General features: G+C 39.1%; 2 protein-coding genes across 7 annotated transcripts; one reads left to right on the forward strand and one right to left on the reverse strand.

Annotated features, from left to right (window-relative positions):
• The first annotated feature begins 8,627 nt into the window (after positions 1-8,627).
• On the forward strand, positions 8,628-41,332 carry INIP (INTS3 and NABP interacting protein). The gene is made up of 5 exons (XM_014782078.2): positions 8,628-8,752; positions 9,894-9,976; positions 28,291-28,393; positions 31,647-31,737; positions 33,101-41,332. The coding sequence occupies exons 2-5, from the start codon at positions 9,952-9,954 to the stop codon at positions 33,194-33,196; spliced, it is 315 nt and encodes a 104-aa protein (XP_014637564.1). The 5' UTR covers positions 8,628-8,752; positions 9,894-9,951; the 3' UTR covers positions 33,197-41,332.
• Positions 41,333-52,450: 11,118 nt separating this feature from the next.
• Positions 52,451-204,226, reverse strand: KIAA1958 (KIAA1958 ortholog). Of its 6 annotated transcripts, XM_087419289.1 has the most exons (5): positions 158,876-159,393; positions 133,650-134,844; positions 94,745-95,740; positions 68,831-69,003; positions 52,451-58,959 (listed from the first exon to the last, which is right to left on the reverse strand). In XM_087419289.1, the coding sequence occupies exons 2-5, from the start codon at positions 134,818-134,820 to the stop codon at positions 58,153-58,155; spliced, it is 3,147 nt and encodes a 1,048-aa protein (XP_087275415.1). In that variant the 5' UTR covers positions 134,821-134,844; positions 158,876-159,393; the 3' UTR covers positions 52,451-58,152. The 6 variants fall into 6 exon arrangements, with proteins under 6 accessions (XP_087275415.1, XP_087275414.1, XP_087275413.1 ...); XM_087419288.1 differs by lacking the exons at positions 94,745-95,740; positions 158,876-159,393 and adding an exon at positions 204,097-204,226; XM_087419287.1 differs by lacking the exons at positions 52,451-58,959; positions 158,876-159,393 and adding an exon at positions 204,097-204,226 and having other exon boundaries at positions 68,893-69,003; positions 94,691-95,740.
• Between the last annotated feature and the right edge of the window lie 12,104 nt (positions 204,227-216,330).

The following is a 216,330-nucleotide window of genomic DNA, read 5'->3' on the forward strand; positions in this document are numbered from 1 at the left end:
AAAGTTGAAGTCATGTCATATAATTTGAGGTGCATTACAGAAGCATTTCCAATTTTAGAAAAAATTTCAATTTTACTTATTAGAATTTTTTTTTTACACTTCAAAATTATGTCTCTTTGCTGTTAACTGTACAGTATTTTTAAATGGAGCAGGCATGTTCTCAGTGTCTTCATTTTGATGATGATCATAGAAGTTTTTTAATATTCTGAATACATTCTGAATATAAAATATAACATAGCATATTCTGAGTCATCTGGATGACCACTATTTAATCAACTAATGAAATAGATTTCAGTTCTCACACGTATGTTTAAGATAAAAAAACTATCAAATATTTGAACTTTAATTTTCTTATGTTAATAATGAAAGAACACATGTAAACTTGTGCCCAGTGAGGCCCATCTGAGCATCTGTGGGGCCTGGGGCAAGAGTGCAGATGAGGGCTCACATTCCATATATGTAAATATTTAAAAGTCATAAATCAAGCCAGCAAATATGTGTCAAGCTATGGCTTTGAAATGACTGAAAGTTGGCTAAATATCAAAGACAACTAACTTTATTACTTTTCATGTCTGAACTTTATTATTTTTCATGTCTGGGTAGTCTGTTGATATTTGATATGAGTGATAAATACATAAACAGTTAATAAAATTTCTTTTTCTTGCCTTTATAGCAGCAAACTATTTATTATAAGATTATAAAAATTTTCACATAAATTTTGTTCCATTGACACGGTTAAAAGATAAACTGAGGCATATTAAAAATTTAAGAGATTATTTGAGCAAAAATCGATTGGCATCAGGCACCGCCAAACCGGAAGTGGTTAGGAGCACTCCACCGCGAGGAGTAGGGGAGAGAGAGACTTTTATAGAGAAAAGGTGAAGCAAAGTAAGGAAATTATTGATGGGCTATAGCTTAGAGCCTAGTTGGCTGTGACTGGTTGTCCTTAGGTTTCAATTTCATAGGTAACCTTGAGGCATTTGCAGGCTTAGATTTTGGTTTGCTTATGTAAGCCACCAGGGCGTTAGAGCCACCTCAGTCTAATGGTGTCCTTGTTTAATTAATCTAACAACAGTCATGTCAAATTGGACAAGCTTTCTTAAGTGATTGTAGTTCTTAGTTTTTTATTAATTTCAACTTAGAGAAATTGTGTTCTCTGGTAAGCAAACAACAATTGAAATTGCCAATTAAATTCTTAAAGTAGTATTTAGATTCAGAAATGAATCGCACGGGCCGGCCCGTGGCTTGGCGGTTAAGTGCGCGCGCCCTGCTGCTGGGGCCCCGGTTCGGATCCCGGGCGCGCACCGACGCACCGCTTCTCCGGCCATGCTGAGGCCGCGTCCCACGTACAGCAACTAGAAGGATGTGCAGCTATGACGTACAACTATCTACTGGGGCTCTGGGGGGAAAAAAGAAATAAATAAATAAAAATTAAAAAAAAAAAGAAATGAATCACAAATTTTACATATTTTAAACCATTGAAACGGGGATGCATATGATAAATTATCACAGGTTATTAGAATATATTTTAATTTTATCATAAATTATCACTTATATTGCAATTTTTACCATCTCTTTAAGCAATATCTAGAGTCATGCAGTAAAGAGTCTGTATCTTGCTTCATTCGTGGTACATATAAACCAATAAATATACAAATATAAGAGGAATATCAATTGTTTAATATTGCAGAAAGGTTCCTCAGCCACCAGTACAACTGTTGTGAATACTGTACCAATTCATGAGCAACTCCAGAATCACAGTTAGAATAAGAAGAAAAGCAAGAAAATGGACATTCAGCACTAAAGAGAAATAATTGTTGGTTATGCAAGAATTTATTGAATTCACCTGATCTGAGAGGAAGTATTTGGAAGTTAACAATTTGTTTTTTCTCTTACCTAAGTACTTCTGCTCCTCAACTATTCCCTGCACTAAAAAGCAGTGTCCATGGGCCGGCCCTGTGGCTTGGTGGTTAAGTGCGCGCGCTGCGATGCTGGTGGCCCGGGTTCGGATCCCGGGTGCGCATCGAGGCACCACTTCTCTGTTCATCCTGAGGCCGAGTCCCACATACAGCAACTAGAAGGATGTGCAGCTACGACATACAACTATCCACTGGGGCTTTGGGGGGAAAAAATAAAATAAATAAAATCTTTAAAAAAAAAAAAAAAAAGCAGTGTCCATTTTTGACCTTGTGAGATAATAGAAAATATATTATTGGTCTCTGCCTCCCACCCCCGACCTCATTCCTGGCACAGAGCTCCTGAAACCCTTGTAAATTCCTGAGTGATAAGAACACTAGGAACATCTTTTGTTCTAATATGTGGACTTTGACCCCGGTTCCTGACACAGGGTTTCTAAATCCACTGGAATTTCCCGGGTGATAGGAGTGTCTTTTGTTCTAATCAGGTGATTCTGGGTGGGTTCCTGGATGGCCCCTGGATGGGGGCTGATGACCAGAAAGACAAGTCGTGATTAAAAGCTTGGAATTTTTAGCCCCATTCTCCAGTCTCCAGAGAGGGGAGAGGGGCTAGAAATGGAGTTAATGATTGATCATGCCTATGTGATGAAGCCTCCAAAAAATCCCAAAAGTACAGGGTTTGGAGAACTTCCACGTTGCTAAATACATTCATACCAGGAGGGTAACACACCCCAACTCCACAGTGATATAAGCTCCTGCACTCAGAACCCTCCCAGACCCTGCCCTCTGTAGCTCTTCATTTGGCTGTTCATCTGTATCCTTTATCATATCCTTTAATAAACTAGTAAACGTGTTTCCCCGAGTTCTTTGAGCTGTTCTAGCAAATAACAGAATCGAAGCGGGGAGGAGGTCATGGGAACCTCCGATTTGTAGCCAAGTCGAACAGAAGTTGTGGGTAACCTGGGGATCTACTACTTGTGATCAGCATCTGAAGTGTAGGGCAGTCTGGGGGACTGAGCCCTTAACCTGTGGGATTTGACGCTATCTCCAGGTAGACAGTGTCAGAATTAAATTGTAGGACACCCAGCTGGTGTCGCAGAATTGCTTTGTGTGGGAACCCCCCCACACACACATCTTGTATCATAAGTGTTGTGAATGTGGTAGTAGTGTGAGAGTAAAGGAGAAACACAGGAGGAAAACTGGGTTTTTTCTCAACTCGGACCTCAATAGGGGCATAACCCATAAACCTTCACAGCATTCCAACCCAGCTGCCTTTTGCTTTAAGAACATAGGGCAAGAGAAGTGAAGCGTTTTCATGGGGCATGAATAGTGCTAGGAGCAGATGTTCAAGATTCTAGGTTGTGCTGGGCCAGTGCCAAGTGCCAGATCCCAAGTGCCAGAGGTTCTCATCTGTTCTTTAACTAATTTGTATGTGTGTACACATGTGTGTTATGAGGACCCTCTAAAATGTAGGGGCAGGAGCCCCTCCATCTTGGGCCTAAGGGTCCAAGATATGATATGAGTGGTACAAATTGAGTCCACACGGGGACTCAATCTGTACCAGCTGGTAGCATGTGAGCTCGCTTCACATTCTCATCCTTGGCTATGGTTAGAAACACAAGGGGCAGCTTCACCTAGCAGTTTAGTTCATTCTTGTCAACCAAAGATGTTGGCATCTTGGACAAGTTATTTCATTTCCCAAAGTCTCAAGGTCTCCACATCTTTAAAACAGGTGGATGATAATCATATCCTTCTCAAAGGCTGGTCTTGAGATAATGCATGTGGAGTCCTAGCACATAGTAAAGATTCAATAAAAGATACCAATTTCCCCTGAAGTTTCTAGAGGTTTCATTTCACAGTAAGCACATTCTTGTTAACCAAACCATGTAACCCTCTGTCTACCTTCTGATTTAACTGAAACTCACTTCTCCTTCAAGGGTAGCTTCCCTTGTATTCCTGTAAGGTGGAAAATGCTCGTGTCCAACCATATATATCATGGTAGGGGGTGCTTTTATTACCCTTTTCTACGGATGAGGCAATTGAGGAACACAGAGGTTAACTAACTTGTCTAAGTGTTCACCCAGTAAGTGGCAGAGCCAGGATCTGAATCCAGACAGTCTGGTTCTAGAGGCTGCTCTCTTAACCAGTATGCAATTCCGCCCCTTTTTGTGGCTAAAATTCTCTTAGACTGAGTTCACCTCATTTCCTATTACAGGTTCTGAAATAAGAATAAATTTTATTTGAGTAATGTAGTTGTGGTAGCCAGCTTCTAGGATGGTCCCTGCTTTGGACTGAATATTTGTGTCCCCTCCCATCCTAATCCCCAAGGTGATGGTATTCAGAGGTGGGGCCTTTGGGAGGTGATGAGGTCATGAGGCATAAATGGGATTAGTGCCCTTATAAAAGAGACCCCGAGAGCTCCCTTACTCCTACCACCATGTGAGGTTGCTGCAAAAAGACAGCTATCTATGAATGAGGAAGCGGGCCTTCACCAGAGCCCAACCATGCTGGCGCCTTGGTCTTGGACTTCCCAGCCTCCAGAACTGTGAGAAACAAATTTCTGTTGTTTATAAGCCATCCAGTCTATGGCATTCTGTTACAGCAGCCTGAATGGAATAAGACAGTCCCCAATGATCCCACCTCCCAGTATTCACAGCCTTGTAGTCCCCCTTCCACACTGTATCAAGGTTGGTCTGTGTGACCATCAGTAGATGGCAGAAGTGATGGTATGTCCCTTATAAAAGACACTGTGGCTTCTGTCTTGGTCACTCTCTCTCACTCCTGTATCACTTGCTCTGGCTGTGAGTTACCATGTCATGAGCAACTCTACGGAAAGGCCTGTGTGGTGAGGGACTGAAGCCTCCTGCCATTAGCCACGAGTGAGCTTGCAAGCAGATCCTTCCATCCAGTCGAGCTTTCAAACGACTCAAGCCCCAGCTAGCATCATGACTGCAACCTTACAAAAGACCCTAAGCCAGAACCACCCATCCACGCTGCCTAGATTCCAGTCCCTCACAAACAGTAAGAGAATAAATATTTGTTGTTTTAAACTGCCAAGTTTTGGGGTAATTTGTTACAAGCAATAGATAACTAATACAGTAATTGTCTCAAACTTCTACATACTTGATTTTAAAGGCTGTCTAGCCTAATGCATTTCCTGTACATATTTAATCACAAAATAGCCAAAGAGGGTTAGGGCGGCTCCAATTAGAAATTGGGGACTATTTTCAACTCTCTACTTTGATACTGAAGGTCTGTAATAATCATAATGGCTTCAAGATGAAGCAATTCATAGACTGCTACTTGGCATTTCCTTATCAGTTAACAGAGCCATGGGACTATAACATGCATTCCTTTTCTCTTGGACTTTCCCCTAGTAGATACGTAGGATCTATGTATTTATCAGCTGACCTATTGACCAAGTACCAAGATATCCAGTAAAACACAGATCTTTCATGGTTGCCACCATCACCAACATCCATCTCCAGAACTCTTTTCATCTTATAAAACTGAAACTCTATACCCATTAAACAACAACTCTCCATTGTCTCCTTCCCCCCAGCCCCTGGCAACCACTATTCTACTTTCTTTTTTTTTTTTTTATTATTATTATTATTTTTAATTTTTTGTTTATTGCAGTAACATTGGTTTATAACAGTGTATAAATTTCAGGTGTACATCATTATACTTCTATTTCTGCATAGATTACATCACGTTCACCACCCAAATACTAATTACAGCCCATCACCACACACATGTGCCGAATTATCCCTTTCGCCCTCCTCCCTCTTCCCTTCCCCTCTGGTAACCACCAATCCAACCTCTGTCTCTGTGTGTTTGTTTATTGTTGTTATTATCTACTACTTAATGAAGGAAATCATACAGTATTTGACCTTCTCACTCTGACTTATTTCACTTTGCATAATACCCTCAATGTCCATCCATGTTGTCACAAATGACTGGATTTCATCATTTCTTACAGCTGAGTAGTATTCCATTGTGTATATATACTACTTTCTGTCTCTATGATTTTGACAACTCTAAGTACCTCATGTAAGAGGAGTCACACAGTATTTGTCTTTTTGTGACTGGCTTATTTCCCTTAGCATAATGTCCTCAAGGTATACGCATGCTGGTAACATATGTCAGAATTTCCCACTTTTTTAAGGCTGAATAATATTCCATTGTATGTATATGCTACATTTTGTGTTTTTGTTTGTTTGTTTGTTTGTTTTAAAGATTTTATTTATTTTTTGCCCCCAAAGCCCCAGTAGATAGTTGTATGTCACAGCTGCACACCCTTCTAGTTGCTGTATGTGGGACTCGGCCTCAGGATGGACAGAGAAGTGGTGCCTCGATGCGCACCCGGGATCCGAACCCGGGCCGCCAGCATCGCAGCGCGCGCACTTAACCACCAAGCCACAGGGCCGGTCCATACATTTTGCTTATCCATTCATCCATTGATGGACACTTGGGTTACTTCCACCTCTTGGCTATTGTGAATAGTGGTGCTATGAATACGGGTGCACAAATATCTCTTTGAGGCCCTGCTTTCAATTCTTTTGTGTATATACCCAGAAGTGGAATTGCTAGATCATATGGTAATTCTATTTTTAATTTTGAGTAACCGCCATACCGTTTCCCACAGGGGCTGTACCATTTTACATTCCTGCCAATAGTGCACAGGGGTTCCAATTTCTCTACCGACACTTGTTATTTTACTTTGTTTTTTTGACAGCAGCCATCTAACGAGTGTGAAGTGGTCACTCAGTTATTCTTATTTCCTTTTTGTAGATGACAGAACAGAAGCACTGAAAGGTTAAACAAAGGCTCACAATCATTAAGCGTCAGAGCTGGAATTTGAACTCACGTGAACTGACTCACTGTTAACCAATATGTTAAATTCTTGTGAGGCACAAGTTCCAAATCTCTCAAGGAGAAGATAGAGGGGTTCAACTGCTAGCACTCACCAAATAAAGGGCAAAAGAATCAGCAGCAAGTTAAATTTATCTTTCTCCTGATAATCTTCTCCCAACCCTGGGAGGTTAAACTTGCCAGGAAATTACAAAATGTTGTTCTGGGGGTAGAACATGCTTTTTTTCTCCTTAAATAAGCTTTGTTCAGAATGTCCATTTGGGACTTAGACTGGAGCTTTCTTATGCCCTAGTTTCTGCACCATCTAGTCAGGCCACCTAAACCCAGAAAATTCTCCTAAGGTTCTGTCAGCCACATACACCTCCATCATCTTTTTAGTCAGACCAGGACTCAAACACGCCTCAACTGAAAAGGGGTCCTGGCCAACTACCAAAATGCTCATGTGTTACACTTTATAGCTACATTAAAGATGTCAGGGGGCCGGCCCGCTGGTGCAAGCGGTTAGGTGTGCACGCTCCGCTGCGGCGGCCTGGGGTTCGCTGGTTCGGATCCCTGGCGCGCACCGACACACCGCTTGGCAGGCAATGCTGTGGTGGTGTCCCATATAAAGTGGAGGAAGTTGGGCACAGATGTTAGCTCAGGGCCAGTCTTCCTCAGCAAAAGAGGAGGATTGGCAGATGTTAGCACAGGGCTGATCTCATCACAAAAAAAAAAAAAAAAAGATGTCAGCAACAGCTCGTCTCAGGAATTCCTTCCTCCAGAGCAGAGACAATGCACGAGATTTAAGAACATGGACCATAGCATCTGGCAGACCTTTAGTCCTTTGAAACTCAGCTTGTTATTTGACATAAAGTAACTCAACATTTCTGAGTTTCATATACAAATCATAAATATATATATCATACATAAATATATAAATAAATATAAATCATATATAAATCAGGGAATGACAGGACTGGAGCTGATGGATAGGAAGCACCTACAACGCAGAAGGCACTCAATAAATGCTTGGTAGTGTTATCATTTCAGTCATGATCCACGCACAACAAAATTGTGCATCATAAACACTTAGTACTGAGCAAACATTGATTATTAAGAACATATGTTCAAATGCTAGAAAAGATGCATAACGGGGTTAACGACCACAGAACAGGTGACGCACATCAATATAAGGTTACCTTTCAATGTAGATATGTAGATCTACTGTGCTGGAATCAGGCATAAGGAATCCCACCAGGAAAGTCCTAGTATTCTGAGATGTGGCACAGCCATTTCTTAAACGCAGATTATTGCACAGTAGTAAAAACTTGTACATGTTGAGTGCTTTTCTTATGTATAAATATGTAAACCATAGAAGAAAAATATCCCTGGGATTTGTATGTGTCTGTGGACACACAACCCGAGACGGTTGTTGAATCTTGAAAGCAAGCCTAGCTTATGAAGACTCGCTCTCCGAGACCCGACGGCAGCTGGGCCTCAGTCCCAGTCGAAGTGGATTTACACTGCGGCAGGACTGGCGGGCTGACGGCTTTTCTCCGGCCAGCGGCCTTGATGAAAGTTCCACTCGCGGTGCTAGGGACGCAGCCGGTGTCTGCCCCGCCCCTGCCTAGCCGAGCCAGCAGGATACGTCACTTCGCCCCGCCCCACTCGGGCCCCGCCCACAATGGTGCGGCCTGCATCTCCCATGAGCCTCTTCGGCTGCCACTCTTCGGAAAGGAAGTGGCGTCTGCACTGAGGCGGCACATAAGGTACGAATCGCCGTGGGCAGTGGCTGTTGGGACCTGGTGGGAGGCGGGACTTCCGCTCTCTCCGGTGTACGTCATCAGGAGGCGGAAGCGCAGCGGGGGCGGGAAGGTTGTAGAGCGGCATGTTGGACTCGTTTTGCAGGTCTTTAAGTGGTCGCGCCCCCTCCGAGAGCGCAGTCTGACGGCGAGGCGGTCCCAGGCACTCTCGCTTCCCCGGTAAGTAGGACGGCCTGGCGGCGGCGGGGGATAGAGGTGTGTGGCCCTGGCGCTGACCTGCTGCGGCCGTCTCTGTTGCCACAGTGCAGTGGCCTCCCTGCCTCCCTTGCCTCCCATCGTTGCTCACTCCCCGTCTCGGCCGCAGCCCCCGGCCGGCCTGCCCTCCACGCCCGCCTGCGGGGACCCTTTTGAGATGCAGGTCGAGCCCTATTACGTCCCTGCTTGACGTTCCCCTTCACAGGATGGCCGTCTTGTCCCTCCCGTCCTAACTCGGCTTCCCTTGCCCTGTGCCTCAGCTGCAGGAGACACCTAACGATATTTTGTTCAAAACCGACATCTATTTGCTAGCCCTTGTACTTTCCCGACCTCCCCTGAACGCATCCCTCATCACGTCAATGGAATCAGTTCTCCGCTTCCAGAGCACTCTTTACGCCTTTTAAAGAGCGCATTGTTAAACTTTTGTAGTGTGATTGATTGAACGAGACTATATTTTCCCACCGGATATGTTCCTTGAGGGCAGGAGTAGGGTCTTGCCCATTTGGGATCTCCCCAAGGCCTTCTAGAAAAGCGCGAAGTTTGGAAACTAACAGCCCAAGGTGTTCCTACTAGCTTTGTGACCTTGGGCACGATTTCCCCATCTATAAAATAACGAATTTCAAGGATCTTACACAGTGTATGGTGCAGAGTATGTACTCGATAAATGTTAGCCTCGTTTTCCTTTTCAGCTTTCAGTCTACACAGTAGTTGCTGGGTCTGTTTTTTAAATGAACCTAGAGGCACCATAGATGAGTGATTTTTCTTCCTAGCACTGTGATTGTATTGATGCTTATCAATTGGTTGATACATTTGGCAGTATTTGGTAAACACAGCCTAATGATGTATATTAAAGACAGTAATGCTAGGTGTTGATATCAACATCTACAAGAATAAACATTTAACCTTCACGCTGTGATTCAGTACTTGAGGCACTTGCAGAGTTGAAATTTGTGACATAAGTCTGTGTGCTTTTCAGATGTATGTTTCTGAAGAGGTGAAGAAACTGCAAACGTTTCATTGCAGGGAGGCTAGCTATTCCTGACAACTTTTAATTTGTTATTAAAGTATGGTGCATTTCATATGTGTGTACACATATTTTTCACAGGTGATTGTAAACTGCTGACCACTCGCCATTGAACATAGTTAAAACAGAAAATAAGAAGATGGCAGCAAACCCTTCAGGACAAGGTAATGCATACTGGAATTTCTTTTATTACTGTGAACTTTTTCGCCGTATAGTAAGGCTATTTTGATAGAACATTTAGCATAAGGCAGTTCCTGTAGCCAGAATAAAAAATGAATAGTAAAGTAAAACCGCATATTTGAAGCAAGTCCAACCTTGTATCAGATATGTAACATCCTTAATATCTATTAATCCTCTATTTTAATCTGAGTTAAGATTATTCACATTGTAAACTTTAGGTCCTCCTCTGACATCTGTGTTCTTTTGCTCTATTTGAATCAGGACCACTTTTAAAGAAGTTGTATTGTCACCAGGCAATATCCATGCCTTTATCTTCATTTGCTCCAAAAATTTCCATGCACATTTCACCTGTGTTAAGAACTCTCTTAAAGCAAATCAAGTTGGACACATCTAAAGAAGGAAGTTTTAGGGCCAGCCCTGGTGGCCTAGTGGTTGAGTTCGGCGTGCTCCGCTTTGGTGGCCCGGGTTCAGTTTCCGGGTGCGGACCTACATTGCTCTGTTAGCAGCCATGCTGTGGTGGTGGCCCACATACTAAAAAACAGAGGAAGACTGGCATGGATGTTAGCTCAAGGCAAATCTTCCTCAGCAAGAAAAAAAAGGGATTTTTATTTAAAAATAAGTTTTCCAAGTGTGGAAACACTAACTTGAATGTTTATTGCAGCATTGTTTATAATAGCAAAAAAACTGTAAGCAATCTGAAATCCAGGGATGAGGAATTTACTCAACTCTTTGGTAAATACATACTGATACCAAAGAGTACTTTATTAACATAGAAAGATGGTGATAGCTATTGTTAAGTGGGAAAAGAAGAGTTGAGAGCAATTTATAGTGTCATCCCATTTTATTTATTGAAATATATTTAATCTATCTGCATTTTTATAAGAAACCTATAACTTCTGTAATAAGAAAAAGTAAAATTTAATCTCTAGAAAGTACTAAATCTCATTTTGTAAGTAGTTTCCTGCTTAAATACTTGAAGCAAACCTCTATTTCCTTTCCATGTCAAGTCTAAACTCCTATTTGACCCATCATATTTTTTTATTACTCATATTTGTTCTGATTTTTTTTGTGTCTATGTGAGGAAGATTAGCCCTGAGCTAACATCTGTTGCCAATCCTCCTCTTTTTGCTGAGGAAGATTGGCCCTGGGCTAACATCCGTACCCATCTTCCTCTACTTTATATGGGACGCCACCACAGCATGGCTTGACAAGCAGTGCGTAGGTCCAGGCCCAGGATCTGAACCTGTGAACCCTGGGCCGCTGAAGTGGAGTGCGTGAACTTAACCACTACGCCACTGGGCCAGCCCCTCTGTTCTGATTTTTTTTAATCTTAGTTTTGTCTTATATTAAACTTCATATAAATGGAATCATAAATTGTGTACTCATTTGTATCCAGCTTCTTTCACTCACTCTACGGTCTGTGAGATTCATCCACGTTGTGGATGAATTGCGGAGTAATTGCGGAGTAATATTCCATCATATGAATTTACCACAATTTGTTTATTCATTCTCCTGTTTGGGGGCTTTGGGGTTGTCTTGAGTTTTGGCTATTGTGAATAAAGCTGCTTTGAATATTTGTAAGTCTTTTTGTAGATATTTGGATGACTATCTAGGAATGGAGCAGCTGTGTATATAGTTAACTTTATGAAAAACTGCCAAGCCTTTTCCCGAAGTGGTTGTGCCATTTTACATTCCCTCTAGCGATATGTGAGAATTCAGATTGCTCCACATATAGCGTGGTTGGTGTTTTTACTTTTAGCCATTTTAGAGGGTGTGAAGTGACATCTCATTGTGGTATTAACTTGCATTTCCCTGATGACAAATGTTGAGCACTTTTTTATGTACTTATTGACCATTGTAAATCTTCCTTTGTGAAGTGTTTGTTAAGTCTTTTGCTCATTTTTTAAAAATTGGGTCATTTCTTTTATCAAGTTGGGGTTTTTTTTAGAGTCTGGATACAGGTCCTTTATCACTGCTAATTGCATCATCTGGATCATGTTGGAGTTGGTTTCTGTTGACTGCATTTTTGTGGAGTATGGGTCACATTTTCCTTTTTCTTACTAAGTGATTTGTTATTGGATACTGAATATTCTGACTGATACTTGTAGAGACTCTGGATTCTGTTGTATTCCTCTGAAATGTGGTTTTTGTTCTAGCAGGTGGCTTGGCTCAACTCATACTCCAAACTCGTGTCTCCCTCGTGTTGGGCAGCAGCTGAAATCTCTTTTCATTCTTTTCACTTCCAGCTGCTGCTTTGCTGCTGGGCTCTCCTGGGTCTCACCCACATATGTGTAATTTAGCAGGAAGTGAAAAGTTCAGGTGGATTGTATAGGCTTGTTTTGGGCTTTGCTCCTTCTGCTTTTCCCTCTCAGGTCTCTCCCCTAATTTTCTGGCTACTCTCTGAACTCTGTCCTCTGATACCTCAAGCCAGTAAGATGAGGCTGTTCCAGCTGTTTGTGGATTGAGGAATGCCTCAGGCAAAAGGCCAGATTCCCAAATCTCACCGGCTGCAGTATCGGCCTGGTTTGGTCAGTTTCTAGTGCCTTCAAATAATGAATGTTTAATATTTTGTCCAGAACTTATAATTATATTTGCGGCAGGGTTAGTCTAACCAAACTATGCCAGTACTGGAAATTAGAAGCCCACTGAATCTGTTTTAGTATATTAGTTACATTTAGGACAAACTAAAGGTTCCATGAGTTTTACAGAAGTGTAGTATTGTAAAAAGCTAGCTGTGGTGACAGCTTTACCAGTTGTAACCAGCTAATACTGTTCTGTTCTCCTCTCACATAACCACGGGTGATATGTGTGCTCTGTAGACTAATCACAGGTCAAAATTCCCCTGGGGGTCTTGGACTTCTTCTTTTCACCAAGCTATAAAAACTCAGATTAAAAATAATTTAATTTGAACCAAAATGAAAACTAAAAGAAGTCTATTTTGGAAAGAAAATATGCTGGTAAAAATCATACAATGCAGTCCAAATGAAAATAAATTTTAAATTATCCCTCTGTTCTAATAGCACAAATAGTTGAGATTTACAATTTGCTGGTTACTTTTTTTTAGCAGTTGCAATAAAACACAGTTATTTTTAGTGTTGCCTTTGATTGATCATAGTCAAATCCACTATGAAACATCCCCTAATCTAAATAGAAGTGAATTTAGATTGGTCTTTCGGCTTTTGTTTCCCTTTTGTGATCATTTTGTTGGTGTTATGTAGCTGCTGCAATTAGGCACCAGCAGAGGGAGTCCATATCATGTTCTACAGATTCCCAGACTCAGTGAAATTTTTAAATTCTTATTTATTTGGATCTATTACATTTTACTCTCTATATTAAGTTGTTTCTGTACTGTTTATGTGATAGGGAGTACTTATTATGGAGATTGAAGGCCAAGTGCCATAATTATCTTACAATGGTAACTGAACAATGACTTAAAAAAATCTTGATTTGTGCACTGTAATTTATTTTTTTTTTAACAGTTTTATTTTATTTATTTATTTTTTTGTGAGGAAGATCAGCCCTGAGCTAACATCCATGCCAATCCTCCTCTTTTTGCTGAGGAATACCGGCTCTGAGCTAACATCTATTGCCAATTTTCCTCCTTTTTTTTTCCCCAAAGCCCCAGTAGATAGTTGTATGTCATAGTTGCACATCCTTCTAGTTGCTGTATGTGGGATGCGGCCTCAGCATGGCCGGAGAAGCGGTGCATCGGTGCGCGCCCAGGATCCGAGCCCAGGCCGCCAGTAGTGGAGCGCACGCACTTAACTGCTAAGCCACGGGGCCGGCCCTGCACTGTAATTTATTAATGCCTCTGGTGTAGGGTACAGAATCCATTGTGTTCACAAAGCCCCCCTGCAGGTCTAGCAGTCCATCGTACTACAGTAGTAATCAGGACTGCTAAATTTCATAAGCTCTTGGCAGACAGTTACTGAAGTCTCATATTCTTAGCATCCATCATAGTGTGGACCATTTGGTAGGTTCTTAATAATTATTTGATGAGAAGTAACATTTTGAGAATTTTAATATGTAGAGGCAGATTGTCAAACTGGAATTTGGCCAAAGTATCATTCCTATGTAAAGAGTCTTTCATTACTGGTAACTATCAAAGTCCTGTGATCATGTGGTATCAGTTGAATTGATCCAGCCTGATTTCAGGTACACAGAGAAATCTGGTGAAATACTGTGTAAGGAAGGTGAATTCTTTGATTCTTTTATTTTATAGTTATCTCAAACGGCTTATAGTACTACTATAAGCCCTGCAGCTCAAGTGGTGAGAACTGTTGATTTGGGACCACGCTGGATGCTCTTAGCTGTGATTTCAGGCTGCTGTGTAGGAATGGGATGGCATAGCTCCTGGGAGGTGTATTACTTGACCTCAGACCCAAGTACAAGTCTTACCTAAACCATCTGTGATCCAGAAGGAAAGCAAATTTACCCTTCAGGCTTGTACTAAAGTATGCTACCTCTCAATTAAGAGTTTGTCTCAATGATGCATAAAAATCATCTTAAAATTCTAGTATTTGTACCTTTTTAAAGATGAGCGTGTGGATGCAGAGACACGATTTGGAGTAGGTTTTTTAAAGCTAGATTTCTGTTTGTCTCTCTCTCTCTTTTTTTTTTTTTTGTGAGGAAGATTGGCCCTGAGCTAACATCTGCCACTCCTCCTCTTTTTGTTGAGGAAGACTGGCCCTGGGCTAACATCCGTGCCCATCTTCCTCCACTTTATATGGGACGCCTGCCACAGCATGGCCTGACAAGTGTGGTTCGTTGGTGCGCGCCTGGGATCTGAACCGGTGAACCCCAGGCCACCACAGCGGAGTGCGCGCACTTAACCGCTTGTGCCACTGGGCCGGCCCCTCTTTTTGTCTCATCTTTAATCGCCAAGGCAAAGAGAGTGCTGGATTTGTCTGATGCTAGGATTGATGGGTAGGCCCAAGGTTCCAATAGGAATGAAACTGAGTTGAGGCAGAATATGATGTAAAGTAGCTTCAGGTCATTTGTATAGTTAGGAGAAAGCTTGGGATCCCCAGGTCCATTCAGACTGGCCTGGGAGGCCTGTCATGTGAGTGTAACCTAGAAAGCTGCATGCTAATCAGTTATATCCTTTGTAATGAAAAACTATTCACTGAAAGAGAATTCTCAGAATGGGGCTGACAAGAATCTAGTGTTGTTAACTAACAGGGAGAAAGAGAATACTAGATAATAACGGTAATAGCTAGTATTTATTAAGCAACTACCACATGGCAGGCAGCGTGCTAGGTATTTTACTTATGTTTTTTATATTCATATAACCATGCTTCGAAGTTGTTACTGTTAACTTTATTGGTCCTGCATAGTGAGGTAGTTTTCCCAGTATTAAATAGTAGCTGGTAGTACTGAGATGAGAACCCGGATTGATTCTGTGTCCAAGTTCCCTGTTCATATAGTATGTTCCCCTACTGCACTTTAGCTGCAGATTAGAACATTCTAATTATAGCTTCCAAGAAAAAATGGGAGCTCTAGACTACGGGGAAAGACCTCTTCTTAACTTTGAATCTCTTCTGCATCTGTTATTAAGCAGAAAATCTTTACAGTGACATGGGCCTGTGAGTTTATATGTAAGAGGAAGAGAAAAATGAGTAAGGGGGAAAGATTGATTCAAGCAGAGGATACGTCATCATCTTCTTTAGCCAGTCCTGAAGATGAGAAACCTCAATGGTTAGAAAAAGTGGCAGTTGCTTACAAGAGGTAAGTCCTTGGGGTCTGGGAGAGAGAGAACTTGAATACAGGCAGATCACCTGAGCAGACATCAGGACTTATTCCTTTCCTTTGAGATGTATTTTTAGTAAATCCCAAAAGGTGGCTAAGAGTTGAATAATTTTTTAATCTCGAAAGTTAAAGGGGGCCGGCTCCGTGGCTTAGCGGTTAAGTGCGCGCGCTCTGATGCTGGCGGCCCGGGTTCGGATCCTGGGAGCGCCCCGAGGCACCACTTCTCCGTCCAACGTGAGGCCGAGTCCCACGTACAGCAACTAGAAGGATGTGAACCTATGACATACAACTATCTACTGGGGCTTTGGGGGGAAAAAACTGAATAAATAAAATCTTTAAAAAAAAAAAAAAAAAAAAAGAAAGTTAAAGGAAGTGTTTGCCATTAACCAGATACCTAGAAGACTAATTACTGGTACTAATCAATTTGTGTTTTATTTTTTATTCTGCTAAGACGTAGACATCAAGCAGTCTCCCCTGGATAAGGTTTGAGCTTTAACCACTGAATGCATTTTATATATTGGTAGGCAGAATACCACCACCATCACCCCTTACCTGCCAAAGATACCCCCGTCATAATCCCTGGAACCTGTGACTATGTTACATTACACAAGGAACTTTGCACGTGTGATCAAGGTTAATGGCCTTGAGATGGGAGGATTATCCTGGATTATCCAGGTGGGCCCATTTTAATCACATGAGTCCTTAAAAGCAGAGAATTTTTTCCTGGCTGTGGTCAGAGAAATGACCAAGAGGACTGATCAGAGAGATGCAATGTTGCTGGCTTTGAGGTTGGTAAAAGGGGACCACGAGCCAAGGAACTCCAGCAGCTTGTAGAGGCTGAAAAAGGCAAGGGAACAGATTTTCTCCTAGAGCCTCCAGAAAGCAACCCTTGATTTTAGCCCAGTGAGACCACTAACCTATAGAACTGTAAGATAATAGATTTTGTGTTGTTTTGAGCCAGTAAGTTTGTGGTAATTTGTTACAACAGCAATAGAAAAATAGAAATAATACACCATTTAACTAGATGAGCCAAAAATCGAGAAGCCATCCATGATACCTTCTTCCTCCTTCCTTCCTTTATATTTACTCTATCACTGTCCTGTTGATTTAACTTCCTAAATAGCTCTTGGGTCTGTTCATTTCTTTCCATTTCCCTGGCCACTAACAATTTCTGTCATCTCTAGCATGTTCTACTGTGATAGTCTCCTGTTTTCTCTTGTCTAGTCTGTTCTCAACGTTGCAGCTACAGTGATCTTTTTAAACAGGGAAGAGTTATTTTGTTCCCCACCTCTAATTAACTTATTCATCCTTTAGATTTCAGCTCAAGCGTTATTTCCTCTGGAAGACTTCTCTGACACTGCTCCCCCCACTACTAGTCTAGGTCAAGTTTATTCACCCTTGATTCCTACAATAATGATGGTTATAAATGCTTATAGAATTTTATTTATTTCAGACTACTCATCTTAGATTCTAATTATACATTCATTTGTGTAACTATTTGATAATCTCTATCTTCACTGGACTGTTTGAGAACCCTGAAAGCCAGAATCATGTCAAGTTTTGGCTCATCGTTGTATCCTTAGAACCTACCTTAGTGCCTGTATGTGATGGATACACAATAAATATATGTTGAATCAGTAAATAACTTAAAACATGTTAAACCAGTAGTGCCACAGTGACTTTCCTCTAATACTAAACAGATGTCTTAAGTATGATACTGTGATTTACTGTATACTGAAGAGTATATAGCCTGTAGGATAACTGCTTGAAAGGATTTGGATAATATTTTACAATATCTTTTTATTTTATTTTATTATTTTTTGTGTGTGTGAGGAAGATCAGCCCTGAGCTAACATCCATGCCAATCCTCCTCTTTTTGCTGAGGAAGACTGGCCCTGGGCTAACATCCGTGCCCATCTTCCTCCACTTTATATGGGACGCCGCCACAGCATGGCCTGACAAGTGGTGCATCACTGTGTGCCCGGGATCCGAACCTGGGCCACCAGCGGCAGAGCGCATGCACTTAACCACTATGCCATGGGGCTGGCCCCTACAATATCTTTTTAAAAATCATTGTCATGAAAGCAATACAACAACTGTAATTTGTTTTTTTGTTTGTTTGTTTTTGTTTTTGTGAGGAAGATCAGCCCTGAGCTAACATCCATGCTAATCCTCCTCTTTTTGCTGAGGAAGACCGGCTCTGAGCTAACATCTATTGCCAATCCTCCTCCTTTTTTTTCCCCCAAAACCCCAGTAGATAGTTGTATGTCATAGTTGCACATCCTTTTAGTTGCTGTATGTGGGAGGCGGCCTCAGCATGGCCGGAGCAGCGGTGTGTCGGTACGTGCCCGGGATCCCAACCCAGGCAGCCAGTAGCGGAGCGTGTGCACTTAACTGCTAAGCCACCGGGCCGGCCCCAACAACTGTAATTTGAAAGTAGATTATCCATAACCCCACTAATCAAACAAAATAATTTTCATTCTTTAGTTTTAGATTTTTTTTCAATAAAAAGAATTCCAGTTAGTCCTTGTTTAAATGTGATAGAACTGTTCACATAAAGTGAATATCAGCTGTTAGATTTTAAATGCAATTTGATGTAATAGTAGTTACTTGAGAATGTTTTTAGTGACAAAAATGTGTGGGAGTTAAGTGTTTCTATGAATGAATGTGGAAATGAGAATATATATGATTGTGAATGTAGATAGGGTTATAGTTCTAAAAGTGGAAATATTTTTAGATTCTGCTGCTTTATTCTAAGAAAATTGTATTAGGAAAAAGGTTAGTTATAAAGGAATATTAAGTAATTCCTACTGTACACGAGATAATATATATTAACACCTTCATGCTTCTAAGAATGTAAAAGTTACATGTAACTTTAAGATACATGTAAAAGTAAAATGTTAAAATACGGCAAAAGACAGTGTGTTTTAAAAAAAAAAAACAACTCATGTAGTGAGTATAATAAAAGTTAGTTAAATGCTATATATTGATGCCCTTGTTAGACTAAGTTTGTATAAACCCTGAAGGTGGGAGAATCTTACTATAGAAAACTATACTTAACTACTTCACATAACCAGATAGACTACCTAGTTTGTGCCTTAAGTTTCAAATTTGAAATAAGCTATTACTACCACCTAAGTGCTATCTGTTGACTTTTATATACTTTTATAATATAAATGTTTTGTGTAAAACTGACATGTAAATTAATACTAGATTATTTTTTAAAGCTCAAGACAGAAGCATAGGATTCAGGGGCATTAGACAAGATCAGAAAACAAAAGCTTAATAGATCTGACCATACCCTTTCCCTGTAAAGTGGCTTTTGTGGCTCTTGGCTGCCTATATATAAACATTAATCTCTAGAATGTTATACAAGAGATAACCTTGCCTGGTTAGACTGTGTAATAGGAGTTGAGAGGGAAAGTTATTTTAGAGACATTTAGGAGATAAAATTTGTTGGACTAGGGGATTGGTTGGATGTGGGTAGGAAGATGGATGTGGGTAGGAAGAGGGAGGTGTTATAAGGATGAAACACAGGCTTCTGGGTGGGAGCATGGGGCATGAAGTGAGATACAGAGATAGGTGTTATCCCATCCTTACCAGGGAAGGAAGGCTAGGAGCTACCCCATCTGACAACCTCTTTAACTATTTTCACAAGTTCTTTAATGTCTGAGGAGATTTTGTGCATGGAGAAAAATACTCATCACTGCTCATAATTTAATTAATATGCAATTTATTAAACCTACTTATCTAATAAGCTAAGTTTGAAAATAAAAATTTGTAACCATTTCTAATTGATTACAAGCTTATTTAGTTTACGTTCTCTTTAATAACAGTTTAAATTACGATTATAATTAATATGTCTTCCGTAATACTTTATATAGTGATTGCAAAACTTACTACACTTAAACCTATTTTAAAATATTAACGCATGAGTTTAATTCATTCATTTACTCTCTATACTTGTTTTTTTAATATCTTCCTGGGGTTATAATAATCTTCCCAGATTCTTATTTCTTTGCTTTGCAAAGATTATAATAATTTTTCCTAGGGTTATGGTAATCTTTTAAAATTTTTTTTTGTGAGGAAGATCAGCCGTGCGCTAACATCCATGCCAATCCTCCTCTTTTTGTTGAGGAAGACTGGCCCTGAGCTAACATCCTTGCCCATCTCCCTCCACTTTATATGGGACGCCACCACAACATGGCCTGACAAGTGGCATGTTGGTGCGAGCCCGGGATCTGAACCCCGGGCCGCCAGCAGCGGAGCGTGCGCACTTAACCGCTGTGCCACAGGGCCGGCCCCAGGATTATGGTAATCTTACTGCTACCAAAACAGGAGAAAATTTCAGATTAGTCAGAGGTTAGGATTGTTGATGGATTTGATTCTTAAGTAAAACACAAGATTTGGTTATGCCTTTAAAGATGGTTAAAAGCTGTATTGGTGTGTACTGGGTCTCTTCTATAATTAAACTTTACCTGCTAAGTTTATGGGATTTTTTTTTAAGCTCATGTTTTTCTCATAGATTTTTAGTTTCTTGCAACCTGGAGTTATTCCCTGAATGAAATACTTTTTTTTTTTTTTTAATGGGATTAGTGTTTCATAACCCAGTGTTCTGTTGTCATTATGAATTGCCCTTTTTTGGTAGCATTACTGCCAGGAATTATAGATGTTTCATCTCCCAAGAGATCAGGGATCAGGTCTGTACAGATAGGTCTCTTTAGGATATTTCATTAATTCATCCAGTTAGAACTCATAGTTTCTACTTGGTCATTGTGACCATGGGTGCTTGTCAACCACTGGATCTCCTTTTAAATGGTGTGTATGTATGAGGACCTGCACTGATCTGACTCTCCCATTGGTACATAACTTGCTTTTTTTGGAACTGTTTGGCTTATCTATAGTTCCCTGCATCTACCCCTTTCTCCTGTACCTAAACAAAAAGTACACAGCTATACTTTATAAACAGACATATGCTTAATAGCAGAAACAAAACACCTAAATGTTAACACTAACCTAATTATTAACATAATTAATATTATTTTCACCCTTCTTTACAGCTCTCTTTTTATGTACTCTAACTTTCCTTTTTGTATCTTATTATGAATTCATAGCTTATCATAGATTCAATTTGTTACATTTAGCTATAATTAGTCTCTTTATAATGTTCCAATTGTGACAGCCTGGCTAACCTCAGACTGGCTTCTTTGTTCTTTTATCACTATTCCGGACCTTTTAAAAAAAATCTTCTTGCTTTCTGACAACAAGATATTCCAGGCCCATCTTGATTTTTTTCCTGCCCCAAGACATGAATTAGTCTTTAGAATTCTGTTCCTTTTAATGAAAGACAGTATTTGAGACCAAAATTTATTCCACGTGGAGTTGGTGATAAGGAGGAAGGCATTGTTGCTTGCCATAGTAGTGACAGAACAGGGAAACATGTTTCTTTTAGGGCATATGTTAATAATGGTAGCCCAGTTTAACTTTAACATTACTACATCTTTTTATATCTTACCATTTTTTCTTCAGTATAAGGTTTCATTGACCACTAACACTGTTGCATTGACGTGTGTCTTTCTACATGAAGCTCCCTCTACCAGAAATGCCTCCACCCAGCCCTGTTGACTATTTGGCAAATTTAGTAACATGAGGGAAGGGGATAGAATAACTTTTATTTAAACCTCAACCCAGCACTGAAATGTTAGAGCGAGAGCAATTAAAATATTTTTTGAACTCAAAGTTTTCTTCCATTAAAAAAAAATACAAATGATATTCAGTTCAACTGCCCTAACACACCAGCTTGGTGTTTAGTTGAAAATCATTTGCTAAATTATATCATATTCTTTAATGTTTATACATTTTTAGTACTTCTGAAAATTACTCTTCAACTTGATAGTAGTAAATAGTAAGTTTTTTTAAAATCCTCATTTTACTTGTAATATGAGCTTTTTGTATCGCTTATTTCCTCTTCCCCATGCCACTTCACTCCCATGTGCTTTGGAAACAAAAATATTTTCATGAGATTGTATTTTTAATATTACTGATTGGACTATAGACATTTAAAAAAGTATTTTATGTAAGGTTATATACATTGAAGAGCACCAAAAAGCTCAGTTGTGCTTGTATTTATATGAGCATTATTGCCCAAATTGTCTTTATGTGGGCTTTTTAATGCACTGTCCATTGTTGGCTGTGTACATACAGTTTCTGTGTACATACAGTTACTTTACTGGTGGTGACCCTAAAATATTTGTTTGTGAACAAATTAATCTTGAGGGGAAATTGATATTTCTGTAAACAGCACATTAGTACTTTCCCGTGTGGTGACTTATTTTGCTCATCACATAATTTAGACACTATCAGATTTTTTAATTTGCTTTTTTTTTTTTTTTTTTGTGAGGAAGATCAGCCCTGAGCTAACATCCATGCTAATCCTCCTCTTTTTGCTGAGGAAGACTGGCTCTGAGCTAACATCTATTGCCAATCCTCCGCCTTTTTTTTTTTCCCAAAGCCCCAGTAGATAATTGTACGTCATAGTTGCACATCCTTCTAGTTGCTTTATGTGGGACGCAGCCTCAGCATGGCCGGACAAGCGGTGCGTCTGTGCGCGCCCGGGATCCGAACCCGGGCCTCCAGTAGCGGAGTGTGCGCACTTAACCACTAAGCCACGGGGCTGGCCCTAAATTTGCTTTTTAAGAATCTTCTATTTTATATTTATAGTATTTTTAAATCTCTAAAAAGATGGAGCTACATAATTCTCTTCTAAGAATGCATTAGCTTCTTCTGAGAAAAGGAAAAAAGTCTTGTCTTGTAGTTGGAAATGTACCTAGTGGTGTAATTTGCCTTAAACATATGCAACTTCATATATATAAATGGGAGAGTACTAATTTTCCTTGGAAAGCATTCTTCACCTTACAGAGAACTCACTTTTGGATTCCTTTAACACATTGCAATATACTTATCCTTCCATAATTATCTTACCTTAATTTGTATTACATCACTTTTAGGGACATTTCTATTGTATAAAATCAGTGATACCCATATTCTGTAGTGCCCATCTGATCCACTGTCAGATCATTTATACTGATTTACTTGTTTATTTGGATAACAGGCTCACTATGAGGTAGTACATAGACTGAAAATAACATAGCTCTCCTTTTTTTAAAATTTTTAATTTTATTTTTGTGAGGAAGATCAGTCCTGAGCTAGCATCCATGCCAATCCTCTTTTTTGCTGAGGAAGATTGGCCCTGGGCTAACATCTGTGCCCATCTTCCTCCACTTTATACGGGACACCGCCACAGCATGGCCTGACAGCCGGTGCATCGGTGAGCGCCCGGGATCTGAACCTGGGCTGCCAGCAGTGGAGCTCAGGCACTTAACCGCTATGCCACGGGGCCGGCCCCCATAGCTCTCCTTAGTGGGCTAAAAAAATTGACAAAAAAACTATATTAATATTAATTTAGAGCCTATAATTACTAATTTTCACACTTAATTTCCATGGTAACAGAGAGTTAAGTATAGCTACCTGTGCTCTGATTGTCAAACATACATGAAATTTTTTTTTTAAAGTGCCTGTTCCTTGACCAAGTCAAGAAAGATATGTCGTTTAAAAAAAAAAAAGTTGGTGAATCATATGAAATTATTGTTTTTGTAGGTAGAAAATGGTCAAATATAGGCAATTTAATGTTTACCTTAATACATAAAATAAAAGTTCTCTTATAGTGGTTATGTTTACATAATTTTCCTAATTGTGTAAATATGAGTTGATATTATGGTTTGTGATGGTCATCCTTTTTTTTTTTTTTTTTAATTAATTTATTTATTTATTTTTCCCCCAAAGCTCCAGTAGATAGTTGTATGTCATAGCTGCACATCCTTCTAGTTGCTGTATGTGGGACACGGCCTCAGCATGGCTGGAGAAGCAGTGCATCGGTGCGCCCCCCCGGGACCGAACCAGGGCCGCCAGCAGCAGAGCGCGCGCACTTAACCTCTAAGCCACAGGGCCGGCCCTGTGATGGTCATCCTTATTAGAGAGAGGTCTTTGTAAGAAATTAATTGTTGAGAATATTTTTTTATCGCTTTTATTTGTACCTAGTTTTTAAACCCCTTTGGCAGATTGCTTTGATAGAATGGAAGAGAAATTGTTCATCAGTTGCTCTGGTAGTAGTTGAAGTAAAGGTCTGAAGCTGTGGTTTGCAAACTATGTACCATGGGACCTTAGGACACCATGAAGAAATCCAGGGGCCTCAGGGAGAACTAAGTTTTCAAAGGAAACACAGCAGTACTTGACATTGGTTGAACACCACGTGAATTAGCTCAAGAGAGTGTACAGTTTTACCAGTGCGCTACATTCCTTCCGATGACGTCATATTTTTGTAAAATGGGTTTTTGGCAATTGCTTTGATAAAAAAACAAGTACTGTGTGAAAATCATTGTGGAACAGGGAAAGAGGATGGTAGTGTCTGAACTGATTCCAAGGTTTGAAAAGTTATACAGGGCCCAGGCACACACATCCCATTAGTGGTTATTTAAAAATGAAATCAAATGTTTTTCTTGCAATTTATGTGTATTATTTTTTAATATAAGTACAAGATGTTAAGACATCATACTTAGGTTGTTTGGACCTAACTACATAATAAACAGAATTGTTAGGTATTTCTGTCATCCTGAGAGTGTCGTGCAAAAATTATTGAGATGCTAAGGGCACTGTGAACTGAGAACGTGTGGGAACCTCTAGTTTGAAGTAATTAGACTGCCCAGTCAGAATTCACACAGTTGACCAAGTCTCTGACACCAAGTGGAAAGGTACCTTCAACTTAAATTTCTAATGGATGAGGTTTTTGGAACCTCCATTCATCCCATTCTTCTTGTATAGATATTTGTCATGTAATACCAAACATTTTAAATTTAATTCTGATTACTACTAAAGAGAAAGAATCAAATTTTTAAATAAAAATAATAATGCAAATACAAAATAACTTCCTAAAAGATGTCACAGGTAATTAAGACACCTAGAAATTCAGAAAATCAGTGAAAAGAATACTGTGGCGTGGAATTCAAACATTGTGGAAGTCTTCAGAACTCAATGATCTTTTCTATGGCTGTTTCTGGGAGACACATGGCTATTAAATGAGTTACTGTGGGATTCCAAAATCTCAGAAAGAGACAGATCATATTTCTTCTCCTCAAGATAGTTCTCTGACCAGCCTTGTCTTTAAAATGGGGAATCTGAGGATCTCTTAACTCCATTTTGATTTTAAGAAAGATATTAATATTGAAATATACAGTTGCATGTCAAATGGTGGTGGGGGTCAGGGTGGGGTACACTTTATCTCTGCCCTCATTTCTCTACCCCTGCCAGGTAGTTGTAATTTCTGATTCTCTAAATCATTGGACTTGAAATTATATATTACTTTAATAATGGCATTTCTTTAACAATATTTTGACAAAGTTTCAATTATTATCACGTATAGCATCCTTTACCATAGCATTAGCATTCACAGGCATAAATATCACATATTCTTGGGACTTTGGCTATACTAAATCTTTCCTTAAGTAGAAGACTTCTCCTGAGACACTCCTGTCTGTAAGGGCGGGTGGAGCAGGTAATGATGTACGGCATGTAAAGGCCCTACAGAGCTTCTTCCCCGGAAGATTTAACTGAGACGTCAGGTAGGAAGGACGATTTGAGTTAGGATTAGAATAGATGAAGAATCACCTGGAAGGTTTGCAAAACCCTCTCCTCAGAGGTACCAGAATGTATCAGGGTGAATTAGCTGATCCAGAAAGAGGGAGTCAGCTATTACTAGAAATTTGATGACAAGTTGATGGCATAAGCACGAGTGGGCAGAGAAGGACAATGGGAGATGATAAATTCCTAAAATGGATGTGGCAGAGAGACATTTTGCCCAGAATCCTGGCCCAGTCAGTATGCTGATGCTGGATTTAAGAGCGGGTTTAGTTGAAAATGCTGCAAGCCTCAGCTGCTTCTGGTTCAGCCCAGTCTCGGTGTGAACGCTCCTTGTTCCTTCTACATCCTGCACTGTGCCCGACCAATCTCTGCCCTCCCCCCAGGAAAGGAGGGAAGTATGCATCCTACTACCCAATTCTCCTTTATAATCAACATAAAATCCTTAGAATCCCTCATGTGAGTGCCCTTAGTGCTTAGGTCTGCTCTTCTTGAAAAATGCTCCCTCCTTCCTGCCATCTTCATTTTTTCTTCTAGCCCAGTGATTCTAGTCCCCTGGGCCTTTTTCCCCCCCTCCGTAATTCTTTTCCAGTACTTTAACTTTTCCATTTCTCTTCTTTTCTTTTCTTTTTTTTTGGTGAGGAGGATCAGCTCCGAGCTAACATCCATGCCAATCCTCCTCTTTTTGCTGAGGAAGACTGGCCCTGGGCTAACATCTGTGCCTATCTTTCTCCACTTTATATGGGACGCCGCCACAGCATGGCCTGACAACTGGTGTATTGGTGCGTACCTAGGATCCGAACCCGGGCTGCCAGCAGCGGAGCGCGCGCACCTAACCGCTACGCCACGGGGCCAGCCTCCGGTTCTTTTCTTTTCTTTTTTTTTTTTTTTCAAATAAATGACAAATAGCTTCTTAGTATAAGTATGTCTCATGCTGTACTTGGGACATTTATATTGTTGATGCATTTTATTTGCTAAATCGGGCAACTCAAATGTCAGTGCCCCTGATAAGGATAAGTGTGTCCCAAATATCGCATGGGATATACCTACACTAAAACATTCTTTGTTATTTATTTATTTTTTTTAATTTTTTGTTTATTGCAGTAACATTGGTTTATAACATTGTAAAAATTTCAGGTGTACATCATTGTACTTCTATTTCTGCATAGATTACATCATGTTCACCACCAAAATACTAATTACAACCCATCACCACACACATGTACCCAATTATCCCTTTCACCCTCCTCCCTCCCCCCTTCCCCTCTGGTAACCACCAATCCAATCTCTGTCCCTATGTGTTTGTTTATTGTTGTTATTATCTACTACTTAATGAAGGAAATCATACGGTATTTGACCTTCTCCCTCTGACTTATTTCACTTTGCATCATGCCCTCAATGTCCATCCATGTTGTCACAAATGGCTGGATTTCATCGTTTCTTATGGCTGAGTAGTATTCCATTGTGTATATATACCACAGCTTTTTTATCCATTCATCCCTTGATGGGCACTTAGGTTGCTTCCAAGTCTTGGCTATCGTGAATAAGGCTGCAATGAACACAGGGGTGCATGTATCTTTGCAAATTGGTGTTTTCAAGTTCTTTGGATAAATACCCAACAGTGGAATAGCTGGATCATATGGTAGTTCTATCGTTGAAATTAGGGATCAGAAAATTAAATGCCTACTGGTATAAACAAGTCTAATGAAGACTTAACAAGCTGGGGGGGGCCTGCCCTTATATATATGTATATATGAGACTTAACAAGCTGGAGAGTGCCCAGCTAAAGGGGAAAACTCTTTCTTATTGTCATGGGGGCATCCAGACCTCTGTTGCCAGATCTTGAGATTTCAAGAGAAGCAGGAAATCTGAGAATTTTGTATACTCTCAGTGTTGACATGTTGGCATTTAATTCAGATTTTTAAAGCATAATTGGATGTTGCTCCTGGGCCAGCCTCTGCTCTAGATCTTATGTAAGTTGTTGCAGCCTCTGCTCTAGATCTTATGTAAGTTTGGAGCTCAAAATCAAGCCCAGTATTAAGTATTTGATAAAGGACATATCTTTTTGTACCCTGTCAGTTATGCTCCATTTGTTTCTCAGAGTTGCTTTCTATCAGATGCAGTTCTTTGACTTGTTCCTTGAAAGGTTGTGTGTCATTTCTGAATGAAAGCAATTGAGAAAAAGAAGTATTGTTTTAATCTGAGCGTGTCTAATGCTTTTTCCCTCATGAAAGAGGAATTCACCAAGAGGCCTAAAACTGAGAACTAAGAAAATCTCCACTCCTAGAGATTGACTGAGCAAAATAGAGATTGTTGCCTGTAGCATTTGGGGGCTCAGAGATTTTGTTAAAAAAACAAATGCTGCTACCCATACCTTAGTGATTAAAATTCTTTAGAACTAAGTCTTAAAAGTCTTCAGTTGTATATATTGCATATACCCAGGTATTATGCTGCTAAAGTTGTTGTGAAATAGGCAGAAGGGAAACAGTAACCATCTAGGGAAGCTATAGTCCTGTCGTTTAACGACAGGGATGCTTTCTGAGAAAGGTGGCCTTAGGTGATGTTGTCGTTGTGTGAACATCATAGCGTGTACTTACACAAACCTGGTTGGTACAGCCTACTACACACCTAGGCTGTATGGTACTTAACCTTATGGGACCACCGTCGTATATGCGGTCTGTCGTTGACCAAGACGCCGTTATGTGGCCCATGACCGTACTTACTAGTGAGTTCATTATCATGTTAGAGAACAGAATTTTGCTTTCTGGGTTTCTAGATGGCCTAGGTTTATAAAATGGCTCTAAAATGTTTTTTTCCTCTCTTTCTCCCTTTTTTTCCCCCCACTCCCTCTCTTCTTTAGGTTTTCAAAACAAAAATAGAGTTGCAATCTTGGCAGAACTGGACAAAGAGAAAAGGAAATTACTAATGCAGAACCAATCTTCAACAAATCATCCTGGAGCTAGGTATTGAAGAATAATGTGGTTTTTATATTCAGTGATAAAAAAAAATATCTTGGACAAAATAACTCAAATTGGTTAGCAGTGGTTTGTTTCTTTAACATTGGAATTTATTTACATGTTATGTTTTTTTTCCTAGTTAGATTTGAAAAAATTAGGCTATTTGATTAGATTTTAAATATTTTAATTCTAATTGGAATATTTAATTTTCCCTATAGACTACTCTTAAAAAAAGAAAAGGGTTTTGTATGTTTTTTTGTTACTGAAATTATTGTTAATGTCCCACTTTTTAAACATTCTGCAAATGTTAAACAAACTTAACCTACAAAGTAGGTAAAATTTAGGTAGCTCATTTATTGTATTCAGCTTCTGCCATCTTAAATCTCTTCTCTGAGATCCATCATCCCATTCAACTGCCACTCGAACTTTCTCCTCTCTTTTTCAGCCCGTCCTCTTAAAGGAGTTATCTATACTCATTTCTACTTTCTCTCTCACTCCTCAACCCACTACAATCTGACATCTAGGCCCCCCCTTCTCTGTACAAAGAATAGGTTCGAGCCTGGTCACTTGTAACCTCCTTGTAGCTAAATCTGGTGGACCAAAGTCCTTTTCTTGTTAGACATCTTAGCATTATTTGACACCACTGATCATTCTATTCTCTCCTTAAAATTCTTTTTTCTTGGCTTCCATTCACTTAATGTTATACTATCTTGATTTTTTTTTTTGCAGACATTTCTCCACTGCCTATCTCTTGAATATTGATATTCCTCAGAATTCTGAGAACTCAGTTTCCAAGTTACTTTTTTCCACTGGACAGTGGCGTCCACTTTCACAACCTGTTATTTACATGCCGATAACTTTTTTTTTTTTTTTTTTTGGTGAGGAAGATTGGCCCTGAGCTAATATCTGTTGCCAATCTTCCCCTTTTTTGCTTGAGGAAGATTGTCACTGAGCTAACATCTGTGACAATCTTCCTCTATTTTGTATGTGGTATGCCTCAACAGCATGGCTTGATGAGTGGCGTGTAGGTCCATTCCTGAGATCCGAACGTGCGAACCCCAGGCCGCCTAAGCAGAGCGCACAAACTTAACCACTATGCCACCAGGCTGTGCTGATGACTTTTGCACCTCTAGCCTAGTCCTGTCTTCCACGCACCAAACTGCCTCCTGGACATCTCCACTTCGCTTCATTGTCCTACAGGCATTTCTTTTTTGTGTGTGTGAGGAGATCAGCCCTGTGCTAACATCTGCCAATCCTCCTCTTTTTTTGCGGAGGAAGACTGGCCCTGGGCTAACATCTGTGCCCATCTTCCTCCACTTTATATGGGACGCTGCCACAGCATGGCTTGCCAAGCAGTGCGTCGGTGCACGCCCGGGATCCGAACCGGCGAACCCCGGGCCGCGGCAGCGGAGCGCGCGCACTTAACCGCTTGCACCATCGGGCCGGCCCCTTCCTACAGGCATTTCAAACTTAGTTTGCGCAAACTAAAGTCGTCTTCCTTTCCCTCTCTCTAATTGCTTCATATTCTAGGGTTTCTTGTCGCAGTGAATGGTACAGATCTACTAGTTATCAGAGTCAGAAATGTGAACTTTAATTGTTTATTATTCCCTTTCATTTCCATCTCCAAGCATTTTTTCTCATAAGAGATATAAATATAAGTTTATACTTTGAAATGTGTCTCATATCTGTCCATTTTTCTTCATTGCTACTGATGCTGCCCTGGTCCTGGCCACTCTTCATTTCTTGCTTCAGTTACTATCACTGCTTCCTCATTGAATTTCCTGTAGTCTTAAGTCCTCTTGAATACATTTATCAGTTTTTTCAGTTAGGATGTTTTATTGTTTTAACAGAAAACCAACAAAGTTGGCATAAACATTAGGATATATGTTAACCAGGAAGGTGAAGGTAAGATGGTTCCAGAGTAGCTTAATGTAGTGGCACAACAGTGTCAGCAGTGGTCCAGCTTCCTTTCTGCCTTTCTCCATGGATCAGTAGCTCCCTAATGGTCAAAATATGACTGCAGTAGCCTAGGCATCACCTCTACACTGAGCCACCTGTAGAGGCAAAAGCCAGAAAGGTTCCTATCCTATGTCCCTTTTTTAAGAGTGAGGAGAATGTTCTCAGAAGCCTTCCCACAGACTGCCCATCAAATCTAGTTGCCCAGTATTGTGTATCTTTCTCTTGCCTAAACCAGGAGCCAGCAAGGGGAATGGCATTGTCTTATACCAGTCAAAGTTCACCCCCTGAGGGATGAGCCTGGCCTGCCATGAAGCATGGGACCACCAATGATTGAATTAAGTTTGGGTTCCATCAGCATGGAGGAAGGGAGATAAATAGTTGTTGAGGAGGTGACCAGCACTGTCTGCTGTAGCGGTGGTCTTTCTGGACCGTCATGTGGTACTTCTTCTTTTTTTTTTTTGTGAGGAAGATCAGCTCTGAGCTAACATCCGTGCTAATCCTCTTTTTGCTGAGGAAGACCGGCTCTGAGCTAACATCTGTTGCCAATCCTCCTCCTTTTTTTTCTCCCCCAAAGCCCCAGTAGATAGTTGTATGTCATAGTTGGACATCATTCTAGTTGCTGTATGTGGGACGCGGCCTCAGCATGGCCGGACAAGCGGTGCGTCTGTGCGCGCCCGGGATCCGAACCCGGGCCGCCAGTAGCGGAGCGTGCGCACTTAACCACTAAGCCACAGGGCCGGCCCGGTGGTACTTCTGATCATGTCACTCCTCTGCTTATAACACTCTTTGGAAGTCTCCCTTTCCTGTTACAATAAGATCTAGATTTCTTAATATATTTCACAAGGCTCTTCATATCCTGGCACCTGCCTGCCTCCTCAGCCTCATTTTTTGCCAACCCACTTCACCCCTCCCCAGCCCTGACCTCCAGTCCTGCTGAACTCTCATTTCTTCAAACATGTCAGGCTCTTTTGCCCCAGGCCGTTGCACACTACACCTTCTGCTGGAAACATTCAGGTCTTCAGTTTTCACCATAAAGGGAACTTAATGATGGACTGGAGTACCTCAAATCTGTTTGAAACTAAGAGACCATAAATCATCAATAAAAAGGAGATAATTTGAAGCCCTAGTAAATAACATAGGCTTTCTTCATATAAATTAATGTAGACAGTGGGAGAAGGAAAAAAGACTTATTCTCAAAGGTCTCCTTTTATCCATATAAAGAATATATAATGAAAAATGTGATTGAGAAGTAAGAAAGTCTCTACCTTAAACAGCCATGTAACTAAGATTCCCATTTTAGCATTGCGCTTTCGAGACCCTCTCTTAATAAGGACTTCCGGGATCATGCTGAGCAGCAGCATATTGCAGCCCAGCAGAAGGCAGCTTTGCAGGTGAGCAAAATGTAACTGACATTCTTGTCTCTGGAGATCTCCTGGGTCTTGGAAGCCAGCACAATTCCTATTTTGTATTTCAGTGGAGCAATATCAATAAAAATGTTCCCCACATAATTGCAGTCGTTTGCTGATGTTCAATCACGCCCAAAGGATTTGAAGGACCAATACAGCAGTAATGAAAGTATCTTTTATGGTACTGATGCGGTCATGATTGATTCTGTGCTGTACCTGGCAAGGGATTGCTTGTGCACAAAAGAGTTTAGGATATTTGGATGGACAGAATGATCTTAAAAGCTGAACTGGCTAGTTTAATAGTACATATATATTATTTCAAATTTGACATGCCATTATATCCTGTGATAGTCTTTGATAGGTTTACTATTGTTGTTTGGATTCTTTTTTTTTTTTTTTTAATTCCCCCCCCCCCCCCGCCCCCAAAGCCCCAGTGGATAGTTGTATGTCATGGTTGCACATCCTTCTAGTTGCTGTATGTGGGACGCGGCCTCAGCATGGCCGGAGAAGCGGTTCCTCGGTGCACGCCCGGGATCCGAACCCGGGCCGCCAGCAGCGGAGCACACGCACTTAACCGCTAAGCCACAGGGCCAGCCCTGGATTCTTTTTTTTAATGGCCAGCATGACTGTTGTGCAGGAAATGTTTATTTAAAGACTAACTCTTACCATAGGAATGTGATAATCTATCAGTTTAAAAAATATTGTTCTTCATAAACAGTTTTATTATTATGCTGATCTTGGATAATTTAATTAAGATTCCCAGAGACCTTGGACAACACATCGTTACCTATGCTTTTAAACCTTAGAATCTCAGAGTTAGAAGGGACATTAACCATCATCTCACTTTAGACAACTTAAAAACAGTCCTGCTTTCTTTAGTGGCAGAGGGAAGTCACTGATGGTTATTTACGTTCCAACATTCTCTCCAAAATGTTGGTATCTTAATCACAGTAATCAGCTGCCTTTCCCCCCCCCTCCTTCCAACACTGCCCTTCTTAAGCTCCTGCTTTGTTGATCAAGAGCAGAGTACTTGGAAACCTTTGTTGCTAGTCCCCTGTCCCCACCCACCTCAAGGAACAAAGTAATTCATGTCTGACTCATTTATTGACTGAAGAGAAGCAAGGGAGAGTGGGGATGATAAATGAGTACTTGATGCAACTTGTTAATGTGAATTCTTTATTATTGTCCATCTCCTGTGTATTTAAACAAAATTAGCAGCATAAGAACTGATTTTTAAAATAAATTTGGTGTCAAGCACTCAGAAAGGATAAGTAATTTTAATGCCTTGGTTGAAGAATTGTGACTCATAATAGCTTAATTGCATTTTTTTTTTTTAACTCTTTCCCAGCATGCACATGCACATTCATCTGGATACTTCATAACTCAAGACTCTGCCTTTGGGAATCTTATTCTTCCTGTTTTACCTCGCCTTGACCCAGAATGAAGAAAATATTTGTAATGAAAGTGACTTTAATATCAAATGCCAAAGCTACTATCATTCAGTGCTACATGAACTGTGACTTGCAGAACTTTGGTGAACTTTTATATTTTTTGCTTCTTTAAAAGAATGGTATGTGTAAGTGAAAGCAAAAAAGGAGGGTAACCAGGATGATGAGAGCTTTGAAAACTGTATTGTCTGAGGAACTGATTATGTTACCCAGGACTGTAACTTTTTGTAACGCAGTTTGATTTTTAACCCTGAATCAGACTTTGAATTGGATGGTCACAAAAACTCACCCCCCCAGCTTCCAACTAGTTGGATTGAGTATATCATGTTCACAGTGGACTTTCAAGAACCATTTATAGTACTTAACTTGAAAGAAATGAGGTTGCTTTTTAAAAATGTGAGCTAATAGGCTTAAATAAGTTGCTTTTGTATTTGCTGTTTATGGAATTGATATCAGTGTACCTTTTGACTTTATAGTTAACATATCATCCTGAAATATCCTTTTAACTCATAGCTAGTTCCCCTATTCTCAATTTTAAAAGAAAACCCAAGATAAGACTAAGTTACCAACCAGTCTTAAACATTTTTTATAAACCTATGCCACTATAAATTATGTGACTAAATGCTGTTAAAAATAATTATAAGAAATGTAGTGGTGTTAAAATTTGTACATGCTCTTATTTAGTGTTACCACATAAATGGTGTGCCTGCTTGGTTGTATTGTCCATTTTTGTTCTAGTTAGAAATGTATGTAAGTTGAGCCCCTTTTTGATTACTTTAAGGAGGAAGGAGTTCGATTAAGCAAATTTCTCAACATGACACATCTTTAAGAGAACCTGGGGTTCTTATTTAAATATGCAGTTCCCACTGCCTTACCCTAGTCCTACAGAATTAGAATCTCTAATTCAAAATAAAGTCTGAAAACCATGGGTTTAGAGAATTCAGTTTTCATGATATATATTTATAAACTCAGACTCATAGGTCTCTGCAACTTAGAGGTCATTTAGCTAAAATCCTACATTTTTTTTTACTTTTACATAAATATAGGGTTGAAATTATATTTTACACTGTATCACAGATACAGTATTTTATATAACTACTTACAACTGACCTCATCTTGGCCTTGAGTCCCCATCCTCTCTGGGGGCAGGATAAAATTTAAACTTAAAATTCCAGTTGGGGTCAATAGTTAGTCAAAGTTCATCTCCCTTTTCAAAGAGTTTCTTCTCCCTCCTTCCCTAGATATTTGCACCAGCCACATAGCCTCATCTTACCCAAACTGTATGAAGCAGGAGTGACAATTTGAGACTTGACTGTGCCCTTTAGATTCTCCTGAGAATCTGAACTGATTTTCTTCAATTGGGTGAGTTGGCAGCTGTCCCCACTGTAGTGGTCACCATTATAGCAAAGGTGCCCTTACGCCTGCTGCTGAGGAGCTCCCCGGGGGCCTCTGGCTCCTGTCCTGCCTCAGGTCCGTCCAGCTGTTCCTTGGGCCTCCTAATAGTGGCGTTCATTTTCTTGAATTACTTTGACTAAGTTCCTGTTGTGTGTGATCCATGACCTACTGGCATGGTTCTAAATCTATCTACTGATGCTAGGGAGATAAAACATTTGGATTGTGTAATTTTTATACTGTTGAAGGCTCTACCTAATGTATGACTTTTATAACCTAGATAAAGAGATCTTTTTTCCAGTGGTATCTTTTCTAGTCTCTTAGCCTTTTAAATAGATGTTGCCTAAATCCTGCAGTCCTGGCTAGGAAGCACTTCCTCCCACCCCTCTGCGTTGAGTCCCCTACAAATTCAGTTCAGTTCTGTATGTATTTATTAATATCTACTCTGTCTATAAAGCACTCTGTAAAGGCTTTGGGGGGAAAAGATGAGTGAGACCTGCTCTTAAGGCGGTCACAGTGGAGGAGCCTCCTCTGGTACAGCAGGAATGACGGAGGAGCCAGAATGCACGGAGGGGCACAGGAGAGGCATCCTGGAGCAGGCGGCAGTCCAGATAGGCCTAGAAGTATTGGTAGGATGTTACCTGGCAAGAGAAGGAAGAGCTGCTCCAGGCAAAGGTCAAGATTTCATAATCAAAGAGAAGTAGGAACCAAGACAGTTGTGAGGACCGCAGGAAATAATGGAAAGGGCAGGAGTGGACTCAGAAGCCCTGAGGTCAAGTTCCAGCATCGCTTCTCTCAGATTGCGGGTGAATTTGGCGAGATCACTTAGCCTCTCTTTCTTTACATGTCGCTTGGTCTTGTCTGTAAAATAGGAACCTTACACACTCTGCCTACTTCATAAATTGTCTAGACCAGGATTTTTCAAAGTGCAGGTCTCAACCTGTTACTGAATTGAGAAGCCAACTTAATGGCTTAATGGGGTGTGACTAGCATTTTTTTTTCCTTAGAAAACATTAGAGTGCATGGCACATAGTAATAGAAGATTCATGAAACAAAACCTCCTGTTTCTGTGTGTTCGTGTGTTTGTTTTACTTGTTTACTGTATGTTCCACCAGTATGTAAGGTCTTTGAAGACAGGGATTTTGTTTCCCTCCCTCCCTCTTCTTTGTTTACTACTGTGTTCTGCTTAGAATAGTATTCGGCATATAGTAGGTGGTCAGTACCTACTCACTGAAGGAACAAACGAATGAATGACTGAATATGACCTGGATCATGATGTAAAGGGTATTTTTTTTTTACTGTGAGTCATGGCAAAAAAGTTTTGAAAGCCACTGCTGAATAATACAGATGATAGTGCCTTGTATGATTCTGGAATAAAAACTGAAATGACTCAATAATTTCAAAGGCAGATTTTTTTTCCTGAACAATCTATAAGCTGTCTCAATAAGTTGTCTTAGTTCTTTGCTTCACTTTGGCAACAGAAACTCAGCCTTTCTATGAGTTTAAGGCCCATTGAGGCAAGGTTTTGGCAAATATGGTTACACTGAGAATAGAAGATCAACAGAGAGAACATCAATTCATCAATGCAGTTCCACTACCGGAATACCCTCAGCTAGACCAAGTCCCATTTCAACAGCATTAAGCTCAACCAATATTTGCTGAGTGCTTTTCTTATTCACGTCTGTGTGCACAGTGACTAGTGCACAGTAGACACCCACAATTTTTTTTAATGAGCAAATAAAGAATGAACATGGATAGAGGAGAACTGTCCTCAAGAATCGGACAACTTAGAGCGGGCGAGACAAGCACACTGACAGCTAATACTGGTGCAACTTAGTGAAGAGAGAATGAATGCATGAGCCTGGAAGGACCAGTGGAGGCCACATCAGAGAACAAGCCTTTGAACTTGGCTTTCAAGATGAGAGGATTTCAGCCAGGAAAGATGGAGCAACATTCAAAGCAGAGGAAAAGCCCACACAAAGGCAGAGAGGAGAGCAGATGTAGGGGCCATTGTGAAGCAACCAAAAGTCCAATTTGGCTGGACTTGTATGGCTAAATTTGGATAAATTTGTATATGGTGATAATTAGAAATGAGGCCAAAGGTAGGCTGAATTGATATTCTAGAGTCTTCAATTCTAGGGTGAGGCAAATATCTTTAGCTGATATACAGCTGGGAGCTATTGAACATTTCTGAGCGTAGGCAGGTACAGAGATGAACTGATTAGGCCCTCATCAGCTCTTGGGAAAGGGGAACTTGCCAGGCACCAGAAGAATACTGTTCTTAATTTCTACTGAGAATTCAGACAGGTGTGTTCTGTTTACGTCTTCACCTCAACTCCAGCCCCATCTACCTCTGCTGTCTCTTCCACTTAGTTCTTGGACCCTTTCCCCAAGCTTCTCTTTCCTCACCTTCCACCCTTATCTACCTCTCTCTTCACCCAGCATTCTTCTCTAGCTCTATCTCCAAGAATCTTTTAGAAAGGAAAAAGCAAGACAACCTCACACAGTATTCATTTAATCTTCACATCATCTCAATGTGGTAGCGGATATTCTCAGTAATCTACTCAGCATTAATTCTTCCTTTCTCCTGCCTAACAATACCAGATTTCTGGTGGGCATGCTCCTTCCCAATATAGCCGGTGTGCTTCAGGAGAAGCTGACTGTCCCAGCAACAGGAGTGGGCCTTACATGCTCCAAATTGGTCAGGGCAGTTCCCTTTTGCCACAGCCAGTCAGCATGTGGTATTTCACAGGCCACAGGATTTGGTTCAAGGTTGGACATGTTACCCAAATTCAACCCAAATGAGTGAGACTTCAGGAGAGGTTTACTGGGCTTAGGGAAAAGATGTGTTCTCACCTTTCTGAGAATGCTTCCAAAAGAAAGTCTTTCTCTGTAGATGTGTACAAGGAAATACATATAAATACATTTACCTGAGTGTTGTTGGCAGCCATCATGTGACCAGGCGGTGGAACCAGTCTTAGGATAAAGCCACCACCATACAAGGTGCAACAGAGACACTGGGTCCCTGATGACATCATTGCACTGCTGAGTCAAACAACCCCTGAAGTGCTACCCTTTCTCTGGAATTTCCGGTTATGGGAGGTAATAAATCCTCAGTATTGTTTAAGCCAGATTACGTAGGTTTTCTGTCACTTGCCACCTAAATGCCCTAATATAAGATGTACTGACTTGCTAACTAACCTCTTAGCCACACAGCTAGGTAGTGGGAAAGCAGAACTCTTAAAACTCTGGTTTCTCCTCAGGACCACACAGTGCTGCCTCCACCTTACGCCCTTCTTCATCGTCTGAATCAAAGTTGGTTGCCTGTGCATTCCGTGTCTTGCAGTTCAGTCTCCTGCCCGGCATCTGCTGACCTTAACCCTTCCATGACATGTCCCTTCCTGATGACTGCCCTACTGTGACCTCCGGAATTCCCTTTGCTTCAATCACCAAAATATATCTATGCATTCCACCTTTTCCTCAGTACCTGGCTTTCTCTTGAGGTCTACAGGTCTCTTGTGCCTCTCAGGAGAAGTGAGATCAGGGGTTCACATCTCAGCTGCAGGTTCAGCTCATTTCTGGCTCCCTCACCGTTGCCACTCCAGAATATTGTTTTAACTTCATTTCAGAATTCACTTCTTAAAAACGCACGTCCCATCCCCCCTTAAAAACTTCAGTGTCATCATTGCCAAGTACTGTGAGCACTCCCTCACGTTCCTTCAGGACCTTGGCTCCCACTCCACAGGCTCCCTCGGCGCCACCCCTGCTGCCGTCCTGGGCACACTGACAGCCATCTTAGTGTGAAATAACACCCTAGTCTCCCAGGTCCTCATCCTCTGCTCCAAAGACCGCCTTCTCCATTCTCCAGTCACCATACACTGGCCACCCTGAACCTGGAATCTGCTGTCCCTGCCTTCTTGCTCCCCAAGTTCTGCAGCCACATACTCGGAGATTTCACACTGTCACTTACCTCTTTTCATTCCTCTCGCTCTTCACAGAATCATGCTTTTTGCCTATAAATGTGAATCTACTTAAAGACCTTCCAATGATCTTCTGTCTTTTTCAAGCTGGACTAACTGTCCCTTCACCACCAGACTGTATTTGTTTCTATAGCCCCTCCCATTACCACATCTAATCACCCTACCTGCATTTGTGACCATTTACTCTGCCTTTCTTGCTGTAATGAACCAATGGTTCATGTTCCTTCTGAAGGCTGATTTCTACATTTGTCTTCCCTTCATCTGCACCCCATTCCATTATTGTCCCATTTCTCTGCTTCCCTGTACAACAGACTTCCCAAAAGAGTCATCTATACTAGCTGTCTTTAATTTCTCTCCTCCCATTGTCTCTGGAACTGACCCTAATCAAGCTTATGTCTCCACAAATTCTCTGAAATTATTCTTGTAAAACCACCAGTCATCTCCACTTGGCCAAATCCAATTCTCGATCTTCATCCCATCTTTTTTTTTTTTTTTTTTTGAGGAAGATTAGCCCTGGACTAACATCCGAACCCATCTTCCTCTACTTTAATGGGACGCTGCCACAGGATGGCTTTGATAAGTGTATGTAGGTCTGTGCCCTGGATCCAAACCTGTGAACCCAGGGCTGCAGAAGCAGAGCGTGCAAACTTAACTGCTACACCACCGGGCCAGCCCCATTCATCCCTTGTCTTACTTGAACTCTCAGCAGCATTTTCCACAACTTATCACTCCTTCTTTCTTGCAATACAATCGGCATTTGTCTTCAATAATACCGCACTCTCCTGGTTTTCCTCCTACCTTATTGGTTGTTTCTTTTCCGTCTCATTTGCTGGCTTCTCCTACTTTGAAAAGCAAAATGTTGGACTAAAGACCAGCCTTTCCATTTCTTTTCTATCTACAGTCATTCCCTGGGTAATCCTATCTAGCACCATGGCTTTAAGTACTGACTGTCTTCTTATTACTTTCAAACTTATATCGCCAGCCCTGATCTCTCCCTTTGTGGTGGTTAGTCTCCAAAGATGGCTGCCATCAATTCCTCCTGTCCCTATGCCACTGTTCTCATCAAAAGGGGGAGTCTGTTTCCCCTCCCCTTGCAAATATGCTGGCCTTGTGACGTGTTTTGACAAATAGGATATGGCAGAAGAGACGTTATGTCAATTCCGACCTATCTTTTAAGAGGCCTGACAGCTTCTGCTCTTGTCCTTTCTGGAGAAGCCAGCCACTCTGTAAGAAGTCTGACTCCCTGTGACCGCCATGCTGTGAGGAAGGCCAAGCTAACCCCATGCAGAGGCCATATGGTGGAGCACTGAGGTGCCAGAGATGTGAGGGAAACCACTTTGGACCTTCCTGCTCAGCCCAGCCACCAGCTGAATGCAGGCAAGTGAGTGACCCCAACTGATGCCACATAGAGCAGAACTGCCCAGCGGAGCCCAGTCAATGCACGAAATTGTGAGAAACAATACATTGTTGCTGTTTTAAACCTCTAAGTTTTGAGGTAGTTTATTATGCAGCAAAAGATAACTAAATACCCTTGATCTCCAAACTCCCACATCCATTGTCAACATGACATCTCCACTTGGAAGTCTAGTAGGCTTCCAAACTTAACATGTCCAAAATCAGATTCTTGATAGCTCACCTTCCCAGCATGCTCTTTCCTCCATCTCAGTAAATGGCCATTTGCACAGCCATTAACATGGGAGTCATTCTAGGCTCCTTTCTCACATTCCTCTTTCAATCTTGGCAGCACTAGCCTCAGAATACATCCGGAATCCCGTGAATTCTTACTACGTCCACTGCTATCATCTTGCTCCAAGCCACCATCATCATTACTGAGACGACTACAATAGCCTTCAAACTGGTCTTCCTCTTTCCATGTTTGTCCCCTGCCCTCCATCTCACCCCACAGTTGAGAATATTCAACACAGCAGCCAGAGTGATACTTTAAAAATGTAAATAAGGCACCCCACAAAAAATGCTCAGCATCACTAATCATTAGGGAAGTGAGACCTATGAGAGCACTAGGACCACTCATTAGAATGGCTATTATCCAAAAAACAGAAAATAGGTGTTGGCGAGGATGTGGAGAAATTGGAACCCTCGTGCACTGTTGGTGGGTGTGTAAAATGGTACAGCTGCTGTGGAAAACAGTATGGCAGTTCCTCAAAAAATTAGACATAGAATTATCATTTGATCCAGTAATTCCACTTCTGGGCAAATACCCAAAAGAACTGAATGCAAGGGCTCCAACAGATATTTGTGCACCTGTGTTCACAGCAGTATTATTCACAATAACCAAACAGTGGAAACAACCCAAATGTCCATCAACAGACGAATGGATAAACAAAATTGGTCTATACATACAATGGAATGTTAGCCTTAAAAAGGAACGAAATTCTGCTACGTGCTACAACATAGATGAACCCTGAAGCCATTATGCTAAGTGAAATAAGCCAGACACAAAAGGACAAATACTGTACGATTCCACTTATATGAAGTACCTAGAGTAGTCAGATTCATAGAGACAGAAAGTAGAATGGTGGTTACCAGGGGCTGGGGGCAAGGCGAGATGAGGAGTTATTGTTCAATGGGTACAGAGTTACAGTATGGGATGATGAAAAAGTTCTGGAAATGAATAGTCGTGATGGTTGCACAACAATGTGAATGTACTTAATGCCACTGAACCGTAACATTTAAAAATGGTTAAAATGGTAAATTTTATGTTATGTACATTTTACCATAATAAATTTTAATATAAATATGGTCATTTTTCTTCTGTACTGATTTTCCATCTCACTAAGAGTAAACGCCCAAATTCTTACAATGGATTACAAATATACAAAATATTGTCAAATGAGTCTGTTATTTCTTGGAACAAAAAAATTTAGCTGAAAACAAGCAGAGTGGAGTTTTTTCCCCCTTGAATCTTAATGTAGTCTTTCTCTTTCCCCCTTAGTTATTAAGCTCTTCTATTGAGAGGTTGTTCATCTACTGAAAACTGCCAATGACCAAAATGACAATTGGAAATTGAGCCAAAAGTATATGTGCCTCTATCTCGTTGTGGAACTAGCAGGTCTGAATGGTAATAAATGTCAGTCCCTGGTCCAGAGTGATATCCTTATTCTTTGTGGCTTTGGTCAGGCAAACCAGCCTGGTCCAGCAAATAGAAAATGGTTTGACCTGAGATGCTCAGCCCTCCCACTCTGCCAGAAGGTGATGATGTTTTCTTAGCCCCTGCTGTCTGCCTTAATGTCAGGCAAAAGGAACTTTGAAGAGACAGTGTTCCAGATACTTCTGGGACGTCATGACCTTTGCACTTGCTGTTTCCCCTGCCTGGCATGCTCTTCTTCCTTATACTCATGTAGCTTGCTCCCTCAACAGTCTCAAGTCTTTAGGTTAAATGTCATCTTTTCAGTGATGCCTTCTTTGACCACTCTACTTAAAATTTCATCTCCCTTCCCCAGTACAACCTTCCTTCATTTTTCTTTCCGGCACTTAGCACCTTCTAACATAGAAGGTAACCTACTTTCTTATTTTGTTTATTGTCTTCCTTCTCCTACTGGAATATAAATCCTATAAGTGCAGATACTTTTATGTGGTTTTTTCTTCTCACTGATATATATCCCCAGTACTTAGGACAGTGCCTGGCACATCACAGCAAGTGTTCAAACATTTTAATGAATAAATGAAACAAGTCTGACCATCCCAAAGGAAATCTGGCATCTCAGTCCTCAGCAGTGGACCCTTCCCCAAGTGAAATGTACACATGCATATGCACAAAAAACTGTGCCTCTAATTCTAGGGGATTCCTAGATTCCATGAAGCCCAGCCATGGGTGCCAGGTTAAAATCTTTCCATCAAAAGAAATTTATCTGCTACCTCTTTGGACGCTTCTCCAGTGCGGTCTTTTGGGAATCGTCTGAATGCCACAGGTGTTACTACTATTGGGAGTCTCCCAGGAGATCCTGAGCCTTACGATATTCTAGCAAATACAGTGAAGCTGGCAGCCATATTGCTGTGAAGAAAACAGGCGTGTATGCCAGCATCTCGTTCTTCTTTACTGAGCTGTTAATTCAAGTTCTCTTAGGAAAGCATCCAGCAGTGAAAATACAGGCTCAGAGCCACAAGCTGTAGCACAGGCCTGCATCCTGGGGGCGCAGACCGTCATCAGAGCACCGAGTTCTTCTCCCAGTTTAGCCACTTCGTGAGTCAAGTACTCACAGGTGCAAAGCTGCTCCCTTTGAATACACCTGGCTCCTTGGGAATAGGAGACGACCTGCAGGGTGACAGTGATCGGCTTGTAGATTCTGTTCAAGGTTGCTAATTTCTGAGGCTGCAGAATCCAAGAGGACTGGCTACTCCTAAGAGGAGGAGCTCACATGTACAGTCTGCCAGACGAGAACTGCAGAATGAGGAAGACCGTTAGAAAAGAAAGAGGTGATGGCAGAGGAGCGGGTGGGAGGGAGAGGGCCTCCAGGCAGAGGGTGAGGGGAGCAGCAGGCACAATGGCAGAGAGGAAGGGAATGGTGTGACAGCACAAGCCAGCAATCCATGTGGAGGGTTTGGAGCTTTATCAGAATGGCTTCGGAGAGCCATCAAAGGGGGAATGATAGAATAAGATTTGTATTTAGTGAGATCTTCCCAGAAGGCAGTGGATGATGGACTGGTGGAGGCAAGGAGACCAGTCAGGCTGCAATTAAGTAATCATGGGGCAAAATGGTATGAGCTGACCAAGCTGGTGGCAGTGAGGAGAATGCAAAGGGAAGAGATTCAAAGGTTATTAAGGTAGGTAGAGTTATCCAATAATGGAAACTGATTATGGAGGATGAAAGAGGAAGCGGGAGAGGGAAGAGGAGGGTCCTAGAATAACTGTCAGGTTTCTGGTTGGGCAACATGGTGGATACTGGTACCACTTCCTTAGGAAGAAATATGGGGTGGGGACCTGGCATTGAGGAGCCTTTCTCAACTGAGGTTCCACTACAGAAGCCCTAATGCCCTAGGGCCTCCACTGTCTGGAATGAATTAACCTCTCCCCGCTGCATCTAGAATGGTACTAGTCATGGACCTGAGTTCTCCTTGGGAGAACTAAGAAAATGGGCACTCAAGTCATTTTCAGCATTCTGTGGTCCAGATGAAGAATCCCAGTTGAGAAAGGTTTAGATAATGTAGGTCTACTTATCTAAGGCCATGGGAGTGGATGAAATTGCCCTGAGAAAGTATATAAAGTTGAATCAGTATAAATGAGAGTGAAGGGATGAGGAGCCTGAGAAAGAGAATCTAGAGATGCAGCGGAAAAGTAGGAGACAGTGACACCTTAAGTTCTCATGGAAGCCATGGAGAAGATAATTTCAGATAGGAGAGGGATCAAGCTATTTCCCAAAGTGTGGTTACTGTGTCACTGTGATGATGCTAGAGGTGATTCTTGGGAGTATATGGGCAAACCTTCCTAAATTTTTTTTAATATTTATTTATTTATTTTTCCCCCCAAAGCACCAGTAGATAGTTGTATGTCATAGCTGCACATCCTTCTAGTTGCTGTGTGTGGGACGCGGCCTCAGCATGGCCGGAGAAGCGGTGCGTTGGTGCGCGCCCGGGATCTGAACCCGGGCCGCCAGCAGCGGAGCGCGTGCACTTAACCGCTAAGCCACGGGGCCGGCCAAACCTTCCTAATTTTAATAGTTACGAATTTATATCTATTTATTGCATTAATACAGCATTTATGTATTAATATAAATAACCATAGCTAACTTAGAGTTATTATTTTTTGACAGTTACTATGTAGAGGCATGATTCTAAGTGCTTTATATGTATTAATATTCTTACTAGGGCCGGCTCCGTGGCTTAGCGGTTAAGTGCGCGAGCTCTGATGCTGGCGGCCCGGGTTCGGATCCCGGGCGCGCCCCAAGGCACCACTTCTCCGTCCAGCGCGAGGCCGAGTCCCACGTACAGCAACTAGAAGGATGTGAACCTGTGACATGCAACTATCTGCTGGGGCTTTGGGGGGAAAAAAATGAATAAATAAAATCTTTAATATTCTTACTGAATCCTTACCACAACCCCAGGAGGTAGATATTATTGTTATCCCCCCATTCAAAGACAAATTGAGGCACAGAGAGGTCAAATAACTTGGCCAATGCCAAAGTAGTAAGAGGCAGAACTGGAATTTGAACCCAAGTGGTTTCACTCCAGGAAGTATTTATTTTTTGCTTTAAAATAAATTCAAGTAAAAAAATGAATCACTTAAGAAAATAGCAAATAATAGAACAAGTGGACTCAGCTATGACAAAAATTGTGAAGGAGGCACATGAATGACTGACTCTTGGGAAACTGCCTTGGCTGGATAGTTCCATGGAGAAATAATGACAGAGCGAGAGAAATACAAGACAAGTGGACTATACACAGTCTACATGTGTCCTGAGAATACAGGACAAAAGGAAACATCTGGATCATACGGTTCCCTGCCTAGGGGGAGGTCAAATTGCATCCTTTCAATTCTGGGCCATTATCCTAGGCCCATAACAACAAACCACAAATATATACAGTATTAACTATTAATTGTAAAAAATGTATTTCTTATTGGTAGCAGTTAGATTTATCATAATGTGCTAAAAGATTCACTAGGTTCTTTAAATTTGGCCAAACTCTTAGACATTATTGTCATAGTTAAGTGTATTAGAAATGTGGTAAATTACTTCCTCGATTGCATTTTGAACATTTCAACAGCTGAGTACATTGTAAATACTCCAGCAGGAATTTTTATTTCTCATCCTTATTTCTTTGGGATCCCATGAGAAATACCAGAATCTTGTTTATTGCTGAAATATATCTTGTTTAATGTCTTGCCTGTCTGTCCGTGGTGTCTTACCAGCAAAAATGGTAGTGAAAATGCTCCTAAGCAGAGGAAGAAATAAAACAGGGAAACTGAAAGGGAGACAAGGAAAAGGAAATGTATTGCAGGAGGAAGACGGATACGGACCTTCTGGGGCTCCAGGTCCTAATCTGGGAGAGGGCAAGGAAAAGGAGGAACAGAGTGAAATAAGCCAAACCTGTTGGTCATGGCAGACTCCCTCAGGCACTTGGAAATAATGTCTTGATACCTAAGTGAGAGTGGGCACGCACCAGGCCACTGGTGCATCTACCCTACAAGCTGCATCCTTTGCTGGGCCTGAAGGTTCTCTTTCTTTCAAGGTTTCAGTAGCACAGTTTCCATAGCAACTCCACAAGAAGTGTTTGTCCTCAAGACCTAGAAGGCCATCTGCTACCCCAGGCCCTTGGACCTCCTGGCTCAGTGTGCCAGCCTCCACAGTACTTTCAGCATGATGGATCACATCTCAATCTCTATGTCATAACTACAGCTCTCTTAAGGCGGCAGGAATCAACCCCCAAGATTTCCATAGAGAGAACAAAATGTGTTCCCATCTGGTAGGTACAAACGAGGCCATGTTAATAATTCAAATTTCACTGGTTCTTGCCATTACTGCTACAACCCAGCCTTCTCACCTGAAAATCTACCTCGGGTATTAGCTGGAGGGTCTCATCGGTCTTTGACAGCATCATTATCCCATCTCTCCTCAGGACCTTCCTTGCAGCTTAAAGATTCTCTGATTCTCTGAGATTGGTGAGGAGGGTTGTGGAATCTCTCGTACAGGAGCTTTTCTGTGTGTGTGTCTATTTTAAACTCTGCCTTCTAGAAAATTTCAAATGTATACCAAAAAAACCATAGAAGAGTATAATGAACTCCACGTACCCAGCGATTTGCTTTAACAAGTATCTCTTCAAGGTCAATTTGTGTATCACCTCCACCTCCACCTTCTTTACCCCTCTGGATTATTTTGAAGTAAATCCTTAAATATTTTAGAATATATCATCTCAAAAAGACAACTTTTTTTTGTGTGTGTGAGGAATATCAGCCCTGAGCTAACATCCATGCCAATCCTCTTCTCTTTTTTTGCTGAGGAAGACTGGCCCTGAGCTAACATCTATTGCCAATCCTCCTCCTTTTTTCCCCTTTTCCTCCCCAAAGCCCCAGTAGATAGTTGTATGTCATAGTTGCACATCCTTCTAGTTGCTGTATGTGGGACGCGGCCTCAGCATGGCCAGACAAGCAGTGCGTCGGTGCGCGCCTGGGATCTGAACCTGGGCCGCCAGTAGCAGAGCACGCGCACTTAACCACTAAGCCACGGGGCTGGCCCCAAGACAACTCTTTTTAACAAATCTAGTGCAGGAGTCTTTAAACCTGGGTTTATGTATGTAAAATGTGGCATGCATTTATGCATTTTCCTGAGAAAATGGTCTATAGTTTTCATCAAATTTTTAAACTGGTTCAGGAGTCTAAAATTTTAAAATCATTGCTCTAAGTAGAACAATGGGAAGAGTCAATTTGCCTGAGGATCAATTATTGTCAACGAAACATCTCATCTTTTCACCATTACCAGCATTATACTCATTCAGAAGTATTTTTCAGAAACTTGTTTCTTAGGGATGATTTTAGCTGTTATATATTGTATATATAGAGCAGTAAATTTCTACTTTAAAAGTTTTTAGGATTACATGTACTCCCCCAAAGCCATAAATAATCATTTGAAGAGCAGAAAAACGTGAATGAGAGGCATGTATACAATGGTCAATACACAATCACCATGAGAGCTTTCCAAATGGACACTCAGCCCGCCCAGTGGAGAAACCCGTCAGAGAACCAGAGGGAGAGTCAGAGCAACTATTTCTTCAGAGCGTTAGCTTGGAAGCATAGAATCCAGGTATAGAACTGTTCAAAGAGTCCTAACATTGCAAAATACAAAGGAAAACATTACTTCCAGGAATGTGATACTAAAACAAAAAACATTCAGAAACCGTACATACTGCTGATTAAGTTAAAATAACTAAGTTATTAAAACAGACATAAAATATACATTAATATTTTTTTATTTTCAAAAATCTGGGTTAAACAGTCAAGCTGCACATACATAAGCCAAACTAAACAACAAGAACTTTAAAAAAAACCCAGAACCTTGCAAGTTGTTAACAGACTCTACTAAAGTAGACTATCCACTAGAGGGCTGGATTAGATGAGCAAGAAATCCTTTCCAATTCTGACACTCGATGACAGAAAATAGATGTTAGGCATGCTTCCCCACTCGTGTGCTCCCGCGTGCACACACATGCGTGTACATGTGCAGGCATCGGGGGGGGGAGAAAAAGTTGAAAACGGTCCAATAAAATCATTCAAGTTACTGGCCATTTCCTCTGTCATTCAGAATGATGTTTCCAGTGTTAAGAAATGATGGAAATCCTCTTCTACACTTAAAAAAAAAAAATCCAGAACGGTGAAAACATTAGGACACAGTTTTGTTGCTATCATTTGGAACACACAGCCACACAGAAAATATTAAAATGTTAATAAAAGCATTGTATTTCTTATCTAAGTAGTTAAAGTGAACAGACTTTTGTCAGTCACAGCCAAGCAAGAGGAGACCTTGGGAGAGGTTAGACTTGGAACCTATCCAGAAGAGACTCTTCACCTGGAAGAGGTTTGCTGTGCTTCAGAGTGAAAAACTAAGCAAATGCAAAGCAACTCATCAGCTGTTCTATTGCTAAATTTAAAGCAAACACGCTGGGGGTGTTGACAATTTAGAGTTTATATTGGCAAGACAACTTAGGACACAGAGAAAACCTTTATACTGCCAGGAAGGAACTGAGCATTAAGGCCAATGACACTTGACATTCCTGTGTGTTTTCAAGTCCTTCCAGGGCAAGCAAAGGAAGACCGAAACCCATCTTTCATTCTAACACTGACACTGTGGGCTCTGGAAGTAATTGTTTGTTTGTTTCTCTAACTTCTTTTATTCCGTTTCTGTCTGAATTTAAACACAGTTCCATAAAACTTTTTTTTTTTATTTTTATTTTTTGTGAGGAGGTCAGCCCTGTGCTAACATCTGCCAATCCTCCTCTTTTTTTGCTGAGGGAGACTGGCCCTGGGCTAACACCCATGCCCATCTTCCTCCACTTAACATGGGACGCTGCCACAGCGTGGCTTGCCAAGCGGTGTGTTGGTGCGCGCCGGGATCCGAACCCGCGAACCCCAGGCTGCCACAGCAGAGCGCGCACACTTAACTGCTTGCGCCACAAGGCCGGCCCCATAAAACTTCGAGTACAGCTAAGGAAAGCACCTCACTGCCCCAAGGCCAGCTTCTTGCTGTTGAAAGCGAACTTCTCTTGCATTTGTATTCTAAAGTAAGTTTCGTTTTTCCTTTTTTTTTTTTTTTTTGGTGAGGAAGATCAGCCCTGAGCTAACATCCATGCCAATCCTCCTTTTTGCTGAGGAAGACCGGCTCTGAGCTAACATCTATTGCCAATCCTCCTCCTTTTTTTTTCCCCTTTTTCTCCCCAAAGCCCCAGTATGTCGTAGTTGCACATCCTTCTAGTTGCTGTATGTGGCAGGCCGCCTCAGAATGTCCGGACAAGCGGTGCGTCGGTGCATGCCCAGGATCCGAACCCTGTCCGCCAGTAGTGGAGCGTGCACACTTAACCGCTAAGCCTCGGGGCCGGCTCCTTTCCTGCTCTTTTTTTTTTTTTTTAAAGATTTTATTTATTTATTTTCCCCCCCAAAGTCCCAGTAGATAGTTGTATGTCATAGCTGCACATCCTTCTAGTTGCTGTATGTGGGACGCGGCCTCAGCATGGCCAGAGTAGCGGTGCCTCAGCGCGTGCCTGGGATCCGAACCCGAGCCCCCAGCAGCGGAGCACACGCACTTAACCGCTAAGCCACAGGGCCGGCCCGCTGCTCTCTTTTTAAAACACAGATATTCTGCAATCTTCTAATTTTGCACCTGTTGTTAGTTCTGAATTTGAGAGTGGAGAAGCACAGGGGATGGCCTCAACAGGCTCTAGTCTAGGCAATCAGACCCCAAAACAATGGTGGGGACGCCTGGCCCTTTCTCACTTGGAAGCAAGGGACTCTCTCAGGATAGTGTTTTAAATGGCAGTGGGGAAAACTGAGAGCAATTTAATTTGTAAAAAATGCATCTGAGGGGCCGGCATAGTGGTTAAGTCCGGCGTACTCTCCTTCGGCAGCCCGGGGTCACGGGTTCGGATCCTGGGCACGGACCTACACCACTCATCAAGCCATGTTGTGGCAGCAACCCACATACAAAATAGAGGAAGATTGGCACAGATGTTAGCTCAGGGCTAATCTTCCTCAAGCAAAAAAAGAGGAAGATTGGCAACAGATGTTAACTCAGAGCAAATCTTCCTCACACACACAAAAAAGTATCTCAATTTTCTATTTATACTATAATGATCATGCATTACTTCAGTAATAAAAATGAAGAAACACGATGCTGTGATCTGGCAATTATTTTTAGGTTCATTTTCTTGTATTAGTTTCACCCATTCTTCTGAGGACCTTGGGCACTTTTACATATGTGGCTTCTAGCCATATTATCTATTTAAAAAGCACACATTTCCTCCTTCTGGCAGGTAATGATCTGATGTTTAATACCCCACAGTCCCTTGCAATTATGATATTAAGCAAAAGTTTTTTTAACCAAGCTTTGTAGGTTGCAGTACAATTGACCTTAACAAGAATAGTACATAGATGGTTTATTTCCTGAATGCTTGTCATAACTAAAAATATTTTCTGTATCATAACATATAAAGAGTGTATCCAATTCCAAAGTCATAGCTTTTCCCCTCAAAATTCCCTATTTTTTCCTGGCATTTGGTGCTATCGAGTAGAAGTCTGAAGCCAGAATGCTGTTATTTTCTGATAGGTAACTGGTAAATTGCTGACTGGACTGCCTAGAGGATTTTTCATTCTCTATCCTTGGTAGTTTTAACAATTTTGCCAGGAGGGGCTTAGCTATGGGTCTCTCTCACCTTTTTTTGCCTGGAATGCAGTGAGTCCTTTTAATCTGCATACACAGATTTTCATTCTGTTCAGGAAAGATTTCATTTTTATAGTCTGATGACATTTTTTCTCATATAGTCTTTCCATCAGAAAAGCAAATGTCAGTAATGTTAGCTAATGTTCTGTCGTCCAAATCCATTATCTATCCTCATTATTTTCATCTCATTTCTTTTGAAAGAGCATTAGGAAGCAAATCTCAAGTTTGTCCTTCGTATTATTGATTTGAGTTTTTTTAAACATCAGTATTGTTCTTTTCTGCTTCCAATGTGGATTTTGATCTGTTATTGTGTTTTTTCCTTCCTTGAAATCCTTTCTAATCTATCTTCCCTTTCATTTTATTCTATTGCCTTTTTCTCTGAACCCATTCCCATTTTAACATAACTTACTATGGCTGCATAGAAGCAATTCTTCTGTTCAATTATGACAAAGAGAATCCTAAAGTTTTCTTGTTTCTTGCAGAACACTTTCATTTTCAAGTGTTCTGGAAGCTGTTCATTTTCCTTGGTTCAGCATTTTATATGCCTCATTTTGCCATTTTCTCTATACTCATCCTTAAATGTGGTCCTTTCTTCCCAGACCCAGTATTTGTCCTTGGTTATGCTATCTGTCCACTTGAGCGTTTGTCAAATCCCTTTTTTGGACATACAATTAATGGTAAGGAGATGCACCTATTTCCAAGTTCAATTTCTAGTTTAATACTTTTCTATTAAAGGGGCATCCTTTTCCTTCCCATTGCCTGGTCTTCTGGATCTCTGAATCAACACTGTACATGAAAAAAATAAAAATATTTGCATGTTCTGCTACCTAGTTATTTACTGTTTCTTCCCTCACCTAAAGGGTGTTTTTCTCAGAATGCATGATGCCTCTAATTGATCCTCTCTGCTTTCTGCTGTGTTTTAGCCCCAGGATTTGGAATCTTGGACGATATGAAGAGGAGGTGGGGTGAGGAGAAGGAAAAGCGAACCTTTTCACTTCACGATGTGGCAAGTGGTTGAGAAGCAGGATCAGCCAGTTACTTCTCTGGCTCTGAGTTAGGAGACAGACATGGTTGAGGAGAACAAGCATTAAATATCTTTAAAATTTTTTATTTACCACGGCCTCTGTTTCATGAAGTGAAGCCAGAGAAAACATTGAGCTACAACCTGGAAGGTTTTGTCTCAATCCATCTCCATACGCCTCATAAACTGTATCAATTCCTCTAGATTCTAGAATTGAGATCTGGCCTTCTTCTGAGTCTTTATGAGTGTTGTTCTGAGAAGGCAGGAGTTCACTGGGGGCTTCTGCTAGCCAGATGTTGTTCTGCCAGATGCACTTCCATTAATTAATGTTTAAAAATCCAAATCTTTCCAGCTATGATATGGAGGAAAGAGCTCTGGACTAGTTTTCTGGTCCTGAATCTACTATTTATTGTCTGGCTGACGTTAATATCTCTGGGCTTCAATTTCCTTATTAGTAAAAATGAGGGAATTTGACTAGACTATCTCAGAGTTACCTATAACCTAATGCTTTTTACATTTCAAAACAGAAAATAAATGTGCCCTGATAAAGGAAAGAACAGAAAACAAATGACTAAATAAGTGAATTTTGCTATGAAGGTGCTTTAGCCTAAAGATTATAGAAACCCTCTGAAGCCAAAATTTAACATAGGTTAGGAAGTCCTTCACGTTTTAAGCAATGATACCAAAGTCAAAACAGATAGTGTTTAGGGGCCGGCCCTGTGGCGTAGCAGTTAAGTGCGTGCGCTCCACTGCTGGCGGGTTCAGATCTCGGTCCCGCACAGATGCACCGCTTGTCACGCCGTGCTGTGGCGGCATCCCATATAAAGTGGAGGAAGATGGGCACAGATGTTAGCCCAGGGCCAGTCTTCCTCAGCAAAAAGAGGAGGATTGGCATGGATGTTAGCTCAGGGCTGATCTTCCTCACACACACACACACACACACACACACAAACAAAAAAACAGGTAGAGTTTATAAGGTAGAGTTTATAAACTAGTTGACTTTTATTAGAATAAATTGGCATAACCATCTGCCCTTTAAGGTAGGTAATAGGTAATATAGTTTATTTATTGGATAAAGACAGAAGGTTCTCAGTAGACAGAAAACGTTATATTCACTCATAGAAAACCACCAGGCTTTCCAGGATCTACTGAATTATACCAAGTGACCAATCAATTAGTAAGACAGTACATATAAGGTGTAACACAGCAGGGCTTAGGAAATATTTCCCAAACAAATAGAAACCGTTTTAATTTTTAAAAGCTCTGTGATAAATGGACCTCTGTGGGCCTGAAGAAGAAAGTTTTGTCTAATGGAGTGAGCACTGGACTTGGAGTCAGAAGACCTGGGTTCAAACTTAAGTTCTCCAACCCATTAGCTCTGTGAGACTTTGGGAAGTTTACTTAACTTCTCTGAGCCTTGGTTCTCAATAAGTAAAATGGGAATAATTAGATCTGTCTTGCAGAGCTGTTGTGAGAATTAAATAAGAACATGAGGCAGCTGTGAGAAAGCACTTACCATAGTCAGTGTTAGTCAAATATGAATCTTCTAGAAACCTTTTTCGAACAAATCAGTAACAATAACTATAGTTAAATGCAAATTAATCAAATGAGTTATAGTGACCATGAAGTATTTAGGAGCCCATTCTCATCTCATTGGGGGAGAGGGGTCTATCTAATTGCTATTAATAGTAATGGAAGCAATATGCATCTACATATAATCCAGTGATTGTTTTCGATCTTAATAAATATTTCCTGAAATGATTAATTTCCATATGAGCTGCATTAGATAAATAATAAAGCAGTTTAGTCTGATTCTGATCAACAACTAAACATGGAAAACTTCTCTGGATTTCTTGGACTGTAAAGAACTAGAAGTATTCAAAATCATAATAATAATAGGCAAAATTTGCCAGAAGGATGGGCAGCTTCCCTCAAAGGAATTTTGGGAAATCCTGTGATGTCAGAATACATGGATATAGAATACGTAGGAATTTCCAGAGATGAGTTAGTTTATCATCCCACATGGCCTCCTCTTCTCTCAGCAAGGGAGCTTGGCCTTAGGTCACCACCAATCTCTGCCTCCACTCATGTTTCAGTTAAGGTGAATAATTTATATGGGAAAATACAACAAAGATTTTTACCTAAGAACACTGCCAAAACAACTGAATGTTTTTCTTTTAATACAGAGCATTAAAAATTCACCCCAAGGGGCCGTCCGGTGGTCTAGTGGTAAAGTTTGTGTGCTCTGCTTCAGTGGCTTGAGGTTCGTGGGTTCGGATCCTGGGCACAGACCTACGCACCACTTATCAAACCATGCTGTGGCAGGCATCCCACATATAAAGTACAGGAAGATGGGCACAGATGTTAGCCCAGGGCCAATCTTCCTCAGCAAAAAAAGAGGAGGATTGGCATCGCATGTTAGCTCAGGGCTAATCTTCCTCAGGGGAAGAAAAAAAAAATTCACCCCAAGCAAAAGCATTTAAAGGTATATATAAATTTGAAACAATGTATTCTTTTGTTCAGGGCTGTTTGTTAACAGCTTCTAAATATGTATGGACCTTAACTTAGACTAAATTGGAGCTCATGCAGACAAAATGAGGTAACTCTTCATTGAGGTCTCCACCGTTTGCATTTATTAAGCCAAAAGGTTGACTGGTTACTAGCCCCCAAATATTTAACAATCCAGATTTCAATAAAAGCAACAGAGGGATGCATGTTTGATAAGGATAATATTTAAATATTCTGTTTATTTAACTAGTAACAATGTCGTCAGTGTTGGCCTAAACTGAGAAAAATAATCAACATTGTGCTTCCTAGAGATAGCAAAATAATTTTAGAAGTTGTGAAACTTGAAAATTCAAGAAAAATCTTATTCATAAAGAAAGCATTCCAGTATAGTGAGAAGCACTAAATTAGGAGATTCACCATGTGACCTTGAGGAATTAGGAAATCTGCTTCCTAGTTTTGCCACTTCCTAACTCTTCGACCTTGAGGAATTGTGGAGGTGTAACATTGTTCACTTTGGAGATGCTCCATCCCAACGATCCCACTATATCGCTGAGGAAAGTGCGACCAAAATTTGCCGAGTAGTGAAGGCACTCCCAGTCGAGCAATCTTTCTACTACAGCAAGAGGCCGCAGCTTCCACGTGAGGGTTGCTTTGTCCAGATTCTCCTAAGGACTGTCTAGGAACATGCTGAGAGCGTGGCACAGCGCTTGATTAAAATAAAAATCAAAGTAACAGAATTGCACATTTCTTCAAACACCACTTATCAGCCAAGGTGGATTAATACAGCATCTAATCCCAGGTAGCTGGAAAATGCCACATGAGCAAGGAGACTGTTGCTTTCACAACTTTGGGTAGGTACTTCCATAATATTCCCCTTTGCAAACACACTCAACAATGGAAAAGCGTTCTCAAGATCCTCTTACGGCTCCTCTGTTCTTCCTTCACTTGTTTTTGCTTGTATCTGAGGTATCAGGGCTTGGCTGGGTTGGAGGTAGAGTTCATGGGCATATATGTGACCAGATTATCAGTTTGGTTTCCTCTTCAAGTTTAACAGTTTAAGGGAGAGAGAATCTCCATAATGGAAGAAATAAGTGATATAATGCAGGTTAGTTGAATAATATTAATTACTACTATCACCAAAAAGTTGTAACTAAAATAGCTAACATTTATTGCATGCCCATTACGTGCTAGTGTCGCACTAAACTCTTTATATTTAATTGAATCATATCCTGCAAGCTGATGGCCTATCATCTCCGCCAGAATAAACTTGGAAGGGGAGACCTGCTCGATTCCGGGGAGGAGGGTACCAAGCAAGCAGGGCTCACTTTAGAGCAGATGCAGAAGGTGCTGTGGCCATGAGTTCACACAAAGGACTCCAAAGGTCCTCTCGTCACACCTGTAGCACCACCATTCCTGACACGGAGGCCAGAGGCAACTTGTGCCGGATGAACTTGGCGAATTCTGGATATTCATTCCCACTTTTGAGTAAAAAAATCTAAAGATAAGTGAAGAAAATGCTCTTCACCTTCCCCCTTCTTTTCCTGGGATTCTCCTTTCTCCTAGCTTAGGCCAAGAGTAGAAAATCATCGAGTCGCCAGTGGGTATGGTTTAGAGCTGGCTGGAAAGACAGAACTGCCTTGGCTGAGCGCCAGCTGGAACTAGCTACTCTGGCCCCCCTTCAGATCCTCTGAGAAGGGACATGGCCATATAGATGGATAGGTGCTTTGCCATTTTAGCAGGTTTACTAGGCATTTAAATTTAAATGTAAATTTAAAGTGTGTGTGCAGACACACACAGCTCTACACACAGATACATAATAGACAAAGTGACATGTACAATGGGTGGCACAGAGTAGCAATCAATAAATGTCTTCTTCCTCACTCCCATTCCCCAAGGACGCATGAAATGAACTGCATTTAGGATGCTGAGATAAAATTCTTTCTTCCATCAGATATCACTGAAGATTCTCCCTCCTGATTTTTTATTAGAATGATTCACTTCAGAACTCTGGTGATTTATAGTACATCAAATAGATAATAAGCAACAAATCTGAGGCAGAGATGGTTATTCAACTGATGAAAAGCCACTATCAACAGAAAGATTACAACCTCTGGATCACTTATTGCTACTTCTGGAAATATTAAAATCTGAAAAGATCCCAGTGATTCCTAAGGGCAATTTCTTCTTGAATCTATTTAAAATAAAAATGGAGCTTCTGTTTAATTAGGCTACAGGCTCTGCCCAATAGTTCACAGAGATTATATTTCTGTTTAAGTGCAGAACTGACAAGAAAAATGACCATCTGCTTTCCACAAACAAAATATCCTTTGGGTGTTTAGCAAACTAAAGGAAATTGTATCTAATGTTTTGTGTCTCTTTTTAATCAAAACCCTAACATCACCATAGGAAACCACAACATAACAGTATGCAACATCAAGTCATAACACTGATTATTAAATATTACCTGTTATTTATTTACAGATGGGGACATACCAAAATTAATCTATAGTCAGGAAAGACCAACTAGTGAACAAAATCATAAATGGGCAGTAACTAAAAAGGGAACAACATTAAACCTTAAGGCAGCATTGGTTGAGTCTTCTCTGGGAAAGGAAGTATTACATATTTCAGTGACCAGTGAATGATTTTTAAAAACAATTAATTAAAATAAATACTAAAATATTGTTTTCAAAAAAAAATAGGACTGATTTTAGGACTCCTGCAAAGTGAATTTGTATTGGAATTTTAATTTTGGATTAGAAAGCGCACACAGGAACAAAATGGTATAAAGCTGTAGCAGCCTTTCCTCAAATACAAAAGAAAGATCCTAGAAATTATTATGATTAGTCAACACTCTTTGGGCTCCTGTTTCACTTATGGTTTTGCATTCAGAGCAGTTACTGGGAAATTCTGCTGCTGTTTCAATAACGTGTGCTCAGGTTAGGTTTTATCTCAGTGACATGATTTCAAACTGCATGAATAACCCGTCACCATGCTCTGATGTTACAATGTGTCCTTACTGCTGCGTCTGCTTACCTGGTAGGCTGCCAACGTCACCATGTCCCAAGCATTGGTGCCCACCTAAACCGATGACTTTTATTGTGGCTGAAAAAGTCCTACTTTGAGAAAAATATTTCAAACCTCTTGAATCAACACATTTTGGGGTTTGTTTTCTTTGCAGCTTGTTTTGTTAGGTTTTCCTGGTTAAGCCTGAAAATTACCTTTAGCTGTTTTACAGATCCAGTGCTATACGCTGACAGAACAACCACAGGACACAAAGAACAGACAAAAAACACTCCAAAAAATGTGCAAATGAAAACAGCTTTCACGTGGTGCTGAGAAATAAAATGTAGGCACTTCTGCTGCAGGAGGTTTTCACATTTTGATCACAGATCGCTTTTCCAGGCCACTCTCACTACCGGAAATCCCCTCGTGGTACAAACCATCGAGTTCACTGGAAACCTTGTTCTCACAAACACCTTTTGGTGCATTCATCTTTTTTCATAAAACTCTCTCCATTGATGCAGAGATCAAGTTCCTCCCAGTGCTGAGAGCAGCCGGAGCAGCTCCCTGCCTCTCCCTCAGCATGACTGAGTGTAGCTCCACCATCTTCCATCACACAAGGCTGCTTGCTCTGCAGAACCAAGTTATCCATCAACAAAACATAAAGAAGTGTCAAGTGCAATTTTTCTCCTGGAACTAGTTAATGTGTCTGCCTCTTTTGTTCTAGTTCATTATTGTGAATGTAATTCAACAAAGTGTATTAGTCTTTATAACATTCTAAAGCTACTAGGCTACTGGGATTTTTTTTTTAATGACTACTTAAACAGTTTTCCTTTTTTTTTTTTCTTTTTTCTTTTGAGAAAATCTGTGCTAAAAAGGCACTAGATAAAATGAACTTCCTCACTCGTGTGTGTATAGCAATTATACATTCTATTAGATTCTATTAATTTAACAAAGGTGACACACATTTGGATAAAACATCCTAATTATTCAGACTCTTCTACTTCCAGTTAAAAAATTCAAAATCAAAGATATAGCAGGTCACATTGACCGAGACTGCCTGACCATGGAGTCATGGTCGTCTCCTGCCTCCTCAGAGCTCTGGCCTTGGCCGCCTGAGGGAGCTCACCTATCAGGGTGAGCAGGGTAGTGGCAGAGCCAGGGAAGACTCACTGGCAGAAGCTATGGGAGCCAAGCCTCCTGGAGACCTGAGTAAACGAGACGAAGGTGAAGTTCTCACAGTTCTCCAGCTTGACCTTCTTGGCTAAGTTTGGGACAATTCCCCGAAGAGACCGCAGTCCCATCCTCTGTTCCTCATACCACACACTGCCCATGTCAGTGGCCTCCTTCCTGGCGGTAAGGTAGAAAGGAGACTTGGCCTCCATTTGGGTGGGTGGCCGGTGGATGTACATGTACTTGTAGAGGAGGCAGTAAGGGCACTGTTTGTGTCCCCTGGAATGCTCATGGTAGATTTTCCCATGACATATTCTAGTGGAACCACTCCGACTCTCCCGCTTGACACTGTCTGTCCGGGCAAAATAGGGCTGGTTTTGTGGGTCTTTGAGCAGCTCGATGTCACCATACATCAGATCTGCATGCTCCTGCAGCGTCCGCATATTCAGGTATTGGCTGTTGTACTTGACCACAGTGGACAGGAGAGTGATAGGGCTGTCATCCCCTAGACACCCTGTCTGCCACATCTCCTCCTCATCAGAAAAGGAGAAGTAGACAATATTGCGGGAACGGGCACCTGACATCCCTGCCTTACTCAGCACCCACAGCTTCTCCTTGAGTTTCTTGGTGGAAGAATTGAAGGTGCTGCTGGTGATGGAAAAGCCCACACCTGCATTCTTCAGGATACGGTCCAGACCTCGGCGAATGGCATGGAGTGAGGTGGCCAGGAAGTCTGAGCCGTCACTCTTCTTAACGGTGACGTAAAAGTTCTCGAGCAGCTCGTTCAACTTCACTGCAGGGATCTCAAATGAGACAAACACTGAGGTTACACATTTGAGGACACCCAAATGGCCAGACCCCTCCTTCCTTCTCCTAATCCTCACCAGGGGCTGCACTGTGGACAAGACATTTTGCGGCCTCTAGAGGGGTAACTCCTTAGCATGATATAGTGGAAAGGACAGTGAACTTTAAGCTGGAAGATCTAGGTTCCATACTTGGCTCCACTTAATCTCTTTAAACCTCAGTGTTTCAAGCAGCAAAATGAGACATAATAATATCTTCTCAAAGGATTATTGTAATGCTTAAATAAAGAAGTGGACGTGAAAGGGTTTGTAAATAGTAATGAACACATACACATATACATATATATAATAACATATTTTATAATATTATAATAACATTATTATGTTACTATAATAATATATTAATATAATGATAATATATTTATATAACAATACAATATTATATTAACATAATAATATTTTAATATTTATTATTATTATTATTATTGGCCTTTGTAACTTTCACTATTCCTCTCTGGAAAGCCCTTTCTTCTTCTCTTTTCTAGCAAATCATTTCCTTCCCTCCCCCTTCAACAAAATTCAACCATTCTCTCTGAAGAATTACTGAGCTAAACTTAAACTCTGAATCATTCCAACATTAATTTCCTTGATATCTGTACATACTGCTTGGTACTGCTGGTACTAAACACGGTGCTGTAGAGAAAGACGACTGACATGTTCACTTTGCATAGCAAGTTAATGCTCCTTGATTTTTTTTTTTAATTTTTTTTGTTTGTTTATTTATTTTTTCCCCCAAAGCCCCAGTAGATAGTTGTACATCATAGCTGCACATCCTTCTAGTTGCTGTACATGGGACGTGGCCTCAGCATGGCCGGAGAAGCGGTGCAGCGGTGCGCGCCCGGGATCTGAACACGGGCCGCCAGCAGTGGAGCGCGCGCACTTAACCACTAAGCCACGGGGCCGGCCCGCTCGATTTTTCACTTGAATTTATCTGAATAGGTCCAGAAATATCTCTGGCTTAATGATCCATAGGGTTTCAATATCAATATTTGTTCAAAGGATATGACAAACTTTATGACTATACTGACAATTAGAGAGAGCTCCTTATTTGGGTAAAGTAGGAGGAGAAGGAAGCTGGTCGGTAAGAAAGCTTTATTTTCAAGAGGGAGCTATCAAGAGAAAACTAGACTTTGCTCATAGTCAATTCAAGCTGAATACATATGCTAGGACAAAAGAAAGTCTCAATAAAAAATGTTTTAAAAGTAGAAACTGTACAAGTAACATTCATTCTTCTAACAGACCTTGGATCAAAGAGAAAATAAAAACTGAATTACAGATGAAAAATGAACCAAACTGAAAACATTACATATCAAAACGCGTGAGATGTTGCTAGATATACTCCGACAACATCACAGTCTTGAATGACTTTGGTAGAAAATTTTATTGAAAACAAGGAAACATTATTCAAGTCAAAAAGCTAGAAAAAGGAAATCAAATTCAAAAACAGTAGAGTGAATCAATAAAAATAGAACATAAACTAATGAACTAGAAAAGATATAAATTGAGATAGATAAAAAATGAAAATATGTAATCTTTGAAAAGACCTAGGAAGCTGGCAAACTTCTAGCAGGTCTGTCAGAAAGAGAGAGAGAGAGAGAAAGAAGAGGAAAGGAAATATACATTTAAACAATAGTGAAAATATGAAAAATGTCATATACTTTATGCATATTAATTTGAAAATCTAAATAGCGTGAACAATCTTGTAGCAAAATATAAATTACCAAAGTTGGTTCAATGGAGGTAAAAAATCTGAATAGCCCCAAACAAGAGAGTGAAATGATTGTCAAAGATGTATATTATTCCTAAAGAGGGGCCGGCCTGGTGGGGCAGTGGTTAAGTGCGTGCGCTCCGACTCGATGGCCCGGGGTTCGCAGGTTCGGATAGCGGCGCGCATTGACGCACCACTTGTCAAGCCATGCTGTGGTGGCGTCCCACATAAAGTAGAGGGAGGTAGGCCTGGATGTTAGCCCAGGGCCAGTCTTCCTCACAAAAAAAAAAAAAAAAAGATGTGTATTACTCCTAAAGAGATGGTTTTATGGAATCAGTTCAGCTTTTCTTTTGTATTATTTTATTTAAAAAAATTTTAATTATTATTATTTTAACAAGAGAAAATCAAATGAAGTTTAATAACATGTATACATGGCAGAAACCCAGGAAAACTGAGTAACTCCTTCTTTTGTATATCAGCAGTTTTGGAGCATAGGGAAAAGAAAGGTTCTTCATTTTTTTTTCTAAGCCAAATCTGATGGATATTATATCAAACAACCAAGTATATGAATATAAATGTAAACTTCCCTAAGTAAAATATAGGTGGTCTTCGTTTTAACATGGTCTTAGTACCATGTTAAATAAAATGTGTGCACATGAGAACCATGCAAAACGAGGATGTGGCTCTAATATGCACCAGTAGCAATTAACACAGTACCCCGCAAAACAAGGACTGCCTATATTATCAAATCAAATTCAGGACTGCAGGAAAGCAAAACTACATCAAGACAGGTAGGGATTACTGCAGAGCATAAGGATGATTCAATCTTAAATAATTTAATATAATTGACATTCATATAATAAACAGAAATAACATGAACTTGATAATTACTGAAATTATTTGAAAGAATGTGATCTCCATTTCAAATTTTAAAAAGTTCAAATTAGGGGGCCGGCTTGGTGGCATAGTGGTTACGTTTGCGTGCTCCGCTTCAGTGGCCCGGGGTTCCTGGGTTTGGATCGTGGGCGTGGACCTACACACCGCTGGCGCATCAAGCCATGCTACGGCAGCGTCCCACATACGAAATAGAGGAAGGTTGGCACAGATGTTAGCTCAGGGACAATCTTCCTCAAGCAAAAAGAGCGAGATTGGCAACAGATTTTAGCTCAGGGCCAATCTTTCTCACCAAAAAAATAAATGAATAAATTTGAAATAAATTTAGATTGGAAGAAAAAAATCCTCTATGATGAAGAGTATTTTACAGATAAGAACTATAAAAATTATATCCAAGACAAAAACATTAGAATATTTTTAATAAAGTCAGGAATAGGATGAGCATGCTGAATATCACTATTATAATAACACTGTGCTGAAGGTTATAGCCAACCAGGTAAGACAAGAAAAAGAAATGAACACACACACACACACACACACACACACACACACGTATGTATACATGCATATAGGAAAGGAAAAAGACAAGCATAATTATTTTCTGATAATCTGATTATTGGTGTAGGAAACTCCAAGAGATTCAGGTGAAAAGCCATCAGGAAGAGGAGGGTAGCTGTATACAAAATATACAAAGCAACAGCTTTCTTACATACCAGTAAAAACCAGTTAAAATAACTTCCCAATAACCATAACACCCAAACTCATCTGGTTTCAGATTTTTATGTTGTCGTTTGCAACCCCCTACTTGCAGATGTTAACCTTTCCTTGTATTACTTGGGACTCATCTGGTTGCAATAGATAGACCAAATTCGAATAAGCCTAGGCAAAGAGGATATCAGAATTAGCGGACTCCAAGACCATCAGGACTCTCTCTGCCTCTCATCTCTGCTTCTCTGTACAGAGGAGCTTTCTTTATATAGCTCAAAACATGGGCACCCAGCACACTCCCCCAGGTTTACATCGCATAGCTTCAGGTATTGGCAAGAGTCCAACTCTCATTTTCAGTAGAAAAAAATCTAAAGGAAGGATTCTGATTGGCGCTCTCCGGATCCAGACAAGTGACCAAAAGGTGAGCCACTGTACTAACATGATGGCTTCTGCAGTAACCATGGAGATTGTAGGAGAGGAATGGTTCCTAAATAAGGGGTGCTGAGTAGCAAGTTATTACCTTAGTGTTTAAAAAAAAATAAAACAACTAACCGCTGATAGCTTCCTTTTGCCCTTAGGACAAATTCCAAACTGTTTACCTTGCGTTCAAGTCTTCACCATCTGCTTCCACCCTGCGGCAGACTGTTTGCAAAGACAGCCACAATTCATCTCCTCCCTGCTCCCACGCCCCTTTGCACTGTGACTTTGCCACTCCTCCCATCAAGAGGTGGACTCTATTTTCCCACCCTTGGAATCCGGGCCGGCCATGACTTAATTTGACCAATAGAATGTGGCAGAAGTGACAAGGTGTGAATTGCAAGCCTAGGCCTCGAGAGATGCTGCTTTCATCTGCTTTCCTCTTACAGGTTCTTACAGGTTCTGCTTCCATTGTCTTAGTACATTATGTTGTCACGTGAGGAAGCCAGTTAGACCTCACACACGCATGAAGCAGAGACAAGCTGTCTCCCATCTAATATACAGATGACTGCACCCACCTGAGCACCCCAAGTGAGACCAGTAGAAGAATCACCCAGCTGAGTACAACCCATAGAATCATGAGCAAATAAAATGATAGCTGCTTTAAGCCACTAAGTTTTTTGGTGGTTTGTTATGCAGCAACAGACAACTGGTACACACCCTATTTCTCTAGCCTAATCTGTTCTCTTTGTACTCTGTTTTCCAGACTCACTGAACTTTGTGCCATTCATAGAAACCCACAAGGGTTTTTCATGCTCCTAAGTCTTTGCACATGCACTTCCTTGACCCAGAATGCTTTTTCTTCTAACCTTCTCTATTTGGAAAATTTATATTCAATTATTTCATATCTAGCTCAAATTCTGCTTATATAAAGGCTTCTCCAGCTTTCCTAAGCAAAGTTACTCTCTCACCTGAGATCCTATCTCATCCATAATAAAATTTAAATTTTATTTAATAAAATGGCCCTATCCATATTGCACAGTCTTTTTCTACTTATATGTCTGTCTCTCAAAGTGAACTGAAAGCTCCCTGAAGGCAAGAACTACATCTTATACATGACTGAGTCTCCAACACATACCAGAAGGCCTGAAATATATCACTGATACCCAATGAACTGATAAATGTGGGCTAAATCAATGAAATAACCTCGGAGTCAGGAGAACCAAGCTGACTTAGGCTGCAGAACATTTTTCTTGATTTACACAGAATACCACAAGTTTCAAAGTAAAATCATAGCAAAAGCAATTCCTAGAGAAATGTCAAGTCACAAAATTTATATTGTTTGCACACAAGAAACCATTCATTCTGGCCCATGCTGGCTGCCTCCTTAGTTTTCTCAGACTGAGTTTCGGTTGGTGATTATCCCTCCAGGTTACCAAGGTCTTCAATTTGTTACAAAGACATTGCAAGAACTGTTTTCCTTCCATATCCACTCTGAACAGATTTACCATGTCAAAATTCACCATGGATTATAAACTTGGCTTCCTTGATGAAAAATAATCAAAGAGGGGGCCAGCCCCGTGGCTTAGCGGTTAAGTGCATGTGCTCCACTACTGGCGGCCCGAGTTTGGATCCTGGGCACGCACTGACGCACCACTTGTCCGGCCATGCTGAGGCGGCGTCCCACATACAGCAACTAGAAGGATGTGCAACTATGACATACAACTATCCCCTGTGGCTTTGGGGAGAAAAAGGGAAAAAAAGGAGAAGGATTGGCAGTAGATGTTAGCTCAGGGCCAATCTTCCTCAGCAAAAAAAAAAAAAAAAAAAGGAGGAGGATTGGCATGGATGTTAGCTCAGGGCTGATCTTCCTCACCAAAAAAGAAAAAGAGTAAAAGCTTTACTTCAAAAAGTAAATAAATAACCAAAGAAAATTAAGAGCTCAGTCATGAGGTGAATGACTCCAGGTGGGAAAGGACAAAATAAGAAAAAAATTGACCTGTCTGGCAAATTCCAAAGTTCTGGAACGACACAGTAATCCTTGACACTTGAAAGAGTTAAAAGACAAGCAAAGCCAAGAGTTACTTTTGGGGAATGTCTCCAACTCCCCTTCATGATAATCTTGTCTAGGGGGATGGAGAAAACGCTTATGAACTACAAGTACTCTTATAGGAAAACAAAACGAATCTTGAAGTAACCATTGCTGACAACAAAAATGACTGACTTTATTCAGAAAGATAGGTATTGAACTTTAAAATGCTCTATTTTCTGAGTGAGTCTAAGGAATATATAAGTTGATGAGACAGCAACCTTGAGGGAGATGGATCAGTGAGGATTAGGCCACATTTGTGAAGAAAACATACTATGTGGATCACATATAGTAGATCATAGAGTGATCACCGCGTGAGACTGGCAGTGTACACTCTGCTTATTTAGATGACATTTTGAAGTCTGATTTGACTCCTTGCTTTCCTTCTTGAACAAACAACTATATTTGAGGATCACCAGCCGCCAAACCATGATCAAGAGTTGTTACCTCCCTTGTCTCCTGCCAGGTAATGTCTATCTTTAAAGACATATCTAGACTAAAAATATCTTGCATTGAGACCAAGAAAGTGAGATTAAAGAGCATGGGCCTTTAATAATTTTTATTTATTTATTTTTCCCCCAAAGCCCCAGTAGATAGTTGTACGTCATAGCTGCACATCCTTCCAGTTGCTGTATGTGGGACACGGCCCCAGCATGGCCGGAAAAGCAGTGCGTCGGTGCGCGCCCGGGATCCGAACCCCGGCTGCCAGCATCGGAGCGCACGCACTTAACCGCTAAGCCACGGGGCCGGCCCAGAGCATGGGCCTTGATGCCACAATTCCTTCTTTTAACTAAATATTGGCTAATTCTCTAAGATTTTGGCCTGTTTCTTAAGAATTTATCATTAAAAAGATTTAATTTGAGTGGCCCATGTGAGTAGATTACAGAGGATTGAAATATATCTTCTTCCTCACCCATTATTCCTCTAGATAACACAAGGGAAACTAAGAAATATTAGTACCTAGAAGTGGTGATAAGGCACACTCTACTGGACGGTTGGGACATTTTCACCACCTGGGATGTATATGTTATCTAAGCCATAGAGGGTGTGGAGAAATGAGACTCTTCATGGATTCCTGCATGGAAATGTAAAGGGTTCCAGTAACAGACAACTGTCTTCATAGTGACTTCACAAAGTCTGGAAGACAAGACCCTCTGGCCTAGAGAGGTTAAAGTCAGTGGAGATGAAGAAATGGTGATGGGGGTCTATAAGAATAAGTGAATTTTAAAACTATTATTAATAAAAGTGAAATAGTTACATTTTTATTGATTTACTTGAGTTTTTTATTGTGGTAAAATATACATAACATAAAATTTACCATCTTAACGATTTATAAGTGTACAATTCAGTGGCATTAAGTACATTCACAATGTTGTGCAACCACCACCACTATTTATTTCTAGAATTTTTTCATCATTCTAAACAGCAACTGTACTGTACTGTACTCATCAAACAATAACTCCACATCTTCTCCTCCCCTCAGTGCCTAGTAACCTCTATTATACTTTCTGTCTCTATGAACTTGCCTATTCTAGGTACCTTACATAAGTGGAATCACACATATTTGTTCGTTTGTCTCTGACATTTCACTTAGCATAACATTTTCAAGGTTGATCCATGCTGTAAGCATGTATCAGTATTTCATTTCTTTTTATTGCGAAATAATATTCCATTGTATGGATATGCCACATTTGTTTATCCATTCATCTGTTGATGGACATTTGGGTTGTTTCTACATTTTGGCTATTGTAAATAATGCTACAACGAATATTTGTGTGCAAGTGCTTGTATAGATATATGTTTTAAATTTTCTTGGGTATATGCCTAGGAGTGGAATGGCTGGGTGATAGATTAACTCTATGTTTAATTTTTGGGGAATTTCCAGACTGTTTCCAAAGCAGCTGCATCATTTTATATTGCCACCAGAAGTGTATGAGGGTTCCAATTTTTCTATATCCTCATCAATACTTGTTATTATCCATTAAAAAAAAAAATTTTTTTTTTTTTTAAATTCTGGTCTTCCTACTGGATGTAAAGTGGAATGTATGTGGTTTTGATTTGCATTTCCCTGATGTCTAAAGAAGTTGAGCATCTTTTCATGTGCTTATTGGCCAGTTATTTATCCTCATAACTGTTTAATGTCTTTGTCTACTAATTCTAAAATCTGTGTCAGTTCTGGGTTGGTTTTGATTGATTCATTCTTTAAGGGATATATCTTCCTGCTTCTTTGCATGTCTGATAATTTTTGTTTAGTTGCCAGACATTGTGAATTTTAGTTCTCGGGTTCTGGATATTCATATATTCCTAGAAATATTCTTAAGCTTCATTCTGGGACACAGTTAAGTTACTTGAAGACTGTTTGGTCCTTCTGGGTTTCGGTCTTGCCTTTTTATTTTTTTACTTTTTCAAAAATTGAGATATAATTCACATACAACATTGTATTAGTTTTAGGTGTACAAAATAATGATTTGATATTTGTATATATTGCAAAATGAACACCACAATAAGTCTAGCTAACATCCATCCCCACACATAGTTAAAGATGTTTTTTCTTGTAATGAGAACTTTTAAGATTTACTTTCTTAGCAACTTTCAAATATAGAATACAGGACTATTAACTATGGTCACCAGGCTGTACACTACATCACTAGGTCTTTTGACCACCTTCACCCATTTTGCTCGCTCCCTCCCCCTGCCTCTAGCAACCACCAATCTGTTCTCTGAATCTATGAGTTCAGTTTTTTGTTTTTTTTTTAGATTACACATATAAGTGAGACCAATTTACAATATCTGTCTTTCTCTGTCTGATTTATTTCACTTAGCATAATGCCCTTAAGGTCCACCCATGTTGTTGCAAATGGCAAGATTTCCTTCTTTTTTATGGCTGAATAATATTCCTGTGTGTGTGTGTGTGTGTGTGTGTGTTTTCTTTATCCATTCATCCATCTATGGACACTTAAGTTGCCTCCATGTCTTGGCTATTGTAAATAATGCTGCAATGAACACAGGGGTGCATATATCTTTTTGAGTTAGTGTTTTCATTTCAATTATGACCTCTATTTGCAAGACCTTTAAATCTATACTTCCAGCTTTAACATTTCTCCCATGTTTTAAATCCCACATCCCCAACTGCTTATTGGACATAACCATCTGGTGGACATCTATATGATTTAGACGCAAGATATCCACATCAAAATACAACATCTTTCTGTTTTGTCTCTACACGTCCAAGAATTATTTCCTTCCATTCACAAACCTCTAAACATTTCCAGTTGGAAGAGATTATAAGGGCTCATTTTATAACTGGGGAAATTGAGGACCAAGGGTATTAAATTCTCTAAAATATCACTTTCATTACGTTCCTTCCCATTCAAAAAACTTCGGTTGTTTCCCTTTGCCTAACCCTTCAGACAGCTGTAGATCTTAGGTTAAGAGTGTCCTCCCTACTTTGATAGTCCCTTCCCTGCTGTGCCTGCAATAATCTTGCAAACAAAGTCTCTCTTTACAAACAAAGCAAACAATGGTCTCCCAATATTCACAAGATTTTATCTTAGCCTTTAAGGGTTATCAAAATCTAGCTTTACAGTCCACTGTTCCCATATACGAAGCCTCAGCTGCAGGCAATTGAGTCTACCCCTTCAAATTTTACTCTTCCTAACATCACTCAGCCTAGAAGACTCTTTTCTTCACCCAATTCTACTGAAATTCTACCTCTCTCTCAAAATACAGCTTAAATATCAGTCCCTTCACTTGTCTCACAAAAATGAAATTCATCCATGTGAATTTTTTGGCATTTCTGATCTGTAAATTCATAGAACACTTATTAAATTCTGGTTTGTACTGTGGATATTTTTCTTTCTATTTTATGTTCTTTCAAAGTTTCCCCAGGCAGAAAGCACCTGTTCTGGGTTCCCCACAATGCTTAGCACAGTGCCTGGCTCTTGGAAGCTCAGTGAGGGCGGCTGAAAGCAGAGGTAAACTTAAAAGTTTCTTACCTTGGTGATGTCCATGTGCTCTTTGAGCCCGTTGGTCATGCACCAATATCGCCACACATTCAGGGCATACCGCGTGGCTTTGGTAGTATTTGGGCTTACTGCACTGGTACACAGATCATTCAAGTCATCATTAATATTAAATACAGGAAATTTGTTGAGCTTAGTAGAATAGGCTAGAAACAAAAACAATAAAAGGCATTAAAATAATTTGCCATTCCCTTCTTCAGAGAATTACGTCTTGGGATCACGTTAAATAACAGAAAATTCCTATGAGATAAGACTTTAAAAAATGAAATTTCTATCAAGTATACACATATTAGAACAAATAAAGTAGGAAACAATATTTCTAGCATGAAATCAATGCAGTAACCTCGCATTTAATCCCAACAATTTTGCCATATTTACTAACTGATGCACTAATGCAGGCATTCCAATAACAGAAGGAAAAAAACTGAAGGCAGAAAAACACAGAATGTTCTATCTAAAATTTTCACTGGAAAAAGATAGCATTTCTATTAACAACAACAAAAATATAAAAAGAAAGAAGGGAAGACAAGTTACATATCCTTTCTCTTTACCCTCAGCACATGAAGAGCTGTTATTTCTATGTAATACATAGTCTCAAATGTCTTGTGTCATCCTGAAGAGGCTTAAATTAAATGGTATTAGCATATTTCTTTAATTATTTTCACAAATTCATAGAGAGATATTTAAACCCTGACTCCACATCCCATCAGCTAGCTTAGAATCAGAATGGAAGGTCAACTGAGAATAATATTAGGCGAAAGAAGGAGGAATGCTCCAGGGAGGCTCACACTGTTTTAGAGGAGAAGGAACAGATTTTATTTTTATTTACATATTATTTTGTGTGTGTGGGTATATGCTTTTTTCTTTTTCTTTTTTAAAATTTATTTTATTGAGGTCATATTGGTTTATAAGAGGAAACAGATTTTAAACTGCAATTGCCAAATTACTTCAGATGAAGACTGGTTTTCCTCAATGTGTCTATTTTAAGTATTGGTTGCCAAAGAGATAACCAATTCCATAACCATTAGCTGGCCTTTCTTCACACTGTGTGATCTACTAAAACCAGGCTTAAACTGTTCAAACTGTTGTCTTTGGATAGAAGAAAAATATCTAGGTAAACCACCTCAAAGTAAAAACAATGCCAACCTGTACTTTATCTAATGGTTCTGACCCTCTCGGGAATGTTTCTGTATTCAAACAAGGCACTAAAAGGCTGGGAAATAGCAAAATGAAAAGTTAATGTAATTACCAAGGTGACCTGCCAATTGGCTTCACTTTACCTAACTCACCTCACCTCTCATGGCTCCCACAGAGGAACTCCAAACCACAGCCTCCTGTTGTCCCCAACATCCGCCTGCGCCCAGGACACCGACAACACACCTTCCCCAAGCTGAGCCTGAGAAATCTCCCATGGTCTTCGTGCCAATAAAATAGTGTCTGTTTTTCAATTTCAATTCCAAACTCACGTCTACATAATCTTCCCCCACTAACCCAACTCCCTTATTCTCTCCTTCAGTATGTGTCTCACATTTGCTTTACTCTTCCTTAGAACTGTGATCTAATTGTGTCCACAAGATCTCTTCAAATGATTTGTATTCACCCTTTAAGTCTGCTGTTGAACTGAATATACAATCTGCTTTAATAAATGCTCACAGCAAAAGAGGCATAACCGACGCTAGAAATGCTATCCAAAGCAACTGAGTCATGTAGGTATATCACTCATCACCGTTATAAACTGAGATAACTCATATTATCTCTGGGACTTGCCTGATATTAATGAAAGGATTCTACTATAAAATTTATTATTCTTACATCTAGCACAAATTGAATGTTTACTATATGCCAAGAGTTATATAAATTATCTGTAATCTCTGAGCAACCCTATTGTTATACCTATTTTACAGAAAAGGAAACTGAACCTCATACTTTTAGTAACTTCATACATCACTCATCCAATATTTACTAAGGTAACCTCTCCGTGCCAGGCACTGTGCTGTCAAGTCATGGAGTTAGTGAGGGCTAGAGCCAGGGTTTGGGCCTGGGTCCCGCTGACTCTGTGCTCTGGTCACTACAGCAAAGGAATCAGGTGCTACAGTGATAAAGTGTTCAGTAAAGAACGCAATTTAGAGGGGGCCGGCCCATGGTGTAGTGGCAGCCTGGGATTCGAAGGTTTGGATCCTGGGCGTGGACCTACACACCACTCATCAAGCCATGCTGTGGTGGCGTCCCACACACAAAACAGAGTAAGACTGGCAGACAAGTTAGCTCAGGGACAATCTTCGTGAAGCAAAAAGAGAAAACAGGCAACAGATTTTAGCTCACAGCCAATCTTCTTCACACACACACAAAAAAGAATGCAATTTAGATATTAGTGACTTGTGCTTATGAAAAATATCCTGGCCCGTCAAATTTACTACGATTAACCTCCAGTGAACTAAGTCTGATTTATTTAGACAACCACTATAGTTTCACCAATTTATTTTTTTTTGAGGATGATTAGCCCTGAGCTAACACCTGTTGCCAATCCTCCTCTTTTTTGCTGAGGAAGATTGGCCCTGGGCTAACATCCATGCCCATCTTCCTCTACTTTATGTGGGATGCCTGCCAGTGTGGCCTGATGAGTGGTGCACAGGTCTGTGAACCCTGGGCTGCCAGAAGCAGAGTGCGTTAACCTAACCCCTACGCCACCAGGCCGGCCCCACCCATTTTTTTTAATAACAAAGAAGTGATTTATTTGCAACACAGCCCAGTCCTCAGCACTTCAACACAGCATAGGAGTAGAAAAGAGTCACACTGCAAGACAGGAGGATTGAGTTTAATTAACACATCAAACAATTACATGGCCTTAAATAATTTCATTTTTATCACAGGACAGAGACAGTACACTGAAAATGGAAACCAAAATCCTAGTACATAGAGAAACAGCTACAGAACACTTGTATGCTTACATAACGGGAAAGAAATTGCGTGGAAAATGATTAAATTACATATATGGTTCCTTCATGATTGTATTTAAGGATTAAATTATATATACTTTATAAACTGCTTTTTAAAATTTTTGAGTAGAAGTTGTAGTGTCATATTGCTGAGGAAATTTTTAGGAGACTATATTGATGGAGAAACAAACAAAAGTAAGAACTTATAACTGAATACAGACAAAAGGGGGACTCCTAAAGAAGGATTTGAATTTCTTTTCCACTAGAGAAAAGGCAAGCTCTGAGCTCAAAGTTAGGCAGAGCTGGCTGTGGGGATGGACGCCGGGGCCGTGGTAGTGTAATCTAAGGACGGCCAGATCTGAACAGTTATCCTGCTCTCTATCCATGGCTACCGCTTACAGCATGTACAGCACAGCTGTGGCAAGCAGCGAGTGTAAAGTGGGGGAAACCTACTGGGGAAAGCTACCCAGAGGGTCAGAGAGAGAAAGGGGGCATTGCCTCACCCAACTCTGGGCAGCCCCACTGGACACAGAGAAGGAAAAAGGAAAGGAGCTACAAAAAGCAGGAATCCCTGAACGCACACCATCTTCTCAGGTAATGCCTTCCCTGTGTCTACATTTGAGAGCTCCTCGCTTCCCAGCTTGTTTTCAGCTTATACACCCTGAAGGGAAGCCTACTCATTTTTTTTAAAATGTGAGCACACAAACAAGCATCACCTGGCAATGGGGGCGTTACCAAGTGTAGCATGGAAGTTACCAAGTTACACAAGCAGAGCAACTAATTCCACATTCCTCCTCTCCCCCCTAAAATAGAGTTAATTCAGAAAACCAAAGAAAAAATTAAAAGATCACAAATACATCATCACATAGATTTGAGAGGATAACGCATTCTTAAAACAAGAACAGCTTTCACTGGAAAAGAAAAAATAGGAGAACAAGAAAGATCCTGGAAATTTAAAATGATTGAAAAAGCATATTTAAAAAATACTGTAGAAGAGGTGAGTATTTAGAGAGAGCATGGCTAAAAGACAAATTAGTGATCTGGAAGGAATTTTCACTGAAGGACAGGCAAAGTAATAAAAATTTAAAATTATGAAGGTGAAGTTAAGAGGCATGGAAGACAGATCCAGGAGATTTCAAGTCCATCTTAAAAGAATTCAAAAGAAAAAATTATAAGAGGATAGGACAAAATAAATAAGAAGTAATTATATGAAAAGTTCCATTAATCAAAGAAAGATTCAATCTTTAGGGTGTTAAGATTCATGAACTGTCAAACAGACATACTAAAAGAAGACACATATAAACATATCTTGGTGAAATTTCCAAAGTTTATGAACAAAAAGAAAATTCTATAATCTTTCTGGTAGGGGAAAAAAGCCATCAACGTAGTAATAAGAATCAGATTTCTCATTTGTAACATCAAATGCTAAAAAATGACTCAGTCTTCTCAGAGTTGTGAGGGAAAAGGACTGTAAATGAAGAATTCTATTACTTAGCTAAAGAATCATTCAAGTGCTAGGGCAAAATAAAGACATTTTCAATCATAAAGAAGTAGCATCCAAACACTCTTTCTTTAAAAAAAATATGAGTCACGAATATTTGCTAACAAAATGAAAAATGAATTAAAGAAAGGGGAAGATATCAGGTACAAGATATAGTGAGGAGCAAAGAATTTATTAATAACATTAAATAATGTGGCAATTAAGCTTAACACAATTGTTTCAGAAAGGACTGTGAAAATAGATGAGGCATGATGGAACAAATTCTTGAACCAAAATTCCCCACGATTTCAATAAAATATGGAGAAAGAAGAGGGGAGATATAAAAAATATGATTGAGGCCTCATCCTGTTTAGGAAGGGTAGGGAGCAAAAAGGAAAACAAGCAAGAGGAAATTACCAATGTAATTTTTTACATAAAAAAGTGTTTAAATCTGTTAAAAACAAAACATAAGAGAAACTACCATTAGAATGGATATAGGATTTTCAAATAAGAGAGTAAATAAAGGAATAAAAGTAGAAAAAGAATTAAACAAAAACAAAAATCCAACATCTGCAATCTATCCAGCAAAATTCAGGACAAGTTAACGAAAGAAATGAAGAACTTAGAAAGCAAGCATGATGCATAGAAAACTTAAAATGATAGCAAGAGCACTTCCACTTAGGGCTATGACGAAGTAGCTGGTATTATACTATCCTTCTGGTGAGAATAAAGCTAGACAAAATGCATTAGAAAACAACCAAAGTAAGTGGAACTCAGCAAAATCCTCAAGAAAAGGGAAATGCACAGAGGTGAGTCCTCCACTGATCACCATGTATTCCTCTTCGAGCATTTGCTGCGTTGCAGTACAGGACACAGCCCAAGCAGAAAGGAGCAGCCTGAGGTCTACAGCAATCTCAATGGGATAGGTATACAAATATTCAAGCACAGGGCTAACAAGCCACCAGTACTTGAGAAACTGAGATCCTGGAGGAAGAGAACCACAGAAAAGTGAGCCAACATTCTGCATGCAATTTGCCTTCCAGGAATTGCTGACTCCTAAGCTAAACATGCAGAGGCAAGATGCAGAGAAACCAAGTAGAAAGGAGAAATCACTCAGGAGCAATTTCATGGCACTGAGGAATTAAGAATAGTAATTCAGGGCCTTCCAAGAGGAGCAGCCTTGGTAACAATCCAGGCTTTCATTTGAAACCCAGAAAGGGCTTAACTGTAAGAGTAAGAGAAACTGGAAATAGAACAGTCTCAACTGCACTAAGGTGATCTGCCTACCTTATTTGACAGCTAGCAGGAATCTAAATCCTCTCTGGAAGAAGACAACATCTTCAAGTTTTCATACACAATCAATAACAAGTTAACAGGCATACCATAAAATAAGACCAAATGAATGAAAAACAAGAGAAAAATCAGGCAATATAAACAGATATGATAATCCAGATTATTGGAGTTGTCAGACATGGACTTTAAAATAATTTTAATATGTTCAAGAAAACAAGGAAAAGAGAGTTTTACTAGAGCATTGGAATCTATTTAAAAAGTGGAAATTCTAGGATTCTCTCCCGTTTTTTCTCTTCTTCCCCTTCCCTTCCTCTCTTCCCTCTTCTTCCTGAACTATTCAGTTTCAAAGCTGTTGGTGAGACAGAGCAAAGTAGACATTCGTACTGAAGTATGTGTGTTGGAGGAGCTGTGATGGCCTAGAGTGAGATGTGAAGCCTGAAATGGGTAACGAGGACATCTGCATAGGGGTGTAGGAAACTGATCAGAGCAGGAAATATATTTCAGTAGGGGGGCAATCTGGTAAATGGTAACAGAGCTTGAACTGGGAGAGAAAGGGATAATTCGGCACATGTGTGTGGTGATGGGTTGTAATTAGTATTTGGGTGGTGAACGTGAAGTAATCTATGCAGAAATAGAAGTATAATGATGTACACCTGAAATTTATACAATGTTATAAACCAATGTTACTGCAATAAACAAAAAATTAAAAAAAAAAAAAAAAGCATCCAATGGAGGGGTAGCCATCTATGTGCTGCGACAGCCTGAGCAGGGTAAGAAGGGCATCCATACAGCAGTGGGAGATATGGGGAGAAGCCCTACGTGAAAAGTCAGAGCTTTACTGGAGTGAGTAGGGCTTCCGTGCATGGGGGTGGCTTGGTCTGAGGTATCATAGCCCAAGAAGTGTGATGAAGGCTTCCACGTGGGGAGCCTTCCCAGCATGGGATGTCAGAGTTTGAGTAGAGTGAGAAGATGTGTGGTGGGGAGGATGGCCCAGTGCAGGGTGTCCCAGGTTGAGTGGATAAGGAGGACATCTGTGTGTATGCGGGAGGCAGACCACAGCTAGGTGTCAGGGCCCAAGCAAGTAAGGAAAATCAAAGAAAGACAAAGGAACAGGATATAACTAAACATAATACATGATTCTGAATTGGATCCATTCCCAATAAAGAATACTATTGGGGCAAGTGGCAAAACTTCAGTGAGAACAGATAGTAATAATGCATCTTTATTAATTTCCTAATTTTGATGGTTATACTGTGGTTATGTAGGAGAATGTCCTTGTTTGTAGGAAAATCATAAAAATCACTTGGAGGTGATGAGGCATGAGGTTGCAACTTAATTTCAAAATAGCTTAAGAAAAAAATGTTCTCTGTAATACACTTGTAACGTTTTTTACTTTGAGATTGTTTCAAAATTTTAAAAATTATTAAAATACAATAATGAATTAAGAATTCAATAGATAGGGTAACAAGCTGATGTAACAGAAGAGAAGATTTGTGACTGAAAGTGAAGTCAATAGAAAATATACAAATTGAAGCAGAGAAAAGAATAAAGAAAACAGAAACAAGTATAACATATAGGACACAGTGGAAATGTGTAACATATTCATAAGTAGAGTCTCAGAAAGAGGAGAGAAAGGGGAAGAAGCAATATTTAAAGAATACTGGATGAGAATTATCAAAAATAAAATACACCAATCTACAGATTCAAGCAGCTTTATAAACCAAGCAAAATAAATACAAGGAAAATAAAACCGAGGTACATTATAGTAAAAACACTGAAAACAAAAGACAAAGAGAAAATCCTAAAAGAAACTGGAAGAGGGGCCAGCCCTGTGGCTTGGCGGTTGGGTGCTCGCACTCCACTGCTGGCGGCCCGGGGTTCGGATCCCGGGCGCGCACTGACGCACCGCTTCTCCAGCCATGCTAAGGCCACGTCCCACATACAGCAACTAGAAGGATGTGCAACTATGACATACAACTATCTACTGGGGCTTTGGGGAAAAAAAATAACATAAACCTTTTAAAAAAAAAAAAAAGAAAGAAACTGGAAGAAAGGACAAATTACCTTCGATGGAGCAACAACAGACTGATTGATTTTTCAACTGAAATGATAGAAGCCAGAAGACAAAGGATATCTTTTGTGTGCTGAAAGAAAATTACTACAAGTCTGGAATTTATACTAAGCAAAGCATCCTTCAAAAATAAAGATGAAATACAGAGGCAGTCATGCAAAATAATGAACATATTTGTTATCAGCAGTCAAGTACTAAATGATAATAAAAGGAGTTTTTCAGGCAAAAGGAAACAATCCAGGATGGAAGCACATTAATATAGAAAAAAATAAAGAATACTGGAAAGAGTGAACATGTAGATGAACCTAAATGAACACAGCTGTTTAAAACAACAGCAATGATGTCTTGCGGAGTTTTAAATACACGTAGAATATTCATTACAATAGCACAAAAGAGGATAACTGGAGCTAGTGTTGACAGGTCCTCACATTATCTGGAAAAACGATGAAAATATTAATTTAAAGTAAACTTTAACAATGCAAAGATGCATATTTTAATCACCATAGCAACCACTAAAAGAAGAATAAAAGAATCTATAACATAAGTTGATAGAGGAGGAAAACGGTATAAAAAAGACTTAAAAACAAGGCACAAAGAATAGATGGGACAAAGAAAAAAGCATAAGATGATAGAATTAAACCTAAACGTATTAGTTATTACAGAATCAATACTGTTGTCAGTCTGGATAAAGAAACAAAACTCAGCTATATATGCTTCTTACATATAGGAATAAATGGAGTTAAAAGCTAAAAACAAAAGGATGGGGCCGGCCCCATGGCTTAGCGGTTAAGTGCACGTGCTCCGTCACTGGCGGCCCAGGTTCAGATCCCGGAAGCGCACCGACGCACTGCTTCTCGGGCCATGCTGAGGTGGCATCCCACATACAGCAAGTAGAAGGATATGCAACTGGGACATACACCTATCTACTGGGGCTTTGGGGAAAAAAAGGGAGGAGGATTGGCAATAGATGTTAGGTCAGAGCCAGTCTTCCTCAGCAAAAAGAGGAGGATTAGCATGGATGTTAGCTCAGGGCTGATCTTCCTCTCAAAAAATAAAATAAAATAAAAAATAAAATTGAATCATTTAAAAAAATAAATTAATTAAAAAAATAAAAACAAAAGGATGAAGAAATGTATACCATATGAACAAGAAAGAAAGGAAAACTGGTATAGCTATAGAATATCAGGCAAAACAGATTTTAAGATAAGAAATAAAGAAGGATGTCTTATGAACAAAGAGAACAGATTAGTGGTTACCAGAGAGGAAGGGGGTTGGGGGTGGGCATAGGGATAAAGCGGCACATATATATGGTGACTGACAAATAATAATGTACAACTGAAATTTCACCATGTCATAAATGACCTCAATAAAATTTAAAAAAAAAGAAGGATGTTTTAAAATTCAACAGAAAGATATAACTCCTAGATTTGTATGGACCTAATAACATAGCCTCAAAATATAAAAAGCAAAAAACATCCTTTTTAATAACTGATAGAACAAGCAGACAGAAAAAATAGTATAGATATAGAAGATTTGAACAATGCAAATATCAAACTGGACCTAACTGAATACAGAGAGTAACACACCTGGCAACTGCAGAATACACACTCTTTTCAAAGGTACACTTTTACTAAAATAGAAAGTACACTTTTACCTAAATAGAAATGCTAGAACATAAAGCAAGTCTTAACATTTCAAAAAATTAATCATTCAGAATATCATGAGAATTAAAATAGAAATCAATTACAAAAAGATAACTGTTGACAATTAAGCAATAATATACTTCTAAATAAACCCTCAGTAAAAGAAAAAAAATCAATAGGAAAATCATAGGAATTAGAAAATATTTCAAGCTGAAGATAATAAAAACACATTAAAGTTGTGGGATGCGGTTATTGCAGTGTCTATAGAGAAAATGATAGCATTAAATTCAGAGATTAGAAAAGAAGAAAGGTTGAACATCAACTGTACCAGGAAATTATAAAAAGAACAAATGTATCCAAAAAAGTAAAAAGAAGGAAACAATACATATAAGAACAGAAATCAATGAAATAGGAAAGAAATTTACAATAAAAAAAAGTAATGCTGGGCTGGACCCGTGGCTTAGCGGTTAAGTGTGCGCGCTCCGCTGCTGGCAGCCCCGGGGTTCGGATCCCGGGAGCGCACCGACACACCGCTTCTCCGGCCATGCTGAGGCTGCATCCCACATACAGCAACTAGAAGAAGGATGTGCAGCTATGACATACAACTATCTACTGGGGCTTTGGGGGAAAATAAATAAATAAATAAATAAAAATAAAAAAAGTAATGCCAAGAGATGGATTTGAAAAGACTAGTAAAATTAATAAACTAGTAAGAAAAAAAGAAGGTACAAACCACCACACTAGGAATGAAAAGGGTGTTATCACTACAGATCCTACAGATATTAAAAAGACATTACGAACAGCCTGATGCCAATAAATTTGAAATTTTGGATAAAATGGACAAATATCTAGAAAAGCCACAACTTACCAAAACTGAACAAGAAATGTAAAATTTAAATAGTCCTACACCCAGTAAGGAAATTGAATCTACAATTTAAAATATCACAAAAAACCCTTCAGGTTCAGATGGATTTCACTAGTAAATTCTTTTAAAATTTAAGGAACAAAGAATGCCAAACCTAAAAATTCTGCTAGAATAGAATAGAAAAAGAAGGAATACTACCCAATTTCTTTTATAGGACAGCATAACTTTTCTATAAAAATATGACAAGAACAACACAATAAAAGAAAATTACAAGCCAACACAACTCATAAACACAGACAAAAAAAATCCTTAACACAATATAAGCAAACTGAATGCCTACCTCACACCATAAACAAAAACACAATTCCAAATGGGTCACGACCTAAAAGTAAAACAATAAAGCTTCTAGATGAAAACAAAGCAGGCCATTTTTATGAGCTTGGGGTAGCTATGTTTTTTAAACAGGACATCAATATTACTACCACAAAAGTAAAAGATTGATAATTGGATTTCAATAAAATTAAAAAGACATTTATCAAAATGTACCATTAAGAGGGTGAAAAGGCAAGCCACATAGTTGGGAAGATATTTGAAGTGCAGATATCTGACAAATCAATTAGAAGTAGACAGTCCAATTAAAAATGGACAAATACGAACGGGCACTGCATAAAATAAGAAATACCATTAATATTTCAGGAAATATAAATTAAAATACACTCACCAAAATGTTTAAAATGAAAAACAAAATCTGAAAATATCAAGTATTGGTGAGGGTGTGGAGCCACAGGAACACTCTTACTCAGCTGGTAGGATTCTTGATTTGTACAACCACTTTACAAACGAATTGGCAGTATCTACTAAAGTTGAACATACACCTGTTCTATGATCCAGCAACCCTACAGCTGAATATATACCCCACAGAAATGTATAGATATGTGTCCTAAAAGGCACATATGTATGTGTCTTAAAAGCATAATTAATAATGAATAGCCCCAAACTGGAAATAACCCTACCTCCATAAACAAGAGAATGCATATGAAATCGTAAAATACTTATACAATGAATTATTATATAACAACAAGGAATGGACTACTGGAATGAACCATATGCAAAAACACGAATGAATCCCACAGACACAATGTTAAGCAAAAGAAGCCAGACACAATCTGAAACGGCCCATTTATATAATTCAAAAACAGATAAAATGACTCCATTGTGAAGTAATACAGTTATCTTAGGGAGGTAACAAGGGGAGGGCACATGAGGGAAACTTCTGAGGTTCAGGTAATGTTCCATGTTTTCCTCTGGGTTATTACAGCAATATATTTGCTTCATAAAAATTAATCAAGTGGTACACTAATGATTTGTGCACTTTTTTGTCTGTATAACTCCATAAGAAAACTTTCAAAAAACTCTTAAAATTAAAAATGTATACACAAACCTAATAAATGAAGACTTATACCATGTACCCGGATGGGAAGGCTCAATATTATATAAAGATGTTTAATTTCTTCAAGTAATCTTTAATTCAATGTAATTTTTTTTTTTATAATTTTATTTATTTATTTTTTCCCCAAAGCCCCAGTAGACAGTTGTATGTCATAGCTGCACATCCTTCTAGTTGCTGTATGTGGGACGCGGCCTCAGCATGGCTGGAGAAGCGGTGCGTCAGTGCGTGCCCGGGATTCGAACCGGGCCGCCAGCAGCGGAGCGCGTGCACTTAACCGCTAAGCCACGGGGCCAGCCCTAATTCAATGTAATTCTAATTAAAATCCCTCTTTTTCTTGTTACTTCTCAGGTTGATTCTAAAGTTTATCTAGGAGCGTAAACGCATAAGAAAAGGAAGGCAATTTTGAAAATAATAATTGGGAGGCCATGCCCTAAAAGATATAAACACGTACTATAACACTGCAATAATTTAAAGTGTAAGTTCTGGTAAAGAAATAGACAAATACGGGCCAGCCAGGTGGCGCAAGTGGTTAAGTGCGCGCACTCCGCTGCGGCGGCCCGGGGTTCACCGGTTTGGATCCTGGGCGCGCAATGACACACTGCTTGGCAAGCCATGCTGTGGCGGCGTCCCATATAAAGTCGAGGAAGATGGGCACAGATGTTAGCCCAGGGCCAGTCTTCCTCAGCAAAAAAAGAGGAGGACTGGCAGATGTTAGCACAGGGCTGATCTCCTCACAAAAAAAAAAAAAAAAGAAATAGACAAATAGACCAATGCTACAGAACAGAGTCCAGAAAAGATCTGTGCAAATATGCAAACTAAGTATATAATAAAGACTCCAATTTAAATTGCTGGAGGAAGAATGGACTCTTCAATAAATGCTCTGAGATAATAAGCTATTGAGGTGGAAGAACAAAAACAAAAGCAAATTGAGATTCCTATTTCATACTACACACAAATAACACATTTCCAAATGGATCTTTTTTCAAAAAGCTGTTTCCATAAAGAAAACAATTTTCATGACTTTGGGAGTAAGGGGAGCCTTCCTCAGCACGATACAACCTAGAGGTACAAAAAATAGATGAACAAATAAGATGACATAAACATTCGAAAGTTCTGCATTGAATAAATTTTAAAAGACAATAAACAGACCTGGAGAAAATACTTATAATATATAAAGTGACAAAGTATATATGAAAAGCTTCTACAAATCAATTGGAAAAAAAGATAACTCACTAGAAAATAGGCCCAGGATATGACAGGCAATTATTCATAGAAGAAATACAAATAACAAAAGGCATTAATAATAATCAGACAGGGCCGGCCCTGTGGCTTGGTGGTTAAGTGCGCGCGCTGCGATGCTGGCGGCCCGGGTTTGGATCCCGGGTGCGCATCGAGGCACCACTTCTCCGTTCATCCTGAGGCCGAGTCCCACATGCAGCAACTAGAAGGATGTGCAGCTACGACACACAACTATCCACTGGGGCTTTGGGGGGAAAAAATAAAATAAATAAAATCTTTAAAAAAAAAAAATAATAATAATAATAATAATAATAATCAGACATTATAATCAAAATAAGGTGTACTTCATTTACCAGATTGGCAAATATACAAAAAGGTCCATAGCTAAATGTTGGCTAGGATATGGGGGAACTTGCACTGCTATAGAAAAAAAATTTCACGTTGTTTAGTAATTACTTCTGTGGGACTTTTAAGTTTTACAATATAAATATATTATTCTTGCAAGTTACAAAAATCCCTAGGACTTTGGAAATGCATATGTAGGAAAAATAAATCAAATGTTCTTTTTATTTGACCCAGGAATTCCTCTTTTAGAAATTTATCCCAAGGATTTAATCAGAGATATGTACAAAAATGTATGCTCAAGGATGTTCTTTAAGGCCAATTTACAAAAATGCAAAAGTGGAAACAAATCCCATCCAGCAAAAGCACTGTAAAATAGATTTTGGTACTACACAACGGAAAACTAACTATGGAGCTCTATAATAATCACATTTTCAAAGGCTAAAAATCTTTTACAAATGTATAAAACAGCAAATACAGTTTGACTACAATTTTTGAAGTATGTTAAGCATAAAAAATTCCAAAATAAAACACCAAAATGTTAAAAGTTGTTATTTATGGGTAGTAAGATTCCTGTGATTTTTATTTCCTATTTTATTATACTTATTAGTATTTGCCAAATTATTCACAATGAGTATTTGTTTACTGCCTTAACATTTAAAAAACATTATCAATTTTAATAAAGAAAATGCTTTTTTAAAAAACAATAGTTTGGTCTGAAAATGTTTGCTACCAAATTCAATGTCCGCTTTTAACATTATTTTTTCAGATGACATATCACCAATATTAAGCATTTTATATATATTAGCCATTTTAGTTGCTTAAAATATACCTGGAAAAGATTATTATAAATAAATTAATCAAAAATAAATAAAACTTTTTAAAAAAGAAAACATTTTCTGACTTGTAGGCTAAATATTACTCAACTTGAATTCTAATATTCTTCCCCTATTGGGGAAATAAAATTTGTTACCTTTTAAATGTATAACTTATAAACACATTTAAAGACGAATTCCTTGTTTATTAAAATACTAAAAACATAAACTAAGTTCCAACTACTTATAAAGTAATTTTAATACAATTTAAAATACTATAATACAAAAATACAGTCATTATTTCTATGTGGAATATTCAGCATACTATGAGTAAAGACTTTAGTGGATTATTCATAGATATGAAAGAAATACATTTGCATTTCTGCAAAAGAATTGACTGTGAGAATATTATATTTTCTGGTGTTTTTAATATGCTTTTCTTTATTAAATAGTTTTAGTGACAAAAAAGATAGCTGAAATTAATACTCAATTATAATCATTTTGAATAACCATTCCTATTCTGCTCAAAGAACACTGTCAATTGTGCTAAATGCAATGAATGGCACATGGAGAACTATATCTAACCAAAAGATTTTCCTAAAAATGAGGAAGTCTGGAACCTGACATCTACTTAGTTTGGTATAACTTTGCACAACTGGCCGTCAGAGCTCTACAGATAGACAGACAGACAGACAGACAGAGAGTGAGTTTGCAGTGGAGCCTTCTGTTCCATTAACAGGATTTTTAGGCCCGGGGCTCCAGCAAGCATATGATTAATTCAGCTGTAAATGCCTTCCTAAAGAGCCTTCTCTACCCTATCGGCCACGTCTGAGCACTCACATGTAGAAACGCTTCTCCTTCCACGATTTCCCCCTCCTCAGTAGTTAGAAACAACAGTTGACATGGAACACTTTGCTCAATATGCATTGACTGTATCCTGGAGCTAACGCACAGTGACCACGAGAGCTTTTTTTTTCCAAAATGTATTTTAACTTTTTTTTTTTAACTGTTTGTTGTAGCTACAAAAATCAGCCAGCTTTGCAGAATACCATTTATTAAATGAGTGAAGACTGGTCATACCCAAATACAGACAAAATACTATAATTAAAGCATGCTCTCATGATAGAGACATCACTGATGCTCATTAGCTGATTTTATTGGACTGTTTTTCTTATTTCCATAAGTTTTAGGCTATACCAACAAATACTGAAAACAACAGAAAATTACACTACATTAGAGGCAAACATTATACACACAAGGGAATAAGCCACTGGGACATAAAACTAGAATTTTATTTGGAGCACAAGTACCAGACAAATATGAAGCAAAAACAGTGAGCTGATAAAGATGAAACCATTATAGTGTAAAAGATCAATGAGCAGCAAAATAAAAATGAAACCACCAGTATATTCTTATCAACAAAAAAAGTTCTATCATATTATTACAAATATCAACTGGCAGAGGATTATTTAACCAAGAGTATCACAGTCACACATTTTAACATATTAACAGAAATTTCCCTCCATTTCAATTCACCTTTCTCCTCTTTCTTTCATAAATTATAACTGTAGCAGCTTAAAAAGAGAATTTTTAAATATGGTTCAAGTGAACAGGCACATATGTACCTTTTTCGTGTATGTCAGTTAAAAGCCAAGTGGCCAGAAAATATATCAAAAATGATAATCTATCAAATAGGGGGGAAGTAAACACAGCTTCAAAGAACAGTACTATATTTCTTCATAAAATTTTCTAAGTATTAATTGTGGTGGTTATATTTCTAAACATATGCATGGTGTTAAGTTATACCGACTAAATTGGTAAGTTCACCTTTTCATTCCCAATTAACTTCTAAGTGGTAGAGTAAAAGGAATCTTAAAATCATTCTTATAATTTATAAGAAAGATAGAAGTTATTTAAGTTGAATACAGCATTCATTCTACTAAACCATCAAAGTTCTTCATTTTAACAGATAAATGAGTCCCATATAGTGATTCTGTTGAATCTGAAATGCTTCCAGTCATTCTCTCACCAGGTTTCAGGCCTATGGGGTTACGGTTACATTTTCAGATTACAACAAAAAAGGTACAAACTATTGCTCACTATGGGGCTAATCTGGCAAACCTATGTCTAACTTTAGCAGTGAAAAAAAGTTTAAAGTCATGGTGGAAACATACTCTATAAATTAGAAACCTAATAAGTATATGTATTATTTGATTAAAAAGTCTCCCTAAGCATAAAGGCCTAAGGATAGACATACAAAATGTACCCAAGACCCAAAGGGGGTAAATAAATCCAAGAGTAGGATTCAAATGAATGTGCCCATTGCTATCTAACAGAAACTGTTAATCATCAGGATATATCATACCATAATCTTTGGTGTCCAAAATATACAAGGAATTCTAAGTACAGAGACCTCGCCTGAAAACTCCCGATGCAGGAATCAAGAACAAATTAGTCACTCTGGAGGCCACTGAACAAGGGTGGAACTTCTTTAGAACAAGCATAATTGAATTTCCTTTTATTGCTTTATCACCTCCATTGAGGGGCAAATGTTTAAAGCATATTCTGGAGAAAAGACTCATGGTTAAAATATGCCTTTCTTTTCCTTTAAGCAGAGAAGTGGCAAGGGCTTTGATGAATTAGTTTTAATATTCTTAGAATTAAATCAGCAATTTCAGCAGCAATGTTTCCAAATATAGCATTGGCTGTCGCCGTGTATCTGACAGTCACACAAAAAGGCTCTATATAATTCAGGAGATTATCCCTTTATTAAAGGAATCCTATAATTATAAACCCATTGAACAGACAGAATGAAACCCTGCACTAAGTGAGGAGTTTTGACATGTTGGTGTAAGAAGGCTCTTAAGGAAGTAGCCTTCTTAACATTTTACGACAGTTTCCCTTCCATTTTAAGAGTATAAATAAAGTATAATGATATTCCCCCATGTTGAATTTTAACAACGTATAGAATTAATCCAGTTGAAATAATTTTCTCTCTGCTTCCAGAGTTTGTCTGGAATTGCTGAGGCAAGTGGAAATACCAGGAACCAAACTGAAGACAGGTGGGCATGAAAAATTCTGATGGTCATAAGGCAACCAAACGTTAAATAAGCCTATGCAAATGTTAATATTTGGGAACTCTGAGGTTTCCATGGTCCCTCATAAATAAAATGAAAATACTGAATATCCTTATTAAATGCAATTCAAACAATAAGCCATGATAACAAAAATAATGCACGTAGCTCACAGTCCTCTGTTATTACATTGTTCAACCTAAAAATATCCAGATCAAGGGAAATTATGCTGCTACATTGTCATTCTATTGGATTTCTCTGTAAGGTGCTCAAGTACCAAGAAAAAACAAAAAGCTTTAAGGTGGGGGGAGTACTGGAAAAGTTCAGAATTTTTGTTTTCTCTTTTTGCAAACGTTTCCTTTTCAAAGGGTTGGGGAAAGTGTAGAAGAAAAGCTGACCTGGAATTAGTCATATGAAACAAGATTGTGAAGTTGGCACCACTTGACAACTACAATATTTCCTTCTGTAGAGGCCACTAAGTGCTGGCTCAAAATATTAAACAACTAAGTACATACTTTCACAAGTCACACATACAAAGGTTGACTGGCACAGCCTCTTAGCACAGTTTTTCAGTTTAACTACAATAAGTGATAGCAGCAATCGTTAACAATTCTACATAAATACCACAAACACACATATGAAAGAGCACCTACAATAACATGCAAAACTTCAACAATGACATCACTGAATATTACACAATGCATAGAAATTGTAATGGTTTTTGGCAAGATTTTTGTTTTGTAACAAATACTTTATAAAACAAAAAGTTCTCATTATAAATGCTATTTAAAAAGTTTTGTAATATAATGGATTGTAAATATAAAAGTTAGATAAAGTTAATCTGAGTGGATTAATACTAAAATGGACCTGCTACTTCATCCAATATAAATAATCAATTATAAATTAATACTAAGGTATTTGATTTATAAAATGTAAGAATTACAGAAAGTAAACAGGCATAAAAATCACTTAAATACAGTATGCACAATTACGGTTAGGATTCTATATTGCTGATGTCTTCCTCATTCTATTTACCACAAATAAATAAATTATGCCAAAGCATTTTCAAAGCTCTCTGAAATGAATGTATAATGGTAAAAATGCTAATTCCAGTGTAATACAAAGAACATTAGAAGTCTAGCAAAATTCAACATTGCATTCAAAAGACAAATAATTCCATTGTATTTTTTTACATCCTAGAATTTCATTTTTTCAACTATGATCTGATAAATATAATTTGTAAAATAAAAATTTGTGTTTTTATATTTATGCTTGAAATCCTTTTTAGAGGAATAAGCAGGACATTATGAGAATTTACAAATACTTTGTTTCTACATCTTCCTGCTATAGGTCTCTTTCATTAGTTCCCATTTACTCTCCTCTTTCTATCTCTAAATAAATTCACTTCAGAAACATCCTAATTCATAGTAATTGATAGGAGTTGATAGAAATTTGATCCTTTTGAGTGAAGATATGTCCCAAAGCTTCAAGATGATTTTTTAAATTTTCCAAAGACTAAAAAAAGATATTGTAGACAATATTCAAAACCAATAATATAGACGCTAGGTAGCTGGATATTCAAATGAACATCAAATTAAACAAAAAGTTACTTTTTAGTTTATAGTCTATAAATGGAATTCATATACTTGAAAATCTGAGTTTGTTTCCCCTCCATAAATGAAAACTAAAGATAAATGGGGTAAGCCGACTGATCTTTGTTACGTTTGTTAAAATAAAAAAGAGAACTATTACCTTTAGAGATTATCCCACCAAATTTCCAAAGAAGTTGCTAAAATCAAGATATAACACCATACAATGAAAAGTGAAAATTCATATGCAAAAATAGCCTATTTGGAAACTGGCAGCTTGAATCTACTTCTAAAAGAAACTTGACCGAGGGCTTAAAAAACTATTACAATTTTGAAAACAAGAAAAAGATATCCTTTGTAACTTGGTGCAAATGTAGGGTTGTTTTTCCTCCTTAAACTCTATCTATGGACTACAAGTCAGAATGCCTGGGTTCTAGTTCTGGATCTGACTCTAACAAGGCCTGCACCTGGGCATTCATGTAATCTCTCTGGGGCTGTTTCCTTCTTATTTGAAAAAATAGTGAATTAGATTAGATGTTCTCAATCTTATTTTCCAGCCCAGCACATGAAGGATATGTAATAGAGGTAATAGCTCATTCAGTCTAGTGAGTCTCAAAGTAGGAAGAATGTGAGAATTCCTAGGGAATCTGTGTTTGAGGATGTGTTCCCTTTGCAATCTCCATCTCTTTGCCCTTCTTGCCCCCTCCCCACAAGAGGACATGGTGACCCCTATTTTTCACAGCACTGAAAATCACAGCCTAGATGATCTCTTGGGTCCTTTCCAGGCCCTGCCTCTATGATTATAATTTAACAAAGAGGATGGTTTACATTAATACTCTTACCTAATTAATATTCTGATCAAATTAGTACTCTGACCTAATTAATACTCTGAGTCTAATTCAACAAAGTCATGGTTTACATAAAAACTCAAATGTATTAAAATGCTATCTTTTTAAAAGTAATGCAATCTTCAATACCAAATCAGGTCTTTCTCTCAGCTTTGGCAGGCCCAATTAGTCAATTTTACAAACAGGATGGACCATAAGAAATTTTGATTATCTTTCTCTGTTTAGAAAAGTGAAATCAGAGTTGTTGGCAGTTTACCAATATCATCCCCTTTTCTGTTTTTATATCATTAGAAACACACCAACCATCAAAGGACGATATATGCAGTATAGTTCTTTATCCCACTTATATTCTATGGCAAGGATCTCTTAAAAATCATCCTATCTTCATCACTTTGCCTTACGAAAAGCTATGCATTCGTATCATCTCAGCCAGATCCAAGTAGCGAAGAGAAGTAATATTTGACTATCATGCATTAAGGGAAAAACAAAAACAAAAAACAATTGAGGGGCCAGCCCAGTGACACAGTGGTTGTGCGCGCCTGCTCTGCTTCGGCGGTCCAGGGTTCACAGGTTCAGATCCGGGCGCACCAACGCACTGCTTGTCAAGCCATGCTGTGGCGGTGTCCCATATAAAGTAGAGGAGGACGGGCATGGATGTTAGCCCAGGGACAATCTTCCTCAGCTAAAAATAGGAGGATTGGCATCAGATGTTAGCTCAGGGCTTATCTTCCTCTCTCACACACACACACACACACACACACAAAACAATTGAGGATGCTCTTGCCAATGGTGTTTCTTAACAAGTAACTATCTGCACCATATATCATATGGTTGCTATATCTCATATCAAGAAATTCTATTTGAAAAAATCTATTTGATTGATAGCAAACTCATCAATTCTTTAGTATTTATAACTATTTTTTCATGAATGGGCCTTTTAAAAACTATATGACTACAATAAATTATCATACATTCCCCTTGATTTTTCCCCTTGACTTAGACATTTATTTCCTTTTTCACATGGTAGGGAGTTTTTATCTATGGATGCTAAAGTACTACAGCTTTATTTTGGCTAGAGAAAAAAGATCAAAAAATTCCTTTCTTATAAAGAAAAGCAGTCAGAAGAAAGATGATTAAAATCAGAAGTGTTTGTCTCTAACATATTAAACTGTGGAGATAATCAAACTAGAAAAAATCTGAATGGTTTCACAGTTGATCTCTAATTCTGAGACTCATAACGATAGTATTTTTCCAAAAGCTGTCTGTTAAAAACAATCTTGACTGATTAAAAAAACAAAATAATAACAACAACAAAATCCTCTATGAAATATTGTTAATTTGTTGGCACCAAACGTGCAGGCAAGACCAAACTCCCTGGCAACCAGTATTCAGTATCAGGTGGATGGCAATGTCAGCTTCTGGGCTTAAAAGAGGAGTTCCCTCTGCCTAGAACCTCTCCCTTTCCCTGTCTGAATTACAAGGAACTTTCTTGAAACTGGGTTTCTGGTTTACTTGGCGTAAGAACAAATGACAATCACTTTTTAAAATATTACTTGTGCACATACACAATCACCTCCCTGACAAGGTTAAGTGCTCTTTGAACAATGACACAAAATTTTGCTCTCCACTCATGGCTAGGGGGAAACAAACTCTGCTGAATGTTCCATCTCAAGTTAACTCCAGTGATGGGGCCTAAATAATGCGGTGCTAACAAACATGCCAGGTGAGGACACTGCTCTCAGTCAATTTGGAGCTGAATCAATACTGATGATGTTATTACACCAGGGATTTCATTTATAATTTATCACTTAAGAGGGTCTAGAGAAGCACAGCAAATCACTTCGTGAACAAGCAGCTACGGCAGAAAAGGACAGTGTTTAACGGTATCTGGATCTAGTTTCAGATCCTGATGCTCTTATCTATTAACTGTGATGTGGGCAAAGCCACTTGACTTCTCTGGATTTCCTCATTTATAAAACAGAAATAATGATACCCTCATAGGACTATAGTGAGAATTAAGTGAAACTACTTAAGAAGCACTTAGTACTATGGTACGTTGTAAGTACTCAATAAATGATAGTCACTGATGATAATCTGCACATTCTTGTGCATGTGTGCGCCTATGTGAACCAATGGATGGTGTCAAAACAGCTTTGCCTTTTCACCGATTTTAGAACAGGCTCTAAGGAAGATTCTCCACAAAATACTCAAAGCAATATTATGCATTCTACAGCAAACCAACATATTCAATAGCTAAATAATGGACAAACTGCACGAGTACAAAGTTTGGAAAACTGCAAAATAGTACTGGCATAGAGTTTCTTTCTGAGATCTCAAAAATGAAATGAATCTTTTATTATAGTATCTTTTATAAATTCTTTGAGAGCAGGAGACTATTTTGTACATCTTCATACCCCTCCCAGTGTCTAGACACTAGGTTCTCCAATATTTGTTGATATGACTGTAAATTTTCATCTCAGTGAAGTCATTTGATTTCATGGCATCTGGAAGCTAAGCCATATGTCTTAGACACAATGTGATGACAGTTTCAGCTAACTGATCTAACTGAAAAACCAAAGAGACCTAATCTATGCTAGAAAATTTACACTATTCTTTTGCAGATCAGGAAGTGATTTAACATAGGGAAAAGAGCATTAACATAAGAAAAATTTAACATAGGGAAAAATAATTATAAAATAAATAAACAGCTGATGTATTATGAATCATATTCAGGACAGCCCTACTAACCACGATAACAAATGGACACTTAAGACTAAGCTATGTTGGATAAACATCCTGAGTATCTCTAATCTTCTCAAACATTATGGTTAAAAAAAAAATTGCTACCATCTATGGTTTTCAATAGCCAGTCATTCACATGAACATAGATGAAAAATTGAATTATGCAGCTATGTCATCCAAATGCAGACAGACAGGTTTGGCATTTTTGTTGTAGACAGTGCAAAACTTCCGGAGTCATGTCAAGGTCCCTGGAGAATTTCTTACATGACATTACACTGACCTTAAAGTGTAAACTTTGCAAATACGGTTTTATTGTTTTTGTACGAACCACAGGATTGCCTGGAAAGGCAGCATATTCAGTTGTAGTGAACACCTGCTGGACTGTTGGATTTTTGCTACAGTACATATATGATTTTGGCATATATGACTGCCACAGTATGGACAGGATATTTTTTTAAGTAATAATAAAAATGGCATCTAGCAGTAGTACGTCCTCAGTTTTTTTTTGTGCCCTCTCTGAGGCTCGAACGTCCTCAGTTTTGTTTACACAAAAACACAAAATTTAGAGGTAGCTGCAGATGATTTTTCATAATTTAATTAACCCAAAGAGATACTATAATTCAGCTAAACTTCTACCAAGCCATTCTTCAGAAAACAGTTTTCTAAATCTAAATGTCACAATGTTCCTATTTGGTTTGAGTTAGCAAAACAAAATATAAACAAATAAAAAAGAATCACAGTCCCAATTTGTGTACTAAATGAAAATGCAATAGGATTATACAAGACAGAGATTTTCATTTTAGTACCTCAATAAACATAAAGAGGGATTTGAAACTCCCTACTTCCGCTTTCTCAGTGCATACTGCCTGCCCTTCCTCCTCAAGACAAGCACTTACTTTGCTGTCAAAAACATATCAAGAATTTTTAAAAGTATGTCAGTTCAAAAATAAAATGCACAATCACATTGTTTTACAGAAACTTTTTTTAACAAGAGGTAACATGTAAAAATAACCTTATTTTTTAAAAAAGAGTTATTTTACAGCAGGCTGTCTTGTGCAGTTATCAACCAGTTATAGAATAAGGAGAACAGGAAAGTTTTGTAAAGAAAACTGGGAGAAAGAGGCCTTGTGGTTCAAAACAAACAGAAGAGAGAGGACTATGGGACACAATACACCACCGTGAAAGATCAGTCAGCATTCCTTTTAATCAGACAGGCTTGAGAGATGGGAAGACACCGTGTCCCCCGTCTCTGGCTCAAATCACTGGAAACTAATTACGAGTTGGAACTAAGAAAGGTAAATAGAAAAAACTCTGGAGTCAGATGACAGACAGTACCACCTCCCTAGCTATGATCTAACTGATCTCGCTTGATCTCAACATAAAATGGAGATACTCACCTTCTTTTCAAAGTTGTTGAAAGGATTAAAGATAATATACATAGAAATAAATATGGATGTATTGAAATGTCTGAAGAAATATTTACTAATATATTAACAGTGGTTATTTTTGGCTAGCAGATTTATGAGTATATATCTTGTTTTCTTCATGTTTATCTGTATTTTCTAATTTTCATACAATTAGTAACTACTACTTATATAAGTGATGCATGTAAGTCACTTAGCACAGTGCTGGCACACACACTGGCTCAAAAATGGTTGCTATCATCATTATTAATACAAAAAAATAAAGCAAGATAGCTTCTGCCCTTTCTTCTTGTTTCTGGATGCCTCTCTATGGAAGAAAAGTCATAAAAGCAAGTTGATTCCAACACACAAGGTCCACAGCAGATTTCTCACTCTTCAGCCAAAGGAAAGGTCACAGCCTAGAGGAGTGGATCTTTATGTATTTACGACTTAGTGTTGGAAAGAGCTGCCTAGCCATGGGAAAACTCAGCTAATGAGATGATTTAGCAAAGCAAATCAAAATGAAATTTGTCCTGGTCGTACAATAAATTAATACATAAAATACCACCCACCTTCCTAGCTAATGTGAATTGTGAGGTTTCCTTGAAGAACAAATACTTCCCGATAGCATGCCCAGATCCAACAAAGCAATTAAGGTTTGAATTTTATGTGTGTTAATGATTACAAAGGATAGGAATCTAGCTCATCTTTATTGTGGTCCTAATGTCTAAATTTCTTTTATCATTGAAGTATCTTAACTAATAATTCACCACAGCCTTCAAGACTTGAAAATAAAGACCTTGGAAAAACCACCACAGAGTTGTTTAAGGAAAATTATTATCAGAATTGCAGGATATCACAGATAAATGCATTTATATTTACTGTAGAAGAAAACTGCATGCACACTTTCAAGAATGCTTTGAATTCAGCTAAATCTGGTAACAAAATGTTACCTAAAATGAATGTCAATATTCCTTTGATCTCAACTACTGAGTCAAGTAATCCCTTAGGGAAGAGACTGAAGTTTAATGCTTATAAATAAATAATTCAAGGGATCTGAGCTTTGAAGAGGATGAGTTTTTTATTGTCTTGACTAGTGCTTCTAGCTTTTTAGTAAGACTTTTTCCATTCTCCACCTTCTCTTTATGCCTGATACACAATCTAATGCTTGGGAACATTTTCAAAGCTTTGGTAGTTTTAAATTTCTTGTAAATCTGATAATCAAACTTCATTTATGCTGATTTCTTAGGGAACAAAAGAAATTCCATCCGGGTTCAAGCACAACAGTAAAAATTAGCTATGTAACAGTCTTTTTTGTCACAATATTAGACTTTGCATATTATTTACAAATTACATATCTTCCAAAAAGAATGGCACCTTTATTCCCTCTTTCTACCCCCTTTCCCACAAAAAAGAAGATGTTAGCTAAACATCCAGATTTTCATACATCACAAAAAATGAGGCACAGGAGCTAAAATTCTAATTAAGCTAAAAAAAAAAAAGAGTATATAAATACTTTGATGTTGAGTTTACATTAACGCTGTCATATTCTGGATCTGACTGAACACAATTTTGTGTAAGCAGTAACGTTAGTGTTGTCTCCTCCTGATTAATATAGAGTTTTAAAACTTAAAAAAATAAAGCTATTTATTAAGTAGACTCAAAATGAGAGGTGGGGTGGGAAGGAAAAGCAGGAGTTGAGGACACAAGTGTCTAGGTTGACTCGCAGTTTCCTTTCTGACAGTTTTTTAAAAAACGGAATTCCTTCTCTACTTTGTGTTGCCTGAGAACCACTATGGTTTTGTAAAGTCTGTAACAGCAATTACATTTAATCACCCACAAGTACATTTGTTTTAAGCCTATAAATACTATGTTAGTAATACTAAACTATCTCCATTGGCTTATTTGTAAAAAGAAAAATATATTATATATTTATATTTTTATCAAGTTCACACTGAGGGCAGAGGAAAGGGGAATGAGAAGTAGTGTATCATCACACTTTCTCTGGACACAGCAACCAAACTGGGATTGTGCTCGAGCCACCTGGTCAAGCAGTATCTGAGGAAGAGTCATAGGAGGCGGAGACGATGAAATTGCTGCTGTTGGAGTGCCCAGCCACTGACTGGGCGGCCTGCTGGCTCAGATTGTTACAGATAAGCACGAGCTGGTTGCTCTGGGCCTCGGACAAGGTGCTGCAGCTCTGATATACACTGAAGTTGGTTTTCCTGCCAGGGATGTTGCCCTTCTCACACATGGTCTTCACCATCTTGGCCAGCTTGTTCTTGCCGAGGGCCTGGCAGTTGTACCAATGCAGAGCCGCCAAGTTCACGACTGGCTTGATGGACAGGTAGAAAGGGGCATCCTCGTAGCGCATGGCAGGAGGCCGCCGCTGGGCATACTCCTTATAGTCCTGTACGGGGCAGGTCTGCGGGGCATGCTGGGTGGCGTACACACGGGAGTCTGTTCCCCCTCTCTTGGTTTTGGCATTCAGGTCACCAGTGTCTTGACCCATCCACTCCAAGTATTCCAGCCCCGTTTCTGTTACCCGGAGCCGGATATCACCCCACTTCAAGGTAGATCCGTGGAAGCCTGTGCAGTGCCCAAAAGCTTTTGTGTTGTTGAGCCAGACGAGGTTGAGCAGACCCTCAGGGTTATAGCGGCTGAGCAGGCCCCTCTTCCGCAGAATGAGCTCATCAGCGAAGGTGAGCTTCATGGACTTGTGGGGCTTATTTCCTTTTCCTTTGCAGCGGAGTTCAATTTGCTTCTGTTTCAGGGCCTCTTGGGAACGCTTGAATTCCTTATCCCTAGTGATACTGTAGCCATACCTGTGTTCTTTTAGGTACCGTTCAAGTCCACACTGGTAATTGGCCAAGCTGTTGGGTTCATATTCGGACCCATCCTTCTGCCTGGCATCCACAAAGAAAGAGGCCAGGTAGGCATCCAACTCCTTGCAAGGGATGACATAAATCTCTCTGGTTTCAGAAGGGTACTTGGAGATGAGGAACTCACGGAAATTGCGGAGCGCGGTCTGCGTGCTCCGGATGGTTTTCTCATTCTGCTCCCTGCTGAGCTCAGCTGCTCTTTCATCCTGGTCTGCAACAAATTGGGGAGGGGAGGGATAGAGAGGGTGTTGATGAGTTCAGACAATGTACGTTCTACTCTGAAATAAAGTTTCCTTTAATAATGAAAAGGGAAAGAAGGAATCACTTTTACAGAGATCACTAATGAGTGTTATTTACATATCTGTTGCATTATAATAGCCACCTTCAGTTTCACAAATGATGTACTAGACAAGAGTACGGCCCACTACAATCAAAATGAGTTTCTCTTGTCATTGGCACATAGTTTAGTGCATGAAGGTTTGTGGAAAGAGTGAGATTAGAGGCAGCCTTCATTTTAGGAAAAATCTGAGACAGAAATGTGCTGTTTATCCTACTGTAGTGTGCAAGGGCCCCATTAGAGCTGACATACTCATTTTGAGTCACTTCATTTGTGAAACCAGAGGTTGTAGTGGTTCCGTTTTACTGAGTTAAGCTAAAATATTTGAATTTGTTATTTAGCATGTCACTAGAGATCTATATTTAAAAATTACTAAATAGATCATTTACAGCAGTTAATTCGACACATTCTACTGCAATTCAAGTGAACACAGTTTATTAATATTTTGTTTGTAATTGCTGGGCAGTTTGTAATAAGAATATTTGGTGTTCTGGAAAGTAATGAGGATAAAACTTCACAGCTATAAAGAAAGAACAATAAAGTTTGAATCAGGCTATTATAATCAAGATGTAAGGAAGGGGGTATGTGTCCTGGATAAATCGTTTCATTTTATTAATTTATTATTTATACTCTGCCACCAAAGACTGCAGGTGCCTCTTGCCATTATGGATCATCCATGAGATTAAGTAATGCTCTGGAGTAGCAGTTCTCACACTTTGGTGTGCTTCAGAATCATTCAGGATGCTCGATCAAAATCAGGCTTGCCATCTAGGAATCTGCATTTTAACTAGCACCTTAATGCTCAGGATGAGGTTCGAGAGAACAAACTTTGAGAAACAAAATTCTAGTGCTTATATCTTATGAAGGAAGCCCTACTCTGTTTTACTCAATTTTTTTTTTTACAATGATTAAGTTCAATGATATTTAAATGATTTCCTCTCAGTAATATGTAATTTAAATTTGGGATATTTACATTAACAATAAAGACATTTTGTCAAAATCACCACTATTATGTCAGACATGGTCTGTGTGGAACTCAAAAGAGAAATCCTAAAAATGAAATCACACAACAGAAAACCAGGCTACACTATTGAGGCAAACATCAAGGTTAATTTAAAATAACATAAAAATATAATTTTTGATTCTAAAGTATATGGTAAAAATATTTTGTTTATCCTAATTATCTTATTTAGGAAAACTTTAGATTAATTTGTAAGGTTGCTAAGTGGATGTCTTTAACTACATACAATGATAAAAATAAAATTTCTAATAACGTGAACTTTACTCACAAAACACACTACTTTTTGTATTACTCTACACATTTATGAATGATCATGTTATTTTAAAATGAAGTTCTAAGGTATAATTGCCAAAATCCTCAAACTTTATAAAATGAAAGGAACTAAAATTCACTGAACTAGCTAGATATTTTATAAGCACATTTTTTTTCTTTTTGAGGAGATCAGCCCTGTGCTAACATCTGCCAATCCTCCTCTTTTTTTTGCTGAGGAAGACTGGCCCTGGGCTAACACCCATGCCCATCTTCCTCCACTTTATATGGGACACCGCCACAGCATGGCTTGCCAAGCAGTGCGTCGGTGTGCGCCCGGGATCCGAACCGGCGAACCCCGGACCACTGCATCGGAGCACGCACGCACTTAACCACTTTGCACCACCAGGCCGGACCCTATAAGCACATTTTTGAGATCATATTTTCAAAATTCAAATATACAAAAGTATATTTTATGCTTCATTAGACAACTTTTGCCTAAGGGGCCAGCACATCTGTTTACTTTGGCTACTTGTTCAAATATCTATCCCACTGGTTTTCAAACTTTAAACAAAAACTTTCTAAGAAATAAACAACTTTAGGGAACAAATTTCCAGTTTCTCAACTTTCACATGGAATCTTTTCTAAAACATACTTGTCTGAGATGAAGACTGAGTTTGCACACGTTGCCATCCCAAGTCTACTGTGTTACATACTCTAGGGAGTAAAAGACTTTGAGGAGCCAAATACAATTTATAAATTGATGATTAAATCCACACTGTTTCCTGTCTCCTCTGTCTTAACACATATTCTGATATAGGTGAAATTTGCCATTAGAAACAGGGTATTTGGGCCTGAATTAGAGTAATCTGAATTCAGGATTTCTGAAAAAGTTAATAGGTTAACGAGGGTGATTCTTTTAACTAGAACTAGAATATTCTGCAGGACTACTGAAATGTTCACGATAAAGCAGAAGCTTAAAATTTTATTCAATTCTTTCAGATTCAGCATGCTTTTGTTCACAAGATGCTTAATAACTATTATCAAATCCTATGAAATACTGATTCTAGTTACAGTCAATCCTCACCTTCATTTTATAATATATTCAATATTTTCTACCTCCTTTTTACAAAAATAAACTGATTGAAATAAACTGATGTTGAAAACCTTTGGGCGTCAATCTAAAAATGAGTGGCATACAGTTTTCTCAAAGTTCTTTTAAGAGGTACACCAGTAAGTTTAAGTCTGTTGGACTTAAGCAGCATTAGTCAGTATTCTGTAAGCAGAACCGGTGAAGAAGATTATGGAAGGGTCTGGAGTGCTGGCGTGTCATTCATCTGTGAGTCAGTTTCCCGAGTGACGCAGCCAGCTCTCCCACTCCTGCATCTCCTCCATCCACATTTTTAGCACCATGCTAACATGCTCACAGTTGACCAACACATTAGTACTGCTTCAACATCCTCAGCCCAGCCTTGTTTTCAAGCCTTTCTCTCCTTTCTGCTTGACCTCAATCTTAGTTAAGAGCCTGTGATGTATAATAAGAAATATATATTTGGTTTTTGTCCAGGTCACTGGCACAGAGCTCCTAAAACCTTGGAATTTCCTGTGATGAGAGCAATAAAGGTGTTTTTTGTTATATGTTAATGAGGTGCCTTTCGGAAAGCACCTAGGGATGGGGGCTGATTGCCAGTGAAGCCAACCATGTGATTACAGCGTTGGAACTTTCAGTCCCACTCCCTTCCTCTACCTCCAGGGAGGGGCGAGGGGTGGCAAATTGAGTTCAGTCACCAATGGCCAATGAGTTAATCAATCGTGTCTATGTAATGAAGCCTCCAGAAAAACCCAAAAGGACAAGGTTCAGAGAGCTTCCAGGTTGGTGAACACATGGAGATTTGGGGATAGTGGCTTGCTCAGAGAGGGCATGGAAGCTCCGTGCCTTTCCCCATACTTTGCCCTATGCATTTCTTCTATCTGCCACTTCTTGAGTTATATCCTTTTATAATAAACCAGTAATCTAGTAAGTAAAATGTTTCTCTGAGTTCTGTGAGCCGCTCTAGCAAATTAATCCAAGGAGGGGGTTGTTGAAACCTCCAATCTGTAGTCAGTTGGTCAGAAGCACAGGTGTTAACCAGGACTTGCAATTGAGATCTCAAGTAGGGGTGGGGGGACAGTCTTTTAGGACTTAACTCTCAACCTGTGGAATCTAATGGTATCTCCTGGTAGACAGTCTTAGAATTGAGTTGAACTGCAAGACACTCAGTTAGTGTCGGAGAATTTCTTGGTGGTGTGGAACCCCACTCCCCAACATTGGAATTGAGTGTAGAACTGTAAAGCCATCCCATCTGCAGAAAATAAAACTGAAGAAAAATGTCACATTATCACATCCTTTCTTAAGAGCCTGGAATGTGCTACAAAAGGAGGTGGGAAGGGTAGAGAAACTCTCATTCATTTTGCATGAACAGGGGAAGTAAATGGCTTTAAAGTCAAGTAATAGTAGTAAGATTTTCAGCTAATTACAATCAAGTAAAACCAGAGAAGATTGATAACATATAACTGTTACAATTATCTTGCATTTACCTCTAGTTTTAGCAATTTTTATGATCTACTTCCTTTTAAAAACTTTTTGTTAGGTATAACATACACACAATAAAGTAGACTGGATTTTAAGTGCATACAATTAATTTTCACAAATTGAATATAGTGCTCAGATCAAGAAAAAAACATCACTAGCACCCCAGAAGCCTTCTTCAAGCCCCCTGTTCCAGTTATTCCCTCCCACCAAGAATAACACCTATCCTAACTTGAAACAGCATAGATTTGTTTGGCCTGTTATTATAACTTATACAAATAAAATTACAGAGGATGAACTTTTTTTGTCTGGCTTCTTTTGCTCAATATTATGTTTGTAAATTTCATGCATATTGTTGTGTAGTTGTAGATAATTTATCCTCATGGCTGTGTAACATTCCATTGTGTGAATATATCACAATTTATTTTTCCATTCTCTTGGACATTTGGGTAGTTTTCCGTTTGGGGCTATTTCCAATAAAACTGTTAAGAACATTCTAGTAGGTGACTTTTGATGATCATGTGGATGGACACATTTCTGTTGGGTGTATACTTGGGTCATAGTAAATCATATGTTCAGCTTTAATAGATACTAACAACCAATTTTCCCAAGTGGTTGTTACTTTCTCCACCATGAGTGTGAGAGTTCTGGTTGCTCCGTATCTTCTCCAACACTAAGGTAGTCTTCTTTATTTTAGCCATTTTGGTGAGTGTGTAATGATACTGCATTGTGGTTTTAAATTTTCATTTCCCTGATGACTAATGAAGCTGAACACCCCTTCATATGTTCATTGGCCATCTGGATATTCTCTTTTGTTAAGTGCCCATTAAAGTCATTTTCTAACGGATTGTCTGCCCTCTTCTTACTGTTTGTAGGAGGTTTTAACATATTCTGTATATGAGTCTTTGCAGGTAAATGTATTGCAAATATCTTCTCCCAGTCTATGGCTTGCCCTTTCACTTTCTTAATGGTGTCTTTTAATGAACAAGAGTTCTTAATCCTAATATAGTCCAATTATCAATTTTTTTCCTTTATGGTTCACGCTTTTAGCATCCTGTTTAAGAAATCTCGCTTATTTCAAGGTTATGGAAGATCTATTTCTTCCAAATCTTTACTGTTTTAATCTTAACATTTTGATATGCTATCCACCATATCATCCATCTATACATTCTGAGATAGAAATTAATTTTTTTCAATATGGACGATGATCCATTTGATTTTAATTAATTAGAATAGCAATACAGCATATGGTACAGTATCTAAAAGCTACAAATGGGTATAGTGTAAAAGTAAACCACCCTCCTATCTCACCTCCTGTCACCATGTTTCCCTCTGCATGGCAACTGAAGTTGCCAATTTATTGGGTATAAATTTCAGGATTTTCTATGCATACACACTTATTCTTTTTTTTTTTTTTTTTTGGTGAGGAAGATTAGCCCTGAGCTAACATCCAATGCCAGTCCTCCTCTTTTTGCTGAGGAAGCTTGGCCCTGGGCTAACATCTGTGCCCATCTTCCTCTACTTTGTACGGGATGCCGCCACAACACAGCTTGACAAGTGGTGCGTCGGTATGCACCCGGGATCCGAACCTGCGAACCCCCGGCCACCAAAGAGGAGCGCTCAAACTTAACCGCTGCGCTACTGGGCCGGGCCCCATACACACTTACTCTTTTCCTTTCAAAAAGAGGTAGGAATATACTATATCTCCTATTCTGCACTCTGCTTTTTGTCATTAACAACGTTATTAGAGATAGCTCCGTATCATTACATATACAGTTGCTTCAATCTTCCTAATAGCTGTAAAGTATTTTATATGGCTATACCATAATACATTTATCTAATTTCCTACTGATGGACATTTGCATTATTTCCATTCTATTCCTATCATAAACAATGCCGCATTGGATATCCTTGTATATGTGACATTTCCCATACATGGGCAAGTATATATATACAGACTGAACTTGCAAAAGTAGAACTTCTATATTGCTATTGCCCATATATATGTTATGCCAATTTATACTTCCATGATAAGGTATAAGAGTGCTGGTTTAGGGGCTGGCCCAGTGGCGCAAGTGGTTAAGTGCACGTGCTCTGCTGTGGTGGCCTGGGTTCGGATCCCGGGCCCGCACTGACGCACCACTTGTCAAGCCGTGCCGTGGTGGTGTCCCATATAAAGTGGAGGAAGATGGGCATGGATGTTAGCCCAGGGCCAGTCTTCCTCAGCAAAAAGAGGAGGATTGGCAGATGTTAGCTCAGGGCTGATCTTCCTCACAAAAAAAAAAAAAAAAGAGTGCTGGTTTAATCACACCTTCCTAGATAAAATGTATTATCAAACTTCTTAATCTTTGCTTATTTAATTGGTAAAATATATATTATGGTTTTATTTATTTCGCATTTCTTTCATGATAAATGACATTTAATATTGTTTCAAATACTTATTAGCTGCCTCTATTTTCCTTTCCGTGAACTTTCTGTCTTTTGATTTATAAGAGATCTAGATATATTTAGCATTATTTTTATTATTATATTTAGCCCTTTGTGACATAGTGATATATATAAAAATATATTTTTATAGTTTGCCTTTTGTATTTGTGACTTTGTTACATTTATGGGACCGAACTTCTCTTTGTTTTTTAAAATTTTTATTTTGTGCTATAGAGAGATTTCCCCCACTATGAACCCATAAAACAATTCTCTTATGCTTTCTTCTAAAATATTCTTTATTTCATTTTTAATATTTAAATATTTATTCATCTGAATTAATTGTGGTGTCAAGAGTAAGGTAGGCACCAACTTGATATTTTTCTAGATAGCCACCTAGCTGTAAATAACAGTCGTGATTTGGTTGTAGAGATGCTGTTGTAGAGAAGTCAACGGTCAGCATAATCTTTCTCCTTTATAGGTCTCTTGATGCATTTTTTGGGGGGCAGCGGGCTGGATATCTAAATGATTATTTCTTTATCTAGGAATGGCAATAACTTTACTACTATCTCAGTGTTGATCCCTGGGCATCCATCTTTTTTCTGGTACACAGTGTGCCTTTCAAGCCATAAATTCAAGTATCTCTCCACTGCCTTGTCATACGGGTTACACCACTTCCCATAAATACGGCAAGGGTGTGTGTTTCTTGACTCAGTCCTGCTTCCTCTGCTACTCTCTGATGTCAAACAGGAACCAAGGAAGATCTCACCACCAACCCAAGCTGCCCATTCCAGTTCTTCAAAACTGATTGTTAATTTTGCCACTCAGCATGTACCACCTCAGTGGAAAACTGAGGCCTCACACCTCCATCTAAGATCTATAGTCACATCTCTTGGTGTCGTAATCCAGATCCCCATTTGATCACTTGGCAGCCCTTCCTTATATACTGTGGTTCTAGCAAAAGATTTCTAGTTTTATTTAAGAAAATATCTGTTTTGGTTTTTCTTTCTTGTTTTGAAGTGATTTCAAAGAAAAGCCAGAATTCTGATCTAGTTCTTTGCATTTGAACGAGATTGCTGCAACTTCTAGTCCCTAACTTGGCGCCTTGCACTTAACAGGGATTCCATGTTTGTTGAATGCTTTGTGATCACACAAAATCTACTCCATGAAGAAGGGCTACATTCGTAATGATTTTGACATTCAAAAACTCAGCAAACTTCATTAAATTTTGTTTGAATATACATGGTAAGATAAATAACTTGGATTTTAAGTAGCTCTATTGTTTATCTAATGCTAATGATAAACAAAAATTGTTTTCAACACAAACAAAAGATTTACTATAGAGATTAGTTTCAATTTCTTAAGAGACACATGCATACAGTTCAGCAGGCAAACTGAATGAGTCACTGCTGTTAATGAAAAAAACATGCATTGAAATGAGCAAAATGGTCTTATTATATTACGAAAGTTGTTAATAAATTTTTAGAACCGAAGGTGGGTAAAATTCCAAAGGCCTAGAAAACTGAAGGAAGATGACAAGGTGGCAGCCAAAGATATGCAAGTACAAATTATTTTTTTTCTACACAGATCAGGTATTTAACAATTAGAAATGAAGTTTTACAGATGGTGAATGAGCAGGCATCAGAATCACGCGTCCTATAGCTCCCATGGACCTAAGGCACCTAACCGCCTAATCAGTACACGTACTTGGACCTAAAGGGTAACAGGCTCTGCCCCCACCATCTAGCTCTTCCACCGAATCAGTGCCTCCACCACCCGCCTATCTGCCCAAGCCTGAAACCTGAGCAGCATCCTTGATACTCGCTCTCCCTCTCTTCTACAGCCAATCCATCAAGTCCTACTGAGCCACCTCAGTCACTCATTCAGGAACACTTAGTGAGCAACTGAAAAATGTTGGGAATTGAGAAGGCTGAGTCAACAGGGACGAGCAGAATAGAAACGGTCCTTGCTTTTGTGGAATTTACCACAGAGTGAGTGAAAACAGACAAGACAAATAAATAAATCTTAGACAAACTGACACAAATGCTATGAAGAAAAATAACAGAATATTCCAAGAGAGAATAAGTGACCCATTTAAGGATGGATTTTCCAGGAAGGACTAAGAAGTCCTTTCTGTTGAGACCTAAAAATGAGAAGCCAGTCATACAAATTGTAGAAAGAGGAAGAGTAGAGGGAACAGCACATGAGAAGTTTCTCCAATGGAAACTAAGTTTGAGAAACTGAAAGAATATCAGTGTGTCTGGAGTGAAGTGATCAGAAGGGAGAGTGGTATGAGGAGAGGTTTGAAAGCCCCCCGGGGCCAGATCACGCCAGGTCTTGGAGGCCTAATAAATGACCTTATATATTACCCTAAGAAAACTAGTTGGTCAGAAAACAATACGGTCAGATTTGCACTGTTCTGTTATGATATAAACCTATCTAAAGGTTTATATCTACCTATTTCCTCCCAGGCTATGAAAATCTTCAATAAACTCTACCTTGTATAAATAGGGCTGAGTTCACAACTGCATGACCTGGTGCAAAACATTCTCAGACAGTGAAATGATCCATAATCTGAACTACCTCGGTAGAAGCAGAAGGTCGGAGCCAGAGAGTACAAGAGAATATCCAAGTCAACCACCACCTCACCTTCATCCCCCCTCCAGAAAAGAAGGAAAGGTATTATTAGAGTTTGTAAAAACTGTGATAGAGATTTGAGCTAATCTTATCTAGATCTTAAAGGATCAGGAGACACCAGCTGATAAATGGATTATACTCTTATTATCCTGCCATATTTATTTTATTCCATCTCACCTCTCTGTTGAGTTGTGACCTCCTTGAGGAAAAAGGAATGCTTAGAGACAGGCTTAGTAAGGTTTTTAAGCAGACAGCTTTTCTATACTTATTTGTATATTCTCTATGCCCCACTGATTACATTATTTCTCATGTATTTATCGTCTGTGAATCCTGAGTGCCGGCATATGTTCCAGCATACCAGAGCTACCCAAAGAATGTATGAAGTCTGACTGAATAAATATATGAACTGTTAAAAGAATTTTAAATCCCCAGATCCTCCACATATATTTTGAATGACTGAACATCCCGAGCTTTGACCTGTATGATAGGAAAGGGAGAACTTCTGGACATACATGGCTTTCAAAAATGCATTTTAAAAATGTCTGCCTTGGGGCCGGCCCCGTGGCTTAGTGGTTGAGTGCACGCGCTCCGCTGCTGGCGGCCCGGGGTTCGATCCCGGGCGCACACCAACACGCTGCTTCTCCAGCCATGCTGAGGCCGGGTCCCACACACAGCAACTAGAAGGATGTGCAGCTATGACATACAACTATCTACTGGGGCTTTGGGGGAAAAAATAAACAAATAAAAATTATAAAAAAAAAAAAAATGTCTGCCTTTCCCCTAGACCTTTAATTTATATTAGCTCCCCTCTACCCATACTGTACTCTGCTAGGCAACTATTTTAGGGGACCCTGCTGTCACTGCATCACTAGTATGGTTTTGGTTATAAGTTTGGGTGGATAAACCTTCTAGGTAGCAGGTTTTAGTGACCTTGGTTCTTTGAATGGTCACTTATGTCTTGCCTGTACCATCCACAAAGGCCATAATACTTATCACTTAAACTTACTCTAAGCTTCTCAAAAGGAGAAGCCACCCTATAAAACCTAGTACAGTGAAATGGGCCTTCTTCAATAAATGAGGTCCAGCAGAAAGAAAGGTTTTAGGTTATTAACTTCCAAGAGATCTGTGACCTGGAAAGAGGCCCCAGGAAGAGCCTCAGCACTGACTCAGAACTCTTCCTGAGAGCCTGAGTAAAGTTTTCACACAGACAGCTTTTCTGTACTTATTTACATAGTCTCCATGCCCCATTAATCCAATTATTTCCTCCCTTGTTAGGAGATGGCATGGAAAAACACATAATTAGTGCAGTATCTTGTGTGCTCATTTAATTTCAGGAGATTTATGTTAGATTTAAATTCAGATCCATTTCCTTCTATTGCTGTAGCACTCAATTTAACAAAAAAAACTTAGCTATCCCATCCCTTTTGTGATTTTATTAAAGCAATACATCCGAAGCAATAAGAAACAGTTCTTGATGTTTAACTTCTTTATTATTTTCATTTAAGAAGAGAATTTTGTCTTTCCACTTGACAGAGAAAAGAAATGATGTTCAAATTCTCTTAACAAACCAGCGAATAAGTCCATGAGCTTATTAAATAAGAATGTATTTTAAATTTGAAAAGTAAAAAAGAAAGTAAAAAGGAATCTGGTGAGTAGATTTATATTCATGAGGCTGCAGGTGGAATGAATATTTAATCCACATTTGTGAGTGCCCACTGTGCCCCCCTAGCACTTCAAGAAGACGTGTGGGGTGGAGTCAAAGGCACCTCCCTGATGGTTACCTAGATTACATCATAGCTAGAGAAGATGACTAACAGACATAAAACTAATTAAAGAGACCATACACAGCACTGTGTAATTAGGCACTGAGTTTGTGGCATGGGCTCTAGGTCCTATAGGAATTCAGAAAGAAAAGAGAGAGAAAGAGAGACAAGTCAAGTAGAGCTTGGGCTGTGTTGGGGCTCCATTCCACGGGGGAACAGGGACTTGGGTTAGGTATTAAAGGATGGGTACCATTTGGTTAAACAGAACAGGTGGCTAGGGCATTCCAGGAAGAAACTGCATGAGCACAGGGGAAGAGATGGGAAGGAGTCTGTCTTGTGCTCATGAGGACTGTAAAACACCAATCCTGGTTTGAAGTGGGGGAAAGGTTAGAGTGGGTAATAAAGCTAGACCAGTGGGATGGCCATGTATATAATTACTTACACAGTAATTATACCTACATACACCAAGGAGAAGAGACTGGATATGCTAAGTGCAAAACACCTCCAAACACCAAACATGTGAATAAGCTGCTTTTAAAAAAAAATAAATCAACACCCCATTTCTCCACCTCTGACATTCTTTATTCCCCTGTGCTGTTATTTTCTTCCATATACCTATCAGCATCTGACATACTACATATTTACTTGGTAACTTGTTTAGCATCTGTCTCTGCCCAGTGGGCTGTGAGTTCCATAAAAGCCAGGATTTCGCTGCTTTATTCCCAGGGTCTGGAAGAGCATTTGAGGAGTAGCGGCATTCATTGTTGACTGAATTAACACCAAAGCTGAAAGGAAAGTTACTGAGATAACTGTGTGTGTAATTACACAATTCACTTTAGACCAACCACACTGACTGCATTTAGAAAGGACTAAAAATAAAAGTATAAGTGGCATAAATTAAATTTGGGGACTCACAATCAATCTCATAGTTACCGTAACCCTTGTTAAGACTCTTCAGTGAGCCAGTTGTAGTCAGGGCAGGTGATGTAGAGGTCCATAATAATGGTATGAAATGACTTATGAGGCCACTGGAAGCTTTTCCCAGGGCTAATTCCTCTGGAAATAAGGACCTATCAGCCATCATACAAATTACTACAAGAAAATGTCTTTATCCTACTATCAGGGTAAGGAAAAAACAAATAATATTTGAACAAAAGTCCATGCTAAAATGAACATATCCATAAAATCAAGAGATAGTTCCTTCCCCCCCAATCTGACCTCCACTTTAAAAAGAGATTATAGTGACATTACAGTGTTGCCTATTAGGTAATTTCTTCTTCCATGCATGTGTTCATTTGAAAGAAATTTTCTTATGACTCTATGTTCAAGGGAAATGATCCTGGTATTTTTTAAAAATATGCCCTGGTTGCTAATCTTAGGAAACAGGCCAACTCCAATTTTACTTTTCAGGGGTTAAAAAATCCTGTTTGCCAACATTTATGTTTCAGTTTTGAAAACAGCAATAGCTCCTAACCCCTGCAATTTATTGAAAAAAAAAAAAAAGATAGTGAAAATATTTACTTTAAATGTGGAAAACAAATTGACATAACCTTATAACTACCATAAAATTAAAAAGTCAGTATCTTCTTTCTCCTTTAAACACCCAAATCTTTGCACATTTTTATGCTTTCTCCTAGAACTTTCAAACACAGGCTATTTTCTAGGATTATGTTAACATCACTAATTGAAGCCAGACTTGTATGCTATGATAGCTATCTGACCAGCAAATTATTTTTATGCTTGATTAATCTTTTCCAATAGTGGGAGTAAAACACATTTCTTACATACATATTCAGGAGCATGGAAATTTGGAACAATAGTACCAGTTAGTCCGGTATGTTTTTTTATAGTATTTTTCCCTGAAGCAGAAATCACTTAAATAAACATTAGTCATCTGCTCATTTCTCCTGGTTGTATGTTATGTGACTCTAAAGTGTCTGGAAAATTTTCTCAGTAAAAATTTAGAAATAAAATAGAGCATAAAAAACACCCATATTTATTAAACACATAAAATGTAGTAAAAAAAAAAAAACCCTACACTTTCTCATGCATATTGACTGTTGTCTCTATGTATGAATTAAATGAGGCCAGGGAGCTGTATATGTTGGAAGGTGGGGTAAGATATCGCATGCATAAAGGAGAGTAGGCACTGGCTTTGCAGATCCTTATAATACGCAATTAATTGGTGGCCAATAGGGTGCAGGAGTCTGCATTTTGAACAAGTTCTGAGGTGATTCTAACATAGGTGTGCTCCAATACGCCACGCTTTGAGAAACAGTGCCTTATCTCTCTTTACCCCAGAAGACCTAGAAAATGACCTTCCTCCTTCAAATTAGCCTCAGCATAACCCTGGCCTCAGTTATAGCACTTGCCACCCTGCTGGGACGGGAGATTTTCTGATCTGAAAATTTTTATTTCCCAGGCAGAATAGTTGCTTCATAAATTAATACAAAATAAATGTTTAAGTGATTTTTGCTTCAGTGAAAAATACTACCAAAATCATACTGGACTAACTGGTAAGTATTATTAAACAAACTAATGAACGAGTTAAAGAATTATTTCCCTCTAAAACTCACTGGATTCAGACTTCTGCTTTTGTAACTTTTTTGAAGGTATTAAATTCAACACTGTTTCCTTAATCACCAAAAATATTTCTTCCAATCTAATTTTATTTGGTCCCTTTCAGGGCACCTGACATAGGTGGCATAGTGAATGGTTTAATGACTCCAGCTTTGCCAGTAAAATGCCTGGGATAAAATCCTAGCTCTGCCACTTAATCAGCTAAGTGAATCTGTGTAAGCTTTTAAACTTAAGCCTCAATTTCTTCAACTGTAAAATGGGTATAATAATTGTACCCATGCTTAAGAGTTGTATGAGAGTAGAATAAGATAGGAAAGCAAACCACTTAGCTCAGTGTTGAACACAGAAATCATCTAGTTCAACTCTTGAAACATACTGCTGCTTAGAGATGTGTTCCAACCCACTACATCAAAGTCTTCCCACTTCCTCTGAGTTCCTCCTCTACTGCTGCTTTAATCTGTAGGAAATATTGGCTAATTCTTCCAAGCTAGATCTATAAAGGCCACCAATGTTGGGCATTTGTGCATAACTGAACATATCCTGTCACGGACACATGTAAACAACTGGAGTTAATATCTGTATCTAAAACAGCTCTTAGGAGACCTTCCATTCCACATGACCTAGCATCCTGCGATTTGACAAGCTTACTGTGGCACTATAAGAAGAGACATTATGTGACTGTATGAAGTCAGTACAGTACTAAACAAGGGTGAAATCATGGAATTCTCTCTTCTAAGAAAAGTGCTTCAGGGCTGGCCTGGTGGCGTAATGGTTAAGTGCGTGCGCTCCCCTTTGGTGGCCCAGGGTTCGCAGGTTCGGATCCCGGGCACAGACCTACACACCGCTCATCAAGCCATGCTGTGGTGGTGTCCCACATGCAAAATGGAGGAAGATCAGCACAGATGTTAGCTCAGCGACAATCTTCTCAGGCAAAAAGACAAAAAAAAGTGCTTTTTTCTTTTTTTTTAAGAAAATGAGGGTTTCTCCTCAATTGCTCCTTCCACTCAAAAAGAGATGTAGCATCCCAGGTGTGACCTAACAAGCCTTAAGGGTAGCCCTACAAGCTAGGGACAGCTCCAGGCTAGCCACATTTGCTTAGACGGGGGTAAATTCAAACAGGCTTCACATATAGAAGAGATGCAACATTCAGTGACAACTAAGACAACACAAAAAGGCGAAAAGGAGACCAGATGACAGTAGTGAATAAAAACTAGATGAAGCTTCTCAAATCTCAAACTTAATTTCAAAGCACAGAAAAGAAATTAAGCATTCCAAAGGAGAAAGAAGGGAAGAACAAGAAAATAAATATTGTACTATATTAATCACAATAAGGAGCACTTTCATCTTGGCCAAAATATATTCTTAAATCAACTTTAGAATGTGGCTGCATTTTCAGGCTTAGCAGCATGAAACCCATATGACTGTAATTAATGTAATAAATCATGTTGTGGAATTTTCTACAGAATCTGACAGTACTCATTGATATACTGCTTACTAGAGACTGTAGAGATTTCTCCCCCACTTTTTTATTATACTGCCAGAGACACTGAATCAAGAGTGCCTTCTGATGTGTCTGGAGTATCTGCCGCGGGTGTAATACTTAAAATATAAGCTGAGCTGCTGCCATCGACTTTGATACACAAAACATCATAGACAATTTCCAAAAAGAACCTTATCTTTTAATTCTGACTTTCCTTGACTTAGGGCACTCATAGAAAATACAGGGGTTCATTATAGACATGACATTTACACTTTCCATAGTTTCAATCATGAGGTCACAGCTTTACACACATGGCTCCCCTTTTCAGTTTATTCTATGATGACTCCATTAGTACATAGTGCAGAATACTGTTAAATGGGCATTATTTCATCAACCTATACATGTTCTTTCATTGCTTTCAACATCTGACTCTTAAGTAAAATTTTATTGAATATTAAATCATTTTCAAAAGCAAAAATTAGTCCTTGCACAGTTCAGGAATTCAGCCGTGACTGCGTTTCACCTCAGAGAGTTTACATACCCTTAAATACGCTTTGCATAAATATCTTCTAATTTAGAAATATCTGAAATTTTAAAAAACAGATGGTTTAAAGGCTAACTACTCACATGAGGAAAAGGTTATTTTATGTATATATCCCCCTAATAAAAATAACTTTATTAATTTTATCATAAAAGTAATATATGTTTAATAAAAAATTTTCCCCACAAAATAAAGGTATAAAGAAGAAAGCAAAACTGCCCATAAATCCATCATCCAAAGACAGCCACTGGATACATTTTGGCGTGTATCTTCCCAATTTAAAATTTTTTTTTTTTTTTTTTTTTTTTTTTTTTTAAGATTTTATTTATTCAGTTTTTTCCCCCCAAAGCCCCAGTAGATAGTTGTATGTCATAGGTTCACATCCCTCTAGTTGCTGTACGTGGGACTCGGCCTCACGTTGGACGGAGAAGTGGTGCCTCGGGGCGCTCCCGGGATCCGAACCCGGGCCGCCAGCATCAGAGCGCGCACACTTAACCACCAAGCCACGGAGCCGGCCCCCCAATTTAAAATTTTAATGACAAATACGGCTCTTTAAACACTAAGAGTCTAGTCCATTCCATCTTAACTATACACTTTAGTTTTCTTTTATGATTTACTTTATTTTTCTCTGGAAATATTGCTTTGTCTTATGTTCAAGAGGAAAACTACTGTCAACACAGTAATAGTGGATAAATTACTATTTCTGACATATTCTTTTGATTATCTGAAATTATATATTTTAAGACTTGAATAAGAATTTGGCAATGGATTTATTATCCATTGGTGACACAGAAATTCCTTTTTTAGCTAGTAAGAATTCCCTATGTCCACTCTTGCTCCCATTCAAACTGTTCTGAGTAGCCTGAGTGAGTTTTCTCAAAAGAAAGCAGAGGAAATTAAAGTTATCTCTTTTTTCTTTCTAGAAATTTTAGTATTTCCATATTTGCTTCAACATTCAACAAAAATATATTCAGCACCTCAACACAGTAGGCATTGTTTGAGGCATGTCTGTATATGTCTCCTCAACTGCTAAACATGAATTTTCCTCCCCTCCTTGTGGAGAAAATTAGACGATAAAAGCAAATGGAGATTGGGACAGGAAAAGGAAGAGCAAAAGCAGAAGTCTGGGCAATGTAGTTTTTGGCGAAATAAAGAAAACTGAGGGAAAGTTGGTCCAGGTCCTAAAAGAGGACTTTCAAGCACAAAGAGGGAGGATCTGAGCCGTGTAAGAGAAGCATCACCATGGCAAGTGAGCCATGGGAACCAGATGCCTGGGTCAGAATCCCAGCTCTCCCACCTCTTACTGGGTGACCTCCGGCAAGTCCAACCTTTCTTTGCCTTAGTTTCTTCATCTTTAAAATGGAGTTAATTATGGTCCTAACTTCTTGTAGTTACGAGAACTGAGTCACCATAAGTAATCAGTGAGGTAATAAGCTGCTCTATAAGTACTGACTATTATTATTGCCACTTTGCATGCAGTAATCAAAGAGAGCTAACAGCAGATGACCTTGCCTATTGAAGAGGAGTTTGGAAGTAAAACAATCATCACCATTTGTTAATAGTTCATCAGTATGTCAGTCAGAACTGAGTATCTGAAAAGCACTTTTCATGAGTTTGCTAAAATTCCATGGCTTCAATGACTGAGAACAAACTCAAGCACAATGTATGAGGAAACAGCTGATGAATTGAAGAGATGAGCTATACCACAACAGAAATAGTTATAACAAACTTTTGATTAGAAACCATTTCTTCCTTTAAATTTACATTCAATTTATAGGACTGCATATCTTAATTAGTAAGGATCAAAATGTGAAGGCATCTTTTACTGAAAATGCATAATACACTCAAAAACACAAAGGAATTATTAATCAACTTGAAACAAAAGATGTATGGCACATAAAGCAAAGGAAAACAGATAACACATAAAAATGGAAATGCACAAAACTCTAATAAATTACCTCCTTTTCAGAGTTAGGCTATTAATATTCATTAAATTCTATCCATGAAGTAATAACTTCATTCAGTAGGAGAATTTCTCTAATTGGGTCAGTGGATAATAAAACATATTTTTGAGAAGTTCATTGTAAAATAAAAATTAAAGTATTTTTCTATACAGATTAGATTTCTATTACCCACTATAAATATGGGCAAAACATGAAAATAAAGCTTTTTTCTTAACAATGAGATGGCTGTTTTCCATTACACAGAATAATAATTTAGCAGCAACAATTATAATTGTATAAAGGTGTTAAAGAGCTAGTGACCTGTAACATAAATCTTAATATACTCTAGAGACTAAAAATATTACGTAAAATATAATTTCAGGCATTAAGTTTAAGGAATATGTACTTATATATTCATTGAACCAAACACTAAAGTCAAATTCACAGAAATAGCACATTTTAGGATTATAAGGATTCTTTATTTTTCCTGCTGAATGAAGTTAAGGGTGAAAAATTAAGTAACACTTAAGTTATTTAAAAAAAATTTCACAGAGGAGTGACATCAGCAAGATGACTGAATAAGATATTCCTCATTTGTATCCCACCCTCCACAATAATTTGACATCCATCCGTGTAAAAAAGTGCCTTTGTGGGAACTTCAGGACTGGGTCAAACATTTGGAAACCCCAGTACAGGCCAAGACCAAGCACAGCCATTTTGAGAAGGCAGGCTCCCACTCAGGCAGTTGACTCACCAACCATGGTCCTGACTACAGATCCAGAAACAGCCCCATACCCCTGAGGACTCAACTACAGCCCCATTTGGCTTTGGTTCTGTCACCAACACCGTATGCCAAGGGACCAAGAGAAGTCATGCCCACCTATGCCTCAGGTAATAGGCATACAGACCCTGGTTCAGGCTGTGTACCCTGGAGCACCTCCAGCTTCCCTTGGCTGTGGTCTGGGAGCCCCTGGAAGTAAGCCCACCAAACGCGGTCAGACGGTAGATAGTAAAAAGGCTCTGTTACTGGACTCCAGCAAGTCCCAGCCTTAGTCCGTGAATAGTCAGGCTGACACAGGGACCTGGCAGGAGACACTCCATTCTGAAAGTGTCCTATACTCGGCTCCAGCCCCCTCACAGCTGCAGTCTGTCAGCAGTCCTGCAGGTCCAAGGACCCAGTGGGAGTCACTCCTGTTGGCAATCCTGGAGATCCTGAAAGGGTCTTATACTTGGCTCCAGCCCCTCACAACTGCAGTCCAGGAGCAGGCGTACTGGCATAGCACCCAGCAGGAGACACTCCTATTTACACCCCTGGAGATCCTAAAAGGGCCCTATGCTCAGCTCTGGCCCCCTCACAGCCAGTCTGCCAGCAGTCCTGAGGGTCCAGGATCCCAGCAGGAGATACTACTACCTGCAAACCAGGAGATTCAGAAAGGGCCCTATACTCAGCCATAGCCCCTTCCAGCCGCAGTTGTGGACAGTCCTGCTGGCACAGGGACCCAGCAGGAGATACTTCTGTCTGTGCCCCCATAGATCCTAAAAGGGCCCTATACTCGGCTCCAGCCCCTCAGCCACAGTCCATGAGTAGTACTGCTGATCCAGGGAATCAATGGGAGACACTCCCACCTGTACTCCTGGAGATCCTGAAACAGCCCCATACTCAGTGCTAGCACCTCTAGCCATGGACAGGGAGCAGTCTAGCCCACCCAGGGACCTGGTGGGAGACACACCCATCTATGCCTCCAGAGCCAGGTCTGCAGACCTCAATCCTGACTGTGGAACCTGAAACAGCCCTGGGGATTGGTTATAGCCATTCTAGGCCATGGTCCAGGGCCAGGCCTGCCCACCTGGGACCCATCCAGTGACTGGGCAGGAGCCCTCCCAGGAACCTGGTGGGAGCCACAACTGTCTGCACATCTGGTTAATACGGTGCGGACTGAGGACCCAACTAGGATCCTGAAGCAGATCTTTATCCCAGCACCACCCCAGCAATCAAGGGACTAGAGGCAGTCCCATCCACCCAGGAGCAAGACAAGATCCACACCTGCCCAAGTCACTGGTAACAAGCCCGCCATCTGTGACCCCACTACAGACCCAGGGATAGCCTCGTTACTGGCTCCAGCCCAGCATGACTGTGGTTCTGGAGGTAATCCTATCAGCCCAGGGAACAGAAGAAGGTCTTCACCTACTGAAACCAGTCTATAAAGACTGGAAGAGGTGTTTGCCCCTTCAAATGCACAGACAACAATGCAAGGCAACATGAAATCACAAAGAATCAGGCAAATACAACACCATCAAAGGAAACTAATAAAGCTCCACTACCTGACTGCAAAGAAACGGAGATCTAAAATTTGCCTGACAAAGAATTCAAAATAATCATCTTAAAGAGACTCAACGAAATACAAGAGAACACATATGACTAAATGAAATCAGGAAAACAAAGCATGAACAAAATGAAAGGTTTAGTAAAGAAATAGAAACCATAAAAAAGGACCAAACAGAAATCCTGGAGCTGAAGAATACAATGACAGAACTGAAAAATTCAATAGAGAGCTTCAAAACATACTCGACTATGCAGAAGAAAGAATCAACAACCTTGACAGATCATTTGATACTAGCCAGTTAGAGGAACAAAGAGAAAAAAAAATGAAAGAGTGAAGAAAACCTATGTGAATTATGGGATACCATCAAGGGAACAAACAATTGCATCATGGGAATCCCAGAAAGAGAAGAGAGAAAGGGGCAGAAAGCTTATTTAAAGAAATAACTGAGAGCTGGTCCTGTGGCTTAGCAGTTAAGTGCGCGCGCTCCACTGCTGGCGGCCTGGGTTCAGATCCCGGGCGCGCACTGATGCAGCACTTCTCCGCCAAGCCCATGGCCGCGTCCCATATACAGCAACTAGAAGGATGTGCAGCTATGACATACAACTATCTACTGGGGCTTTGGGGGAAAAATATAAATAAATAAAATTATTAAAAAAAAGAAATAACTGAAAATTTCCCAAATCTTGGGAGAGAGATGGATATCTAGGTACAGGAAGCTCAAAGGACTCCAAGTAATATCAATACAAAGATTACTCCAAGACACATTATAATCAAATTGTTAAAAGTCAGAGACAGAGAATTTTGAAAGCAGCAAGAGAAAACTATTTTTAACAACTCTCAGGTGATGCTGATGATCCAGGAACCACACATAGAGTACTAAGTGCCTAGGGCACACAGGGGCTGCACCCAAGGTAGAGGCCACCTGGTCTGTTGGAACCCCAGAGAGGCTCTGGGCTTAGGGACAACTGGTGAGAGAGGGTGGCAGTGAGAAGCAGAGCTGAACCCAGAAAACTAAGGAAAGATCTGTAGCAACTGTACCAGCTAGTGCCTCCCTAACTTTCCCACTGCCCCACACTCACCTCTTTCCATAAAAAAATCAGATAGAACTTTGTTAAGGAAATTAAACCCATCATGTGGGAGAGCCAAGGCCTCTAATGTGGGACTTGTCTTTGGAAGCCTGCTAACCAACCACCAGTTCCCCACCCACTCTGTACTGGGAGTCCTGCTAACCAACCACCAGTTCCCCACCCACTCTGTATCGGGAGTCCTGCCAATCAATACATCCCACCTACTTTTCACTCAGGAGAAGGCCTAGGAGAAGCAAACCTATTTACACAACTGCAGAAGAAACCAACACCAGATTCCTGTCCAGTGTTCGTAAATGTGAACAATTAGATGAGGCATCAGAAGGAAGCTAGCAGCATTAAAGAGATGGATGAAGAAAAAGGAACAGAAAAACTGAAGGAAAAGATAATTCAAGGACAGAATATAATTTTTAAAAACCTTCTAATTAAAATTCTCAAAAAGATTAGAGAGATTATTATAACCATAATCTTTGTAAAAGGAACACATACTAAAGGAAAACTTGAAAACTCATATTAGAGGAAAGGGATTTTCAGCAATTTAAAGACTCAAAGTTTACTTCCCACCTATCCATTCTTGGGAAATTATTTGATGGACTCCAGCAAAACAAGGAGAAAATAGAAGGAAATACGAAATCTAGGAATAGTGGCTACAACCCAGGGGAAACCTCAAGGTGGGAGGGTTAGGCCCAAAATGAGAATCTTCAGGGATATACAGATATGATAAGGGCACATTGCTCTTTTGTCAAGAAATGCTACCAAAAATTTTAGTAAAACACACACACAACCCAAAAACTAGAATAATGCCATATTTCATTGATTATACACACTTCTTTACATTTTAACATCTCTGAAATTTGTCTCACAATTCCAGGGATTATAGTTTAATCGGTAGCATGCTTTTTCTTTCTTTGTGGAAAATAAAATAATGGTACCTCTTACAATCAATGATATTTCAGATGCAATGAAATACAGTAGTAATAATAATAATGCTGGGACTGACTTATTGAGGACTTACTCTCTGTACCAAGAATTGTTCTAAGCCCTTTACACGGATTAAGTCATTTATTCACACAACAACCCTTAGGAACACTCTCCTTTCAGTGGCCAAAGGTTACGAAATTCATCAGGATGGAAAGAACTTCAATCTTTGAACACTGAAAGCTATGCACAATATTTACACTGTCAAAATAATATAAATGGGGTTAAAGGTTTTGAACGTTTAGAGTCAACCTAAAAATAAAGCACAAAAGACTTAGTTATGGCCACAGAAGAGAATGAAAATATTGACAACACTGTGAGGTTAAGAAGATGGTAAGAAGGGAGGGGAGAATAGTGGAAGGAAGGATACGAATATCTTCACCCTGAGGTTGAGAAAGCATTTTTATTTCCTCCATTATTTTTAATTTTTCTATTGGTTACTTGTGTATTTTAATAGCATAACAATCAAATATTGGAAAGGTCATGAAAATGAGTTTAATACTCATCATTCATAAGGAGTCTGTAGATATTTTCTGAAGTTGATAAATCAAGAAAAAAATCAAGAAACCAAAGTACAAACAATTTGTTTAGAATTTTGGAAGAACTGAAAATAAAAAGCCTCAAAAGAAGTTCCTTTGAAGAATGGGATTACGAGGTGAGACTGTTATTGCTCAGCAAAATTACTTTACTGATTGCCACGTACATGTACTACCTTGACGAAAATAAAGAAAAGTGAAAAAGGCAATAAAAATGATTATTTTTATCTAAGAAAGCAATCCTATAGTTTTACCACAGTATTGAAGAATCAGCCTGCTACGTGTATCATAAGTGAAGTCAATAAACCAACTACGATGCATCAATCATTAAATCAGATTTACTTGATTTAAGTCTGATCACTGTTCTCACCTAAAATAAAGCTTAAAATCACCTTGCAGCCATAGAAGCATAATTTATCATTTTTGCCATGTTATATAAATACTTTTTCTGGGTCTAATACACTCTTGGGAACACAAGCCATTAGTTACATAAATGAGATCTAGATTAAAAGAGAAGTTATTGCTGGGCCTAAAATACAGTGGATCACCCGTACTCCGCTCATCCCGGCTGAGAGCCAAGATGGTCAGGCAGCTCAATCTGGGAGGAGTGGGAGGAGTCTGCTGCTTCTCTGAGGAAAATAGAAACAGCAATGACATATAAATTCACGGGACACTGACGCTAAGACTGCAGTGTTCTGACACTCACTTGTCTGCCCAGGGGTCGTACAGTATTTCATTTCCTCAGACCACAATGAATGAACACCAAGACTAGAAAATCTTCAGTTCTAAACTGGTTCCTGGCATCCTAGTAGTCTTAGTCAAATCCAATTCATTGAAAGAAAATTACATTCTGAGGTTTATAGCTATTTGCTAGCCTGCTATATTTGGGTACATTTTGCATATTTGAAAGTCAATTATATTTGGGTGAACTTTCAATCTATCTAAATAACAGAGATTTTACTTCATTGGTATAATAGGAAAACGCCTTTATTTTAAAGAAATAAGAAGTCAATTAGGAATATTTTCTTGTGAAACATTAAGACTAATGATACTTAAAAAGGATGTGGAAACATTGGATAAAACCTGATAAAATTGATAATTTCTCAGGAAAATACGCATTTGTACAACAGAACAATTAGCTTGATTTTCTGTTTTTGCCTTTCAGAAAACTAGTAAACAATTATATTTTTAATTCTTAAAGATAGGTCACTGATAGTTGTGTTTGCAAAGATAGTTGTCTGCAAAAATAAGCAATACTACAATTTTAATATAACTAGGCTCATGTTATTTTTAGCTATGTAGAAAGTGTCTCAAATTATGATGTGGAATGGATTGACTACAGCCTCTGCACTTTTAACTTCCAGCTAAGAAAGACTCGCCTTTCATTTATCATAGTGGCTTAATTGTCCATTTAACCACTTTTAGCCATATATCATCCTAGAAACAGTCTTAATAAATGTGTTATCCAAAGGCAACCAATTTAGTCTTACAAAGTCATTCACAGTTTAATAGCATCTTAGCTCAGGAAATATTTTATCCAGTTTTTTAAAAAACGGGATGTTTTGAGAGGGCAAGAGTTGAGGTCTCTCCCATTAGTATAGGCAGTATGAGAACAAGAACCATTACTGTATCCACGATACACAACCTCAACTTGGCACTTGTAGGCTTCCAACGGATATTTGTTGAATGACTGGATGAATGAATGGTCATGGCATGCTTCAGAACTCTTAACACCGTTTTATCCCACACACAGAATTATAACATCATTGTCGATTTTGTGTCCTGAAGACCTTTCGGTGTTACCTAAAACAGTGCTGTGCCTTTGGAAGAGAATATGAGGGTGGCAACAGAGATCCCAAGAAATCAAACACCAGAGGTCACCAAGGTCTGTATTTTCTAACTCCCGAAACATCTACCTTTGTCTCCTCTCCAATGCTTTTACTGTTGCCTAATTTGAGCACTTACTGCCATGTCCCATCTGGATCACTGTAATTAATGCCCCATAAAACAGTACTTCGTGTCCCAGCCTCTACCCCCACCCTATCAGTGTGATCTGCTTCGATAACGAACTGTGTACGTGTCCCTCTGCTCCCCACGTACATTTGTGACATCACATACCCATCGGTTCACACGTGGCTCCAGCCTGTCTTTCTAGCAAAAACTCTCCTGGCCCCTTTGAAATCGACTCTCAAGCCACACTCAAATCCTTGCTTCCCTGAGCAGTCTGCATATGTTCACGCCCTCATGTCTTTCCTCATGTTGTTCCCTCCACCTGAAATACTCTCCCCTGTGTCCCACAAGGCTGAGTCAACTGCTCCTCATATATGTTCCACTGCATTTTATATACCTCCTTCTATACACTCAGAGTTGGAGTTCTTGGTTTGTCTGCCTCCTTCTCTAAACGATGATATTCTGGGCTCAGGGAATATGACATTCATCTTTGTATTTTCACAAGCCTGTCATATGGTTGATCCTGAAAAAATGTTTGATAAATTGAAGTGTAAGTGACTTGTGCAGATGCTTAGTAGAAAAAGAGACTAAGATGCACATCTCCCTGCTCCGGGTACAGTGAATCCCTCTATTTAACCCCGGGTCCTTCTAAAAATGATTCTCAGAAAAAATAAATTATCTCTTTAGGATATACTCTAGCAGCCTAAACCTTGAATAAGTGATAGGCATGACCTGAGAACGAAAGAAGGGGAAGGGAAAGTAATCAGTGGTTTAGATTATTCCTATACCAAGACAAGCAGAGAGAGGGACCACGGTGCAAAGCAATGACTCTGTCCCTCCTAGTTAACAAGCAGGAGACTGGGTTTCTTCCCATGGTAACTGCAAGCAAATTCTCTAGTTTCCTTGTGCCTCATTTCCCATCAGTAAAACAAAGGAAACAACCTCTTCTTCACGGAACTCAGGCAATGTTGATCCTGGAAATAAGAGTGTTATACAGATAACAGAGGACCTTTTGTTTTTGTGTTTTTTATTTATTCCAGCACAACTTAAACAAATTTCCCATGACACTATCCCATCATAATCATAAGGAGGAAAGCATCAGTGAAATTTGTGAGAATAATTCTCAAATTCTTTGTCCATAAACAAATGCACTGGAAGACAATGTTAGTAAAGTTTTGCTTTCTTACAAAAACATCTCCTTTATATTCAGTAATAACAATAATAATGTCACAATGCCCTCATCTCATGGAGATTCCACAATCAATTTTATTGATGCTTCATGATCTATATTTAAAAAGTAATTACATTTAAAAACACAAAGAAAAGTATGCAGAATAACACTAAAGTACGCTTACCATGAACCAGAGGGCTTTGTATGGATTAATTTAATCCTTATTAACCCTACAGATTAGATACATTATTTTCTTCATTTTACAGATGATAAAACTAAGCTGCAAGAGAGGTTAAGTAACTTGCCGAAGTCCCCCAGAAAATGAGTGGCAGAGCTGGGATTTGAATCCAGGCAGTTGTGTGTCCAGATTTTCACAATTAAGCACTATGCCTACGTTGCCTCTTGTATAACACAAACTCATGTTCCCACCAATCAGATTTAATAAATTTTAATAATTTGTCATATTTGTTTCACGATTTTAAAAGAAAATATCACAGATACAGTTCAAGTTTCCTGTGCACCCATTCCCATCCCCGCCCTCCCCACTCTCATGTGTCTCCCTCCAGTCTATGTTTCATAATTAATTATATGTGGTGTGTGTGTATAACATACAAAACATAGTAATGTTTGGTTTTTTTTATAAAAGGTATGGTACTCTAAATATTATTCTGCAACTGTTTTCAAGATTTATCTACATTAACAAATGCAGATCTGGCTGATGCATATATTCTATTGAAAAATACAACACAATTTATCTACTGATAGACATTGAGGTTGTTAACTGATTTTTTTTCTTGTTATTACAAAGAAAGTTGTGATGTACATCGCTGTACATTTCTCCTTTATTTATATATCAGGAAGTTTCTCTAGGACAGCCAGAAATTGAATTCCTAGGTTGTATGATATGTACATCTTTAATTTTATTAGATATTGTCAATTACTTTCCAAAATGGTTGTACCAATTTATATTCCTACCAGCATGGTAGGAAGTTTTCCCATACTTTTTCCCATATGTTCAACAACACTTGGGATAGTTAAAATTAATAATTTTTGCCTTTCTGATGGTAGCTTGTTGTTTTAATTTGCATTCCCCTGATTATCAGTGAGGTTGAGCATTTTTCATACATTTATTAACTACATGGGTTTTCTTTTATTAGAAGTGCCTCTTCATTGCCTTTGCTCATTTCCCTACTGGATTATTTGACTTTTTTCCTACTGATCTGTGGCAGTTCTTTAGACAGTCTGTATATGAATATTTTTACTTATGCAGATTAAAATCATCTCACAGATTATTGCTTGTCTTTTAATTTTGTTTATGATATCCCTTCTCCCAGCTAAGATTTTTATTTTAAGGTTGTCAGCATTTTCAATCTCTTCCTTTATGGTTTGTGCTTTTTTTGTGTGTTGTTTAAAAAACTCTTCCCAACACCAAGGCCATTGTGCAAGATTTCCTTCAAGCAGTTTTAAGTTTTATATTTCCACATTTAGATCTTTATTTTTTTATTTTTTATAATTTTATTTATTTATTTTTTCCCCCAAAGCCCCAGTAGATAGTTGTATGTCATAGTTGCACATCCTGCTAGTTGCTGTATGTGGGACGCGGCCTCAGCATGGCGGGAGAAGCGGTGCTTTGGTGCGCGCCCGGGATCCGAACCCGGGCCGCCAGCAGCGGAGCGTGCGCACTTAACCGCTAAGCCACGGGGCCGGCCCTGCATTTAGATCTTTAAATGAGATTTATTTTCATGTCTGATGTGAGGTAAGGATCTAATTTTATTTTGTTTCACATGGTGACCAACTGTCCAATACCACTCATTGGCTGGTCCATCCCTCTTCCCCTGATTTGTGGTGCCATCTCTTTGACACAGAGTTCCCATATATGTGTAGGTGTGTTTCTGAGCTCTTTCTTCTGTTCCATGGCTCTATCTGTCTATCTTTGTGTCAGACCATCCCATTTTAATTACTATAGCTTTATAATCAGGGGTATATAACATATACGTATAAGGTATATAACATATTATATGTTATAACGGGTTTTCATTATTGCCTTGGTAAAACTGTCTTTGTAAAAACCTAAATACTTTGAAAAGACATGATAACCTAGTCAATTCTTTTTCTTTTTTTAACAGAATAATTAGACTTAATCACATATCCCCTCCCCCTCTCACTCCCCCAGTGTAGAAAACAAAGCTAAAAAGTACTAATTTGAAACCTAGGTTTTTGGGTCGGCCCAGTGGCTTAGCGGTTAGGTGCGCATACTCTGCTGCTGGCGGCCCAGGTTCGGTTCCCGGGCGCACACCGACGCACCACTTCTCCAGCCGTGCTGAGGCCGCATCCCACATACAGCAACTAGAAGGAAGTGCAGCTATGACCTACAACTATCTACTGGGGCTTTGGGGGGAAAATAAATAAACAAATAAAAAAATTAAAAAAAAAAAAAAAAACCTAGGTTTTGTCTTTCCTAAGAACTGTATTGCAGAAAGGAAGGAGGGGAGTGCTCACCAGCTAGAGGCTGCAGACCACTATCCCCAGCTCCTTAAAATCCTCTTGATTATAGGCTTTCTACTATACATAATAAAACCTAAGACAACTACTACCACTCTGAGAATTGCCCTTTGATCAGTTGGGGAGGAGGGGTTTTGCAACACTTAGGTAGCTGACAGGAGACCCTGTGACACTCAAGCAGGAGAGTTAGGAGCTGGTGATCTTTGAGAAACAATAATGATACCGGCTCAACACAAGGTGGACATAAGAAAAGCCATATTGTAGAAAACAAACCACACTGTAACTTTGAATGACCTCTGATTAACTAACCCAGCTGGATATGCACCCTCCAGGACATCTACCTGCTCTGTAGATTTTATGGCTCCTGCTTGTGTATGTATACCCCAGCTGCAGTAAGACAATAACTTTGTTCTTTTGAGTTGCCTAGGAATGTGATGACCCCTGGACAGCAATTCTATGCTGATATCCATGACAACTGAAAGATCTGGTGTGGCGACTCGCAGTTTGTAACACCAGACGATCAACATTCCTAACCCCCTTCCCTATAACCCACTGGCCTACGTAACTGTTTCAAGATCCTGTGCCCCCCTTAAGATGGTTTTTTAGCACACTAGTCCACCATCTTCCACATTGCTGGCTCACTGCTTAACAAAATGCCCTTTCTTTGCCACCATCTTGCTTCTTGACAGATTGGCTTTTGTCTTGTGGTGAGCAGATCATGTCCTTTGCACAGTAACAATGAGACCTTATGATACTCAGCAGAGGGCAGGAAGGTAGCCACCAAAAGGCTCTGAGAAGGGGTGCTGCTAGTACAGATCTGAAAGGGTTCACACTGTTCAGTAACACATTGGGGATCTGTAATTTCATTAGGGTTTTTGACTTGCTCTCTCTTCCTGTGGACATGCAGTCCCATATCATAATGGGGGAGAGGGACCTGATTTCTTCACTGCCCAATTAGGTGAGCAGAGGAATGAAACACGGTTATTGCTTTCAGATGATGTTGCTAACAACAAGCAGCGAGTCCTGGGAACTCCTAGGGGCAGGTACCTGTATCTCCCTAGGATATGTTCTCATCATCAACTACTTATCAACCCAATGACTGCTTGTGTACTATGGGCAAGGCATTGCATTGGGGTTGAAGAGAAGGGTGCTTCTAGTTCCATTAAAGCTTCCCTCAGCATTACAAGAGAAGGGGAACATGAATAAATTAGGTAACCATCTAGTCCATTCACTTTCTTCTAAGAGGCCTAATAAAACAAAGCTCACTCCCATTCACCAGATCTTACCAAAGCTTCCACATTACCACCACTACTGATGGCTACTCAAGGGTGACATTATGCAAGGAAAAAAAGAAATGGAGGGTTAGAAGTGATGAATAAATGAAAAGCAATAAGATATTGAGGTATGAGGAAGCCATCTGGTTTAAAACTAATTTGGCCTGATCTTGTTTTTCCAGAAGAGCATGATGTGGCCTGTAGGGTATGCATTGTACATTTGCTTTAAACATTTACAATGTCCCAAAGCCAAGAATGATGCCCTTAAAGATAGGGATGTATGCCTCCCCCCCAAATCAGCATCAATTCAAGATAAGCACTGCTTCCCAGAAACTAAGGATTAATTACTGACCTACTGTGCTCATCTTGTGACAACTGACCTGCTCTGCTCATCTTGTGACCAATGACCTGTTCTGCTAGCAAAACATCTTGTGACCGTAGTAAAGGAGATATTCCTGTCGTATTTGATGTATGTCCCTTGTTCTAAGATAATATATAACCACGCTGTACACCCCACTTCTTCAGAGGGCTTCCTTCCTTCGTGAAGGTCATTCTCCCAGGCTATGGTCCCCCAAATTGGCTCATATAATAAACTTATCATAAACTCACCTTAATTTTGATTTATAGATTGATTCTGGATTATTTGCATCAACATTTTAAAGAAAAGAAATGAAATATATGAGGCAATACAAAATGTCAATGTCCAGATTTCTTAACATTCTCCTTATTTGGGCTACCTCCTAGTGATTCTGATGTTCAATCCCTCTATCACAAGGGATCAAACTGAGACTTAGTAAAGAAATAAAATAGATCATCTCAGGAAATAGTAGTATCATGTGAATTGACATGGGAAAAGCTACACCTAAGGGAAAACTAATCACTCAAAATTAACTTCTAAGGAATATTTAACGTGGTGGTAAGAAGTTCCAACTGGGATTTTTCTCATTTTTCCACAACTGCCCTTAAAGCCCATAGCTGAAAGCAAAGGTATTAAGTACCTCCTTCCCCCATTCTAGGTTCAGTCAATGCATTACCTACGGTGCCAGCCACTCTCCATGATGGATACATTTCCACAAAAATTCCCACTGGGAAGGGGGGGAAGGTCTGTGAGGAGAAGCTATCTCTACCTCTCACCATGCCATGGGTTGCTTGTAGTTTGGACAGCAAGACAGCACACAACATAGGGCATCTTGGTATCAGTGGTTACTTACCAAGGAGATGTCATTTATTTTAGTAGAAAATACAAACCTACTGACAAAAAGAAAATTATTTTGTTTTTCAGGCAACACCTAGGAGAGGTTAACACCTTTCTTAGATTCAGAGGTTATATTCCTCCAGATTCTTTGCTTAAAACAATGACAGCCTAGTCTAGCTGGTTTAGGCAGAAAAAGAAGTTAATAAAGACCACAGAATTTCCTGGAATATCAGTAAATCAGGTTTAGAGGTGACCACACTACAGATTTACTCTGAGGGAGACAACCCAGCCACCATAACTCCAGCTCAGGCCTCTAAGGCTGGAAATAGTGCTGGAATGCTGCTCCTCCTGCCTCTAGAAATTGACTGTATTTGCCAAAACAGATTCTTCTAGTACTTCTGATTAGAGTCTGGTGTGAGCGCATTTGACTGGCAAAGCCTAAGGTCACAAGACTGTGCCCTCACTGAAATATAAACTTGGAAAGCAAGTTTCTGGCCTCTCCAATGGAGAAGTGCAGATGAACAAAGGAGGGAATTCTCTCACACAGGAAGAGCATTCAAAGTCCCTGGGTGGCCAGACGGAATAACAATGTGCCCTATAATGTGGATCCTGAATTCCCTACCTCACTGCTTCTCAAGCTTCAGTGTGCATACAAGTTACCTAAAGATCTTGTTAAAATGCAAATTCTGGGGCCGGCCCCGTGGCATAGCAGTTGGAGGAATGCGCTCTGCTGCTGGCGGCCCGGGGTTCGGATCCTGGGCGCGCACCAACGCACCGCTTGTCGACGCACCGCTTGTCAGGCCATACTGTGGTGGCATCCCATATAAAAAAAGCGGAGGAAGATAGGCACAGATGTTAGCCCAGGGCCAGTCTTCCTCAGCAAAAGGATGAGGAGTGGCATGGATGTTACCTCAGGGCCGATCTTCCTCGCAAAAAAAATAAATAAATAAATAAAATAAAACGCCAATTCTGATTCTGTGGGTTGGGGGTGGGGCCTGAGATTCTGCATTTCTTTTTTTTTTTTTTTTTTAAAGATTTTATTTATTTTATTTCTTCCCCCAAAGCCCCAGTGGATAGTTGTATGTCGTAGCTGCACATCCTTCTAGTTGCTGTATGCGGGACTCGGCCTCAGGATGAACGGAGAAGTGGTGCCTCGATGCGCACCCGGGATCCGAACCCGGGCCACCAGCATCGCAGCGCGTGCACTTAACCACCAAGCCACAGGGCCGGCCCCAGATTCTGCATTTCTAATAAGCTCCCAGGTGATGCTGATGATACTGGTCCGTGGACCATATTTTAGTAGAAGAACACGTGTAATTGCATAAAATCAGAATCTACTTCACTACTTAAACAATCTAATAATAGCAACAATGATGATGATAATAAATAAAAATATTAATAACAGTGGAAACTATTATTTCTCGAATGTTTATCATATGTCAGGTACTCATTCTCTTTAGAGCGCTTTACCTATATTTTGCATTTGGTCCTCAACCAATCCTGTAAGACAGACATTATTATTACTTTACAAATGAGAAACTGAGTCTCAGAGAAATGAAATGACTTAGCTAAGGTCACAAGCCCAGCAGGAGGAGGGCTGGGAATCAACCTAGGCATGTCTGATTCCAAACTCTAAGCGGCCATGCTCTGCTATCTCAATGTCCAGAACTGCCCGCCACATCAATCATCAGACGAGCACCCCTTTGAAAAGAAGGGAAATGATGGCATAAACTGAGCCTGAATTTTTACTTTGCCTCACTTATCTTTCAGAATTTCTATGTCTCAGGTCTTCCTGCAGGAAGGTGCAGGAGAGGGTATGGCTAAGAAAACAAATTTAGTCTTGTTCCATCTTGTATGAAGAGGCATCTATTTCTTGTGGAATAAAGAAATATACAAAATAATATATGTGTATATATATATGTATACATATGCATATATATACACTCACACATAAACATTTATACATGTTTCTATCCCTTATCTTGGAATACTGTTCTAGTATATCCTGTCTTTGAATAACATATATATATATAAACAACTCTTCCTATCTGCCCACATTAAAAAAAACTAAACGCTCAAAACAGAAACAAAAAACTCCACACAAATAGTAGTAGGTATCTCTGGTTTGCTGCCTCTTTCAAGATTAGAACCCAGAATGTCCTTAGAAGAACACTCCCACCCAACCCCACACTCAGCTGGGTGGTCTGTGTAGGAATGGTCTCAATACTGTTTCCAGGGTGGGGGGCTTGATGCTCCAGTGACTGATTCAGAGGTTAGTGGGAATGCTGTGACACAGGCTCTGTCTACTGCTAGACATGTATCCCAGCAGTTCTGGGGAACCACCTCGGGGACCATGCAGGGATCAAATATCTGTAGATGGAGGAACTAAGGAAGTAGTACTGAGGAAGCTAAGGTGAAAAATGGCAAACGAGAAACTAGACATTGTTTGAACTTTGGATAAAAGCTTGTTTGAAATAACATATAACAATGATTTATTTATTTATTTATTTATTTTTTTTGTGCTGAGGAAGATTCGCCCTGAGCTAACATCTGTGCCAATCTTCTTCTGTTTTGTATGTGGGTTGCCGCCACAGCATGGCCACCGACAAGTAGTGTATGTCTGCGCCTGGGAACCGAACCCAAGCTGCTAAAGCAGAGTGTGCCGAACTTAACCACCAGCTCACGGGGCCGGCCTCTACAACAATCAATTTTTAAAAAGCTCATTGAACTCAATTTTATATGAGTAGGTTTCAAAAAGTATTCTATTAAATGCTTTAGACTACACCTCTCTTTTTCTCTGAATTCATTTTGTTTTGTATAAAACATAATCAAATAGTAAAAATCAGAAGAAAAAAGAGATCAATAAAAATAGAATTGAAAATCTAGAAATAGACCCAATTATAAGCAAAAATGTGGCACATAATCAAGTCAGTGAAGAATGAGAATTATTCAATAGATGATGCTGGAACATTTGAGTACCTGCAAAAATAATGAAGTGAGGTTCCACTCAAAATATATTCTAATTGTAGAGTTAAATGTAAAAAAGGAAAGAAAGGAGACAGAAGGGGAGGAGAGGAAAAGTAAACCAAAAAAGAACCAGAGGAAAATATAGGTAAATATCTATCTGATTCAAGGTAGGAAAAGGACTTCCTAAGCAAAATACCAAAGATAGAAAAGATGATAGCTAGCTAGATAGATAGATAGCCATATAAAGGTTGAAAGAATAGCCTTCATAAAAATTAAGAAAATCCATACCTCAAAAAATGCCATCAACAAAATTACTTTAATTACACCAAAATTACTTTAATGGTAAAGTGGAAAATGTATTTCCAATATATATGATGGACTCTGAGTTAATATTTCTAATATATAAAGAACACATATGAATCTATTAGAAAAAGATAAAGATGGGGGCCGGCCGCGTGGCGTAGCAGTTAAGTGTGTGCACTCCACTACTGGTGGCCCGGGTTCGGATCCCGGGTACACACCGACACACTGCTTGTCAGGTCATGCTATGGCGGCGTCCCATATAAAGTGGAGGAAGATAGGCACAGATGTTAGCTCAGGGCCAGTCTTACTCAGCAAAAAGGGGAGGACTGGCATGGATGTTAGCTCAGGGCTGATCTTCCTCACACACACAGAAACACACTAAATTAATTAATTAATTAATTAAAAAAAGATAAAGATGTATATTTGCAAAACAAATATTACAAATCTGATAAGCAAAAGTTGACTGCCTATTAGCCATAAAACTTCTGGGAAAAGAACTGATTAATAAAAGGGGTCCTTGCACAAAATCATAAAGGAAGCTGTGTATATGTCAATATTTAAGAATTATACACATAAAAACCCAAATCATGATGCAACTGAGATTTAAATTGATGACAAATGCCCCAAATTTACATAAAAACCTCAAAAATTAATGGAATCTGAGCCACTGGGAGATAGTCAATAATTCTTCTAATAATGTATGTCCTCTTTACTCATTATTGTTTGCTAAGATTTGGGTTGAGCAGTATGACACAGCTGACATGCAAATTAATAATTTTATCCACATCTTGATTAACATTTTATACCTTCGTGAGTTTAGTTCTGAATAGAAATAAGGATGATTTTCCACTAGGGGGACAGAATTTAAATGACTTCAGTAAAATTAAACGAAATGGAACAATTTCTCTTTGTTTCTGGCTGACTCAACAGTCATTAGTTAAATTATTTATTTAAAAAATATTATTCAAAGGTTCGCAGTATTTCTACAATGATTTGATAAGGTTCAAGCTTACACGACATCCATTTTAAAAATACCTGATTTTGCTTTCAGTTAGTTCTTTCAGAACCTTTCTTCTTTGCTTAGTCCCAAGTACGCTTCACATATTAAATGTGTAAAGTTCATCTGTACATACTCATTCACATACATTTGGATGTACTGAATTCTAAATTTTTTAAAAAATCTATGTTTAGAATGAAGACAAACTACTATAAATAAATATGCAAAAACAAACAAGTAAATAAAACTTTCAGAGCACAGAGCCTAGTTTGGGCTCTACAGAAAGAACAAAGTTAAATTTTAAGTTAACTGTATATATCTCTCACAAAAGAAAAATGTCATCCAGATTTTTATTTTGCCCATTGATGTTTCCAGTACAAATAGTGTTTCTCTAAAGGTAATAATATTTTAGCAATATAATATCCTTCCACAGAACAATGGATAAAAACAGCAGGATCATTCCATAGGAAATTCCCATTACCAGTTCTTCATACGGTTTTTCTTGAAGGTTAAACCCCAAGCCAAACCAATCGTCCTTAGGAAAGTAAAGCCAAATTACAGTTTATGACTGCATGTGTTACATGCTATTCCTTGGCCATGCCTGCTTTTTATAGACATCCTAAGTGCAATTTCACTGAGAGAAGAAAAAAACCTAAGAGAACGTAATCTATATTACAATAAATAGATTAAAATGATTTCTTTTTCAAATAGGTTGGATTTCTTTTCCAAAATAATTATATAGTAAGATTTTCATATTGGTTTAGTAAAGAGCCTCAATGCCTTATTTTCTCATCCACTCGGCAGATGCAAGGAAATCTCCCGTCTTGCTTTTGCAAGGGTAACGTAGGGGAAGGATATACAACACAAATAACAGTCTTACTAAGCTATTTTGTTATACTAGACCATTTTCCAAAATACATTTCTGAATTCTACCCTCAAATATAAATTATGTGAGAATGTAGAAAACTCTGTCAGGCTAAACTTCTACGTTAGCAAAAAAAGGCGGGGGGTGGGGGTGGGGGAATAAATAAACCAGAATCACAACTATTTAAGTGATAAGGTACTACTTATATCCTATATGTATTAAGAGTACAAAGACTTTCATCAGCCTAATAAAGATAACATTGTGTCTAATGATGTGAAGACCAGCCAAAGACCAGGTTGTGATCAAGTGATTGAAGTAAAACTTCAAAAGAAGAGAGAGAGAGAAAGGAAGGAACGAAAAGAGCAAGAGAGAGAGAGACAAATCCATGGAATGGGAGAAAATATTGGCAAATCATAAATCTAATAAGGGACTTATAACCAGAATACATAAAGAACTCTTATAACTCACTCATAAGAAGACAATGTAATCAAAAGATAGGCACAGGATTTGAATGGATATTTCTCAAAAGAAGATATACACACTGCTAATAAGCACATGAAAAAAACTTCATCATTAATCATTAGGGTAATGCAAATCAAAACCACAATGAGATACTACTTCACACACCCAATAGGATAGTTATAATGTTTTTTAATGGAAAATAACAAGTGTTGGTGAGCATGTGGAAAAACAGGAATCTTTTTACTTGGCTGGTGAGATTGTAAAATGTTGGCGCTGCTCTGGAAAAAAGTTTGGCCACACCTCAAAAAGTTAAACCCAGAGTTACCATATGACACAGCAATTCCTCTTCCAGGCAGTTGCCCAAGCGAAATGAAAATGCATGCCCACACAAAAACGTGTACACAAATGTTATTTAGCAGTATTACTCATAATAGTTAAAAAATGCAAACAACGTAAATGTTCATCAATTGATGAAAAGAAAAAATAGAGTATATTCTTACAATGAAATATTACTTGGCAATAAAAAGGAAAGAAATGTTGATACATGCTACAACACAGATTAATGTTAAAAAAAATTATGCTAAGTGCAAATAAGGCAGTCACAAAAGGCCACGTAACATGATTCCATTATATGATGCAAATTAGGCAAATTCACAGTGACTGTGAACTGGGAGGAGGGGAAGAGTGACTGCTAATGGGTATGGGGTTTCTTTCTGGGGTGATGAAAATGTTTTGAAATTACCCTGTGGTGACAGTTGTACAACTCTGAATATACCAAGACTCACCGAACTGTACATCTTAAAAGAGTGAATTTTATGGTATATGAATTATATCTTAAGAAAGCTGTTATTTTAAAACGAAAAAAAAAAAAAAACAAAAAAACGAATAACTGAAAAGCATAATTTTGAATCAGGAGATGAATATTTTATTAATAATACCATGACTGTGTTATTAATAGGAAAATCATAAATCAAAGGTTTCCTTTGGGGATCTTAAGGTTGACACTAAAATTGGGAAAGCATGTTTGTAAAGAAACTTAATTCTAGGAAGTTACAGGGTAAAGGCACAGTACCTCAGGCTTCTGGAAGCTTTTCCCAAAACATATGACTTTCTTGAGAGGGACTAAAATGAAACTGAAATGTGCCACAAATTTCTGCTCCTACATGCTCTGCATGTCTGTTCATCCTTGCCCATGTTTCTACTCCTGGCCGACTACGTTTGAATCATGAACTCAAAAGCTTGACACCCAAACTCCCTTTAACCAATAATAGCCCAGATTAAATAAATACTGACTCTAAAATTACAGAACATTAGAATGTTAGAATTATACATAGGGCCTCATATCATTATGTCCCTCTCCTCTCAATCCATTCCAGTTAGGCTCATGTATTCCAGAAATGCAAGTCATCCAATTGTTTCAAATTTTAAGAGAAAAGACCAAATACTTCTTCTAGAAATGTTACTTTTTAAAAAACTTATTTTAAACTGCCACACCAACTAAAATAAATAGAAATGCCAGGCTGGTTCAGACAAATAAATAATAAGGGGAAAACATTAGGTCTATTGTCATTCTATGCCTAACCCAACATCATTTTGGCTTCAAACAGCAACCGAATACCTTGATAGTGATAGCAGAGCATTAAAAAAATCTTTCAAAAATAACTTTACTATATAAAAATTCAGCTTAAGAGCAGAAACAAGCCTTAAATCTAGCCATGAAATATTAACAGCACAATCCTACAGCTGTCCTCTCAGCCCTGAGGTAAACCAACTGGATGGATGGCCTTAATTCAGATGAATTTCCTTTATAGTAGCACCTAGATGTAATACATTTCATTATTTCTATCTTTCTGAGAATAATAAAGGCCTGAATTCTACCAAACGGCCTATGGTTTTAGAAGTGCTGACGGCGCAGAATTTTTTGATATATCTGGATGAGGGACTTGCTGTCACCTCATGTGCCATACCTGGTATGCACTGTGCCGTGGCCTCAGTGGTTATGGTTGGAGCAACTGGGGGCTGCTGCTGACTGGAGCTCACTTCTGGCTCTGTATTAACGGAGGGAGAAAGGGCTACCTCACAAGAGGAGACCTGGCTGGGCAGATGGGACAGGAACTCTTCAGAAGCAACTTGCTCATCCTGTCCAGGCAGCTGCAGGGCAGACAAAGGGATGCTGATCTGTTTGTTAGCATGGGATGTGCTCACAGGCATCTGCATGGCCACCTGCTGGTTGGCGCCATGGGCACCAGGGGGTCCTCTGTTTGGTGAAGCCAGAGATACCCTGGCAGTCTTCTGGAGGATTGGTCTGGACATCACAGAGGGGGATGCAGACACACCATGTGGGTCTAGCTCTGTGCCAATGGCAGATGTCACGTGGGGAATCAGCTTAGCAGACCCTACACAGGAGGGACCAGCATGAGTCTGAGGCTTGGGTTTTGCCATCTGCGTCAGCGATAGAGCTGGTCCATCTACCCCTCCGGTCAGCTCTGCGTTTGCCACAATGTAATAATCTTCGGGAATCTCTTGTTTGATTTTCTTAATGATGACATCATTGCTGCATTCATCAACCATCTGAGCCTGGGAGCTTGAATGGAGAGAAGATGGGATTATTCCATGCCTTTTTCGAGTAATGCTTTGAGGCCTTTGGGTTTGGGGTTCAAAGTCACTGTCCTCATCTGTAACAGAAGACTCACAAACCATGTCAAACAGGGTGTTTTCATCTTCATATTCTTCAACAGCCTCATCCAGTTCCGATGGCTCACTGCAATAAGAGAAGTCACAAGAGTCTCTGGTCCGATTACAGTCTAGCTTTGCTTTCACTGGTCTCCCAGGGTACCTTTCAACGGGGCTAGTTTGTGTCTCAGAGGGCACTCCAATTATACTGGGACTATCAGAGTTAAAACTTCTGTTATCTTGGAAACAAACCCTTTCTTGGGACCCAGCTCTGCAAGTGGCTGTCAGTGGCCAGTGATAAGCATGGCCAGCACTACAGCCCCACATTGCTGTCAGGTTCCCATGGGAACCCTCCGAAAGCAAGTGTTTCAGGTTTGGAATGAGGCTGCAAATGGTCCCATGGCTGTGGGCCCAGCTGACCAATTTGGACAGATTCTCAGATGAGGTATGAAGGCAATCCTCCATGTTACAGGATCAGCAGAGTCTTTCCTAAAGGGAAATAATCAAAATAAGAAGCCATTATTACCTAAGATATTCCCATATCTCAATTACTTCAATTTCCTTGAACTATGATCATCTGGCATTAAAAAAATGCACTTCAAAACCGTATCTAGTTTATATCACTGCATATGGGCAGGGACTAGAAAAGAATACAGGTAAAAAAGTAAAAACAGCTGATGCCTTATGGCTGGGGTATTTGAGAAAATTTTTGTTAGTTTCCTTTACTGTAGTAATAATGTTTGCATAAGAAAAAAAGAAGAAAAGAAAAAAAAGAAACAAGCAATAAAAAAGAGGTGAGGTTTTTCATGGTACATTTTACTTTCAAAGTCACAAAGAGAGAGGTTCAGTCAGCCCCTTAATAATAAAATGTGTATATTATTTGTGTTAGCCAAGAAGATACACTTCTAACTTCACTCTCCACCATCAGAAACTTCATTACTAAAGGCAGAGCCAACAAAGGCTTAGACCCATTCTAGGATGGATGTCAGAGGAGGGCCGTCAACCCAGTGCGGGGCACCAGAAGACAAAAAACGACAACTGGGAGTCCAAGGAGAGAAAAAGGCGCTAAATCTGGGAAGTGGGGAAGAAAAGTCTTTAGCAGAGAAGGGAGAACAGATCGGGAGGAGAGCCACTAGAGGGCCCCTGCTGGGTCAGGGGTGCAGGCAGGCTGTAGAGCAGAAGCAAGGATGGGTAGGTTGAGTGCCAGCAGTCTAACCACCTCTTTGCTGTGTGAAATTCCTGAAATACTGCCTTTCACCTCACAATTAGAGGTAAAAGATGTGTCTGGTGTATTCCACCACCTGAGCTTCCTGAACACCCAAGGACAACCAACTACTAAATAGGAGTAAATCATTCTTTATTGGGCAGAGGTCAAAAAGAATCACTTGTTATGGATCCTTGACTGGGTAAGTCAGGACATGATGGAAAAGTGAAATAGGGCATGTAGAGTCCGCATGTGAGTAGAAAGGTCGAGTAAGGCTCTGCCAAAGAGGACATCCTGGGAGAACTGGGCAGGGAGAAACGAGGATCTTGATATGTGGTTTAGTCTGCCCTGGTCATGTGCTGTTGGAGGTGGGCCCTACACTTAGGCACCAAGATCTAACTGTAACGCCAGGTGACCACGTGAAGGGCACATCTGAGCCTCAATTCACTGCCCTGCCTCCATGACACCTCATCAGCAGAGTTAGGTAAATTCAAGTCCTTTAACGTATTGTGAGGCCTCTGTGATGCAGCCACGGCCAAGGTCAGCCTCTCAAACCTCATTTCCTACTACCATGGCCTTTCCCCACATTTCTTATGGTCCCCACGTCTCTAAACACAAGCTTCTCACTCCCAGTCGGCCTCTAAAAACTCATTCTTTTTTTTTTGCTGAGGAAATTCGCCCTGAGCTAATATATGTGCCAATCTTCCTCTATTTTGTATGTGGCTCGCCACAGCACGGCTGACAAGTGGTGTAGGTCCACACCTGGGATCTGAATCCATGAACCCGGGCCATCGAAGTGGAGCACACCAAACTCAACCACTAGGCCACGGGCCCGGCCCCCTAAACACTCATTCTTTAGCTTGATACACAGTCCTCCTCTTTCTTCACCTGGAAAATCTGCTCAAGACTAAACTCAGGACCACTTCCAGTTGACGTCTTTCCAGACCCTCTTTAGCCTCAGAGGTTTATTTAGATTTTCTTCATCTGCACCTCCATCACCTCTTGAGGCACTCTGCCTTTGCTGTACTGACATTCTTGTCTATCTCCCAGACTTGACTGAGGATTCCCTGAGGATAGGGACTATGATATAATTATTCATTCATCAATGAGGACCTACTTGGGGATACAGAAATTAATAAGACATGGTCCTGCTCTTCGACCTTATAATCTATTGCTGGTGTTGAATAAATGAATAAATATATAAATAATGGCAGCACCATCAACACTAACAAAGCGAACATATAAGTCCCTCAAATAAGAAATATGACGTTTCCTCCAGTCACTTTTATTGTAATCATTCAAGGGATTAGAAGATCTTCTCTCCAGTGGTGTAACCAAAACACAGCTGTCTTGTGTATACAGGAGAGTAATACATAAGCGACCAGATTTTATGAAGCAGCACAGTAAATGGAAAGCACAGTGACTGGTGTGGGGTTCAGGAACTTCAAATTCTAGTCCTGGAACTGAGGTCTATGGCCTCTGACAAGTCACTCATTATCTCAGTCTTAAAGTGACAGGACTATATGATCTTTATGTTTCCTTCATACTCTAGCAATTTATGGACTTCTTTCAAACAACTCTGTTTAAAGTAGAAATGTAGATAAAAGAGAAAGACTGGTTTCATCTGTTTGTTTTTTGAGCTTTCTTAACATATCTATTTAACTGGTAGGGCAAAGAATGCTATCTGCCTACCCCATGTCCACTCTCTCTTATTCCTTACAGAGAGTCCCAAATTGTTGGCGGAAGCAATATGCTCACCTAAAACATATTTCCCAGCTTCCCTTGAAATAGGGGTGGCCACAGGACACAGTTCTGGCCAATGATATGTACATGGGAGTCACCAGGTGGGGCTTCTGGGGAAGCCCTTCGAAACACAAACTTGTCTGATTTTTGCCTTTTTGCTCTTCCTACCTAGAACAAGGACATGATGACTGGACTCCAGAGGCCATCTGAGAGCATGGAAAAGAACTTAAGGACAGGAGAGACTAGCCAGAAGGAGCTTGGGTCCCTGATGACATCATGGAGCCACGACATCAGCTCTGACCTACCTAGGATTCCTTGTTATGTAAGGGAAAGATAAGCCGGATCTTGCTTACGCCACTGTTGTTGGAGTATCTGATTACATACAGCTGAACTCGATTACTAACTGATACACAAAAAATAATACATTCATCTCTGGTTTTTGAAACCTTAGAACAGAATCCTTCATTTTTTCTGCAACATAGCCCAGTACAATTGTTTCTCAGATTGGATTCCACAAATAAATTCTTGGGAGGTCTATAACTGTATGTCAAAGTGTTTATAATTGTTTTTATTTTAATCATAATAAAAACTCAATTAATATAAGCATATTATGAATCATCTAAATAATCACCTTATATCCAAGTATTGCTGTGTAATTTCGGCTCTCCTTTGCCCTTGTATCTATACTCACATTAGTGTCCATAATCATCTAAAGTGACATCACTCAATTTCCAATTCGTTAGGAAACCTGTTCATACTGTATTCTCCTTAGCAGATATAAATACAGAATTTCTCTTTTGCATTAATAAATTTCAAATGAAAGGCAACATGATTTGACATCATGAAAGCAGCACATGTGATGAAGCAATATACCACTTTCAGTGTCATAAGCTAATGAGAAAATAAAAAGGAGTTGAAATAAATCATATACGTTCAGAGAAAGAAAATCAAATACATTATGGCACAATATTTTAATAAAGATGTTACAACAGTTAAAATATGTAAAAACGTGGCAGAATCAAAACACAATTTTGTATAAGAATGTGGAACTCAAAGAACATATTGTCCACATAAAAGCTACTATATGGCAGTAAAATAATACCTTTCCTGAAGGCCCCAAAGCCAGAAAAAAATTATCATTAAAATAAATAAAAGAGGGGGCCAGCCCCGTGGCGTAGTGGTTAAGTGCTCGCACTCCGCTGCTGGCGGCCCGGGGTTCGGATCCCGGGCGCGCACCCAGGCACTGCTTGTCAGGCCATGCTGTGGCGGCATCCCATATAAAGTAGAGGAAGATGGGCACAGATGTTAGCCCAAGGCCAGTCCTCAGCAAAAAAAAGAAAAAAGGATTGGCACGGATGTTAGCTCAGAGCTGATCTTCCTCACAAAAAATAAATAAATAAATAAATAAAAGACAAAGTGGATAAAATTTTAAATTTTGTTAAAACCTTATCTACTTAATTTTATAATAATCATCAACCTTTAACAATCAACAAGTAGTAATCATTAAGTCCCTTTTACTACATTCTGAAATTCTCTAGCAATCTCATGAAGAGGCTCTTAAACTTTTCTTGAGTACCATAAAATGAAAATATTTGTCTAGTATTATTATTAATATAATTCAACCAGGCAACCAATGTTAACTGGTAGTTATGAGAGCATAATTAGCTGATATTTAAGGTAATTGAATGGATTGAATTCAAGCTGAAAAGGAATAGCTATCAATATACAGCAAGATATTCTAAGTTATATACAAAATAGAATCAATGGTAAGACAAAGTATTTTCAAATTGTTGAGAAGAAGTAGTTTCCAGAATCTACTGATTTCCTTCATCAATCTGATGATAAGCGCTATGCTGAAAAGTAATGCTTTTTCTACATTTTCAAGAATTGAAAAATAACTTCAGACAGTATTCTCCCATATCTGATATGGGCAATGACTGGATCAGACACTCAGCTTTTACGGTGTCATCATGTGACACTTCATCAAAAACTGAAACTCAAGGAGTCCTCCCTAGCAGAGTTTAGATTAAATATAAGATCTGATTATCCTAAATTAGCAAACAAAGCTATATCATTATTATCACCACATTGTATGTTAACTTAGGAAAGCAGATGATCTATGAATTAGTATTTATATTATTAAAGTCAAAATCAGAAACACTTTAAATATAGATTAAGACTTTCTACCACTAAACCCAACATTGATCATTAGGTTTCAGCAGAATAGAATATAAAACTAACTATTATTGCAGCTAACATTTTTCAAACAATTATTGTTTGCCAGGCACTGTTCAAGGACTTGACATATCAATAATCCTAATTCTATCAACAATCCTAATAAATTAGGTAAATTATTATCCTCATTTTATAAACGAGTAAACTCATTTCACTTGGACAAAGTAAGGGTGGAGCCAAAATTTCAACCTCTGTCTTACTCCAGAGCCCAGGCTCTTAATTAACATACTACACTGTCTCTAGCATCGTAATAGTAGAAAGATATTTGTCTCAAGTCTGGTTCCCTATCACATTAACATTGTTAATTTGCATTTGTTGGTTTTATAGTTTTACTTCAGTTGAATTTGTATGTCTGTTTTGGTTTACAGCTAAATCAGAACTGTAAGCATAAATTTTATGTTTAGACATATATAATAACATTATGATAAAAACGGCTTAAGCCAGCACTAGGTATAAAGAGGGTCCATGAAAATATTTTTCTTTAAAAAATTTGAGAAAACCTTCTGTATAGAACAAAAAGAAGTATGAAAAGATTATGTCACTTTTCCAAAACCTGACAAAGTGAGTTATCAGCCAAATACCAGTGAATATCTAGTTGGCTTTCACCTGACTCCCGTTACAACCACCTGCCCCACCGTCCTTGTAGTCTCTCTTTGTAAGGTTCTGAATCTTTCAAAGGACTTGTTGTTGCCGTTGTTTTAATACCACTAAATCTCAATTGTCGATGGATGGCAAAATGACATAAGAAGAAACAGAAAATCTGAGTAGCCATATATCTATAAAAGAAATTGAATTAAAAAAAAAATCTTCTCCAAAAGAAAGATTTCGCTGGTAAATTCTATCACATATTCAAGGAAGAAATAATACCAGTTACACAAATATTTTCAAAAAATAGGAGGAGTGAGCACTACCCAATTTGTTTGAGGAGGCCAGCATAATCTTAGTACCAAAACCTGACAAAGATATTAAACTCAAGAAAATTATAGATCAATATTCCTTATTTGATACAAAAATCCTTTACAAAACATTAGCAAACTGAATCCAACAACATAAAAAACGGGTAATACATCATGAACTAAGACGTATCCTCAGAATGCAAGGTTGGCTGACCATTAAAAAATCAATTAATATAATCCAACATATTAACAGTTCATAGGAGAAAACCACATGATCAATTCAACAGATGCAGACAAAGCATTTGACAAAATTCAATACCAATTTATAATAAAAACTCTTAGCAAACTAATAATAATAATAACTTCCTCAAACTGATAAAGGACATCTATGAAAAACCTACACCTAACATCATACTTAATGTAAAAGATTGAATTGTTTCCTCCTAAAATCAGAGATAAGGCAAGAATGCCCACTTGCATCACTTTTATTCAACATTGTACTACAGGTCATAGTCACTGAAATAATGCAATAAAAATAAAAGAAAAATGAGAACAGAAGAGGTGAAAATGTTTCTATTTGTACATGATACAGCTGCTTATGTAGAAAATTACAGAGAACTCACAAAACAAGTGCTAGAACTCATAAATTAATTTAGCAAAGTAACAGGATAAAGATTAATATTTTAAAATCAATGACTTCCTATACACTAGCAACAAAATATTAGAAAATTAAATTTTAAAAAATTATATTTATAGTAGTGCCAGATATATTAAATACCTAGGAATAAATCTAACAAAACATGTCCAAGACTTCTATATTAAAAACTACAAAATATTGCTGAGAGAAATTAAATGTGACCGAAATAAACAGAGATATATACCATATTTGTGGATTGGAAGATTCAATATTGTTAGGTTGGTATTATTCTCTAATTGATAATATATTCAACCCAATTCCAATCAAAATTACAGCTGGCCTTTTTAGTAGAAATTGACAAGTTGATTCTAAAATTTATATGGAAATGCAAAGGACCTAGAATAACCAAAGCAAAATTTTTAAACAAGAATAAGGTTGGAAGACTCATTCTACCTGATTTCAAGACTTACAATAATTTCAAGCTACAGTAATCAAGCTCATGAGGTACTGACAAAAGAATACACATACACATCAATGGAACAGAATAAGTGTCCAGAAATAGACCCACACATATTTGATCAATTGACTTTCGACAAAAGTGCAAAGGCAATTCAATAGGAAAGGAAAAGCTTTTCAATAAATGGTGCTGGATCAATTAGATATCCATTTTTTTTAAAAAATCAACCTTTAGTTACACCCACTCATAAAAAGTAACAAATGAGATCACAGACCTAAATCTAAAACCTAAAACTAGAAAACCTTGAGAAGAAATCATAGAAGAATATCTTTGTGACCTTGGGGTAGGCAAAGGTTTCTTAGGATGCAAAAAGCATGAACCATAAAAAAATTTGATAAACTGGACTACATTAATTGCTAATGGAATAAAAATATAGGGCCTTAGCAGGGATGGAGAAGGTATCCATTAAACTTAAGCACACTGAACACTGCGACCTTCTTTCCGGAGTTCTCCTATGTAACTGTCAATGCTATGTAAGGAAACTTAGGTATGGTCTAAAAAGCAGTGATGATGTCTCAACAACAGACTAGTGATTAACAAAGCCAAAAACAAAATGAAATAAAACAAAACATGAGAAGAAATGGCTCCTTTAAAAACTAGAAATAAAGTTAACTATGTTTTCTTATTTATTGAGAATGACATACACCTCCTATTTTATTTTCCCACTAATTACAACTCTTAGAATCTAAGTAGTAGTCAACATAAACTTAATTTCCCCATATTCCCATTAAAGGATGCAATTTATTATATATGCTAAATATGGAAAAAGACTCAAACAACTGAGATTTTACCCAAAAACAGTCTTAAGTTCCAACATTAATGTACATACATATGCAGAAAGGAGAGACTATTTAAAATATACAGTTAAAGGAGAGGGAAAGGATATTTATTGCTATTGAGGCCTAAAATGTGCTTTCCAAAATTTAAAACACATCTATTGTTTCAAAAAAATTTTATATGTAAATTACATAAATTAGTACAGGCATTAAAAGTGGGCTTATAAGTAAAGAATTCAGAGAACATAATATTTGCTTTCACTTCAAGAGAGCACATTTATTAATTTTCAAATGTCACAAGTACCATATAATTTATCATGTAATTTTTGGAAACAGACAAATCTAAGACACTTTGTACCTACTAATTTAAAAAATCACACTAAAAAAAATCTTTTAATTCTATACCATGAATATATAACATGTATTTCATTTACATTTCAATTCAGTCAACAACTATTGAGTATCTGTTATATGCTAAACACTGTGTTATGGATTAAATTGTAACTCCCAAAAAAGATATGTTTTAGTCCTAACTCCCAGTACCTCAGAATTACCTTATTTGGAAATAGGGTCATTATAGATGTGACTAGTTAAATTTTGATGAGGTTATACAGCAGTAGAGTGGGCCCCTAAGCCAATATGACTAGTGTCCTTATAAGAAGACAACCATGTGAAGACAGACAGACAAGGAGAAAGCCACACGACAAGGAAGGAAGAGATTGGAGACATGCAGCTGCAAGCCAAGGACACCAAAGATTGCCAGCAAGCCACTAGAGCAAGGAAGAGGAAAGAAAGGATTCCCCTGCAGGTTTCAAAAGAAACAAGGTCCTGTCAACAACCTGATTTAGGACTTCTAGCCTCCAGAACTGTGAGACAACAAATTTCTGCTGTTTTAAAACATCCAGTTTGTGGTACTTTGTTAGGCAGCCCTAGGAAACTAATACATACTGTGAGAGCCATTCTAAATATAAAGAAAAATAAGACTGGAGTTCTTGACTTTAAAAAGCTTAGAGTTTAATAGTATGTAGTCAATTAATTGACTATGTACAATATAAGTATATTCTAGATATGGGGATAATGATTAATTCTACTTTTGGGATGAGGAATGCAAAGAAAGTCAGGATCTGCTTCCTGAAAGAGGTGAAGGCCTTCTAGACAAAGGCACTGTAACTTCAAACAGTATGATGATTTTAGCCAACTATAAGGAAATCACTTATTACTGGATTGTGTGATGTATAAGATGGAACTACGGGGGCCGGCCCGGTGGTGCAAGTGGTTAAGTGCGCGAGCTCTGCTGCTGCGGCCGGGGTTCGCCGGTTCGGATCCCGGGCGCGCACCGACGCACTGCTTGGCAAGCCATGCTGTGGCAGCATCCCATGTAAAGTGGAGGAAGATGGGCACGGATGTTAGCCCAGGGCCAGTCATCCTCAGCAAAAAAAAAAGAGGAGGATTGGCAGATATTAGCACAGGGCTTATCTCCTCACAAAAAAAAAAAAAAAAAAGATGGAACTACAGAAAAAGAGTAACCTGAAGAATAATGCAGGGGCAAAAGCATGATGGTCTCTGTGTACCATACAAAGAGCTCAGAGTTTACTTTGTGAAGGGCCTGAATCAGAAAAAAGACATGCACCAAACTCATATTTTAAAAGATCGTTTTTGAGATAGATTAGAAGGTGGCAAGGGGCAAAGGAAGCTATTTCAGCAGTCTAGACCAGAGGCCTAGGGAATGGAAAAGAGAGGAACAGAGGGCAGATCTGTTAGAAGATAACAGGCAGCAATTGGTAATGAACTGCTTTTGAAGGATGAAGGTGAAAAGAGAGGCTAGAATAATTCCCAGGTTTCTATCTTGAGAGCCAGTATAGATATGTTCTCAATCAAGATAAATATAAGAGGAAGAGTAAATGTATAGCTTAGGAGTGATGATTTGTTCAATTTCCTCTAAAAAACAATGAACTCAGGAATCACTGATTTTGACGGCATACCATGAAGTCTATGTAACTTACATATAAAAACTTCCCAATCTGTAGACAAGTATGTCTTTCTATGAAAAGTATGCCCTGTCTGACTTGGGAGAACCATTTAAGATAATTTTAAAAGTGGAAACCACTTCAGTCAACTTTCAAAGTCATTTTAGTCAGGTTTCCTGAGTGAGACTATAAAATATGTGTCTTCAGAAAAAATTCACTGGTTCACTTAACTTACCTCCTTGAGTTAAAGGTAACATGTGACCTGTCACCCATTCTTTAAAAAAATATGTATTAAGCATTGTGAAGCACTGGGCTGAACTCTGGAAACAGAAGAGTGACAAAGACAGACAATTTGTGTCATCACAGAGCTTATAGTCTAGGAGGAAAGAGAAACAACAAAACAAATAATTTCAACAAGGCATAGTAAGTGCTACAACAGAGATAGAACAAGACATTAAAGGAACATAAGGCAGGGGCATCCAACCTAGATCAGGATGGGTCAGGGAAAGCTACCTAAATAACCTAATGATGTGCAAGCTGAGAACCAAGGGATACACAGAAGTTAGTAAGATGAGAGTCAGGAAAAGTAGTCCTGCGTGCAGGCCCAGAGGATACAGAGAACATGCTATGTTTGAGGAAATGGAAGTTCTTCAGGATGGCTGAATGGGAAGAACATAGGGAGGGACTCATAAGGAGTGAAGATGGTACAAGAATATGTCTGAAAAAGCTGGCAAGGGCCAGATCATGAAGGTCCTGTAGATCATGTAAAAGCCTCTGGACTTTATTCTAGAGATAATAAGAAAGTATCATAAGATTGGAAACAAGAAAGCGGCTTTAGAATCATTCTTCTGATTATAGTTGGAAGAAACACAACTAGAGACAGGAATCCAGTTAGGAGAGAGAATGCAGTAATTCAGGTAAGATATAATGGTAACCTGCCTGGGATAGTGGCAGGAGGGATGTTAAGAAGAGGATAGATTTGGTAACCAAGTTAAAAGGCAGAAGATGAGTACTTGGATATGGGAGGTGGGAGGAAGGAAGAATTTATAGATTCTGACCTGGCCACTGAGAAAGGTCTGATTTATGCCATGTTACTTTGAGGTGCCTTTAATTAAGACACTCAAAAGGAGGTATCAAATAGACAGTTGGATACATAGATCAGTATAAAGAAACTGATAAAAGGAATGATGCAAAACATCTATGAACATTTTTGCACAATCATAATATAGAGAATAAAAACTGGATATACAAAATGACACTGACAATAGCCCATGAACTCTGAGCTCAAGGAATTTCAGTTCAGTTATGGATTAACTCAAATCTAGTTGGGGCTGCTGGGGGGAGAGGAGAGGAAGAGTTACTTTGCCAATTGATGGCTAACCTTCCTGTATCTCAGCAGTGACAATTTTTCCCCCTATATTTCTGTTTCTTTCACCATTTTTAGAGGAATTTAAGATGAAAGGGAATTAAATGTATGAGGTTAAACTACAATTGCAGAGACACCATTTTCACAAGTGTCAATGTTGAGATTACCTGAGAGGTGAGACCTGGCAAATCAAAACAAAGTTTCCAGAAGAAAGTCATGTCACTCAGGGACAAAGCAGAGAATCAGCAACCCTCTCCACTGACTGATAGATATAAAAGCTTCTGAGTCTCTCAAAAGGACCTCACTGGTGGAAGCTATGGATAAGTCTGGGAGGTGAGGGTCACGTCAAACTTTCTAGAAACTCAACTGCCGTCCTCCAAGCTCAATCTCATATGCATAAAACCAAACAAGTTCTCCAAGCAGACTATTCTGGATGTGTAGGAGGGACCACCTCCTGTGAGCTGGGTAATGCAGGGCAAGAGCATGGACTCCACTGCCAGACAGCCTGAGCTCAAGTCCAAGCTCTGCCATTGCTAGCCATGTGAGCTCAGGCAAGTTACTTTACTTCTGTGTGTCTTAGCTTCCTAATCTGTAAAATAATGATAAGAAACACCAACCTCGTAGTGTTATTGTAAGGATTAAATTAATTCATACTGTGAAATGCTTAAAACAAATCACTTGATAACTGTTCACCTGAAATTAGGGGCTTTTCCTCATTTCAGTGGTCTACAATGTAACTACAGGGAACATACAATACGGCATGCTACACTCATGGAAGAATGAGTCCCAGAGAACATACAATACAGTAGAGTATACTCAGTCAAGAATGAGGTCCTCATTTAACTTTCTCAGACTAACAGACTCATCAAAGTACACTCTTAAATTCCAAGCAGCATTATAGAATAAGGCTCAGTTACCAGACATCCCAGGGAGTCATGCAAATAGGCCCTTAGACCAGCTATAGGACCTATTCTTCAGCCACCTAAAAACTTCAGTCCCAGGGGCCGGCCCCGTGGCTTAGCGGTTAAGTGCGCGCGCTCCGCTGCTGGCGGCCCAGGTTCGGATCCTGGGCGCGCACCGACGCACCGCTTCTCCGGCCATCCTGAGGCCACATCCCACATACAGCAACTAGAAGGATGCGCAACTATGACGTACAGCTATCTACTGGGGCTTTGGGGGAAAAAACTAAAAAAAAAAAGTCACATTTCTAAAAAAAAAAACAACAACTTCAGTCCCAGAGTTTCTTTTAAGAGAAATCATACAGACTTTTTAGTGGCATCCCTTCATTCAACAAACACTGAATGACACTGGGCCCCTAGGAAGACAGTCTGATCTGTGGAGCTCACTGTGGCAGGGTGGGAGCAGACAAACAACCAATTATACAAGAAATAATTTTGTTATAATTTTGATAAGAATTTTTCAAAGGCATATACTGAGTGCTAAGACAGCATAAAACCAGAGAGACGTGTTCTATCCTGGGGGGTCAGAGAAAGCTCTGAGAATTCAGCTAAGAGCTGAAGGATTAGTAGGAATTCATATATGAGGGAGGGAGGGGACAGGAGAAAAGAGACTACCAGGCAGAAAGATAAACACAAACAAAGGGCCTAAGAAAGGTTCTGAAATTCCCCCATTATATATCCACCCTTAGCAACTCCCCTCAATATCCTACCACCCCATACAGATCAATATCCTACCACCCCACACAGAGGGTCAGGATAACAGATGCAACAATCTGAAGTACTTCTTACCCTACCCATTCCACCATAGCTCACCTCCCCTCTCCTAACATATGCTGTTGACCATCTGAGAAATTGATCCAATTTAAGTTCTAACTTGAAATATACATTTATGTCATGCAAGCTAGTTATGCCTTTGCCAAGAAAACAAATTAATCTAAAAAATAATTTTAAATAAAATTTGTATTGCCATGGAAAATAAACACCTTAATCTTAGTCAATAATTTGATACTGATATCAAAAACGCTTTCAAAAATATTAATAGATCTGGGGCTGGCCTGGTGGCGCATGCAGTTAAGTGCCCGCACTCTGTTTCAGCAGCCTGGGGTTCACGGGTTCGGATCCCGGGCGCGCACAGACGCACCACTTGTCAAGCCATGCTGTGGCGGTGTCCAATATAAAGTAGAGGAAGATGAGCACAGATGTTAGCTCAGGGCCAATCTTCCTCAGCAAAAAAAAAAAAAAAAAAGGAGGATTGGCATCGGATATTAGCTCAGGGCTGATCTTCCTCACACACACAAAAAAACAAAAAAATATTAATGCATCTAAAATACTCACTCATAAATACCTCAAAATTCTTAATATCTCCCCATTAGTCATGTTTTTAATTTCTACAGTTTACACTGAGCAGAGGTTCTTACTATTTACTATCAGAAAAGGATCATAATTAATTACAATGGCAATTCCATTCATTCAAATTGTTCCATATATGTTACTAGCAATATTATTGAATCACATTTTAAAGGGGTTTTCCCATCAACGAGCATGATTTGACATGATGATTCATGCTTTACAGCCCACTCAAGGAAGAAGTGTAGTAAATAGAAAAATTAATTCTCTTTTTGACTTTTAAAACTAGAGTTTACCAGTGGTCCTAGCACTCTTCTCATATTACTGTCTCACTAAGTGATGCTCTCATCCACCCCTATGGATCTGGTTATCAGGTACAAAACCTGACAATTAATATCCAAATTAATATCTCAATAAATGGCACTACCATCTCCTCAGCTGTTAAAGTCCAAATCCTGCAAGTCACCTTTGACTTCAACATGTTCTTCACATCTTTATGCAAAGGAACCTGCAGGGCTGGTTCAATTCTAAGAACTCATCTCTGGCCACTGGTTTCCAAAATTACTAGGTTTTACAAAGCTTCTGGTTTATATTACAGCTACACTTCTAAAGCTTGTAGAAAGAGAGGCACATTCAGACAGAGACGTATTTTCTTTATGCACAATGGATAAACCTTATATTAACATTTTAAATGTGGTAATAAGTTAAGTGCAGATACAATTATATTATATATATGTGGATACAGTTATATAACATATAAATTAATTCTAATATCTTCGCTGGCTCTCAGGAAGGGGGAACAGGTCTTTCTTATTATTGCGAAATATTTGCTCATGGGAATGAGATTTTGAAGCTACTGTATATATCATATTAATAGCGCCTCCATTCTGACTCTCATTTTTAGGAATGGGGATGGCAAGTACTGAAAGTGGTATAATTGTTCCAGAAGAGATGGTGAGTCAGTGACAGGGGTTGGGGATGTGAGAAACCTATTTTTGTTCATAAAGTGAAGTACTTTAGAAACTTGGAAAAGGGCTTAACAGACATCAAGATGACTTGAATTTCAGAGAACTGGTAATAGGACTAAACTCTCCAATTTGAGGCCACAGCCTTCACTTGAGAAAATATTCAAAGGAAAGAGACCATTTCCCTGAGAAATGCAAAGGAATTAAAAAAGAGATATGGTTTTGGTTGAGTATTATGGTCCCTCTGCAAAAGCACAAAAATTTCCTTACTTTCCCATGTACCACTACAGTTTATATTCTGATTCATTGATCAATTTATCTATTTTACAATTAGTACTGCATCATTTAAAATTCTTGTGGCTGAAAATGTTTTTATATTTAGGAAGGCAAATCCCTCCTCATTATTCTTATTTTTCAAAATTGTTTTCTAATTCCTAACTTTTATAGTAAAGCTCCCAGTGTTTAACTAATTAAGTATATTAGATATTTGTTCCTAAAAAATTTTCTTAACTATGTTAAATATGTTTTCTATGTCTCTTAATTGTAAAGGATATTGAATTTTATCAAGTGTAAGTCAACTATACATTTGATCGTCTTTTTTCTTGTTCACATCACAAGTCACATTTGCAGAATCTCCGTGCTGACCCACCTTGCATTCCTACTGCTACTTCTCAATTTCTGTCTCCGGCTCTTCACTGTCTTTTTGACCTTTAAAAATAAGGTCAACAGTGGTGCTGGCAGTCTTCTCATGGTGCTATCTTACTAGATGATGTTTTCATCATCCTCTGTGAATCTGGTTAGCAGACATATACGCCCTAATGTTTCCCTAATTATCTCTCAGTAAATGGCATCACCATCTCCCCAGCTACTAAAAACCAAATCCCAGAATTAGATTTCTAACTGTTTTTTAGGATTCGGGAATCTTTATACAAATACAGTGCTCAAGGGCTAGAGAGTTGTGTGCCAGGCATCTTCTTGATCTGTAATCCTTCTTTAATCACTGAATGTAGACTATGGGAGGGTAAAAACCTTGCCCAGCACTGTGTCTTCAGTACCTCTAACAAAGCCTGACACACAGAAGGCATTTAATAAATACTGAACAAATATCAAATGATTACATACTGAATAAACAAACTCAAATGAATTCTCATGAATTCTTTGATTTGAAATATGCTATCCACCTGTTCTGTCCCCCTGTCAGCTCAACCTTAGCACTGTGTGTCTTCCCTGCCCCACCACCTCCTGCCCAACCTGACAAGAACACAGGCCACTCCTGCCCATTCACATATGGGATTGCATGAAGCATAGCAGCAGTTCAGAGAAGAGGAGGGGGGCTGTCAGCAATCTAAGTAGAATATTCACTGGCTAAAAATCCTTCTACAAAAAAAAATGCATCATGTTTAATTGCAATTACACATTACTGAAAAGCCTGCTACAATCTTTTGTCTAGCTCACTGAAGAAGGCCAAGTGAAGACGGCTGTATAATATATAATTTACAACAAAATCAGAGAGTAAAGCCACAGGCCTGTGAATTAAATAAGAGTATGTGAATATGTGAGTGTCTGTACATTAGGTGGTAAACTTTTCAAAACTGTGCCCCACTCCACTCCAACTCAGCCAGGAGCTACTTCACTTTGAAGGCAGCAGATATTGCCCTGGGTGCAGAGGTAACAGGGAGAGACCAACGGCTGCGTCTCCCTTGGAAGTACGGGGGCAGAAACCGATAGGCAGCTTGGGTCTACTCAAGGGAGGTATGAGACGTCATGGAGTATTCCGAACTTCCTTGGCTCCCAAGAGGTACCTAGAGGAGTCAGAGGGTGAAAACCATGATCACCCACTCTGTGTGGTGCAATATCTCAGTCTTATTTGTTCCTTAACTGTCTCACTTGCCTGACCTCTACTCAAGGGATCTCAGGAGTGTCTATGGTGACTAAAACTATAAATGAGTTCACTCACTTTTAATGAGATATTCCCTCAAAATGCTGCCTGGAGGTGAGCTCTAAGGTAGATGGCTCTGTACCAGCAACCGGACCTGCCACCTCCAAACCAGGCCTTGCTACTCCAATTTTTGGGACAATCTTCTGCTCTTTTTGGAGAAACTCATCCACTAATTTTTCCAGGGGGTGGGGGGCAGGGAGACCACCTTTCCTTGGCTTGTGTTAGGTGCTCAGCACTAATGAGCTTTCTGGATAATCTGATCCCATCCTCTTCCCTTCTTCAAGGGTTTGTTTTTTTGTTTTTCCCCCCAGCTTTTCTGAAGTCTTCTTGCTTTCCAGGGTTTCTAAAGATTTTAATATAGTTGGCATTTCACTTGGCTTTAAGAGATGAGTAGAACCTTTGGCTCAGTTGACTAAGAGTCAACGCCTAACTGGAGGGCCACTGAAACAGTGGTTCCCAAATCGGGCTGTGCACTGAAATCACCTGTAAAATATATGACCTGTTTCTTAGCTCAACTCTAGAGATTCTGATTCATCGGGCTTGGGAATCTGTTTTTATGCGGTGTTTGGTGACTGTCTTGTAGCCAATATAAGAATCTTCATTTGAGAACCATGGTTCTACACGATTTTTAATGATGGATAAACTATAATTAACCAAACCTTTACTTTCAGACATTTTGATTACTTTGATTCCAATTATTCACAAATGTAAGTGCTACAATGAACATCCTTTTATATTAACCTTTTAATATACCTCTATGTCATTTTGATGAATGCCTCGACACAGAATCAAAAGCAGAGATTTCCTGAATTCTTTTGGTCAAGTTGCGTTCAAGGCAGGGTCTACCACAGACTGCTCCCAAAGGCAATACATGATTGTGTCTATTTTCCTTATCTTTCTGCCTAGATATGATAGTATTATTTTTTTAAATCTTTGCTAATTTTAGAGGTGAAATTACATCTTATTGCTGAGTTATTTTATAATTGTAAAAATGCTTACTCATTCAATAAGTATTTCCTGAACACTTATCAAACCTTGTGAATAAGGTGAGCAAAAACAAACCTAATTCTTACTCTCGGTTCTGTAGAAAGTGTCATTAATTCAATAATCAAACAAATAAATCTGATAAATGGTACTTATTGTCACTGAGATAAGTGGTACCATCAGATCTTACAAAGCAGAGACTTAACCTATTTAGAAATGTCAGAGAAAGCTCCCCTGAGAATTCAAGTTAACAATAAAGATAACACACACTGACACAGCTCTTACTATGTGCCAGGCTCTATTCCAAGCACATCAGATCTATTAACGTATTGGCCTTTATGAGGAGGTACTATTATTATCTCCATTTTACAGATGAGAAAACTGAGTCAGACAGTTTAAGAAACTTGTCCAATGTCACATACTTAGTAAATGAAGGAGTCAGGATTTAACCCAAGGTAGTCTGCCTGAGTCAGTGTTACCAACCACTACATTATGCCACCTCTTGGGTGATATTGCTCAACCCTGTGTCCAGACTAGGCTGTGTGCTCCCCTCCCCTTGCCACCAGAAAGGAACAACGTGCTACACTGCTCCAGAGGAATGGCATGCAAGCTCTATGCCAACCTGGAGCTCCTGCGAGTTACCAAAGAATATTAAAGACAGACAGCTTCTCCCTCTCGCTTTCAGAGCTGCAGGCATTGCTCCACAACCCCCAGAGTATCTGACTAAGGTGCTGGAGAAAGAAAGAGGAGGATTTTCCTTGTTTTTAAATTAGTAGTCCCAAACTTATCCACGTTGGTGATTTCTTGGTAATCTCCTCTACATCGTAACATATTTGAACATTAAGCTCCACTGTTTCATGAGGATGGGGTGGGGGGTGGGGCGGGAATCTATTGATTTCTGATTTTTCTGATCTCAAGCTAAAAGTGATTGCCTCTTGTAATGACCTGCCTGACACAGCCCTGGTTCCCAGAGGCTAGCGATCTATTTTTATGCTTGCATGTACATTAGGCCTGTAAACACTACGGATGGATTACTCTGAACACAGAGTAAGCAGACATTAGAAACAAGGGAACCGTAAAGGCTTAAAACCAAAGATCCTTAATCCTCTGTCAGTCTGCCAAAGTTTTGGAAAGTTTAAAGTATGACAACTTAAAGAAGCACATTCCAGGGATTTCTGGGAGGAACATTCACTCATTTCGGTCCCTGAATGAGTGAGTGAGCAAAATTCTCTAACAGAATATTGAGCAACACTCTCTACTCCCACAAATACAGTACAGGAGTCCTCGTTATCCAGATGCTCGTTAACCATGACCCTATAATTATGAGACTATAGAGAAAAGCAAAAGCTGTCATACACAAAAATATTCATCAATGCACTGACCAGTCTCCACTCAAACTCCTCCTCTAAATACTAGTGTCTACTTCTGGGAACCTGTTTCTGCCACTCTCTGATTTTTGGATGCTGCAAACACATGACCACATAAGAGAAGGATGAATGTAAACTGAAACTACAAACTTGTCCAAAAATGCAGGATTCGAATGGGTTGCTGGAAAATGCTAGACAACTGCTTTAATCATATGCAAAGCCATTTAACAAATTTTGGAAGACTCAGATCAGTTAGCAAATGTGAAGACTCCTCAAAGATGATACAATAGATACTTCAAAAAAGAATGAATTAAATCTCTAAGAACTAAGAGAAGCCCCTGGGAAGTGAGGAAGCCAAGGAATATTCCTGCAAAAACATCCCTGTTCCTGACCTGGCTGAGTGAAATGAAATTAGTGAAGAATATTGCACTAGGCCCTTATGTAATTTTGTCAGAAAAACTATGCCCCCAAATGAGCATTCAAGCCACCTCTTGCTCATTCTAAGGATTAGCACAGAACTTCGATTATATAAACTCTTTTATTAAGATTTTTAAAAAACTATTAATAATTTTCAGTTTTTCAAGTTGAAGCCTGTGCAGTATCAGCTTTAAAAAGGAATGAAATTCTAATACATGCTACATAGATGAACCTTGGTGAATCTTAATGTCTTCTGCTAAGTGAATTAGCCAGACACAAAAGGATAAATACTGTATGACTCCTCTTATATGAGTGACCTGGAAAAGTCAAATTCAAAGAGACAGAAAGTTGAACAGTGGTAACCTGGGGCTAGGGGAGAGTGGAATGGGGAATTATTATTTAATGTGTACATTACATTTTTAATTTGGGATGATGAAAAAGTTCTGGAGATAGTAGTGATGGTTACACAACAATGTGCAACATGAATGTATTTAATGCCACTGAACTGTATACTTAAAAATGGTTGAAATAGTAGATTTTACGTTATGTATATTTTACTACAATTAAAAAAAATTCTCATAGTAAAGCAGGAATAAAATGTAATTTCCTTAACCTTAAAAAAAAAGGCTATGCAGTAAAGGGTTAATTCAGCAAGCTAGGGTTGCTCAAACTCTGTACATTCAAAGAAAGGAAGACTAGCCCTTGACCAACTCCTGGGAGATAACCTCTAAATTCATGGAATATCTTGCCTGGTAAGAGTGAGGCCTGGGCCACACTGCATCAGTTTGACCAGGGTTGGGGGAGGGAGATGTTGGAGACTGAGTAGCTAAGGTCAGTCACACAGTGTTACATGCTTATGTGACTGACTCTCAATCAAAATCCTGCACACCAAGGCTCAGGAGAGCTTCCCTGGTTTTGTCACATATCGTTGCTGGGAGAAGTAAGTGTTTCCTCACGTGACCCCACCGGACGGACATACCTGGAATATTATGCACGGTTTCTCCTGGACTTTACCCACCTGTCTTTTCCCTTTGTTGGTTTTAATCTATATTCTTTCACTGTAATAAAGTATAACCATGAGTATAACAGCTTTCTGAGTTCTGTGAGTCCTTCTAGCAAATCATCAAGCCTGGGAAGGGTCTTGGGGACCCCCAACACAAAGCCCCAATCAAGTCCCCCCACTAGCTACTATAAAATTTTTGTCCCTCCTTTAAGTGGGTTCACTTTAAATGCCCTTTCAGTGCCAGTTATCCCCTGTTAACAAGGACCTCCCTTACATAGCCTCATCAGTGATCCTTAGTAGATGGGTAACCAAGAGTTCAGACTTGCTAGAATGATTGTTCTCAGCCACAGTGCTCTACCATGGGTGTCTACTGAAAAACTCAGATTTGTTAGTAGTTACAAAGCACCAGAGTGTTTCAACTGTTTACTCATCAGTGGATTTACATTAGTGTGGATTTAAGGTTTTGCCTACGGTAACATCACTCTCTATCAAATAGCCAAAGAGAAGATGTCTCAATTTTTCAACATGACTTTTGAGGCCTCTAAATCCGGACCCTGCCAGCAAAGCTTACCACTCAAACCTATTTCCTTCCCATTCAAAAGCTGAGCATATTAAACTCATTCTAGTTCTCCAAACCATGGTACCTTAACTCCAGATCTTTACAAATACTGCCATTTTTTTGCCTGACTACACGCATTCCTACTCCATCTTTACAACTTGATTTAGAGCAAGGTTTCTCACTCTTCAGCACCACTGACATTCTGGGCTGGATAATTCTTTGTTGTGGGGGATTGTCCTGTGCATAGGATATTTTGCAGAATTCCTAGCCTCGACCCAATTGATGCCAGTAGCAAACCCCCCCCTCAAGTTATAACAACCAAAAATGTCTCTAGACATTGTCAAATGCTTCCCTCTACCTCACCTCCATTTGAGAACCACTGATGTAGAGTCATTTCTTCAACACCCCTTCCCAAGGCTCTATTAGGTGCTACTCCATTTGCTCCCCTAGGGCCCTATGTTACCCTACCTAAACGTCCACCTCGACTAGAGTGTTAACTCCTTCAGCACAGGCTAACGGTTTTATTAATCATTATACTCTCAGGTCCTAGCCCAGTGCCTGGCACATAATGAGGCCTTAACAAATACTGTGGACTGACTGGACAGGATAAGGATAAGAAGAACAATGTCGGAAATACAGAGGGAAAACAATGTTGAGTAAGTGCAAGCAGGTGGGAAGTTTAGGGTATACAGAGAACAGCAAACACTTTCAGTTGGTTGCGAATAGAGTAGGTTAGAGAGGGTAGCAAGACATGAGTTAAGAAAAATAGGTTAGAAGAGCATGCCAAGTTACAAAGGCAAAGCTAAAGAGCCTGAACTTTACTGAGAAGGAGAAATCAGGGGACTGAAACAGATGATATTTGTTATAGGCTCTTCCACATACACCATTCAGAGTTTATATATCATCCTGGCAAAACTGAGGCAGCGCATCCTCTGGTGTTTCTTTGATCAATTGCTGTCCTGTACAGCAGTCCTCAGCATGGTGAAAGCCAATGTGTGGGAATGTATAAGTTGTAGAGTTTGGCACACACTTAAGGAAATTAATTATTTCCACAAACCTTGACTCTCTTAGAGTGGTTGAATAGATCACAAACATCCACCTTTAAGTGTGCTGAACTGAGATTCAACAGCTGTGGGCTTAAAATCCCTTCACCAATCTTGATTCATTTATTTATTTACTCAACACCAATAACTGATCATCTATACTCTTCCAAGCACTGTGCTCAGTGTCAGAGATGCAGCATTAAATGAGGCAGAGTGATCCCTGTTCCCACTGAGTTTAAAAGTCTAGCTGGAGATGCCTACAATTAAACAAGCAATTATAAATCAGTGTGGCATGAGCTATAGTAAGGAAGTAATTAGAACTTTGAGTTCTTCATCAGTAAAATAAAGAGGCTGAATAGTGGTCTCTCAGATCTGACATTCACTTCAAGTTTAATAGTATAGAAAATTTTTTAAACTTTACAAGTTGCTAAACATTTTCCTCCATTTTATCATAAAAAAGCCCACGGAGAAGAAAAGGGCTAAAAAACGAATCTAATATACTGTGGAACTATGAAAAGAAGGATTTTAGTGCACAAAGACTGGGTACGCAGAGGAAAAGAGGACATCTTTATTCAGACAGTAGAGACACAGACAACGGTTCACATCTCCCTCCTTTAACTAGTTAATGGGCAAAATAGCAACACAAACATCACGGGGGGAAATGTAAATATTGTAGGAAAATCTATGTTCTCATGACTTGGTATTTCAGCTGAAAATTCTTACAAATATTATGATAATCATCCATAACAAGTATTTTCATGAAAGATAATTCATATATTCATTAAAAAAAATATAAAGATTAAGCATCTTCCATGTACAATAAATTGTGCTAGATGCTATAGCATAGTAAATATAAATCAGACATGGGTACTGCCCTGAAAAAGCTCACAGTTTAGTGGTAAAGTTCATGAAGGAGTTAAGCATTTTACAGAATTCCTCGCACAAACATCAGAAAATTAATACCACATAGAAAACATCATATAAACAAGGTGTTAACAAGATCTGGCCCACTCAGGATCAATTTACATTTAATGGTTAATTTTTTGCTCAGATATGTATGTGAAGTAGATGGCTACTTCTGAGTACCCACAGAAGGTTAAGAGATTCTAATGATATTTGGGCTTGTTTTTCCAAAAGATGAGCCTACAATGTGTTTTTTATAAATGGGTTGAGAAACGTGGGTTGTTGCTGCCAGGAAGCCACTGGGTGAGCAGCGTTCAAGCTGACCAGAGCTTCAATCTGCTGAGGTGGACAAAGGCCAGGAAGAATGCTTGATGTATGAGATCTCAGGGTAGCAAACTGCGAGAAGCCTCAGAAAATACAAAGGTGAAGAAAGAAATTCACAGAGCAAGCCATGTGACGTCCCAGTTTCCCTGCATTTTGAGTTAAGCTCTATCATTTTGCAGATGGTAACTGGACTAAACTCCTCAGCCCCAAACTACTACCGAATTAACAAAAGAAAACAGTAACTTCAGAGTATTATCAGCTCCAAGTTTGAAAAAATATTAAATTAGCCTATAGCAAAAGAAAGAAATGTGCCTCCTAGGTACATCCTAGATGTGTTTGTAATCTAATACAAGTGGCTCCCGGTTGTTAATGTCACTATGAATGTTAAAGGAGAAGGTATGGTAAGTACCTAATACAGTATCGGGCACTTCACTAAGAAAAGATCCAGATCCCTCAGGGGCCTGCAAAGCCCATTGTGAATCGACCCCATTCAAACTTCTCCATCCCACATCTAAATTAAAATCCATTAATAAATATTAGATGCCAGTCCCTTTAGTTATACTCATATTTAATTATTTTGTATTTTGTTCCTAAAACTTCCTTTTTAACCAGTGTATTTGTCTCAAAGCAAAGCAGATGTGCTGCTTAATTACCTATTAGGTATTTAATACACAATAACTGATAATATTTTCATCAAAAAAGACTTTGAGAAATGAGTATATGTGTCCACAAAAAGCACAAGAATATAAATAGTAGTCTTATTCCTAACAGCCCAAAACTGAGAACAACCCCAAATCAGGAGAATGGATTAAAAATTTTTTGTATATTCATACAACAGACAGCAATAAAAAAGAACATACTACCAATAAGCACAACTATAATGAATAAGCTTCAGAACTATTATGCTCAGTGAAGGAAGCCAGACAAATCAGAATATATATTGTATATTCCATGTATATGAATTTCAAGAACAGGCAAAACAACAGTGATAGGAGTCAGAACGGTGGTGTCAAGGGTGAGTAGTGACTAGGAGGGGGCACAAGAAAACTTTCTAGGGTGAGGGAAGTGTTCTACATTTTATCATGGTGATGTTTATATGTGTGTATACATATGTAAGAATTTATCAGTTATATACTTTTAAGATTCGTGCATTTTACTGTATGCAAATTATACCTCAATTTAAAAAAAGGACTCAAGGGACAGGGACAGTAAATGGAGTCTGGTTTCAAATGCAGGTAGTCCAACCCTAGAAACCACTCCTCATTGCTAAACTATACAGTCTCATGAATGTGAACCCAAGGGAGATAACAGGAACTTGAAACAACAATGTCTGCCTACAGTCACTGCCTGGCATACGAGTCTCACTTACCTGAGTACTTTGCTCCTGGGATGTCATGCAGTAGCTCGAAGCTCTCCCTTAAAACAGGTACCATCGGGGCTGGCCTGGCAGCACAAGCGGTTAAGTGCGCGCACTCCGCTGTGGTGGCCCGGGGTTCCCCGGTTCAGATCCCAGGCGCGCACCAACGCACCGCTTGGCAAGCCACGCTGTGGCGGTGTCCGATATAAAGTGGAGGAAGATGGGCATGGATGTTAGCCCAGGGCCAGTTTTCCTCACCAAAAAGAGGAGGATTGGCAGATGTTAGCTCAGGGTCGATCTTCCTCACATACATACATACATACATACATACATACATACATACATAAAACAGGTACCATCATTTCTTTAGACTCATTAATCGGTCTTATCTGAGTACTGAAGATAGCCCAGCTGTTTTCAATATCCTCTCTTTCTTGTCTTGGTTTTCCCAGAGTAGATGCTGTAATAAATAATGGTTCATCTCGTGTTGAGAGAGGGGGCTCTAAATTAATTTGCCAAAAACTATTCACTAAAAGCCAATTTATAAATAGATTAATTCACTGAATATACCAAATTTATATTTTTTCACTTTTTGAAGATTTCAGTGAAATTGTAATATTTGCTTCATAGCAGCATTTTAAGAAGTATTTATACTGTAAAGAGCAAAGAGTTGTAGAGTGCTTTAGTTTTCTTATGAATATATTCTTCATGAATATATTCAATAAATGTGAGTATATTCTTCATAATGATTATATTCGTGACTATATATCCTCCTTATGAATATATTCATGAATATAGTCTTCCTTGCCCTATTCGGAAAACGTTTTAGTGCAGTTTAAAATTAATAAATATTAATATATTCATGAATATTTTCATAAGTTTATATTCATATTCATGAGCTATGTTTTTCACCATATTGGGGCATTTTTGAACCTGGTTTAAAATTTAATGAATATCAATATATTCATTAAGACTATATTCATACTTTCATCAGCATATATTCATATTCACGACCTGTACTCTTGACCATATTGAGAAATTCTGAGCTCAGTTTAAAATTTAATGACTATCAATAGATTTATTAAGAATATATTCATAGGAATACAATCATATTCATTGTATATATTCAAGTAGAGTATATTCACAAGGCAACTAACCCATCCAATAATTTTAACCTTTGGCAAAATGAACATCCCTTAAAATAGTGCTAAGAAGGATATATTTGGGGGTTTTTTGGTGAATTGGCATACTTCCTTCTAGAAGGGCTTTTATCCCGAAGCACACATCAGTCTCAGGATTTATGCAGTGAACTCATTTGAGCATGCACCAGTGGTGTCCCAGTATGTCTCAGATCTCACAGGCTCTGTAAGATCTGTTTTTCTTGTTTTACTTTTAACACATTGATTTGAAATATACATATAGGACTAAGAGTTTTTCTGTCTGGATGTAAGAACTTCTGGCAGTCCCATCAGCTGATTATTACCCTCTACCTTCAGGCATCACTTCTGTTCTACCATTTAGAATTGTTTTTCACCAGATTTTTTTTCCATTTAATTCTCTGATTTGACTCCTGTTTCACTTAACTACTTTACCATTAGAAGAAAACATCCTTAACCCAATAAATAATATTTATCAAAAAACATAAAACCTTAAAATTGGAACAAGAGATTGCCATTAAAAATTTAAAATAAGGATGCCTACTCATCATTATCATTCAAAACTGTTCTAAATGTGCTGGACTGTACAAGAAGGCAAGATGATAGACAAAAATATTGGAAAAGAATTACAAAACCAGCATTATGTCCAGATGATATGCCTGTCTACCTAGAAAGAGCAGTAAAATTTTTTAATGAAATTATTTATTTATATGTTACATGAAATTCCAAATAACTTAGGAATTTAATTTAAACAAAAACCAAAAGGACTAGAAAAATAATTTCATAATTTTGTAATGTTTAAGACATTTGTCTCTTTATTTAAGTGTGATTTTAAAATTTCATTAAATATTACAATAGTGTGATCATAGAAAACATTCTAGTGGAGCTTTTTTCACAATTTTTTACTATTATCAAGTATAGATAAAAGTTGACAGACTAGTAAAATGATCACCCATATAAACCCCTCAGAGTCAACTACTGTTATATACTGAAACATTATACTGCAAATTTTAAATATTTTGTTTTCTTCTAATACCTAATCATCGTAAAATATTCAGATAATACAGCAAAAGCCACAACATGGATGGACTTTGAAAACATTATTTTAAGTGAAATAATCACGTCATAAAGGACCACACATTCCATTTATATGAAATGGGTAGACTAGACAAATCTATAGAGACAGAATATAGATTAGTGGTCGTTTACAATTGGGAGTAGGTTTGGGGGGAAATAGGGAGTAAATGCTAATGGATACCAGGTTTCCTTTTAGGGTGACAAAAATGTTCTCAAATTGATTGTGGGGATTAGGTTGTACAACTCTGTAAATATACTAAAAATCACTGAATTGTACAGTTTAAATAGGTGTATTTATCATATGTGAAATATATCTTACAGTTATTATTAAAAACAGTTATATCAGTTGACTGTAATGGAGTTCCCCAAGGTATGTTTGAATAAAAAAAGCAAGATGCAGAAAAATGTGCATATGATTTCATTTTTTGTAAAACAACGACAAAAGTGCATATATGAATATGTGTGTATGTAATTATACGAGCACAGAATAAATACGGAAGGATACATACTAGATTATATGGGTTACCCACAAACGGAGTGCTAAAGTGGGAGAGGGTAATTAGGGGGGAAGGAAGTAGTAGCAATGCAATATAGGGACTATTTAGACAAACTGCACTTAAAAAGAAACCCATGATATATCGTGTCTGCAACTTACTTTCAAATGGTTCAGTAAGAAAGTGGTTCAGTAAGAAAGCGTGTATGTGTCTAAGTACATAATTTTATATATATATACATGTATACACACACAAAGATGGACAGATAAAGCAAAGATGACCGAATGGTAACAACAGTTTTTATTATATGATACATATAATAAATTTCTCAATTCTGAAACAGTTTTGTGAACTGACAGCGAAATTTTGTTGCAATAATTTTTAAGGGCTACTTTGAGGGTCATTAATAAGAAAAGAGGCGTTAGGGCCAGCCCCCTGGCTTAGTGGTTAAGTGCGTGCGCTCCGCTGCTGGCGGCCCGGGTTCGGATCCCGGGCGCGCACTGACGCACCGCTTCTCCGGCCATGCCGAGGCCGTGTCCCACATACAGCAACTAGAAGGATGTGCAGCTATGACATACAACTATCTACTGGGGCTTTGGGGGGGGGGAAATAAATAAATAAAATCTTTAAAAAAAAAAAAAAAGAAAAGAGGCGTTAAAGTTTTGCACAGTTCTTGATTATCATTTTAGTGTACTGATAAATCCCATTGTGAGGAATTCATGGGCATTCTACTAAAAGGTACACTTGCTTATCAAGGCCCAGCGCAAGCTTACACCATGCACAGCGACACACTAGCTGACTGGAGGAACAAATCCCACTACCACCACAAAATGGGACTACTAGAATGCAGACCCAGTTTTTGATGTTGTGATCCTAACTCCAGAGCTGGGCTACCAAATGCTGTGGTAATCCCACTACTGTTTTATATACACATCAGAATGTTCTATTAAAACAGACTACCCACCAGGAGGCAACTGGGAAAATGATCACTCCAGTCTCTATTCTCTTGGATATTATGATAATTCCCAGTGACAGAAAGAACAAGAGGTTGGGCACTGGCCACTAGGGACAAGGGTTATATTAGAAAAAAAGGAATTTTCTTCTGGCTTAAGGACAAAAACATAACTCTTCGAATGTATCTCTAAATATATAAATTATATTATATAAATTAGAAAGAAAAGTATGGTTTCCTTAAAAGAAAAAGGCTTTACAAAAAGAAAATAAATGATTTAAAATGCATCTGCCTTTAATTGTGGTATCTTTGCAAATTTTTTGAAGACTGGAACATATCTTTTGTAAACTATAATCTTCTATCTATGACCCATCCTGAGGACACCCAGAGACATCAGCCTGCAAAAGCTACTCTGCAACTTCCAAGCCTCAATTCACCTCCCCCTCACCACCAGAAGCTAACAGAATTAAAAGCAGCTAGATCATGCTAGGTATTTTTAATCCAAAGAGGCTCCCCAAGGTATCTATTGAGGCCATCAGTGTCGTATGAGAGGAACGTGAAGCTGTCCCTCGCCATGTGGTCTGTCAGCAGCCGTGGCAGCAGCAGAGCCCAGGCTCTGCCTCCAGGGGCTTTAGGGCCCTCAGTCTCCAACTCCGCTCCAGCTGAGCAGACATTAATGAAGTCATGGTTTCCACACATCAACGCTGAGTGTGAATCTTTATACTTTGATCTATTTGTGTGTATAATTGAAGTAAAAATCCATCTGATGTAGATTTTTTTTAAGTGAAATAAGATACATTTTGAAAATTGTAAACTATAAAGTGTAATTATTATAAAAATAAGAACGGGCTCACCAAACCATTAGTGGAAAAAACCAACCTGAGTTAAGGAACCTTTTTTAAAAGGCTTTTATTTTTGTTTGTTTTTTGGTGAGGAAGATTAGCCCTGAGCTAACAACTGTGGCCAATCCTCCTCTTTTTGCTGAGGAAGATTGGCCCTGGGCTAACATCCGTGCCCATCTTCCTCAAGTTATATGTGGGACACCTGCCACGGCATGGCTTGGTAAGCGGTGCATAGGTCCGTGCCTGGGATCTGAACCTGCGAGCCCTGGGCCACTGAAGTGGATTGGGCAAACTTAACCACTACACCACTGGGCCAGCCCCTGAAAGGCCTTTTAACTTTCAGTATCTAGAATGAAACAAATTAGTACCCAATAGAAATCCCTGCAGATTATGCTTGTTCGTTAATTTTAAAAAATGCTCTCACTTCTTCATTAAACAAGTAATACATGCCAATTTTTTTAAACTGGAAAATCACAGAAAAGGTGTGTCACACTACCTTAATAGACACTCATTGTTAACATTTTGGTATTTCCCTTCTAGTCTTTTATTTGTACTTGGGGTCAGTTAGTTTCCTTTTAACAAAGTTGTAACCAAACTAAATATTACTATCTACATCTGTTATCTTAAGCATTTCCCATATTGTACAATCATTTACTATATGTTATTCCATCAGCTGTAACTTATAATAAGCCGAACATTTAACATATAACGGAATTACTGACAGTTCCACAACAGTTTCTGAAATAGTTAGAGATAAACATATGAAGAATTCAGGCTTCTGAAAACTAAACTTAATTTCTGGCAAGCATGACTGGTAATTATAACCAAAAGCCAAATATTATGGAGTCCTTTTTTAGACTAAGCAATCTTACCACTCAGCATATATAATCACTCAAACACTTCCAGCATAATGATATCTGTTCAGCTACTGGCAACCATAAATGTCCCTGAAAGCCAAAGAAATATAAAAATTCTCTAATACGATTTGGAAAGCGAAAGTTATATCTGAACAAATTGAAAGTATAAAACTGGTCATAAACCCAATATTTACTCTGAGAAAATTCATACTCATACATATTTTCACCTTTAGGAAGTAGCTATATAAATCATCACAAGAAATAAAACCAATCAATAATGAAAAATTTTTATCTACCTAATAGTCTGAGTTCATATAAGCACATCAAGTTATTTTCAAATTCAATAAGAAAGCGAGGGGAAATTATTTAAATTTTCAAAAATAGATACTTGAGTACCCTTATAGTGCCAGAAAATAAGGAAGTGTTCAAAAAACAAACCAATGGGAGTATGCCAAAGGCACACAGGAGCCAACTCAAAGAGCTCCCAATGGCCAAAGCTAGAACAATTTGAGCAATAAAATAAAGCAGTATGGCATTACAAACCAAAGCAAAAAATAAATATCCATGAGTCCATACTGATTTAAATAAATGACTGACTAAATAAACGGGAGAGAACAAACTAATCTACTGTATAGAAGAATTCCAAAATGTAAATACTGCCTCCTCAAGAAGGTAGATCATAACCCTCCATCCTTGAAGTGTGGGCTGCACATAGTCACTTCCTTCCAAGAAGTCAAGTATGGTGGTGTGGGGAGGGGGGAGGACTTTACAGTGTAAAAACCTGACAAACACGACCTCAGCCAAGTGATCAAGGCATCAACAGTGATAATTCATGTTGACAGCATGTACCACTGATATGAGGTGATGAGAATGGCACTTTACTTCTGTGGTCTTCCTCCCAAGAACCCATAATGAGAAAAATATCAGACAAACCCAAACTGAGGGACATTCTCCATTCCACACAATACACCAGTACTCCTTAAAACTGTCAAGGGCATTCAAAACAAAGCAAGCCTGAAAAACCGCTACAGCCCAGAGGAGCCTAAGAGGGCATGATGACTAAATGTAATACGGTATCATGGTTAGGATCTTCGACAGAAAAAGGACCTTAGGGGGCCGGCCCCGTCGCTTAGCAGTTAAGTGCGCGCACTCCGCTACTGGCGGCACGGGTTCAGATCCCGGGCGCGCACCGACGCTCCGCTTCTCCGGCCACGCTGAGGCCGTGTCCCACATACAGCAACTAGAAGGATGTGCAACTATGACACACAACTATCTACTGGGGCTTTGGGGAAAAAAAGGAGGAGGACTGGCAATAGATGTTAGCTCAGAGCCGGTCTTCCTCAGCAAAAAGAGGAGGATTAGCATGGATGTTAGCGCAGGGCTGATGTTCCTCACAACAAAATAAATAAATACAAGGACGTCAGGTAAAAAACTAAGGAAATCTGAATGAAGTATGGACTTTACTTACCAGTAATGTATCAATATTGGTTCATTAATTGTAACAAATGTACCATATTAATGTAAGATGTTAATAATAGGGGAAACTGGATATGGAGTACATGGGACCTATCTGAACTATCTTCGCAACTTTTCTGTAAATCTAAAACTACTCTACTGGGCCGGCCCCGTGGCTTAGCAGTTAAGTGCTCGCGCTCCGCTGCTGGCGGCCCGGGTTCGGATCCCGGGCACGCACCGACGCACCGCTTCTCCGGCCATGCTGAGGCCACATCCCACATACAGCAACTATGACATACAACTATCTACTGGGGCTTTGGGGGGGGGAATAAATAAATAAAATCTTTAAAAATAAATAAATAAATAAAACTACTCCAGAAATATATATACACACACATATCATTCATACATATACGAATGATAGAAAATGGATATGTAAGTACAGATAGATCAGACACATCTAAGTGCCAAGAGAGCAGGGACTTTGTTCTGTGACGCTACTCTATACTCCATTGTTAGAAAACCTCCTGGCACTCGACGAACATTTTTAGAATGAATAAATGAACATGTATGTGTTGGGACACTGCTTTTATTTCTATAATTCCATCTAAAGGAAAAGTATCACCTAATACTGGCCAAGAAATCAGCTAACATTCATTAACGGATCCATTGAACAAACTTTTTTTGTGTGTGTGAGGACGATCAGCTCTGAGCTAACATCCATGCCAATCAACTTCTTTTTTGCTGAGGAAGACTGGCCCTGAGCTAACATCCATGTCGATCTTCCTCCACTTTATGTGGGGACACCGCCACAGCATGGCCTGACAAGCAGTGCGTCAGTGTGTGCCCGGGATCTGAACCCGGGCCACCAGCAGTGGAACAGGTGCACTTAACTGCTAGTCCAACAAACATTTAATCTAAAAACTATGCTGGAGGGCCAGCCCGGTGGCGTGGTGGTTAAGGCTCACATGCTGCACTTCAGTGGCCCGGGGTTCGCAGGTTTGGATCCCCGGTGCAGACCTGGGCAACGTTTATCAAGCCATGCTGTGGCCGGCATCCCACATATAAAGTAGAGGAAGATGGGCATAGATGTTAGCTCAGAGCTAATCTTCCTCACCAAAAAAATAAATAAATAAAATAAAAACTATGCTGGATGTTGAGGATTCAAAAACAAACAAACCATATGAAATTCACAGTCTAATTGTGAGAAGAAAGTCGAGGGCCTGGCTGATACATAGATGATAATGACAGAAAATGATTAAGTGTAAGGTACTTGCTTTGGGTATCATGGGAATACCCAGGGGCACCTAATCATGCATGAGGTAGTAAGTGGCAAAGGATTCATAAGTAAAGAAAGTCAAGCAGGCCCCCAAACAACTGATATGTGGGGAGACAGAAAATAATTCTGTCTAGGGGGCACTAAGTACAAAGCAAAGGATATTGATGGATGGTGCTTGGAAGGCAAGAAGGCACCAGACTGTCAAGAGGTCTAGGGAGTCCCTGGAGGGTTTTAAGGAGGGCGGTGGCATGATAAGATGGGTGACTTCAATAGATCGCATCTCTCTGGAGACAAAGTAGGCCAGGGTTTAGGCAGAGAGACCAGTATGAAGTTGTGGGAGCAGATCAGGAAAAGATGGCAAACTGCAGCAGTGAGGAACGGAGAGAGTTCAGAACTATGTAGGAGGTAATACGGGCAGATTTGGCAATTACTGAGTATGGACGACCATGCCTCTTACCCCATTTCTCCATTTCACCCCTTACCCTCTTCAAATCATTCCCCCCACAACAGACACAATTATCTTTTTAAAACATAAAGCAGATCATCTTACCCCCTACCCCACCCCCACTCAAAACCTTCCAATGGCTTCCCATTACATACTCCAAAACTAAACTCCTTAATGTGGTCTCCAAAAGGCAACATAATCGAGTTCCTGCTTTCTTCTCCAACTTCATCCTGTGCTACCCTCCTCCAGCTATAACACTTTTCTTTCAATTCCTTAAAAATATCAAGGTCCTTCTTATTTTAGAGCCATTGTTTATGCCTGAAATGTTATTCCTCCTATTTGTTCCATAGATCTCAATTTAAATGTTACTTCCCAAGAAGCCCACTACCAATTACTCTCCATCAGAGCACCCTGCTTGTTTCTTTCTTTGCACTTAAGATAGTGCAAAGATACCTGCACTTTGCAGGTACAGTTATTCCTTGTTATCTGCAGCAGTTATGTTCTGTAAAGTCACTTTGAACACTGAATTAGTGAATAGTGAACCACTGCTCCTAGAGGACTACAGGGCTAGGTTCCTGTGAGTCTCTGATCGTAAAATTTTCAACAAGTGGTCAACACATAACCTTGTTTTATCAGTGTTTCTGTTTAAAGATACCTATTCAACATACCGTATACTGTTGATTCATTAACATTGAACTCACGGCCAACAGCACTATAACTCATGCCTGAATAAAACTTATCGAACAAGTATTGTCTCCATAAGGCACATCACAGCTTTCTTGTGCTCAGGAACACTAGACAGCACTTTAGCAGTATATTTGGGGGCCATTTTAAACAGTGAAATCACCAACAAAAAACACAAAAATGCAAAAAACATACCACTAAATAGACCAGGAAAAGGACACTTGTTTACAGTATGAGACATACAACCAGAAGGCAGAGCATTGCCTTGTTCAACCTCAGCTGGGAACATCAACTCATATTTTTCACCACTCTGTACATGGCTGCAAATCAGCACTGCAAGCACTGATTTCAGGGTTACAAATTAATTTTAGCAAATAGCTGACTTCAAAAATATGGAATCCACGAATAATGAGGACTGACTATATTTGATTATCATTATTTGCTTTATAATCTATAAACCCAGAGGATAGGGCAGGGGCCAGGATCGTCTGTCCTCTTAGCATATGGCACATAGTAGGCATTCAATAAATACTTGAGAATAAATAAATGTATGAAACGTCCAATAGGTAGATGTAAATATATATATATATACACACACACACCTCATTATATATATATAAACCTCAAGGTCAATCAGCAGAGAAGCTCATGCTAAATAATCAGAGATGAAGTAAATGCTGGAAAAGAATTCAAACAAGGTGCTATGATAAAGAACTACAGGGTAGACCTAATTAGGATGGTCAGGGAAGGTGTTTCTGAAAAAGTGATTCTTAAGTTGAGAACTGAGAAACGCAAAGGAGCAACTTATGTGAAGCGGAGTGGGGAAAAAATTCCAGGCAAAGAGAACATTAAGTGTAAAGATGCTGAAGTAGGAGAGTGTCTTAATGCCTAGACAATACTATCTGTTTAAAAGTTGAGATGAAAAGGTTGGTACATAAACATGTTAGTGCCTGAAGGAGTTCATCATAAACACTTCCCGGGGGCCGGCCCCGTGGCTTGGCGGTTAAGTGCGTGCACTCCGCTGCTGGCGGCCCGGGTTCGGATCCCGGGTGCCCACTGACGCACCGCTTCTCCGGCCATGCTGAGGCCACATCCCACATACAGCAACTAGAAGGATGTGCAGCTATGGCATACAACTATCTACTGGGGCTTTGGGTGAAAAATAAATAAATAAAATTATTTAAAAAATAAAATAAAATAAAAAAATAAACACCTCCCGGGCTTACAGAAGCAGTAACTTCAAGGTGTTTAGCACCTCCCAGAGACGTACAAAGGCGATTCTTTTCTTTAAGCCCTGTAGAACAACTTAGATAAATATGGACACCACGACCCCAGATAGTCAATGATTAGGATGGCATTGGGAGAATTCATCGATGGGGATACATAAGAATAAAAACTTAAAAGGAGCTTTGCAACTTCTCCCACTCCCAAGGTCCCTAATAACAGCTCCTGAATCCCTTTGTCCTATTCCTTCTTTTCTGTGCTCACCAAGATTCAGTAATTTGGGGGTCTATTTGTTCCTATTTTGGTTATGCAATGTAATAAGTTTACAAAATAGCAACAATAATCAAGGGCACAATGTGGCTTTTCTCATTCAGACGAAGTAAAACTGTGGAATTCTATGGGGACTAGAAAATTACATAAAACAGCAATATACAATAAATTCCCCTTCATATAATAGGTACTAGGCAAAATTACTTTTATATATGAATAATTGCAGCAATAACACCAATAAAGCAGGAGTAATGGCATCATTAGGAACAGCCAAATAATTCAGGTAATGAACAGACCACCGATGGTCCCCAGAATCAGCCTACCTCCCCATTACTGTGAACATACCATTATGAATAAATGAAAACCACAGGAAATGCTCATTTTCTCAAGATTTGTATGCTTATAAGGAGGTCAACTGCTGCGGATTCCAGGAGAGAATGTATTTCTAGTGTTTATGGTCCTGAGAGGATGGGCAATAGGTGACTGATGGGAAACGAGAGCAAAGCAGAAAAGGAACTGTGTCAAATGTGAACTCACAAGCAGCACAGTAAAATGTTCTCTGATTATTCAGTACACAGAACACCTACACAAATACCTTTACTGATGAAATCATCTCTGACACACCAGTTAGAGTCAACATGTATCGAGCCTTATATACAATGTTTTGTAATCCTCCATGGAGAACATTATGGGGAAATAAAACACATAGCAAGTCTCTTCAAGGAGACTGAGGTCCAAAGACGGTAAATCAATTGGTTTAACATAGAAATGAGGATTTTGTCATAAAAACAATGCTATGCATAGAGTAATTAGGTTCTCAGGCCACCCACAAAAATCTCATTTAGCCCACTCTGCTGACCAGAAGTATGAAACTAATATTGCCTCATAACACAGACAACTAGAATTTTTGTTATTACTTCTCTGAGAAAATGCAATCCTAGTTTACCATAGATGGCAAGCCCTGACTCCTTTGGAGGCAGCCCTACCCAGCAACAATCCTAAGGTGCCAGGGCAGCACCAGGGTCATTAAAGACTTACTAATCCTCTTCTACCGTGGCTATTTAAACTTAAACTTAAAAATAATTAAAATTAAATATAATTAAAATTTCAGTTCCTTACTAGCCACATTCCAAGTGCTCAACAGCCACATGTGGCTAATAGCTATTGTACTGAACAGCACAGAAAGAGAACATTTCCATCACTGCACAAAGTTCTACTGGACAGCAGTGCTCTATATCTTTATGAAGGGAAGTTTCTCACTTTTCTATAGCATCATAAAAGAAAACAGCTCTCTGTGGATGGATGGTGGTGATGGTAGCACAATGTGAATATACTTAATGCCAGTGAACTGTACACTTAAAAATGGTTAAGATGGTAAGTTTTATGTTATATATATTTTACCACAATTAAAAAAAAAGCAGCTCTCTCAGTTACACTCTCTCCTTATATTCCAAGGTGTAGCACAAATTGCAAAAGGTCACAAAACTGGACCCCCTTCAAATGCGGAGCACACCAAAGCCAAGAGTTTGTAAGTGGTTTTGAGCATACAAAAAAGAGCCAATTACTGCAGTCCAGTTCTACTGCCCATGCTTTGTTCTGAGTTTTCACATATCCTTGGTTGGGTCTTGGATCCATCCACATTTTATTTCAACAGCATTGTAACTAGACCCTTTTCAAATCTCCCCCCTCAACACAATTCTCTCCTTCAGAGCTATGTTAATCCTTCAGCACTAACATCAGTACCACCGGTGTCATCTCGTTAGCTTTGGATACACAGAAATATGGATAGGAAATGATCGATTAATGCTGAAAAAGAGCTCAAATCAACAGGAGAAATAAGTTGGGGTGGAGGGACGCATCCAAAAAAAAAACTCACTCTTTAGAAATTCAACTTAGAAGGGGTAAATTGGTTTGCTAGAATAAGAGCAGCAAAAGCCTTGTGTGTATGTATGTATGTATGTGTGTTGGGGGAAGGGAGACAATGGCTCCAAAGTAAGACTAGCGTGAAATCTCTGTAATGCAATCTGCAATTGTGCTTTATCACCTACCAACATCAGTGCTCCCTCAGTTATGAAATCTTACTCAAGGATCCCGCCTTAACTCTCTTAGAGGGTTTGCATATTATGTACAATCCCCACTTGGGGCATATTTGATGTACGCAATGACTTCCAGGAACACAACTCGCCCCACGCCTATCCGCCCATGAGAATAAAAGCAAAGCCATCTGCAACAGAGCCAATCTGATCACCGTATGTGCATCTTGGGTTTTGTTTTAGCATTTTCTTTCATATACAGAGAAATACTAACAACTTCATCAACAATGCCTAGGTCATACACACTGAGTTTTCTGTGGTTCTGCTAAACCATCCACACTGACTTTCCTAATCTCACCAGTCAGTAGTCTGTAAACATGGATCAACCGGCCTTTGAAAGAAGCCACCTCTCCTGAAATGGCATCACATGTGTGACGGGGGCCCTTGCGCACCATCTGGCAACCTGCTCAGATTCACTGCCGATGCTGAATAAACTTACTAGCTCTTATTCAACTAGCTCTTATTCAAGAGCTACTTGCAAATTGCCATTCAGGGCAAAGTTCCTGTTAAACTTCTCTGTTAAAACATGGTGGGGCAAACTTAAAGGCTTTTTTTTTTTAAGGCAAATTCAAGAAAAGTCACATCACCCCATGGATCATATCTGCTATACAATGGTTCAATACACCATGCACAAGCTTTGGCATCAGAGAAACATGGTTCAAATCTCGGCTCCAGCAATTACTAGCAGTCTAACTTTGAGCAATTCACTTAACCTCTGAGACTCAATCTTCACATTTATAAGACAGAAACAACAGTAACAGAACCTTAGTTGTATTGCTGTAGTAAGATAATATATGTAATAGACTGACATCACATTTCAGCAAAAAGACTAAGAAACTTCTCTCTGCATGACTGCCACTGCCCAGTCCAGCTAACTGCCTCCCTGGTTTTGCTATATATTCAACATTCAGCTCAGCTCACATAGTCTGTCCTCAATGAAGGGCAGCTATTATTTATTATAGTGCTATACTTCTCATCCAAACCAGTTCTATCCCCTGACCTCACCTCTGTTAGTTTGCAGATTCACCGACCTCATCCATTCATTAACTATCGCATCTGAGAGCACACTCTACAGCCAGCTGCCCCTTTCTAGATGGCATCCTGGGCCCCCTGTAGCTGATCCATCAGTGTCTACTAATACTAGGGCCAGTTCCATACAAGTCTAGACTAGAGGTTATAGAACTGATACCAGCTCAACACAAGGTTGACATAAGGGAAGTCATATTACAGAAAAAAAACCATATTGTAACTTTGAATGACCTCTGACTAACTAACCCAGCTGGATATGCACCCTCCAGGACATCCACCTGTTCTGTAGATTTTATGACCCCTGCTTGTGTATGTTACCTCCCAGCTGCGATAAGACAGTAACTTTGTTCTTTTGAGTTCCTTAGGAATGTCATGACCCCCAGACAGAGAGTCTACACTGATAGCCATCATCAATGACAACTAAAAGAGCTGGTGTGGCGACTCCCAGTCTGTAATACCAGACGGCCAACATTCCTAACCCCTTCCCCTAAACCCACCAGCCTATGTAACTGCTTCAAGATTCTGTGTCCCCCTTAGGATGGTTCTTTAGGATGCTAGTCGATCATCTTGCAATTTGCTAGCTTATCGCTTAATAAAATGCCCTTTCTCTGCCACCATCTTGCCTCTTGACGATTGGCTTTTGTCTTGTGGCAAGCAGATCGTGCCCCTTTGCATGGTAACAGAACAACCTGTGCTAAAACGACACTAGAGCACGTGCTCATACACACACCTTCCAGAAAGATGTGTGCAAGTGTTCACTTTTGATCATTTTTATAAAAATATTTCACTAAGAAATTCAAAACTATCTTCCTCAGGACTTTCAAAAGCATAAAACAAGATGAAGAAATTCCAGGCCAGAGACTAGATCTCATCAATGGCCTAAATTTCATTTAATCCAGTGCAAAGCTTCTAAAACCACATGCCTACTGCTTGCTGCTTTAAAATCAACACTTCCAATTATGCACGCATCTGAAAAGTTTCAGCATCCTACCAGGCCTATCCTCCACCCTTAGCATCTGATTCTCATGTCACTTCTCAAATTAGGATTCATGAGTACAGAAAAGAAATTAGTTTCTGATGGATGGCTCTGATGATGGGTGGCTATGATGGTAGGTGGCTTTGCTGTGGGTAGAAAAGATATCGCCCAGTTGTCATTACATAGCCCTGTATCTTGCTAATTCAGTCCACCCACACCTATTAAGTTGGGGATACTCCCACCATCCACTCAACTCTAAAAGGAACCTGGGCCACAGGGATTAAAATTTCCATTCCACCTACCTTGACCAAAAGGCAGATGCTGAATGTCACATCCATACAACGAGAATGAGTTCCTGCGCCTGGTGCCCTGGGCAGCCAGCTGTTCCAAGGACCCACTAGATTTTTTTGTATGTGTGTGAGGAAGATTGGCCCTGAGCTAACATCTGCCAATCTTCCTCTTTTTGCTGAGGAAGACTGGCCCTGGGCTAACATCCATGCCCATCTTCCTCCACTTTATATGGGACACCGCCACAGCATGGCTTGACAAGTGGTGCGTGTCGGTGCGCACCCAGGATCTGAACCGGCGAACCCCAGGCCGCCACAGCGGAGCGTGTGCACTTAACCGCCTGCACCACCAACGCCCCCCCCCCAAAAAATCCAAGGACCCACTAGAGGCTGAGCCAAGTCCTTCTGAATTAGTACATTCATCTTGCCCAGCTTTAGACTCGGGGCTGGTAAGAAGGATAATCTTTACAGCTACAACCAAGGATAGAGGCACAGAAAAGTAGATATGGCGAGCGGAAGTAAGGAGGCTGGTCCCAACCAGATCAAAGAGGGTCAGAGTCCAAGGTCAAACCAAGCAATGAGAATTAATGCACATGTCAAACCAATCATATCCGTGGTATGGAACCAAGAAGGAGGGAATCCTGGCCCTTTCAAAGGCACCAGGAGCTGAGACAGTTGTATGAAGAACAGGGACTGGATAGATATCAAATGTGACTCAGGTGAAAGGAAAGTAGGCCTAGAGCTACTTAGAGATGGTAGAGATACTAAACAAGCAGGACACGGTTAAGATTTGGGTGTCGGCTGTTGGGGAGCAGTAAGAGGGATAAAGCACTAAAATAGAATATGAGATACCTTACCTGCAACATGAAATACTAGAGGACAACAAAGATTGTCTAGTTTCTCGGGGAAAAGCTCTTTAAAACCAGAATTCTACGTCCAGCGGTGATCATTCAGGTGTGTGCACAAAAATAAAGATATTTCATTTAGCAGCATATAAGGGCTTAAAGTAATCAACCTAATGTGCTTTTACTAGAGGAAGAAAAAGAACAGAGAATATATTCTAGTGATATGAAAATAAGTAAGAACAAAGATTCAAAACAGACGTAAAAAAATCAGAGTAACACAATCAGACCTAAGTTAACACATATAATTTTTTTTCAAATAGAGAACATACATTCTTTTCCAATGCCCATAGAACATTTATCAAAAATTATCGGGGCCAGCCCCGTGGCTTAGCAGTTAAGTGCACGCACTCCACTACTGGCAGCCCGGGGTTCGGATCCCGGGCGCACACCAGCGCACCGCTTCTCTGGCCATGCTGAGGCCGCATCCCACATACAGCAACCAGAAGGACGTGCAACTATGACACACAACTATCTACTGGGGCTTTGGGGACAAAAAGGAGGAGGATTGGCAATAGATGTTAGCTCAGAGCTGGTCTTCCTCAGCAAAAAGAGGAGGATTAGCATGGATGTTAGCTCAGGGCTGATCTTCCTCACACACACAAAAAAAAATTATCATGCAATATGTCACAAAGAAAATCTCAAAATTCCAAAAGGAAAAAATCATATAGGCCATATTTATGACCAAAATGCAATAAAACTAAAAATTAATGTAATAAAATACGCAGAAATCTTTTTAAAATACTATTTTAAACAGTATAGACTATTTAGAAATACCAGACACTGAGAATACCACACATTAAAACCCAAGGAGAACAGGCAAAGCAATGGACCCAGGAAGATGGATTGCCTTATATGCTTTTATTAGAAAAAAAATTTTTTTAAGATTGAAAAATAAATTAAATCTTAAACTCAACAGGCTTGAAAGATGATAAAAGAAACTAGAAGAAAACCCTTATAAAGTAAAGGAGAAATTAATAAAATAAAAAAAAACAAAACAAAGGAGGAGATAGCAAGCTAGCAAGTCACATCACGAGAGGGAAAGAAGATGACACGTGAACATCATTTATTGAGCACCTCCTAACTCTAAGTACTGCATGCCAGATGCTAGAGACAGAATGTTGAAAAGGACTAACATATGCTGGCTTGATCCAAACTACAGATGGTCTAGAAAGGATTCCTAGAAGGAAAACTCAAGACATTAGTATTTCCAGCTTATGTTTCTTAATCTTTATAGTTTGATTCAGTTCTTATTGGACACTAAAAATTAACATTTATTTGTATTCAGCAATACAAATTCTTGATGATCTGGATTTCCTCTTTTAGAATCACTTATAGTGAATAGTTACAATAAAAAACCCATCTATTTCTCAGTTTCAACACCTTGTTCATTTCTCTGTTCCTTCAGTTTTCTTTCTTATCAGCGCTTCTGCTTCCTCTGTCATTCTTCTATCTATAGTTTACTTTAGATAGTGAGTGTTACCTTACAAAGGATGCCCAAAACTCTTACTGTAAGAAAGCTAACCTAAGACCAACATACTCACTCACTCAGAGTATAGAGTATCACCTAGATGGTGGTAAAAGCATCAGGCATATGCTGTTGCTTTATCAGACATGGTAAATAATGCACAACTCATGCAAAATATCAATTTCATTCTGTCTCTAGTTACTTGAGACTATACTACATGCATCATCTTATCTACAAATGAAGGTAGTACTTCTACTCAAAACCACTGCTAAAGACTGAATGAGGGCCGGCCCATGGCTTAGCGGTTAAGTGCGTGCGCTAGGCTACCGGTGGCCCGGGTTCGGATCCCGGGCGCGCACCGACGCGCCGCTTCTCCGGCCATGCTGAGGTTGCGTCCCACATACAGCAACTAGAAGGATGTGCAACTATGACATACAACTATCTACTGGGGCTTTGGGGAAAAAAAAGGAGGAGGACTGGCAATAGATGTTAGCTCAGAGCCAGTCTTCCTCAGCAAAAAGAGGAGGAGTAGCATGGATGTTAGCTCAGGGCTGATCTTCCTCACAAAAAAAAAAAAAGACAATTAAATTTCCTTGGAAGTAATATACATGTAGGATGTTTATCTACCTCTGTCTTTTCTGTTTTCCATCTTAACTGTTTTAAAGATGTAAAAGCAAGTTAATTTACTGCTTCCTTTCTACTAACCAGTGTAATCAATCAAGCCAAGTGTAAAATGGTAAAAAACTGTTTTCACTTTGCCATTTTCCCAAACACACAAAACTTAAGAGCTCCTTGATCTTAATTAAGATGATATCACCGAGGGGACTGAACCACCTCTCTTCTATTATACTGGTCCACTTCCTGCAATATTGTATAATTAGGAACAAGAGACAGGGTAATGTATTTATATCAGCACTTACTGAAATGCTAATTAAATGTTTTAATAATCCAACAATTACATGAACATTATCCAATGGGGTCAAATTATTCCCATATAGTTATTGTTTTATCAGAAACAAGTTAGTACAAAAATGTCTTTGAACTCCAAAAGGTACACCAGCATTTCCCACTATTATGTCTTGTAGCAATAATATGTATCTGCCAGAAATGCCCCAAGGAACTAAAGGTTTGGAAATTATTTTCCTGATTACCACACCTTACACAAAACTTACTCATTCAATAAATAATCACTGAGTACCTAGCACCAGGCACTAAAGAAGGCAAACTTATGTATAGAAATGTTCAGAAGAGTTACAGGACAGTTCAAAACAAATTCCTAAAAGCCTAAAAGTCATCTGTATTTGTCTTTGATAAGACTTCTGTTATTGTGAAATTATATTTATATACCAGAACATGTGATGTCCTGGTGATAACCAACATGTAAAAACTAGATCATGAAACTTCCAAATGAATCCTGAACAGTTTGGGATGCTTATGAGTACAAGTTCAGACATCATAAAGAAACATCTAATTTGTGTTAAATCTCGTGTTAATATGATAACAGCATAGATTAGTAAAAGCCACACAATATTTTATAGAGCAATCAACAGAGAAATCATGAACTGAAACCAGCAAAGAATGATATTTCTTCTGCTTTCTTTGGCTGCCATTTGTTTTGTTCTAAGCGTTCATGGTTTTAACTCTTACATGTTGTTGTTGATCCATTTTGAGTTAATTTGCCTATATATGGTATGAGTTAGGGGTCCAACTTCATTTTTTCACATATGGAAATATGCTTGTCCCAGCACCATCTGCTAAAGACTATCTTTTCCCATTGAATGGACTTGGTACCCTTGTCGAAAATCAATTAGCCATAGTTATATGGGTATATTTCTGGACCTTCAAGTCTATTCCATTGGTCTACATTTCTATCCTTATGCCAATACCACACTGTTCTGATTACTATAGCTTTGTAATAAGTTTTGAAATCAGGAAGCGTAGTCTTTCAACTTTGTTCTTCTTTTCCAAAATTGTTTTGGCTATTCAGGACCTCTGGCAATTCCAAATCAATTTGAGGATCAACTTTTTCATTTCTGTAAAAGAAGGCTGTTGGAATTTTGATAGGGATAGCTCTGGGGAGTAATGACGTGTTAACAATATTAAATCTTCCTATCCATAAACATGGGATATATTTCCATTTATTTAGGTCTTAATTTCTTTGAGCACTGTTTTATAGTTTTCTTTTTTTTTTTTAAGATTTTATTTATTTATTTTTCCCCCCAAAGCCCCAGTAGATAGTTGTACGTCATAGCTGCACATCCTTCTAGTTGCTGTATGTGGGACGCGGCCTCAGCATGGCCGGAGAAGCGGTGCGTCGGTGCGCGCCCGGGATCCGAACCCGGGCCGCCAGTAGCGGAGCTCACACACTTAACCGCTAAGCCACAGGGCTGGCCCTGTTTTATAGTTTTCAACATACAAGTCTTTCACCTCTTTGGTTAAATTTATTCCTAGATATTTTTTTAGATGCTATAGTAAATGAAATTGCTTTCTTAATTTCCTTTTCAGATTGTTCATTGCTTGTGCATAGAAATACTCTGTCTTTTGTGTGTTGATCTTGTACCTTGCAAGTTTGCTGAATTCGTTTATTAGCTCTAGTAGCTTTCTTGTGGATATCTTGGGATTTTTCTATACATAGGACCATATCATCTGCGAACAGAGATAGTTTTACTTCTTCCTATGAACTCCACAAACTCTAGTCACCATGGCTTTCAGACTCCCAGCCCCATCTTCTCAACTCAGGGAGACTGGCAGCCTCCACCCGGGATCCCCCTCCTTGCACCACAGCCTAGAAACCCTTTCCAGGTAGTAAGCTGGGGCAGTCATAGGGTTCATCTTGCTTGTTTCTCATCTCTCAGAGATCACTGTACTTCACGGCCTTATATCCAATGTCTTAAAAATCACTGTTTAATACATTTGGTCTGGTTTCTTAATTGTTTCCGGTGGTGTGACAGTTAATTTTATGCATCTACTTGACTGGCAACAGGGTACCCAGACATTTCATCAACATTATTCTGGGTGAGTCTGTGAGGGTGTTTCTGGATGAGATTAACATTTGAATCAGTAGACCCAGTAAAGCAGATTGCCCTCCCTAATGCAGGTGGCCTCGTCCAATCAATTAAGACCTTAATAGACAAAAAAGCTAGGTAAGAAAGAATTCTCCTCTTTCTGACTGACTGCTGAGCTGCTCATCAGTCTTTCCCTGCCTTCGGACTCCAACTGAAACATCGGTTCTTCTTGGGTCTTGAGCCTGCTGGCTTTTAGACTAGAACTTACACTATCTGCTCTTCTGGTTCTCAGGTCTTCAAACTTGGACTGGAAGTACATCATTGGCTCTCCTAGGTTTCCAACCTGCTGGCTGCAGAACTTGGGAGTTCTCAGCCTCCATAATTGCGTGACCCCATTCCTTATTAGAAATCTTTATACACACACACACACATATGTATACATATACACATGCACATCCTATTGGTTCTGTTTCTCTAGAGAACCCTGACTAATACAGGTGGGATAATAAATCAGCTCCCAATTACTCCATCTTGGCCAGAAGCATGAATCTAGTATATTTTTAAGACAATATTTTATTACAAGGCAAGTTTCTACTTTTCTACAAGATTCATCCTTTTGTCAGAGCCATCAGGCAAAGTTCTTTGCACTGCATGAACAAAATATAAGATACAGAAGGGAGAGAAAGGCAGGGTGCAAAACAGTGGAGGGCACAGACTAGGAAATGGGACTCTATATTTTACAAAACATTTTCATACTTCTGTCTCTCATTTCATATTCTGAACAACTGTGAGGCAAAGTCGTTAGGTACTTTTACTTCCATTGTACAGATATTGAAACTGGTTCAGAGAGGTGAAGTAATTTACCTAAGGCAAAACAACAAAAAAGGCAGGACTTGAACTCAAAGCTTTTTACTCAAAATTACTTGCTCTGATATACAATTCTAAAGTCAGGAAACACAGGTTATGGAGACACTTGACTGAAAGAAAAATACCTGGAATTTGGAATAAATCAGATCTGTTTCAGAATTTCTTTCACTGACCTATTCTTTTACGCACTGAGACCTCAAGTCAATTGATCCTACCATGTTTCACTGTCCCAATACCCCGTCCTCACTTCTTTCTTTATGCAGCTTAGATATCATGGTACATCATTTATAACAATCCCTTGTACACACTCAATTCCCTCTTCTCCTTCTTCAACATAACCTAATGATTGTTTTCACATTAAACTCAAGACCACTAAACTCAAGTAGGTCCTCAGGGCTACCTAGTAATCGTACTTATCTCACTAGTCCAGTGGTTCTCAAATTTTTTTATGCACTAGAATAACCCAGAGAGCTTGTTAAATCACAGACCGTATGCCCTCACCTCCAGAGTTTCTAATTCACTAGGTCTGGGATGAGGACCAAGAATTTTGCATTCTAACACATTCCCAATTGATATTGGTGCTGTTAGTCCATGGATCACACTTTGCTCAAATTCATTCACTCTCCACTGTCCTAACTGAACATTTCTTCAAATCACCGATTCCTTCTGCTCCATCCTCACTCTCACTGAGGAAATAGAAGCAATGAGAAGATCATTTCTACATGCTCCCAATGTCACATCTACCTACTTACCTCTCTGACATCATCCCCTTCTTGGTCACTCTGTTCCATGTGCAAATCCTCCTTGCTCTTCCTCAAATGCACCAACATTGCCCCTCCTTCAGGGATTTTGCACGAGCTGCAAGGAATGCTCTTTTCCCCCAGATATCTGCATGATTTGCTCCTTCACTTCCTTTAGATCTGGCTAAGTGTCCTCTTATTAGAGAGGTCTTTCCAGACCACCCTAAAAACCTCCCCACATGTGCCTGGCACTCCCTATCCCCCCTATCTTGAATTATTTTTCTCCATGACATTTACTACCACCTGATAGTTACTCAGTTGTTTATTTGTCTATTTATCTTCTATGTTTAGCTTTGTGGAGACTCTGAGTGGAAGGGAGGTAAAGGCAGCCAAATTCTCTGGGATTAAAGAGAGTTAGTGATAAGGGAACAGACAGCACTGTAATCCATTTATGTAAGAAATCTGGCTGTGAAAGAAAGGAGAGAAATAGCAACAAGCAGCAGAGGCTCAAGCAGAGGTTTCTCAGGATGCAAAGGCAGGGCAGAAGGAACGGGGGCCAGGACCAGGGCAAAGAGAAAGTTTAAAGATACTGAATACTCAAAGGATGTTTGGGAGACGAGATTGCTTAAATATCTGGAAAGAACAGGTTCACAGAGCACGAGATTTTTTAGTTTCTGAAGCTGATATCTACTACGAGCTTACTATACGCAGAAAGCACTGTGGGAAACAGTTCATACCCACTGTCACATCTGATTTAATTAATGTCCACAACAACCTTAGGAAGTAGGAATTACCATCTAGGCCTTTTTGTACATAATCAGAGACATTCTACTGACAGATCTGTCCACTACAAAAATTACACAGGCTTCTCCCAAACAGTTTCATCCTTCCTTTCTCCCTTACCTTACTTATAATTGATCCTACAGGATCTCCAACTTCAGAGTTTCATGCAATCAAATATCAGATCTCAGGAGCAAACTTTTGTGGAAGGGTTGCCCACACAGGTATTCAATTGCTTATGCTCAGAGAATCCAGAAGTCACCCTGACTCACAGGAACCAACCTCTGTTGACTGACTCCATAGTATCTTCATACCAATTCACCCTCAGTGGAACTCTTAGAGTTATTCCAAATAATATTTCATCACAGCTGCTAGTCTAAATCCTTTCTTCCCATTCTTCTTAGCTGCCCAGTTTCACCCTTAGCCCCCCCACTTCCAACAGAAAGCCTTCATTCACCAAAAACATGGAGGGCACCCAAAAGAAAATGTTTCAGCCTCTCTACCCTCTACTATGAACTTTCATCTTATTCTCAGGAACGTTCTTTTCCTCTATCCCATTACTATTGCTGCAAATGGTGGTAACTGCAGGGCTTCCTTTCCAACATCTGTGTCTCTTTTTCTTGTCTTATCTTACTACATTGACTTGGACCTCCAAAACAACAGTGATAAGATATTCTTACCTTGTTCCTGACTTAACCTGCAGGCCTTCAGTATTTTCCTCATTTGGACATACCTTCACTGTTCCCCATTAAGAATGGGCCTGCCTTCTCACAACACTGCTTATTTTAAATGTCTCAAGGATGGAACATCCACAGGCTCATCCAAAACTTCTCTATGATAAAGCTCATCCATACACTATTCTGCTAATATGAACAGAGAAGACATTAGACATCCACCTTACTTATTTTTTAACCATACAATATATTATCTTTCTAGGCATTTTAATCACAAGTCAGCTATTTGTTGAAATGTTTATTTTAGTGTCTCCTTTATCACCAAATAATGTTCCTTCTATAATGACTATAAATGCAGGCTATGTTTGCTCATTTCACAACAGTACAATATAGGTGAATGGCCTATAAAAGTGAAACATTTTTAAATTGAACCATATAGTTTAACCAGTGGCCAGCAGGGCCAAATAATCTTATACAAATCTTATTAGGAAAAAAAATTGACAATCAGCTTTATGGTACAAACCAGCCAAGGAAAAACTGATTTCAAAAACAATTCTCAAATGTTTAATAATGGATATTTTTACAACATGACTTCCAGCTGTTGTTTCACCTTCCAGCTAGACTGAATCCGATTTTAACCACCCTTACGGCACTGTACATACACAGGGAGCAAATGCAATCTATTGAAGCAAAGCAGTGTGTGTAAAAGGTCTCAATTAAATGGTGGAATGTTTCTTGTAAATTAAAGCCCTATTGAATAATCATCTTCCATGCAAATTATCTTTCATGGGGTGTTCCAACAATGTGCCATCATCATATGTAGCCGCTTTAATACATGCTTATTTGTAATGCTTGACATAATGAATTCTCCCTCTTTATTCCAGTAGAAATGAGAATTTAAGCTTTTTAATTTTTCCTTGCTAGACTGCCTTTGTGAACGCACCAGTAGTGAGATACTATTTCTTCATAACCTACAGTGCAGAAGAATGATTTAACCAGATTCACACTACTAGTACATTTATCAGAAACAACAATTTAAATAGATTTCTGAGGAAAAATACCATGTTATCCTCTCCTCCTTCAAAAAAGTAAATTTTCCCTGGAAGCCCATAAGTTCACTCACCTAATCCTTATTTCAAATCTTTAAGGTTTCTATGCTTAGACAGAAGAAAATCATATGCTAAAATGTAAATACACAAAATAGAACTGCACATATTTCCTGAAATTTATACAAAATTGTATGTTGTATGGGCAGATGTGCATTTTCTGAGAAGAGAGTCCAAAGTTTTTATCTGATTCACAAAGGGGTCAAAAACCCACAAAAAGATTAAGAATTACTAAGTAAAGCTAAAAGATACAATATCTCAGAGTCCTACTTTGATCTTACAAGTATGGAAAGTTTGATTAATGTCCCAGTCCATACAAATATAGTTCTCTTGGTGCTAATGCTGCACATTTATCACAAAGAACAAAAATTTCTACTCAAAAGAATCAAACTAAAACATGTAATCATAGTCATTTCTTAAAATCTAAAAAGAGATTCCACACATCTTCCTGAGCATTCCAGATTAATTATATGTATATGATATATCAACCAACCTAAGCCCTGAAAAGAATAACTGACATTGGTGTTAAGGGGGAATCTGAGTCATATGTTACTCCTTGGACCAGAGCCTGGTCTATCAGCAGAGGGCTGGGGAAGAAAGGCTAATTCAGTGTCACAATTTCATGCTTCACAAACCTTTCTGTAAATGTATGGCTTCCTTCCCTCCTACCCACAAATGCTTCTAGAAGTCCTTAGCCTAACTAGTATTAACTAAATCATAAATACTGAATTGCATTTTTAAAAACTTTCTCAGCGGTCTTTCCACTCACTTTAATATAATGGACTAGGAAAATTCCAAGGGACCTTCAGGCTCAATTAAATACCACAACTGCTACAACAGCAATGTACCACTGAGCATGTAAGGACCTGAGTCCTGTTAGGAACTCACTACCAAAACCATCACACTTCTAGTTAATAAGCACAATCCCCAGGTTCTATTCAGAATTGATACACCCACAGAAACCGTAGCTAACTACCACGATTCTGCAAGGAAGGCAGAAACTTTCTTATAAAGCTAGTGTGGCAGAAACACTGCTGACTGTATCTGCATTTATCCAGCTATGTTAAAAAAAAAAAAAAGAGCAGCAGCTTAAGCAAGTGAAACTTCTGAAGACGTAGCACTGAAGAAAACAAATTAACACTACAAAAATATTTCAGGTTTTCCCGAATAAAAAGTAACAGAATCTTATGCAATCCCCAAATAGTCACAAACACAAAATACATTAGGGACACACTACATATATAAAATTATCCTTAACTAAAATAGATACCACAAAAAATATATACTAACATTTTTTTCACAAAATGTCATAGTACTCTGTAAGTTAAATCACATTTTTTTCATACTTCAAATTTTACCAAAAGCTTTATCATATATTTTTAAAATTAAGCCATTTTCTAGAAAAACTAAAAAAAATTGTTAATTTTTAACTATATCCATTATGTGAGTTCAGTGGTCTTCAGCCTCTCTGAGGTTAGAAATACTAGAATTTTGGTGACACAAACAACGGAGTAACATCCTCACTCATCACTCTCTACTCAATCCCCTTTCACCGCTGTGTATCCCTTTAAATAGAGCTCTTTATTGTCCTGACCTATATACTCACAAAGCAAAGTTCTTGCATGCTCCAGTAAACAAGCAAGCTCTCCTAGAACTGGCTGGACACCCGGCTTTGCCTTTACCACTCATCCTGCCCCACGTTTCATCACATGACCTACTCAGGCCATTCGCCTAAGTCACAGTGTTTTTCATATTGAAATAAAAATAAACATTATTTTCTCCAAAACTGGATAACCATCTATAGAAGGTTTATAGTATAAGTGCCAAAACAGCACATGATTTGAAGGCACTGTGCTAATTAGGATAATTAGCTTTAAGATGTTCTTAATAAATTACTATGCATTACCTAAGAAGTCAAAGTAGAGAGATGTACATAATATATAGACTTTCAACAATACAATTCAAGTATTTGTTGAACTCAATTTTCTCTGGTATCTAGTGTTCAAATACCTTCCCTTCTACATATTTAAACCTCAAAAAATAATTTGTCCTATGTGCCTACTCTATCCACGTGAATTCATTTAAACTTAACAACAACCCTATGAGGTATATACTTAGTATCATATCCATTTTATAAATTCAAAACCAAAGCACAGAGGAGTCAAGTACTAATAAGGGCCAGAAACAAGATTTAAACCCAGGCAGTCTGACTCCTAAGTCCATGCTCTTAACCAGGGTGCAGGCCAAAAGAATTATTATAAGTAGCATATTTGCTATAGTGATTTTGGCACTGAGAAGAGTTGGACAAAACATTTATATACTATAATTTTCAAGGATTTTCTTTTTAAGTTAAAGATGAGACAAATTATTCATCACAAAAATCACTGAAGTGTTGAAAAACCTCAGACTAAATGGTAATGGAACATACAAACACCTGTGAAAAAGAACTAGCAGCCCAAGTTCCTTCACTTCTCTAGATCATTTCCTTACCCATAAAATAAGGAGGTTAGAATAGATAATCTCTCGGTTCCTTCTCGTTCAAACGCTGAAAAATTAATAATTAAAAACCCACCAACTCCTTAGATGATTTAAGACCCTGCTGCCCAGCAGGTTACAATCAACTTGGGAAGGACCTAAAGTACTTGATTTTTACGGTATTGAAAGACACAGATACACAAAATGCTTCAAGTTTTAAAATATGCTTATTAGGGCCGGCCCTGTGGCTTGGTGGTTAAGTGCGCGCGCTGCAATGCTGGTGGCCCGGGTTCGGATCCCGGGTGCGCATCGAGGCACCACTTCTCCGTCCAACCTGAGGCCGAGTCCCACATGCAGCAACTAGAAGGATGTGCAGCTATGACATACAACTATCTACTGGGGCTTTGGGGGGAAAAAATAAAATAAATAAAAAATCTTTTAAAAAAATAAATAAATAAATAAATAAAATATGCTTATTATAAAATATAGCCAAATTACAGAAAGTGTAGCAAAAAGTATAATTCATAACCCAGCACATTAAAAATGTTAGCATTTTAGAGTACTTCCTTCCACTCTTTTTCTTATGCATTGCTTTATATAACTGTCATTATTGAGCAGAGAGGGAGGGAGGGAAAACTGAGGAGAAGGAATTCATTTTTTCACTTAAACAATTCATAACAGGGATTTTTTCCACTGCCACAAGGCTCTACACGATCTGTCGTCACACCCCCCCTACTCCCTGTCTAACCTCATCCGTTGCTCCTCTCCCCCCTCCTTCACTCTACTGCAGCCCTTCACTTTATTAATGTTCCTAGAACACATCAGGCACATTTGCAGCTCCAGGCTTTTGCACTTTCTGTTCCCTCTGCCTCAAATGCTCTTCCTCCAGCTACCCCATGTCAAGTCCTTTCACTTATTTTAAGTCCTTACTCAAAAGTAAGTGAGGCCCTCTTTGGCAATCTAAAATATCAAGCCCTCACCCTGAAATATTTCATATCTGCCTTCCCTGCTTTGTTTTTTTTTTTTTCATCTTAGCACTTATCCCTTACATGTTATTTTACATATTTATCTTGTTTATTCTCTATCTCCTCTACTAAAATTAAAGTTCTATGAGGGCAGAATTTTTGTCTTTACTGATTTCTCAGCACCTAGAAAAGTACCTAATCCACAACAAATCCCAATAAATATTTACTGGAAGAATAATCACTATAACACCATTTTAAATGGCTGTATCTTATTCCATCAAGTGCTTACACCAGGATCTAATAATTCCCCTACCGCTGGATATATTGGTTATTGCCAATCTTTCATTATTCCATATAATGCTCTAACACAGGGGTCGGCATGCTTTTTCTGGAGAGGGTTAGACAGTAAATATTTTCTGCTTTGCAAGGTCTCTGTAACAGCAGCTAAACTCTGCCACTGCAGCACAAAACAGCCACAGACAAGGAATAGCTGGGGCTGGATGCCGGCTGCAGCAGGCCAGATTTAGCCTGTGGTGCCTGATTCCTGCTTCACTGAATGTTTTTGTGCATCTGTCTTTTCTTATCTTTTCAATTAGTAGAATTACTAGATAAATGGGTATGAATATATTTGTGGCTCTTGATACATTCTGTCAAATTGCTTTTCAAAGTGATCATCACGAGGAAGAGGAGCAACCGAACACTGACACACTGCTGGTGGGAGTATAAATCGATACAACTACTTTGGAAAACTGGCAGTATCTACTAAAGCTGAACATATATACCCTATGACCGAGCAATTAGTCCGGATACTTCTCCTTCAGAAAGGTTGTGTTAGACACCAGAAGGAGCACAACAGGTTCATCTAGGGTGCTAATAATGTCCTGCTTATTGATCTGAGTGCTGGCAGCATGTACTCAATTTGTAAAAATTCACCAACTGTACACGATACGTTCATTTTTTGTACGTATATTATACTCTAAAGGGGTTCAGAACACATCACCCCAAAATATGCCTCTTTGGCATATTCATATACCAGCAATATATTTATATACCAGCAAATGCAGGAATGGCTCTCTGTCCTCCCTCTTTTTACCTAAAAGCAAGTCATAAAATTTCCCACGAGAAAGGTACCCTCCTTATACCAGGAAGAGAAGGAGAAGGAGGAGGTCACTGGAGACTGGGAATCAAAGCCAAAACAGATCTGTACAAACCAACCTACAAAAATAACCTTTATCTTCCACTGGTTTTGCCCATATATTTCCTAGTCACTGTCTCACAATTTATGGCCCCTAGCTAAAACTCCTTTGTCTTGCTACTTCTCTACACACTTCTTTTGTTTAAAATATATATAAGCTCTTGGTCCTAACTGCTTCTTTGGGTCTTCACTTTCCTTATGAAAACTCCTGTGTGATATAAAAACGTTAAGTAAAATCCGTATCCTTTTTTCTGTTAATCTGTCTTATGTCAGTTTAATTCTTAGGCCCAGCCACAGAACCTAGGAGGGTAGAAGGAAGTTTTTCCTCCCCTACAACTTCAAAGTTTTAAAAGAAAAAAAAAGAATAATCCTATATACCCATCAGCAATACACATGGGAGTAACTTCCCCCCCTCGTCTCCCCTCACCAGCAATGCACATTATCTCATTTAATATTTTTGCTAAGTTGACATTTTTTTAAAGTATCTGGATTGCTATATTATTTTATGTTTAATTATCAGTGAGGCTGAACATTTCTCTTGCTTTTCATTTTATCTATTATTCACTGGAGTTTTATTATTTTTTTGTAAATCAAGAAAATAACAATACAAGGCCATGAAGACCTCAACTCTTGGTCTATCATATTGCTGCACATATTATTCCAGACTGTTGCTTCCCTTTTTCATTTTATTATTTTGTTTTTTAAAAACAAAGTTTAAGTTTTCACATAGCCAAATAGACTGACATTTTCATCTATGCACCTCTTTCTCAGAAAACATTATATAGAACTACATTCTCTCATTTTTAACAAAATATTGTTTCTTATTACATAATGTGTAAGGATATCCTTATTTTGGGCCGGCCCCATGGCTTAGCAGTTAAGTGCGCACGCTCTGCTACCGGTGGCCCTGGTTCGGATCCCGGGCGTGCACCGATGCACTGCTTCTCCGGCCATGCTGAGGCCACGTCCCACATACAGCAACTAGAAGGCTGTGCAGCTATGACACACAACTATCTACTCGGGCTTTGGTGGAAAAAAAAAAAAGGAGGAGGATTGGCAATAGATGTTAGCTCACAGCCAGTCTTCCTTAGCAAAAAGAGGAGGATTAGCACGGATGTTAGCTCAGGGCTGATCTTCCTCACAAAAAAAAAAAAAAAAGGATATCCTTATTTCTCAGGCCAATAGTATGTTCTTAGAAAGACAATTAAATATCTATTTGGAAGATTAACAGGAGGCATCAACTAAAAAGGTATTAAGGCAAATCTATAGGATGAATTTTGACTCCAAAAATAATTTTTAATAAGAAAAACTCTAATCTTTTGAGGCAATTACTTTATTAATAGAAAGTGCTGATTTTATAACTTATCATTGTATACACATGTCATTAGAGAAACACTAAGTATACAAGAAATATACTTGTGGTAAGATTTTTTTGTCTGTCAGAGAGAAGCCAGCCAGTTAGCCAAACAACAATTAAGACTACATTACATATCAAGAATACCAAGTATATTCACAACAAAATACATTCATAGGCAGAATATTATTTATAAGAATACATATTTTTCATTGAATATATTAAAAAGGAAAATATTTATAAGAAGATCAGACCATCATATGACCCTTCACTTTGAAAAACAGAATATTCTTTAAAATGCTGCTCTGAAGGTAGAACGGGAACACCTTCAGCTAAAATTTCACAGAAATCTTCAAAGCTTGTTTAACAAGGTTTTGGGAAATCAGTGAATCTGATGGATTTGTCAGTTGGGTGGATTGATCTTTCCTTGCATTGGTTGTGGGAAACTGGTCTAAAGTTGCCACACTTCAGAGCCAGAAAACTTAATTTGCTGAGGGAAAAAAATCTTGAAAATTCCTACATCTACTTGAGTTCATCCAGATGCCAGAAAAGGATTCCTTTGGCAGATTTCCAAAAGTAACTGAACTGCTACCTTAAACTAAACTACATATGGGGAACATTTTCCCTAAAAATGATTAAAATCTTAAGTTTTGCCCAGTGGATAAACTTTAGTTATACAGAAATTCATTAATGTAGTGTTCTTTGTTATCTCCAGACGCCAGGTAAATGAAGTATATTATTGAACCAGAATTGGCATGAAAATATTAACAACTCAAGTAATTTAGAAAAGAATCAGGGGCCGGCCCCGTGGCTTAGCGGTTAAGTGCGTGCTCTCCGCTGCCGGCGGCCCGGGTTCGGATCCCGGGTGCACACCGAGGCACCACTCCTCCAGCCATGCTGAGGCCGCATCCCACATACAGCAACTAGAAGGATGTGCAGCTATGACAGACAACTATGTACTGGGGCTTTGGGGGAAAAATAAATAAATAAAAAATCTTTAAAAAAAAAAAAGAAAAGAATCAAACTCTGCAACAAATATATATTGGCTTATCATTATATTATAAAGCAGATAAACTTGAAAAGCTGTTAATCAATTACTGCATATCTTACCCTTTCTTACACACAGATATTTGTTCCCTTTCATCAACAGGAAAAAAAGTTTTCCAAGATAATAACAAAAAAATCATACTAAGAGTAAAAAAGCAAGCAGGACAGTAGCAAAGGCTTCTCAAAGTCAAATACTGTATGATCTCACTCATAAATAGAAGATAAAAACAACAAACACACACACAGAGACAGAGATTGGATTGGTGGTTACCAGAGGGGAAGGGGGGAGGGAAGAGGGCAAAAAGGATGATTAGGCACATGTGTGTGGTGATGGATTGTAATTAGTCTTTGAGTGGTGAACATGATGTAATCTATACAGAAATCGAAATATAATGACGTACACCTGAAATTTATATGTTATAAACCAATGATACCTCAATAAAAAAAGAAAAACAGAAGGAGCAGACCAAGAAACAGACCCATACATATGCTCAACTGATTTTTTTTAAGAAAGTGCAAAAGTAATTCAATGGAGGAAGGATAGCTTTTTCAACAAATGGTGAAGTAACTGGACATTCATAGGCAAAAAATTAACCTCAACCTAAACTTCACACCTTCAATAAAAATTAACACAAAATGGATCATAGATTTAACTATGATCTTGTAGTAAATAACACAGGAGAAAATCTCTGGGAAATAAAGCTAGGCAAAGAGGTTTTAGACTTCATACCAAAAGCATGATCCATGGAAGGAAAAATTGGTAAAATTAAAATTAATATCTTTTGCTCTGTGAAAGCCCATATGAAGAGGATTAAAAGACAAGATACAGACTAGAAGAAAACATTTGCAAACCACATATCTGACAAAGGACAGGACTAGTATCTAGAATATATAAGGAACTCTCAAAACAGTAAAAAGAAAAAAAAAATATATATATATATATATATACTGTATATATATATATCTCCAATTAGAAAATGTGCAGGGGCCAGCCCGGTGGCACAAACAGTTAAGTACGGGTGCTCCACTTTAGCAGCCCCGTGTTCGCAGGTTCGGATCCCGGGCACGCACCGACACACTGCTTGTCAAGCCATGCTGTGGCGGCGTCCCATATAAAGTAGAGGAAGATGGGCAGGGATGTTAGCTCTGGGCCAATTTTTCTCAGCAAAAAAAAAAAAAAAGAGGAGGCTTGGCATCGGATGTTAGCTCAGGGCTGACCTTCCTCACAAAAAGAAAAAAAAGAAAACGTGCAAAAGACATTCCACAGAAGAGTATATACAGATAGAAAATAAGCACAGGGAAAGATGTGCAACATTAGCCATTAGGGAAATGCAAATTAAAACCAGTATCACTACACACACATCAAAACGGCTAAAATAAAAAATAGTGACAATAACAAATGCTAGCAAGGATGTGGAGAAACTGGATCACTTATATACTACTGGTGGAAAAATGAAATATTACAGTCACTCTGGAAAAGTGTGGCAGTTACTTAAAAACGAAACATGTAATGACCATATGATATAGCAATTACACTCCTGGATATGTATCCCAGAGAAATTAAAAGTTATGTGCATAACAGCTTTATTTGTAAAAGCCAACAAATGGAATCAGCCCAGATGTCCTTCAACAGATAAATGGTTAAATAAACTATGGTACACCCATGGACTACTACTTGGGAATAAATAGGAACAAACTATTGATACATGCAACAACCTAGATGAATCTCAAGGAAATTATGCTTAGTAAAAAAAGAAAAAGAGAAAGTCAGTCCCAAAGGTTACATACTATATGACTCCATTTATATAGTATTCTTTTTTTTTTTTTTAAAGATTTTATTTATTTATTTTTTCCCCCCAAAGCCCCAGTAGATAGCTGTGTGTCATAGCTGCACATCCTTCTAGTTGCTGCATGTGGGACGTGGCCTCAGCATGGCCGGAGAAGCAGCGCGTCGGTGCGCGCCCGGGATCCGAACCCGGGTCGCCAGCAGTGGAGCGCGCTCACTCAACCACCAAGCCACGGGGCCGGCCCTATAGTATTCTTTTTTAATGACAAAATTTCAGAAGTAGAAGATCTATTAATGGTTGTTAAAGGTTAGAGATGGGGTGGCAGAGTGGAAGGAGAAGGGAAGGGCTGGTAGAAAAAGGAACATACACACGTGATAAAACTGTATTGAACCCTATACACACAGACAAATGAGTACCAGTAAAACTGGAAATCTGAATAAGAGTGGTAGATTGTATTGATGCCAATGTATTCGTTTGCTAGAGCTACCATAACAAAATATCATAGACTGGGCCACTTAAATAACAAAAATTCATTTTCTCACAGTCCTGGAGGCTAGAAATCCAAGATCTAGGTGTTGGCAGGTTTGGTTTCTTCTGAAGCCTCTCTCCTTGGCTTCCATATAGCCACGTTCTCGCTGTGTCTTCACATGGTCTTCCCTCTGTACACACATCTCTGGTGTCTCTTTTAGTATCTAAATTTCCTCTTCTTATAAGGACACCAGTCAGATTGGATTAGGGCCATCCTAACAGCCTCATTTTAACTTAATCACCTCTTTAAAGGCCCTAGCTCCAAGTACAGTCACATTCTGAAGTACTGGGGGTTAGGACTTCAACATATGAATCTGCGGGGGAATAGAATTCAGCCCATTCAGAGAATATCCTGGTTGTGATATTATAAGTATAGTTTTGCAAAATATTACCATTAGGGGAAACTGGGCAAAGTATGCAAAGAATCTCTCTATCATTTCTTACAACTGCAAGGGAATCTACAATTATTTTCTCAGGGAAAAAAAAACCAAAGCACAGATGGAACAACTAGGATAACAAAAGACAAGATGTTCAACAGAATTAGGTGATGAAGCAGCCCCATGAACCCAAGATGAGTCGGCAGAACTGAAACACCCATAAAAATAGGACTCACACAGGATCAGCAACTGGGCAGGTAAGGGGAGAAAAAGGAGAATTCTAATGATCATAAAAACTGGTGAATAAGAAATTACCAAGAATCATCCTCAAAAAGAGACCCCATTTTAGTGAAATTGGATCTGAGAAAAGTAAAGTTTCTCAGGCTTCTAAGTGGAGACTACAAGACCATGTAGACCTATTAACAGGCCTCGGGAAGAAAACCGTTGGGATTAAAATCCAAATCAAAGAGGCATCACTAGGGATAAAGGAGAGATACCCAAAGGACCCCAATCTCAGAGAGTATCACAGAGGAGGCTCAATAAAGAGAACATATTTTTTCCTTTATGTTGAAATATAATATGTGATCAGAAAAGAACAGAAATGAGTAAACAACTTGCTGATATTTCACAATTTCACAAACAGAACACACTTATGTAAGCAGCAACCAGATCAAGAAACAGAACATGACCAGCACCCCAGAAGCCTCCACTTTCTCCTTTCTAGTCACTACTCCCTCAAGGGTAGCCACTACTCAGGCTTCTAACAGAATTTATTGTTTTTGCCTGCTTGGAGACTTTATATATGGAGGCACAGTATGAACTCTTTTGTGTCTGGCTTCCTTAGCTCCACATTTGTCTGTGAGATTCATACATACCACTGCACGCACGCATGTAACTGCAGACTGTTCCTTCTCGTTGCTCTACAGTATTCCACTGTGTGACTATACAATTATTTATCCATTCTGAGTCAGTTTACTATTGTTGTGTAACAAACCACCTAAAAACTTAGTGGCTTAAAACAACAATTCCTTATTTCTCACAATTCTATGGGTTATCTGGACAGTTTCTCTCCTGGCTTTACCTGGACTTGTTCATGTGGCTACTTTTAGCTGGAGGGTCAGGTGAGCTGGAAGGTCCAAGATGGCCTCACTCACGTGCCTGGCAGTAACTGCTGGTAATCAACTGGGGCGCCTCAATTTTCCTCCAGCTGATCTCTCTTACTCAAATACTTCCTTATATTATGGTCTCAGGGCAGTATTCCCCCCAATGAGTAAGCATTTATCAAGCCTCTGTTGAATTACACTTGCTAATGTCCCTTCGGCCAAAGTAAGTTACATGGCCAAAATCAGACTCACTGTGGAAAGGGACAACACAAGGGCATAGATACCAGAAGACGTCATTTATTTGGGGCCATCAATGTAACACTCTACCACATAATGTACTGATGGTCATTTGGGCAGACTTCAGTTTGGGGTTATTATAAGTAGTACTATGAACATTCTACTACATTTATTTTGGTAAGCATATACCTTCGAGTGGAAGTACTGAGTCACAGGATATGCATATGTCCAGCTTTAGTAAATATTGCCAAACAGCTTTCCAAATTGCTTGCATCTATTTACATTTCTGTACCAATTTACACTTCCAATAGCAGTGCTTGAGAATTCCAGTTATTCTATGTTCTCACCAACACTTGATATTTTTCATCTTTTTCATTTAGCCATTCTAGTGGGTGTGCAATGGTATCTCACTTTGATTTTGAGTGGCCATATTTTTAAATACTTCGCATAAGTAACAAAGGAGAAAATTTCAAACCATGAAACTAAGAAAACTATCTTGGCCCCCTCCCACCCCCATCACAGAAACCTTCTAAAGTACAGGTAAATCCACCTAATTTAAACATGAACAAGCCAAAATAATGTAATCAAATCCTATGAAAGGTACTGTGAGAAAAAAAACAAAAAAAGAACCAAATAATATACCAGTAACCAACAAAGACACATCACAAAAATATAGTCATAAAGCAGATGAGAACTGTAACATAGTATTTTAATATGATTAAAGAAAATGATAGAAGCTATGAAAGAAAATATACATCAAAAATAAAAAAGCCAAAAAAAGGAGAATTGCCAAATAACAAGAACATTTACAAAGAGAAATGATAGAGTTCAGAACAGCATAGGAAAGAAAAAAAATTCAGAAAGGAAGACAAAACTAAAAGGAACACTAGACTTAATAGAGAGATTCCATGGAAAGTGCATTAAAGAGACTAAAGGAAAAAAGGAAAAAATTCATAAATAAAGCAAATATAGAAAATAAGATAAAAAGAATTTGAAGAAAGGTATAGACATAAAAGACAATCAAAGATCCAACATACATGTAGCAGCAGACCCCAAAGAAGAAAAGGAAAACAATGAGACCAAATAAATACTAAAATCTATAATTGATAAAAATACTTATGAAAAAATATTTGAACATAATAAAACACATGTGTATCTGGAAAAATTAACAGAGAACGGCCAACATTTAAGACATAGTCTAGTAAAATTATTGGCCTTTAAAGATGAAGAAAAAAGTCCTTTGGGCATCTAGGCAAAAAAAATCACTTAAAAAAGAAAAAATCATATTGGTATTAGACTCTGACAACACCACCTTTTACCAGAATACAACAGAGTAGGACTTATCAAACTATGGCTTGTGGACCAAATCCAGCCCACTGTCTGGTTCTGTAAATAAATTTTTATTAGAACACAGTCATGCTTGTTCATTTACATATTTTCTATGGCTGCTTTCACACTTCAATGGCACAGTTAAAGAATTGTGACAATGACCTATGGCCCACAAAGCCTAAAATAACTACTATTTGGCCTTTTACAGAAAAGATTTTTCAAATCCTACAACAGAGTAACATATTTAAGATACCTGAGGAAAGAACATATGAATCAAGTACTTATATTCAGACAAACTGACCTTTGACAAAAGATTCTCACATATTGAACTATACAGGGTAACTATTCTGGTTCAAAACTGATTCGGCTTGAACTAAAAAGCCTGAATTATGGCCTATCCAACACACATTGTGCATCTGCTTAACCATTAAAGCAAAGAACGCACTCTTTTAAGATAAGAATGCATACTTCCCCTCCTACACCCTATCAGTAACACTCTATTGGTAACACCCGATTGGTAACGCCCGGATTAGTCCCTTTGCTGACATCATGGTCACGTCCTGCTAATTTGCAACTGCATACCTTTTGAAATTTTGAGGAAAATGTATCCTGGGTGTGTTTAATGCATGTTCTTTCTTCTAAAAAGATGTAAGACTATACTGAAAACCATGTTTCTCTGGAACGCTTTCTAGGGCCTTCCCGAGTTATAATCTTCACCCTGGCTCGAGTAAACTCACCTTATTTCTCTTACCTATAGAATGGTTATTGGTTATTTTGCATCAACACCTTCAAGTATAAAAGCCGAAGTTAAACAGTTTTAAATATGAAAGACAGGAATTTATTCACATGAGCGATTTATGAGGATTCAATGAGCTTCAGACTATCAAATGATGATTACAGAACCCTGAGCTTAAGGACTTGTGTTGTGCGCTGAATATACTTAATTGTAGAACCAAGACCAATGATGGGCAAAGGTGACAGAGTACTATGTGATTTGTATAGGGTGAACAGACAGAACTGAGAAATCTTGGGGGCAGGAACTGACTGGTCTAGGGGCTAGATTATATACGGAAGATGGGACTGAGAATAAGGGAGGAGTCACGGATAACTCCCAAATTTCTGGACTGATGGAAGGTGGTACCATTCACTAAGCTAGGGAATACCAGAAAAGACAAAGATTTGCAGAGAAAGATAAGTCAAGTTTTGGGCATGTTGAATGTGAAACGCTTGTGGAATATCAAGTGACTATGTCCAGTTGGAAGTTGCATACACCTGGATTTCAGACAAGAAACCTGGATATTAGATTCAGGGGTCATCAGCCAAGGAACATGTGCTATGACCAAGATGGTGAATAACTTACCATGCAAGCAGCAAGACCAATAACTGAAAAAAGAGCACCAAAAGAAACATGTCCTCAGAAATCACAAGAAAATAACAGCATCAGTACTTCCACTGAATTTGGCCACACTGATATTCTCCTGTATTCCAAACCAATTATTAAGAATTTTATACTTTAAACTATTCAAAATAAAGCATTTTAAAATAATAAATATGAAGAGTAAATAAAAACAAAATAAGGCCTTTAACTAACCACTTTAGTTATTTTTAATGGCATATAGAGTTGATCATACTGCTGTGTACTGGGCCTTGCACTCAAGTGACAAACTGCCAAGTGAGTAAAAAAGACATAAAAGATGAAACGCCTATAAAATTACACATATAGAGTGAAGTATCTACGCATGTATGAAAGACAAAAGGTGGAAGAATAGGCTATCATGGGCTAAACTGTGTTCCCCCCAAATTCATACACTGAAGTCCCAAGACCCAGTGCTTCAGAATGTGACTGTATTTGGAGACAGCGCCTTTAAAGAGGTAATTAGTAAAATGAGGTCATTTGGGTGGATCCTAAGGATATGGACTGATGTCTATAACAAGAGATCAGGACACAGCACAGAGGAAATACCATGTCAAGGAAGAGAGGAAGACAGCCATCTGCAAGCCAAGGAGAGAGGCCTCAGAACAACCCATCCCTGCCAACACCTTGATCTGGGACTTCTAGCCTCTAGGACTAGGAGAAAATAAATTTCTGTTGTTTAAGCCACAAAGTCTGTTGTACCTGGTTATGGCAGCCCTTGCAAACTAATACAGGCTGGGGAGAGGAAGGAGTCCTAGCTGAGTAACAGAGTTCACAAACATTGTGTAGGGGAGGAAGACAATTCCTCTACTCTCTAGATCCTTCTGGCTAACAATTAAATTGACATGAGACAGAATAACAGGAGAAAATAAAACAAAGTTTAATAACACGTATACATGAGAGAAACCCAGGAAAACGGAGTAACTCGCCAAAATGGCTGAAGCCACTGCCTTAAATACCATCTTCAGCTAAAGACAAAGGAGGATGTTGGGGCAGTGGCCTGGAACTTCAAAGGGGAGGAAAGCAATTCACATAGAGATAGAAAAAACAAACGGTTTGATAAACAAATGTTTGCTGGGCCATCTGCAGACAATGGGACCAGAAAGAGATCTTTTGATAAGATGGCCCTTGCTGGAAGTCTTTTTGTCTACCACACCTAGAATTATCTATGGTGATGTCTCCTTCCTGGGACAGGCCCTTCTATTTTAAATTCTTTTAGGCAGTTAGGGGGAAGGTGAAAGTTTCTTTCAAAGAATCAAAGAGTCTTTTTCCTTAAAAATAATCAAGCCAAAGAGACACATTTTGGGGTGGCAAATTCTGACCCCCTACAATTGTTAACTGTCCCAGAAGTATGAAGTCTCATAACAGAAAAGCAGAGCTTGAGATATGTGGTGATTATGCCTTAAACAATGTAATGATAAAATTTTTTAATCAGTAAATATTTACAAGGGAAAATATTCACAAAAAATTTAAGGGACACAGAATATGCAATTAGAAAAGGACAGAGAAGGTTAAAGCAGTGTCTGTTTCAAGGAAAACCAAGAAGAAAGAGAGAATCCAACCAAGATATGTCCTGTTCCTGAAATTAACTGAAAAGTAAATAAATAATCCAAAAACAATTCAGCCAAGCAAGGGAAAGTAATGATGGCAACTTGGGATAATTCTCTAGAATTCAAAAGATTTTTTTCCCCAGTACTTTAGCTAACAGATTGCTTGATGATTAACAAACAAAAAAACATTTTCAGGCATGAAAAGATATTTGCAATGGGTATTAAGGGAATTCTGGTTCTTTGCAAGTCTTTAAATTTTTTTAAACAAACAGGTAGTAATTACTAGCAATTGTGTTACCGCCCAAAAGGGGGGTTGGTCTGCCCACCGCAAAACATGCCAATAGTCAAGATGCAAGGAGGCAGGAGAGAAAGGACTTTTTATTACAGCTTGCTAGCAAGAGGGAAGATGGCCAACTAATGTCTCAAAGAACCATCTTACAGAACAAAGACTACAGGCCAGTTATATAGGCGGCTGGTATCCGGATCGGGGAGGCATCTGGTCTCAGTGTGGAGGCACATATCTAGTCTCAGGGTGGAGGCATCCATCTGATCTCCAGGTGGAGGCAGATATCTAGTCTCAGGGTGGAGGCGTCCATCTGATCTCCAGGTGGAGGCGGATATCTAGTCTCAGGGTGGGGGCATCCCTCTGATCTCCAGGTGGAGGCAGATATCTAGTCTCAGGGTGAAGGCATCCATCTGATCTCAGGGTGGAGGCAGATATCTAGTCTCAGGGTGGGGGCATCCATCTGTTCTTAGTTCCTGATAGTCTTTTGTTTTACTGGACACGCATCTGAAACCAGAGCAACGCCCTATACCCTGATCTTTCAACTGTCATTGATGATGGCTATCAGCATAGACTTTCTGCCCCGGGGGTCATCACATTCCTAAGGAACTCAAGAGAACAAAGTTATCGACTTATAGCAGCTGGGAGGGGCCATAAAATCCACAGAGCATGTCTGGGTTAGTTAATCAGAGGTCATTCAAAGTCACAATAGGGTTTCTTTTCTACCACATGGCTTCCCTTATGTCAACCTTGTACTGAGCCGGTATCAACTGCACACATATTACTTCTTGACCTGCTTCGAGCGCTAGAGAGGCCATGGATTTCAAGAGGAGAGTAAGATGGACGGGAAAGCTATTCTTCAACTTGCAGCTACCTAAAAGAGACCTGCTCCCTGATGTTGGGTCCAAAAAGTTCAGGCAGATCAGAGGGGAAAAAAGCAAGAGTAAAATGCATCATTTTATGGTAATATTTTTAATGTTTTTAAAAGTTTCTTAAACGTTGTAATGTCTTCTTAAAGTTTTTTAAAGTTATATTTCAAAGGAAGTTGCACAATTTATCCTTGGAGACATATGATGTTACTTTTCTTTCAATACAAGAGGACCAATTACTGATGTTCTAGACCACATCCCTTTGCTTTCTATATCAACTGTGATAAAGTGTTTCTGAAATACATCTCTGTCACTAGAGCCGTTGGTATTATCAGTATGAAATAGTCAAAAAACTCTCCAACTGTTTCAGTGTAAGACTTTGCAAAACAAACTTGAATAGTGCTGTATAATTTGCCTTTCTCCAGAAAAGCATATTAAACTTTGTTGACATTGGATACAAAATAAAATTCAAAAATTTGCATTTTCAGTACTTTTGGTTTCTTGACCTTTATTTGAATTTGAGTCTAAGCCTTACCAAACAACAGAATTTACACTGTAACTAACCAACCACAGTCCTCATTATGGAATCTATGCAGTGCATCTGTTACCTAGGAAACAGAGCAGAGCACAGGCAGAGTGCAATTTCAGTATAGCAAAAGAATTCTCCAATCATGCTGGTAAATAAAGTCCATAAATCAACTAATCAGAAGCAAAGTCAAGAAGCACCATGTAGGAGTTAAGCTCTACAGAAACTTTTTCTAAAGGAAAAAGAAGAAACCTGTGGTGCTTCTTCGGGCAACTATGTAGATCTTTTTAAGTAAATATTATGAACAGGTTTCTTTACAAACACAAACTGTCAGAAAATAAACTGTTCAAAATAAATGGCTTCTCTCCAATCTTCAGCTTCTCTATTTTTGACAGTGTTTAAGAGAAAAAGCTTCTTTAGAGCCAGCCTCATACATCTGGTAGCAGACTATTAATCCAAGAATGAATTCTGCATTTTCGGCAAGTAGGATGGGTTTGTGCTGATCTTAAACAACGCAAGACGATAAAGGCTGGAATGAGAGGTCACTGTCCCCACCTCTCACAGCCAGACCTGCTTCCCACCAGGCTACAAAAAACCTGCGTGAAAAAGAAAGACTTAAAAGTCATAGATCTGTTATCAAGAATAAAATTGTTACTTTTCAGCTTTCTATTTGGTTATTACTAATGATAATACTACTCATTTCAGGGTTCCAGGTAACATAGAGTGGCCATTTTGAGTTTCCTTGAATGGTACCATATTGATAACTAACAAACAGGAAAAGGCTAGAAAGGTCCATGATTTTTAAAGCCTATCAAATTTAACTGTGGACAGCTTAGTGCGGTTTAAAAAAAAGAAACTGATAAATGCCAGCTTATACTGCTCACCTATATTTAAAATCCAACTTGACAAATTCAAAATTTCTAGAAGTAGCATTTATTTGTCATAATATCAAAACAGCGGGAAAAAAAATTTCAACCATGAAAAGTGAAAAATAATTTACATGCCTTCCTAAACACCAACACACCAGAAGCGAAATCAGTTGATAAATATGTAAGATTCTCTGGACTGCTTCTCATTACACTAGAATATCATTGTTAATTATACAGAATGCAAAAAATTAATATCTACATATCACAGTCAAAAAACAAATACAAAACAAAAAAACTAGGTGTTATCTTTTAGCCAGCCCACATAAAGACACTACACTGCCAATTCCAGAAAACTGTTAGACACAACTACAACTTTGCCAAGCCATTCTCAACACAGGCCACACTCTCTGAATGTTCAGTTTACACAGGGACTCTTTGTTAAACCTTATCGCTACGACTGACAACCTTGTATATAAATACATAAATAGCAATTCAATTTGTTAGCTTATCTTTTTAAAGAGTTCTAAGAACTGATGAAGAGTGTGTATCTAAGAGCTAAAACCCTGGGAGTGTTTTATAACTCCATTTCACCATTCATGATAAAGCCTGAACAAATTTCAGTAACTATTCTCTTTGGGCCCTCTTTATTGGAAAAGGAAGAGAAAGCTTACTCAAGGGGCTACCAGCGCCTTGCACTGAGCTCTGTGCCTTTCTGTAGAGTTTAAATTCATTTATCTGATCTAGCCCGGAAATCAAAGCAGGAACTAATAAAATGTGATCAACTCAAAGGGGCTGGCATGATCACTGTTAGATGTAGCCTCATCTAGGTTTTAAGTAAAGTGTGCAAAAATGTACACGCTAGGCATTTACAAAATTAGGCCTGCAGTAATAATAATCTGCTAACGTAACTAGGGCAAGAATCTAGGATAAATTTTTCTCCTTGAAAAAGTCCACTATTTTAAGCATACTAAACTGTCTTCTCCTTATAATGACAAAAATCAGTCTGCCCAATTAAAACTGCACTAAACTGTATATTGTTTTCCGATGAATTTCTACATCCTACTTGATGAAAATTTAAATAAATATTTTTCTATGTTTTTCCTTCGTTTAGATAATAAGGCTTTATTTTTTATGAAAGCCTCCATTTTCTACATATAGCTTATACACATAACTGAGTGCCTCCAAAATTGCTTTTTTTTGGTAATCTCCTTGGTAACCGTCAGATTTAAGTTTGTCAGTATAGATCCTCACACAATAGGCAAAAAAAAATAAAGTTTCCAGAAGTGAACAGCAGATTAAAATCTAAATCTATAAAATTAATTTTCTGGGTGCTTATTCAATTTCATTTATTATTTGAATATCTACAAAGACATAGCAACTGTTCATAAGAAACTTCGCCAGATAAATAACACAAATCAGAAATATCGCCTCCGGTACTTTTCAAAACACTATATCCACCATATACTACCCAATCCTTGGGTTCTATACAGAGAATACACAAACACATAAAATGAAATAGGGAAAGCACAATCAAGGGGAAAAAAAATCAGTTCTAACATTCATGTTCTCCCCATATGGTGTGAAAGATCTCATATCTTAAAACAGCAAAAATAAAGGTTTTAGCGTGAACGGCAAGCTACATCAACTGCTTACTGCACTCCAATTTCACATTCACCATGGAAGTTGTCACTACCTGACTCGCATAACTGTTTATTTAATAGGTAGATTCCATCATGCCAATCCTAAGGAGGCTGGGAAATAACAAAACTTTACTCCAAAACTTTAAAATATACATATAGATAAAACTGTAAAAACTCACAGCCATGTACATCTTTTATTTCTTGCCTTTAAGTCTCTATCTAACCTTTAAAAAGCAAGCCACCAAAACCAAAAACAGTCTTTAATTTTGATTTGATGTTGCTCAGCCCAACCTCCTCCTACCCAGGGAAATACATTTCTCGATGTATTTGATAACAAACACACATCACTGTGCGCAGCCTCAGATGGGGGGGGGGCGGAAGAGCCTTTCGGAGAAAGCCCTCCTCCGTTAGAAACAATAAATAAGGGACCGGAGCGATGCAAGTTCCTTCACACACGCCCCAAACGCACCTCAACATGCCTTCCCCGTGAGGGAAACAAGTCCGGCGAAGCCCCGAAGCCCCTCTCTCCCTCTCTCCACAACCATCTCAAGACTTGGAAACTAAGCGCACACATCTTTTCTTTCTCCTTCCCGCCCTCCTGCCCACCTCCAACAGACCCCGGAGCAGGAGCAGGCGAGCCAGACCCGCGCAGCGCGCCCGCGGCCGCCGCGGCGACGGGAGATGCTGGGCGGCGGGCCGGCCCCGGGGAGGCGGACCAGAGCTCGGCCGCCGGCGCTCGGCCCCGGAGCCCGCTCGGCCACCGGGGGTCTCCGCCTCCCACGCCCCCAAGCCTGTCGCCAGTGAGGTCCGGCCGGCTGGCTCTGCCCTGACTCTCCGCCTTCCCACCGCCGACCCCCCCCCCCCCCGAGGAGACAAAAGGAGGGTTCAGCCGGGTCACTGCTTGGCCGCCGAGGGGGAGGCAGCGCGGAGCCCAGCGCGGCCGCCCCCCACACAAAGGGGCTCCCGGCCCGGGTCGCGGCGTCGGCGCGCTCGTCCCCACCCGCGCGCGGGCTCTCACCCACCTGCAGGTGTCTGTGCGTCTGTCCATAGGAACGCGGGCGGCGGGGGGGCCTGCGGGAGCCGGGCGGACCGGGCTAGACGGGGCGGGACGGAGGGGAAGGGGGAGGGAGGACGGCCGGAGGGCTGAGGAGGGAAGGCAAGTGGCGCGGGGAAGGCGCCGGGCGGGCGGCGGACAGGGGCGCGGGGCGGGGGCGGGGGCGCCAGCCTGGCTCGGCCGACCGGCGCGCTCCGCTCCGTGCGCCCCGGGCTCCGAGCGCCGGGCTCCCAGCGCGGCGGGCGGGCAGGGGGCGGGGCGCGGGCGGGGCGGGGCCGGCGAGCGGGGCGGGGGCTCGGACCCCGGGCTCCAGCCGGCACCGGAAACGCGCCGCGGTCCGCGAGACCCACAGGAAGTGTGTAACGACACCTCCTACGACGCGCACCGAGATCGCGGTCGTCGCTGTCCGGAGGAGGTGTGGAGCGACCCTCCAGCTACCCACACGCGCGCACGAGCTCGGTCCTCCGCACCCCAACAGGTGTGGACCCCCGATTCCCGCTGCATTCCGAGGTAGGCAGCGCCCCTTCCTGCCACACGCCCCGGGCCACTGTCCCCGCTTGCCGCTCGGAGCTCCATACAGCTCCACTAAGTGCAAGGAACAGACCTTGCAAGAACCTAGTCCGTTCGTCAGGTGTGGGACACTTGTTTTAACGCACTAAGTAGAGTCACGCCTACACCCAGGCTTGTGCAAGAACACCTCTGACCGACAGACGTACAACCCCCAGTTACCGCTGCCCGGTGGAAGCTCCTGATCCAACTACAACAACACGCACCCAGCCCAGGGAGGGAGCGCGGCTGCTTAGCAACGCCTAAACCACACTAAGACCGGGGAAGCATTCAGTAACACCATGTACAGGGCTCAGCACAACAGCGGTAAGGTTGGACAAGCTGCGTCCTACGAGATGCCCTCCACGTTTATTTCACCTAGCCAACACCCATAGCGCTTACTATATGCGGGGGGTTTAAACTGAGTGCTTTGCGAATATTAGTTTATTTAATCCTAAAAACTCCAAGAAGTGGGTGTTGTTAGCGTTACCATTTTATGGATGAGCAAACTGAGGCACAGAGAAATTAAGAAGTCTGCCCAAGATCACATAGTAGCTGGAGGAGCCGAGAGTCATCCCATGCAGTGTGGCTCCAGATTCCATGCTCTTAACTCCCTTTCTACTTAATGCACTAAGCATCTCCAAAATAATAATAATGGTAATAACATTTACAGCATACCTTTTTTTTTTTTTTGGTGAAGAAGATTGGCCCTGAACTAACATCTGTGCTAATCTTCTATTTTGTATGTGAGAGCCAGCACAGCATGGCTTGAAGAGCAGTGTGTAGGTCCGAGCTTGGGATCCGAACCCTTGAACCCTGGGCTGCTGAAGAAGCTGGCAAACTTAAAGGGGCTGGCCCCTAGAGCATATCTGATTAGCCATATGTGGTGTTCACATCTTGGCCTCACTCCAGCTGTGACAGGGAAACCTCAGACACTCCTACCCTTGAGGTAGATGAGGGGAGAGAAGCATATGACTGAGGCAGAGAAAGAGATTAACTTCTGAACAGAGGAGAAAGGATTCTTAACACCTTGCTCTATCAACACTCCTCCTGGTCTAGGCTGAATTTAAAAATCTGTGCAAACAGTTTGACAAAATAATGCCTGTACAAAATAAACAGTTAATCGCTACATATTTCACATATGTAATCCTGTGGATAAATTGGAACCCTGTGCACTGCTGGTAGAAATGTAAAATGGTGCAGCTGCTATGGAAAATAGTATGGAGGTTCCTCAAAAAACTAAAAATAGAATTACCATGTGATCCAGAAATCCCACCTCTGGGTATATATCCAAAAGAGTTTAAAGCAGGAACTTGAAGAGACATTTGCACATCATGTTCACTGCAGCGTTATTCACAATAGCCAAGAGGTGGAAGCAGCCCAAATGTCCATGGACAGATGCATAGATAAACAAAATGTGGCGTATACATACAATAGAATATTATTCAACCTTAAAAAAGAAGCCCTGTCACACATGGATGAACAACATCCTGCTACAACATGGATGAACCTTGAGGACATTATGCTCAGTGAAATAAACCAGTCACAAAAGGAAAATACTGTATGATTCTATTTATATGAAGTACCTAGAGTTGTCAAAATCTAAACAGAAACAGAAAGTATTATGGTGGTTGCCAGGGACTGGGGGAGGGGAATATGGGGAGTTGTTCCATGAGTATAGAGTTTCAGTTTTGCAAGATGAAAAAGTTCTAGGGATCTGTTACACAACACTGTGAATATGATTAACACTACTGAACTGTATACTTAAAAATAGTTGAGGATGATAAATTTTATGTTTTTTACCACAATTAAAAAAATTTTTTTAAATACAATTCCATTTATTTAAAGGATATTTCCCTCACGATGAATTTTTTTAATGATGCAGGCTTCTAGCTATGATGGGATACCTTGTTGAACAAACTAACTCTTCCACTAAGAACTATAAAAGCTAGATTTTATTTTTTTTTAATAATTTTATTTTTTTTTTCCCCCCAAAGCCCCAGTAGATAGTTGTATGTCATAGCTGCACATCCTTCTAGTTGCTGCACGTGGGACGCGGCCTCAGCATGGCCGGAGAAGTGGTGCGTCGGTGCGCGCCCGGGATCCGAACCCGGGCCGCCAGCAGCAGAGCACGAGCACTTAACTGCTAAGCCACGGGCTGGCCCAATATTTTTTTTTTTTTCAGTGGGGGAGGGGCTATTTAAAGCTATTGTGGAGCAACCTAGGCAGCCAAAGCTTGAGAATCCAAGAGCTCAGGAAGAAGGGAAACACATTGAAGTGAATCCTACATTCTCAGCCACTTTTCCTTCTCAGGGCATTATTGACTTGTGCCTAAGAGTATAGAAACCAAACAGAAAGGCATCCTAGAGCTTGCGACAGTAATTGGGCTGGGGGTACAAAATTTGGAGGTTAAGTCTATCAAGGCAGCGAGGACTCAGGAGGCCAAGATCCCAGAGAAAAGGCAATCACTCTACAAGCCCTTTCCCTGCAAAGCATTTGCTGATTCCTAACCTGTACGTGCAAGGGGCAAGAAGCCAGGAAAACAAGCAGAAATCAGTTGCTAAGAGGAAAAAGAAAATCTAAGCAGAAATCTTTGGCTGTTTCATGATGCTGGAAAGAATTAAATAGGAAGGAGAGGTCCTGGTAAACACCTCAGACTTTCAGTTGAGATCCTTGAAGAATTATACCCTGAAAGTAATGCAAATCAGAAATAGCACTAATAATACCTAAAATAGCCTTGAACTATCTCAATCCCTGGTTGAATCAAAGTGATCTTCCCATGTTCTATCTGCCTGCAAGAAAAAAAAAAATCTTTGGTTGATGAGCCTTTATAATTTTTCATACACAATGTCTGATATTCCATCAATAGTTACTAAATATGCCAAGAAAAAAAACTAACTGAACAAAAGCCAAGAGGAAAAAAAGACAATAGAAACAGATGCACACATGATCCAGATACTGTAGTTATTAGATACAATCTTTAGAATAGCTATGATTAATATGTTCAAGAATATAAATAACAGAATGAAGAATTTCACTAGAGAGCTAGAATCTTTGAAAAAGAATCAGAGCCATCAGGGAGATGCAAATCAGAACCACAATGAGATACCACTATGTACCCACTAAGATGGTTATAATAAAAAAGCCAGATAATAACAAGTATTGGTAAGGACGTGGAGAATTGGAACCCTCATACACTGCTAGTCAGGTTGTAAAATGGTACAGGCGCTTTGAAAAACAGACTGGCATTTCTTCAAAAGGTTAAACATAAAGTCACCATATGACCCAGCAATTCTTCTGCTAGGTATATACCCAACAGAAATAAAAATGTATGTCCACACAAAAACTTGTACATGAATGTTCATAGCAGCATTATTCATAATAGCCAAAAAGTGGAGACAACCCACATGTCCATCAACTGATAAATGGATAAACAAAATGTGGTGTATCCATACAATGGAATATTATTCAGCTACAAAAGGAATAAAGTACTGATACATGCTACATGGATGAACCTTGAAAACATCATGCTATGTGAAGGAAGCTGGTCACAAAATACCATGTATTGTATGGTTCTATTTATACGAAATGTACATAATAGACAAATCTAGGGACAGAAAGTAGATTAGTGGTTGCCTAGGGCTGAGAGGCTTCAGGGGAAACGTGGGGTGACTGCTAAAAGGTAAAGGGTTTCTTTTGGGGATGATGAAAATGTTCTAAAATTGATAGCGATGATGGTTTGTTTCACAACTCTGTAAATATACTAAAAACCACTGAATTGTACACTTTAAATGGGTAAATTGTATAGTATGTGAATTATACCTCAATAAAGCTGTCACAGAAAGTATCAAAGAGAAATCACAGAACCAAAAACTGCAATAACTAAAGAATCCAATAGATAGGTTTAACAGCAGATTGGACACAGGGCCTGTGAGAATTAGTAAGCTGCTATAAAACACCCTATCAAAATTCTAATTCAGATAAATGCCACTTGATACTGGCTCCTATCCTCTGCTCAGCTACTGTTCTCAAACTGAGGAGAATTAAAGTTCTTATCTTCTAGAAGAGTAGGGAGTGGCTAGGAAGTTACTGCCTTGTAATCATTTGGTACTTTCTCCGATAAATATAAGTTTTAAGTTTCACTAACATTACTTTTTTGCTTTTTGTAACTGAGCAATGTTTTTCATCAACCTTATAATAATAGAACCCTCAACCTATCATATTGTGACAAACTTTTAATGTATTATATTTTTCATTTCTAAAGTTCTATGGGGTTATTTTTAAAATCTGCTATGTTTTTCAAAAAATGATGCTGGAACAATTGGATATCGCTAGTCATCAAAATTAAATTTAATCCGTACCTTGCACCATGTACAAAAATTAACTTGAAATGGATAATAGGACTAAATGCAAAACTTAAAACTGCACAAGTTCCAGAAGTTTTTAGGCAAAGATTTCTTAATTATGACACCAAAAGCATGATCCATAAAAGAAAAAAATTTGATTAATTGAACTTCATCAAAATTAAAATTTTTTGCTTTTCTTAAATCACTAGTAAGAGAATGGAAAGACAAGCCATTGACAGGGAGATAATATTTGCAAATATCTGAAAATGACTTGTATCTTGAATATATAAAGAGCTCCAAAAATTCAATAATAAGAAAACAATGGAATGAAATGTAGGTAAAAGATTTGAGCAGGCACTTGACCAAGATATACACATGTCAAATAAGCACATGAAAAGATGTTCAATACCATTGGATATGAAAATTAAAATACAATGAGATACCACTACACATTTATTAGAATGGCTATAATTTAAAAGACTGAACATACTAAGTATTGATGAGAATGTGGAGTAATGAAATCCTATACTTTGCTAGTGGAATGTAAAATGGTACGACCACTTTGGTTTTTGTTTTTGTTTTTTTTTGTGAGGAAGATCAGCCCTGAGCTAACATGCATGCTAATCCTTCTCTTTTTGCTAAGGAAGACCAGCTCTGAGCTAACATCCATTGCCAATCCTCCTCCTTTTTTGTTTCCCCCCAAAGTCCCAGTAGATAGTTGTATGTCATAGATGCACAACCTTCTAGTTGCTGTATGTGGGACGCGGCCTCAGCATGGCCGGAGAAGCGGTGCGTCGGTGTGCACCCGGGATCCGAACCCAGGCTGCCAGTAGCGGAGCATGCGCACTTAACCACTAAGCCACGGGGCCAGCCCAGTACAACCACTTTGGAAAAAAGTTTGGCAATTTCTTAAAATATACATCCACCATATGATCCAGCCATTCCATACCCAAGCGAATACAAGGACTTAGACATGAATGTTCACAGCAGCTTTATTTGTAATAGCGAAAAGCTGGAACCAACCCAAATGTCTATCAACAGGTAAACAGATAAAGAAATTGTGGTATATCCATATGATGGAAAACTACCCAGTAATAATAAAAAGGAAAGAACTATTGATATATGTAACAACATGACTAAATCTCAAAATTATGCAGATTGAAACAAGCAAAACAATAAGGAGTATATACTGTATGATTCTGTTTATATAAATTCCAGGAAAATGCAAACTAATCTCTAGTGATAGAAAGCAGATCATTAGTTGCTGGAAATGGGGTGGAGGATGGGCATAAATGACTACAAAGGGGCAGGAGGAAATTTTGGGATATTTTCATATATTTGGATAGTTGATGATGGATATGTTCACAGTGCAAATAGTAAATATATGGGTAAATTTAAAAGACTTTTTTCTCATTTTTTAATCTTTAAAAAGATAATTCACTGTTTAACAAAAATATTAAACAATATATTGTAGAGTTTATAACATATTTGGAAACACAGTGTATGACAAAAATAGTACAAAGCATGAGAAAAGGAAATGGAAATATTTTGTGAGATTTCCACATTACATGGAAAGCAGAATGAAATTGAAGAAGGCTGGAAAAGAGGAACAAAAAGATACTCAGAACAGATGGGGAAAAAAACAGATGGTAATTAATAACCTTCCAAAACAGAAAGCACCAGATCAAGATGGGGTCACTGGTGAATTCTAACAAACATGTAAGGAAGAAATTATACCAATTCTCTACAGTCCCTTTCAGAAGATAGAAACAGAAAAAAATATTCCTAACTTATTCTATGAAGCCAGCATTACCCTAATACGAAAACCAGATAAAGAAATTACAAGAAAACTACAAACGAATATCTCTCATGAACATAGAAAAATACTTAACAAAATATTAGCAAATTGAATCCAACAATGTGTTAAAAGAATTATATACCACAACTTTCTTAGCCCATTTGGGCTCCTATAACAAAATACCAGAGACTGGTCAGCTTATAAACAACAGAAATTTATTTTGCACAGTTCTGGGGGCTGGGAAGTCCAGGACCAAGGCACAGGCAGATTCGGTGTCTGGTAAGGCCCTGATTTCTGGTTCATAGATGGCACCTTCTTGCTATGTCTTCACATGGTGGAAAGGACCAACTGACTCTCTGGGGTCACTTTTATAAGGGCACTAATTCCAATCATGATGGTTTCATTCTCATGACCTAATCTCCTCCTAAAGGCTCCACCTCCTAATACCATCATCTTGAAGGTTAGGATCTCAACATATGAAATTTGGGAGGACATGAACATTCAGACCATAAAAACAACCAAGTGGGATTTATCACTGGTGTGCAAGGCTGGCTCAATCTTCGAAAAATCAATTAATGTAATCTACCACATCAACAGACTAAAGAAGAAAGGTCACATGATCATATCAATAGATGCAGAAAAGGCATTTGACAAAATCCAACACCCACTCATGATAAAATCTCTCAGGAAACAAGGAATAGAGGGAGAACTTCCTAAACTTCACAAAGAATATCTATAAAAAAACCTACAGCCAACATCACACTTAATGGCGAGAAACTGGAAGCTTTCCCACTAAGATCATAAACAAGGCAAGGATGTCCCCTCTCACTACTGCTTTTCCATATCACACTGGAAGTCCTAGCTAATGCAATAACACAAGAAAAGGAAATAAAAGTTATGCAGACTGGGAAGGAAGAAATAAAACTGTCTGAGTTTTCTGATGACATAATTGTCTATGTAGAAAATCTAAAAGAATTGACAAAAAAAAAAAACCTGGAACTAATAAATGATTATAACAAGTTGATAGGATACAAGATTAATACACAAAAGTAAATTGCTTTCCTATATACCAGCAATGAACAAGTGAAATTTCAAATTGAAAACACATTACCACCTATATTAGAACGCAAAAATATGAAGTACTTAGGTACAAATCTAACATAGTATCTACAAGATCTATATGAGGAAACCTACAAAACTCTGATGAAAGATATTAAAGAACCACTTAATAAATGAAGAGATATTTCATGTTCATGGATAGAAAGATTCCATATTGTCAAAACCTCAGTTTGTCCCAAACTGATCTATAGATTCAATGCAATGCCAATCAAAATCCCAGCAGGTTATTTTGTGGGTATCAACAAAATGATTCTAAATTTTATATGGAAAGGCAAAAGACCCAGAATAGCCAACTCAATATTGAAGGAGAACAAAGCTGGAGGACTAACACTACCTGACTTCAAGACTTACTATAAAGCTACAGTAACCAAGTAGTGTGGCACTGGTGAAAGAATGAACAAATAGATCGATGGAACAGAATAGAGAGTCCAGAAATAGACCCACGTAAATATAGTCAACTGATCTTTTTGTGTGTGTGTGTGTGAGGAAGATCAGCCCTGAGCTAACATCCATGTCAATCCTCCGCTTTTTTTTTGCTGAGGAAGACCGGCTCTGAGCTAACATCCATGCCAATCCTCCTCCTTTTTTTTTTTTTCCCCACAGCCCCAGTAGATAGTTGTATGTCATAGCTGCACATCCTTCCAGTTGCTGCATGTGGCATGCCGCCTCAGCATGGCCCGACAAGCGGCGTGTCAGTGTGCGCCCGGGATCCGAACCTGGGCCGCCAGCAGCGGAGTGCACACACTCAACTGCCAAGCCGCGGGGCCGGCCCATCAACTGATCTTTGACAAGGAGGAAAGATAAGTCATTTCAACAAATGGTGCTGTAACAACTGGATATCCACATGAAAGAAATGAATCTAAACAAAAACTTTACACCTTTCACAAAAATTAACTCAAAATGGATCACAGATCTAAATGTAACGCAAAACTATAGAACTCCAGGCCAGCCCCGGTGGCCTAGTGGTTAAGTTTGGCATGCTCCACTTTGGTGGCCCAGGTTTGGTTCCTGGGCATGGACCTATACCACTTGTCTATCAGCGGCCATTCTGTGATGGTGGCTCACATACAAAATAGAGAAAGATTGACAACAGATGTTAGCTCAGGGCGAATCTTCCTCAGCAAAAAGAGGAAGAAAGGGGCCTGCCCGGTGGCGCAAATGGTTAAGTGTGCACGCTCTGCTGCGGCGGCCCGGGGTTTCCTGGTTCGGATCCTGGGTGCGCACTGACACACTGCTTGGCAAGCCATGCTGTGGCAGCGTCCCATATAAAGTGGAGGAAGATGGGCACGGATGTTAGCCCAGGGCCAGTCTTCCTCAGCAAAAAAAGAGGAGGATTGGCAGATGTTAGCACAGGGCTGATCTCCTCCCCCCCCCCCCAAAAAAAGAGGAAGAATGGCAACACATGTTAGCTCAGGGTGAATCTTCCTCAGCAAAAAAAATATATATATAAAACTCTCAGAAAATAACATAGGAGAAAACCTAGATGACCTTGGGTATGGCAATGACTTTTTAGATACAACACCAAAGGCATGATCCATGAAGAAATGATTGATAAGCTGAACTTTATTAAAATGAAAAACTTCTGCTCTGTGAAAGACAATGTCAAGAGAAGGAGAAAACAAGTCACAGACTGGAAGAAAATATTTGCAAGACATCTGATAAAGGACTGTTACCCAAAATGTACAAAGAACTTTTTTGTGTGTGTGTGTGAGGAAGATTAGCCCTGAGCTAACATCCATGCCCATCTTCCTCTACTCTATATGGGATGCTGCCATAGCATTGCTCAACAAGTGGTGCCTCGGTGCACACCTGGCATCCGAACTTACAAACCCTGGGCCGCCGAGGTGGAGCGCGTGCACTCAACTGCTGCGCCACCGGGCTGGCCCCTGTGCACCTGTTAGAATGGCCAAAATCCACAACACTGACAATACCAAATGCTGGTGTGGATGTAGAGCAACAGGAACACTCATTCATTGCTGACGGGAATGCAAAATGGTACAGCCACTTTGGAAGAGAGTTTGGTGTTTTTTTTTTTTTTTTTTTTTTAATGTTCTGTTTATTGCAGTAACATTGGTTTATAACATTGTATAAATTTCGGGTGTATGGTGGTTTCTTACAAAACTAGACTTACTCTCAGGAAACAATCCATATATTTTCCTTTGAACAATTTGCCACCCTTAGAAATTGAAAGTCCTTTTCTTTTGTCTTGTTACTACTCTAAAAATGTATTGTTCTTTTGTTCAGATGTTACATAAGCTCAAGTTCTAACCACCCTTTGAGTTAACTCATGTCTGAATGCTCCCATGTACATGTGCAATGCACACGTTAATAAACTTCTCTTTGTTTTTCTCTTGTTAATCTATCTTTGTTATTCTAATTTACAGGGCCCTAGCTGAGAACTTTTGGTAGAAAAAGAAGACTTTTTTCTTCTACTTAAGAGGATTATTTAAGAAGCACTATAAGAGGATTTGTTTAAATATCGGATTACTAGCAACAAACCATCTTAAAAATAATATCTAAATAATTTCACTCAATCACTAAAAAGTCCAATGGCGTGATTTCCCTCGACACCATTCTGTTTCAGAAACAGGGCTCAACTGGCTATTGGACAACACACAAAATGGCCATTCAGAACTTTTGGGAGGATCTACAACTTCAGTGCAGTTAATGGGCAAGATCCAGGAAAAGGAAACAAGTGAATTCATTAAGGCAGCTGAGGGATGTGGCAAGAGAGGAGGTTTCAGGAATGTAGGAATGGTCACCTTTATTTCTGACAGAATAATACAGACTGCTCAGTACTTGGTGATAATGAGCACAGAGGGGCTGCAGATGACCTCATCCAATTCCCTCAATTACTGATGTGAAAACCAGGGCCCTGTGGAAAGAGTTTCTTCCAGTATCCTAAAGCCTTTCAGTTAGCAAGTTCACGTTTAGTGACCAGAACCCAGAATTCCCGCCTCACAATATTTTTCTGTGTGTGTGAGGAAGATTAGCCCTGAGCTAACATCCATGCCAATCCTCCTCTTTTTGCTGAAGAAGTCCAGCCCAGAGCTAACATCTATTGCCAATCCTCCTCCTCTTTTTCCCTTTCTCTCCCCAAAGCCCCAGTAGATAGTTGTGTGTCATAGCTGCACATCCTTCTAGTTGCTGTATGTGGGACGCTGCCTCAGCATGGCCGGACAAGCAGTGCATCGGTGCGTGCCCGGGATCCCAACCCGGGCCACCAGTATCAGAACGAGTGCACCCAACCGCTAAGCCACGGAGCCGGCCCCCTGCCTCACAATATTTTCTACTTTTTATTTTCCCAAAGCTTTCAGATTATTTGGAGAATGCCAAGAAAACAGAGAAGTCTTTAGAAAACTTTAGTAGAAGAGGAGCCTGCTGGCAACATCTGACCAGGATCTCCCAGCTAGAAATGACTGGGAGATGCCAAAGGAGTTGTAAGGCTACCACCCCAAAGTCAATCTATTTGGGCTTCCTGGAGGGGGAGGTGAGGTCTTCAAGTTCTATTCAAGGCAAATGTACTGGAAGGTTTTTGTTGGATAGGGCTTGTGAATTTCGGCCTTGGGCTAGTTTCCCATCTCTGATCCTGTTTCCTCATTTGTAAAATATACATTAAATACCCCTAACATTATGATTCCACGCAATGTCAGAATCAGCTAAGTTGCTTAATAGCACAATAATATTAGAGAGTTCCGGAAGATAAGAAATAAAAGAATTACACCAAGCAAGGATTTTTAACTGATTAAAATTAAAAGTAACGGCTTTTTTCTTTTTGAATTTTAGCTTTTAAAAAAAAGAAAAACAAACCATTGTATTAGTTTGCTGGGGCTGCCATAACAAAATCCCACAGACTGGGTGGCTAAACCAACAGAAATTTCTTATAATTCTGGAGACTAGAAGTCTAAGATCAAGGTATCAGTAGATTTGGTTTCTTCTGAGGCCTTTCCCCTTGACTTGCTCATAACTACCTTCTCACAGTGTCCTCACGTAGTCTTTCCTCTGTGTGCGTTCCTAGTCTCTCTTTTGTGTCCAAAGTTCCTCTTCTTATATGGACACCAGCCACAGTGGATTAGGGCCCACCCTAAAAGCCTCATTTTAACTTAATCATCCCTTTAAAGGATTTATCTCCAAATACAGTCACATTCTGAGATATCGGAGGTTAGGACTTCAAGATATGAATTCAGGTGGCAATCAATTAAGCTCGTAACAACCATCTATTCTACTGTTCTCATTTCAAAACACTGTGACCCAGTGCATACTTCTGAGGAGAAATTATTTTGTTACTGCACAAAATTGGGGTTCTCTGCCCAATGCACATAAACAAGCCAATTAATTATGGCATCAGCCTTTGGGGGAGAAATCAGCTTTTATTCTGTGAGATTGACCTGCA

This window comes from Ceratotherium simum, chromosome 29, assembly GCF_057802395.1.
Source record: "Ceratotherium simum simum isolate JZ-2026a chromosome 29, ASM5780239v1, whole genome shotgun sequence".
In the NCBI taxonomy this organism is placed as follows: domain Eukaryota; kingdom Metazoa; phylum Chordata; class Mammalia; order Perissodactyla; family Rhinocerotidae; genus Ceratotherium; species Ceratotherium simum.

Coding starts and splice junctions, on each gene's coding strand:
- INIP (XM_014782078.2), top strand. CDS start 9,952: ATGGCAGCAAACCCTTCAGGACAAG. Junction 28,394..31,646: donor ACAAATCATCCTGGAGCTAG/GTATTGAAGAAT, acceptor TTCCCATTTTAG/CATTGCGCTTTCGAGACCCT. Junction 31,738..33,100: donor AGCAGAAGGCAGCTTTGCAG/GTGAGCAAAATG, acceptor ACTCTTTCCCAG/CATGCACATGCACATTCATC.
- KIAA1958 (XM_087419289.1), bottom strand. CDS start 134,820: ATGGAGGATTGCCTTCATACCTCATCTGAGAATCTGTCCAAATTGGTC. Junction 95,741..133,649: donor CACGGCACAGTGCATACCAG/GTATGGCACATG, acceptor AATTTGTTGCAG/ACCAGGATGAAAGAGCAGCT. Junction 69,004..94,744: donor GGCTGGGCACTCCAACAGCA/GCAATTTCATCG, acceptor TTTTGTTTCTAG/CCTATTCTACTAAGCTCAAC.